Source organism: Manacus candei, unplaced genomic scaffold (genome assembly GCF_025592945.1).
Source record: "Manacus candei isolate 608988 ecotype Guabito, Panama unplaced genomic scaffold, ASM2559294v1 h1tg000017l, whole genome shotgun sequence".
In the NCBI taxonomy this organism is placed as follows: domain Eukaryota; kingdom Metazoa; phylum Chordata; class Aves; order Passeriformes; family Pipridae; genus Manacus; species Manacus candei.
This window is the reverse complement of record NW_026138065.1, coordinates 5003479-5225436: the sequence shown is the minus strand read 5'-3', so window position 1 is coordinate 5225436 and position 221958 is coordinate 5003479. Positions and strand designations below refer to the sequence as shown.

The 221958-nt window shown below is 36.4% G+C and overlaps 2 protein-coding genes across 6 annotated transcripts; one reads left to right on the top strand and one right to left on the bottom strand.

Moving 5' to 3' along the window:
* The first annotated feature begins 512 nt into the window (after positions 1–512).
* Positions 513–39202, top strand: GREM2 (gremlin 2, DAN family BMP antagonist). 2 transcript variants are annotated; one of them, XM_051783785.1, is made up of 2 exons: positions 513–809; positions 36342–39202. In XM_051783785.1, exon 2 carries the CDS (start codon positions 36343–36345, stop codon positions 36844–36846), a length of 504 nt encoding a protein of 167 aa, XP_051639745.1. In that variant the 5' UTR covers positions 513–809; position 36342; the 3' UTR covers positions 36847–39202. The 2 variants fall into 2 exon arrangements, with proteins under 2 accessions (XP_051639745.1, XP_051639746.1); XM_051783786.1 differs by lacking the exon at positions 513–809 and adding an exon at positions 32914–35748.
* Positions 39203–43633: 4431 nt separating this feature from the next.
* FMN2 (formin 2) lies at positions 43634–220642 on the bottom strand. Of its 4 annotated transcripts, XM_051783772.1 has the most exons (20): positions 220467–220642; positions 199570–201554; positions 182923–183089; positions 170063–170210; positions 165269–165330; positions 152686–152718; positions 147676–149462; positions 146452–146596; positions 133179–133266; positions 112347–112408; positions 105443–105534; positions 105166–105295; positions 104080–104226; positions 102251–102310; positions 101949–102069; positions 91748–91840; positions 76112–76163; positions 60739–60888; positions 45851–45932; positions 43634–44441 (listed from the first exon to the last, which is right to left on the bottom strand). In XM_051783772.1, exons 2-20 carry the CDS (start codon positions 201494–201496, stop codon positions 44415–44417), a joined length of 5373 nt encoding a protein of 1790 aa, XP_051639732.1. In that variant the 5' UTR covers positions 201497–201554; positions 220467–220642; the 3' UTR covers positions 43634–44414. The 4 variants fall into 4 exon arrangements, with proteins under 4 accessions (XP_051639732.1, XP_051639730.1, XP_051639733.1 ...); XM_051783770.1 differs by having other exon boundaries at positions 43634–45932; XM_051783773.1 differs by lacking the exon at positions 152686–152718.
* Between the last annotated feature and the right edge of the window lie 1316 nt (positions 220643–221958).

Here is a 221958-nt window from a genome sequence, read left to right as displayed (position 1 = left end):
TTGACGTGTAGTTAACCCAGCTGGGTCTAGGAACCCAAACAAGGTAAGAAAAGCAAACTCAACTCAGGCAAAGAATGCTTTGTCCTACCTCAGACTTAGCCCTCAGGTGATAAGGAGCTGCATGCTTTTAATTTTACCAGCTCGGGATATTTTTTAAATGGTCAGAGAACAAACGTGTCTGAATATTGAGCATGACACAAAATGTCACGAACGCTTAAAGTTGGAGGTCCTTCAGCCCAAGGAGGAAGATGCGAAGGGAAGGAGTGTGTTTTGCGAGATCCAGGGTGAGAATGCCCCTACATAAACAAAGGGCTCTGGATTGGACGTCGTCTTAGGGAAGCGGGGCGGGGGGGGGGGGGGGAGGAAAAGAACGCGTATGCTTCCCAGGTTGGGAAGCCGTCGGGCGGCAGGGAGGAGCGGGGCCGCCCGGAGCGGAGCGCGTGGGGCGACGGAGGGGAGGCGGTCGGGAGGCGGCGGGCGGGCAGGCCGGTGTGAGCTGTTTGGCCACCGGAGCCAATCGAAAGCGGGGCCTTGATCCTCTCCTCGGGCAGTGACTGCGCGGAGCCAGTGCCGCGTTCCCCGCAGCCGCCGGGACCGGCACAGCCGCCTCGCTCTCTCCGCGCACCGCTGGCCCCACCGAGCGCCTATGGGCGTCTGCAGCCGGCGAAGGCTTCGCACCACCGCCACCAGCAGCAGCGGCAGCGGCAGAGGGAGGCGACCGCCACCCAGCTTCATCGCCCCTTGGGATCTATAGCCGGCGGACGGACCGCTGCGGTCCGCGCTGCGGACCCTTCCCCGCCTCCGTGCAGGTATGGGGCAGCCGGGGGTCGCCCAGCGCCCTGGCCCAGCACCGCTCCTCTTGCGGCCGACTCGCTCCCTTCCTCTTCCTCCTCCTCCTCCTCCTCCTCCTCCTCTCTTGCCCTCTTACCGCCCCTCCGGGGACGGGCAGCGGGGCCGGCGGGCGCTGTGGTGCTGACAGCGCGGGGCCGCTCCGCCCGCCACAGCCCCGCCGCAGCCCCGCCGCGCCGTCCCGCACCGCACCCCTCGCGGCTCCCGCCGCGCCCGTGCCCGTCCCCGCGCGGGGATCCCCGGCCGCGGCAGCCGGACACCCCGGCGGGGAGCAGCGCGTCCCGCCACCCCGCCCGCGGGGCGTTTGCAGGGGCGCGGAACGAAACCAGCGAGAGCCGGCGGCGAAAGGGTCTGGGTGCCTTGCTCCGAGCGTCCTGGGAAGTTACCTGGATGGCTCTCTCTGGGTTTGGAGCATCGTGAGTCGCGTCCTCACGCTGCCTCCCAAAGGAGGGGAAAAAAAAAAAAAAAAAAAAAAACCAACGGGAAAAAAAAAAAACAAAACAAACAAAAAAAAAAAAAAACAAAACACAAACTCATACTTGAAACCTGTGCCCCTTTGTACCTTTCTGTCTTTGCTTTGGGTTAATGCTGGTTTGTGATTATGAAACCCGACGAGGGATCAACTCCAAGAGCGAATAGCATTACTTTAAGTCATGAGTTGGAAATATACGTGTGTGTATACATACACTGTTTTTTTTCGTCCCCTTGCACTTGAGGATTATAATAATACAAACCCGTGTCTGTCTCACAAGGAGCTCCTGCTTGACTTTCTGCTAAGGCTAAGGAAATATTTGCGCTTCTACAGGTCTTGCAGAATTGGAGTCACAGGTCTTATAAAAAATTGCAGTGGCATTTGGCTGAACAGCTCTTATTTTTAGCATGCTATTGTGAAAGTGGTTATATAACTTTGGTGGATTTTTGAGGACAAAATTAACAGCTCATAACAACTTAAACCTCTTTTTTCTCTGAAAGAGGAGAAATAAATAGAACAAAAGCCCAATACGTAGAGTCTGGTGAACTTCAGCCCAACAAATAGCTACGATAGAGATTCCCTGAGAAAAAGCGCCAGGTTATGAATCCCACAGTCCTTCCCAGAATTAAGAAGCAGCAGGTGCAAGACCAAGCAATGTCAACTCAGAGCCCCAGTTAGCAAACTGCATCAGTTATCAGGCTGCATCAAGGCTAATTCTTGCTACACAGGGTGAACATTCATATCAAACATTCATATCAAAGTCTTGTCTTCCCACCAGTGCCAATACAATACAGATACTATGTTCCCTCAGGGGATTAGTTTGTTGCTTGAACTTAAAGAAGTACGCACAACCTGAACCGCTTGCTTAAAATGCTTGTGTTTTAATGCAGATGGTTCACTTGCAAAACTTGGTTCTTGGTTCTCAGGCTGATCTTTCTTCATTTCTTTCAAAAACTGAAGAAGAATACTACTCTAAGATTTTAAAAACATGCTTTGAGAAAATAATTGAGCATAAGTAAGGAACAGCAGTCTGCTTGTTACTGAGAGCCAGGACATGAGGGTGCTGTCTCAGTGTTCAGGCTCTAAACAAGGTCTCTCTCTCTCACTTTTGTTGCATGGTCCTCATGAACTGCTGTCATCCAAGAGGTGCATCCTTGGCTGCATCCAAGAAGTCCTAAATTCTAAACATTTGTGCATGATTACTGTGCAGCTGGAGAGAGTGGACTAGTTTACTAAATCTCTTTTGTAGGATGAGCAAGAAACCTAGCAAGTAGAATTTTGCCTTCTCACCTCTGTTGCAGCCCCCCGTTCGTACAGAGCTATTGTGTGCAAGGAGGAGGTGTATCTGGTAGCAACAAGGTTTGCTCAGCCTTCCATTGCAGCATAAGTAAGTGAAAGATGTGTCAGTGAAAAGCATCAGTAAGACCTCTACAAAGGTGGCACAAAAATAAATGCCATTAACCCTAGATTTTGAGATGATTGGTTTAGGTGAACTAGTTTCTTTCTGTTTATCCTTTGAAGACTGTGCATGACTTTCAGTGTGGAATAGAACAAATGTGTGAGAACTTTAAGAATTAAACTGTGGAAATTTTTGTTTCTTTTCTTAGTATCAAATGAGGGTAAAAATTAATATCTGAAATACCCGCTCAACTCTGTTGATACATTGGAAATTGCTTCATTTCAGTCACCATTTGTCAATGCCCATGAAAGTGTAAATCTCATAGATCCAGATCATCATCTTTTGTAGTAAATAGTCCTGTTGTGGTCTTGTGTAATAAATTTGGTAACCGGTCCAATTCCAACTGCTCAGTTTCATAGTTCTTTACACTACTGCTGAATTTACATTAAATAATTCTAACCTAAGCATTAGAAAGTGGTAAATTCGAATTTGAAATTGGTAAATTGGTGTTTACCTGTTTCTGATCCTTGAGTTGGAATTATTTCAATGAGCAGTTCAAGTCAGCTTTACTGACATCTGAAGAGGTATCTTAAAGAGCAGCACAAAAAGGTCTTTCCCTTCACTCACAGATGCTCATGAGTGTGGTTGTGTATTTATATTAGCATTGTGGTTCATGTCAGGAGTGGACTTTTGATGCCCTTCCTCCGGTTGTTCCCACTTATTGTCCATCTCCATATACCTCATGGTGGGCCAGCTGAATTCCTTTAAGATGAATCTAAACTAGAAGATGTGCTTGAGTCACTGCTGGAAATACAGTCCGTGGAAGTAGATCAGAGCTAGCCTGAAGTAAAACCCTATAAAATACATACGGTATCTTCTGTGCTTAAATGTTTTGCTCTGCCTGTCTGTTCCTGTTAGACTACGCTAGCTGTTAAAATAGACATGGTCCATTTGCAGCATGCTAATTCTGATGCAGTGCACCGTCTAAAGCCAATACTAGCCATCTTTCCCAGGAGCGTGGGCTAGTTCCTGCTTCTTGCACCACTGCTCACATATGTGTTAACTATTGCTGTCCTGTTTGTATATACTCACTGTGAGATCTCTTCGGTTCAAAATGAGGATGGTTAATTTTATTTTTTTTTTGTAGTCTGGCATGTGAGAGTGAACTACTTTTTGAGTGGGAACTTTGGATAGTGCAGCTTTTTGCTTGTCTGCTAGATGTGCTTGTCAGCTGCTGCTTCATATTTGCCTGTAACTGGCCATAGCCCGTCTGTATACAAAGGTCCATAATGCTGTGTATATTCCTTGTTTTGTGTGGAAGTGGTGAGAAATGCTGGCTTGAAACTTTAAAACTGTCATTTAGAAGTGCTGCTCCATGTTCCCTGGGTACAGCATAGTGGCTGACTACATCTCCTGCAAAGCACCAGAAGAATCGCTTGGGATGAGGTTCCACCTGTGGGGATATTTCCTGGGTCCCAGCACATGATGGAAATCATGCTCTGACCCTGGAGTCCAGTCCACTTGCCCCAGGCAGGTGGAAATGTATGATGCCCAGGGAGATGTTTAGAAATATCCACTTAAAACTTGAAGTTTGATTAAAACATGGTAAACTTTTTTTTCTGCTGTTTTCACTGTAATGAGAAAAATTTTCCATTCTCTGTTCCTTGGTGATTTGTCTGGCTTCTTACAGTTTCATGTTTTTCTTTAGTTTGCTTCTTTGGGAAAAACTATTTTAAATAGAAAAATGATTCTGTTAAACAGGTATCTCTTTTATGAAAGCATTTCTTACTAGAAAATATAGGAGCAATCAGGGATCAGATCCTTGTCATCCTTAGTGAGGGATCAGGTCCTTCTCTCACTTGGTAATAGAAGACAGTTGTCCTTGCTGCAAAAATTGGACTTCTTACCAACTCTTCAGTTTTACATACATTTTCATAGGATCATGATGGAAGTGATAGGGTTGCATGTGTATAGCATGAATGATACAAAGATTCTTCTTGTTTTGAATCATTGTGACTGCTCCAAGACTACTTTTAAATCACAGAAAATGTTGTGCTATTTGGAAGAACAGGAAGTGAGAAACAAGAGAGCATTTCCTTCTCACATGACTGTATTCCTATAGCTAGAGGTTGTCTACTTCAAACCTTATTTCAAGGCATAGCTTCTCTGTGGGATGAAGTATAGATTTTAACATGAGTTGTGTAGATGATGATATGTCACTTGAAACCATGGTATTTCTTGTTCTCAGTGCATTAAGCCTTTTATTATCATTTTAAAGAAGATTTTTGATGCCTGTTTCAGAAAGGGAAGCAGACCATAAAAATCTGTCTCGCTCCAGGACATTGAAACAGAGGGCAATCTATCTTTCAATATCTGGTGTGATACAATCATGGCAACTTCAGTTGTAACCTGTCTTTCTCAAAAAGTCATCTTACAGCACCTACTTTTAATGTTATTTTTTTTCTTCTGGGCTTAACTGTGTACCTGTCTATGAGATTCTGAATATCTTTTCTTTGTTGATGTTTATGTAACATTTCTAAGAGTTATAATGATTTTATTTTAGATTAGTCACAAAAGTAAGGGGAATTTCCTAAGGTCAGTTTTTCATATAGACTGCTCTGCCATATAGAATTACTTATATTGTAAAGGTATGTTGTATATAGAAATATGCATGCTACTGTCTTTACTACAAGCTTTTTTTCAGAGGAAGGAAAATGGTAAATTTATGTCTTATTCCAGATAGTTTTAAAGTCATCATTGTTTAGGAAGAGAATATTTTAAGAAACCATACTTTGTAATGAAACTTAAGGAAACTAAAACTGTGATGCCTTCAAATAGAGAAAGACTCATAAAGATTTTGTTTCTGTCTATTTTGTGTTAAGGAATTGGGGGAAGTAAAGTACACTGGGAAAGGAAAATGTATTATTTACCCTCCAAATTTCATTTTGGAATCAGTTTTTATTGAGTGTGATGGGCAGTGCACAAATACAACATCAGACTGTGGATTTAACAGCAATAAATCTTAAAAATTTGCTGAATTTTTAACATCTCTTAAAACTTGGAAACAACATTTTTACAGCTCATGCAGAACGCTTTGTTGACCTTGTCCTGTACAAACACTTACTAGAGTTGGAAAACTGTGTTGAGCTGATCTAGATGAGAACTAGTTGCCCTTCTCCATTTATGTGCAGTTTTGTTGTGGATTCCAGCCATGTCTAGTCTATCATATTACCCTGCTTAAGTGCTATTATGATAATGCTAAATAGCCTGATATTTTGCAGTAGTGGTAACAAAAAAATAAACAGCATTGTAAAAATTCTGCATGACCGTTTCTGGCATGAAATGGCAGGGTTTTTTCCTGGTGCAAATCTCAGACCTAATCTCATTTTCAGTGAGGCCAAAACACTAGTTTGGCTTAGAGTTAAGCAGGATCCTGCCCATAAATCTGGCCAGTCTCCATACAGATAACATCTGGAAAGTTGTCATTTAAAAATATGTGGGAGAGCTTGGGATAGGGGTGTAAATAGTGGGTCAGAGCTTCTATCCAAAAAGGAAAACATCCCAGCTCTCAGATGTCAGACATCTTCGCTCTAGGCATGTTTTTTGTTATGATCCATCTATCGTTGTCAGTTCCTGTTCCGTCAACATAAGTTGGAGCTTAATGTCCTTTGAGAGGAATAAGAGGAGCTTGACAGGCAAAGAAGAGAGGGAATAATGTTGCACGACTTAATGGATGCATCCAATAAAGTCTCCTAATAAAGAGAGAGATGGCTATCGCTTGTATTTTGACTTAATTTGTTCTCTGGCTGACACCTTTTGGATTACTACACACAATGGCTTTGTACTAAGCATGTTTGTTGACTTTGGTCTATATTCTTCATTAATGAAGTCTATGGAAACTTTGTCTGATCTTTCAGTGAGAAGAGCTTTTGCCGAGATAGTCTTAAGAGTGCCTACTTGCAAACTGAAACAAATTGTAAGCAACTTGGATTCCTTGTAGCTAGGAAAGATTGTTGATCTGCCACTTTAATACTTCCATTCCTTACTGAAGCTGAGCCTTCAGGAAATTCATAGCTCAGAACTTGTGACTTCTTAAGAGTAGCTGAAGATTCAAATGTCACAGAAACTGATTATTAGGAAAATTAATTATTTTGTTCAAGAATCACAGAAGATATATGAAAATATCACCCTTGTGTGCTATTTTTGTTATATGCAATGATCCTTTTCTTTTTCTATAGAAACCCTAAAGCAAACAAGACAAATGAACATAATTGGAAATTGTGCTAGTTTATGCCACCTGTCTTGCTCTCAGGTTACTGAAGTCCCTTCAGTTACTTACACAAAGTTATTTTACAACTCAATCTAGATTTTTTTTGGTTTTTCTAACTGTAAAACAAATCCCACCTTTGTCTACCACAAATTCGTCTCAAATGAAGAGAAGCTTTAAATAAAAATCATACTATATAGGTACCATTTTGTTTTCTTTATCCACTTTTTAAAAAAAAGTTGTCTGCACTTGATGTTCTTTCTTCTCAAAGGAGCACTGAAAAAGCTCCTAGACAAACTACAGTCTACTATTTTTTGAATTCTACATCTAAAATTCCAGTTGCTTTATCCTTCAACTCAGGTAGACTACTTCCAACTACAAAAATATTTTTATGTTGGTATTTCAATAGCTGACTTTAAAAATGTGATACATGTGAACACTATTTTGAGTACCTATCAGAAATTGCCAGTCTTCTCTTTTTAAAAATAGCCTTGGGTTTTTTTCAGTATAAAAATATAATTTTGTATAAAAATTCTTTCTTTGGAAACAAGTTTATTGTGTTATTCCAAGTTGAGCCTAATTCTTTTCTGGACATCTCTAAGGTTTCTTTAAAAGAAGCATATGATATTACAGGAAGAATGTTCCTCTTGTTTGCCAGAGAGCTGTACTATGTTTACTATAATAAGATTAAAGGAAATTTGAAAGTCAATGCTTGCTCAGTGGGAAGCTGATAAACACACGTTGTACTTGCAGGAACGCTCTGCCCAGTAGTATTAGGAAATTTATCACTATTTATTTAGCAGTTCGGACTCTATCCGACAAACAGATTTGGTGTTCATTTAAAACTACACCAGACGCTGAAAGACTTGACAATGTGGATGTGATTTGTGGAATCTGAACTGTTATCCTGGCATAGCCATCTCAGGCGGCTTAGGATTGGGAATCTCGTAGCATGCTCTGTCAAAATAAGGAGTCCATAAGCTTATGGATCCTGTTGCTTTCCAAAGACTGTGGTTTGATTCCTGGCACTTCTAGTTAGGTCAAGTATTACAGCCACAGTCATAAACAGCGATTTTTAGAATTTGAACAAGCTAGACAAGGGTGTAACTCCTTGGAAAAGTTATTCTGGAAGAGGTAAAACCAGCAATGTGTCTGGATCCATATCTGGCATTGGCAGGCTTTACTCTTGAGAAGCAATGGCAGTCCAGTCTTGTATTTACTGTTTGTTTATTTGTGCCTTGGCCAATGTTTCAAGTAGAGAATGAATTCTGGAGAAAGAAAAGGCCACAGGGATGACTTTCCATTCCTAAGTACATGTTAAGAGGTCATTTTTACATGGTCACAAGTGCTGCTTACAAATCAGTAAAATAGAATTAAGTAATTTTGGTATGAAATGCGTGCAAGAATTTTTTTTTTTTTAAATATTAGGACTAGAGGGGAGTGCATAATTACAGTGCAATACACAAGCTATCTTGTAAATTTTTTCATCACCACCAAACTGGCAGATCTCTTGAAAAAGTGGGCAGCTACTCACTGTGTGCTTCTGAGCACCACAAAAATCCAGTGGATTATTCCCACCTTGTGTTGATAATTAGTAGTAACTGCAGGATGAAGTCACTGTTGGTTATGGAGGCTACTACTGTAAGCTGCTCACGCTGTGTAAGGTAATGAATTTATTTGATAAATAGATGATTAGGAAAATTAGTTAATTTCCATGCTCCTTTCAATTATGAAATTTCTTAAATTGCTAAAAAGCAAGGATCACTCTTTTTATGAATTTTTATGTATTTGTATGCTACCCATGAAGTCACCCCAAAATACTCATTTCTTCTCCTGTTTGTGTAAGATGTGAATGTGAACTCCTAACCTACATGAGATAAACTTGAGTCTGAAGTAATCTATCTCATCCTGTTCAACACACTTGTGCTGTACAGGAATAGTCTTACTTCTCCTGCATTCCTCTCTCCCACACAAAATGGGCTTTAAAGGTCTATGGAAGCACTGAAGATAACCTTTCCCAGCCAGCTGAGTTGTTACTGGGAATTTTTACTCTGGTTTTAGATGATCTGTCCAGGCAATAGAACTGCAAATCCATGGGTGATAAGTCTACACCAAGGGTTTCCTATCTTGAATGAGACTGCTGTGTATCTAACTCCAATGGCAGTGCAAGGCTTCTGGCTATAGCTGGGGCCGGTTCTTCTGCAGATCCGTCCTCAGCAACTTCACCTGTAGATTGAAGAAATCTCTATCTTCCTTTGTTATTGGGTAAAAGGGAGTATTTTGGCTCTTCTGCTTAGCTTCATGTAGATAGACTACAATCAGAGTGCTTGCAGTTTGTCCCGTTATATACAAATTGCCAGTTCATCTCCCCACTCAGACACCAGCTTCATTTACTCCTATAAATAACTGGTAGCAGTCAACATGATTGACTTAAGCTGTTACTTTATCTGAATGAGTAAAATCTAGGGAGTTTGAGATGCTAATGTCATGCTTGTTGTTTGATTTTTCCCCCCCACACTAAAATTTAGATGTATTTGTTAAGAATATTGAAACGTACTGGTCATTGTATTTATCATAGGTTTACATTTATTGTTACTGTTTGCAAAACAACCCAGAATTAGTTGCTTTTTATTGTCACATTAGAATACAAATGGTTAGAAATATTAATTAAAGAGAAGATTATTTTCTCAATAAAAATGAACTGTAATTGAAGATTCTTTGGTTATGAAGTGCTCCAAATTAGATTTCTTTCCCTAATATATTTATTTTTCCTTTAAAAACGTTTGAAAACTGACTTACTTTACCATGATTAAGACTGATGTCTTAATTTGGGCAACAGATACACTATTGACTTTGAACTTATGGATGCATGATAACGTATATGGCAGTTAGTCACACAGCAGTGCTGGTATATTATTTTGGGTGAGAATCATGCTTCAGTTTTGCTTTTAAATAAGTACTGTATTCATACTGATTGTAAAGCTTTCCTAAAGCTTCTGTGATGGCCTTTTGATTTCAATGCAAGATCAATTTCTTTGAGGTGGCAGAATCTAATAGTCTTTTAAATGTGTGTCATGGTTTAACCTTATCTGGAAGCTAACCTTCCCACAGCCTCTTGCTCATTCCTCTCCCTGGTGGGACTGGGGAGAAAATCAGAAGAATAAAAGTGAGAAAACTTGTGGGTTGAGATGAAGACAGTTTAACAGGGAAAGCAAAAGCTGCCTGTGCAATCAAAGCAAAACAAGGAATTCATTCACCATTTCCCATGGGCAGGCAGGTGTTCAGCCATGCCCAGGAAAGCTGGACTCTGTCCCAGGCAACGGTGACTTGGGGGGACAAATGCCATCACTCCAAATATTTCTCCTACGAGCTTTATATGCTAAGCATGATACCGTATGGTCTGGAATATCCCTTGTGTCAGTTGGGGTCAGCTGTCACGCCTGTGTCCCCTCCCAGCTTGTACACCCCCAGCTTTCTCTCTAGTGGGGTAGGACGAGAAGCTGGCAGAAAAGGCCTTGATGCTTTCCTGGTGCTGCTTGGCAATAACTAAAACATCTCTGTGTTTCTTCACAGCTACTGTGAAGAAAATTAACTCTATTCCTGCAAAAAGCGGCACAAAGTGTTAATGGTCCAGAAGGTATCCCTGCTTTGTTATGCTGCCTGTAGTTATGCCCGTGTGGTATCATTAGCTAGGCATAGGTCTAAACTTATGCTGAAAGGATCATCTTGCCCTTGGCTCTGCTTCTGGTCACTAGGCTGTGTCTTAATTCTGTTACAGCCTTTCTTTGTGCCCTCTGGCGTGTCTAAAATGGCATACACTCAACACATATGGGAAACTGGCTCAGAAATGGTGCTGTAAATGTTGACTAAGTGTTAAAAACACTTTATGTCCTCTAGCTGACAAGGCTCATGGGTGCAGACTCCTTGGTGTCTTGAAAATCCTGTTAGAACTGGGTGGCCTTAGTCATCTAGATACACATGCTTAGTTACTAAGTGTGGAAAATCTTTGGAAAATATTGCTATTTAAGAGACAGCCCAAAGACCAGCATTCCTGAATTTTCTGAACAATGACATGGGCTAAACGAGGGTGGTGAGACCCTGGAATAAGTTGCTCAGAGAAGCTGTGTATATCCCATCACTGCAAATGTTCAAGGTCGGGTTGGATGGTGTTTTGAGAAACCTGGTGTAATGTAATGTGTCCCTGCCCATGGCAAGGGGATTGGACTGGCATGTCCCTTCCAACCTTCCAACCTCAGCCATTCAGTGATTGTATAATGCTGTTATTGTTTGAACAGAACCTTACGGGTCACTTTATGAGTTGTAAAAACTGTTATTGTCATTGAACACTTTTTAAAAAACATTTAAAAAAGCTAAGGTGCTTCTCACGTAAGCAAGTATGAATAATATCTAAAAGAGGTAGCTATGGCCTTACAGGTAGATGCAAAAAAAAAAATTAGTTGTTTTGCTTTTCCATAAAGCCTATAAGGATGTGAATTCTAATGTGGATTTGCACACACTAGATTAAATTAACTCCTGCACAGAGAAGTAGAACAGTGTATTACTTGAAGACAATGCAAATCTACTGTTACACTTAAAACCCCCAGCAGTGTTAACCATGCCTTCTATATAGTGGGAGTTTCAGCCAAGTGTGCATTGCTATTCTATCTTCATTATTTAAGATTTCTAACCCGGAACATCCAAAGCTTTTCTTTATGGTTTACACAAGGCCATCCATACCTGTAAAATATGATTTTACTGTAGTAAAAGAATGAGACAAAAACTGCTAATTGCCCTTGCACTTTTCTCTTTTGAAGCACCATATCTAAACCTAAGTACTGTAAAGTAGGGAAGAGAGGATTTTCTTCTGATTGACTGAATTATTCCTTACATAGATTGTTCTGGAACATTTCAGTTATACCTTTTACTCTGTATGATTTTGAGGGTAGTTCTGAGTCAACACCATATTTAAATGGTAACTTTCAAATAGCTTTTTACCTACTTAGTTTTATGATAAAACATAGTTTAATTGTGAAATTATTCCATCAGCTTTTCTTGACTTGCACATATTATAAAGGTCAGAATTAATTTCAAATTTGAGTTAGACTAGCTTAGGTACTTTGAGATATGGAGTTACCCTATCAACGATACATCCACTAAAGAGTTGACATTAACACTTCTGAACTTCATTCTTTAAGAGTCACCTTATTTATAGCAAGATAAATGCACTTTCAGGTCCAGTTGCACGGAGCAGCAAAAGCATCCTTCGGATAGCCTGAGTAATCTAAAATTTATCTGGTAAATCTCAAAGGATCTATTTATTCAATGAGTTAGGAAAATTTAAGGCATGTGTACTTAGAGCCTGGATTTCAGAATATACAACTGCTACTTGCACATTTTAGCAGGATTCTTAATTTCTTTTCATTACATAGAATGTTTTAAACACCATAAGCTATGTATTCACCGAGTTTACAGGAAAGATACCATGCCATGCTAGAAATTTGTAAGAGAACTTGAAAAGTACATTCAAGAAAAAAATCCAAACAGATAATGTAACTGAAAAAAAGAAAAATGCAAATAGTGACAGAAATGAAAAGTGAGTTAAGCTTTTCAGTGGACTGAAGTTAAATTCCCGACTGTGGCTTCACGGTGTGTGTGGGTTCAACAGTGTTTGGGGTGTTTTTAACCAGCTTGAAGATTTTCTTTTATTCATTGCAAACTATTCTGCTCACTCATTCACTGTTTTTTAAAGTATTTTTTCATGGAAATTCAACACAATTCCTAAGAAATACTTACTAGATGCATCTTTACTGTAAAATATCTGGCTGTAAGCCAACAATCTCTTAAGATATAATCTTTTTCTTAACTTGCTGTTGCTAAGGCTTTTCATTAAGAAGTCAAGTGGGATTTATTCCTTCGTAGACTTCCTTGGTTAGCATATGTGAGTGAACTCATGTCTAACCACTAGTTGATTTTATGTTGTGTAACCTTTACAAGTATTCATTGCAAGTTAACTCTTGACAGATAAAATTACTTATTCACTTTTGACTTACCTTTGAAGGATGATTTACTTTGTCACTATTGAGTCATCTCCATGCTATGTTGAGGCAGCAGTCTCTCTTCAGATCATCTTGTGGCATAAAACTATTGCTCTGATGCAGAGTTGTAGTTAAGAGGCCTGCAGAAGGAATGTGCAGGAGAAAAGGGAGAAAGACAAATGTTGGCATGGTTTCGAATCTGTGCTGAAAACAGCAATCACCAGTGTCTGCAAAGAGAAGGGTTGTACATTCGTAGATTTTGCTTGCTTCTGTTCATTGGGCTGCTCTTCAGGACACGGTAGGGGTGTGGGGAGAGGAATGCAATATATTTAAACATTTTTTTCTTTCACTGTTTTTGCTCATAGGATTGCATTATTTTGCCACACACACACAAAAAAAAAGTCAGGATTCAAGAACCACAGCGACATTGCCCCTCTGTCTCGGTCACCTTCTCATATCAGATTAACCTTTACTTAAAATGTGCCTGTTAGCCCAACCTTGCATATATATATATATGACTTGCAATAAAACCTTGATTCATGCATAAATTAATGAAAGGAGCATTTTACCTTTATCCTGGAAATTTCAGCACAATCTCTGAGTACCTTAAGAAGAATCTAAATGTATCTGGCCCCTCTGGCACTGCTTAGATATGTGGAGGGTAAAAGTAGCCTTTGCCTTCTTTCCTTCCACCTATTTTCACTATGCAGAAGACTGGCCTGTTATGAAGGTCAAAGGAATTCTACAAATAACAATGCCTAGAGTGCTAGTTTGTGAACATGGAGCCCTAAACTTTTTGTTTCTTGTTGAGCAAGCAGCGTTAAACCTTTTTCTTACAATGGTTAGACTTTCCTCTGCTCAACATTACTAAGGCTAAAAATTTTGTGTGGTCCTTGCTCAGTATGTGAAACTGTGAAGATAAATTAGCCTGACAGTCTGGATTTAATAAGGCTTGCAGAGAAGCAGGTCACTAATAGCTAAGGTAAACTGCTTTGTGGTCACCTGCCTAGGTGGCTTCCAATCAAAATGACATGCTCTGTAGACTAAGCTGCAAAGTGTAATGGAAGTGCAAGTCCTGGTTTTCCAAAGCACCTGGTTTTGAATGTAAAACTGAGCAACCTAGATAATTCAGTAGGAGCAGCACTCTCAGGAGTCATAAGGGCTATTGAAGAACATAAAAATTAGATGTCTGGTATCAGGAATTCCATAGGTGAGGCAGACAGCTGCACTCTTTGTGCTGCCAATAGGAAGGGTTTTGGGGATTAGGCTTAAAGTGTACATAAGTCGGTGTGCCAGTGTGGGAAATTATTGAATTTCAGATAATTTTGAAGAAATGAGTGTTTCCAAACCCTGCATCTTATGAGTGGAGGCTTCTACAGAAGAGTTTGGAAAAAAAAGGGGGAAGACGAATTAAGAAATGCTGCAGGATGCTGCTTAATGCTCCCACTTTTGGATGTATCTACTGAGATTTTCACTCTTTAAGGAGAAAGGTCCAGCTGCAGGCTGGAGAGGATCACTATGAGGGTTGAATGCATAGGTTAAATTACACTCTGGAACTAAAGCTGATAAGGTCCTCGGAGCTATAAGAAGATGTAATTAGATCCAAAGTACAGCTAGACACATTTTACCCCCTTCCCTCTACTGTCAAGCCCTTATATAGGGAACAGCCCCTGGTGCCAGAATGCCACAGTTCAGAGCTGGTGAGCCTTTCAGGGGCTGTTGGGATTTCACAGATGCTTTTGAGGATCACTGAACATGATTTTACTTCAAGGTGAGGAAGTCCTTTATAACAACCAATTTTACAAGTCCAAAGTTCATTTGGTAGTTGTGTACACAAAGGAACACAGATACTGAATTCTTCACTGATACTGTATTAGCCTTGCATGAGGAGAGATTAGGATCAGCCCTTCTTTGCTGAAATGATTTGCCTGGTACTGCCAACTGGCAGTAACTAGGTCCTTCCAGCCAGGAAACTACCAAACAAGACATTTGTGTTAAGAAGCCAGCAAGTAATGCACACATTGTGGGAAAATTACCATTAGCTTCAGAAAAACAGTTATGTGTCACCATTACTCAAACTCATGACTTCAGATGATTTGGTATCTCTGGTATCTTCAGATGATTTGGTATCTCTGGTATCTTCAGATGGTCTGGTATCGCTGAAGTAAACCCTAATCAGATCTTAATTTGATTCAAGTCAGGAGTGTAAATCAATGGGGTATGGGGTGATTCCAATTACCTTTACGTATTTGTTGCTTTAGAATTGCATGGCAGTCATCTATAAAGAACTCCTCATTTCTTTACATTTTGTCCCCTCAAAAAGTTGTATTACAGCTCTTTCTCCTTTTTCACTTAACTTCAATATTTTACCCAAAAGGGTATTCCATTAAATTCCTACTGGATCCCAATATCTAAGGTCATGGAAAAGAGAACATTAAAAGATAATTACCTATGGTGTGTTGATACTAAATTACTGTAGGCTCAGACTTCTTAGAAAGGCATATAATGGGACACTGAACCATTTTCAGATGTCCCATGTGAGCTTGTGGGGCAGCTCTGCTAGAAAAGTTAGAAAGCAGAAAGGCTTGGGTTACCAAAGAATTTTGCTGGACTGGATATCTTTAAAAAGAGGGAACTTGTTCAGCCTTACAGACTTTTGGAGGATACCTTTTTAGCTATGTTTTATGGAACCTTTTCAGATACTGGTGCTCTTGTAAAGCCAGGGGCTACTGTAGACTAGATTAGAACTAACTAGGCTAGATTTATTTGGTGTGTCACATTAGGCAGAAAACATCCATTTGTGGAGTTTTCTCTTCCCTTTTTTTTTTTTTTGTGTCTTTTTTTTTCCTCTTTATAGCCAGATGAATTTAAATTAATTAAAAGTTTAATACAATTTCAGATATAAAAAATAAGTACAGAAGTAGCACAATACTAAGTACAAATGAAAAATAATTTGTATTGGAATTAAGAGATATTCCAAGTATATAAATGTTGTTAATTGATTATTTTAAATTACTTTCTGGTAAACATTTCTTTGGTGTGATTTGTTTCTTTTTTTTTTTCATCTGTCATCTGTCACAATAATTTATCTGTAAGCATTTGCTGTTTCCTTTGAATTTATCAAGTATTTTTAATAGCAGTACTTTTTTTGTCCACTTGAACTGTGTCAAATATCAGTGAGTCAACCTGAAGACAGATCCTTGCCTGATTTAAATGACTGTATATTTTAAACCTCAAGGATTTTTGTATTGATAGTCCCACAGAGCAAAATTATTATACCTACTGATTTAAAATATTATTTTTCTATTCACTTTAATGAAGTCAGTATTTGTCAGATTAAGCCTCTGAAATACTTTTAAGTACATATTTGCAGAGAATCTGCCCACCTGCCATTTTTTTCCTTACCTTAGAGAACACAGTAAACAGGTGTGTGGAACTTTTTTTAGCAGAAAGCATTGCAGTACTGACTAGTGCATAAAGCCTTGCAGGTTCTTTTCATCCTCTGCCGTACTGATCTGTTTAAGGATTCTGTCTTGTATTAAACTTCCCTTTTGGTTCAGTTCTATGATAATTCCTTGGCAATGAGCAGTGTACTTTTTCTTAGAATATGGACATGTGTATACCCACTTGGTCATTGGTTTACATTGGTTTACAAGAGGGCATAAATGCAACACTGGTTTAAAAAACATACTGCAGCAACTAGCTTCTCTCAGAAATATCAGTAAAATGGTTGCTAAATAACAGTAAATAAAAAAGAACGGTACATAGTATCAAATAAATAAATAATATCAGCATTGTAGGTTGCTCTTAGGTGAATGACTCTTTCCTGGCTTTTAGTAAGCCACACACTGCAATGTTACCCCACCTCTTTAAAGTAATCAGAAGTATTAGACTATGTCCAGGTAAGGGAGCAGTTCCTCATAGGGAAAATGTTGAGAAGATGCCTTTATTCTCTAGGATAATTTTAGAGTATTAACTACAATAAGTAAATCAAATTTCAAAACTGTTTTTTTCAATTTTGGTAGGATAAAGAAGGCAGATGGGAAGCTTGAATTCTATTCCAATGTGTGTTCAGTTTCTGTTGGAGGGTAATCTCATTAATTTATTTGTTGTGCTCTGTGGGAACTGGAGCGTTGGACAGTGGGTACAGCTTCACAGGGTATTGCTGTGCTTGTGGGACAAATACCATAGCTTTATGATAACAGCTGTTGACAAAGTATTCCACACCTGTTAATTACAGGTATTACAAATAGAGAGGAATTTGGGCGTTTGCTGTCATGAGGACATTACAGATGTTTTGTTCTGTGCAAATCTCTCCAGTTGGCCTCAGATCTTCAAGGATCTAGTTGTTTGTGGGTCTGTTCTGTCATTCTGGTACGTCTGGGTGAGAAGCCACTCACATGCCCCATTCAGTTTCAGAATGTGGAATTTGGCTGCTCCATCAGCTGGTGTCGCAGCAGCAGCGGTGCTGCTGCCAACCTTCTAGTTCAATACGTCTGTCAGTCTGTTTCTGAAGGACTGTGAGGAAGAAATGTGATATGGCACAATATTTCTATCTTATCATCTACCCATCTTGTCTAATTAAGCAGTTTTGACTCCTCTACCTTGAAGTCAGTCCTCAAAGATGGTTTAAAACCACCCCAAATTAGCCTTATGTGGAAAATGGCCTCTGTGTGTTTTATGGGTATTTCAATATATTTTAGGAAATCTAACATTTTCTAATGATTTATAAATTACATTCATCTTCTTCAAAAAATACGCAAGGGAATGTTTCCTCTAACTAACTGAAATTTTGTAAAAGCCAAGACATTCTGCAAAATCTTGACTTCTTTTGCCAACAATGGAATGTTACACAAAAGTTATGTATTCTGCCTACAGCAAAAGAGACTTCTGCAAACTGAGCAAACTCAGCAAACTGAGTCTTTAATTCTGAAACCATCTGATAGTATCTGTGTTGTAAACCTGGTAGGTTCGCATTTAACATACTGCAGTGTGTTAAACATAAGGTTGGCTTTGAGTAGTGGTTTGGTGACCCCATAGCAAAAAGAATGGTGATTTATTTCTGTGATAGTCAGAACAAAACCTAAAAGCCCAGGAAGCTGAAAGAGAGATGATAGAAAACTAGGCAAAAAAGAAATCCTATTAAAAAGGTGGTTCTTTGAAGGATAATAGTTGTGCTATATAATATATGTATGTCTGTTTACTTATAAGGGAATTAAAGGGACTTTGAGAAGGCATCTGGCTCTCCTCCGGTTTATTAGGATCATTTCATCTAACGTAATCCATGGTAGAAGTGATTTTTCTTTTCCTTTTCTGTCGCTTTCTCCTCAGTAATTCTGATGATGAGTTTACAAACTTAGGCAAATCAATACTACTGCCTTACTATCTGTATCATGGTGCTTGCTAATAGGAATATTGTCTGAAAACTTATTTACTAACATTGTTGCATTTGAATCCACAAAGAGTAAAAACATATTGTTTCACTCTTTGCTGTGGCCTGTTATGCATTTTACAGCTATTAATGTTACTCCTCTGGACTTTGCTTTATTGAAGATCCCTGATTGCTCCAATATTGCCACATTGAGTTATAGTTTCTGTGTATATAAATGTTCTTGTTTTTCTTCTTCGCCTCCCCTTGGGAGGGGTTTCATGGCTTTCCTGCAGTGTGGGTACCCAGAACTAATACATAAGCTACTCCTTTCCATTCTATATTTGTGCACCCATGTTTTCAGGGGCAAAAATAGACTCTTGATTTGTTCTTAATGTCCTCAGCATACCATCAGTGAAGTGTGGTGGCCGTAGAACTGATCGGGGGTTTTTTGAGATTTAACTATAAGTTGGATTAATTTCTGCTTTTGGATATGTGTTTTATTTTTAATTTTCAGGTGTAGAGGAGTCTCTTGTCCTACTGTGGGACATGTTGGGACGTGTTACTGTGATGACCATTGTGAGACATCAATGCACAAGAAACTATATAAAATTGAGGGAGGGGGACAGTGTATGGAAGCTGATTTAACAAAAAGCTGTCAGTGAAGTACAGAGCCTGCAGCTTCCTTTAGGAAGAATAAACATCAGTAGAGGAAACTGATTAAAAATAAGAGCTATACATTTAAGATGTCAGGTTCCTTTCCCGGTTTAAATGCCATCTGATCCAAACTACAAACTTATCTGACTGCCATCCAATTTCCATCTCTTAATTTTAATTACAGTTGGGTAATGTGTTTTCCTTAGTGCTTTTGACTTGCTGGTGTGCAGGGTACATTATCACACTTTTCTTCTAAGGTCTGGTAACTTCAGACTTTCAGACCTGAATACAGGAAGCCAATTAAGTGTTTGCTTAACTTCTACAGTGTTAGTTTAAAGATGCTCTCTTTCAATCAGAGTCCTAATTACTAAAATGATGTGAGCCCATACCTGTATGAGAGCTTAGTCCTGTCTGTTGACTATTAATTATATTACATTTATTCTTGCCTACGTGCAGCTGTAGTGAAGTGGAAGACCTTAGCCCACGTGGTTCTCAAAATCATCCAGACTTTGGGAGAATGAAGGTGCCTTTTTCCAGTAACAAGGGAGAAACTTAATGCACCGGTTCTGTGCATAAGGCCTGTTCCCTTTTCATGGCTAGTCACTGTGGTGTTTGTACTCTTTGACTCAGTGGCAGAGATACAGGCTCCTTGGCATTGAAGCCTTTATCTGAAAAACAGTATCTGACCAAGTGAACAGGTGCTGTTCACCTGGTCAGATGAGGTTTCAGCCTTCTGCTGAATGAATGCTCCTGAAAACTTATGTTCTTCTCGTTCATGTTTTAGTAGCATCACTCCATTTCTTACCACATCATGCGAATGTACAACTTATGCTTTTACCTAAGGAGGGCAAAAATCCATGTGAGTCCAATAGCCAGAACAGGTGACCAACTTTTGTTACGGTTCTGATGCTCTGTTTTGAAAGGGAGGTTAGACAAATATTTGCATTCAAAATGCATTATAACTTCTTAACTTCTGGCAGATCTTTTTTTTCAACTATGAATCAGCAGGTTGGTTCTGTCTCATGAGTGTTGTGGCATGTCTGTTACCTGGAAAGAGATTGGAAAAGTATTTCCTCTGACTTCTTTCTCCAAACAAGGTTCCTTGTTTATTTGTTTGTCCTGAAATTCAGTTTCGCTTAATTTTGAATTGCACTAAATGCAGGGGTACATAGCAACTTCACACAAAGAGTGAGCCACCTTGCCACAATCTTCAGGGCTAGATCCTGAATCAGTTGTGGAGAATCCAGCAAGGGTAGCTGTTAGGACAAGGAGGATGTGAGAGGTCATATGGCTAATGGAGAAAGAGTGAAGCAGAAAGCATCAGTGTTTCATGCATCATGTAGATAATTTCTATGCAGTGTACCCAGTAGTTGTGTTTAATCACTTAAAACCTTCTATGTGGAAGAAACCTTTACACTTAAAAGGCAGGATACTCAAAAGTCAGGCAGTAGTAGGATGGAGAAATTAAAGAACATTTTCATGCTCCTTTTTCCATTTTTAATATTTAGTTTTGCACCACAGTTGTAGAGCACATTTTCAAGATAAGATAAGAGATCCTCTTTTTAAGTACCCTATATTCATTGAGGACTTGAGACAAATAGTGCATACCTCTTTTGGAAATCTAGTCATAAGTAAGAACTGTAATGTTTCAGACACTTGCCAAAATCAAGTCCTTGAGTCTTTAGAGCAGAATCAGGTTCTGATGGAGAGCTGGTTGCCTCAGCACATGTACCGGTTGAAATACACCACATTTCTCATCTGGTTTCCAGCAGCCACTGTGGAGGAATATGCATCTATGATAGGGTTTGTCTCTGATGTGTCAGCCTAAACAAACATCTTTCAGATGCTCTCGGGCATCTGAAATGGTACTACTTATCACATTCTATATTATTATTATTGTTGTTGTTGTTGTTGTTATTCTTTCTTCTCACTGCTTTGGTACAGACTGTACTACTAACATCAAACCACTCAGATATAAGGACCATGCATTTCTTGTAGGAAGCCAAAGCATGCAGTTCTGTCTGTCAACGCCACCTTTATCAGCCACACCCTCTTAGTTGCATTAGCCTCCTCCACCCTGAAACAGTAAATTGGGTGACAGCGTTCCCAGGCCCCAGTCTGGAAGGAGTATCAGGGTGTGACATGGCCACTGTTTGGAGGCTGCCTGCCCATAGGTTGGCACTGGCAAGGCAGAGCAGCCCAGCACTGGCACGAGGGGGGCCAAGCAGCATCACTGATCCTGCAGGGAAAACAAAAAACCTCCTTTTTGACTGGATCTGCAAACATGTCTTGCTGACTATGTGGCTGCACATATACCCGTGCCCTTTCTGGGGAGAAGGTGATTCCAGGAGGAGAGGGACTGTGGCTCACAGTCTAAAGGACCCAAACTGTGCCCCGGACTGAGTGACAGCGTGAGATGATTTAAGCTTTATCTCAGAGGGGCATGGGTTGCAGCCAGAAATATATCCAGTTGACATTAATTGCTGTTTTGATTATTTCCCAAGGTCAGATTCAGGGTTTTCTTTGTGCCATTACTTTACCTGAAGTGGAATTGTACTATTCTATGAGGACTATATATAACAGGAATATAAATTTGAACTCACATCCTGAAGTATTCTAATCAGAACATAAAATTGATGGAAAGAGGAATAGGTTTTAATTCTTTTGGTCTGTGAGTATTTTCATTAGGACTCAAAAACCTATAAAACCTATAATGACCTTCTAAATGTGTCAGGGAGGATGATAAAATTGAGGGAGTTTAAATTAGGACCTCACCCTCTGTACCACAAAGCCTAATCACATCAAAATATGGTGGATATGGTATTGTAGTTCCCTTCAGACCCAGGATTTTTGTGTTTATTCCCTACCTAATAACCCAGCTTCAGCTGTAAAGTATGGATAGTGCCTCTCTGTGCTTTCTGCATTCCCACTAACTTTTTTAGAGGGTTGTGTTTTTTTGGTTGGGTTTGGTTTTTTGTGGTTTTTTGGTGGTGTTTTGGTTTTTTTTAATGTGAGTCTAATTATCTCCAGTTCCTGTGGGTACTGAAACCATGAGCTTCTTTTCATAAAGACGTTCGTGTTGCAAGGCTGCTTACAAGAAAGATAAGTAGCATACCTTGTTGGCTACATTTTTGAATGACTGGAAGGAGTTCATTCTGTTCATTTTCCAGTCAGTGATGTTGGTGGGTTGTATGTGAAACGCACATGATAAAGCAGGGGTGACAGGGAGCTGCTGAGAGGCTCTCAAGCTTTGTCTGTCTTCTGTGTGAGTGGCAGAAGACAGCATCACCACCCACCCTGTTGTACACCTCAGTACCTGCAGAAACACTGGTATATGGACACATAATCAATGTCACAGTCCAAAATAAAACTGGAGGCTTTGTGGGTGTGGGAACAGGTGTTTTATGGATTGCTCAGATTGATTCAAGTGATATGTATGTGCCCGTCAGCTATTTCTAGTGTCTCTAAAATCTCATTTCTGGTTTCTCTTAGATACTTTGCCATGGATTTGGAGAGCGGCTTTAAACAAATAATATTTTGATTTCGAGGGGATGGAGAACAGTCATAGAGAGGACCTCATTAAAACTATACTATCTTGATGAAGTCTTTATGTCTTTTTACAGTTATGCTGTAAATCCACTCAGTACCTTGCATTCTTAGGCCTGTTTCTATTAGTTTAAAAGTGCCTCTCTTGCTTCCTTTCCCATTCCAGTCTGCAGTGGCATTGCATATTCTGCTTAAACTATAAATATATACAGTTTAATAGTTTAACTAACACTCTTTTTTTTTTCTTTTTAGGTAAACTTGGGAGTCCTCCCCTTCAACATTATAACAAATACGTAGATGTGGAAGTGTGCACTTGCTTTGATGTAGCTTTTTGAGTCATTCATATTATAAAACAAATTGTTTGATTTTGAGGGTGGGAAAGAAAGAAAAAAGCTCCAAAAATGTCCCCCTGTTTTTAATGAGCACACTTTTGCCAAGTGTCAATTAATATTCTTCAGTCTTTGCCCTAATTAAGAGCTTTTTAGGATCCTCTGAGAAAAAGGGGTTTTGCCAAGTTAGCAGATTTTCAGACAGGTGAGCTGTTTTTAGCTTTGCCTTTGCTTGGTACATTTTTGATAGTGTTTTTCCTCATTGCTATTCCCTTTCCTTTTGTTGCTCTGACACCAACCATATTCTTATGCTGCCCAAATTATTGATCTGATACATATGAAGCTTCTCTATAATTTTATGCTGGAGAAGAATTACAGAAGCTGAAATAATCACTCAAAGCAAAAGCTGTTGTTCTGAAACTAAGTAAGGGAAGAGAGGAAGCACAGTCTTGTTTTCCTAAGCCAAATTCTTTACTGAGCCTCCTTTCAAAATACAAGCATAAAAAAATCCCGTGGGGATGTGGTTATCATTGACCCAATGAGGACCATCATGCTATTTGACTTGTGGCAACTGGGCCCCAAGGGTTCAGAGTTTAAACTTTTTGTTGTCTCTTCACACAATGGGAATTAAAGTTTTCAGAAGTGTTGACCAAAAATTTTTTTTCAAAATTACTTTTTCACAGAAAGAGATATGGACATTTTTAGACTGGAAATACCTGAAGGTCCTAGTTCGATTTATGCATTTTTAGAGCTTTCCCATTACCGAGACAAAAACATATTTCATATTAACTCTGTGAAATGGCTTCTTGGCTTTTTAGTGTTTAATACTTTTACATTCAAAGTATCTTAAAACCAATTTTTGCTCACTTCTTTAAAGGGAAAATAAGGAAAAATTCAGAGTCAACTACATGGCTATAATCAATTACAATGGGACTCAGCAAGCAGCAGAGATGGCATTTGGTTGCTGAGCCATTACAAGCACTTTGCCAAAACCTTCAGCTGATCAATCTCCCTTGCTGCTTCAGTATGATATATATAATTTCTTGAAACAGCACTAAGTGGTTAGGATTAGAAAAATGGTGTAAACTGTAATGTATATGTTCTCTGACTACTTTGTAATAAGACAAAAGAAACCAAACCAAACTCTGAATGAACAATCCTTTTGATCACTTGTTCCCCCTCTTCACAATCAGTCTTGCATTTAGTGGTCACATATGGAGATGTTAGCTAGTATCTCACGTTATAGTCATGTCAAAAGGGAAGCTCTGGGCCACTTCACTTGCAAAATTCATTACTCCAATCAAGCACTGACATGAAATGGAGTTTTGGTATATTCTTCTGTGTAGAAGCATGAGGTCACCCAAGATTACCAAAAGTGTCATCTCTCTCCTCTAGATTCGAGAAGGAGCTGCCTAAGTTAGAGCTGGGGAAGAGGCCTTGAACAGATGTGGAAGAGAAATGGAGCTTGTGATTTCACACTGAAACTTATAGCTAGTTGGCTAACTCTTTCCAAGATACTTCCCTGACCTTTTGAGATTAGCTTTCTGAAAGAGCCAAAGAGAAGAATCTTTGGATTTCCTTTTACTTATTGTCTACTTCTGCTGAGCTTGAAATCATCAGTAATGGAAAAATACTCAAACCTGAGCTGTGGTGACACAGTTTTAATGGCTTATGGCCAAACACTGTAAAAACCCAAGGTCAGAATAAGCTAATAAAGAGCCTCCAGGTGCAGTTTATCTTCTGCTTGTGTTTGAGTAAAGAGGGTACCCAGTTACTATGAGCCAAAAAAATAACCCCTAAGCCAGGAAGTAGAAAAATTGGAATCCTTCCCCTCTGATGCTGCAAAATTATAAATGCAACTGAGGTGACAAAGATAGAAGCGGCCCTGAACTATCTACAGAAAGGGAGTTTTGGCACTTTTCTGTGTATGTGTGAGTAGAAAGGGTTTGTGATTGCCCCTGTGGGCTTCCTTCCTTCTTCTTTTGTCATAGGGGAAGTTATTCCCTGATGTTGTTAAGAGATGTGTGAACTCATTCCACTCCACAGGGCGCCTATATGATGTCTGATTCCTTGTAAGTTTTCTTGTTGGGTATTAAAATTGGATCTTCCCACATGACTCAAAAGGCTGAACTTTCAAATCCAAGTCTGTTCATCTGTTCATCACGCATCACTCCATTTCCCAAGTTCTGTATTTGACTGGCAGCCCAGTTCTGAGACTTCATCCAGCTCCACAGTTTCAACCATTGTCAAAACTGCCAAATGAAGGTCTCACCTTCCAAATAGTGAGGGGTTACTTCTTTAACTCTGTTACTAGCTTTGCCTCTGGTTTACTAGTCCAGCGGCACACTCTTGAATCTCCTTTCATTCTATGAAGGGAGTCTGAAGAAAACAGCTTGTGTGTGTTTTTAATTACGTGTTTGTTCAGCCCTCTGAGGATGTCAGGAGCTGTGAACAGCAAATGCCAAGTGATTGCCAGGAAGAAAGCTGCTGACTGCAGTGCATCATAGACAGAACCCTTCAGTGTAACTGCCACTGCCTTGCCATGCACATACCAATGATATCTGATTTTGATTATAGTCTCTCCTCTGATGATAGTGCTGTCTCGGGTTCTCCTGGAGACAAAGTCTTGATCAAGTGAAAACATAAGCAATGGTGTAGTCAAGGACAAAGTCAGTCAGTCTCCCCCAGATTCCTGTCTATTGACTCTTCTTTCTTCCTCATTTTGAGAGAACTGAAAGGCTAACGATCTTCCTTTAAATGAGCATAACTTGCTGTGTTATGTTAGTCTAAACAAAGGAAATCAAATTAATTAGCCGAAAGACTGCAAATGTGCTGTGTAGGAGGACCTGTCATTAAAGTACCTCATTCAGACTCCTGTGGCTTGCTGTGTATTCAGAACGATAGCTCTGGTCTTCCTCTCAGCAGAAGAGAAATAGAATAATGGTAGGCTTCAATTAGAGGCAGAACTATAATTCAGTCAGGAGCAAGGAGAAAGGGGGGTGAGTAGGAAGATGGCTGCTCTGCAAAGCCTAAGTCATAAAATATAAAATCCCAATTTACACATGGCAGCAGATCTTTTATGATTGAATTACATCCTTTATATTCAATAATGGACCAAGTCTGTAAACCAGAATACAGACAGAGCAAATATTTACATTCTTTGGGTAATGATGGAGGGAGGATCACTGATCTGAACATGAATCAAAGCCACAAGAACATAGATATGGGACAGCCAGGTGTTACTATCAGTGTGAAGTGGTAGGTATAGAGTAAATTTCCAGTATTTTGATGTGAAATTTCCTGAAACATTTCACTGAAAATTCATCTTTTAGTTACTTTTAGTTAAGTGATACACACTGTCAATAACAATGCATAAATGGTTATTTGCCCATTCATTCTGTGTGCTATAAGTTTTCTAATATACCCAGAAAGTGATATTAAAATGTATAGGCATTTCATGTTCATAGTGTATATCTAATTAAAATTTTATTTGTATTCCTGACTTTATGACACTCATAAGTTCTGTACTTCTGTGGAGCTGCTATGATTTATTTTGGTTCATTTGATAGCTTTGACAGTCATAAACATTACTGTCAATTTGGAAATATCAATAGACATGTAGTGAAATAAATGAAAATTCCTTTTTTTAATCTTACAAAACAACTTGAAAACAAGGGTCAAAATAATTCCAAACTGAAGAACTTGCATCAAGACATCAACTGATGCATGTACAAGAGTATCCAGGAAGCCATGTAACTCTGAAGGTTTTGAACTCCAAATGTCATCTTTGTTTATAGGCTTGCAGAAACACAGAAAAAATCCATCAGAGCATGCATTTACTGCACTTTTCAGCCCTCACAGGTTTGAATTGCATTTCAGTTGCGTACATGAATTTTTTATAAAAGAGCTTGAGTGAACAGGCTTCCTTTCAGACCAAAGCCCACAGCTGAGTTGAACATTTGAAACAAAAGTAATTAAACAGGGATTCTGATGGGCCATTAGTTAATCCAGAAAAAGTAACTGCAAAAGTGAGCCAAGCAGAAACCTCATTCTTAGGGAAAGAATAAAACATCTTGTAATTCTCCAAGTAAGTTTATGAACAAAAACATTACAGGATCAACCCAGGGTTAACGCCGTGCATGGAGTGCAGCAGTGATTTGTTACTGCCTGGCTTCCATTGACACATGGTGCAGAGCAAATAAGTTTTTAGCTTTTGGGCCAACTTACACCCGGGGCAAGAGACTGTATTAAAAACTTTGTGTTGACCCACCATTGTTTCAAAGTGTCTTGTATTGCATGTGAACATAGGAGCTCATGAACTCTGATTTTCTATGGGTGTGCACAGTGTGCCAGTCCATCACAGTAACCCTAAGCATCCTCTTTACTATTCACACCTCCTGTGATTCTAAACTGTGATATAATTGACTTGTTTCCCCTTGCCCCCTTCCCTGAAATATTTTTCATGCCTCCCTGTGTACCCTAGGAGTTTCAAACCTGCCTTGCTGTCCAACCTGTTTGAAATTTGGCAGAGGAAAAAAAAATATTGTGAGGAAGTGTCATATGTGTTGCTTGTTAACCAAAGGAAAAAAGGATGAGAGAATTTCCTAGATTTATCGTCACTGAGGAGGAAAAAAGTGCTTTGCTGTTAATAATTCTGGTAAGGCACTTCGTTACATTTTTGCGTGGTGTAGACGTGGTTGCAGCTAACAGGCTGAATGGGGTCAATTCTTGTTATTTGCTCATTAGCATAGATCTTCTGCACTCTGTCCCCAGAACTGCTGTGAGTTTTAGTCAGGAGGACTGATGCTTTGGCAGGCAAATTTAAGCAGAGGTAAATCTAAATGAAAAATGTTCAAAGGAATAAATATATACAATTTTTAGGACAATTTTATGAAAATACAGCTGGAATGGCTCTTACAAGGGACATATTGGAAAATAGTGGGGATACATAGCTGAAATTTTGTGTGTATGGGAATTTTCCTACTGCCTAATAGAAAGACTAGCCTGCGGGATATTGTGATAAGAGCAATTCTTATTTGAACCATCTGTGTTTTTCAGCTCTATAAATAGGATATTGGCTTACAGAAGTTCATAATATGAACACTAGACCATCAATAACATTTTAGATTTTTCAAACAGGAACATAACCATTTCAGTCATAATGTGTTAACTGAGGACAGCATCTTGAATAGAGTCTGAAAGAATACAACCATCTGAATCTACCAGAAAATCTGGAAAATTTAAATGCAACTTCTCTGCTGATTAACCTAGTGTTTATTATATGCAAGATTACAGGTCACTTATTGATTTTTAGAAGTAATGGCATTTTTCTTACCATTACGAGAAGCAAGTGGAAATTCTTTTGAGCACTTTAGAAATCTCAGTTTTGTTCTAGAATAGAACTCATACAAATGCCCTCTTTTTGGAGAGGTGTAAGTACAGTAATGAATATATATTGAAGATTAATGGTCTTCTCTCTTATTGTGGGCCATATGAGCTGTGTGTTCTAGAAGCAGTGTGTTGTTTGAAGCTACAAGCCATAAAGCTCCTAACTCCATCTCTGTTCTATCAAAACTCAGGGAAACTATATTGGAAATTTTCATACAAACCAATTTTCATTTACAAAACTATAATTTTTTAAAGAAAAGCTTGCCTAAGGGTAAAAAATCCATATTGCTTAGCAAAAAGAAGAGCACTGGTGCCAAGCTGTGCAGTTGAAAGATATTGGAAATGGTTCGTTCTCAGTTAATTTCTGACCTCCAGTAATTCACTTCCCCTCTGAGCTCAGTTCTGGTCCTACCATATGTTGATCAGTCTACAAACATTTGAAGTTGTGTTGCTTAGTCAGGCACTGGTCTTGGATTGAGATTTCTATGTTCTGTTGTAATGCAAACAACAAAAATATAATGGAGACTACTCATTGCAAAATAGCCTTTTGTAGTATTGATTCTCCAGTGAGGAAGCAATGAAATGAGCTATTGTATTTAAATGTTGAACTTTCCCCATTCTTGTGTTGACTGTCCTCCTTTGCAACAGGCGGAGGGATGGTCACAAATGAAGACATTTGCTCAAGCGACCGCTTCCCTTCAGATTTAGTTTTTAGTTTCCCAAGGGCAGAATCTGCTGTTTTCTCCTAAATGAAATGCTGCCAAATGGGAGTGTACCAGCTGACTTCTGCACAGAGGAATAAAGTTAAATGTAGGTTGTTTTTGCTTGCTGGACAAAATGTTCATGTGCAAACTGAACTGACTTGCCTATTTGGGGCTCTCTGTCTTGTGCTTAAAAGCTGAACAACGCTAAGAAGAAGAACAAGTATCTTTTCAACTTAGTTCCCTCTTGCTGAGAGACATTTTTGAGATGCATAGCAGAGTTATAGGTCCTTTCCAAAAATGCTCTTCTCCTTGTATCCAAGGAGTTTTATTTATTCCTTCCACCCCCTGACTGTAGCATTCTTCAAAACCAGGTTGAGAGAAAGAAAATCAACCTCATGGACAGCTAACAGAAATCTGGTTTTATTTTGTGGGTTTTTCCCTCCTCCCACTCCTCCTTTTTTCCCCAGTGTTGCATATGCTGCCAGTACTGATGACTACCCAGACACTTCTGAGTAGGACATCTCACTCTGCTTGGGACAATTCACATTGCTCACCAGGCAGACATTTGTCTGTGGTTGGCTCTAAAACCACAAGTTCCTGAAGCTGAAATAGCAATGAAATTTAGGACTTTTAATCATAATGATGTTAAAAAAAAAAACCCCTTTGTCCATTTACCTGCTAGTATTCAGAGTTCTGTGTATTCCTGTTCCCCTAAAAATGGCATTGCTGCATTCTTGAGCTACTGTAGGATAACAGTGCTTTTACATTCCATGCAGCTTTTGTTCTTTCTCTTTATCTTATTTTTCCTGTGTTAAAACGCTGACAGAGTTGTGGAATCAAATCTTTGCTACTGGTAAATACAAGGTAATATGAAGTTGACAGTGTCTTGCTTCACTGTATTACCTGGCTAACATTTACACTTAAATTCCCTCAAATCCAAACCAACAAACCTTGTAGCAGTTTTTCCCCCTATTTTCTTCTAGCTGGGAGATTACCTTAGTAATTGCATCTATTATATGTGTGTGTGTGTCTGTTTTGGGAAGCACTGGTATTTATCATGGATTTAATCACAGAGTGTGGGTAAGGTTAGAAGGAACCACAGTGTGTCATCTAGTCCAACCTTCTTGCTCAAGCAGGGTCATTCCAGAGCACATTGCACAGCTCTTGGAACTAGAAAATCTATAGTCACAGCTAAATTAATATGATGCAACATCCTTTCAACTAGCTCTATCTTAGCATAGGTTGTTCCCACCAGTGTATTTTTCTACATACTTTGGTTTTGTTGATGATTTATATATTTTTCAATATTTTAAATTTAGTGTCTTCAGGAACTGTCCTGACAAGGAGAACTTCTAAATTCTGACATTAGGGGGGAAATGTTGTCCTCTCCTGAAGAACATAGGCTGGGATCATTGAAACGCAGCTCCATCTCCCCCTGTCAAAAACAAAGCAAGACCTTCACTGTAGAATGTGGTTTCTGAGATGTCTAGCCTGCAGGAAGACCTTTCCCAGTTCTTTCAAAGCTTTGCGGTGTTCCCTGTGGGTATTCTTGGCTCGCTGGTGTATAGGTGTTGGTGAAAGGGAGAGAGAAGAATGGATCTCCTTGGTGGGCAGGAGAGAGAAGGATGGAAAGGAGGAAGAATTTCCATCAGCCAAACTAGGAATTTATTACGTCTGAAAGAAATGTTTTCTCCCTCTACCACCTACCGCTAGTCTGTGATGCAAGAAAATAGCTTTCTTTCAAATCACTATAGAAGGTTCTCAGAGGGCAAGAATGGAAAAATTTCTGCCTGTAATGGCATTGATTTTTCTTTTTTAAATAATTATTGCTTTTGGTGTTGGCGTGCACTGGTTTTGGAGACTGATTCTTAGTACTCCTAGTACATGGTAACTCTACCGCCAGAATGCAGAGATTTTGTATCTGAATATCTGAATAACACATCCTAGCTTCAGTACCGTGTTTTCTGTGTTTTTTAAGTTTGGTCTCCCCTGCCTCCTTCATGCTTTGTTGTTGTGGCTGGCCTCAGTCTTGGCAATTTAGTAGTGAGAATCTATTAATGATGGAATGATTTAATAAGACGCCCATGTCTCTGCAAAAAGAGATGCAGTACAGTGTTCAGTTATTGCTGACACTGTTGAGACATGGAAGAAATAGTTTCCAAAGGATACTTGAAAGAGAAAAATTAGCACCAAATACCTCCCTTGCACAAAGATGGCTGATTAGTGTTTATTGTGGTCTTTCTGTGAACATTGTACCATTAGAATCATGCCTAACCATTAATAAATTAAATAAATAGCATTTTTGGCTTCCTGGTAGAGAATCTGATATTTCCTGGCTTCCCACATCTGTTGCTAAAGCCAAGTTTTAGTTCTTTGAAAAGCCATTGCCTGGCTTGTCTTCAAGGAACACTTCTTGTGTCTCATCTTAAATGTGAGAACTAACCATGTACAACATGTTCTTACATTTATATACATATGACTGATTTATACAGATTCTTTATCTGAGTAGGTCAAATATGAAAATAGGTTGGGACTAGAAAAATTTTTGGTAAGAGGGATTCCCACACTCAGCCACACTCAGCTGATCCCTAAGGAGATCTCTTGTGTCTCTGAAGTTTGCAAGATGAAACCTGGGAAAGAGTGATACAGGTGGTCAGATGTGGCCATCTGTGTATCATACTGTGGAAATGGACCTGATTTAATCTAGTCTGTAATGCTTGCCTTTTGCTGGTAGTTTAAGAGAATCACTTTTCCAAGGGAAACTCTTCAGCCATTAACTAAATTCAAAATTTTCAAAAAGTAAAGAATCTCTGAACTTGTTTATCATCTTCCCAGTCATGGGCTTTTATGATACTTTTGATACGTGTAGGATAGATTTGTAGTACTAAATTTTCTTCCTCATGAATCCATACTGTGACTAAGCTGTATAGGTAGACTCTCAAGTTCCATGACGAGACAGGTTTTGCAGGTTTTTGGGCTTTAAAAAAAAATAATTAAAAATTGGCTGTGAGTATTTTTCTGAATTCCCTCCAGAAGGGCCTGGTGAAGCAATGATTGTGTCATACCTGTATCACAGACTGGGATGTTTCCAGGAATACTGATAATGCTGAGTACTTCGTAGGTATGCATGCTAAAGCAAACAAATGGGTCTCACACCTACTGATTTCCTGAGCAGCTAACATAAAATATCACAGCGATCTTCCAGTTACATCCCTCTTTCTTTCTGCCTACCTGCAGCTCTGAAGTAGGCTGACCTACAGAACAAGAATTTCCAGTCAGAAACTGCATCTTGAGCTGAGAAACTGGTCATGACTTTGAAAACCAGAGGAAACATCAGAGCAGTCGCTCAGCACAGATGGGCACTGCTGTTAAGTTCTGCCCTGTCTTTCAGACCATAGCATCCACTTCTGCATTGGGGGACTTCTCCAAAAAAGATGCCCTTGAATTCTGAAATCAAATCTAATGCTCCAATTCAGAGAGAACTTCCCTAACCAAAAAACTATAGGCTATTTTTGGGGTTACGTTACTGTCTGTCCTGCTCTGGAGCTGGATTAATTTCAAGAATGCATGAGCTATTGGGCCAGAAGGTCATATGCAGGAGAGAGCCTGCCTTGGTAGATATTTTATGTTACATAGTAATTGCATACAAAGAAGAAATACAGCAAAGGGCAGATACAGTGATCCTGGGTCTTCCCCTCCTGCTACAGTACCCTGACCTCTGCAAATGACAGAGCTGGATCTTGGCATTCTTGCCTCCTTGGTCAAAAGAAGGATTTTTTATACTCCTGTGTACCTGATAGCTCAGCTCCATCATGCTGGGTTTGATGAATTTATGAACTCATACTTGATGCTGATTTCCTTATCTCAAGGAGAAGAAACCTTGCCATGTGAAATGTAAGTGCAGTCAGGCCTTGTTGAGTATGTCATGTAAGGTTAAGTTATTCTCAGTTCACGTGCTAGAAAAAAGGCATGTGGGGGAACTGGCAGGAGCTGGCAGCAATGCTTGTAGAAGTTGAAAACTGTCACACAGGAGCCTCCACTGGCTCTGCCATGGGAACCCCAGTGCAGCAGGAATGGGGGGCCCAGGCTGGCATTGGTGCAAGTTGTAGAGGCATTGGTCTCTTGAGGCAGTTCTTGCTTGCATCGTCTCAGCCACATGCTGTTCCATTTTGTTACATCTAAGTAGGGCAGAACTGCCCCGTTCTTGCCAAAAGCCAGATTCTTCTCCAGTACGTTTTGTGTTTCTTCTCATCCCATTCTGTCTGCAGACAGACAGCATTCACCATGTTGCTTTGCATTCAAATTGAGTTTGCCAAAATGTTCTGGTTCTCTGGGAGTACTGAGGTTTCTCTTCTTTTTGCATGTGAGCACCATAAATATATGGAGTCCTTGGCAAGTTGCTGGTACTAGGTGACCTTGTTTGCACCCTTACTTGCTTGAATAGAGGATTTGTGTGCCAGGGCTTAGAAAGGGGTGATTTGCAGGCTAGTAAAGGGCAACCCTGTGATTAGAAATTCCACGATCTGACAGAATGCACATTTGACCTGCTAGTGTAAGGTAGATTATTATTCTATTATGTAAATATTTTAAGGCTCAAGTTTGATAAGGATCAATGAGAGAAATGAGTGGTGCGTTCCTACCTGTCTGTAGAAGTACTTGCTGACATGTACTGCAGCATTTGGTTTATAACCTTACAATAGTGGCTTTGATTAATAATACTTTATTAGTTATAAACATAGACTTACTGAGCAAATCCTACTTACTCTGTTGCATGGCTCTCCATGTCTACATAAAACCATTTCAGTAATTAGAAAGTTACTATAATATTCCTCTGTATTGTAGATTTTAAGTTCTCTGCTTTCCTGAATTCCTACATAAGATTTCTACTTGACCCCCATCCTTGACACAAAAGGAAAATGTGTCCTTTCAACTTGCCTTTTATGATAAGAAAGGGTGGGTGTGGTAAGACAGGGCTTCACAGAACATAAAGGTTGGAAAAAACCTGTAAAATCATGCCAAGAAAAGAGAAAGGTATGGGGGAAAGGGTACATCTCTGCTTCTGATGTGCTTCTGGACCTGTGCTATGCCAGGATCCGACAAATGAGACTGGAGAGGCAATATCCCTTGTGTTTCAAGAGAAGAGTAGAAGAGTATGCCTGAGAAATGTGGCATAAGGCATCTTGTGAAAAGTTCGTCTCTGTTGTTTTCTAGAAGATGTAGGCTTGTAACTCTGTTTTTTTTTCCCTCTCTTTTCTATATAAAACACAAACTAGTGGGGATCAGTTGTTTTATCTACTACTGAAATGCAGCCATCAGTGCAGAATAACATGAGAACAGTTTGAAAGGAGGCATGGAACACTAAATTCAACTGAAACTAATTACCTGATTAGGTTTTGGCCTGCGTGTGTGGGTTGATATCCAATGGACTTGGCTACAATTCTTGCCAGCAAAGCCAAGTCTAGTCTTGCTTCATTTAAAGACTTTGGACAAAAGTTCTGGACTTGCATGCTGAATGCTAAGCAGTGTGAAAATAGGCCACTGATTTAAAGTACCCATGGCTACAGTGGGTGTCAGTGGGCAGATGGCATGGTTGCAGATGAATGAGCTTTTTTGGAATTTTAGAAATACTGGTTTCCATTTAAAGGTGGTTCTGTTTCAAGCACACAATCTGATGAAATTTAACTCTGCATTGGAACATCCTCTGTTCACAGCTATAGGATTAGCACTTTCCTTTCCTTCAGCACTTCAAAATTCTCCCCTTAGAAACAGTCAAGTCTGGCATTGGGATTTTATAGACTTAGAAAACAACCTAAGGGGATGTTATCTCACCTAGTCTGCTACAGTAGTTCCTCCTCTTTATCTCCACAGGAGTTAAATACATTAGGCCTGCTTTATTAGGTGAGAAGCATTTGTTAACGCTATTGTCTGCTTTTGCACCTTTACTACAAACACTTTTTTTATCTTTTGGTGTCATTGTTTGGAAAATGGCACGTTTTCCAGACGGGAGTACCTATGCAACATGTGAAGTGTCTATAGTGTTAGACATTATACTTACCAGTCTGATGGTAGTTTTTTGTCTTGGCACCTTTTTAAAGTTAAAAATACATAAAATGATTACTTGGTTTGAAACTTTACTGTGAAGAGAGGAATGAGTGTTTCATCTGTACGCTATTAAAAAATTATCCATTAAGAACAAAGGGGAGCAGAGCACTTTTAGAAAGAAAGTGTTCTTACCTCTAAATAGGAAGCTTCTGTGCTGCACCCAGTTCTGGCACTGTAGAGACCCTCTGTTCTTCTTTCCCAGGGAGAATGATATGAAATGAACTGTCAAATCAGTTGTAGCAGTTCACTGGTGAGCATTGACTTCATGAGGAGATTTAGTACATTACTGTGATATTCTGGAAGTGCTTTGAGACACATTACTAAAATGAATTGGACAAGAGCTGGTAAGAGATGCTCCACAGAACAAGAATACCTAATAGAAAACCACCGGAAAAAATATTTTTGCCAACTGGCTGACTATTTCAACTTAGAAACCAGATCATGCTCTACCCTATTCCTTAACATCTAAAATAAATATTGAATCCTCTCATGTTTACAGACCTTCTTAAACCATTTGCCCAAGAGGCGTTGCAGTTGTGAAGTCCTCGAAATTGTGTTTAAGCATTTCCTCTTACTGCAAAAATAAATCCATCAAGTTTTTGGCCTCCCACAAAGACAACAAATACAAGCCTGTAAGTGCCATAAAAGCCCCAAGAAACTTCAGAAGCAACTTAGAATAATAAAAATAGTCTTTTGGACACCCTGTGCTACTTCTGTGTGGAAGGAGGTTGGGCTGGGTCTCGGGGGCTGAAGAGGCAGATGATGGGAGTTCACTTTATGTAACCTGGTATTCCCTTCCCCTCTCCTCTGCCATCCCCAAACCAGCTATTACCATATTGTCAGGAGCCTCCTGAGCCTTTGCTAGCCAGGAGTTTGCCTAATTATTTGGGCCAGGATTTCACAGAGAAGGAGGAAACCTTTCTGGCTGAAGCTTCTGGAAAACCACCAGTTCAGCCATCAAAGCAGCAGTGTCCCTGTGGGGAAAAAGCGAGTAGCTGGAGAATTTGTGGGGGGTGAGAGGGAGCAATGTGACTTTCCAAAGGGCCTGGCCTCTTCATGGTAAGTAATCACCCTAGAATAGTGCTAATCTCCTAGGAAAAGTGATGAGATTACAAAGGCAATAAGATCTCCACTTCTTCTAAAGGCATAGGTAAAGTTAAACTACATTACAATTCTGTTGTTTGAAAATGTGTCTCTCTAACAGTGACTTCTGCTGCCATTGCAGGATGATTTGGAAATTTGCCTTGTCCGTTTTTCTGATGGCAACGCTGGTTCAAGTAACAGACACCAGGAAAAACCGTCCTGCAGGTGCCATTCCCTCTCCATACAAAGGCAGCAGCAGCAACCACTCAGAGCGTAGGCATCAGCTGAACAAGGAGGTGTTGGCCTCCAGCCAGGAGGCCTTGGTGGTCACCGAGAGGAAGTACCTCAAGAGTGACTGGTGCAAGACACAGCCCCTGCGGCAGACTGTCAGCGAGGAGGGCTGCATCAGCCGCACCATCATCAACCGCTTCTGCTATGGGCAGTGCAACTCCTTCTACATCCCACGACACGTGAAAAAGGAGGAGGAGTCCTTTCAGTCCTGTGCTTTCTGCAAGCCACACAAGGTCACCTCTTCGACTGTGCAGCTGGAGTGCCCCGAGCTGGACCCACCATTCCGACTCAAGAAAATTCAGAAGGTCAAGCAGTGCCGGTGCATGTCTGTGAATCTGAACTCAGGCAAACTGTGAGAGCAGGCATATAGCTGCTGCTTGTTGTTGCCTCTATCAGATTTACTGCTGTCTCTCCTCTCCCACTGAGCAGACTGTCCATTTTGTTGGTTTGTTTCTTCTTTTCCTTTTTTTTTTTTGTGTTCTGTTTTCTTTCAGGAGGCATCTCTCCAGCAAGGAAAGGCTCCTTGACACTTGCCTACTGGAATAATGCTTTTTAATGGGCTGTGTTAGGCACTTCACCATAAAGTTTCATTGTATTTTTAATATCGTCTGGCAGTTGAATCTTCTGGCATGGAGCAGGCTTCCAGAAGTTGGGATTGATGATCTAAGCGACCAGTTGGCTGAATCCAGCATTAAATGTTTCCACTGTGTGGAGTAAAGCCCTCTGCCCTACACTCCAGTTCCCTCCACATGTTGAGAACACCTTCTCTGTGCTTTGGTCTGGAGCTTGTTTCTCTCACCTGGAAGTGCTGGGGTTCTGCCCAGGACTGGGGGACACAGGTGAGGGAGAGTAACAAGGAGCAATTTGTGAAAAGCAAGTAAGACTCCAATGAAACTCAGCTTCTTAAGATGACTTCAATTGTGCAATGACAAATGGTTCTGGGCTTGTTGTCTGAACAGCAGATCAGAAGCAAGGAGAAGAGGGCGAGGCACTGGGTCAGCCACAGTGACCACAGAGCAGACTGAGGGTGGGTTCTGATGCTGTTGTGGTTAGAGTATATTGAACACATGGTCTCTGCAGCAGTGTTTATTTTGTAACCTAGCTATAGTAAACAGCTGTTTAAAGTATTATAGACCTAGCCATGTATATTTTCCTTGTGGCAGAATATGCCAGAGATTAAAATATGTTAAGAGACTCGGTTGCTAGGTCAGCTGCCTGGCTTAAAATGAACATGGTTTTACTAGGCTTTCTGTAGGGTTTTGTATGTTAGATATGTGTGTGAGTTTCTTACTCCAAAAAGGACAACATCCATCTATAACGTTATATTTATGCCTGCACAGACTGGGGAAGGTGGGAGGGTAGTGAGAAAGGAGCTGAGAACACTTAAGGGAGTGATGTTTCCCTTAAGGTATAAAAGCACTGTCACACAAAGAACAAAATTTGGTCATTGCTGAATTGAATACAAAAGCTATGTAAGTGTTACCGAGTTTGGGAGTGGCGTCTCTCTCATGATTGTAAACCATGATAATGTGTTAGCATTAAAGGACAAACCCATCCGTCAGTGCCACTGGAATGGGTCACAGCTGTGGGAGCAGGGATAGAGGAGGTTGTGATTGCTGCATTACTGGTGGTGCACTAAGTTTTTGAGACCTGCACAATCAGTGTTGGTGAATGCTTGCAGTTCATTTTAAATCATACTATGTTGTTATTTAGTTGATGGAGTTTATTATGTCCTGTATATCTCATTTGTTGCAGTTCTGATCTGTATTAGTCCCAGCTGCATTAAAATCCTGTCTCAAACCGGCCCCTTCCCCCAAACCAAAGCCCATGCGCTCTCAGTTGTCTGAAGCTTACAAATTAAAAAGGACACGCCGACTCCCTGATGCATGTCTCACAGTTCAGCATCTGCATCTAGTGAAACCAGCCTGCTGTGGGAGCCCCTCCCCGCCAGCTTCTTTGCATGCAGCCGCTTCAAGGGGTTAATACGTTCAGCACTGTCGCCAGCTAGAGCTTCAGAGCCACAGGTCTCCATTATGTGACAGGCCTCTCTAAGAGGCTTTCAGGGTTGATCTCCACAAGAGCTCACCAAGCGGTTTACAGGGACTGGCATGGGCAGGATGAGATTGGTCGGGTCTATTAGCCCTGTTACATGAACAGACGTTGCTTTTCTGCTGTGATCTCTCAAAGTGTCAGAAGTGCACAGGGAGACTCCTCACACAGGGAATGCTTTAGGGGTTGTAACTGCTGTGCTGTGGCATCCTGCCAGCCTCTGGATGGGCACCATTCAGTCTAGGCTTGAGAGAGCTGGTGTGGGTGAGGTGCGGAGGGGGAAGGTGGCAATATGGTCTACTAAGACTCCAGGGATCCCAGTCTCCACTTGAAAGGAACGAACTGAAAGTCAGACATTTTGGACTAGAGAGAGAAAAGCACCCTAGTACATTCGGTTAAGAAAAACATGCAAGAATCTTTACCTTTAAGCTATGCCCCGCCTGGGTTTTTCACCAGTTTGCAATATGAATATGCTGCAGCTTAAAGCTCCTTCTAGGAGCTGTGTTTATGTAAAAACTGAGTTGAGCTTGTAATGGTTAAAACTGTATTTAATTCTTGTTTTATAAATGAAAACAGAAAATGAAGAAATGCTTTAAGTATAATGTAATTATTTTATAGGTCAACTATTAAATTATAGATTAAATAATAAAGCTACTCTAGGGTTATATGGCATCCAGGTGTTTTGTTTCAACAGCTTGTGTCCAGCTGCTCTCTAATCAGTATATGCTCCATCTTCCTTTTCACCCTCCCAAATACAGGTGAATGATGGCTCACCCTGATAGCTTGGGAAAACCTAACTACTTCTCCTCTTGTCCCTAACAAAAGTACCTGCAAGATAGGTACCCCCCTCAAAAGTACCTGCAAGACAAGAAGGAAAAATGAAATGCACTAGTCTTAGATTCTGGAGTTGATTCTGCATGCACAAATTCTGGTTTTTTTGGTTAAATGACAAGACAAGCAAAGCTCCACCACTGGCTGAAACACCAGCATCATTTGTGGTAAGAGAAATAACTGTTACCCTGACCTAAGTGGTTTTGCTTAAAATATATATAGATCCTTACATAACAGGCACCAAACTACTCATAAGGAAAAAAAAAAGGGTATACCTTAAGATATAGGTGAGCTTTAATGGTTGCTGTCAGCTCTTGAATAGGTACACTGTATGTCACTCCAAAGACAGAGTAGTGTTTTGGGTTTTTTTCATTTCCAACCGAGAGAAAATGTAGTTTCTCAAAGGAAAATTTTTGTAATGAAAGGGAGTAGTCACATGGATGGATGAACCTCCACGTGACCAGAAGAGATGCCTGTCATGGGTCTTGAAAGAAGCAAGAGCACCTAGACCATAACTAGCAAGGGAGGGCTATGTCCTTTATGGCACTTCTGACACCTGCAGAAGCCCTTTGATCTTTTTCCTTGCCCATCTCTTGCCCAAATCCTCTCACAGTTAAGTGAATCAATGTGTTTGGAGTCTTTTTTTTTTTCGTAGCTGTTGCTTTTGAGAAATTAGTGGTTTGCTTTGTGTTAGCTACTAAAGTGTGGTCAGGGTGCCCTGCTCAGAACTTGAAAGTGCCTCTCTCAGTTGGCTTAAAGGGAGCTCAGTAGTAATCTCATCTAATGCCCCTTTCTCATTTCCAGCTGTCTCTTGGCCAGTCTCCTGCTTTGCAGGTCGCTTCACTGCCCAGCATCCACCTCAACCTCTACTGTCTGAGGCACAGCCTAGACTCCAGCTCCAGTTTTTTAAAATTCTTGCTGCCTGACTGTTGAACCATCATACCAGAGACATATGTTGTCATCCAAAAATCTCCCCCTTGTGGAAGCAATCTCAAGAGCAAGGCAAATCTCTCTGAGTAGATGAAAAAAGCCTTAGGTCAGTGGAGTTTTTTGAAGTGGAGTGCTGCTACAGGACAGGAGAAGGAGGAGGACAGTGAATGTTTAGCTCTACCACCATGGAACTGTCATGCTGGCAGGGCCCCAATTTAGGGCGAGTGGCAAACGACGTTTTTAAGAGCTTAAATTTGAGCTGTGGTTGGGAAGCAGAGAAAACAGTGTTGACTCAATAGGGACCCTTTATATTCAGAAATACATTAATTTTTTTAGGCAATGGACTTACCATTGGATGTTTTTACAAGTCAGTTGAATGAGTGTCAGGCACAGGTACAGCACAGATGGGTCTGTCATAAGCAAGAGAAAGACTTGGAAAACCTGTTCTGTAATGAGAATCATATTAGTAGGTGGCAGACCTGAATGGTGTGGGTCACAGTTTTCTCTCTCCTCCCTTTGCTGACCTCTTTGCACCATCTTCGGAAAAACTCAACTTCATCAGTTTTTGCTTACTCTTCCCATAGCAGTTTAAAATTGGTGTAACTCAAGTAACTAACAGATTTGTCACAAACTCAGCTTTCCTTTTAACCTAGAGTCTGCAAAAAAATGCAAAGACTTGCTATATCTTCTCTCAATGAAATTAATAATTGCTTCCACCTTTTTAAGCTGATCACTGAAAAATTGGGCGAGAAAAAAACGTCAGTCTGTGGAAGATGCCTCTAATTGTATTCCTGCTGCCACCGTTGGATAATACTTAACTAAGTTTTGGAAGTGTTTTGGGATGATGAAAGGTGTTACAAAAAAAGCTAACCACTACTGTGTCATGATGTGACAAAGTATCATGCTTCTGAAAGGCTTTAATTTGCAAGCAAAACAACATGAATCCTCTTAGCTCCTCATAAAAAATCAGATTGTTATTGTCAGCAAGTCACACCTGCTGCTCAGGTATGTAAGTCCCTCTTTTGCTGCTGCATTTGTTTAAGTAACAGTGAACAATATGTGGTGTTGGTGATCAACAAAAGCTCAGAATTTTGTCTGTGAGAACTCTTGCTGGATTACAGCCAACTCAAAGTGTAGTGTGGTTAATGCTGCAGTAAATGGTGGGATTGCAGTAAACATGGGGTATCCGACATCTTTAGAACACACTCAAACAGGCAAACTAAAGAATATTAGTCCAGAATTCTGTAAGAAGTTGAGTGTGCCACTAAAAAACAAAGAGTGGAAGTGAAACTTATGCTGGTGGTGTGCTTTGGATGTTCTGTGGGTCAATTGTGGTGCTGAACATAGTGGGCTATTTTGCATGGAAGTTTGAATAGGCTGGAGAGAAGCTATATAAAAGAGAAAGAAATTCAACCAAATAGATTGGGCCTGAGTAAAATGAAAGAGAAAAATCTGTGTAGCAGCACATGTTTTAGGATCATAACATGGTCCTGTGAGCTACAGTCAGCCTTTGACACTGTTCTTCAGAGATCGAGGTTTGCAAATATCTTCTAACATCTGTGCTGGAGATCCAGTGAAAAGTGAATGTATGTATGTATGTGACCATCCTACCAGGTCGCTGGATAACACACATATATAAAAAGGCATTATAATATGTGGGTATAACTTTTCAATGCACATTTTTGCCCTAATAAAAATTTCTTAAGACTTACTTCGGCAGTGTTACTAGGAGCAGGTTACAAACCTGAGCCAAATGCACTACTGGACGGCATGCATAAGCCAGAGAAGTGAGTGATGTATAGTCTGATTGAGTAAAGGACTGAAGCTCTCACTACCACCACCTGGGGAAAAGGTAATATATCCACATAACTGGGAATTACTGTCACTATCCTTCCAAAAGACAAGGAAAGAGAAGCCCCATTTCCTCTGATCCCTTCACAAAAGTGTTTCCTTGATCACAGGAGCCTGAATGGGATGTGGTACTTAGGGAGCAAATGGTTTGTAGCAAACTACAGCACAGCTGGGGAGTGAAGAGAGAAGGCACTTATTTCATTATTATTCCTTTTATTTTCATATAAATTAACATTCTAAAAAAATTGGAATAGAAACACTAAATACAGTATTGCACATAGTGATCTTTGTTAGACGATCTGTTATTTAATTTAGTATAGTAATATACATACTGTAGGTACTGAAGAGAACAGGAAGGCTACAAATGAAAACATGCTACTGTATCCTTGCACTTAGGAGCAAAGTTAGGAGGAAATAGACTATTGTTTACATAAATACAAACATGGATTTGAATCAGTGCCATTAAAATAGCTTTATTTTTTAAAGTTTCTTTTTCCATAAGTTAGTCATAACAGCAAATAATCTCTTATTTTCTCTTCCCCAAATAGTAATGTTACTCCCATCAAAACAAAATTTTAGAACTCCGTTCTTGGTAATTAATATCCCTGCCAGAAATTATCAGTAGTACAGAATTTCACATAGGTTTGTCAGCAACAGGAGACTTGCTTTTCACACAGTGAAAAAAACCATCTTTTCTAGTGCTTGGTATATGTGAAGAATAACAGATTCCTGAGGTCATATTTCGCACTTCCTTTTATGACACCCTGTAGGATATAGTAGCCTCTGAACAGCTAGGAATGTCTCTTGACATGCTAGATTAGACAGGGAATAACGCAACCCAGCAGGTTAGAGCTCATTTGCCTTACCCCAGTGTCTTTCAGGTTCCAAAGCTGTGAGCATGTGCATCCAATTGAGTTGCACACAGAGTCTACTTTTAGGAAAAATGCGCTTCGGAAGAAAAACTTTATCAATCAGACTGATCGGTTTGGGGCTCTTAAATTAGGACTGGAGGGAAGGGGTTGTTATCAGTTGAGCAGATCAAAATTGATACAGTGACCTCTGGATTGCAAATAGGAATTAAATGCTTGGTCTAAAATGGAAGCCCTAAGTCGTAGAGTTCAATCATTAACCTCCTAGTCAGGGACACAAAGCCTGGAGGAAATGTCTGCAATTCTGTTCAGTGTGAAATTGATGTCAATTAGTTGGTAGTTTGTGTTCAGTCACTAGAATTGGCTACTGTTTTCCATAAATGTTGTCCCCATGTGCATCTTTTAATGGCTCACTAAAGGAGTTTTAAATTAACTGTAAAGCTAATTCCAGAAGGGAAGTCATGTACATGTGGCCAAAAGCCTGTCTGACTTAAGTGATCAGCAGTTAAAACTATACTATACCTTCTAAAGCTCATGTAAAAGTATTAGCTGCTTTATATATTAACAAACTATAATAGTCAAATCTCTCATACTCTCTATCATACTTCTGTGCTTTTCTGTATTTTTCTGGTTTTCACCTCTTTTTTCCTTTTTCTTTTTTTTTTAATGCTGGATTTCTGACCCCCATACCACCTGGCATTCACTATCTGGCAAAAGATGAAGTAAAAGTATGCTGCCTTATCGATTTTAAAGATAGTTACAGTAAACATCTTGTTCCACAAATATTTAGTCATGGAGGGCAACCAAACAAGTTGGGAAAGCATTGATTATACTGTATAAACAGCACTTAACGATTCAAAATACGAACTACAAATGCCAACATGAAACAGATACAAACAGTTCACTAGGAGTAACATTTCTTTCCCTAATCTAAGTGCAGTGCCATGAAGTATTTGTGTTAGATGTTGCCAGTAGGAATGGAAATGTTTTACTGTACCAAGTAGCATCCTTATGAAGTTCAACTTAATGCAATTTTCAGCATGTTCAGAACTGATGCAGATGCTGCTTTTTATGCATGCTGACTTGGCCTATTTGTAATATACCATACACTTTACAAAATATCATTTTTGAGTGGCAAAGGAGATACAGAGTACAGGGGAAGGTGTTTCAAGTCCATACCTAGTCTATTGCTGGGCACTCCATTAAAGTGATTACATTCGTGAATGAATGTACAACACATCAATTGGTGGAAAACTCTAGAGAACAAAAAGCAAATTTAAAAAGGTCAAGAAAGCAAATGATCAGGATGATGTAGTTTCCTTCCCTCTCACTCCCCACCCACAAGCATGTTGAGTTTTGGTAACCAGGTAACCATGGCTTTTGCTTTTCTTCTCTCAGATTTTCATACTTATCTTTGCTTTCTGAAAAATAAAATAAATTAAAAAAAAAAGAGGAATTGAGTGTACATAAAACCACCTCACACATACTTATGCTATGTAAAGCATAGAAATATATATCCTAATGATCAATTATAGTTACTGTAGAACTGCTTCACAAATAAATTTCCTTTGAAGAAGGAACTGAAGTAGACTACAGCTATACACTTCTTGTGAAATATTTTTGTTTACTTTCCTTTTCACTCATCAAATTTTTCTAATACTGAAAGTCCTTGTTTCAGTGCAAATAATGATACAGGAATAATTAAGCAAATAGTTATTTCTTAAAAGAAAAAATATCAGTGTCTTTATATACTGCAAGATATAAGTTAGATGGAGAAATTCAAAATAATGTTAACTCTTGGTTTTGTTGTTTTTTTTTTAAAAACATCTTGATCTGTTTTATAATCCAATTGATTAAATGTAGTTTATCATTCCTTACCAAGCTAGTACTCCATTTACATTTCTTGCGGCACTAACCACAGCCAACTTTCACTAAACATTCAGAATAGGAAACAATAAATGCAATATTATTTATTCCTGTGTCAGATTATATTAGTTAGAATGCAGCATATTACCACATGCTTCATTTCCAAGATGTATCACAGTAATATAGCCATGACTACAAAGCACAAAAGAATTAAGTCATGTCTCATGGTGGGAAGGAAGGGTGTGGACAGGGACACAGACATATGAAAAAATCTTCTAATATTTTATAAATATAAATGATGGCCAATTGCTACAGGTATCATTTAAATGTGAGGTGCAAGATTAATTTTTCACTAGAGGAATATTACTTTTCGGTAAAATCAGCCATGATCCTAGCAACGCTTAGGCAATCACAGGGGAAAGGTTTCCTTGAATGACCAGAATTACTCCTCTCATATCACTGAAGTTATTTGTTTTCAGATGAATGGTGAAAGCACAGAGTTTCTATTCCAAACAAATCCCTATCAATGGAACAGAAGCCACTAGTATTTGATACAGTGATCCAGCTTGAAAAATGTGTACCTATCAAAATTCTTCCTTACATGTTGTAACTGTAGAAAAGAGAGAGAATACAGACTGAATGAGCTTGGCCTGGAATTGCCTTTCTGCCTTTTAGGTGCATCCCATCAAGACTGGGAAGAAGACAGATTGGCAGGGCGGGGCAACAATATGTTGATCTTGCTTGTGCTGCATCTATTTTGTGGAGTAATATTCACAAGCAGATGTCAAGTTTGTTAATCTAACTCCTTTAATCAAAATGTTAAAATTAAAACAACAACAAAACCCCAAACCAAAACCCAACCGAGAACAAAAACATACATCAAGAATAACATACTTATAAAATGCAAAGAGCAAACAGTAGAAAAAGTAATGGGAACAGAAGCATTGCTACAATTTTTACTTACAATTCCAGAATCATGTTTTGGTCTTATGTTGTATAGTGACTTCCCCTTTTTCTGCCTGCAGACTTCCTCTGCTTCTTTAACTCTGAAGAGAGACAAAATATATAAGTATTCCCATAGACCAACAACATTTCTGAAGACAATGCATTATAGAACTTACAAATTTAGGCCTGAGGACTTAAGTGGACAACTGTGTTCTCTGTATATTCATTAGCATGCTCCACAAAATAGTACTTGCACTCTAGAGCTGTTGTGGCCATACCTGGCATTTACAAGGACAGGCATAATCAAATGCCTAATCAATTCTAGTCACAAAAGCAATCAGTACTTACTGCAGTTGAAGATTCAAATGTATGAGGGTTTTAAACACACTGGGTCACATGAAGTTTACATTTCAGAGCATTCATGCAAACATTGCTAAGAAAACTTCTTTTTATCACTGTTTAAAATAATTCTTCATCCATTCCCAACCTCAGTACTTCAACTAAAGTTTAAACAAAGTTTCTCACCAAGCTATCTTTCCTTCCACTCATTTTTGTTTGGATTTAAAATGGTGAAATAGCTTAATCTAAATTTCCAGCTTCCATTGTAACTTAAAAAAAAAAAAAGGAAAATTGACATGGAACGTGATGTTTAAACATGATGTTTAAAGGTGGTGTGAGTCACTGCACATGTGTCTTTCATTCCAAAGCTGAGGAGCAGGTTCCTGAAGTAAGGGTCTACTTCTTAGTTCTTCCTGACTTGGCAAACACTACCAAATTAGGACCTTGTGAAATCCCACCACATTCTTGATAAGAGAAATGTCCTTTTTTGCCATGCAGATAGGAAATAAACTGTGAAAGGCAGAGGACTATACTCAGATTGGGAGCCTGCCAGAATAATTTGATGGGTTGAATGTCACACCGTAAAATATTTCTTTACCACTTTCACTGGTTTTGTAGATCAACCTTGTAAACACACATGGTTACTGAAACACTGATAATACAGATTTAACTTATAGACTCTGAGCTCCTAAGACTTACATAAACACTTTCCATAAGATGACATTAAATCATGTGAGATCTGTATTTATTTATTTATACATAAATCCTATATTGGCTTGCTCTTGCCAAAAATATAGACTTTAGATGGCATGTACTCTGCCTTTTCATCATTATCCAACAGTGAAAAAAAGAAACAACAGTTAAATGATATTGAAGAAATTATATATCCTTGGCTGGTTCCCTGTGGTTCATCTCGAGACCACTCATATGTCTGCTATTTCAGCAAGGCTACATAAGGGCAATGTGAGAATCAGATTTTGTGTTACTATTATTTTTAATATTTTTGTGTGTGTGGTAAGGGCCAGATTTTGAAAATAAAACTCCAGCTGGGTCCGCTAAGCACATTAAAAAAACCGCCTTCACATTCATCTCTCCTTTATTCAACTTCCCCAGACACACCTTGTTCTTTTCACAAGTTTCAATTTATATTTTAAAAAATTAATTTAAAGGTCAGTTCTTTTTCAGCACTTCCAACAAGCTGCCCTCTTCATTTGATGGCCTTATATGTTATCAGTGTAGGGAGACCTTCACGTGCACAGGTCGGGGGCAAAAAAAAAAGCTTTGAAAACTGTTGTTTTCAAGCTGTAATGATTTCTATCTGACTGCAAATCAGATAGACTGCTGGAGGATAAACTAGAACAAAAATGTCAAACAGTCAAGTAATTAACTTTTAAAATATATTTAAATAGATTTGGTAGAAGTGGCAGCCAAGATGTGGTGATAGCTTCAAATAGAAGCTTATGGGAATTATGCAGAATGAAGTAAAATTCAAAGACATTTTCCTTTTCCTAAAACACTTTTCTTCTTCTGCTTTGTGTCTACTTATATCCAAAGGAGGAAAAGTATCTGTGACACTGATCTTCCCATGACCTTTCAAATATTCAAACATATTCAGACATATTCCAACCTATATAAAGCCATTCTTACAAAGTCAGATATAAAATAGCATGTCTATCATATAATTTCCTTTTTTTCAAATACAAATAGAGCTGGCTCTCTTCACTGGTAGATATCATTTAAAGAACAAAATGAAATCTTACTTGGGAGTAAATTAGTATCAAATCCCAGGGACTGTATAAGTACTATTGAGCTTATCAAAATGACTGTTTTATAGAAGCAGTGTAACATATGCAAGTATTCAGACTACTCAACATGCAAATGAGAGCATATGTAACATACAAAAATATTTATCAAACCAGTTCACACAGATCCAGATGTTATTCTCAGGAAATGCCAAGGAATCTTCAATTCCAGTGTTTGTCCCACCTAAATATCCTCCTTCCAGGATAGATTACCCACTGCTTGCTAACATACCAGGTCATGAGACAACACAGCTCTCTGTGGGTCTCATATCAATTCAAAGCAAAAATCCTCACACAGAATGGAACCCTCGATAATGCAGTTCTTTTCTAAAGAGCAGTGTCACTGTCAGTGTAACATCTCTTCTGTTAGAGAAACAGCTATCTGGAGAAAGGCTGTCTCTGCTTGAAACATGCTAATAACACGCCACTCTGTGAGGGAGGAAGTCAGAACTTCTGTGTTCCTTAGACTGCACTTCAAGAAACGATCCACAATCTCCACACTGATAAATGGCAACCTTAAGCTTGTGCAACTCATTTTTCTAGGATTGTGTAAGAGGTGCTGGTCTCACTACTATGGTTGTGGCTCTCAAGATTTTGGGAGCTTTTATAAAATTTCTTGGAGTTTGAACCTATTTATTCATACCAAGGGGAATACAGAAGATGAGAAGCATTACTCCCTAATGCACTTAAAGCTGAGAGCTAGCAGGCACTCAATTCCAGTTCCCACCATATCACTGACTCTCTGTGTGTGTTTGGGACAGCTCACTGTCCCTTGGCTCCCATTCTGCTCTTTGTGCAGGAAGACTGAAGTGGTTGGATAGAACCTCAGTGAAGTCAATACCTATATATATGCATCTTCAGCAAGAAATGTCCTTTGAAATGGATAGGACACGAAAGGACACGAAAGGCTCATTGTGAGGAGGCTTAGTTTGTGACCATGTTAATTCCGGAAGCAAGGAGAGCTGTATAAATCTACAGTTGTATCTAAAAAAGAAAATCCAGAGACTGGTGAAATATAGAGGCAAAGACAACCATGAGCTTTCCACAGGGCTAAATCATAAACCAGTGAAAGTGGTTATCAATTTCTACAGTGTGTAAGTATATTTTCTGAAGACTGATCATTCAGCTAAATTAGAATTTTATTACACGTAAAATTAAAATAACCCAATTCTTCTAGAAGAACAAAAGGATGTGTTTTGGGTAGGAGCATCCACACCATTTAAACAGTATGATCAAGAAAAGCAGATAAAAGGTTACTTTTAAAATAAGAGCAATAGTCCTAGTTCAGCTGGAAAATAACTGCCACTGGCAATTTTTTGTCAGCTTCTAAAGTTTTCTCTATTGGTCATGAATGATTCTTCATCTTTCCATAACACTAATGAGATTTAGGTGATACCATGTTGCTTCTGTAAGCTCATGCCTGGTACAAGTCATACTTCTCACAGTGGCAAGCAAACTCGTGCGTACCTTCCTCATGCTCCGGCTTTTCCTGCACTACTTCTCACTGACTTCGATGACACCCTGCTCAGCATGGAGGTGCGAGATAATAATTTGAGGCAAAAATCTAAGTGCAAAAATTATATGAACACTAGTGACTACTTAACTCTGGTGAGTTGTTAGAGTTTTATGAAAAAATTAATGGATCTAATTCAATAATGGAAGGAGGGAAGAGGATATTTGGAGAAAACAACACAAGACTCCCAAAAGTCACAAAAGGAGGAGCAATTGCATACAATGACATACTTCCAGGCTCTAGGCCAAAATGACACTACTGTGCCAATGCAGAACTCAAAGAGCTCGTAGAGCACAAAAGAGTTTAAAAAAGTTAAATCCCCAGTCCTAGGAAAGGAGTGGGGTTCAATTGTCAGATCCTGCATGGAAAGATAGGCTGCCACCTGGGATCTGGAAAAAGAGTCTGAGAAAAGTGAGTGTTCCCCAGTTCCTGAGAATTATGACCCTTAGGCAAAGGTAGGCATGTATATAGATTGATTTATTGTTCTGAAGATCTGTTTCTACTTAAACTATTTAGTTCTACAATACTAATGCTTTCTGTTAGAGAGGCTGTTCAATCCCTTTATAGAACCATCACTCTCAATTGTATCCAAATACTCAGAAGCAGGACAGATCCTGCTTCTAGGCATGATGTGAGAGTGGGAGAGTAAGACGGAGGTGGCAAGGGACATGGTGTGCTCTTGAAGTAGCCAGGTACTACAGTTAACTTGGTAAGTGTGATGGGAATGATTTGCAAGCTTGCAGTATGCTAAGCTTCTTTGCTAAACCGATGCTCAAACTATCTCACTTCATACTTTTCAACTGCTTTGCAAGCTCACTTTCTTTCAGCAAATTGACTTCGGTTCATTTACTATCTATCAACCCTTGTCACATCTTATGCCAATTCTGTCTTAAAAGTGAACATATGAGTTTGATAGAAAAGATAATATCAGCTGCATTACCTTTAGCAATTTTTACCTCTTACTTATTTTCCCAAATAATTTCCTGATTTTGTCTTAACGAGAACATAATCCTAAAAAAACTAGTCTTCCCATCCTAGACAACCAGAGACTTGATTAACTCTCACTGTAGTAATCTGATGAGCAGAGTTATTACAGCAGTGGACCCAACTTCAGGCCCAGGGCAGATTCTATAAACACTTGTTAAGAATGTTCATCACTTGAATTTCTCTTAATATTAAATTTAGCTAAAGCATTGCTTGCATTATTTCAGAAAGAATATACTTCTAAACAGCTCAACAATAAGTAAGCACATAGGGAACATACAACAGTGATTCATGGATCAGTTAAAAAAAAAAATCTCCAAGTAAATGAACAGCCAGTCACTTACAGAAACTAAGAATTACAGTCCCAAAATCTGCTACTTAATAAGATTCAGAGAGTCTAACAATCGTTGCCCATAACAAAAGATTCTTATTTCTTATTTCCATCATAATAAAACCTCTTCTCCAGCACTTTCACCTCCTACTACCTCATATTTATTGTGAGGCAAACGTATAAAAACTACGATTAAGTTTAAAGACAATCTGTAAGATAAATAAGCAAGTTACATTTTGGCATGCACACAGGAAAAATAAACCAGACATCCTTACAAACCCAAAAGACAGAGTATTTTTATCTGGCCACAACATATCAAGGCTTAGAGACTTTCTGTCATCATTCAATCCATTGAAGGGGTAGCCACTTTCCTGCCACTAAATATTGATAATTTAGTCTGAAGTATCTGTGGCAGACAGGTTCATTTCCTCCTGGCTCCATCTAGGCTTGGTTGCCTTACACTTCACTAGTGAGCACTATGACATGACAAATGTAATCACAGTGAGAAGACTGGAAAGTTATGTACCTTAGGTAGCAGAGCTGCTCACAAAAACTTCCACGATAAACTCAGACAGATATTACTTTTTACAGTTGACAGTATAGTTCATGAAACCCAAAAGACATTTTTCTGTATTTTTTTAACATAAAACAAACCCAAGGTCAATACTCATTATACTACTAAGTGCTTATTATCAGATAAATAAAAATGGTGTTGCCAAAATATATTATGTAGCTTTGTCTGGGTTGGAGATTTGTTTGAACTTGTTTATAATAATAATAATACCTTTACATATAAAAACAAATGAAAAAAAATCTTCAACAAAATTATCAAGTGCCAGATGTCTTTCAGATTTCAGGAGCAGAAAATTTTAAAACTCTTTCCTTAAAAACTCTTCCAGGGCAATGTGCTCGTATTTTGTTTTTCTCTTTGACTGAAATATTGAAAATATTTTTTGCTAAGGAGTTTTTCTTCAGAAAAACAAACAAAACCCTCAAACCGAAAACAAACACAAACAAACAAGCAAACAAAAACAAACAAAAAAACCCCAAAACCCCAGAATGGAAAATTACAATTCCCAACATAAAAGTAGAGTAAAAAATGTGGAGCTTTTACTTTCACGCCAATAGGGTCGAAATGATGACGCAGATATGATTCAGTAACTGACTGCAAAGACTTTATACAGATAAGAAGCACACTGTAATGTACCTCGTCCCCTCAAACTGACTGATGAAAACTAACCTCTGCCTACCAACAAAGAGATAATGTTTTAGACTATCGTGACATCCTGCCAGCTCCTTGTATGATTACTTCAAGGACCACAAAGAAGATAGTGGCTGTCAGAAAGATGCAGTGATTAATCATAATTTTGCTAAGAGCACCATGGACAAATAGATTGGGCATCTGGGCACTTAACACAGCAAAAATCCTGCAGCAGGACTCTGATTAAGACCCCTCCTCTGTCAACAGTGTTGAATAGACTTTGGGGAATACATTTCATGTCAAATGGGTCTAAAATAAGGCTTTGGGGCCAGTCCAAATGAAAATTAGACTTTTCCTATTTGCAGAGTCTTACTGTAATCCACCACACCCTTCACAATATTCTGAAAGAGTTTAAATTCTGAAGTATTCAGTTTCACTTGGTTCTGTCTGGCAATCATAAATCATACTCTTGGTGATGTAGGGGTTCTACTCTTGTCTATGCAGAGATACATAGATGTACATAAATAAAAAAAAGAATACTGTTTGAAACATGATTTAAAAATTATCATTTTAACATTACAGAAAATTTCACCTTGAAAATGTAATGATGTAAAAAAATTGAGTTGTTAAGTATAGCTATGTTTGTAATAAAATGCAAACATGCATATATCCACTTAAATACACTAAATATATTTAATGACTTCTGTCATCAAATTGTCAAAGTGGCCAGTATTTCAGACTATACCTGGCTACCTTCACGCAAGATGGAAATCACTTTCCTACAGACCTTAAAGATGAAAACTGAAGTTAATCTAAGAAAAGACAGTCATTATCTTACATTGTTTTTCTTGGAACTGAAGCCAGGTTTCTCTCAGAGCTGGCTACATTTGGGCTATTTGGTTAGGAAATTCAACAAGAAATGATAAGGGAGGCGAACAAAACTGGAGGTAAGGTAAAACTGGTAAAATAATCAGCAAGCAAAAGAAAGGAAACTCATGAGTGAACAGAAATGTGAAACTCCCTGTTAGCTGTAAAACATTTTTAAGCAGCAGATGTGGTAAAAGAAGGAAAAAATTCCATATGTAAAAAAGAATGAGAAAAGTCTCAGTAAACAGACCTCCTGGAGAAGAAGACTGTCTTAAAGAGGTTATGGAGACATACCCTGGACAAATGAGTTGCTACACTGGGTATACTGGGGCTACTACATTGAATAAAAGATTGGAAGTACAAGCAAAGATGAGAATTGAGTGAATAGAAGAGATCAGTGAAAAGAAATTTAAAAAAGTAGAAGTCAGCTGGAGAGATACCACATTAAGAGGTCTTCTGTGCGGGAGATGGGAAAATAAGACGCTTTGAGCTTTGCTGCATGAGGTAAAAAGTGCCCATTCATCATTATGTAATGACTCAAAAATGACTGCAGGCACAGCCAGCTTTTCCCAAATATGGAAAATAACCCTGATGTTAAACTAGTCCCTATATTGACACCATAAAACACGCACACAGCCATGCACTTACAGTTAATGGATGTTGCCATGCACTGGTTTGGTAAACTACCAGTAACCAAGGAAGCTAACATCTTCAGTAGTTCAGGATCAGTCTGCGTTAGAGTAGATTTTAAGTATTTGAGAGAATCTCAAACCTTTGGGGACTAATAATTGAATGATAAATGCTGCTCATTTGTAAAACGTTACAATGCTTTATTGAACATGAAATGCCAAAGTAATAATTTTGCCTGGAAAAGTAGTAGTATACTATACTACTATTAGAAGTATAGAAAATCTAGTACGTGACAAAAATTCAGCTTAAAAATTTTAATTATTTTCACCAATATGCAAGTATTTGTTGAATATATTGGCCCGATTTTTATCATACGCAAATGTCATTTTTTTTCCAAGAACTGGTGAACTAGAAAAGGTTAAAAAAGATTGAAAAGATCACTACATTGTAGGAATAATGGTACCCCATATTACTATACTTATTACTATCACACCCAGTCTGACATTACAGCTGTGAAAACAGGCTGTAAACATCATTATGAGATGATGATTGGTATCTTCCTTCTGTTATGCACAACACACATACTAGGATGCAACATAATGTGCCAGTATGGCACACCACTGTCACCAGGCAAATAGAGACTGCTGAAAAGCCCTTCTGCTGTTTATGTGGGGGCATTCTAGAATCTAGCCTCACGCAAGTCACAAAAATTAGGAAGGATTGCAGATTTGGACTTAGTTTTTTACTAGAGCCTTTGCTTTGTTGAAGTTTACTATTTGTAAGCACCAGTCATCTCACAGTGGCAAATGGAAATATTTGTTCTTGCCTCAGAAAATGCGGAATTACTTGAAAACATTAGACTAAGGTATTCAAAAGGATTTTCGACCAAAGATCCAGATTGAGAAACTTATCTCCAAGTGATTTTAATTTTCACAGTGTTTTCCCTCAAAAGCAATGTTAAAAAATGAAAGTTCTGTTCACCTCCTCTAACCAAAATACAACAGTGTTTTCATTGAAAAAAAACAGAAAGAAAAAAAAAGACTAATTGCCAAAAACGCACAGGAAATACCCATACTGAAATGCTGAGCAACTTCTTTCAGCTAGACAGCAAACTGTCTCTTTGTGAGTCACTGCCTCTCAGGATTGTTCCTAGCTGCTAAATCTTTGGTGTGTTTGAGCATTTAAAAGTAGATTTTCCAAAGGCCACAACACTTTTCTCATCAGAAAGCTATTTTATTTCAAGGTAAAATATTGGATACTCCCAAAAACTGAAGATCCTTCTAATTATTCAATTTAATGTCATATAAACTGCCTTCAGTTTTAAAATCATTATGAGTTGTAAATCCAAGCCCACCAGCATTCAGCTGAGTTGATTAGAATGCAACAAAGACATTGAGATTAAAGTTCCCAAGTCAGAAAACGTATCTACCCATGACAATTTACTAACATAACGCTTGGAGTTTTTAGTTGGCATTACAAGAACATGCCAAGCAAAATGTGACCCCACTAAACATACCCCACATGTTCATCATTTCCCTCTCATGTTGCAACTCCATATACATTTTTCTTCTCTTTTCTTCCATTTCTGCATTTCTTTGCAAGTGCCTATTCCCATGTCCCTCGATTTCTCAGTCTCAAGTCTGACTCACTGGTTCATATTATGAGCGCTAACAAAATATCCCTTAAATTACTCTGAGGACATTGCTTGTGCTATGGGATTTAATGCCCTCCTCTGCAAGCAGAAGTGGCAACTTACCAATATGCTCCTCACTGTGCGATGTACAGATATCCAATGCCAGACTTTAAATTGCTCAACAGCAAGTTTTAAATCATCCTGCCGAGGAGTCTGTAGGGAGACATACCAGTCTTTCTGCAGAGGGAGATCAATGAGCTGTGGAGACACACTGGCCAGGAATCTCCCTTTCATCTAGATATACACAGTGTGACACACCAGGTGCCAGCTTAACTGCTATTCTTACGGGAATGGGCAACTTCTGCATTTGAGAGACGAGTGCATTTTTTTGAGTTTATAGATTACTTTTAATGTGTCAAAGATTTATCGTGGGAGTTAAAGAGCTGAATAAAGTCAGCCAGAAGAAATTCTCAAGATTAGTGTGATGCAAGATATCAGGGACTTACAGAATTTTACCATCACGTTGATCCTGCTTAAGAACTCTCCTCTGCTGGCATTCCTGACACAGTCAGTCTCTGTTCAGCTACATGCCTCCTCATAAAGGCAAGGACCCGACTGATCTTACAAGCAATATATACCTGACACACACATTTACAGGGCACCTATAGCTGTCCCTCTCTCTCTTCCCCCCTTCCGCTCTCCTGTGTAGAAATACAGGTAACATAAGGTAAATCTTTGCAAAGTTGCACAGGCCCTCTGGAACAGCAAACAATTTGACAAAATGGAAACATATCCAGAACTGGAGTGGACAAACAAGAGCAAGCACCTCCCTTGTACCCAAAGAAAGGGAAGGTGAAACTGCACCCTGCATATGAGTTTCTGCCATGTTACTGACCTGTTTCTAGTAAGATCTGAACTGGCATTTACTACCTAAAGATATTGATACTAGCCTTTGACAGCCAGGGTGTATTTCATGGCCATAAAGAAAAGACGAAGCTGTAGTCCTAAAGATGAATCATTGCTGTCCATACCAATATGAGATTTCTGACAAATAATTGTATTTTTATGAAGAATTCACATATCCCATATTTGATATGCTGCCATAACCAGCAGTAGCTTAACTTTTTTTATTTACCATAACATTTCAAGACTTCCTTCTTTGGTTATGTTAGGTGTTGCCTCATGAGCACTTTTTTCTTTTCATTCCCAGGACAGAGTACCTTTTCCTGGTTCCTAGGAAAATGGTAGAGTCTGAGCAACAGATTCTGCAGGCCTTTGCTGGATGTAAAGAAAAATAAAAATATTTCTTGCTCTCACAGAAGTGCTAGACTGGAATAGTGCAGTTAAGGTTGAATACATCTAACTCAGAAATATAAAGAAAACAAGGTGGGACTGAAAGAAAGATATTAATGAAAAACGGGTTAATATATTTATAAGTCATTCTGTACAAGACACTTGCTCTCACTACAGAAAGAAAAAAAAGAGGTATTTGTAGATTAGTGATGTGATCACCTAAGATTTTTCCCATGAAGGTGAGACTTTTGCACAGCTGTTACTGCAGCTGTGTATTATCTGGCTCTGTGTATTCAGAAAACAATGTGCATCAATGGGCACGCAGCATCTGAAAATCATGTATAGATAATGAAATGCTGAACAGGAAGACTACAAAGTTCAAAATCATACTCTGTCTTTTGAAACAACAATGAAAAAATACTAGGGAAAATACGTCAGCTCTTCTAGTCTTTCTTGCTGATCAAGCATAAAATGCAGGTTATACTGACAGTAAACCTTTCAAGAGTTTGCTAAGTATGAATGCAAACCATAGACTGCCAGAGACATTAAATAAATTATCAAAGGACAATGATAATGACAACTTTAAAAATTCAAAACACATCCCAGTAAGTTTGATTGTGGATTTCCTTTGGTTGTTTTTTTTTGTTTGTTTTCTTTTGTTTTGTTTTCTTGTTTTTGTTTGTTTTGGTTTGTTTTGGTTTGTTTGTTTTGTGGTTTTTTTTTCCTTAAACTTACTTAATCAGAAAGAATTAATACTACTTTGAAAATTTTCACTTAAAGGGATAAATATTTATGGTAGACATAGCATTACAAATTTCAACTTCCACAAAATATTTTCAAGAACTTTATAAATAACCCAGATATCAATTTCTATTGAAATGGTCTAGTTAACCGTAAGTATAGTGTGACCATGAGAAATAGTACTGTTCAGAAAATCTTTTGGTAGACCTATACTTCTATTGTAATTTTCAGGTGCATTTTTCTTTTTATTGCTACTGTATTTCACAGTTTATCATGCATAATTTTCTCTACAGCTAGTATTTTCCAGTTCTGCTTTGCTTCAAGTGAGGGAAGAGTGAAAGTCGTAGAAAACTTCATAAAAATTGTTTTTAACTTTGCACCATATTTCTTTTCTCATCCTCCAGTAAGAAAATAGAAAGTCTCACACTTCAATATTTATCTTTTGCATATAAATGCCTGGCAAACCAATATGCAAGTTGAAATACCAAGGGAAAAGTGATTAAAATAAGAATTGGCTGACTGCTTTCTTTAAAACATACACATTTAATCTATTTGTAACAAAAAATAGTACCACCTTAGGAAAATACGTTACGAAAATCTTTTTGGGTAAGTTATTGTAAAACAGTGTGATGCATATTTGCAGAGACTAAATAAGGAACAGCCTCTATTAACAGTCCATATGGAAACTGGGATGTAAAATATTCTAGAAACATTGCCCACAGCATTAAAGTTTGTTAAACTGAACACTGAAGTGAAGGGAGAAGAGGCAAAAGAAAACCCCAAACCAACCAGGGGTTGAGAAAGGGGATTGAAATAAAAAAAGTGAATAAAGTTATACATTTTATAAATAATTATTGCAAATAAAGTTGGTTTCATGAGGAAGAAACCTGGTTATTAGTTCACCAAAGATGTCATACCACAGTCCCTTAAAAAGTCTCACCATTTCTGTCACTTGATTTTGCCACTAATGAATAACTACAGGAAGTTTCTCTGACCATTTAAGTTCTACCCTGCTCTTCAACTTCTCCAGTAGAAAAACACCTAAGAACATCAGCAAAAGGGAAACATCTACTTTCTTGAAATAAATAATTGTATTTCAGTGGCAATAGACGGATTTCAGATTTTTGTCACCTACAGATCTGTTGATCTAGACCGAGATTTTGAAACCTATCATGTTGTACATTCTTACACCTTTGGGCAACATGTATTTTTCCATCGAGATTTTTCTCTTTTGACCTCTCAATATCAAGACACCTTCATATCACAGCATCTTGTTTTTTACTAAGAGAGGCAGAAATGTAAAACAAAAAAAAAAAAAGCCTGAAAGACAACTTCACATATCCTGTTGAACTATGATTGGAGGCAAAGAATTTTCTGTGCAAAGGCTTTGATAAGACAGTTGTTTAACCAAAAAAGATTCTTCATTTTTGGGAAAATGTCTTACTTGGAAAATTGTTACTCTTGCTGGCAATTTGACAAAAATATTTTAATTCCTAAAATGTAATGAAGAGAGCTTGTCTTGCCAGACCCGACAAAGCACAGTGCCAAACATTTTTGAGAGATGAGCACAACCAAGACATCAAAGGTTTCCTAAGCCTAAATCCTTCCTCACCTGACCAGATCAAATAGAGCAGAAGAGTTAAACTTGATAAGACATGTAAAAATTAAAATTCAAAACAAAAATCAACCTGTGATTTTCAAGAGGTATCATTTTCAGTCTTATTGACTTCCTGGACTGACGTTACACAGCCCTGTCTGAACTCCCGGGAGAGCCTCTTTCAACCCATCATTTCCAAGTCTGGGTTTGGATCTCCCTGCTGTTCTTGCTAGGGATCTCCCAGTTTCTTTTCCCACTGTAGGTCTTCCTCATTGCGCTTTCGCTTCCCTGTCACATCCTGCACCTGCAGCCATTTTATTTTGTAGGTTATACACGTTCAGTTCCTTTCAGGCTAAAAAACACCCTTGTCCTAGAAGGGACAAGCTGGCAGGCAACGTTTTTTCTGCTGCTTCAATACATCCTCTTAGTATACACATACATTGAACTGAGAGAGTGTTACATGATTGTATTACAGCCCATTCTCTTATAGAATCACATATCATTCTCTTAAGCTTTAGGTGTTTAAGAAAAATAGAAGGAAGAGGTTTTGTGCTTATTTAGTTAATGTCTTAAAAGAAAAATATTTTGTAGTGAGAATTCTCTGGGCAATTTTTTTGTTGGTGGGTTTTTTCCTTTTTTTTTTTAATCTTTTTAGAAAAATAGATTAGTATTTTGAAATAAAAGCACATTTTTCTTAAATCCTGTCCTATAAAATACACAAAATTAAATTAACCTGTATTAAGTAGGCAGCAAAATCCCTGCATAGGAAACTAAAAATAGTATTTAAGTGTCAACTCAGTTTCAAAAAGATATACTTAATTACATAAAATTAAGCCAGACAGTCAGTAAAATGAAACAGGTCCCTAGAGAGCTACTGTACTGAGTTAACGTTCTCACTATGTTCTTGCAATAGTACCAGTATCCAGTTTTCTTATCTGTGAGACTGCTTGTTCCAAAATGTATCCACTTACAGCAAATATATATAGTATACACATCGATTGTGTTGGTGCCTAAGGAAAGTTTTCAGTAACTTCCTAAACCAGTAATCTTATGTCTGTGACAATTACATAGGATGAGTATGCTTGAAAAAGAGGCCTGTACTTGTCAATTTATCTAATAATGGACTGATATCAATCATTTAATGAATGTAAAGCTTCAATTGTGTTAATATTTAGGCTCAGAAGTAACTTCACTATCTGTATACCAAGATCAGTCAAGTTGCTAACAGTTGTAGGTTTATACAACAGTGCTTAGAATTTTCATGTTTGTATTTGTTTAATTTGTCCTTATATGGCATTTATTACTTTTTAAACAACTGATTAATTCTTGGCATAATTTTTTAAACAAAGGGTGACCACTATAGACTGTCTGCACGCAGATGAAAGCAAACTTCGTAACTCCTCTTAAACATGGACCAGACAGCATGGTTGATTTTTCAAAACTGCTGTCTTATTTCTTTATGCCATATATACCACATGTCCATGGCCTGTGATTTGCTGTATGGTTTAGAGTCCTTTTTTTTAATGCAGGGTCAATTATTCCTTCTGCCTTCCTTTTCCCAACATCATTTGACAAATATTTACAATATGCCATGTCTTGATGCCTTGACTTTCTTTGACTAAATATGCTAATGGAAAATATTTAATCAACTTTCAGACCTGAAACAAGTTTCCCATTCTTTGGTCTCATAGTAGCATAGTAGTTGCATGCTCTGCCAAAAAACCTTGTTCAAGTAAGGGACTCAAAAACTCTAGCACAAACTGGTATTAAAATCCCATTCAAAAATTATGGTGTATGGAGGTTTGGGCGTGGTGGGGGTCGGTGTCATGAACTGTTAAAAAAACCCCAAAATCTGAGAAAACTCCAAAAGGCATTCAATAGGTTCTGTGCCAGTGAAGTGAAGCTGACTGGTTTCTGTGCAATTGCTCCTAATAGCATACTTTGAGAAAAGCCTTTGAACAAACAAATAAATGTACCTTTCTTGAAGAATAAGTTTGTTTTCTTTCTTCCAGAGGTCTTTGAAGTCAGAACTGAATTCATGCCAAATACTGAAGAAAGAGTGTGGGGACACCTCTTTCTCTCCCATTTTTGGTTTCATACAGAAATAGGCTGTAGTTTCCAAAAAGCTGTCAAAGAAAGCAAAACCAGCAAATGTTACAGTCCTCACTGATGCAATTTTTTTTTTCTTACTTAACATTGACATAGTATTTAATTATTCTTGGTAGTAGATCTAAAATGAAAGAATTCAAAATCATAACAGTTCTGAGCTCTTCATATACAGGCAGGTATACGAAGATGATTCTTCAGTGAAGTTGGGATCTGGCATTCATCATAAGTTCATGTTTTGATCAAAGTATTTTCCATTTCAAAAGCTGTAGTGAATTCACTGTCAACAGCCTTGCAAATCCAGATATCCACACCTGCCCATATGCTGCTTTTCTGTTGTGTTTAAAGCTGTTACCAAAATACAGAGTGAAAGCCTATAAAGGACTGTAAATAAGCTTCTTTGGTTTCTGCTAGATCTATACTACAACACAATAGCTTAGGTTGGAGCCTACACAGAAATATTAAAACTCAAACCTGCTGTGTACTAAACAAGAAATGACACAAGAGAAAACTGGGCCAGGAGCAGCTGTGCCAGAAAACAGGTGCCCATCGTGACTCTACCAGAACAATCTGACAATCTCTTCTCAGCACAGCAAATGTAAAACTAATATAGTAAACACAAAAACTACCCAAGTACGAACACTGCTGAAACGCAAAGGTCATATTTCCAACACAGAGTGAGGACTGTGACTGCAACTAAACTTAACATATTTCTGTGTTTGAAATGCTTCTATTTTATTTCAGGAATGTTACAGGAAGGTAAAGAATAATTATGTAAAAAATATTTGTTTGATTAAGTATTATTACATTTTATTTTTTCACTTAATCTTTTGCAAATACTGGACATTTTAAGAACGTTTTTCCCCATCTGAAGCTCAATGTAGCAGCCCCTGGAAAATTTTTAATTTTATGAAAAATTCAGTGGAAAACTGTATCTTGAAATATAATTGTAAGTGCTTTGTTCACTGATCTATTACTACCCATTGACTCCAGTAGTAATTTTCTATGAAACATACATCACAGTTTTAATCACTGTAATTGTGGGGAAAAAATGCAATTCCAGTTAAATAGATGGAAATGTCATTTTAGTCACAGAAGTTGTATCTTCACTCATGGACTATGATGGTGACAATAATATACAAAGATTCAGCCATTCAGAAGAATCAATCTCACAGTCTTCATGAAACTGTCCTGGTTCTCAAAACCCAATATTCCAGTTGTTTTCTCCAATGTGAAAAATAAATATCTACATACATTATCCTATTTCTCAATAAAAGAAGCCTAGAGCTTAAAAAATTAACATTAGTTTACCAATCAAATTCTATATGTTTTTCCTCTTTATTTCTATTTCGTGTTTTCATCTGCTGAAGCAAATTGAAGCTGTTGAGCAACAGAGTTGTAGCACAGAAAAATGCAGAAAACATTTTAATTTTTAAAACCATGGTATTTATACTCAAATGTCACCTTACCTGAGCATGCCATTTTTTCAGCTCTCTCAGTTAGCCTACCATGGCACTCTGTTCTGTAAGTCAGTGCTTGGTTAATACATAGAATACCTTTTTTGTGGTTGAATTTATTGTTTTTCAAAAATGATTTATAGATGAATAATACTACTGATTTAAATATTCCATTTTGCTTACCTATTTACATTTCCCCCCAGTTTTATACTGAGGAAAATATTTATCATCTATCCTGTGATCTCACATAATTCCTCAAAAAAGAATATCCCTGACATTCATCAGTCAGCTGCACTAGATTTTAAACTTTTTGCCTACTGTCACATATTTTCAACTTTTTGCAAGACTTCAAATATATCAGGGAGATCTTCTGGTTTTGCTCCCAGTCTCTTCCCCTGGATTTACAGTTCTGAAGCTGGTTAGTGGGGGAGTCATATCAAGGTCTCATTTGACTACTCAGAATGAACTGACAATATTTTTGAAGGAACATGAGGAATAAAGAACAAGAGACAAATCTGGAGGCATCAGCTCAGTCACTGGCTTATTATTTAAGTTCTATGAATAAAGGCCCCTAATGGCTTACAGAACAGAGAAAGACAAGACATTCAAATAAGAAGCCTTGTTTTGAGAAATGTGTCTTCAAAACATTTTGCAAATGAGAATAATGAGAAAGGAATTTGATGGTGAATGACCGTCAAGCCAGAATTCCATCACAGGAAAACATCCCAAGAAACAGGAAGCCAATCAAAATAAAATTCATACTGCATAGAAGAATGCTCAATTAAAAAAAAAAAAAAAAGATAAACAGCACTAACTCTTCAATTATTACAACTATCCTCTTTGAGGAGAAGGAGATAGCCAATGTTTTTTTCCTCTGGTGACTGAAAATCTCCCTGAAGAACACTTGTATAGCCGGTATAACCTTACACATGCATACAGCTGTGTCTAATAGCTGTAAGGTAATTACTAGGTTTATTGAAAGAAGAGAAATGCTCATACAGGTTGTTTGCCTCCCTGACAGTTACTCTGGGAGGTAAGGGAAATAAGCCATCTGTGAAATGTGAAGCAGCAGCAGCATAGCAGGTTGTCATTGTTAACACGTCACACCTTTCTAATGCCCAGTAACAATGCACAAGACATCAGCTGCAACACAGTAATACTTCAGGGCACAAATCTCCATGAATCAAATATTTTTTTTTTTGCTATACATAGAGATCAAACAGTCAAGACAGTTACTATATTTCTTCCAACCGGAGAGGTCTACCCTTATTCAGCAGGTTTTTTAGAGTGTGTTTAGATGACATACGGAAACCTGCTTGCTATACATTTGATGCTGTCAGTTTTGTACTACAAGACAAAGTGGCGAAATTCACACATGAAAGACAAAGCAAACAAAGTGAATCCAAATGCATCAAATAATAAAACATGGACAGCAGTAAATCCTCTCTGTTACCATGGTCTTTAAATATCTGAAATGGAAATGTTTGCATATGTCAAACTAGACATATCTCAAAGCTGATTTTGGGAGGGGACATACATTTTAAATACCAAGAGAAATTTGGATGACATTGCCATAGCCCCAAGACTAGACATCATCCTTTCAAACTTCAGCCAGGCAGTAAATATCTTTTCTCTGATGCTTTTCTCTCAGGCAGCCCAATCAAATGTTCCTATTGATTCTTCAGCACATTTTGAAACAAAACATCTGCAAATACCATTGTTGATAGTCCTGACTAGGAATAGCATTTTTTTATCAAATAAGGGACTAGAGTTCAAAAGTCTTTTGTTTCTATACCCAAATTAATTTCTGCATCATACAACCTTGAGAAACTCATCTGACCTCTCTAACTTTCATTTAATCTATCTGCAAAATGAATCATTTATTATGAAACAAGTATTGCAAAGCTTGTTTAGTGCCCATTTGTTAAGTGAAAATGTTCCTAGTTTTCCATATGATTCCTGAGTGTCTTAAAGGTAAAGAACGTGCATTAGAAAAGATCTTGCAGTCATGGAAGAGAGAAGGAAGGGCATGCAAGTTATTTTCCTGGATTAAAAGAGGTAAAGGAGGTCACTGCCTTTGCTTCAAACAGCCTGACTTTTCAAGTATGATTAAAAATAAGCCAGTGATGATCACACCACTGTCTTATCCTGACATGGCAAAAGCCAGAATTCTTTAAACAGCTTTCAGACTGGGTTTCATATCCCTCATATCGACCCTGAAGGAGAACTAAATAGCATCAGCTCTCTCAAAACAATGTAAGAGTTGCTCATCCCTGACAAGTAAGTAAGGAAATAAGATTAAGGTAGTTAGTTCCTTTTCTCCCTTTTTTGTCTTCTAATTTCCTTGGTTCAAGTGTTCGTGTAATTCAGAAAAATTATTGCAGACTGAGATGTCTGAACTCACTGCTTACTCTTACTCAAATGTGGAAATTTGATGAATGAATCACTGGACTTTTCCTTGTGCTCCCTTGTGTACAACTATGAGACTATGAAAGTGATTTTTCTGTTTGGAGGGAAGAAAGGAATGGATGTAATAACAGCCAAACCAAATTTAATCACATGAGAAAGAAAAGAATTATTCACATTGCAAATGGGTCATTGACAGCATTTCTAGCTAATAGATCTGATCCATTAGGAATATTTTAAGAGCAGCTATAGATTATTCAGCATTTTTTTCCATTCCATTCTGAAACCAGTTAGCAAAAAGTTGCAGACAGTGATTCAGATTCAAGTCTTCTGCCTGTGATGCATTGGCCAGTTTATAAATATGTATAACAGATGTTCGTACACATGCGTGTATGTATGCAAATGTACGCAGTAGATCACACAAAGTAGAGGGAGAGGATATAGAGCAGTTGGAAACAACAAAAATACTTCCTTTGCTGGAAAAAAAAAAAAAAGAAAAAGAAAGTAATAAGGAGACAAATCAACAATACTAAGCAACAGACAGAGTAGGCTTATCACAGCATTATTTGGTCAGGTTTCTGTGGCCAAAAAAATAGCAAAGTAACCATAGGTACAGACATGCCCTGGTTGACTTTTCTGAGAAATGGTGGACATACGCACCAACACGCATCCAGTTTCCCCATACAGCAAACTAAATCACATGCAAAGGTAAAGGGTTGTTTCAATGTGGACTTGAAAGCAGAAAAAAGTGTTTCTACAACTCTACACTGTTTAACAGACTACATATTTTGGTTGCAGTTCAAACCTGGATATTCTTGGCTATTTAGGTTTGCCTTTACAATTTGCTAAGCATTATTATTTATGTACGTTTGAGATTAAGAACAGGTACTGTTAGTGGTGGTACTGTGTTAGTTCTGTGAAGCAGTTGTGTTTCAGAAGCAGTTCTAAGTCAGGTTGGAGCTGCTAAGGTGCATTTTAGTTTGATTAAACCCACAAATAAAATTTGGAACTAAGCATAGTGTACCAAAAGAAAGAAGGTAAAAGGGAAAGAAAAGACTGTATGTGCCTCCTACTACTATAAATCTGACATGAGTTGTATTTAAAGCCAAAACGAGTTGGTGGGAATATAAGCCTGTTCAGTGTTGATTCTGAATTGTTGCCTGCATAGGGAAGATGAGTACAATATATAGGTAACAGTACTTGCTTCGTGGAAAAGCTAATCATTTGAATCATCATATTAATTCTTGTTTTCTTTTATAAAGTGGCCAAGACTTTGTATGTGTTCTCTTTGCGTCCTCAACATCTGAAAGCACTAATGAGAGTCAGTCTTAAAACAGAATATCAAGCAGTTTAACAAAGTAACACAAAGCTATGTAAAATGAAACAGAATCAGTATCCTGGTTATTGAGATAGCACAAGATTGCAAGAAACTTTATGGACATAGTATCCTGAGAAGACTGCATTTTGTTGAGGGTCCTTCTCTGCACTATAACCTCACATCACTTTCTTCACCTTCTTTTTTTTTTTTTTGTTTTTTAAAAATTATCATTGCTTCTCTCCTCAGTGCGGTCCCTTGTGCTGCATAATTACAAGTAAGAAAACATAAAAGTAAATATAGGTTCATTCAAGATGTCTAGTACTTAAATGCTGGTAAGAAATTTCTTGTTGTTCTTTAATTTTTGCCCCTTTTTATTAAGGAAGAAAAGAAACTTTCTTATATTAAAAAGAAAGTTGAGATAATATGCCAGCTTCAGTTAGCTGCCAGAACCATTAATCTCCTCTTTCATTTGCCAATTTATATTGTGTAACTACGTATTTTGTAATATTGTTCCTTAAAAAACAAAGGTCTCAAGAGATGTTTCCTTTCCTCTAAAAAAAACCTGCCAAACATTTGCAATGTTTTGAATCCTAAGTCATCTCCTTCATCTCTACTCCCTTGCCTCCTATAAATTCATATTTAACAGAAAAGTTTTTTATTGCTCCAACATATGAAAATTAACAGCTTCAATAACAACCAAAAAAATCCCTGTACCTTTGAAGTACCATTTTTTTTTTCTCCCAACAAAAGCCCAACAAAAAGCATCCAAGGGGAAGAACAGAAAAATTGTTTCAACAGGTCGGTCTGTCTTGTTCATGAGAATTTTGACACCCTCCCTCCCAGTACTAGGAATGTTTTACAGCTTTAATGTTCATCTACAATGATCAATATTATCAATTGTACATATCGATTAGTAACACAAATGAACCTTCCACATTTTATACGGGTGGCAGCAGACCCACTAACTGAAGCAGAGCACAGACTGTGATACAGACTTAAATTCAATAGGTACTAGGAGTATAACTTTGCACTCAAACATTTTGTGAAAACTAAAATTTTAGGTAGACTGATGATCCTATGGTGCTAACAATGAATAAACCCTTCACATATCAGATTACCACTTCAACCTCAGTTTAAACTGTTATTCCAGAGCCTTATATTTACTTGATTCAATAGGTGAGTATTTCTTTGGTACTGTGTTTCATGAACAAAGTGCTTCGTAAGAGAAGGTTACAAAGCAGTAACATAATACAGCCATAACTAAATTAAATGATACTTCTGATGAAAAGTGAATTTGAGCAATGAGATTTTCACAATCTTTTTAATTTAGAAAATAATTTTATCAGGTCCAGATTAAGGTATATTGGTTGGGTATGATGAAATTTGCCAAATAATAGGATTAGGTGCTAAATTTCCTCAGGAGGGATCTATCTTGGAAGACAGAACTTTTCTGATGACAAAAAAATACAGTGTTTAAAAAGTCATTCTGCATAGACTGAGTCAGCCTCTTTCCATTTGAAAATCAAAGGTCAGGAAATGTAGGTTAGAAGTATTTTTGCTACCTTCATTGTATCACATACAAAGCACTTGTTATCTACAGTTCACCCAGCATTTGGGGTTTATGTGAAGCTAAATTCTGTTGTGCATATTTAAAGGTTAAGTCTCTGTTCAAGGATATTATTCAGATTAAAATATGAATTGAGAGAATACATTAGAAACTAAACTAACTTTGTGTTCTTTTTTGTGTCTGACATTTGTATTTTAACAGGCCACTATGAGAAAAAAAACAAAACACATTTTTAACGTGACTCTTTAAATACATTTTTAATTTGCATGTGCTTTTTCAAGCCATTTTAAAATAACAATTTTAAACTGGTTCAAACGCTCTCTCAAAAACTTGGCTTGAGGTAGTTACAGTTCCCTAGATGCATTGGTGTTAGTTGTAATCCATGTAATCTGAACACTTTGCAGGAACGTATAGGCTCTCTTTCTTGGAGTTTAATGCTTTTAATTTTATGTGTAGACATCATAGCTAAGATGCTATGTAGGCACATGGATAGATCTGTGTTAAACTGGCCATAGAAAATATAAGCATGTGTAAAACAATGTTATGTAATTGTGTGCACTGAAAAATCAGGCCCAGCAACATATCCAAGAGAAAACTATTTTCCTCTCTTAAAAAGACTAACATATGAGTTTCAAACATATTAAATAACCCTTAGAAAATTGAGGAAATAAGACTTTGCCGGTAGACACAGAATAGAGCGGTAGAATGAATTTCAACAGCAGTGATCTGACACACAAGCTCTTAGCCTCAGTGCTGTAAGAAACAGCTAAATGCCTCATGTTAAAGCCCAACCTGAAGTCAAATATTTCTATTAACACAGCTCATCCTCATTGTCTAGCACAATGGAGGCTTTCTGAGCAATCATTATTTCTTAAAGAGGTTATAATTACATATGGAAGTAGTGCATAACTGTTGTACACTAAATACTGTTATGTTTTTTCAATTTAGTGACATCGACCTCAGCCTTGTAATCTGCCTGCTTTCTTGGTATGGCTCATTTTTATAACTGAAATTCATGCAAAGGAAAGGTCAGATTTATCTACAAAGATAATAATAACAATTATATAATGAAATAATAATTTGTCTTAAATCTACAACAGATTATTTAGATATCTAGACAGAAACCATACACATGGTTTACCAAATTTTAGGTACACATAATATTAATCCATGCTCTAAGAATATCATTCAGTATAGATTAAATTTTATATATATGAATTGACAAAAATACACTCTAAATATAGCAAGTGAAATTAATGTACAGAGGGTTTTGGGCATAATCATGTTCTCTTTTCCATTTTGGTGCTCAAGTCAAACTTAGAATTCAGTTTCTATTCTTTAAAAATTATAGAATAAAAATGCCCTGAAATACTTGGGTATTAGAGAATTTAAAATGTCTTGTGATACAATTTCATCTTAACCCTTTGAGGTTGCTCTGTAGAGTGTTCTTACTTAATTCAATGTTCAAGAGCTCTCTTCTTAACATGCATCTAATATCACCATAGGTCAGCACAACTATGAATTGAAGTAATCCAGCCTTTGCTGAAAACTCAACTGTTTTCATGGGGGCTTTTATATGCTCAGAGTCAATTACAAGAAAATACTATGAAAGAAAGTTGAAAGACTTCAATATCTGTCTTGATGAACTGTCAGGTCGAAAAGGTCTTTACATGCATTTTTCAAATGTTAAGCATTTAAGATTTAACTACCAAGTTATCCCAATATATTCCCTTCATAGTGGTGACAGTATCTTGGTATAGATGAGTAGAGAAAATGGGCAGCATTTTCTAAAGTATTAAATCTAAATGAGAAGGTGGCAGCCATTGGAATTATAAGAAATATTGTATTAAATAACCATATCACTCTGGATCTGTGAATACTCAGTATTCACACATACAGGCAAAGCTAAATAAACCATACTGCTTTGGCCTGGGAGCACTGCCTCATGTCTGGAGGAGTTGTTCCCACCCCTTCCAAGGATTACATGAAGGCTTCATGGTGTTTCTCGTCTGGGGTGACCATTTCCCTAGCTGTTTTCTTTAGGATGAAGAAGGAAGTTTCACCTCCTCAACAGACTGATTAAGGTAGAACCATCTTATAGGCAGCAGTTGAGAAAAGAGGGGTGTAAGGTTATCTCATGAGAAGCATTCATTTAAGGCAGTGCAGAAGGGATCCGGCCCACTAAAGCTGCTTCTGAACTAGCTCGTTAAGACAATCAAGAAACAAGGCAACAAGACTGAGAAATAAAACTGAGGAAGAGTAAAGAGATAGCATTTTTTTTCCTAGTCACTTCATCTCCATGTATGAGAAGAACAGTGGAGTTTCAGTATCAGGCTGAAGCAAGCCCTACACTGTGAAGGGCTTGTGGATGGTAGTCTTCCATCAGCTGGAAATTGTTATGGAAGGAATGATCTATCTGGTACAGATTATTACTGGTTAGTTTCTGGATGAGTTAATGCAGTTGTGACCTAATTAAATCCCCTCCCTGACGTTCTACTTTTCTATTTGCCTATACATTACAAAACCGTATAATATAATAATACTCAAAGTAAATCTTAACATACAACAAGAAAGCATCCACTGTAGTGGCAAATTGACATAAGAGTAAAAAAGTCATGTTATCCACATTTAAGTCACAGTCATTGCAAATGTGAACACTGTACCATGAAGGTCTTAGGAAACAATCTAACCAAACAGCTCAGGTGGAAAATATGATGAAAGAAAAATCCTACTGAACATAATCAGAAGCTGATGCACAATGGAGAGGCACTGGAGCTAATCACACACACACACACACAAGCATTTTATTTCAGCTGCAACAGCTCGAGAGGAGTATCTTGAATTTTTGAAGGCTACTCAGTGAAACCACCTGCTGGGCATAAACTGGAAGCCAAAAAATATGCAAGATTGAAATATTTTAATTTCTGTATTTTTTTCTACTCATTACATTAGCTACATGGTTTGTTGTCTTTTTTTTTTTTTTTTTAATCCTCAGTTTAATGCCATAGTATTAGTTTTGGGTTTATCAAATTATTTTAACTATATTGTTTTTAGGGTGTTACTTAGCTGTATTATGATCAATGTTACTTAGCTGTGTAACTGTAGTTGATCCTTAAACTATTATCCTTTATCTTTTACTATGGGATCTAAGAATAAATCTTCTACATTAACTTTGGAATAAGTTGCTTAAAGATCAGTTTACATTGCAGAACATTAGATCTCTGAATTGTATCCCAGTGTGTTAAAAGTTATATTATCATTTGTTCATACTACCACTGTCATTAAATGCAAACTAATTTAAAACTAATAAAATGAAATTATTTTTCTAAGCAAGCAGGCAGTCATCTTTAAAAGCAAAGATGATGCTCTTACAGGCAAAATCAATCCTACAAATAGTTAAGGACTTCTGTTGTTTGGCAAATATTTTCAGAAAAGGATGAGGACTTCATCTTTCAGGATAAGATTAATTACCCATTTTTCAGCAGAGACTTTCTGACATAACTAAACTGCTGGTTAAGTTTCCATTACTGCATATTTACAGGTCCTGATATTTTGTCAGAGACAGGATACTAAACTAGAATGATCCAAACTGTTTAACAGTCTGTAAGCTCCTTCTATACACATTTCCTTTGCTCACCAAGTATTTATTTTCTGCTGATCCAACTAATGTATACCTACAGTCTGAAATGTATTACTGTAAGCAATTCTAGTCTGCACGCTGAGAGCCACACAGCGAGAAGAGAGACATAACAGTAAAGGAACCAACAAAGGATGAATGGCCAAAGAGTAGTGAAAGACAGAGTCCAACAGCATATTCTTGCCTTTCAGTTAAAAGTTTTGTGCTGTTGTTTTGCATTTCTCTTTTTTTTTTTTTTAACTACATACCTCTCTCCATTCTAAGCTTTTCACCAGTTTATTTCAATCATTAACTCAATTTTCACTTTAACTTTACAGTTCACTTTTGGAAACAATCCAAAACACTGTGTGGAGGGTAGTGAGGTGGGAGGAACTTTTAATGTTTTAAAGGATTACCAGACTTAGGTGCTACATTTCGAGGTGTTGCTTTTCAGCAGTGCCATTGTACCATACTGTCTGCTATTTCTCTAAGTGTCATCAGCTTGTCAGTTCAGAAGCAGGTGTAAAGCTTTGTTCCTCCCCAAGTCTCATGTTCAGTGAAGCCAATGGAAGTCTGCAAAAACTGTTGTGTCAGGAGAATTTTTTTTTTTTTGCAGGGAATTTAAAAGTAAACATTTCTCTTCAAAATTAATGTCATTTTGTTGCTACAGCAAAAGAAAGCCACAACACATTTCTAACTGGATTATTAAAAGTCTTGAAAACAGAAGAGGTGCCTGGGAGGCTGCACTTAGGAAGCACTTAAAAGTCTAAAAATCACTGGAATGTGCAAGTAATGGGAGCAAATTATAAATAAACCAAATAAAAATATCCTGACATGGAAAGATGAGCATTCCATACCAAGCCACACACATCCTAAATTCCCCTGTTGATACTTACGTCAAAAGGCAGAAAGTCCTCTATTTGATCTTTTAGAAAAGAAATATATATTCTCATTATGCATTCTTAAACAATTTTCAGCATACGTTGTCTCTTACATGAGTGCAGTATGAGTAAATTATAATGAGTAAATTATAGGAAATATAAGTAACTGGGCAATTTTCAGTGCTACTGCACTGAATTTAGAATCTGATGCTTCATTTTTAGACTGAGAGATAGCAGGAAAAATTGGAGATTATCTGACTGTGTCTTGGATACAAAACCCAAACACCTCCAGTTCAATTTTTTAATAATTCCCTAAGTGTTATTCCAAGAAGACATGAATGGGAAAAAAAAGATCATCTTAACTATTTCAGTGGAAGAGAGATCAGTGTTACAAGTCTGGATTTATTTTCTTCTGAAAAAGACATGAATCTGGAAGCCCTACAAGAAGATCAGAACTCAGTAGTGGGTGAGGTATTATAAGTAAGTAATAAAGCTACATGCTATTCCTGTAGAGTTATTCAAGTAGCAAGGCAGAGGACCTTCAGCTTCACTGTTTCTAGTAATGCTGTTTCTAGTAATTCCAGTCAGGTTGTTTAGCTACTGATTCTTCAGAAATCAAGTGCAAGAAGAGTAACTAACTATTTTCTGATTATAAGTCTGCAAAATTGTATTGCTGCTGTTGTTATTACCTTTTATCCTAGCACGGTAAACAAGACACTAGTTGTCATATTTGGACACCAATTTTGTTGTAGTCTTGGTTCCTACTTGCTGTGGATACTGTGATCAAAGTCTATCTCATTCTAAGATTCTATTAAGCATACCTGGAAACAATAATGCTTTTAATTTTTTCTTACTGCTTAAATAAAATCACATCTTGAAAAATTAAAGATATTTAAAGCTAAGTAAATGAAAATACAGAAAACAGAGAACTCTTGTTCCTTTGTGGAAAGTGTACTGTATCTCCCAGTTTTTAAAGATGCTACATTTTATTTATAAAGTAATTTAAGTGTTATACACAGCTATGTGATTTGACCATATACTATGAGTCTTGGACAGATTTAAAGTTAAAAAAAAGGGCACCAAATTGAGGACTCCTAAAATATAAAAGCACCTCTTTCCCCCTCCTCCTCTTTCTTTTCTGTTTTACTTCGTTTGCCTCCCCCCAAAACTAGTGTTTTTAACTTGACAGTATTTCACAGTTTCTCAAGCATTTAGCAATGAGGATCTAATTGGAAAGTGCCAGGTTCTTTCTTATTACACTTTATCAATATTGTTAAAGGAATGATGTAATTGTTTGGGGTTTGGTGAAGACATTCCATGTCACTTCAGTGTTAATACCAGGCTGGAGCCTTCCTTGTCTGCCTGCGTAAGCTAGATAAACACAGACCTGTGTGCTTTCTTCTCATCTCAGGATACTTACTCAGAGAGATCTTGGAACATGTGCCTATTGCGAGCTAAACATTTCACTTTTCATTTTATCCATGTGCCAGAAATCCATTCCTTGGATAAACACTTTACATACTGACACTCTTAAAGTCACTAAACACGATAAATAAAGAGAGAATACATCATTTCAAAACTGATTAAACATTTTCTCACTTGTGACAAATGAACAGCTATACACTGTATGGAGTCCCTGGAGCAGACATTCCGTTTTCTTTGTCTTCATTTTGTATGTAAGATTAACTTTCCATTTCAGTTCATCTGTTGCACAATTGAGCTTTTTAAAAATACACATTGCTGCATTTTCTTCAAGTCATTATTCATTTCAGAAATATTTTTTCTTATTGATGCAAGAGTTTTTCTTCTAGACTTTCATATTTTAATGGAGACATCAGCTTTAATATTTTGCACCCAAACTAACAGAAAAAAAAAAAAGAAGAAAATTCATAGTTTTTAATGAAAGGTAAAGAAATGCTTTCATGCAGTAGACCTGAACTTATACATGGGCTGAAGTTATCCACTTCAACAAGAAAAATCCAAGCACATTAATCACATTAACTTTGCTCCATCTAATCCATCACTTTTCCTTGCACTACTTGCTTGCCTAGTCATCCTATGCACTGCTATTCTACCTATGATTAGTCAAATGTAACTAATCTTTTATTTAGCTTTTTAAGCTCTCATCTTCTTTTTCACCCACGCCTGCCAAAATGGATCCCAGGCATTTTATTTCTAAGCTAAATTAAAGATCTTAGTGAAATAATTACACATAATACTAAAACTATACATGGAGTTGTCTTCAGTATTTTAACAAATCCACTAATCTAATCAAGACTTTTAGTGGAAAGGTGGAAGGAAGAAAGAAAATGTAATGTAGATACTAGTACAAAATTACTTTGTTCCGATATGGTCCTAGCATAATTCCTCATATGTTCCACAAAAGATTGTGCCTGTGAATATCCTTGCCAGATATTCACAGTAAAGAGGAACAATGAAGCTGAATTTTCTTCTTTGACAAACTATATAAAAGGAGCTGCTACATTCAACATTGCAGGAGAAGAAAGAATTAGGACAAGTCAGAAGGAGCAGATCAAGCTACATAAGAATCTATGGAGTAGTTTTCTTTCTTGTCCCATGTTGTGGATGCTACACAAGCCCATAGAAAGTTTTTGATATTATGGTTCTGGCCTACTCAGGGAAAAAGACTAGAACAGAGAATGAATTAGACACCAAAAGATAGTGACAAGTCATAAGATTTCTGTACAGATTGCGGATTTCGTTGCCATTAGATTTCTGTCAGTTTTTGACTTGTGGTCTAATCCTTTTTTTATAGGAGAAACAGTTTCCTTAAAAGAGCAGTCAGCTACCACAGAAATCTCCTAATAGCAGTATCTTCTCTCAAAGCTTCATCGTGAAGGAAAATGTTAAGGATAAGAATTACGTAACAGAGCAGCTAAACAAACCTAGGAAATGTCAGGAATGCCTTTCATATACTTGAGCAAGAGGTATGATACTAAGTCAAAGCAATATTCCCTTTGTTGCATTTTTTCCATCATGATCCAGCACCACCAATGGTGGATTCGCCATCTCCTCACAAGTAAGAAGGAAGGTTCTTCTGGCAGAGGAACACTCTACTCTTGGTTTCCTTTTCAGTTATTATCTTCAGTACATGGCCCAAGGGAACAGAGAGAAAATGTGGTGCTGTGCCAGATGTCAGCAGCACTGTGACATTACTGCAGGCAGCAAATTTGGGTATCAAGGCCATAGAAAGGCTAACAAACCATAATAAAAGCTAGAAACTTTTATACTTATATCTTTTACAGGAATCCTATTGAGACACTTCACAATTCTGGGAATATTTAATGGATATATTCATTAGTATATATTCAGTAGCAGTGGCAGATAGTACAAAAAGATGATGCTATATTTAGTGAAAGAAAAACAAACACAGACTGCCAGTTTCACTAAATCTGGACTATAAATGGTGTGGGTCATATTTTGATCTCTTGCTGGGACAGATAAAAATCTGTCCCATTTAAACATTGCTTCTGCAGAACTCTTCCAAAACATCTGAAGAAACCACAAGTTATGCAATGCAGTGAGGTTCCCAATTTTGATAACTTTCTCAGCTGCACACATCTGTAATGAAATTTAATGAGGTATTTTGTTTTTTGCTACAAGAAGTATTGGAAGATCCATTAGTAATTCTACAAAGGAAGTCACATTTAATTATACATATCATTGGTATATTAAAAAACAGATTTTCATTCTTTGTTATAAAATTAACATTTTATAAGCACAAGAAATGTTACCTAATGAATAATGATTGTTTGGGGAATTTTCTGAATGACAGGAGTCACATACAATATCTCTCTAAAGAATTTCAAACTTTTTTCCTATTTGTCAAATTAAAATTGACAATAAATGAATATCACTTAGTTTTCTGAGTGTATTCCTATCACTGTTCAAAAATACAATACCACTGATTACCAATACAGCAAGCTCTACAAAAACATATTTTTCAAAGAAAGGTTTTATGCATTGTTCTTTCTTACCTTTTATGTGCTTCTGTTAGTGACTTCTCTTCATTTTCTTGGTCTATTTTAGCTGTAAAATTACAATCAAATAATTAGTAACAAGGTGAAAGATCAATATGTTTCAGGATATTTTTAATTGTAAATATGGCACGTGTAAAATGTGCAGAAACCACCTGAGGATATACTCATATAGATCAATTCTAAAAGAAAAGCAAACAAACAAACAAAAAAAAACCCCATCCAGCAAAAACCCACACAAACAAAACTACATGGACTTTGATAACCCAATTGAAAAGAAATCCAAAACCATAACCACAAACACCCCCACAAAACTCAAAGCAAGCTTTGAAAATTAAAAAAAATAATAATCTTGCAGTAATATAAACAACAACAAAGTAATGAAAGTGACTTAAAAACAGATCTTAAATAATGATTACAAAAACTTAAATAATATGGAAACTTGTCTACTGAGAAAAAGCTGAATGAAGAGCAGGAAGGATTCAGCCTTATAGCTTTTCTAAAAGTTGCTTGACAGTTACAAATAAAAATTCTTCCCTCTCCGTGTACACACATCAATTAGTGAAGTACTAGAGCTATAGCAGGCCCATATGGAACACGACTGTTTTTATATGAAGGAAATTATCATTTGGTGATCATGTGAAGGAAGTTACAAAAAAGAAATTGTCATTGTGACACATTGATGAAAAAATTATCTATTTGCATTGTGTTTTTCCATAATTATTTTGTACCCATTCCACTTAATTTAGATGGGTATTCTGATAAAAAAAATTCATGAGAATATGCACATTAACTTAGGCATCACCAAGGTGCAAAGCAATCGCCAGTCTGCTCTGTGCATGTGTGCTTAGGTGAGACTTATATTTATGCAGATATTCAGGTAACACAACTTAAATCTGATTTAAGATCTGAAGGCTTTAGCTGAAAGCTTTTTAGTTTGGTACTTGATTCTCCTTTTCAGTCTGCTGGACTTCTGGCCTGCTAATTTGCAAGGAGAATTTTAGGATTCCCAAGAGTCAGTAGGTTTTGGAACATGAAGAAGCTCTGAACTGTCCTGGTAACAAATGTCAATGGTATAAAATTCATATAGAAATCTAAAAAAGAAGAAACCTTTAAGCTATTTTTATTCCACTTTCCCCACATAGCTCTACAATAATAATTAAAAATATTTTTCTACATTGTAAATACACTACCTCTGAAAAGGTAAATCCTAATTTTAAATTTCGCAAAAAAGAGAAAAGCAATGGCATAATTAGGGTACAAAGATAATCACTGTTTTTTTGTTACAATGTTTCAATCAACAGCAATACGCAAAAACATACACTAAAACAGGCATGTGAAATCTGTAGCAAAGACACACAAATGGAATTTCCCTGTATTTTCTGCAGTCACAACAATGATTAGAGTTTTGTCCAATGCAGCAAATACTTTTTATTAGTAGCAATGTAGTCTGCTGTGTAGGGTGGGCAGTGCCAGGACGTTTGCAGCAGGAAACATTGTATTTAGTAATCATTACTTGGAGACTGGGGCTCTATCATTGTTATGCTGAAACTGAAAAAAATCCCAGCAAACCACAAAAACTTGAGGGAGAGATGGGTAAATGTTCTCAAGGAAATTGAAGAGCATGTGAATCTTGCCTGATTACAGGTCTCAATACTGACTTGAAACTCAGCCCAGATTCTTCAAAAGGTTTGTGGGGGCTTAAAACCCTTTTGAGTGAGCTTGAGCCCAGTGCTGAACAAATTTGGGCTGAGCTGGAGTTTTTCTTGAAAGCCTTGCAATGCTCTGGATAAAAAACCAGGTGACACGCTGCAGCTTTGACAGAATTACATTAATACTTTTTTTCTCTTCATACTTCAATCCTGAAGGTCAAGGTATGACTGGTAAAGACATAAAGTTCAAAAGCGAATAAAAACTGCACACAAACTGCACACAAACTCCCCTGATGAAGTGAAATCAAATATCTGATTCTGCATTAACACATTCACTAAGTATCTGTGGATACAACTTTTAAAACTAATCATTCTATTACTGAAAAATGTAATTTGAATTTTTTCGGTCAAACAATGCTTAGAAATGGAAGCTAGCATGTTCCAGCCTATGATAGTCTTATAGTACATATGTCATATTCATAGGACATAATTCTTTTTATCATTTCTAGGACTGATGAGGTGGAATATCATTTGAGCTGCCGATTTCAGGTCTTTTCTTCTTTATTTCAACTGTTCTACACATGCGTACATACAATTATTTACCCACCAACAATGGAACAAATATTCCACAATTTACTTTTTGAAAGAGCAAGCATAAGATACTATCCTAAGTTTATCACACCACGTCAAAATATCACCATTCTGGCACAAGTTTCCTTTCAATTAAAAAAGAAATTTTTTTAAAATTTCTTCCAGAGAAGAAGAAGAAAAAAAACCCTCAAAATCAATGTACTTCTGGTATCTGTATTTTTAATAAGTTCATAGACAATGAGTATTACACAGTGAAAAGAATCTTTAGAATCCCTGAATGATGCAGGTGCATGTAATAGTGCTTTCTTTTTTTTTTTTTTTTAAAGTAATAAGTAGATATGCATAAGGCAGCTACTATACCCAGAAAGAGAGATTTCATCCTGCATCAGATCACCTTTTGGCATTTAAAAGAGTCTTGCAAGGAAAGAATTTTCTCTGAAGCAGTTGTAGTTTGGTCCAAATGTAATGACACCTTTAACACATCTTGTATATTATCAAAAGGATATTATTCAAGTGTAAATTTAATTTACAACCCTCTTACTCTCATTTTTCTAGACAGAAAAAGTTAGAGATGGAAACAATTCTGCTTCCACAAGATGACAAGTGGCACCAGTGAAAGAGAAGAAAACATGGTATATACACTCAAAGATTTGTCCCTGTCAAAAAAAAATATTCAGGTGACTGCTTTTGCATTAGTATAGAGTAAACATCAAAAAGTTGTAAAAACTAAGGAGAGAAAATCTCCTGTTATCAAAACAACAAAGTCTTACAATCACCTGGATACAATGGAACAACTATTAGGTGTTGAAGCAGCTGGAGATTGCTATAACTTCTGGAACAGGCCACTAATATGATCACCTGATATAAGTGGTTATTGGTATTTTGCTCTGTACTAATCACTCCATTGGCAAACTGTTTTCAACCTATTTTCCTATTTGAGTAGGGAAGGAAAAAAATTCAGTTATGATGGATTCAGTTAAGTGTCCCAGAATGCACCAGATTATAACTGCATTCAATATAATGCAACTTTACTCTCACTTCTTCTTTCAAAGTAGTTCATCACAAGTGTAAAAATGGTGCATGAAAGGCACCAGTTTAGCTTCTTCCTTTTTGGTCGCCTCTATCCAATAAGTGCCAAATACCACCTAAAGGTGTGCACCTTGAGAGAACATTTGTGGGAGAAAAGTGTATTTCCTGCTACAAACAGGTTAAAAAAAAAAGAGAATATCCATACCCACTCTACAGGGATCATACCATGGCAATGGCTGATACAGGAAAATTGAATATTTCCAGAGATATCGTGGCAGCTGAGCATATCTGAGCACTCTGTTCTGCCACTAAAATTATGCTCTATCTTCAAGAAATAAGATTATTTCAAAAAGTCTTATTGCTTTTCTTTGAAAAACATTAAAAGAAGTCTTGTAATCATGCAGTAGCCATATCTGTTTTCATATATATTTGGAATTGGTCAGCTGACCACAGCAGTGACTGCTTGCAGTTTTTCTGATAGATGTAGGAGTTCCCACTCCTGGGTCAGTTTTACTTCCCAAGTATTCCACATTTTATTGGTCCATCATCTTTTCTAAAACCCCCAACTAAGAATTGTTTTCTTGATTCTTGATACCAATATGCTAAACCACCTAAAAAATACACTGTTCCAAATCTATTAAAGACTGCATCATACCAGCAGATACTACACACTCTATTTCGTGTAATGCATAAGTAAGAAAAGGTAACAGTTTTATATGTCTGCCTTCATACAGTCTATATTATATAGGGCTTTATATACAGCTTTCGTAATCCTGAAGACAAATATATTCTGTAAAATCTACTTCGAATAATAAAGCTGAAAAATAACCTTAGGTCATACTGAAAAATATGGCCAACTCAAAAAGTAGAACATTTTAGAGTGAAAGTGACCTCTCACAGAGCAAAGCTACCTTATCAAGAATTTACACCATATACTGATTTAGTTATCTTTTCACTTTTGAAAGCATCTTTAATGCCTTCTTGTTGGATGACATTCCACTGTTTCCCTGCTTTTTCCATTAAGTTACCTTCAGATTATTTAAAGTTGGTCTCCCTTTAGAGTAAGGTCTATACCTCCTAAACACTTTATATATTTGGTCAAAATTCAAGTACATTCCTTCCTCCCTACATCATCGTTTACCAAGCACGACAACTGTACTCTTATATCAATTCTTTTAACTACAGGACATACATTTTTTTAAAAAATTACTCACATCATGTGTTCTAACTTCTATCTTAACATTGTTTGTATTTGCTTAAATTTACTGTTTGATGTTTTATAATTGGGGCATAAAACTGTATTTCATGCAATTCAAAACGAGCTTTCAAACAAGATCTCACAAATGAAGTCTAATTAACCTCTTTTTCAATTGTTCTGTCGTTATCAGCATATATCCACATTCCAGAATGATACATGCCATTGTTCCGTGTGTGTGCTCTTCCAATTTTTTTTAATTAGAGTCCTGCAAAGGTTACATACAAACTTCTACAAAGGCACATATATGAATAGTCATACTAAAGTGACCTATGCATTTATGAAAATCTGAAGTATCTCACCAAATTGAATGTGAAAAACATAAACAGGTATTCTAGAAAATACTGGTCTTCAGCAGAATAGTATCGTTCACTTTTCTACAATTAGACATTTTTTTTTTTTTAAGAAGGCCTAGAAGGTGAAATTAAATGAAAAGAGATTCAAAGGTAAGGACATAAACCATGTATTGACTACAAAATGTCCCCTCTGACCTACGTGGGAAGTGACATTTTGAATCTGTTATGCTGAGTTCTCTGCAGAAATCAAGCCACTCTGTGAATGAAGACACCTGGCAAGTATCGCCTCATTTTCAGTCCAATAAACTTTCTCTACTTGTCTCCTCTAAATGTAACCGTTATACCTTGTGCATTAAATCTGATTTTTAAAAAAGTTATTAGCATGAATATATCTATTTTCTACATGTACAGATTATTGTCTCTGTGGATAGGTATTGTATATAACATCTGTTGTCTCTATTATCTCTGTTGTTGCAATTTCTTGTTTGAATGTATGATATTTGACTCTGTTTCAAACGGGGGTTATTATGCTCCCATATTATACACATATTGTTAAAAAGCAGCAGAATTTTTAGAACTCCTTGTTACTAAAAAGGAAACAATTACTAACATTTTTTAAAAATCCTTGTTGCAGATTTACCAGGATCTTCAAAGAAGACATCTTTTTTTCCCCACAGTGGTGTTGAGTGTCTAGTAGCTAGGGCTTTGAAAATATACCAAACGTCTCCTCTGGCAGAGCACCAAATTCCAAAAAAGTCCCAACAAAACTGAACTAAAAACAAACCTGAAGGATAGACTTTCTTAAAAAGTGTATGGAACATCAGGCAGTTCATCTGTCATTTCTGACTCAGCTCCACTAAGAACTGAGGACCTGAGGTACCTGACAGAGGCCATGAGGATACATGTGTACATAGTACATCAAACATGTGACTAGCACAGAAAGAAAATGGATATAGAGCAAATACTGGATGAACTGCCACCATGAGAAAGGGCATGCAGTTACTCTGCTACTATTAGGATCTAAGCTTTAAGTTTACAAGAGCTCTGTCAGTGCTTCTGAGAGAACTCCCCCATTCTCCTTGTAGTACATATACTTTTAAATGCCTTCAGAAAACGTCAAAATAATACTTACAGATTTTTGATTTTTTTTTGCAGTTAGCAAACTATTCAAGACTGTATTTTGAAAAACCTTGAAATACCAAAGCAGAATAGCAAAGGCACTAAAATCAGTAGAAAGCTCTTGAGAAAGTCTCTTTTTTCCTCCCCCTTTCCTCCCACTGCCCTTTAGACTTCTGAATTTGTTTTGCCTCAATTTTTGAATTTTGTTGTTGTTTGTTCTCTTTACATGTTTTTTTAAATAGGATTAATGTGCTTGGGGCATGAGTGGCACTGGGAAGAACTAAGCCTTTTTAGATGGAAACTATCAAAAAGGAAATAGGTTTGGGGGAAGACTGTAAAAAAAAGTTAGATGATCAATAATAGGGGCTTTGTAAAAAAAAAAAAGAAAACAACAAAAACAAAAAACCAAACAAACCATTAAATCTTAAGATTAAAGTTGAATATGCAAGGAATTTGATGAGAAAAATAGACTCAAACCTAACAATAAGAATTATCAATGTCTTTGGTGTACTAGATAAACATAGTCACAAAACAAGTTGACCCATTGCTTCTGATTTAGAAATTATTCCAAGTAGACCTTGTAAGTCTACTCAAACAGCATTCAAACGCCCTGTCAGAGCTTTTGTTTCACCAGAACTTTTTGTTGTCACTTTGTGGTATGATCTTGACCCAGTGATTACTGTCTGTAGTCACCGTCTGGCCCCAATCCCTGTTGCAATTTAAGCTATTTCTGCTGAACCAGTTTCAAAGGGCTATGAGTAAGGAGATGCGCGAAACTGCCATCCCTTCTGATCTCCTGATCTCTCTTAGGGGAATATCACATCTTCTCAGGTAATTGAATACAGGAATCCATCTGAGTAATCTCAGATGGAAGGCAACAAGAATCCTTTCATCTGCTTGTCTATGTCCTGAATCTTTTTGCTTTTTCCTCTCTTTTTATTTAAAGTGTTAACTAGTATTTGTTTATAATTAGCTATGAACGTGCTTTCCAGCAACTTTCAAGTGGAGCCAGTTTTTTGGGGGGGTTTGTTGGGGTTTTTTTGACAGATACAATACCTTTTCAATTACTCATTAGAGCTGCACTGTTATAGTTTTGAGAATTTCTATTTACACTGAATAAAGTACATTTGGATGGTTTATTATCAGGTATATTCATGTAAAGAAAGCTTTCCAAGAGAATAAAGCAGGATTTCTTCTGGGAATCCTAGGAAGAGTCTTACACCCTTCTGTACTTTCTATGACAAATTTATAGAACATTGTGAGCATGCAGAATATCTGTTTCATCTCCCCTATTATCTAAGGTTTTCATGCCTACATGAAAAAGAACATTTAAATTCTTCATTCAGACCCCAGTTTCTTGAAGATAACTTGGAATAGAGCATCCAATATGCTGAACAATTATGTTGTTCCATTTTTTTAAAAAACCTAAAAGCTAAACATGTAAACATTTATATTAATTCCAACCAATTGTACTTCACAATGACTTTATACTCTCACACCACAGGCACTCAAATTATATGCTAACTCCATAGATTATGAGTAAGATTTATGGAACCACAAATTAAAATCTCAGGGAATACATAAGGACAGAAACTTGAACTTTGCTGAAAGTTAAAAAAATTTAAATTTTAAAAACTATAAAAAGGAAACTTACTTTTCAGATTAATAACTATATTAATAATAAAACCAAAAAACTTCATCTCAAGTTCTATTGATACTGTGTTTTAGGATGCAAACTTTCTCCACATTTTGCTGTTTGTGTCCTCTTTTAATCCATCTCAAGCAACAATTTGGTAAGAATATGTTTATTTTTGCCTCAGTCTTCACCAGCAAGTGCTCCAGCCACACTGCCCAGGTTGCAGAAGGCAAAGGCAGGGACTGGGAGACTGAAGAACCACCCACTGTAGAAGACTGGGTTTGAGACCAACTAAGGAACCTGAAGGTACACAAGTCTATGGGACCTGATGAGATGCATCCACAGGCCCTGAGGGAACTGGTAGAGGAAGTAACTAAGCCACTATCCATCCTATTTGAGAAACTGTGTCAGTCCACTGAAGTTCCCAATGACTGGAAAAGTGGAAACAGACCCTGTTTTTAAAAAGGAAAGGAAGATCCGAAGAACCACAGCCTAGTCAGTCTCAACTCAGTGCCCAGCAAGATCATGAAGCAGATTCTTCTGGAATCTATGCTAAGGCACATGGAAAATACAGATCTTATTGGTGACAGCTAACATAGCTTCACTAAAGGGCAAATAGTGGCTGACAAATTTGGTGGCCTTCTACAATGGGGTTACAGTATTGGTGGATAAGGGAAGACTGATGTAACCTACCTGGACTTATACAAAGCATTTGGCACTGTCGCTCTCATGACATCCTTGTTTCTGAACTGGAGAGACATGGGGTTGATGGATGGAACACTGGGTGGATAAAAAACTGGCTGGATGGTTGCACTCAGAGAGTTGTGGTGAACAGCTCAATGTCCAAGTGGAAAGCAGTGATGAGTGGCATTCCTCAGAGGTCAGTATTGGGATCAGCACTTTTTAACATCTTTGTCAGCAACGCGGAGAGTGGGATTGAGAGCATGCTCATCAAGTTTGCACAACACCAAGTTGTGTGGTGCAGTTGACATGTTGGAAGGAAGGGATGCCATCCAGAGGGACTGTGACAGGCTTGAGAGGTGGGTCTGTGTTAACCTCATGAAGTTCAACAAGGCCAACTGCAATGTCCTGCACCCGAGTCAGGCCAGTCCTGAGCACAAACACAGGCTGGGCAGAGAGAATGGATTTAGAGCAGACCAGAGGAGTAGGACTCAGGGGTGCTGGTTGATGAGAAGCTCAACACGACTCAACAATGCGCACTTGCAGGCCAGAAAGCCAACCGTATCCTGGGCTGCACCAAAAGCAGTGTGGTCAGAAGGTCAAGGAAGGTGTTTCTTCCCTTCTAATCTACTCTAGAGAGACCCCTCTTGGGGTACTGCATCCAGCTCTGAGGCCCCCACCTAAGAAGGATATGAACCTGCTGGAGCAAGTACATAGATGGGTTGTGCAGATGATAAGAAGGTTCTGGGAAGACCTTACAGTAGCCTTCCAGTATGTAAAGGGGGCTTACAAGAAAGCTGGAGAGGACCATTTTACAGCAATATTTACAGGGACAAGGGGAAATTACTGAAAGACAGTAGGTTTACATTAGATGTAAGGAATAAATTCTTCACTGAGAGGGTCATGAGGCACTGCAACAGACTGCCCAGAGAGTTTGCAGATGTCCCATCCCTGGAAGTGTTTGTGGTCAGATTGCATGGGGCTTTAAACAACCTGGTATAGTGGAAGGTGTCCCTGTCCATGGTAGGGGGGTTGCAACTAGATGATTTTTCAGGTTCTTTTCAACCCAAACCATTCTTTGATTTGTCACTCTTTGAAAGACACCATCTCCTATCAGCTGAATTGAGGGAGAGAGAAGAGGGACTCAAATCCAACACTTAAAAAGCCCCCAAAACATAACAATAATCACCAAACCCCCCCGCCCCCGAAAATCACTCCATCATACTTAGTTGTGTGTATTCAGCAACTACTCATTATAATGTTGTCATGTCACATTCACAGAAGTCAAATACATTGGTTTTGGTGTGCAGCTTTGAGCTCTTCACTCAATGTTCCCGGCTACTGATCTTAAATCTTACACTGCTCAATGGTCTCAGTCAGGTCAGGACTAGGCAGTTAACAGATGTGCAGTTAGCTAGCCCACCTATGACTAAATCACTGTTATTAGTACTGTAAAGATATTGCAAGAGATTTAGGCCTGCTTTAAAAGGAAGGCTGTTCAGCTGTGAGTCTGGACTCCACAGTGCTAAAGAACATGTGTCCTTGTGATTAGGGCTCATGAAAGAGCTAGGTACTTTTAAGCTTTCATGTCCTCCTCTTCTTTTTCCTTCTCCATCTCAAGAGCTATGTGGTAAAAACAATGTTATTTGAATACATTTTTACTGGAAGAGAGACTTAAAATGTGAATTATTTCCCCCCCTCCCCAACTATCCACAAGGTTTTTGGTAATTTTTTCAGAATGCATTTTTTTCAGAGTATTTTGAGTTGGGTGACTTGTATCATGCTGTTGTGATACTCATGCATTGATCCGTTCTCATGTAATGCCAAAATACCTTTTTAACTCTACCACACCTGTGCTATCTGCAATGGCTGTATAGATGCCTACAAAAATGAGTAAATGAGACCCTGTGCCAAAGGCACAAAAAGCTGCCAGCCCCAGTCTGTGAGACTAATTCAGCGAAGCCTGTCTCGTGTTGCAAATGCAACACAATCTGAATCAGGATTATTATGTAAAAATGTACACCAATGGAGGTGCTGACATCTGAGGTAGGGACAAGTTTATATCATGCTGACGTTTAACTATTTATCAGCATTAAGATGTCAGCATGAGATTAAAAAAATACTTTCAGCACTCAAAGAACAAGTTTTAAAAGTTCCTTCAATAATTCAACAAGAAGAATACTAACAAAAATGTAAACACTCATAAAATTAAATTGCTTAAGTTGAATTCCTGCATCTTTTGTTTGAATGACTTTATGTTGCTTACTTTTCATATCCCTCTAACATTTTCCTCTCAAATGAAAGAAGTTGATTTTTAAAATTCTAGTAATCAGTATATTTCGATGATGATAATATTTAAAGTGAGTGCCTCTACATAAATCTACCAATAGCCAACTTCTTAATGTTCTGTGCATTTTTTTCAAAGAAAACCAAAAATATTTATTCATATATCTTCCTAATCATCTTTCAGTCACGTTTTCTTCAACTTACTTTTAGAAAAATTATGCAGTACCGCTACGTTCCCCCCTTAATTAATCAAATTGTAAAAGCAACATTAAAGAAAATGGAATCTGCAAAATCAATCATTCTGGGGTAGAAAATGCCAGAATTAAGATTACCCTAGCAGCACTCATTTCGCAATCATCTACAATACTTCTGGAGCCAGGAACTTAACCCAGCCATCCAAGATTCAGTCTGGTGCTTTAGTCTCATTCACAATCCATCATTTGATGATGCACAGCCTTTTGCTGCTTGACCTAAAAGAACAAGTCACGGTCAACTATCTGGTTACAGCTGCAGTGATAAATGCAACACACTGTGATTTATACATTCATTTACTAACAGTTTGGAAACTGGGTTCCTGAATGTTCTTCCAGGCAAAGGAGAGAGATGGTTACAGACAGTTCACCCAAAAGGTCAGTTTTAGCATCATTATTCTGCAAGATCATGAGGATGTGACTAGAAAACAGTTCTAGAGAAGAGTCTGTATTCTTGGGTCCAGCAGAACAAAGCCTGAGGTTAGTATTCACTCACAATAGCAGAACTCCAGAATTTTGCAAAATAAAGACTAGAAGGAACCAAAGGTTGAATGGTTACCTTGTGGTCCCAAACTTACAATCACACTGTAATTATTCCCAATGCTTTTAGGTGAACTAGCCCAAGATCAGAAAGTTTTGATTTTGCTTCTGTAAACAATGCTTGCATTTCCTATGGCATAATGTTTTTTCCAAAGTCTAAAGTCCACTTCCCAGACAAGACTTCCTATTCTGAGGAAGTGGCTGCCTCCTGTTATAAGTTTCCTGGCTTATCAAGATGACAAGAATGCACAGCCTAGACAGAGTCCCAACAACAAACACCCAAAGACTGCTTTTCACTGCAAAATTAACCACAGTTAAAACCTGGGGACTGCAAATCATTTGTGGTTGATGAACGCATGATTCTTTCAACATGAGCTGGCTATCCTATCACGTACGGACAAGGTTAAAGGATTACTAACTGCTAATGAAATTCCTCTACAAACTGCATGATGATTAGCGCCCTCAGCATTTCTTCACTGTCCTGTGTGCCAGACACATTTCCCCTAGGAAAACAAGTGATTTCTGAAGCTTTCCAAAGTGGTGGATGTGATCTCTCATGTATTTGCATCCCTATCTCTCCACAATGGAGACAAGGTTCCCAAATAGTGTTCTCCTTTCAACCTCTCCTATTCAAATTGTGATAACTTGTGGGGAGTAACTGAAAGATAGAAAATGTGAATATATACCCTATATTGGGGAGATGCAAATTTTAAATTCCTGCTGTTTGGTATGAATAATTTTTTATTAGAAAAGTACAGTTGTTTTACTAAATTTTGTGGTTATATGTTAGTCACATATTGGAAACCCTTACAGAAATGGTTATAACAAACTAAAAAATAACCAGTATACTTTTGAAAAGTCTTGTATTTTCTGACAAGTTTTCTCCAATCTGCTTTTTTGAAGTAGTTCTTTTTTTTTTTTTTTTCCCCTCCCTTTTTAAACCCTGTGGTTATGGAGAAGTTCAGAAAAAAAAATATTAACATTTGTAAGAACAGGAGAACCACATTATATGATTGATGGTTTGCAGTATGGAGACTCAAAAAGAGGAAAGAAAACGTGGAAGAACAGAGAGGATTGCCTTTGAGGCTTTGAGGCACAAGACCTTCAGAAATCCAACCCACAGGATAAGTCATGCTTGTAAATCACAAATACCCACTATGCCAATGTAGAGAGGACAGGACAAGTAGTTTAATTTTCTAAGTAGAATGATCATTTTAAGAATAACCCTGAAGTCCATCAGAAAAATGACTGGCATCCTGTTACTAATTTGCATACTTTGATGATACCCTAGTTATTTAGCCTACTGACTTGGTTGGTAAGGTAAATGCTGAACAGCCTTCATCATATATACTACTAGCATTTTCATCTTAAAAGTTATGATCCTGAACACAGTCTTGCCTCTTTCCCTTCTTTAGCTTTCAAGCGAAATCATCTTTACACGTAAGCTAGCGATATATAACCTTTTTTTGCCTCTGATGAATAATAATGTGTAAACATTAAAAAAGATTTTTGTAATTAATATGTCACTAGTAACAATTTGCTAGACTGCAGTAATGTAATTTAAAGTTATCTAACAGTGCATGACAATAACTATTCTTATAAAGCAGAGCCTTTCTAACCCCTTGTCGAGGATATTTCATTTGATGTCCAAATTTTCTTGCCTCTGGGAAAACCATTTTCCATTTTAGCTGCTAGCAACAAGTATAAGTGAATATGCTGTAAATAACTAGCTACTTTGAACTTTTGGGTCCCATTATACACACAAGTTATCTACTCTGTAAAGGCATCATATAAACATGCCAAATTATTCAACCTTATGAAAAATGCTTTTCATCTGAATTACAAGTTAAAACTTTCTGACTTTAGAGAAACTGGAACTTGAAAAGATAAAAACTTAAAGCTTGATTTTTCTTTGCCCAGAGCATATGTTATATAAACAAAAATCCCCAAAAGGTGCCAAGAATTGTCCCTCTGTTTTTCTAAATGATCATGTGTGCAGTCTAGCTGAAAAGACTCATCGATTATGTCTACATAAACAACAAAAGCCCTTAGAAAAAATATCTAGATCAAAAGCCTGTCAAACACTGAACAGGAAAGAGAAATCCTGCTTTAAACATGGCCTCTTTCAAGTCTGAATTCAATCCCATGAAGTAAAAACAAAGGATTTCATAATGAAAGGTATTTAAATTACTTTATTTTTGGAACTTAACCAGGGATTCTTTTTTCCTATATGTTAACCTTTGTCTTTCTTGCACTGGGACAGAATTCTGCACAATAGGTCTTGCCGTTTAAAAAAAAATCTAGAAATTGTTTTATCACAGTTCACTGTGTTCACAATACATATTTCCAATTATTTTCATTAAAATTAGACACTGATATTTTTACTGACATTATGCGTTTCTCCTTTTGTCAATACACTGTTAATATGGCAACACAGCAAGTTCTTAATGAATGAGATTAATATCTTTTTTTTTTGTCATTTTACTCACTCTCCGAAAGTACAGACACATAATCAAGAAAGGCAATTGCATATCCTTGCAGAAACAGAACAGATCACTATATTGATTATATAAAATTATCTTCTGGAAGGTGTAGCTAGAAATTGGAAAGTAAGCCAAAGTCTAAAGTCAGATATTTCTGTAAGTATAGTTTCTAAAAGAAGTAACAGAAATTTAACAGACAGATGTCTGTTGAAATATAATAATATAATCATAGAATGGTTTGGGTTGGAAAGGACCTTAAAGATCATCTAGTTCCAACATCTCTGTCATGGACAGGGACACCTCTCACTAGACTAGGTTGCTCAGAGCTCCATCCAACCTGGCCATAAACAGTTCCAGGGATAAGCCCCGTGTTTGATTTCCTACTCTGTTATTAAGGTTAATATGCAAACATATGGTATGATTTATGATAGGTCATTAGTGATCTCTTTCAGACAAACTTGTGATTTGAATTTTTCTTATGTATACATAGAAACAATAATATAAACTTAATACAAAACACTTGGTACATGTTTAATCATGTCACTACTGTAACATTAATATGTCATGTACATAATCAGAATACAGTTTTAAATCAGTTTGTACCTGTAATTGCTGGACAAAACAGGCTCTTTGCCAGATTTGGCTAGTATATGTTTGTCTTAGGAAACATCAATTCACAGTTGATGATTCAAAATGGTGAGTTTGCTCAATTTATTAACTGTAATTGAGAGTCCTGTAGCATGGATCAGTACATAGTAGAACACATGAGCAACATGGTCTAGTCGCCTCTAACCCAAACCACTCGATGATTCTGTATGTACTCCACTTCTTAAAATGTTTGGATAGATGGTCATTTTGGATAACTGACCCAGGAAGAAATAAGTGCATATCTGACTGGCCTCTCAAACCTAAAGCACACTCAGTTAGTAAAGAGTTCTATATATGGTAGCTCTTTAACACATCTCTAGGCTAATGAATTAGTGACAGGTCCATTGAATAAGTACAAAATCAAATAATTTGCCTGTTCAGAAGACAATAGTTCCATCTTTGATTATAAAATGCAGTATCAAAGCAGAAGCAGCAACAAAATTTTAAAATTATGTTGATGTACTCATCAGGGAATTTTAACCCTGGTGCATTGAATTCTAACTTGTATTAAAAAGCAAATTGGTCAATACAGAGTATACTCTTTCAGAGTAGTTTTTCAAGAGATGCTCTGATATATCCTATCTCCTATAGTCTTATCAAAGAAAGGTCTAGTAAAGCATAGTCCCTTTAATTTTAAAGTGTTTTCCTTCTAGTACTCAGGCTGCCAGTCAATCATGGATATTTCTAATATATTTTCTCTTGCAGTATTTTCCATTAATCACATCCAAGTATTTCATATGAATTTACCTTATCTCTGGAAAACTTTTAACTACTTTTGTTATGCTTATTCCATGTTTTTTGGAGCACACGAGAGAATTATCTCTTTGGAATGAAGTTAATGAAACAGATCCAGCTTCAACAATTTTTCAAGGAACAAAGGCTGTAAATTTGTTTTCTACTGGAATGTTGAACTAATCAGAAGATCACACACTCAAGCCAATAGCATTTGTCTTTGCTGTCTTTGCTGTCATGCAAAAAAGAGTGAGTCACCTACAGTACAAGAGAATCATTTTGCAAATCTTTTAGAACTGTGTGGCATCTGATTAAACTAATCCACATCTTTCTATGATGCCAAAATAAACAGTCCCTTTCCCACAATGTATAAACATTGTTCCCATAACTTTCCTTTGAAATGTCATGAAAAGGTTAAGTGACGTTTCATTATTTACCTTGACTAATGAATTGCTCCATGTTGTCTTTGAAAGGCTGGAGGTGCTCCTCTAGTGATAGCTGATAAACTTTTGCTGCTTCTGTCTCACATGCTGAAATTCAAGTAACAGATTAGTTCAGGATGACACATCATTGCATACTGTAATAAAAGACACTTTAATTCATACCCAGTGAAACTGCTGGAATATGTGCCTCAAACACACTACTTAAAGTACAAACACAATGATAATATGTTCAGGAACAGTTTTGTTCCTGGTCAAATAGTTTTGACCAAAATATACAAAAAATTTTTGGCCAGTCTGTGAGTTTAAATGAATGGTAGCAAAAATTTACAAGAGTTTTGAATTATTTTGAAGGAGAAAGACAAATTTAGGGGGAAGAATTGTATGGGAACAAAATTGCAAACTGAGATTCCATGCCGTGTTGATATACCTGGCCCCAGGTGGCAGTGCCTGAATCAAAGATCAGATGAGAAACCTGCACCAAATAGTAGGAATGACCTTAATTTAGTGAGTAAAGCCAGATGGGGGCTTGATACTTGATTAAACAACAGATGTAGTAGAAGTGCTTTGCATTGTTCAAAAGTAATAGTGCAAAAGGATTAAAGTGAAGGATTATAAGAGTACAGTTCTCATGGCTTGAACTCTATGAAAGACCTTGGAGCACATCTTGGTTCTTATTGCACTAGAGACCAGGACAGAGAAGCTGGAACCTAAAGCAGGTCTGACACAGATTATTCATTTGTAAGGGGGTACCATCATACTTCCACCAATTATCCAAGCTAATGTAACTTGGGACAACAGAAGATTTGAGACTATTACTTCAGGTGAATGTTAAGCTCTGATTTCCATTATAAGGGAAATCTCTTTAGGCTGCGATATGTTCCCATCATTCAATGGAAATGAATCCTGCTTGATTCTGCCTCAAAAATTCCAATAAAAGTGCACACATCTAAAATGCATATCTTCCTTGTTTACCCTCCAGGGTTTCTTCAAGCAAAAAGGAATTATTAGTATGTCTTTAAATACAGAAAACTGGTTAGACATTAAAAAAAATATTTTGAAGTAACAGAAAACACTATTATAATGTTTAAAATGTACATATATAGAAAAGCAGACTGGCTCAAATAAATGGTAACTCCACACAAGTGGAGTAAAACCACTTTAATAACAATTCAATTTTTTAACTGACAATAACAATTTAATTTTTAACTTTATTTTATTTAAGCTTAGAGCAAAATAGAAAGAAATACCAGCAGATTTTAGGGGAAAAATAAACATGAATATATCTAATTAGACAGGTAATCTGCTTATGAAGCAATATTAAAAATAAAAGAGTAAACCTAATCCCCCCACAAATACAGTCATATAATGTATAATTACATAATTATAAGACTATGATTTTTAAACAAATTTTAAACAAACTTTTTAGTCAACACATCCGAAACAGGGAAGGGGATCCAAATGACCATGAATTTTCTTACAGCATATGACAAGAAGTAGAGAAGTTATGTACTATTCTACAAATGAAGACATTCTGTAATGTAATATAGAATTTCTATCATGCCTTTCTCCTACTCAGAAATAAGTGACAAATCTGAAAAAGGCTATAGAACCTACCATAACATTTAATATAATCAAAATTTCATACTTTTTCCCAGAATGTGGATTAAATACTTTTCAGAGCAGTACAGTATTATGCTCTCTTTAACTAACATCTGCAGTTCACAATGAACTCCTGATCTCTCAGCCAATCTGAGAGAAGTGTATATCTAATGAAGACTCATACCCACCAAAAATCATAGTCTATACCCATGTCAACAACCTGAAGCAGTCCCATTTCAACATGTATATGGAAATATGGCATATTCTATGTTTTATATTCAACTTATTACAGGGGAAAAAAAAGTGTAATATTGTCAGAATGAAATGTCTCTTCTTTAACCATTCAGATACTAGAAGCTCTTCCACAGTTGCTTTGTTTGTGTATATATGTGTGGTGTGGGAAAGGGTGTGCAGTTAATGATAGCTTTGTTTCTCCAGTTTTTGGTGGAGTTATTTTTGTTTGTTTCTGCCCACCCCCCCTTCCACCCATGAAAAGACTAAAATTAGTGATGTTCAGAAGAACAATAGTGTCAGTCCATTTTTGATCCTATTCCTGAATTGCAAACACTAAATAATTACAATACAAAAGAAAACACAGGAAAACAAAAATCCTTTTGTCTTGTTATAGAGTAAAATGTCATATGTAGCATTCAGACTTTAAAAGTTGACAAATTCTGTCATTATTACCATACTAGTATCAGTATTATGATGCTTAAAATAAACTAGTTCATTGGATGCTTTCTTCATTAAAGAATTAACAGGTCTGTAAGCTCATCTTAAGTTTATCAGTTCTCCAGATCACTAAGACTGGAATTGTGGTCTCCCTGCACAACCTGTTGGATATAGCACTAATTTATCATGCATTATAATTTGTCACCAGGGTATAAACCCTCTCTACTTGTACGAACCATCACTATTTCTCACTGTAACTGAAGAAATTAAACTGCTGATCATATGAAAGTAATACAAAATACCAGATAGTTATCAGTATTTTTGTCCAAGTGAAGAAATAAGATACTGAATAAATGTTTGTGTCAGAAAAATATTTAATAACTTCTAAGCAACATGGAGGTAACTCATGGGAAAAAAAGTATGTGAGGATACTCATAGCCTTCTAAATTTGATTTTGTTTTTAACCTCAGCTTCATATTCAAACACATTTATCTCCATGAAACAGCTCACCTAAACATCCCATATATCAAAGGAATAGGTGGCAAAAGGAACCTGTTGTGACGACTTTGTAAAAGTTTTATCTAAAACAAAAGCTTGTCTGATTTTTCACAACAGGTTCAAAACTTGCTCTGATATCATTCCCATTCTCACAGGTTTAGTTTATTCTCTCATCTTGGTATGTGTATACAACTGAAAAACTTAAACAAAAGCTGGAATATTTCTAAATTTCATTTACTTTAAGCAAATTTTAAAGTTCCTCATAATGAAAGAATTGAAAGATATTTAAGGCACCACAAATGAGAGTCATGTAAGCAGTCACAAAAGCCAAGCACTAGGTAGAAGTTTATCTCACAAGATGGAATTGCACCAACATGAATAAAGAAAGATAAAAACTTCTCTGTGTTGCTTTGCAGTAAGATGGTTTCCTGTAGTCCCAAAAACCCAGTCCTCGTGCACTGATTTTATGCCTTCCAAGGCTCTCAAGTTCTAAGCAGAACTTGGCATGGGCAGACACATCTCTTCTCCAAACCTCTAAATCAATTTTAATATATAAGCAAACTATAAGCAATGGAAAAGATCAGTATGGGAGAACCTTCTAAATTTTGGGCAATTCAAACTGGTAGCTTTTTGCCCATATGTGCATAGATCTCTCAAATGCTCCTGGTCTGGAAATTGACAAGAAAATCTGTGTTCAAAACCAGTTTAGAGATTTAAACAAATTGCAATTCCAGTTCTATCAAGTATTTCAAGAATCTTATCTCATTCTCTATTTCTGTGTTAAAATACAATTAATTGCACTTTTTTTGAGCTACTGTGTTAGCTTGCTTATCCTATTTTTTTAATCTTATTTTAGGTCAATATACTAAAATACATAAAGTTTCAGAAGACCCAGTATCTGCTAAGAGACATCTATACAGAAAAGGAAAAGCCGCTAAACATTCCATGCTTTGTACTAACGTTTTCAATAAGTGAGTCTGATAAATGATCTAAAATGCAAGCAGTCGCATTACCAAAAATAGTCACTTCACTTTTTTAAAAAAAGAAAAAAAAAATGTTTTCAACATTCAGACTATCTTTTTAATGCATGTTTTCCAGCTAGTTCTGTTCAATGCTAAATTTTAATCCTTGGAAGCAAAAATCTCTTCTAATAATAAAATATGTCTTTTTGAACAAAATGTGTGACCAGATGATTAGCTGCTCCTCAGTCTTATTGCATTGTCTTTGGTCGGGATAATAATGAGTGGCAAGATTTTTTCGTTTCAACACACCCAAAACACAAAAACTAAATCAAAAATAAAACCAACCAAGCAAACTAAAACCTCAAACTCAACAACAAAACCAACAAGCAATCTAGCAAAAAAAGATCAAAAGGAAAGTGAGCAGAATTTTTAATTACCTTAGATAAGTATTTAAGAGGTTCACGAAGCTGTTTTTGTTAACTAGTTCTGAAACCACATACTTATCTATAGAAGTCTGATAGAATTCAGGTGGATTTTCAAGGTTGTTTAAGGTATTTGAGAGCATAAGTTTAATTAAAACTTGATAGACTATTTGCTTTTAAGCCTTTAAGGAAGTTTGGAAATTATGTCCTTAATTTTCCGAGGTTCTGAGCACTCAGACTTCCACAGGTGATGTGCCTGTGTCCTCCTTGTTTGAAAAGTTTATAACAGCATAACCGCTGTTTTCACAACTTCCTCAGTGCTTTCTGGATTCTTTACAACTGCAACCTGTGACTTTAAAAGAAGACACAGACTTTATCTAAAGAAAACCATACTGGTTTCATCAAAAGACAAACTCTGATGAACCCAACCACAAATACAGAAAGAGCCCCTAATTTCTTACACTAAGAACTGCTGGGTCTTAAAGGGCTTCCATAGACAGCTCCTTGTTTGGAGTTTTAAGGACAGTAAAATATAACTCAAAGATTGACTGAAAGCCTAGCTTTAGTTTACATCTGGTTTAGGTTTAGAAGTCTGCATGCTGCATAGCTGCAGCAATTAACCCTTTCAGTAATAACTGAACAAACAGCTACAATGTGTGGATGCACAGCTGTTAATGGATAGGCAAAAGTAAAGATTTAATTTGGTTAAAACTATAGCTGTTTCTGCAAAGGTAGATTTTACAGATAAGTGTAGGATTGACCAAACCCACTAATGTTGCTGTATTATCTTGCTATTAATTACCTTGAGAGGTTTGGTATTTTATTATAAAAGACTGAAGGCATGTTTTCCTCATAATACAGATCTATGGATCATTTAAGAAAAATCAAAGATTTACTTCTTAACTGTGAAAAATTTTAAATCATATTTATATCAAAACTATTGTCAGAGAATAACAAAATCACAGACATTGAAGAGTATCTTAGAACAGAACATATTTGATGATGCAATGAATTCAAACTCTCAAGAATGCAAGTTTTTATCCAGTTCTTCTTCAACTTCCTGTCTTCTTTTGAAACTTGAAATATCAGTGTACAAACATATTAAAAAGTCTGAAATTTTTGGGAAACCTCTTAGGATACACTTTATTTCATCAAACTTTAGCTATTTAAAAGACAGACCACCAGACTAGACTCAAGACCTTTCCTTAGAGGAAAATCAATCAATCCTAAGAATGTCCTTCTCCTTTAGGAGAGCAATCCCTTCCTTTTCTTCTGTCTGAATTGGGGCCTTAAATGGCTTAAGGCTGCTCAAGATTGTTAACTGAGGTTGAAATAAATACCACTCCTGCTCAAGAAGTGGCATTGAAATGTTGCCAAAGTCTTAGCCCCATAATCAGAACTGTGATGGAAACAGTCTTGGGAATATGAAAATACACAAGGATGCGTGTACGAGCATGTGTGTGTGTGTGTGTGAGAGAGATAGAGAGAGAGAGAGAGAGAGAGAGAGAGAGAGAGGATGGTGTGCAAATAGAACGGTGCATTTATTTTATGTTAGCCTGTAAACATTAATATTACTTATGAAAGAACTAACAGTGGATGCAATCTGATTTTGCAAAGTAACCCCAGACATAGATTTTCTTCTTCACGGACAACTTCCATCTCAAACTACTGCTTGACTGCACTTTCAGGTAGGGGTCTCTTTCTAGGTGTTAAGGGTAAGAGGCAAGAGGAATGATTAGCATGACTATTACTGTCCTCTCTCAGTCCCATATTGACACCACTCCAAATATAACTTTTAAAAATCTTTCTATTGCACAATGTGGTATTTCCAATACTCTGATTTATACAGTAGGTGTTAAACATGAGAGCACATAACAGCTCTACAACTAGAAGATCCAAGCTGAATAGGTAATTTTAGGTGACTAAGAAGCACTGAAAAAATAGGGAACGTGTATTTTTCTAAGTTATCGTGGGGCTTTCATTGGAACATACTTTTAAAATACAAAGTGTTCTGCAAATGCTTAACACTTTATAAACATTCTCTGTTACATTTATTCCAAACCAGAGAGATGTATTGGGCCACACAGCCTAGCTTCTTTTGGATGGAGACTTTTCAATGAGTTGTAAACACTTAGAATAGGAAAAGAAAGCATCACTACAAAAATAATGTTTAATTATCATAATTATTACTTGTAATCACTTTTCAATCAAATATATTAAATATGACTATGACATATAAACAAGTACAGATTTCAACTCAATTTTATAGCAATCCGCATTGTATTGCATTATTAATCTCTTCTACTAGTCAGATTTATTTTCTGCCTGACATTGTTTCTAATTCCCTTTTAGCTAAGCTTCAGTGAAAGTTTTGCAATAAGTGACAACTGATGAATTAGTTTTTGATTAGCAAGAATAAACTTACTATTGTAAGGCTAAAATGTTAATGTGTAGCCAAAGAACAGCTTCTGAAGATTTTAACTTGCCATAAGTACTGTAACTCTCAATGCCAATTTGTTGTTCTGGTTCTTTTCTAAACTAAATACATATCTTGAAGAATTTTGTGGGCCACAAATCCAACATTTTCCTAATCCACAATTTTACCTTAAGAGAGTTTCAGAGCAGAGAGGACTAGAACATTAATTGATGCAATACACATTTTTCCACATCTTTCTGTCCTACCTGGAGCATTCTGACATGTCTAGAAAAGCACACTGATAGTAATAGTTGTGTAACAGAGGTCCTAATCAGGAAGAGTCACAGTGCTCCTGTGACCCTAGATGCCCAATTTTCTTTACACGGTGAGTTGATTTAAGTCATGTGGCAAGTGCTAACGTTTCTTTTGTGGAATGACATAGGAACAGAAGTCATTGCTTGGCATGACTGCATCAAGGAACATTGCTGACAGCCAGGAGAGATCAAAAGCAGATCAAGTTGCTTAACAAACTATATGTCACTGAAGTCAAAAAGGCTAAAGTGAGAATCCTGGAGAGCTGTGAAATCCGGGAGCTACAGATGGAGCCAAACTCACTTGATTTGTTAGTAAAAGGATCTACCTGTTCTTGGTCTATCTTACAAAAAATCTAGTATATAAAATTTATCCTTGGGATCTCTATTTATAAACCCCTCAAATTTCTGTAATATTCATCTTGGAACAGTCACATAGCATGCTTCTGAGAGTCTTTTGGATTTGCACTTTTAATCTGAAATATTAGAGGAAACTTTTTTTCTAAAATTTTACAAACTGCAAGGCATGCGGTTCATAAAAACTTTAAAATGGACAATAGCCTCTAAGGTCAAAAGGGAAGAAAGCATAGAAGTTGGAACATCAAGAGTTCTTTTTTTCTTTTTAAGCAACCAGCATAACAACTCTAATATAAACATAAACCCAAACTCAGAACTGTAAAAGAGCAGAACCATGAAGATTATTTATATCTGCATGTCTCTGTGTATGCTACTGACTTCTTTAGACAGAAAAATACAGCAGTGCTAGAATGAACTGCTATTTTTACGGCTATAAAACTTTTTTTTTTTTAAATAATAACCTTCCTCTACTTTGTGGATTTTCTGGGTTTTTTTTAAATGGTCCCAAAATCTTCTGAAAGGATCTTTCCAGAATGAAGCCTACCTTTGCATAATGATCATGGGAAGTTTTTTAAGACAGAAATAAAATATCTTCAGTAGCTTTTTTTTCTGGGTGAACCAATGCCCTCTTTCCTCGTTGTAATAAGCATGATCTCACTGTATGGTTTGCAGGGTATTTGAAACTAATATCAACAGAATACCCTTGCAATGGTCATGCAGCCTGAATTAATGTTATGTGAAATTTTCAGTTTTTCAGTGACAGAGAACAAAGCAAACCGCCCACCCAACCAAATGGTGAAATCCTCTCATGAAATCTTCTATCTAATTACTGATGAATATAGGTCCAGGGTTACAATTCACATCTCAAAAGCTGGAATGTATTCATGGCCATTTATTTCTGTGGCTTTAAAGTCAGTGTTTCCCGGGAATAATCAGTATTCATTTACTCTCATTGACTTCAAAAGGATAGGATCATATTTAGTATTTTGTCAGAATTTTCTCAGCATCTTACAGTCCTCTTCCTGCTCTGTCATTTAATGAGGCACTTGCTAGCTCTAGTGACTCATAAGGTTCCAGATGTGCATTAGCAAATCCGGTTGTGTACTTACAGTAAATGCAGAGAAAAAAAACACTTTGAAGTAATTTTAACCATTCAGTTAAAATTTGTACTCTATTTAAAAATGATTGGCTTTTCGATCTCACTGAAAGTATTACAAAAATTAAGCTATTGGAATACCCAGAATTTCTAGTGTATGTTGTCACAGTCATAAAATCTTTTAACATAAACTATTTTTAATTTAGGGTTCCACTTTTCTTTGGAAAAGAGAGTCAATATAAAGCATTTTGAATCTCTCAAGACTGATATAAAATCATGATTGAGATTGCAGTGTGGTATTGAAATTGTCACTTCATATCCAGGAGAGGATGCAGATGGAGTCTGATGCTGTCCCCAAATAAGTTTGTACCAAAGGGAATAGGGAAAGAGCAATAGTGTCTGTATTTATTCTTCAGTTTCATTAGCTACAGAACAGACTGACAACAGAGACACCAGTCTTAGGGCAGATTGGAAACACAGAAAGAATTCAACTGCAGCCTGATGGCAGAGCGAAGCGTGAAATTTCCATTTTTACAGAACCCCTGCTTTGATCATTGCACAGTGTGGATTTATTCCACAAGAGATTTATGTCTGTATGGAAATTTCAATCTTGATCTAAAAGTATTTTTCATCTAAATAAAAACATTTTTGGTGAATTTGTGAGGAATAAAATCTGCCCCCATAGGCGTTCGTTAACATACGCTAGGATTCAAGTACCTTTTTTCAGAAAGACCTAAGTATCTTTCTTCTACATGGCAAGACTGGAGATCAGCTCTGAGACTATCTGGCAGTTGCAAGCATAGAAATAAGTTTTCACGGCTGAACTGTAGGATTTTTGCCCCCTTGATCATTCAAGGTAGCAAATGGATGGTGCTGCAGTTCACTGCTAATGATCACACTAAGTGACCTTGTTACAACTTTAAATCTTACCTCAAAATATTTAGGATAAATTTTAAAACATCCTAAAAAATGTTGATAGGAGCAAGAAGGGAAGATAAGATATAATTTGGTAATCATGTTATGTTTTTGTTTTAATAGAGAACCTTCCAATCTAGGTTGTTCAGGGATGGCTTACCAAACCATTCCTTGGTCTCTAAATGCATAACATTCAAAATTAGCAAGGCAACAGTAATATAAAAATCATTTTATACCTTGATCTGGATTTTTCTCTCCAAGATTTAGTATGGTGATACATAAATGGCCAGTCTAATGGGGACTTATAGCAAAAATAATGAAGATTGTGAATCATTCGTGCAAACTACTCTTGCTTAAACTTAGTGCTTAGATCCCCGTACTATTAAGAAATGGATGTGATATATGTTTTTTATTAAAGTCTAGCAAATATATCCTAAGCCTGTTGAATTCATTTCAAGAAAACATTTCACAAGAGGGAAAAAATACCACCTTTGCATATTGCATATCCAGTAAAGTCCAGTTATTTAATCTATCTTTAACAATATGTAATACATATTATTTTGTCTGCTAGATAGTATTTGCAGGCAATTATAAACCCTTTTTTTTCATGGACATGGTCCAACACTTTGCAATTCTTTTTACAGTGAAGGACTTGTCAAAATATGTTTGGAAAAATGAAAAACTAAACTAGCTTTTTGCTTTGGTTTTGAAAAAAAAGATTTGACCTAACTGGTTTGATGTTTTTAATTTAAAAACCTCAGGTTATCTACAGAAAATTATGAGTTATTGCTTAAATGGTCATGGAAAAGAAAATCAAAAAAACAAAACAGTAATTGAGGAGTCAAAAATACACAAATATTTTTACAGTGTCACCTAATGTCTAAAAATGATACAAACAATAACACAGCAGGGTAACGTACAGTTAGCACTTAATCTAGGTTCGGTACCTCGTAAATCTTTCTTCATTTTGCGGAGATCTTTTTGAAAATCATCAAACTTCAATTGCGAAGCCTGGAAGAGATCTTGTGGGTCCGGAAGAGGAAAGATGCATTGTTCTTTTCCAGCATCCTGACAAAACCACAAATGAGCAGTTACATAGTGCTCATTACTTTTTGCTATACTAAAATATATAACTGAAAGCACAGGGAATAATTGTGCATATTTCGTCATCTTGCCAGCAGAAGAACAAATTCGCTAATTTGTTTTTTTTTAACTTGAATTTAAAAGAGAAAAATTAATTCTCACTCACCTCATCAAAATTACGTAAATAATATGAGACAATGTAAGATAGAAGACTTCTGCTGTTGTCCTGTACAGAGGAGAATAAAGTTTGCTGTGTTACTGAAATTCACTGAAAATATTCAGAAAAGGTAATTCAAATAAATGAAATACTTACTGTCAAGAAAAATACTGTGCAGATTTGGTCCCTTCACTAAAAAACAAAACCAACCAACCAACCAAAAAAACCCCCCACACCCTGAAATATCATTTAATCACTAAAGAAAATGAAGAAAGATATGTTATAACAACCATGTAATGCACTCCTTATTTTCAAAATTTACCTGATTGTAAACCAAACCCTTATATTTTGAAATTTCCCAAGAAGGAAAAGAGAAATTGTGTCTGGGTTCATGTATGCAACTTCTTTTGCAACAGTATAATTATAACCAAAGCAAAGTTAAGTTAAACAAAGAAAGTTATTTTTCTAAATTAAACTTGGGGTGGGAGCGGGGGGTATTTGAGGGAACTTTGTCCTTGTTTCCCCTCTGCAATTTCCAATAAAACTTCACAGAAGATATTCCATTTGAAGAAGATGTCTGACAGAATTACATTTTCAGATATTTTCAGAAAACTATTATGTAAGAACTTTTCTGACTGATCGGTAGCAAATAAACTGAAAATGTATCTTGTAATTGCAACATCAGCAGTCATAATATTGCCAGCAAATTACATACCAAGGACTTGAGTCACCAAACTACATTTAACATGCCTAAATTTTCTACCAGAGTTCTAAAACTGGTGATACACTGTATCTAGTCAATTAGAAGGTTCAGCTAAAGTAAGCTGCCCCAAACGTGTCATACTAAGGTGTCATTCACATCATCACTCCCTTGGTTTACCAAAGAAACTGGTTTCCTCCTGCACTGGTTTCCTCCACTCCTTTAAAGGCAAATGGTTGACATGGTGTCTCAGCTCAGGGTTATCTACTCACAAGACCTAACCCAGAAGCTAAAGTATTTATATTTAGTAAGGGATCAATCAGGGAAAAAAACTATTCTTTTTCTGCCACTTGTGGAATTGAAGATCTTGACAGTGACTTCCTAGAAAGATATAGGAACCAATTTTAACTCTCATACTATAGTCCACATTCATATAAGTCTTTTCATTATAGCAATAGAAATTCTAAGATTATTGTTTCCTTGTAAACAAAAGCATATATTTGAATATAATCCAATCTGAATAACCAGAGCCAAAAAAAGTGCTGGTAACACAAAAATTCCAGTTTAGCACAGAGCAAGAAAAATCACTATTTATCATTCTCCTTATTTAGATGACTATACTAGACAAATCTTGACTCAACAAGTACTTTACTCAGGTAGGTCCATGATCCAGTGCCAAATGCACACTCTATAATTATGATGAATGCAAAGGATAAATTTCAGGTTACCTCAAATGCTCCGGATGCCTATTCTATCATTTTCAGGAGTTATATTTTTCCCTCACAAATATTTTGAATCAGTATCAAATCACAGTTAACTTTTCTTTGACAACTCCTTCCACTTCTGTAATAAACTTTTTATGAGTAAGATCATTGTATTGCTTCCAAATACAGGAAAATTTAGAACTATGCAGTGTACTGAAAGTCAAATACACATGAGATTAGGAACTAAGACATAACTTCAGGTATTTTTATTTGTACAGCAGTGAAAAGAAGTATTATCAAATAAGTATAGTAACAAAAGAGTTCCCTTCCACATGCCTTTGTAAGCTTCACACCATTTACTCAGAAATGGAGATAAATTAGTTTTCTGAGAATTTAAGATTCTCTGGCCTTCAGGAAGTCTAGAATCAACTTACACTGCTCTTGACATCTTTCAGTTTTGGCAGGATATCTAGTCCAAATCCATCAGCCTGTCCTCGTGTTCTGTTTCCACCATTCATGTAATTTCCAAAGGCAAGAACCAAACCCAGGACCCGCATAACTCCTGACTCGTTTTTCAATGTCTAAAAAAAAAAAAAGAGAGAGAAAAAAAAATTCTGTTTCAAGTCACAAAAATATTTACAGTTAACAAGCACATTTGTTGTTACCGTGTTTAGAAATAATACTTCTATCTATAAAGACTCAAATATAGGTAGTTAACAACCTTCTACTGCAACATGTAGAAGTAGATAATATTAATATGTAACTTTCTGTGAGTGGAGAATGTTATGTCCAAATTGGATACTTGGAAAAAAATAATAGGAAATCTATAAAGTATTATCAGAGATGACCTGTTGAGAAAAATGAAAATAGTAATCTTTAACTGATGCTGATGTTATGAATGGTCTATTTAATTTCAGGGAAAATTCATCAAGAAGTTCATAAAACACCCACATGGAACAACTAAAACACTTAATCAAATAAAAAATATTACATAATAAAACATGAAATATTTGAACTAATTTTCAGCTATTAAAATACTGTTTAACCTGCATTTTAAAGCCATGTATTTGTTTTGCATGGGGTCACAAAATTCCAGTAATCTCTTCTGACTAGATACAACATTGCTATCTCTAACTGATTTTAGATATCAGAGATATTATTGAGTGGCACACTTCTAAAATCCAAGCAAATACAAAGTGTGCTGAACTAGTATTCCTCTGGAAAGGAGTGATATGGTCACTGTGAAGAGTGAAGACTTTGCTTTAACAAAAGAAAGGAGACGGTACACTATTTTCCAGAGGCTGATATACATTGATGGCAAAACCATGATATAATTCAGTACCAAAACCTAATCTTAAAATTCACTTTGATGTTGAAGTACAATCATAAAATGTTCTATTCTACTATCCTTAAGATTTAATGAGTACTTAAATAGAGTAAAAACTTTTGAAATATGAGTACAACTTAACAAGATTAAATATCAGAAATTTAGAACTACCTTTTCTCAGAGCACAACCTACCTCACACAGTTTCTGTAACAATTCAAGTTTGCGACGGATTGAACAAATGCTTTCTGAAAATGTTGATTGGAACAGGATGCAAAATACACGTTCTGAAAAGTTGGGAATTAGTGAGAGCTCATAGAGGAACCTGTAGGAGTGATTAAAAAAATTATGTGAGTCACTCTTAGTAGGTACAGGCTTAAAGGTTTTTTTCATAACATCTCTACATAGTTTACAACAACAGAGAAAGTTTTCTAAAGAGAGCAAAACTGCTCTTGCATAAGTATATTCTTACTGTTCCGGCTTATCCAAAGACTTCGCGTTCTCTTTTTCCTTGGATGCCTTGCTATGCTTTTCTATTTTTTCTAATTCATCTGATTGTGCTCTCTAGAATGAAGGAAACAAAGTAATGAAAAATTGTTGTGATTAAAAACCTAGTCAGACAACACAAATAAAGATTCCCCTATAACAAATCAAATTCATAGGTTTTTCTTTTCTTTCTATCATCTGCTTGTGGTAAAACTACTTAGTCCATAGAGTGATTTTAATTATAAATAGATCTGATGGAGAACAGAACATCTTTCAAATAATATGGTTGACTACTAGTAATCTGCAAAACATTTACTCATTAAATGATGCACGGGGACAATAATCTTCATTCCCAATTCATTTTCTTTGCTCGTTTATAAAGTCTTTGAATCGAAGGACTGTCTTCAGGGGTTGTATTTTCTTTCCAAATCTGTTGGAATGCCTTTGAATGCGATCTGATCTTTAAATATGTATTTAAATAATACATTTTTTTAAATAAATGAAAATAGGTTTGAATTGTTTACTGCAATTTAAATTTTGTTTGGTATTTGAAAAACACTATGAAAAAAATTAGCTGATTTATAATTGAACTGTCATACATGAGAACTACTGCACATTTCTTTGAACTAAAATAATATCTTTTTTTCATCTTAATAAGTCAAAAAAATTACATATAAACTGCCTAGTTTCTTGAAGAACTCCGTGGCACACTGGGAAAACCTCTTCAAAATTCCAATCAATAGAAACAGAGCCTCATTTTTTCCTGTGCTCCATACTATGGTGAAATCATTTTTTTCCAACTGTAATACTGGAAAATGGAATGGCATGGAAAGGAATAAAAGTGGAATGGAAATCTCTCCATCTGACCCTTCGTTTGACAGCTGTGGTGGTTTTCAAAATAGATTCAAATTGTGAAACTTTACAGGAATCAAAAATTGTTCTCAACACTAAGAAATTATAATGGTAATACCTGTACCCCAAATTAATAGAATGGTTGAGGTTTGAAAGAAACCCTGGAGACTGTCTAGTTGAACACTGGTATAAAGCAGAGACAGCTAGAGCAGGTTGCTCAGTATAATGTCCAGTCAGGTTTTGAATACCCTCAAGGATGGAGACCTGTGTACTTCTCTACGCATCCTGTTCCAGTGCTTGGACACCCAGTAAAAAACCAACCAACCAACCAAATGCCCAAAAACTTCTACAAGTCTTTAACCATCATCATGGCTTTTCACCAGACTCACTCCAATATGTCAGTGCCTCTTGGACCAGGGAGGCCAGAACTAGACACAGCACCCTGGATGTGATCCCACTCCAGATATGGTCCCACCAGTGCTGAGCAGGTCACTTCCTTTGAAGAGTTTGGTCCTTCCTTGAACTATTGACGTATACTGCATCATGAAGTATAAGCTCTCTAAGACAAGAGGGCATGGTCTTAAGCTGTGCCAGGGGAGGTTTAGGTTAGATATTAGGAAGAAATTCTTTACAGAGAGGGTAATCAGGCATTGGAATGGGTTGCCCAGGGAAGCGGTGAATTCTCTGTCCCTGGAGGTTTTTAAGATGAGGCTTGATGTGGCACTTAGTGCCATGGTTTAGTAACCACGGCAGTGTTGGATCAAGGGTTGGACTTGATGATCTTGGAGGTCCCTTCCAACCTAGCTGATTCTATGATTCTATGCCTTTCTCAGTGAGCAAGCACAAGGGTGGGGCTAATTTACTAGTTTTTAATTTTAGAATACTGGCAGTGGCCCCCTCATAACACCTAGTTTCCTGAATTTCCTACCCCAGTATCAGTTTAGGGTGAGGAAACAAACTTGGGGATTCGTCCTCCAAAGGTACTTTTCAACAAAGTCTCTGTCAAAGCAGGCATAGGACATGTGAATATAACTGCAGTAGTACATGTTTCTTGAATAATGATATCCTCAGAAGAATTTTTTCAAGATACTAAGATCAGAAATTTTATCCAATTTTAATCTTAGATTACTCATCAAGAAACAGGGGGAGGACTAGAAAAGATACAACTATCTGCAGACGTATTGACTTAAATATTGCACGCGCTGTTGAGGAGAAAGTCGTGGTTTTGGTTTTGTGTTAGGGAGCAGGTGTAAATGGGATATTTTCTCACTTCATCTAGACCGTTCTTACCCAATGGAGAGTTAAAAGAGAGCTTCCATTACTTTACAGGTCACTAAGAATTCTCTTGGTAACAGGTGAAATCTATAGATTTTAGAAATTGGAAGAATACAAATAAGGGCAGCATTTTTCCAGTGGTTGTGTTATCAGAGCCACAGAAGTCTGGGCATGACTTTTTAGGAAGAGATATTTTCTTTATTCAAATTACACTTCAAAAAATTCTTATATTCAATTTACACTTGTAAATTTTTGTAAAGAAAAAAGATCAGTTTTTTGTAAAAGTAAACAAGTTCTCAAACTAACACTTTTTAAATTAAGTTCTGTTATTTCTGACCAGTCTGTAAAGTATATTCTCTTCTGTTAAAGTGAAAGGAAATCACTGGAAAATTTTTTTATAACAGTTAAAGAGAAATAAATATTTTAAAAACTAAATGATTATTTGTGAATTCTTTAGAATAAATACTAAGAGTACTCTTCCTTCTGGTCTTCTCAACAGAGATGCTCTACACTCTTTCACCAAAATCAATAGGTCCATGTATATGCTCCAAGTTCCAAATCCAACCAGAATTTCAGATCACTAATTTTGGCTCAGGTATCCAGACTTCTGATTTATGTGTATTTTAAATTATGATAGAAAAGTGATAAGACTTACATGTCTTCTGCACAGGTATTAGTGAAGATTATTTCTTAGAATTTTTACCAGTTTGCTTTATGGTTAATGCCTATTTGTTCTCTAATTTACAGATGGATAATTTTAAAAAATCTTTCATATTATGCTCCAGATTTGTGTCAAGAAAGAACACATTCCATAGATGCTTCTCATGAAAGTCATTAATTTGACAGAATTAGCACCTCTTTGAATGATACTGCTATTTATTTCTTTGATTTTAGCTATTACATAGCATCATAAATGGAAAAAATAGTATAATATACCAGAATTTGATAGTAACTATATCTAAAATCAGTCAGCATAAATCTGATCCAAATTAGAGCAAAAATATACTTCTTCAGTTTAATTATTTTCCGATTTTTGCCAGAGTATAAACCTACCCTGTATTTGGTCTTACCAAAGTTCATAAGGGCCCTTTTTCCATCTCACAATATAAATCTTATCATTTTCTGGTTAGTTTTTTTTTCCTTGCAACAGAACCTTAACTCTGAGTTTAAATCAGTTTAAATGTATGTAGGTTTTTTTAATTTTGGCGTGAATTTGTTTTTGCAAACTGGATTTTCAAAGTTTATGTTGCATATTTCAAAAACAATGAGTGATTTGTCTAAGGAATCTTGTCAAAAGTATCTGAAACAACAAGGATATACAGAGATACCCGGGTTAATAACAAATATGTTCCTTTGAAACTGTGTCATGTATCAGAGCTCAGACACAATTTATACTCTTTACTAATGTTAAGACATCACATTGTAATTGCTCGTTTAAAAAAAAAAAGGAAGTCAGAAGAATTGAGTCTTAGTGGCAGAGAGGAGTCAAGCACTTCAGACTTCTGGATACCTTTCATTCTTGCAAAGGCATTTTGATGTTTTTGAAAGCGTTGACCTAAGTCTTTTAAAGATAAAGGTAATGTGCACAATTTACCAGGAGCCAAATTAAGAAAGTATACATGTTTCATTTGTGATGTAAAGAGATTTGAAAAGGGCAAATCCAGAGATCATAGATCAAAGATAATTCTTTGATACAATTTGTAATCCACTTTTATACTATTATTTTCATGATCTAAGGAAGACGCAAGCAGGACCAGACGTACCTTGTTTCAGTGATACCTCACCTACAATTCCAGCTGCTAAGAGGCTATCCATTTTCAAAGTAAACATTCATTTATTTGCAAATCAGTACATTTCCTATCACAACCAACATGTCCTAACCACATACAGCAAACTGACAACTCCAGTGAATTTTATCTGCCTTCTCCCTCTGATTATAGTTGTCTCCTGAAAGCATTGTTATTAGTCCGTAAAAGCACATTGAAGTAACCGTTCCATATGTAGTTTTATCTATTAAGGCTCTCCCATTAAAACTGCCTAGATCTTAATACATAGCTAATTATCAACACATATTTAAACAACTCTTTATAAAATAATCTACACAAACAGACATAAGAGCTATTTGACTTTACCGTAGAGTGCTGCAGTGACAAAATCCTTCTCACTTAATGCAATACAACTTAATACTATTAAATAAATTATTGAGGGCTTGGATCTTTGGTGGGGTGTGGGCTTCTTCGTTTATAAAATGTCACTAAGATGTATACAGTAACTTTGTGGTTTAACAAGACTTTAATTCCTCAGTAAACAGGAATTGAGCCCTTGGGACTGTGGCTTTTGAAATTAGGGTGTGTTTAGGTTTGGAAACTGCCCAAATTTCATTCACATTTAAGAAAGGAAAGCACTATGCCAGACACATGCTATCAGAAAAAAACGATTACATTCTGAAGAAAGACTGTAAAACAAACGCTCCCATATGTTCCATAAAGATCAAATAGAAAGGCTGAGAATTAGGATGGTGATATTTAAATATCCCAGCAAAAAATCCCAATCCAAAAAATCCCAATCCAATAAATAGACCCTAAGAACTAAAATTTAAGTTAATGGTTACAAAGTACAAGAATGAGGCAAAGTTAACCCCACTTACAACACAGGATGAGGTTGAGAAATAAAGGAGGAGTCAAACATGCCAGGCTTTCTGGTATAACCATTGCTTACAACTGTTATTGAACAATATTTTTACAATTAGTGAAGCTAACAAGGAACAAAAATGATGTGATGTGTTTTGACAAAAGGCTGAAAGTAAAAACAGAAAATAAAAGTCAACTAAAAAATTACTTCTTTCAAGACACGCTTTTATCAAACAGAAGATTCAGGATTAAAAATCATGTTCCCGTACAAAACTCTCTCCAAGTAAAGTGAGGGGATTTTTAGTTCTTTGGTTGGTTTTTGGTTGGGTTTTTTGGTTGTGGGTTTTTTTTCTGTCTTGTACTCAAGCAAATATAATAAAATTGGACTGATCTGTTTTCTATTCAAAGCAAAGAAATATATTAGGCATTCTAACTTTTTGAGTCTTGCCTGAGGTTAACATATAACTTCCTCAATCAGAATAATATTTCCTAGACATTTTCTGTATTTAGTGAGGGTAACAAACAAAATGAATATAATGACATTTGGTTATTTCAATGAACTGCAAATTTGCAAATGCTCCATTATACTAGAATTATTAAGTATATTAGAGATTAAATTAAGGAAACATTTGAAAAGTACCCTATTAGTACATAAGCCACATAAGAGTTATATTTTTTTAAACCAAAATAAAAAAAAATCCTGTTCACTATAAAAGAGGAATGAATGCAAAACCAGATCATGACCGCAGTATCTATTCCATATTTCCCACAACACAGTCTATTGTAAGGATGCATGTGTAATATATAAAATTACTTCAATTTTTTGCATGCTAAAGAATGTATGCAATGGGATGTAGTCATGCTTTGTAGGAGAGCAGATTAAAAATAATGTCAAATAAAATAGCACAGGCCAAAACAGAAATGCTGCAGCACAAGGATAAGAAGTGTTTATAGAGATTTGGAGGTAGTTAGAATAGGTTTCCTATTTGAACATTATCTTTCTAAGTAGCGTTGAGTGAGTTGGTTCTTCAGGGATGAAATAAAAATCCTTCCTAGCTCTTGTCAGATTTTTGAGCTTCTTTTGTTTCGTTTAGTTTCTTGGTTTTTTATAAAGTGGACTAGAGCTTACTCTCTCTTTGGGCCTCAATGTGGATTATATATGAGACATTTCATAAATCAACAAATCATTCCAAAGGAGATCACTAAAAGCTAAATTCTAAAAACCAAACATCTGAAAGGTGTAAAATTAGTTAACATTATCAAAACTACAACATGAGGGAAATAAAGGATCCAATACAACAGCACACATTGGCCTTCAATGCCATTCTGTGTCTCACAGCCTTACTCTTCATATTTTCAGGTTCTTTGGAGGTTATATAGAAAGCCTCTTCACTCTTTCCATAGCAGTTTAGCCAGACCTCCACATCAGGGGTAATACACTCAAAGAATGGGAGAATGTTCAGCGGCCTCATCTGGAGGCAGAAACATGCTTCTGAGATCCACTTTTTTGAATTTGGTACGTGACTGGCTTTGTGAAGTTTTAGAACATGCCTGAGCATATTCTGAATCCCTGATATTACATACCTAGGGCTCAAATGGGGCCTTATTATTACTACCAGACATTTAGGAAGCCCCTGGAAGTTTATACTACTTTTTATTACATTGCCTTAGAGAAATTCTTTTCCTTTCAAAGACCTAAAATTATTTTGGAGGAATTCCTGAAGTAACAATAATTAAAAGCTATAGTTTCACAAATATATTGATTTCTGTCATCAAAACCTTTTTCTTTAATTGAACAGCATTGTCAATATTAGTGAAGTTACAAAGTGAAGTCAAAGACATGGACTGCAAGGTCTATTCATACTATTCTTCAAGGACTGCCCCACCCAAGAAGAAAAAAAAGGAACAAAACATTTAGATGTTGATTATGTTACTTACGTAAAAATGTATGCACTATATAAAACACACAATGGCAATTAATGAAATTTAAATGCTTAGTATTTTCATTGCTTTAGGGAAAATAAAGTCACTCCAAGATAGGACGTGTTCTGAATACTACTGATGCAAATTAAAAATACTTTCACATGGACGCACAGTATTCCTACATTATATGGACTTCCTCTGATTACTCACATTCTCATACAGGGCTTGAAGGGTCTCTAGGTCAACCACAGAGTTGTCCAAGTTCACAACGGCTATAAAAAGACAAAAGAAAAAAGAATTAGTTGTCAGGATGATAATCCAGTTGTGAAAGAAAGACTGATCACAATACCCAGGTCAGTTTTTATGAGCTACTGGTCATACAGCTTAAGGGTTTTAACTTTATTAATGCCTTGAATAGTGCTATTCCTAGGACTATGACTAGAAACCTGGTAGAGCCAGGTGTCAAGTGTTAAAGAATTCATCTCTCTCCCTCCAAACACACAAACACGATCCCACAAGTATGGCCATAGTCAGAGATCAGAGATAAGCTTTACATCAGACTTTCATGGTCCAACTGAAAGCATTATAAAAATTTGTAAATCTGCACCACAGCCACACACACACACTCACACAACAAAGCTCATTCCTGTCACTGGTTGACTTCAGTCTTAAACTCATTAATCCATAAGTCAGCCAGTTAACTTCAAAACACCTGACAAGGGTCAAGTCTTCTATGCACTAAGCTGACACGTTTAGTATGGATACAAAATGTGCCTTTCCTGTTCCCAACCAATTCTGGCGCCACACACACACTGTATTTTTTTCAGCATCGAAAACCCCAGCAGAAGAGCTCAGAGAGTGATTTCTATATACCTAACCTGGACAAAAAAACAAACCTAAAAATCTTTAAGAGGGACATACTTTTAGGAATAGAACCCTGATTCCCCATTTGTATTAGGAACATTTCACAAGGCATGGGAAATATTTGTGCAAATATTGAAGAACTGTTCTCAGCTAATAAAAAGAATTATTTTTCAAATAGTGCTTCTCTTACTCATTTTTTGCAAACACAGTGACCATTCATTTAAAAGCCAGATAAATCCAACTTTCCTCATCTAGATTTTAAATCAAGAAATTCAGAAGGTTGTATCAAAATATATGTGATGGCAGTGAATAATTTTTAGCATACTGTACCAGTCTTTTTCCTGTTTTGCACTTCATTAATTTGTGCCCTTTTTTGTAATGGGCTTTGCACGTGCGTGTGCACTTGTATGATAAACTGAATAATTCCCTAGGCAAGATAAATCTACAGATTGCAACAGATAGAAACCCAGAACTAGGTTACTTTTTGCCTGTAAATCTGTGTCCTAAACTGTCACAAAGAAATTCTGTATATACACCTAAAGACTACAGACAATATAATTCAAGCTCATGTGTTTCCGATTGCTCTAAAGCATTTAGAGATACCACTCTGAGTCTGGGACTCATCATGTTTCCCCTTTCCAGAGCTGAGACATAGTTTTAGTTGCAGTATAAGAAAATTATAAACAAAGAAGTGTTGCTCCTGATTAAACTAAGCAGGCCACACTGTATCTCTAAGCAGAGCATGAAGTTAACTTTCAGGACTAAACCACAAAATAACCAGGAAATTTTTAAATTTTTCAGAAAAAAATATTTAAATTGTTTTTTTTTCTATTTTTCCCTTACCAGAAAGCAATGTATCAGATAATGCCAATGTAACAGTTACCACTTTTTTCATTTTCTTTTGGGGGAGGGGGCACATGAAAAAGCTGCTATTAATTATTTAGGATATTTTTAAACTTCTCTCCCCCATCAGAGTGTAATAATTATTGCAAAAGAGACTTAAAGATGCTCTGTATACAAGGCACTGTATTATACACTGTATTTAACAAATCCTGTTGCTCAATAAGACTGTATGCTTAAAAAGATGCCAAATTTGCCTTGTAAAACTGGAGACTAAAATTAGCACTCAAACAGAAACTGAGTGTAGACTGGTTTGAGAGCTCTACTTTAAGAAAACACACATGTAAACCCAGCTTTATTAAACCCAGGGTATATTATGAAACTCAGTTTGTATTAGCCTAATATTTCAGCACTTTTATGCTTATGCAATGTTTTCATACACGGACACACTCACAACCCTTCAGTTATTTATTCTGAGTTGTGGCTGTCTTCTCCCTGCTCCACCCCCTCCCCTTTCTTCCAGAGACTGCCTACTACTGCTCTAAGAAATAAGACATAAGTTCCAGTCCTGACTTTTGCTCAATGTTAAGATCACCCACGGATTACTCAGGGAGCAATAGAACACTTTTGTTTGAATGCTTGCAGGAGATAAGAGAATGCCTGGCAAGCACAATGGTGCCAGGTCTGTGTACTTTCAACAAAACAGGTATGTAGAAGAGTGTACATACTTCAGGGAGCTGCTTAAAACAAATCAGTCTGGGACAAGGACATGGAGAAGTTAGCTTCTAGTACATATCTGTCAAGTCCTCTCCTCTCAGGACAAATACATTTCTATACGTTTAATCTAAACATTCATAGATAGCACTCCAATATCTCACCAGGATTTTTCAATGTTCACCATAGGTTTGCTCTTCCCACTTAGGGGAGAATCAGGAGAGGAGCTTCTGTTCCTCGGCAATACTGCAGCACTTTCCTTATGTAGCCAGGCTAAACATGCCCCCTCCTTACAATCAGTGCGACTATAAAAATATCTAACCAAAGGATTCCACATGCGGTGGTAAAATAATGGCAAAACATAGACAAATATTAATTTCCTCGTATGAAAATATTCTTAGCTATGCTACAATTCCAGTATACTTTAATGCAAACAGCTGGAGAAGGGGTTATATTAGTCTTGTAGTCGCTGGATATTTTCACCCAAGTCACTGTTTTAGAAAGTGATTTTTTAATTTTTTTTTCCAAAATTGACATTGACATTTCTTGGTCTTGACTGCTATGAAAGTGAAGAATATCTGTTGGTTTTTGCTCTAATAGAAACGACTTTCTTTTAATCACATAAGACACAGGCAGTAATAACTCATTTGTTCTTACTGTCATATTTCACAGTTCTGCTATTTTCTTGCATTCCTATTGCCACTGCTGCCAATAAAACCACCAAGCCAGCACCGGTTTCAGGCCTAAATAACTTTACGGTATTAGAAGTCCATATATATAATTTTCTCTATACATATAAATATATACATATGATTAAATCAGATTCTAACCAAGTATGTCCAGATACACACAGAAACATGCACGGAAAAAAATTAAAATAACTACAAACCAATTTTTTTTCTTTTTAAGCTAGTCATAGTCAATAGATGATTATAGAAAATCCACCCAGTAAAATGAGGGGTGGAGGATCAATCACAAATGATTGCTTGATACTATAAAGGACAGAGGAGAAGAAGAGGTTTCAGAGGATGTGTAGCCAAATTAAAGGATTTGGGAAACTCTTGCTGGTCTTAAACTTTCCTGACCCTGTCACTGTTTTGGGCACAATCTACATGGAAATCTAAATTGGTACTTTTGGGACAGAAATTATACCTTATTATCTGACTACAGAATATGGAAGGTTTAGCAGAATGGCAGTTTCCTTTTGATTCTGTATTTCCACAATATAAATGGAATTAAAAAATATATATGCAAACTCACAATAACAAAGTCAACTTAGATACTAGTTTGAAACTAGAAGGACAAAAAGCACATGCAGAGGATAAAGACTTACTATTTTTAATAATATCAACTAATTTAAAAGTATAGAAGATACATCCCCTGACAGGAGTATAATGTTGCTGCTAAAAAAGTGAGATTAGTGTAAAGCACACAATCATATTCAGAGGCATATCTGAACTACAAGAACAGATAGATCTTCTCCCATATACATAGAAGACATTTAGAATAGAGACAAATTAAAAAAAAAAAAACAACCAAAACCAATAAAAAACGCAACCCAAACCACAAAAAAATAAACCGAACAAAATGAATAATCACCGCCCACAAGTCTTCAGAGGAACACAGTAACCAAGCCATCAAAAAGATCAAAATTTTGCCAACAAATATAATCCTGAAGAGGAAATGTTTGAGAAAACACCAGCAGCAGGAAGGTAGAGGATCCACAGTGGATTTTCAGGAAGATTGTCAAAGGAAGTAGTTGTATTTTTTTCTTTGTAAGACAAATCATTGCTTTTGATTATTCCTGTATCTAGGGTCATATGAAACACCAGCTACCACTAAAGCAAAATTGATAGGCAATATAGACACAGCAAACCTACACTTGCCTGTGGCTATGAATCTCTATCTACCAATAGTACCACATACATAAACTGTAAAAAAAAAAGACAACTTCCTACAGTTAGCCAGTCCTTGGAAACTATTTCATTTCAAAGTCCAAAACTTTGGAATTTCTTTTTAAAATGAAAAGGCCAAAATTCAAAGTTTCCCACTGAGAAGAACTCCGGGAAGAAGAAAAAAGAATTATCAACCTTTTAGATCCAAATTTTATGCCATAGAACTCTCATCAGCGCAATCTTACATATGGATGATTTTCATGAAACTTATATTCAGTCAGATGCTTAGTCTTATGCCTTCCCTTTTCTCAGAGCAGTTTCAAATCACACTCCATATCTCTGGTCTTTCCAAGTATGCCTCCCAAGATTTTCTGTCTCTGGACTCTAAACTTAAGAGACTCCTTCTTGAAATCTCCTAGAAGCACTGCTGTCTCCCAAAAGACTGACTAAGCATTTTCCAAATCCTACTTGACTGATAAAAGATTACAGTTTAACTCCTCAGAAAGAAGCAGTAGCTGAAGTAAAACCTGTCCTGCTGTACTCAGATCCATCTTTCAGGGAGACAAACAAGCAAATCACCCACCCAAGTTCTTCATGCTTATTTCCACCTCAATGGACTTCTCCAAAAACCAAGCAGTGTCGCCCTAAGAGGCCATTCCTTTTTCCTCCTGCACATCTTTCCCTCTTCACTTTTACATGTGCCCTCTTTCTCCAGAAGTGCATAAAGAACTTCCGCAAGACTTCACATCTTCTCTATCAAATGGCAGCATACAGGTGGTCAGTACAGCAAAATACAAAGGCAGACTGATTCTTCTTCACTGAGTAAAAGACCTCCTACTTCTACAGCAACTAATCACAGTACTCTGGTCACACAGTTCTGTGTGTGGCACAGATTTGGGGATTTTCACAGCTGTTTTGCCCATCACATGACTCTAACAAGCAAGCTTAAAGGATATCGAGAGGTTACAACTTCCATGGTACTTTTTCCAGACTTTCATCCCCGAATAATTCTGTTCCATGTTAACACTTAGACCATCTATATCCCAGGAATATTACCCCAAGCTGAAGAGTGAAAGAAACAGAAAAGGCATCAACCAGTCTTGCAGCAAAAAAGGACTTTGTTGTTATTGAGAACCTATATCAATATATATAAACATAGTAAGCTGTACATAAACAGAGTCTTAAAATTACTACATAATTTTGGGCATACCTGTAGCATTAAAATTCATTCAACCAAATTTTATGATATATATTAATTTTCAATTATCTAAAAAGATATTTGGAAGGAAAAAGAGGAACGTAAATAGATGAGTATGTCCAATGTGTCACATTGTATGATCTTCCTTGAATTAGTATTTCTGAGGTAATTAAAAACAAGAGCTTCTCTAAGAATAATGTACAGGCAGTAAAGTGCAGGTGGTCAAAATCCAACAACATTCGAAAACTAACATACTGTCAAAACCTTAAACAATGGGAAATTCTGATACAAGAAAAATAAGTCAGTATATAGGCTGATCCACTCATGTTTCTGACAACAAATTACAGAAAATAATAGATAAATCTTTTTTTTTTTGTTCACTGACTACAAAATGGAAGTCTTCATTAGAGGAAAACCCAAGAACACCACACATTCAAACAGAAAAAAGGTCTCAATGTAGACAATTTCACTAGGTTCCTTGGAATGACTGAGAGACAAACCGCTCAATTCAGATGTAAAGAAAAAAACATCTGCCTCAATGTTCTCATCAACAAAAGAGCCCAGAGAGACTCAGAAGATGACTAAAATGCAATGGCTTCCTTTGCTGCTATAAAGATTATACTATGATGTAATGTCAAGGTTCTTGAGAAGTAAACCCAGATTTACATCCAACTTACTATTTATATTGAAAAATAAACTAAGCTGCAAAACTTGCAGTCTTTTATTGGTTACATAGTAAACCCACAACTTCAAAAATTCATATCCTTTGCTACTTTTGTTGTTAGGGGATTTTTTTCTTTTGTTTTTTCACCCCTCCTCCCCCACGTGAATTTATTGGCATCTTTCATCTAACATTCACAAGGTCATGTTTTTATTGGTGGTACTTCCAACAATTTGACAAGTACTGCTATCCGCTTGGGATTACTCTTTATCTTACATAACAGTAACGTGGATCTCCAATGCAGAAAGCTAAATCAAATGGACCTCTTCGAAATAAATGTTGTTCTTACCTAACAATGCTAAAACCAAATGTCCCTGTGTTAATGGAAGCTGCAGCAAACACACAAGGGTCACGACTGTGTAATTTTTCTCAGAAAATAAGTGAAATAAAAGAATTTTTAAACAGGAGTATCTGGACTTGCACAACTTGCAGGGAAAAAAAACAAACAAGCAAACAAAAAACCCCACTGATAATGGGTAGGTAGGGTATGACTACACTGGGTAGAGTTAGCATAAATGAAAAATTTCACATTATTATCTACCTTCTTGCCCTCAGTACTTTTGTGATATGTTTATCTATTAGCAAATACTCTAACATTCTCAGGATGAAAGCTCTGAGTGCACAAAGCACAATGGAGATTGGATCTTCAACACAAGTACATACAGCATGGATCAGAGGCAAGAAACAGCACTTAGAATGCTTGCACACAGTTTTACTGTGGCAGTAATTCACCTTGATCTAAAGCTTGTGTAAGAAACCAGAACAGTAAACAAAATTTCCAAGCAGAAGCCATAGATTAAGATGACCTGTTGCTTTCAATTGTGCCTTTTTTAAAGGACCTAAAAATTTTAAATACCTTCAAGAATATGCACTCATATTTCCAGGAAGCAATAAAATAAGAATCAATTAAGCAAGAATATGTGTTTCCAAAATGTGAAGTAACAGAAGTTGGAAACTTCCTTGAAAGGAGTGAATCTTAAGTATGATTATTTTCTTATAAACACAATTCAATTTTTAGACACTTGTCCTTAGCATTCCTGTTCTCTAATTTGTATACCTGATAAACAAATTGTATCAAGTGCTTTTTTACATAACTGTAAATATATATTCATATATACAATAAAATAAATCACTAGATTTTATATATAGCTGAACATAGTTGATATAAACAATTACATTACAAACATTTCAAACAATTGCCTACTATGTTAAGGACAGCAGTTACTGATTAAGTGAAGTCTAACTTCATACACCTATACAGTTTGTTTATAAAGAGTGTGCAAGTTCAGTTCATAGAGAACACATATATATTGTTTGACTCAGTATGTCGCCTTCTTGTCTAGGCAGGAAAAAAAACGTGGAGAGCAATGCTGTAATCCTTTCAGAATAAAATGTTTAAATACAAACATGATTGCCATTGTAGACTGTTTAATTTAGAGAGATTGTATTTCAGTTCTGGTTTTGAGAGGTTTGCTGATTTGACTATAGAGAGTACTTCAATGCTTATCTTAATTGTTTAGATAAGATTTGTTTGAATTTGGCAGGTGAAAAAAACATGGGTGTGGGATATAGGGAGATTGAGAAAAGATTGGCATTTTACCAGATTATGCTTATTTTAAACTATAGTGCATAGAGGAGCAAACAGTCTCAATGAACCTGCCAAGGGCTGGTCATTGGGAAGTGAATTTGAAGTGCAAGACTGACTGGCAGGATTCAAGACCTTCAACAAACTGAAAAGGATTACTATGAGAATGCCCAAAACACTAATTAAGGCTTAGCATAGTACAAAAATGCAAATCATATAGGGCACATTTAAATAAGTTAGAAAATATAATTGTGCTTTATGCCTATACTAGGGGGTTGTTGTTCACTAGGCAAACTTCCTGACCCTCACATGTATTTTTAAATTGTTTCAAGAACAAGATTTTAATATAAAATTAGTATTAACATATGGATATATTTTACATGTAAGAAATTCTGTTGCAGAAAACTAAATTACTGCTATAAAAACCCCAATGCTGTTCACTTTTATTTCAACAGCAGCTCCTACTAAGTTTTTTCACTTTCTGGTTGAGATAGTCCAGCATGGCATAGGCATTTCATTTAGAGGTTCTCAAATGGAAACTTCTTATACCTGTCAAGTATGTAACTTTTTTGTGAGAAGACTACTAGAACATAAAATCGGAGGAATATATTTTGGGGATGTTTATGTAACAGTATATATTTACAGTGCACATTATAAAAACAAACTGTACAAACATTAGCTGCACAGGCACATATGCAGTAGATCTGACATTGTGTATCAATCTGCCCGCAGAGAGATATGATTTATAGCTTTAAAATCATGATTCAAGTGACATAAAATTTGGGTTTCCTGCATGTTAGTGTTTGACTTTTCTTTTAGATTCACAAAGGCTCAAACATTTTTCAATCTCTGTTTCAATTATACTAAGACCAGGAATTCCACAGGCTAATTATTGTACCAGTGATAGTGTAACTGCAAGGTGTTAGCAAGGCTTGTTTGGAACACAAAAAAGCCTTCAGGGTTTGAATGAATTGAGACTTTAAATTATGCATGGATTTTTTCAGAATTCAAATTTGCTGACTTATCTATTTTTATTAGAGTAGCTCACAGTAAACAAAACCATGGTTAACTCTGAGTAGTCCAGTCCATAAGCAAAGAGAAGATTTTTCTTTCATGCTTTATGAATCACATTCTAAATCATAAGTATAAACAAAGAGCAGGAGGGGGAGGAGGAAGAGATTTATTTGGAATCATCTGGTAGTGAATTTGATAAAGTTATCAGGGCAGATAGCTAACACACATTTTTTTTTCCAAAACATAGATTCCCTACATTAAACAGATAACTTGCGATCATAGTCTTTTTTTTGCTCTCAATTTACCCACAGTTAGTACGTAGTAATGGAGCTCCAGGTGTGCCCAGTTGGCAATTTAGAACCCTTACATTAAAGTACTTGTCAGAACTAAATAAGATGATAAATGCCTAGCTCATAGATCTGAAAATTTAATTGCTCTTGAAACAATACCAGAAAGCAGAACATCTTAGACTTTCATAGCAATCTGCTGTTAGCTTACTACAAAATAACTGTATTTTTATCAACACTGAAAAGAAAGATACTAAAAATAGTGATTAATCCTCAGGGAAACCCATGTGGCAATGCAAATGGGAGAGCTGCCCTTTCCTGAGCAGATTCAAGCTTGTACTAAGACCTGTTTTGATTGTACTTGTTGCAATTTTGATCAACGGTTAATGTAACACTCCTTGTCTCTCAAGGAGTGACTAGAAGTTAAAACAATCTTTGGACTAGAGCTACAATTGGTGTAATATCAAAAAGACCAACAAAGGAGGCAGCAGAATAACCTCAAGAACTTGTTTTTCTGTTGAATTGCTTAATCCATTTAACTTTTACAGAAGAAAGTTAAGAAGCAACCTGATTACATACCTGCATGAGAAGGTATCTGAAAGTAGATGGTTCTGTAATTTCACAGACAAAAAGCAGGGAAGAATGAAGGGTACTTGTAAATTAATCTGACAAATTCATTATGGAAACAGCATTTTAAGTGCTGAAAGTGAGGGAAATTTACCTTTTGAACAATGTTTCATGGGATACATTGGCTTCTCCATCATTTAAAGTATTTCTATGAAATCCTAGACTCACCAAAGTCAGTGGCAAAACTATCAGCAACTTCAAATAAAGCAAGAGGTTGAAGGGTCAGAATTTAAGCTGGAATTCAAGATCATTTATACTGCTAAAATGTTCATATTTATACAGACTAATAGCTTGCGGCAGAAACTAGCAGGCAGTATTACATGACTTGCCTTATTTAGCAGCCAGACTAAATGCTTAGAATGTTGTTTCTAAAAATCTGGAGTTGAGCGGCTTGTTTGCCCTTCACTAGGTCTCTCTGAAGAACTCTACTAGTCTTCTGTAACATCACCAAACCTAAATCATTCTACATGGAATGTTGCTACCCTTTGATGATTTACAACAGAAAGTACTGCAAGTTCTTTTAGCCATGAAGACACATATAATTATTCAGAAACAAGCTTTCCCTGCTTATGGTTCAAGCTAGCCAATTGTGAGTGATATTGGTATCCGTAGTAGTAGAAATAGTTAGGAAATACTACATGGAAACTCCCTGTAAGTTTCAGGCAGAGCAGGTCCCATTTCCCTGTAATTGCTGTAAAAGACACTGTTGCAGTCACAACTCAAAATACAAATTTTCTTGGTCAAGAATTACAAACACAAAACATTTGAGAGGTTTCCTTTCAAAAGCAAATTTCTCTTTCTTTCTGTCACATGGTAGTATCTCACTGAAATAAAATTACATACTCTCAATTTTTTCTCCAAATCAAATTAAAATTTTATTTTTGGCACAGCAGAGAACAGTTTAGATGTAGCCTGGTATTCTACGTGTCTGCCCTGTCAGATGTCTGGATAGACACCAGGGATTTCATCGTACTAAGGCACATTAAGCCTTTCACCAAATATTCTGAAGTTACAGTACTAAGGAGCTACAGATGCTAAGAAAGTGATGTAATGATCTTGTGATATTTAGTCCATGTTTTAAGTGTGGTGGTATTATGAAAATAATGCAAAAAGATTTTTGGCTAGGTAGATGACAAATTACACAGCTTTACTCATTCAAATCACAATACTGTGATAGCGGATTGCAGAAGGATGCATGTTTATGGTTTACGTTCCATCTTTTTTTTACACTCCAAAGTGTTTCTCAAAAGCTGGTATTAATTCCAGGAACAAAGGCTGGGATAGCAACAAAACCAAATGCCCACGTATGCAGAAAACCAAAATAGATACAAGTCTAAGAAAAAAAAAAAATCAAATGTTATTTGGAACCACATATGTGTATTTATTTCAGTATCCTGACTAGATTTGGCCTACTGAGTACTTTGAGATTACCAGAGGCACTTTGTATTACTTCAGTTCAATGACATCAGGCTATATTTTGTCTCTAGGTGGCTAAAGCAATCACAACTTCACTAAAATCAGAAAACGCATTACAATGAAACAGAACCTAACACCCATTGCTTGTGGAGGTTTCTTGTGAAACAGCAGAACAACAGAAATAACCCTGATCTTTCATTGCCTACGGATAACAGAAGAAAAAGAAGAGCAATAAGTAGGAGAAATCCAGGTACGTCTTAAAGTGACAGGTACAGAAACACCAGTACACTGGCTCCAGCATGGGAAACAGTGGTCTCTCAGACTAAAGGTTGCGCCATTTTCGCAGTAGAAAACCGTAATTTCCCCGGCACTCTTTCTTACCCTCCCCTATCATGGATGATGAAGGGATACAGCAAGCAAGTCACTGTACCTAATCTTCTCATCATGCTTTCTCTTCCTTACACGCGGAGCTATTCTGTAAAGGAGGCTATTCACCGGGTGAGGAGCACACCGGGAGGCACAGCGGGACACCGGGGCGAAGGCGCAGCGCGGGCGGCGGGGCAGCGGCTCCGCTGTGCCGAGAGCCGGGACGGCGTGACCCGGGAAGGGCGCGCGGAGCTCCCGGCAGCGCGGGCCGCTGTTGCCACCTGCTGCCGGGAGCGGGGACCCGGAGCCGGCCGTGGCCGCGGCGGCTCGGCCGGGGAAGCGGCGGTGGCCGCGGGGTGGAGGGGGAGCCGTGCGGGAATGGACCGCTGGGGGAGAGCCCGCACGGCGGCCCAGGTAAGCAGAGCTCGGCGGATAAAAGTCAGCCTGTGCGTACGGTGTGTTTCCGTGTAGTTTCCAAGCATCTAACATCCTCAAAGGGCAGATTTTTATTTCCTGGTGGATTCCAAGTGGAACAGAAGGGCGATAGTCGGTGTGACAACTAATAATGCAAGGTTGTATATGGTGCCTTAATGGGTTACAGCAGAAGAATACTGAAGGTAGCATTAGCCGGTCAAGATAAAGCAATCGGTTGTAAAAGATCTACAGTATTCCCTACGGAGGGAGTTCATGTCTAAATAGAAAAAACACTGTTAGTGCCCTATTACAGATCACTCAAGAAGCATCTTTATAATGACTTCTAAATAGTAAAGGCTGTAAGGCAATATACAATGTAGAAAACGTAATAGCAGAAGGTTTAATATATTAAGTGTATTTTTTTGAGCCATCATGCAGTCTAAATTTTAGGGTACTACAGTCAAAAAGCAACTCAAAGTAACTAGGCAGATTCACCAAAAGAGGCAAAGTTACACTTGATCTGCTTCTGAATTATGTACAAAAGAGTTGGTGACACCAAACCAGACTTTAACGAAATTTCTTTATAGGACTGGGGAAAAAATTTTTAGAAGTAATACTGTAAAATTAGATTTTATAAGCAGGAATTACCTTAAAATGAGAAGATTGTTTCAAGGCTAAAAAAAATATTGTAGGTCAGAAGGAAGCTCACAGACTCTTCTTTAGAGGCACAGAGAAAAAAAAAAGTCAACTGATAAAATTCAAAAGCATCACTTTTTCCCCCTTGTCTTCTCACATCCCCAGTATTCCTACTCCTCAAAACCACATATATGGTTAGGCATAAGAGCATAGAGGACACCTGTAAATAAAAGATATTATTTAAAATTGGAAATCAGCCAAAGAAAATAAAAAAGCAAAGTCTTGTAAGTTCAATGTAAATTGGGCAAGAACAAAAAGGTCTAAACCCTACTTGCCAAATGCATAAAGCTAGTAATGAAACTGCTTTGAAAGACATCAGATGTACGAAGCCTGACAGGAAACAGCTGAACATGCAGATAATCTGCCTGTAAAGAGAGCACAAAAGAAAGGGAATCAGAAAAGGTTAAACAAAGTATTTGTGTTGGGATTCACAACCACAAGAAAGGTCAAAGAGGTTCTCAGACAAGTTCTGTACTTCTCAACTCATATGTTTTGGACACTGTCTCAAATTGAAGAAGTTTCAGAACACACAAACCAAAACTTCAGGAGGATGCTGGAAACTACAAGCCAGAACAGCTTTTCTTAAACAATGTACAGATAAACCAATGTAATGGAAAAGCAAGGTAGCACATAATTTTGTAGCACTCACAAGCAACAAATAAATAGTGCTGCTTTAATGGAGTACCCGCAAAGGCCCAGGTAAGAATGATCAGGTTGATACTGGTTTGTAAAAAACACACCTAAGGCTTCAGAAAAATTTATGCTGTGATGGTATAAGAGGAAAGGTCTGCTTTGGCTAAAAAACAACAACAACAACAACAGCAAAACCAAACAACCAAAAAAGAAACAAACCAAACTTGCTTGAAAAAATAGTAAATCAATACAGAAATGAATTATTAGTTCTCAAAGTACAAATCTGTAGCAAAGAAGTCTTACTACGAACTCTGCAGGTTACTGTGCTGTTTAATGAATGTGAGGTGTTAATGTCTGCAGATAGTAACACCACTTTAAAGCTGACTACAAACACATACGTGATGATGTGATACCTTGGCATAGACCTATGGTGCACACAGATCGTGAAAGCAGTGTGCAGAGCCAGTCATCTCATTGGTAAAGAGAAGAAAGTACCTGGATTGTAGACTAGTGACAAGGAAAAATCAAAAGAAAATACAATGTGTATGAAAGTTGTTCCAAATAAACTTTTCAACTTGGAGAAAGAGCTGCTTTCAAAAACATTAAATAGAGACCTAGAAAAATTACATCATGAGTGGGCATTGCCCCTCATCCTAGCATTTTTATTTTTATTTCCAGATTACCTCCAGAGGACGTCAGGTACAAAGCTAGACAGATCTCCATTTGATCAAAGATAACATATAGCTTTAATTGCTGTTTTAAAAAAAGGAATGGTAAGAAAAATACAGATATAGGTACAGTGAATATAAAAAAAAAAAAAGAAAAAGAAAAAAGGAATTCATCTTGCAATTTTTTTTAAATCCTCATTTCAAATACCTTGTGTTTAAATTAGATTAACAGCTATATACATGTAAGTGGCATTAATTTTCAAATACAAATTTTTTGTGTCTACAAACATATTCAAACCTAACACACACATGAACAAATCACAAGTGGATTGTTGTGGCAAGCAAAGTTTTCTTCTAAACCTTTCGGTTTAAAAAAAAAAAGGTGTTACTGCATTATGGGAAGGTCTTAGTCCATTAATAAGTGTTTCTTAATTTTAATAATGCTAAAACCTCTGTGTAGTTCAGCATATAAGAGTATGACCAGTGGAAAATATTTCTGCTATGGAAGAGAGACAAGGTGGTCTTTTTCTCCTCCTCCACACCAGATTTTTACATGGTACTAATACTAATAGCACACATTTTGTTGCTTTTATGCTTAGAATTCTGTAATCATCCCTCTTCTGAGTGAGTACACAGTACATAAATGAAAAATAACAGTACTGCTTTTTTTTTTTCTTTTGGGAGAACAGAACTTTCCTGAAACTTTCCTCTCAAATTTTCAAAGTTAGATCTGACTTCCAAGAAAAAAATTAAACTGTTTCAATTGAAACAACAGACAAACAATGCAGTTACATTTTCTTACAAAACTTCTCTATTAAATTACATTCATATGTTCCTAACAACAACAAAATTTTTAATTATCCAAACTATCCAATGTGGCAGTAATTAGTTTCTGCTGATTCAAATACTGTGAAAAAACTCAATATAATTTTCTTCATTTAAAACCCAAAACTTAACTTCTTTAAAAAACATTTTACATTACAGAAAAGTGGTTTAATTTTATAAATTTGTTTTTAAGTGTAAATTCCAAAGAGATATATTACATAAAGCATTCAATTTCTTTCTTGACAATAAGATTATTCCTGTCCTTCATTATCTTGATGTATTGCACATATATTAAAAGAAAATTATAACCAAGATTGTATTTTCCCCTTAACAACTGCTGCTATTGCTTTATTGGCCTCTGGTCACTGTGAACTAAACTTCAGAAAATCTCAGAATATAGAAAGAAGACTTTAAATACTAAGGGCAAGCTTTCAGGGCCTTTACCCACAGCTCAGCGGTTTATGCCACATCCATTGGAAATCACACCTCACTCCAAGAACCTTTGTTGTCCTTCCCCCCTAACTGCATCTGGCAGGAGTGGCCAGACTAGGGTCTCAAACTCACTGCTCAATACAGAACATAGTGGGCATACTGACAGCATCAGAGCAACAAAAACATCTGCAGCAATACATATGTGTGGCACTCTAATTTAACTCTGGTCTGTCTTTTATAGAAGTAATTTTCTGTATTCCATTGTTTTCCTTACCAATAATTTCCCAATAGTAGCTTGTAAAGTAATTATAAGCAAATAAAACTCATAAGCATACAATCTAACAGCAGGCATAATGTAATGAATATGGGAGCATAAAGCCAAGAAGAAATAGAGGAATAAGACTGAGAATTATGGTGTGAAGTTTTGAGGAAGTGGTAGTTCACAAGACTGAAAAATGCAGAACCAAACCAATCTTAACTTGGAGATGTCTCAGAAGAATCTAAATAGATGTTGGAAAGGCTACTGGGGGGAAGTTTAAACCATATTCTTTTAAATTTTTGGTTGTCTGCATGCACAATATTTGATTAAGAAAAAAAAAGAAACATTTAGAGAATTTAAATTCTCTACTAATAAACCAGAAGTAACAGGTAAAGTTTCATACTTTATAATGAACCTGCACTGACTGCAATCACTCTATGGATTATTCATTTAATAAATAATGACAGACTTGCCATGTGACGGAAAAAATCTTCTGTGTATCTTCCTACAGCCAACATTTTTTTCCATAACTTAAATGCACAGAAATAATGATTTTGGGAAATTCTAAAGCAATCTTAAAACTAGGATTCCTTTCTAGTATAACAGTGGCCTAAAAACTTGATCTAATCTTCTATTGTTTTGTTCCTATAACTTGTTTAAACCGTAAAATGTCATTTGGGAAGATACTGAAATATTTGTCAAGAATGGGTATAATGAGATTCAAATGGTTGTGCTTACACACATATATTGTTGTTAGGATAAATAATGCTCAGATCACCCCTGGACTTTCCATAAAATAAACTAATCTTGAGTCTTATTTTCCAGATACTGAGTCATTCTTTCTGGATTGCTTTCCATGTAGAGCATCTCATGAACCTAGACTACATGACAGTTCAATGCGTGAATAATTCCTGCACAGAACACTGAAATAATGCACCGTAAGAGACATTTTATCATCTTTCTCAAGTGAAATCGTTTAGTTAAACCTTTGACAAAGTCTATTCTTGCTCATCATTTCTGTGTGTCAGTGTGAGCTGTCAAGTAAGAAAACAAAACCAAGACTTTCTCATGTTCTTTTGTCACTAATAGCTAAATACTAAAGAATAAACATTTATTTTTCTTACTAACATTTAAAGTATGTTCACTTCCTGCACATCTGTCTTGAATTCAGGGCAGAAGATATCTTTACTGTTCAAAGTTGTACTGCTGTATGCAGAACAAACTTTGCCACAGATACAACTTCCAGTAAAATAATCTCTAATCCCAATTACAGTGTTAGTCTTTACCAGCTGTTAGGTCAATATGCCTACATTTTGTTCCCTACTACTACGTTCCCTATTACATTCTTATATATAATCTGCTTTTCTAGTACCACTGACCAACGAGTTGAGGGTTGTAATAAAAAGCCTTCCTTTCCTCCGTCCCCCCACCAAAGTTATTAGAGTGGGACAGGTAGCTCCATCAAATTCTGCAGATTACCAGTATCTCAGAGAGGGGGGAAAAATTACTTATTAAATGAGGGTATGAGAAAGTGGTCCAAAATTCAGAGGCAGAAATCTTCAAACTATTTCCAACAGAGCCAGGGCAATCACAATGTGGTATGCAAAACCCTACAGAAATATAGTTAGAGTATTGCAGCAATACAATGCCTGAAATGACAAACCCTGTTAAAAGAAACTTTCTGAATTGGAAACGTTTACAGACAACTTCAAAAGACAGAGAACTGCATATGTCATTTTTGACAGACTTTTACTTTCAACAATTGCAAGGCATGCTCAGAATTAAGAAGATGATTTTGGTGAAGCAGAGCTTAATTTCCATATTGGAAATAACTCCTAGATACAAATCTCAATGTGTAATAAATGTAATATCTAGCTGCCTGAAATGCAAAATTTGTTTTTTTTCTTGGCTGACATCTTCGGTTTCATTTTTTCCTTCTATTTTTACACACACAGAGAAGAAGTTTTTGCTATTCTTACAGCACTTAATGAGAGCTGTAAACACAGAGGAGAATAAACTGTATAAGCAAGGGGACTGGAAAAGTTCCTGACAGTCCTATTTTCTGCAAAATAGTTACAATTTCAAACAGTTGTTCCATTTCAAGTGCTGACAGACGACTTGAACAAAAAGAGATATCTTATTTACAAGACATGGTCCCTAAACACAGACACAGGCTTAACATGTATTTATATTTTACTATATAGGGTGTTCATCATAGATTGCTCTAAGAAATTAACTGGAATCTTTTTGGATCTCTAATTTATGCATAATTGCATCTCTGAAATATTATGAAAAAACCCCAAAGATTAATGTTAAAACTCAAGTCTTTTCTCTAAGAAGAAAATCTGAACTATAAAGGAAAAATATGAAAGAAGCGCTTGTTTGGCATTTCTCAAACTTTGGCCATATCATGCAGCCAAATACAGCAATATCTCCAGTGGGAATATAATACTGGATAAAGGATATTTGCGGTATAGTGAAAATACAAAAGCAAGCAAAACGCCTGGATAAAGTGTTTTGCACAGTTGATAGATGACTGCAAAAAAACATGCATCAGTAAAACCTTGTGTGAAATCAGAGAAACCACGAAGACTCATTTTTGTACTAATAACATAGAAAGGGCACAGAAAATAAAGAGACCAACATTTCTTACAGTTCTAGCCTTTACTGGATAAAATAACTGGGAGTTCTGTTAGCAATTAGAATCTACTAAAAAAAAAAACCAAAAACCATAACAACAAAAATTAATCTACCTTACCTTAAAGCATTACTAGAAGAGATACTAGAGTTCAGAAAAAATGTGCTCTGATTATTACTTCTTTCACACTTTAAAAATATTTTAAGAGCAGACAGGGTCTGGGAGTTTGTCTTACTAAACCTATTTTCAAAGCAGGAAGCAGACAAATGAAATTCTACAAGCAGACACTTAAAAAGGATATCATTGAAGAAATCTATTTAGGATGTATTTCAATATTATGAGATATTTCATGAAATGCCATCTGATCACACATGCATGAAAAAGTAGCTAAGTGTTCAAGATTAGTTAAGAAAATATCTTAAATGATTCACATGTTCAAGATTTCAAAACAGTCTTTCATCAAGGATTATTTCTTACAGACAATAGTTCATCATTGTTTTGTATCTTAAAAAGCAAATAAAAATAACCAAAACCACCAACCAAACAACAGAAAATTTACAGGACATTAAATCAACATTTGACCAGGTCTCAACTTAAAATTTTAAGATCTTCATCTAAACACAATATGATTTAAAACTTGGAATCCTAAATTTATTAGGTGAATTAGTACCCAGCAAAATTTGTTTCCCTTCTGTTCATGTACCATTTTAAAATATTTCTAACGAACTAGAAAAAAACCCTCACAATAACATACAAACCAAGAAATGGAATATCACACTGCATTGTAGGTTTCTCTCTCTTCTGGATGCTTTTCTATGGCCAGTAAAAAAAAAAAAAAACAAAAAAACAAAACAACAAAAAAAACCCCAGAAAAACAACAAAACCCAAACCCAGTTCTTCTGCAACTTGCATGAACAGTGCAGACCAGAGATATGCTTTGTGTTTAATATAGAGAATATTTATAAGACAGCCCATAAAGAAAGTTGCTTAGTGCCACAAATTGGGGGTGTCTGGAGGGGGGCAGGGAGAAGTTTCATTTGACTGCATTTCAAATTTATGAAAAACCATTGCTTGTATTGTACTGAGTGAGATGTGTGTAAATGTACATGTCCATATACATTAAGGATGGCAAAAACTCAAGACCACTACTAAAACCCTGGGTCATGGGACAAACAACATTTATTCCTTTATTTTTCTGTAGTCATTGTCATACAACTTAAATATTAATGTATAAACACGCAAGCATATCAACTGATTTTTTTTGCTAGCAGAGGCACTCTTTATCATTATCTGAATTTTTGATAGCACCTTCTTGTTAGTAGATTTGAACTACAGCAGACAAACCACTCAAAAACATGTAAAACCTCTTTAACAAGGAAGTAAAAATAGCGCCCACATAAAGGTATAGGCTCAATCCCTTGGGATTGTGATACTATAATTTCTGCATGGGCTCTATAGTTAGATCACTCAGAGGGCTCTGCATGGAGTGACTGATGCCATAAATACTTCTTGGTGAGATCTCTATTTTCCTTGCCCCCACCACGCAAATTTCTTTCCTGCTCCTCATCACTTTTCCTCCATGCCTTATTTTATGTTCTTTGAAAAAAAAATTTAGCACCAGGATCTTCCAATCATTTCCCCAAATTCTGCCACCAGACAAAAGTTTTCTCATGTTTATTCAATCACTTCTGCACAGCAAGGGAATAAGAGAACTATTAAATTCCCCTTTGCAAAGACTTTTGGTTTTAGAAAACAGCTATTGAAAGAGGAACATACAAAATCTGCACACAGCTCTTAGATGATCATGTGTGCTTAATACTGTAATAGGATAAAGGTTAAGCATAATATTGTTTGACCCCTTCAACTACTGACATTCATGCCATGTTATTGTTAGTGTTGCATGTTAAGCAAGCAAATTTTCAATGAACTTGTGTTGGCTTTACCACAGACACAGATGTTAGGCGGACTCCTTTTTTTCATAAGGTTTTCATTATTAACTGAAACCGAGCTGAATATTTGACTGAAGGAAAGGACCATATCATTGTTTTCAGATTTTGCTCTATGACTTAACTGAACTACATCTGCCAGCTTTGGAAATACCAAGTACTTCTTGGCGCCAGTACTGGCGCCTTGCTCTATGACTACCATCTTAAGTGCTTCAGCTTGAGGAAGTCTAGTAACCATCAAAACAGTTTAATAAAAATTTAAAACTGTGATTAAGAGTTACTCACTAGCTGACAGAGTGCTCTCAAATTTACTCTATTTATGAATAATTTCACAAAATAAGCAAATCACAGTAAACTGAACGCATGGCTGTAAATATGTTGCCTAGAAAGTTCACAAGATGTTTTTGTGATTTATGAAGTCTGTGTTATACTTGAAACCACATTTATTTAATAGATAGGCTGGCACTTCACAGGATAATTCAATCTGCTTCAAATCTATCCAAAGCCTATGGGAAACATAAGGGATGCTCTGAATATAAATGCAATTCCACTTTTCACCTTTTTGCACTACTGTCTCTTAGCATAAATGTGAAAACTATTACACTCCCCCAAAAGATCTTGCTTAATAAAAAATGCTGTTGAAGATGAAAGAACTCCACAGTTTGTGCTAGACTAAATATAGAAACTATTTTATAAAGCAAATAAATTAAACATTATAATTCAGTTTTCTGGATATGTCCCAAGGCTATCTGAATTAAAATAAGCAACATATCACTCTTTCTTCCTCAGAAAGACCAAAATTCAAAGTGTCTCTGTTATATACCACTTATATAACTGATGCTGAAAGGAGAAAATAAATGTCAGAGAAAACTGTTTTCAGAAAAAAAATGAGTGTATAAAAGGCCTCATAATAATTTATTTTACATATCAAAAGATATAAATAATTACCATTTCCGGATTATCAATTATGTGATCTGAGAATTAGCAATAGTTATTTCACTTACCATGCTGAATGTCCCTCATGTCTAAATGAAGGCTAGACATTAATATTCCAACAGCTTGAGATCTTTTGTTACTTAACAACTTGACAACCTGCCAAAAGAAACCCAACTATTATCACCGATCTGCAGAAAAAAGTACAAGATATTTTGCATTACTAACAACAAATTCAAGAAACAGTACTTTGTAATATACAAATCTAAAAATGAGGAATTTTATTGTTTTTTAAGTTTTCTTCTGCTGTATAATAACTCATTAAAGGTGTAAGTAACTGTATCACTTAGCTGAATTTAATCCTAAAGTGTCACTATAAAGGTTCCCTTAGTCTTCCTCCTTCATTAGAACACACACTTTCAACTTCACACTGATGTTACTAAGTGTATGAAACACACTGTCAAATAAAAAAAATTCCAACTGTGTCTATCTTAGAATTGCTTTGGTTTCCAAAACCACACAATGATTTCCGTCTTTGATGTAAGTTAAAACTGTGAGAATTTGTATTTTATTTGAATGTTTGACGTAGTAGGCGCCAATATGAATTTTATTTAAAAATCAAAATAACCACGTACACATTGGGGTTTTCTTTGATCACTTAAAGTAATATAAAAGGTCATAAAGCTTATTTGTTTCCAAATTAAAAAAATACAAAAAAAATCAAGCCATCAAAAGGTCTTGCTCTAGGGAGTTAAAATCAACAATCAAAATAGACTTTTGTACATGTTGGTTTTGCAAGCGTAAAAGCAACAATTAATTCACAGACTGTCTTCCATACAGCTCTAAGCTGTTTGAATTAAACTTGATGTAAATTTTATATCATTGTTAGGATAAGCAAGTAATGCCAGAAAAGGGCTCTTATCTGTAAAATGACGTGATTCAAGATGAAGTACTTTTCAATGTATGGATACAACCATTACGTAGAAGGAAGAGCTTAATATTTAATCTACTTGGGTGCTGAGTTTAACACCATACTAAATACACTGAAGAAAACCTTTGTGAGTAACTTGGAGGAAAAAAGAAAAGCCAGACAATTAGAACTGTAAGTTCAAGTTCTTTTTTTATTGCAGTCAGGAAGCATACACATACTTTTTCAAGTTACACAGTTCCTATCTTAGCATCAACAGGCTGCATTATCTACAGTCCCACTGACAGAATTATTTAGAAATAATTAGTAGAAAGAGATTAAGAAAAGTAGAATTAATTTATCCAGAGTAAAGAATTGTCATGATCCAATTCACGTCTTAAAAAACCAGAAGACTGCCTAGAAGATATTTGCCCTGTGATTCACTGATTCATTGCCAGCTTTGATTCACTTAAATTTTTAGACACAGGTTTGTACACTGATGTTTGAGCAATAGAAGAGAAGAAAAAGCCTGACCTAGAACTATGCCCCTGGAGTTGCTTAGGAAAGGAAACTTGAGAAACTCACAGTACTTACAGTATAGGTTTTCTGAGGATGTGGTTAGCTGGTCAATTGTTTTATTTTAGTTTTTCCTCTCTTAAACCTTCATAACCATTGATTATGAAGATATTTCATCTCTTTTCCTCATACATGCCAAACTAGCTACAGTGAAGTGAAAATACAGCTGTAGAAGCCCAGGAGATAAGCGGTATATGTTTCAAACACCAATAGCTGGATAGCTGTGTGTGGTAATAACACCCTGTGAGAAGTAACAGGATGTGGCTGGAGAAGGGAACCATATGGAGGTAGGGCATCAGTTTTCTGGAACAAACGTCCTTGTTCTGGCTTCTGGAGATAAGCACAACATAGTACAGCGAAAACACAAGAACGAGGTCAAGAAAAGGGCATGGACCAAAAAGCCGAACCAGTACTGGGAGATCAAAATGACCAAAGACCCTCGAAGCCCTCTGACCCATTTCCAGAAAGGTCTAGAAGAATGCACTGTGTATGATAACTAATTTGCATAGAAAGCAAGAAACTTATCTTTAGAGCAGGGAAAACTTATCTATAAATAGGTACACCCACAAAGCTTAGACGCACGTGCCTCAGGAGCCTGGATACCCCATTATCTGGGTGGACACTGGAGCAAGGACTGGTGATCTTTCTTTCTTCCTCTTCCTCTCTCTTTAATCTCTCTCAGTCTCTTCTCTTTCACCCTATCCCTTTATTCAAAACCCACCACTGTGATTATACTAAAAATAAGGGACTAACATACCAATTTCAATAAGTGTGTAATTTACTAATAAAACTTAATAAACTTTTGCAGACCTACTGACTTTTGTAATTCCTTTTTGACCACCAGCATCTCTGCACCTGCATGTTCCCTTCCCTTTTGGGGTGGAATGGCACAACAGTAAAACTACTGCTCATTAACTGAAAATTATAACATTAGAAAAAAAGTGTGTCATAACTGATGTTAACAAGATTAAAGACCTAAATTCAAGTCATAGTTATTGACACCATCTGTCAGAAATTAACAAGAAATTCCTACGCAATTGTCTAATCCATGTAATATGCTATTTGGAATTAAAAATTGAAGTTGAATGGACTGATATAGGATAGGATAGTCATATTTTTCTGAATTCAAAGAGGAAACTAATGTAATTCAAAAAATATAATCAGGATATCCTGCACTAGCCTTCTAATAGGTTATCATCCCTCTAAATGTTTTTTAAATGGAACATAAATTTCATTTAAGCCTGGAACTCAGATAAAGCTGGGTCAAAGATTATGAGATTTTCTTGTAAAAAGAAGGTGCTATCGGTTTACTTTTTGCAGTTATAAAAGTTTACAAAATAAAGTAGATCTTGGGTAGCAAGGTAGGGATCAAATCTTCCTAACCACTACATTACAAAGTATGTCTTTATTAACAATGGAACAAGTATCTTGTATTCTAGCAGGAAAAAAAAAGTGCATACAAAATTTACAAAAACCAGAATCTCTTTAACTGGTGCTGCTACCAAACCATACCTGCAGAAAAGGCAGAGCAACACAAAGAAACAATGAGGTATTTTACATAACAAAAGTTCAAAAAATTCTCATTAAAGCTGTGTACTCAAACAACACCGAAAAAAATGAAGTCACTATGGAAGGTGTTGGGGAAACTGTTGATACTACCTCTCATCCTTATTGCTCGTCTGAAACATCTCATATTAATAGCATAACTTAAGCTTGATGGTGTCAACACAAAGTGAGAGTCCTTTGTTGCCTTTATTTTGAACAAGAAAACTATCCCAAAGCTGACAAACAAAGTGAATTAAAAATCAAACGCAAATCCAGTGCAAAAGTCCCACAAACTAGCAAGAGCTCATCCGGAGTGTGTACATTTCTTGTCACTCATATTCTGCAAAAACAAAGTAGAAATGGAACTGATGTTGTCCAGGAGTAAAACAAATCAAAAGAAGAAAACTGAGAATAGAATAGCTTTATAAAGTGGTCTTTCCCAAAACAATGTTGCAACTGCATTCAGGTGTGAGCCTACCTAGGACCAAACTTCCTTTCCAAAGGAAGTAGAACTACACTGTTCTCTCTTAGAAACCCAAAGAGCAAGAATGAGCTAGAGCCTGTTCTTGGGAATCTCCCACTTCTCATGGTGTCAGCACCCACATACTATTATGTTCACTTCAAATTGTGAAATTACAATTTCTATCCCCCATCAGCAAACTAAAGCTCAGACAGTAAACAAGATCAGGTCTACAAATGCAACAAGGAGACCACAACTAGAGAAAAAAGAATCAAATACATTGACTATGCTGTTATAATGCAGGTTAGAACATGATTCCTGTTCATGCTCTTGGACCAGATTTTGTGATCTAGTAAATCCCTTCAAGTCCTCTGCTCTAAAAGGAATCTGGCTTAAAAGTTAGCAGGAAAAATAAGCTGCTTTTTCTGAAAGTGAGCTGATGGACAGGAGAAATTATTTTCTGAGTGTCACATTTTGCCAGTGATCAAAAGGAAAACAAAACAAAAACAAACAAACAAACCCACAAAAAACCCAACAATCAACCAACCAAAAAAAAAGAAGTGTCCCCCTGAAGAACAGGTTACTTTGCTACAAAAATTCTGAACCACAACAATATCTAAAGAGCTCCAAAGAGCATGACTGTCAGGTGAATGGGAGAAGAACAGCAACAGATAGAGTTTTTACATAGCAGCTACTAGTTTTGTCTGTTTGTTTTTTTTAAATCTAGATTTAAAAACTATCGCAACTTTTATACTAATCTCTAATATGCAGTTCATTCCCATTTCAGTCAATTGCATGAATACTGTAGTTTGCACCAATAAAATGGCTGTAACAATACAACACTAATTCAGAAAATATGAATATTAGCATAAATGCCTAAAGCAATTCCCACATTTAAAAATAAAACAAAATAAATCAGTTGCATAGTCTGGGCCTGCAGGCTGCAGACGAGTGACGCCATTTAAAGGCAGAACAACAAAAGTTTGATAAATCCAATCTCTACAAGATCTAAAGCCTCAGACACAATACATAGCTCCCTTTTAGACTGGATTCTGGAATTCTGCTTTAAACAAATAAAAAAAATAAATTAAAAGGAAGCTAGAGATATTATCTGCAGCTTGAAGTCTAGGACAAACTTTCTAATTGTTTAGTAGTCCTCATTGTTGAGCAGTAAACAAACTACATGCCAAATTTGTTCCCAATTGTTTAACACAAGCAAATACAGTGAAAGAGATATTTAGTAAAAGGTAATGCAAGACACGTTTGATGAGAACCCTGAAGCAAAAATATGAAGACTCGCTTTCCCTGTAATAATATTTAGCTAATGCATGGAATTTTGCAATGATTTTTGCTTTCTATTTCTGGCTTTGACTGCCAGCATCAAGCAAAATTATCCCAAAGCTCTCACTGGTTAAGAAAAACTACTGCATATTACGAGAAGGTACATGCAGGAAACCCCACTTTACAAAGGCCTATTGGTTGTAACTGTTGCAGAGAGGACAAAGAAACCCCAAAGTTCCAAATAATGTTAAGAGACAGGATCAGGGCAGTAATGAAGTCTCCTTCTCCATACATATTGTGACAACAAGTCTTTTCTGCAGACTCAAGTGTATTTCAGGTTTAAAATGGGCAATCACAGAACTAGACCCATCACATCTTTCAAATGTATATCCTTGACTTCTTACAGGAAAAACAGAATATTATACTCTTACAGATGGGGGGGGGTGAGTTTTTGTTAACATTTGTTTAACTTTTTTTTAAAGATAAAGTTGGAAATAACTTCTGGCTAGTCATGGCAATTCTGAGAGGGACTATTTCAAGTAGCGGAGTCACTTTTGTACAATGGAAGATGAAAAACTTTTCCTTAATACCTACAAAAAACCCAAAGCCCCAAAACCAACACCCAGTCCTGGCTGTCAGACAATATATTCACGCTGATGGCAAATAATGATTCAACTGAACTAAAAATATCAAAAATAAAACATAATTTTCATCACCTTTCTGTTTGCTACCCTAAACAAAACTCTGCAAGTCCCCCCTGCAAACTAGCTCGTTTCTTTCCCCACTAAAGATTCTCATAATCTATAAGGCAATACCTAAAGTTTCAAAATTCTCTTTGTCATATAATTCTAGATGCAAGTTGTTGACATGTTATGCAAATTATTGCAGTCAAGCAGCCCTGTCTGCAACTTTATGCTTGAGGGTAAAGATTAAACATAATATTTACTTTTCATTCATTTTCTCAATTACCCTACTGTGCTATTTCATAAATAGAGCTTTTACCAATGTGGATGAGAAACAGTTCATGCCCTTTGGTTCTGTTTTATCACTAAAATAGCATTGCTTGAAATAATTATCATAAAACTATTATTGTAGAAGTAATCTTTTACTAAGAGATATCTGCCCCAGCTAATATTTGTTATTTATGAAGTTAGGTGAAAAAAATGCTTAGATTGCTTAGATTCAGATATACACTATTAAGTTAGATAAGTATTGTGTTCCTCAATAGGAGGCTGAGCAGTGGTAAAATCTCCCTTAATAAAAAATAAGAACACAAACTTTAAGAGCTGGAATAGGTGATAAAGCTAAAAAAAACAAGGTTTAAATCCTTTGTTTTAAAAATAGCTCACAAGTATTTTATTTTTCCATAACTAAAGTTCCTTTTTGAGCGTTTAGTTCATTGTTATGTATCTCAGTTATAGCTGTTTCTTCTTGCATCAGCTAAGGGACCAGAATATGAAAATTTGCATATTTTTAGATTTTATGCTTGTAACTGTCAAAATGTCTCTGTGGGTTAGCAATGCAAATGCATGTTCAAATGCTGTAATAGAAATGCTATAAAAAACCAAAACAACCCCCCCAAAAAAGCTAAATTTTCTTAGAAACTGTATAAACCCCAGAATTTTTATGCATAGTCTGAAATGCACTCAGTAGGCAATTTTTGCAGCCTTACTGCTTTGAATAATTTTGTCACTGTGTACTCAAATTAGGCATGCAATTGCACACATTTTTTGAAAATTCTTGCAAAACCTATTGCATACACAAACACATCTGAAATCAATAGTCTTAATTAATATACAAAAAGTTACCTTGTCAATTCAGGGAGACAGACATGGGGGGAGTGTGTTTAAGAACAGGTAAAGAATGCAAAAAAAAAAGTTCCTAAACCAAAAAAATTCCCAAAGAAAGGTGAGAATTACTATGTCTAGTAGGAGAGATCAATAATAAACAAACAAAAAAACCAATGCTGTAAAAGTTCTAGTGTTCCCAGTCTTAAAGGTGGACATATGGTTACAGTCAAAAGTATGGTAATATTCAGTGGACCAACTCTGAATAATCTAACAACATTTTGTGCTTGCCGTTTCACAGAATACAGAGTTGGAAGGGACCCATCAGGATGATCAAGTCGAACTTCTTCAGTTTGTACTGAAAACAGTACTCAGTAACAAAATATATTCATAAGGAAAAATCTGAAAAATTAATACTTCTCTACAAATTAAAAAATACTAAAAAAATAATCTCAAAACCTTGACTTTCATGCTGACAGTAAAAACTGTTTAACTTGTGAGTTGGGATCTGACAGAATACAGACAACTACTTTCACACTTAAGTTGACAGTTATTTTTTTTAAATCATCATGACCACTGTACTAATTGCTAGGTGAAACACATTCAATCTTTATGCACTAATTCTGAAACAATCTGAGATTGCTTGATCAGAGTTTAAAAACTCCTGTAATAAAAATGTTGCTTCTTGCCTCTTTAGCACAATCAGTTGTGGACAGAGAGATAGAAAAGGTGTACTGCTATCTCCATATCTTCTTTCTTTCTTTTTCTCTTGATGTCATCCAATACTATGATATCCACTGCATTGAACCCTTGCACTGAGAAAGATAGAAGTACCATGGAGAGACAGAAAATATTTGAAACATGTAGGACTGCCGGTTATGGCAATGCACGATCTCCAACCTCCCTGGAAAGATGGCTGTAACTAAGATGCCTCTATTTGACAGTGTCAGGTAGAGCAAGAATAGTAAAACAGACCAGGGTAGCAGTTATCTTTCTGCTGGTATTCAAGATCTGGCTTATGCTTTTTAGACATGCAGCTTTCTGTCTCACAGAACAGCTGCATCTCAGTCATTCCAACCCAAAGTTTATTTTTCTCTTTATTTTAACAAACTTTCAAAAAGACCTTCCCCTACAGTGGTCTTCCAAAGCACTGAGAAACATGAGGCCTTTTTCAGACACTGTACATGGCTCCTCCCAACCACTGTACATGGTTAAGAAATGAATATAACCTTTCTTGTCCATATAGAATCCATAAGCAGCAGCAATATCTAAAATAGGTTGATGCATCGTCTGAACCTTTCAGTGTTAGTGAGGACACACAGACAAAATAGAGAAACCCACAGAACTCTAAGGTCACAAGATGAGTTTGCAAGATTGTCAGAGGCCAAGCTCATGTGCTTGGTTTTAAATTCGCAAACATATGGTCCAAAAAAAAAAACCAGGATGGAAACAAGAATGAGAAATACAAGTGGCTAATGGGGGGGACATCAACCTAGAAAGTTTGAATGGATACAGAGATTTTAAGCAAATATATATATTTTTTTATATATGTATATATATGCACACACACATATATATGCATGTAGTCAGGTAAAACTATGTTTACAACAAGGAGAACTTTGTTGATACAGTTAGAAAACAAAAATATAATAACAAAATATGCAGTAAGCCATACAAAGAAGAGAATGAGAGGTAGAACCAGACCACATTATATAGCACCTCACAAAATAAAGTGAGATATTATTTAATTTCATAAATAACTTAATGATATTTTTAATTATTTGCTTGTATATATAAAATACAAGTCCTCTAAAATTTCCACCTGTGGGGGCAGGAGAACCCCGACTGTGTCTCTGGAAAGTGCAAAAAATTGTAGCAAATTTTTGTGCCATTGACACACATGAAAGGTCAATAATTGTGGATATAAAAAGCTCCTTAAGACAGTGTCTCCACTGCTCGCAGAGGGAATAAACCATTCTTTTAAAAAAAAATGTATGTTTCCCTTTATGTCATTCCTTGTAAATGAATAAAAATGAATAAACTTTTATCTGTTAACTCAATAAGGTATTTACCTAATTTACCAATTCATACTTATGTGGCATTTTGTTTCTAGATGTATTCTATTACCACAGCTTAATGTTCAACTGAAAAATTCAAAAATCCTGAAATCATTAACTAAACTGTTTTATTGATACACCTTATTTGCATCTAAGGCTTTTGAAAGTGAATGAAATTTTAGTAACCTATTATTTATTTGTTGGGGTGGAAGGGGGAGTTTAAAATCTTAATAGATTAATAGTGGACTATCCATATGAGAATATCTTTAACATTTTTTTTTTTCATTTACATGATAGATTATAAACACATGGTCTGTGATTGAAAAATTCATTGCAGTTACATGTATAATATTTTCCAAAAGTGTAGTTAGAAGATTATCAGTAAAGCTTCTAAAACGACTGTTCAAAGATTAGGAAAGTAATCTATGCAAGTCAGCTCAGCCCATTCTGTATCCTTATTAAGCTGACAGTGATATCAAGATTTTCAGAGTATGTACTATTTTTCCACTGAACCCACTCAATGTACACTAGTCAATGTTCACCATGCAAAGAGATTTTTAATACTGCATTTGGCATCATTCTTGAGTATGTGTCCTTTATCTCAAGACTACCCTTTTTCTTCCTGCTTCATTAATTACATGTCTTTTTAAGTGCTGTAACAACTGCTAAAAAGCATTTTTTTACATAGGTAACAGCTTAATTTAAAAAGTAATCATTATGAACTGTGCTTATTCCACACAATCCATTCTAGCTATGGAAAAGGTTCCTATGAAAAAGACTATCCAGCCAGGTGACCATAACTAGTATTGTAACTACAGGGCATAGCTGAACAAGACACTCCCAGAGCGAGTTTTACCTGCTGCTTGGGTCAAACGCTACACGTTTGATGAGATCCACTATTTGCCGGAAGGACAACCAGGTCAAGGACACCCCAGTCTCACAACAAGTTTCTGAGAGAAATTATCATGGACAGAATAAGAGGTGACATAGAATCACACCTATTATGCTCTGTATTTTCAGCTGTCGGATCTCTGTTCTTCGCTCCTTTGCCAGTTACTTATCTTGATCTTCCTTTGCCTCCCTCCTCTTGGCCCCTGTTCTCCAGCCCACCAGTACAAAGTTGGAGAAAAATCTTCAGGATTATACCTGAAGTCTCTCCTAAGCAAGAGGAGCAGAGCCTATCACCTGTAGACATGCAAAATTCAAGAAACCCTTTATACAACTAACAATATATACACCTGGTAAATTTTTTCCATATTTCAAGTCTGTGAAACTGTGAGAACATGATCCAAACCAGACTTTGTTTTCTTTCTTAATATTGGCAAAATGAAGGACACACAAACAGTGGGGGGAAATACAAACTCCAACTCAACAAAATTTGCAGCCTAAAGACCTGAATTTTGGCAAAGTTATAACAGGGGCTTATAATGAAAGCCAGACCTCTTTAATAGGTAGCAATGGCAGCCCCACCTACAATATAGCCTATAAAGGACTTTCTTTGAAGATTTAGCAGGCATTATCATTGAACAAGCCTGCACACATTTACAGCAGCTGAGAATTTGATATATATGCATTAACAGAGTGAAATAAATCACAGTTTTTGCCATAGCACCAAATGAAAGACAGTGAGAATAAAATCAGCTGCATTCACAAATAAATATTAACACTTCCTTATTTCTTTCTTTAAAGTTCTGGAATGGATTTTAATGTGGCCTTCATTCAGTGCTAAATGTAATATTGATTTTCTTTTAAAGCATTATTGATTTATATTGTATTAAGTTATTTGCAGATGATCATGCCAAGAAGAAAACAACTAGAACCAATACATGTGTAGGGTGAAATTAACTTATTCATTTACATGAAAAACCCAAACCAACCCACAATAATATAGATAAGTTTACTACTTAGAAAGGGCTCTCTATTTAGAAATAATTATATCATGCTTCTCTATATACATACACAAGGAAACATATGCATATACTCTATGACATTTAGAATAAAAAGCTCTGTGTGCAGAACAGCAATGTATTCCAAAATAATTAATCTTTCACCCACTAAAACATCCCAAAACTATCAAATCTTTCTTCAGATTAGTTAGAATTCCCCCTCCTGCCATGTGGCCTCCTCTGTAAATATATTTTTATTTCAGCTTACAATAAAAACAGTTTTATTAAAATCATATATTTGCATAGAATACCAAATATTTTATACATTTGAAAGTTATCTGGTCATTTATTTCCACTGTAGCAAGTATTTTACATCCAATCCATCTAAACAATACATTCACTTAGCAGACCCTGCAACATCAGCACAGGGAGCAAAACCAGTTGCCAGAAAAGAGCGCTTCTGGAAAGAAGCAGAGTGAGCTTTGAGGGTCCTGGTTCTGTTCTTTACAATGCTCCTTCATAGCTCAACAGGTGACAGAACACATCTGCTTTGCATAACACATCCCTGTAAAAATCACTGCAGAAACACCATTTGTAAGATCTTTACAATGCCCTTAACTATCATAGAAGCCATGTAAGTCAGTAACCACTTAAACAGCACTTGGTACTCCATATAAAAACATACTTGTGGAATTACAGCCACGCTTTCCCCAATATAACTGTTTCTCCCGATAAACATGGATGGACTTCATTATCCACGTGTTTACTGCAGGATAAATGAAGAGAATTTAAAAAATGAAGTCCTGCATTCCAAACTGGTGAGAGGGTGTACATGGAATATATTTGTGAAGCTGTTCTATTTCAATCATCTCATGTCAATACTATGAAAAGCCCAAACTAGATTCTCACACATGAATATTTAACTTTGACATCTGCGATAAATGATAGCTCTAATTGTAGTTCTAATGAAAGCCTGTGATTGTCTGCTTGGTCGAACTTTTCTCCCCAGATACTACAGCTCAATAAGTTAGAATTCTCCATTAGGCAATTTCTCTCTATTTTGGAGAGCAGCACATTTGTTTGATCACCAGCAGAAAAGAAACACACTGAGGATTCTCTTCTGTCAATCTGAAATATTTGTCCTAGATGACAACAACTACTTTGATTGCTTTAAACTTTTGTGTGCAAATTTCTGTCAGAAGAAACAACTTGTTCCTTTCAAACAAGTTAAGAACAACCAGTCATTTTAATTTAATTTTAGCTTCTTTTTTCTATTATTTATTGACAATATATCTAAATTTTTGGTATTGCAAGAAAAATAAGTACTTAGTATTAAAATCTACATCTAATGTTTATTCATAATCACTGACTGTCTTTAAGGACTGTTTATGCTACAGAACTAAACAGTCATCATTTCTACTCTGTTGAGAGGTTTTCATCACCAAACCTTATCAAATGTGAAGGGACCAATTGTTCATACCCAAGGCATCAGTAACACCGTTGCACTCTTTTTTTTTTTTACTTAAAGATAGTAACTTAGCTAAGAATAACTGTTAAAAACGGCTTTTTCTAGAAGGAGAAAAGAGGAGCAGAGGTCCTGGACTTCAGAGATGTACTGAGGACAGCAAGGCAGTAGCACCCGTTACCTTTCCTCCCATCCCAGTTAGTACAGCCTAGTGCAGCATAGAGGTATGTTGGCTACGTTATCCTTTGCACCCATCCAGAGAAAGGTTTTATCCAATGCCTTGGTATAATCATCCTAACTTCACTACCAGTTCTGTTGCCTGCAGCAGGTTATCAGTAGAGTAAAGCACCTACATGTTTATATTACTGACCAAAATGTTTCTGTGGGGGCAAGATTTCCAGAACTATTATGTGGAGAGGTCATACCCAGATATAAGATCTAGTGAATGGAGGTTATAAAGAGTCTCACTGTATACTGAATGTGGAAAAAAGTCTTGTATAGCATTAACCTGTATGTCAAAAGATGATAGAAAGAACAGCCTAGTTTCGAATTTAGTACAGGAATATAAAACTGAGATAAAACAAGAATTTTAACTGCTATTTAGGATTCTGCATAAAACACATTCTCCTCTGTAGTCTGAAAGTTTAATTGCAAATTACTTAACATACCACCACAATTTGATTTTTACAAAGATACCAAGAAGATTACAGCTCACTAGTCATGTAAACATTCAGATTCAAGTCTCTTACTCCGGGGTTTAAACTTCTACCTTTAAAATATGCTTCCCATTTTTATTGTATTGTACAGCATTCTGTCTCAAGAAACCAGTTTGATTAATGTTGGATTTCTCCCAGCTGTGGCTTGTCATTTACTGTATGTATAAACTTCATATTCTTTATATACATAAACACAGCACAAACTTAGAACTGTTCTGATTGATATAACATTAGGATGTATATTCTGAAACATAATTTTTCTCTGAAGTCATGGTAATTCATATGCAAATCATTATTTAATGTATAAAATTAATCAGAATAATTTATATACTACTCCTTGCACATCTGCAGTCAATTTCAAAGCATCAAATACCTATTATTTTAGTTTTAATTTTGTTAAAATGGATAAAGATATTTTTAAGAAAATACATATTTGGAAAGTAATTTATATAAAAAAGAAATCTTCAGTCTTTACCATGTATAACTTTGAACTCCATCCTACGTTCTCTCCTTTTCTTGTTTTTTCTACAGTGTGTATATAGATATATATATATATATATGGTAACAATTCCACACCAGGCACAATTCATTTCAGCTTCATGCAAAAATATACCTATATGTAAAAACCAGCCTAGAAAAGATCTGAAATTAAATGAGTACTCACTTGTTTAGTCTTTGTTTTTGTTATCGTGTCCGAAATGGGTTTCTTCCTCTCTTTAACAGCTGTTTTAGAAAACAGTTCTTCAAATTCATGATAATCTATGGAAGGCTCTTCAATTTTTTCCCACACAAGTGAAGCACTAGAATCTCTAAAGTTAAGCAAAAGACCTATGTAGGGCAATGTCAAACTCAATAAGGTCATAAATGGAGGAATTAAGAAAATAAAATAGCAGTAATTCAAAAGTTGTTGCCTAATTTCTACCAGCAGCATTTTGATAAGAATTATTGTTGATTCTGCCTCATACTTCTGGGTTTGCTTCTTTGTTCATACATGATATGGTCATTATATGGTCAGGCTTATTTATATTCACCCACTCTACACACATAAAAATAAAAATAGGCTGTATATAGGCTATAAAGCATACAGACATGGAGAGAAAGAGAAGTAGAAATACACAGCTATTTGCAGACCACCTTTGTGACAGTGGCAAGAACTTGAAAAGAAAGAAGAAATTCATCATTAAATAACAGCAGAAGGGTTTTACAATCACTACTCAGAGACATAAAATATTTATAAGGAAACTTCTTTTCATGACCAGTAATTATATTTTACATGGACAAAAAAGGCATCAAAACTCAAAAACGAGTATATCAAAATCATATCCAAGTAAGTGCTACCAAAATAGCTTTATGTCACCATGCATATAAATTGCAGCTTGAATCTGCCTTCTGAGTGTACGAGGTGAAAAAAAAAAGAAAAGAATTCAGGTCATTGAAGAAAGGAAAGAGGAGCATAGAATGCAATCAGCACGTATTCATCTAGAGGGAAGACATTACCAAAACTTGCAGCTGCTCCAGAGAGAGACTAATGCTACCTTGAAAGTTGAGAGGGACCACAAATATGACATTTAAAAAAACATTTTACAGAACACTTAATGGCACACAGTCACCCTTGTATCTCTGATCAACACGTTGTATGTAACCCCACAGGACAGCTGAAAACACTACCCTCGAAGAGCTTCCATTTGCAAATAATGATATTAAGAGTTAGCACACTTTAAAGAAAATGAGTACCCCATCTACATATCCAACTACATATAAAATCCTGTTTGCACCGTGGTTCTCTCAAAGACCTGCCTAGCAATGAAGACTTTTGCTAATGACAAATGACAATATCAGGAAAGCCACAAAGTGAAAACACCACTCTCTACACAACTCTATGACTTACCTTTTACTGTGGAGCTGAATTCTTGTCCAGTAAAGAGGCTTCATTGGTCGAGAAGGCTCTATCACATGTTTCCTGCTCCCTTTCTCCTGATTCATCCCCATTGCAAATAAACCAGATGGTAATGGAGGAGGAAGAAACCCACAGCTCTGTGGGACTGCTGGGTAGGTGCTGCTCTGGACTGGTGCTGGAAGGGGTGATGCAACTCCAGGCAACGCTGGTGGGGGTGGAGGTGGCACCCCTAATCCAGGCAACGGAGGGGGTGGTGGAGGGACACCAGCACCAGGCAGAGGTGGTGGAGGGGGTACACCAGCACCAGGCAGAGGTGGTGGAGGGGGTACACCTACACCAGGCAGAGGTGGTGGAGGGGGTATACCTACACCAGGCAGAGGTGGTGGAGGGGGTACACCTACACCAGGCAGAGGTGGTGGAGGGGGTACACCTACACCAGGCAGAGGTGGTGGAGGGGGTACACCTACACCAGGCAGAGGTGGTGGAGGGGGTACACCTGCACCAGGCAGAGGTGGTGGAGGGGGTACACCTGCACCAGGCAGAGGTGGTGGAGGGGGTACAGCTGCACCAGGCAGAGGTGGTGGAGGGGGTGGAGGGGGCACAGCTGCACCAGGCAGAGGTGGTGGAGGGGGTGGAGTGGGGAAGCCTGCACCAGGCAGAAGAGGTGGAGGAGGTGGAGCGATGCCTGCTCCGGACAGAAGTGGGGGAGGTGGTGGTAGTCCTCCTCCAGGTGGAGGTGGTGCTGGGGGTGGCATTCCCAGGCCAGGCAGAGGAGGAGGTGGAGGAGGGACACCAGCCCCAGGTAAAGGTGGTGGTGGTGGAGGGGGAGGCGGGATACCCCAACCAGGCAGAGAAGATGGGACTCCTGCTCCAGGCAAAGGTGGTGGTAGAGGTGGTGATGGGAATCCAGCATATGGGAGAGGAGAAGCTGGAGGCATTGATATCTCCTCACTTGGTAAATGTGGAGGAGGAGGGGGATGTGCCATCATGACACCTGGAAAAGAGTGGTCCACATGTGGCACTGCTGAGTCAGCAGAAGGAGGGAGTCCTGAGCCGGGCAGAGGTGGTGGGGGTGGTACTCCTGCCATGGACATGGGAGTGACAAAGGAAGCGCCATGTGCTCTAGTCAGGGAGGCAGCCTGTTCTGTTGCTGGCAGTGGTGGGGGAATGCTACATGTGGGCTCTCGGGACAAAGAGGGATGTTCACTCTTTGTATCCACAGTACTCAGAGGCTGGTGGGAAACTGGCGTTTCAATCTCTCCTTCAAATGCAAGGGACAAATCAACTTTGGGTCCTGGAAGAGGTGACTGCAATGTACTCTGTACTGATTGGCTTGCATCCAGTGGCACTGAGATTAGCTTCGGTGACAGAATTAAGGAGACTTCAGAACAAAATGTGGGCTGTAGTTCAAGAGCTGGCAATTTCTGAGTTGACCCTTCGCTTTTGCCCCCTTCTAAGTGAGGGGGAGGTGGTTGCTGTGGCAGTGCACTGATGGAAGGCATTGTATGTGCTAAATATTCCTCTGTTGGCGACGTCTGTACAGATCTCGCCTGTGACACAGTCCTGGGTGTGGTCTCCTCTTCATTCCTTTGAAGAGTCACACTGCTGAGTTCTCCTGCGTGTATGTGCTCATTTTCCTGCTCCCTCCCAGCAGTCTGTACCTCTGCGGCAGGGAACTGTTTCTCTAGTTCTGCAATTTTTGTCCTCAGATCCTCAATAGTTTGCTCAAGTTGTTGGATGACACTGGCGCGCTCCTCAGATTTCACCTCAAAATCAGCCTTTCAAAGAAAACAAATAATAAGCACAAAAAAAAGGATAGAATTCATCACTATATAAAAAATTAAATATAGATGGAGAATACTGGTATTCCAGAGGTTCAAAAATAACCTAGTTATGACAAGCCTTTAAAAACTGATATATCATTTTGGCTGGCTACATTTTAACTGGAAGAAGACAGTTCAGGAAAATTACTTGCTTCAGTATGACACCACCTTCATTAGTACAAGCATATTTTAGACCATGATTATATTTGCAAAACCAAAAAGCAGTTGTAACCCCTCCCTCCCTGCACATACCCTGACCAAGAAAACAACCAACTGCTGATCACAAGTACTGCGAGCATTTGCATACACATAGCTATGCAGACATGGTGGTGGGAAGACTCTGCGTTACTTTAAATCTGTTAACTGTAAATATGTTGTGTTTCTTCAGAGTGATGCACCATGCATAACAGACTCCACATAGCATTGAGCGCTGGGTTTCAATACAACATGATGATACAACGCAGATCAGGAATGCAGAACACAACAAATGTTGCCTTTTGGAAAAGAGGTAATCTCAGAACAGAATAATTATGCTTTTCTCCAACCAGCGTGAGTGGGGAGGAAAAGAAGTAAGACAAAACTAAGGCAGAACTTTCTTCCCACCTCGAATTTATAACTCCTCTGCCAAGTGACAGACCGGGAATAACGTCAGAAAAGCTTCCTGTCTGAAACCGTTATTCTGGATTTGACAGTTTTCAGATTTTTTTATCTCTTTCTCTGAAACATCTGATCCTGCTTGCTGCAGGCCGAGTAAAGGAAACATTAACCTTAAAAGGCACAGTAATTCCTAAATTTTAAAATAAGTACCAGTAACAAACTGTACTAAATTTAATGGTTATGTGCTTTTATCAAATGGTACCAATAGAAGCAACCTAGTCCAAAACCAGCCATTTGTGCTTATTCAGGAAAATAGAACAAGAGACAGAACAGACATGAATTTACAACAAAAAATCTTCTAATAAAGAAATCTTTTCTAGTTGTACACATTTACTTTTCAGTACTTTTTTTTGTCTTTATATTTGTTATATTGGTCAGCACTTCAAGCATTTAGTTGAATTAAGTTGGTCATGCAACCGCTTTCCCAAGCGGTTACAGCAAAACTGTTGTTTAGTGCCTTTTATTTCCTTTTATAAAATCATATGCATCCTGGATGAGACTGTAGGCTTACTTCATAGGAAATATTTGAAATATTCAGATTATAGGTCTTGTAAAGAAGCCTGCAAATACACATACAATACCTGACACAACTAATTGCCTTGATCTATTTCAGAAAGGTGTTTTTCTCATCCTTTGACACATGAAACATTTAAAAGTAATTTTTCTTTTGGGAAAATGAAGCTATAACTTCCACATGGGGACTATTATTAAAATGTATATTCATTAATACTTAAAAAAAGGTTTCTGTATAGAATTCATTTTCAGACAAGCTTTCAATTTTTTATTTATGTTTGAGTTTCTTAGCTGTCTTAAAGCAATCTCAGAAATAAAACAGTAACTACTACATTTAAAGCAAATATTGTTTGATTTTGAAGCACCTTTATCAAAACTTACAATCTCCTACATTGTTTGAACTTTCTGGAACAGGAGTTTGAACCAAAAGTTATGAATAACAACTAGGTCTCCCCACTAAAGGTTAAATTAAAATGTGAAACAGAGAAAAGAACATAAAAAAATGAGTAGTGAAGGAATTAACACAGCAGACATATTTAGAACCACTAAGATTAGAAGGCAAAAAAGCTGAAAAAGACATTTCCACTACAAATTACTGACGGTGCTTCAGTCCATTCAGTTTCCTTTAGTAACTCAGTATATTGTAGCAGGAACAGTTCTGTTAAAGAACTTCTTAATAAAGGAGAAACACAATATTCTATTATCCCTTTGTTTCATCTACACTTATCCCCCTACCAGTCACCTGCAAATGCAATAAGGCCTATCAGTTCTTCAAAAAGCAACATTATCAAAGGGACTGTGTTGCTCGGATCATTAAGGCCACACACCGATTTTCAGCTGAGATCAAATCCAGTTTCCCTAGACTGTAATTCTCCTAAGCTCCCATTTTACACTGTAAGAACACTCCAGTAAGGGTTTTATGAGAGATACAGCAAATTCGTTTCTGCCATAAACAAACTGAAGCCAACAGGATTAAGCACAATATTCAATGGCTCTGAAGAGATTTGCCTTAATGATGGCTGATCTCAGAACAGTTCACTGCTATAAAAACTCATTTACTCAGGAGATTGGATTCAACTTTTAACAAGAAAAAGTAGTAATTCTTGAATACTGAAAATCTACCTAACTACAGGAAAAACCTAGAATTCTCTGTTCTACAAGACAATTTACCCTGCAAATAATTATATTTCTCTCAAGAAAAGAAGTAATTTTTAAAGTTTAAAAAAATGGACAATCAAGTGAGATGAATTAGCAATTCAGACAAGAAATGAAAATGTACTGATTAATTAAAGGGACTGTTTATCCCATGCCCTAAGAAACAGTTTTTCTGTTGTCCTCAAGACATAGCGTTTCAAACAACCTGGTGTTTTTCTGCTGTGTTGTACCTAAAGATAACCAACATATCCAGGTTTTCACAGAAACAGCATATTATGAACAAACAAGACTTAGATGTGAATGAAGATATATTTATCCAGAGGAAATTATGTACTTTAATTTATTTGGTTTAAAAATCAAAGAAACTAAAAGCAAAAAACCCCACAACAAACAAACAAACAAGGTAACACTATCTATGTGTTTCAGTAATTATTTTAGACAGAGATACTTTTCATTTTGACTATTAAGATGCCCTCAGAGCAGTTTAATTAGATTTCTGCCTTTCCCCTAGTTTAAAGTCTACCTCTAGATCAGAAAGGACTGTATCAAACAAATGAAAGTCACAGAATGCTTCCACTATCCTCAACAAGAAAGGAAATTTAAACTATATATAAATCCAATTGGAAAAGAAAATCATACCATTTTCTTAGAAGAATAAGCAAGGGAATACTTAATTTTTCAAACATGTGAAAGATGGTCAAAAAGCTCTTGACAAGGACCGGAAGACTGAGATTAATAAAATCACACATAATGAAAAGAAGTTTCATTTTCAATCCAGAGGACACTTCCACAGCAGAAACCTACAGGGTTTAAAAGAGTTATGAGGAAATTTTTTCTTGCCTAGAGTTCTTACCCAGGACCCAGGTACTGTGGGACAGTCTTCTTTCTGTAAAGAAAGAAAGAAAGGTGGATGCTTAACCCTTGCTTTATCTGTGTGACTTGAGTATGAAAGAGTGAGCAGGAAAAAAAAAATCAGAGGTGTATGGCTATAGAACAGCGCCCAGCATTTTTTAATCAGGTTGTACATGTTCCATGTGCAATGAGTTGGATGCTGAATCTGGGACTGATGTCCTCTTTGTGTTGCACTGATAGGTTTGTGTGTACACTGATCTGGGAATATTGGCTTTACTGGCTAAAGGCTGCACACTTCGATCTTCACGTGTACCAAAAGCTATTACATCCAATTCATTCCAATCTTGTCATGTTTTCCACATATGCATATCAGATGGCCAGCATAGAGCTGATCTGTATAGATAGAACATAACCAGGATCTTCAAACATGTGAAAGATCAGATTACAGCTGCCTCCTCTCTGGAGTCTGACAAGCTAGTCTATCAAATGAGCGACTGAAACCTACAGACCATTCTACAACTAAATTTCCAATCAGAAAAACCCCATATCTCTGAAAGTTAGACCTAGTCTATACATATAGACACACATATATGTGCATCTGTATTATATATTTATCTATGTCTTTCTCAGCTTTCATTCACTTATATACTTTACGAATAGCCATAATGTATCTTTTTCTTTGAAAATAAATGTAATGGCAGTTCTCAGCAGTAATTTTGGAATATTTGAAAAATAAAGGCATATTAGAGTTCAATTTTAGAAATTAATACCTTACACTATTACAAGCCCAAAAGCTGCATCAGCAGTTTGTTAATTTTCAGCAATTTGTCACTTACTGTCATGAAATTACCTCTTTGGGTGGAATTCATATTTAGATGATAGGATTATATTTGGATTGATTATTTTTTAAAACCTTAACTTTTTAATTTCTCTACATCAGAACTCATGAATTAGAGTCTATGCTGCTACCTAGTTGCAAGAACACTCAGGAAATGAAGCATACAGTTAAACAAGATAAAGATGTACAAAATAAGACCCCTCAGGTCTTCCAGGAAGTGAGCACCTGGGAATACCTGGTGGTACAAGCAGTGTACAGTTACTTGGAAGGATGCTCTTTCCAACAGCTTTGTTAATAAATGCCCTTTTTCTACGCGAAGTGAAACATTTTTGAACGCGCACGCTCACCGAATGGCACAAAGTAGAGCCACAGAAAGAATTTAATTCAGTCAGAGAAATGTGATCTCTATTCAGGTTTCTCTCTTTAAAGCTGTCTCATTTTCAAAGCTACTTCTTGCAACTGCAGATCAACCTTAAGAAAAGGAGACACAACATTTAACAGGCATTTTTTTAGTGCTACAGTGATTGTCAAATGAGAAGTACTGGTGGAGACTTGATTTGCGTTCAAGCAAAATAGCATCCATCTAATTAATTCTCATGTATCACTTAGCTCATTGCAGCATTTTAGTTTTACAGCAGTTGAAGCTGAGTCAAAAGTTGGCAAACTTGCCAATAGCATTAGGGAGAACTGCTGAAGATTAGAATGAGTATTGGATACTGGTTTCTTCCTCAGACTACCTTTTTGTGAGAAGTTTCTACTTTATTGAAGTTGTACATATGGGGACAAAGGATACACATTTTCACAATAGTCCATGTTTCTTCCTCCAAGCATAAAGAAACGTGATGCACAGCTCCCCAGTATAGCTCTGAGCAAGTAAGACCTGAAACAAAAACACTGTAGTGCATTGCCCTGCCTGAACTCATAAACTTTATTTGGTGGATGCCAGAGAATCTCCCACTCAGTGACACACTGCAAGAGATGGATTATACCAGCCTGCAATGTGCTGGCGTCAGGACTGTGTAACTCTTCCTAAACTAAAGAGCTGAGACATGTCTAATGAACCAAGTGGTTTTGTCATAACCTATCATGGGTGACAAAAAAAACTACCAAACCATTACATGCAGAAATCAATAATTATTGAAATTCAAATAGTTCAAATAAACAAACACAGGCTTAGCAGGGAACATACACCCTTGAAGAAGCACTGCAAATGCCAACTTTTAAAGCTGGAGGTCAAAGGAAAAAGTACTTTGTACAGATTAGATTATTGAAGTTTTTGTTCCTGAACAGTTTGAGTTCCTTATCCCTGGGCTAAGTGCATTTAGGAGGATAAGATATCAGTTCTTTACAGTACCCATTTTAATAAATAATAAAAACCCCAAATCAACTTGAGGTACATCAAAGATTGAAAGAGTTTTCTCTCTATAAAGTGTAACTCTTAACTTAACTGAAATAAAACCTTAGATTATCCCCACATTTTGCTACAATAGGAATCTAACAAGAATTTTTGTAGACTACAGAGAAGACAAGACAAAATAAAATCTCACAGAACCACTGACCACCCTAGGAGATACACAGAAGTCAAGTATAATGACTGCAGTCTTACATAATGCTACTTTTAGTCTGGACAAATAATTTTTTTCAGCCTGATTGTCCGGAAAATTTTAGACCTGTTTTATTTTAAAAAACACAACCAACCAAGAAAAAAAAAAGAACCACTCCCCTGCAAAAAAAACCCCAAACCAAAACAAAAACAAGTCAAAAGGCCTCTCTCAAATCTTGAAGGTTTCTGTCCTAGCATAGATTAAATTTCACTGTTAGAGAGACATGAAACAATACAGCAGTAAACAAGACTTGTAAAAAGGCTTATCCCTCCACATTGCCTCATTTAGCCCAGAAACTGCTTCAACTGTTCTATCACTCGTCCAGTGTAAAACAAGTATGCAAAAGACAATGGGTACTGAAAGAAAAAAAAAAAGTTGAACTTTATTAATTTTAATATAACCTTATTTTATCTGTTTATGGTGGTTTTTACATGTTGTGCTGTGGACTGCAAAGAGACTGCTAGAGTATGATTAGCTATGCAGATGAAGAGCTAACTAAAACCAAGCCACCTATGTCAGCAATCCAATAAGCAACAGGTACCCTGAGAGTCACAGATTTCCTTAAAAATTTGTATAAAAACTGTCTGAATTTATTTTCTCCTCCATATTTAGGCAGTTTATTGAAATACCTATCACATGATGTATCACTTACTGTGTTTGTTCTAAAGTATTTAAACTATGAATCTAAAATATTTGGTTAGTTTTCCTGTGTTTTCGGGCCAAGGCAACCATCTATTCTGTAAAAACACAAAATAAAATCTAGCATAGCTCAAACATTACTACATTGACATACTAGAAAAAGGCATTGAACTTTTTCACACCAGGTCTTTTCCTGATTTTCAATTCAGCTTGGAACTGAGCAGCAACGTGGAAAGTAGTCACTGTGTAAATTAACTCATTCTATTCTTATTTCTCTGTTTTTCACATACAAAAACCATACTAGTTTTTATACAAGAAATAACAGTAAGGATTCTATGACCTAAAATGTGAACATTAATAAACTAAACTTGAAGGACTTGGAACGCCTTTAATCTCCAGTAGTGGAGATCAAAAAAGCTAATGATTTTCTAGGTGAACTTTGCCACACCCTGATAAGCAACTGTCCAGAGCATGATACTTCTACGCACTGCTTGCCCTTTTTATCCAAGAGTTCAGCCAGACCACAAAATGGGAGGTTTACATGTTGCTTTTGTTTCAGGCTTCCAGCAGGGAATAAGCAGCAAAAAATATCCACAGTAAGAATAAATCTTTGTAGAAAGGGATAGTTAGTCTTCTCTACCCTGAAACATGAGCCTACTTCTCACAACAGAAAAACCTTGTGGAAATGGAATCAGAGCCTTCACAAATGCATCCATGAATATGCTGAAGGCAGGGGCCTGGAAGTCAGTCACCTTCTCTAACTCTTTGAAAGTGTGAAGGCTATATTAAAACTAAGGCTGTATCATTTTGGGTGAAAGAACCTTAAATAAAGTCAATCACAACCAAGCAACCAAAAACAAGATTTAGGTTTCGAGGGGTTATTCAAAACCTTTTTGGTATCATGGACATTAGAAAAAAGTAATGTCTCTTTTTAGGAAAAGTTTGAATATTGACAGCAAAAGTCAAACATTCAGCAATATGTAACAATTTTTATCAATAGTTTTGGGCTTCTTCTCTAAAGAATAAATACAAAGAAAAACTTGTATTCAAAAACAGAAAATGGAAAACAGAAAAAGAAAACAAGTGATTTTACTATTTTTATTTATTTATATCAATTTAAAATAGAAAACCTAGAGATAGCTATCTTTTGATCTAAATATAAGTAGAAGACAAAATGGTTAGTCTGTTTTATATCCAAGGATTTTAAATTATCCTCAGCTTTTCTTTTAAGTTCTCATTCAGGTATGGCAGTATATCATGGTTGTTTGTTTTGTTTTTAAATTATTTAGGATATTTCTAAGTAAAAGAAGTATTTATTCTTACTGAGAAAACCATTTCTTATCTTTCTTCTACCTAAAGGGTCCTGTGGAAATTCTCAGGATCAACACCAACAAAAGGTAGCACCTGATCTTTAATGCCAAGAGAATAGCATAAGGTCTCTCAAATAGCTTAAGTCCACTCGACAAATTAGATGTCCTGCTAGGAATGTCACAAGAAGAAATTTTCTTTTCATATACACATATGCACACAAACTTACATACATACACTTTTCATACTGCTCTCCTGTGTCTAATGTAATTTCTTCATCTGTTCTCTTCAATCTCTGTAGAATTCTTTTAAAAAATTTGAAAGGTAAATACTATAGTAGCAAAAATATTCTACATAATCCAAGTATAGTATGGTACCACGGAACATAAAAAAATCTCTTTGGTTTCACCTTGCTCCAAAATATGAGAGAAATTTCATATATAAATAATGAAACTTCCATTATAAATCATATTTTGGGAGAAGGGGAGTTTACAGGTTTTATCTGAAGTAGGATTTCTGTTTTAGAGAATTTAAGAAAAAACAAATTGCATTTTGACAATTGATGAATACAGCTCATATATATTTTGCTCTAACCAGGAATGCATAGTATGAGTATGCATAGTATGAATGGCATGAGTACTATCTCAATTTCTCAATTTTCATGAGTAAAACAAGTGAGGAGTCAGAGGAGAAGAGAGAAAACAATTTAAACAGAATTTTCAATAAGTATATGAATATCATGCTTTTCTATTCACTGCTCCCTCAGAGAAGCTACTGTACTCTGGTAGTATTTTACAAGAAGTTCACTGTAAAAGGCAAGAGAAGAAACATATTAGGGGTAAGAATCACACACAAGCACAGACAGAAAAGAGGTAATTCTTTCTATACAAGCCCTATCCCATAATTCTTTTTCAAGAGATGAAACTTTCTCATATTAGAGCCAAGGATTTTAAGTATCACCAAGTAATTCTAGTTAAAATAAATAAGTTTCTCAGTTTTACTCCCATTCTCCTTTTTTCCCCATCAGTGACAGAAGAAAAGGAAGTATGTAAATACTAAATTAACTTCCACTCAATAGAATTTGCAAGCACACTGTTCATGCACTATTATTGCCCAAATCTTCAAGCTGGTGCTACTTTTCCAAGAAGTTGTACCTAAAATGACAAAAAAAAAGCTTGTCTGGTTTTGTGTAAGTATAAAGCATACTTAAAATGGAAAAAGAAGAATGTCAATTATGATTACAGGGTGCAAAATTTATATTATATTCTGCCATATTCTCACAAAAGTCTTTGATGAAGAAGTTGTGACACTAGATGAATCACGAAAACTTGACCAGCAGTTTCCTGAGAATTTTAATCAATGCCGGAACATATGTCGTATTTGAATGAGGAGTAACTCACAGGAAATACATGTGCTTTTTGAGCACACATTTTCATCTCCTTTAGCTGTTATTGAAACAACACATCAGAAACATAGCAAGACTTACTGTTTTACCACTGACTAGACAAAACAGGAAGTATATATTAGCATTACCACGTACCCATACTCAGAGATGAGCTAAGTCCTGAGAAAAGAACCACCACACATCTAAGCTAACCTGGCTTGGATGAGGGTGTTGGTGGGAAAGGGTCTGTACATGACCCTAACGTCTACTTATGATCTCCTTATGTCTACTTAAACCTGAACTGTGCTATGATTTTTTGTGTATTTTGGCTCTATGATATATGGCATGCTACCTCAATTAAAGTGGAAAAACAAAATAAAGAGCCTTTAAAAGTGAAATGAGCACAGAAGTAAAACTTCATCTTGAAATTAATATGAAGACTACAGATTAGAAGAAAACAAATTTTAGTCTTACCACGATAAGGAGGAAGAGTGCAAAAATGTGCTATTGTCACTTCACTGAAAATAATACCAGTATGTCATTTCTTTTAAAGAGGCAAACATTTCAAGCAACACAATAGAAGTCAATCCAACTATTGTGAAGTTTGGATATAATACAAAATACTAACATTTGTTCTGAGAATTAAATGCTTTTATTTTTCTACTACACAGGCTTGACATACTATATTCCTTTATTTTTATTTAAATATGGAGTCTGTGATTTATATTTTATATTATGTCAATTAATTATGTCCAATGTACTTTTATCTCCCTCTTCTTTTTAACATCTCCCTAATAAAAACTAAATAGAAAATGGATTCAATATTGTTGTTGAAGAAATAAATTTCATATCCAAAAGAAAACTGACCTCTTTATTTAAATGATGGTAATTCAGCAGTAAAACTTTTCAATTATCACTACAAAGACAGTCATCCAGAAGGCTTGTAGACCAAACCAAATGTTTTCCCTTCACTGGTTTAAAAAACAAACAAACAAACAAAACAACTTAACTGTGACAGAATAGGGCTTTCTAAACTTTTAATGTTTCGGGCCTTTGTTATTATTTCTTACTTTTGGGACAGAGTCCCAAAAATTAGCTTTGAGAAATGTTCCAATTACTAAATTTTGCTTAGGTTAAACAGAGCAACTGTATGTACTTTTTATAGGCTAACTTATTGACTACCAGAAAACCACCACTTTGTACTAAAAAAAAAAAAATTAAAAAAATTGAATTCTTGCTCTAGGGTGTCTGCTGGACTGCCCTGCATTGATTTACAAGGGCCTTGCAGTCCATTCAAAAATCCTTAACTGCCATCTAGTGGTTGAGTAGGCCGACTTCCTTATGATGTCCTTCCGACTCTCTAGTTAAATACCTCTTCCCTTATTTTTATTATTTCTATTTGCTTTCTCATTCTTCCTTTCTGGCCTAAGAAACCTCGACATTATCAGATGACAGTATTTTAATTACAAGTTCAACTGCTAGTCATGTAGGAAGCAGAACTGACTGGAACAGACAATCTCTGCTTAAATTCTATTGAGGGTTCAATTAAGAGAATCTCACTTCTTGTTTTAAGAAGTTTAGTTAATTAACCTGCTACAGTTTTAGAAAATGAAAAATCTATTCATGTTTGTTAGATTTTCTGAAAACAAACCATAAAAGAAACCTGAAAATGGCAGAATGTTTCAACTGAAAAGTAACGTCTAATATTAAGAATCAAAGATTCCCATCAATAAAACTGGAAGCTTCTGCATAAAAACTATATTTCATGAACATAAAATACTTGATATGCACTTAAATTGTCCTGGAGTGAGTGAAGTTCCACAAAGGTTAGATTCCCCTTTACTACTTGAGCAAAATGCTCTGCATTTTAGCAGTTCCTGTGACCCTGGCAGTAAAGTTGTCTGTCAGGGTTCTATCACCTCTTGTTTCACACAAAGTTTGTTTCCTTTTTGTACATTTCTGGTAAAATATCATTTACTCTTAAGGCTAACAAGAAAACACTAGATATGCTTCCCGATATTCATCAGCTTAAAGCTAAGATACCCCAATTCTAATGTTACACATTGAACCTGCAATTAGAACGTGAGTTCCTCCACACCACATATTGCAAGTCTGGGTTTATTTTTTGCAAGATGAAAAGATAGATTTGTACATCTGAATTTTTTTTAGTTTTTTGTTTTCTGAAATTTGGGGATGCTGGCAAGGTGTTGCAGAAAGTTTACGTTGATACAGTTCTCCTTAAAAGAAGATATCCAAGTCTAGTCACTATTGTGGTTTATGTGGAAACTTCCAAGAACATTTACTTCTTTCATAATCCTTTCTTTCCTCAGTGACACAACCGTATATAGTAGATCCTTGTTAATATGTCATACATTTTTGTTGATTGCCTTTTTTTTTTTTTAACCTACATATGTAACTGTTTTGGCTGCTGAAATCTAAGACTTTGGAGGTCATATTTTTGTAGGAAAATAATTGTTTTAGGGTAGCAGTTCATTGCTTCTACAAGCCTTCTCTTCCCCCTTACAAAAAGTAACCTTTCAAATAGCAAAGGCATGGAAGAGGAGTCACACTTGTTCCCAGGTACTTTCTGAATAAATATCTCAAGAAAGAACATGTAAAATCAAGCAGTGTAAGAAGAGCAATAGCCATAGAACAGTTTGGTAGTTCATAAAGGAAGAATTCCCAATTTTCCTCAAACTCCTGTCGAACAGGTGTTCACTAGTCTTACCTACGGTTGGCCTCTACCCTGATGAAAACCATGTAATATCTAAATAAAACAGGTTTCACATCAGACTCCAAATCTGATAGTCTAAAAACAGGTTTATAAAATCTCCCTTTTTTATTTTATTCTTTTTTGTGTTTCACCATTTCAGCCAAATCTTTTATCTACCTTTCTTATCCTACTTTCACCTGTGAAGAATAATTTCTGAAATTTCATTTAAGAGAGAGTTTTGAGCAGCATGCGTGTTTCTGAGACAAATTCTAGTGGTGACATTTTATAATGAAAAGTTAATCCCAGTCCCACCAACGTTTTATACTTTCTAAATAGACCGATTATATTATATTTATCGTAAAGGATTTCAAAACCTTTTTTCTTGCATTACTAAGTGTCAAAGTTGGAACATTTCAAATGTCACTAAGCTATTACCCTAAGGAGTTACAATAATTCATAGTTAATGACTAGAGTAAGTAAAAAGGTCCCTGCTGAACGATTGAGAGAGGAATTACCAGTAAAGTGTGGTAGTTAGGAATACTCTAAAGAGACACTCCAAGAGTCAAACTTATGTTTTTATAAAGCAGGAAGTATCCTCACCATGGCAAAACCTGGCCTGTAATTTAATAAGACTAGCATTGTTTCCCTATGATATTGTTGGAAAGCACACCAATAAATCACGCAGTAGAAATCTGTCTTCAGCACCTGAGAACTGCCAAAATTTTGTCTGGCTGTTAGAGCCAGTGGAAGTACATGTTGTTCCAAAAATACATATAATTTTGGTTGAGATTTATTTGTTGGCTTAAATGTGGTGAACCAAACCAAAGTGAAAAACTGAGATGGAAACATGAGCATAAGATTTTTTTTGATAGCAAGCTTTTCTGATGTAAATATAGTTTAAATACTCAATGTAAAATATCTTATAAGCAAACTACTGGCAACTGGAACAATCTGGCAAAACCCCATCTCCTGAGACCAGGGACCACGCATCATCAATGGTATAAAGAAGGATTCATTACATCTGGATGCTAACTTTTAAATAAATGTAATGAGGGCTCTCTTCTTAAATTAATAGACAACCATTACAAATTATCAAAATTAGAAATTTCAAATAATTTTATAATAAGATGTATAACACAATAAGGAATTTAGGTGCCTTTCAAACAACTTTAGGTTTCTAGTCCTGTAATGTCCTACTACTAATTGAAGCTTAGTTTTCATGTACTTATTTTGCAATTAAAGGATATTTTTCCCCCCTTCTTCTTTTTACTATTTTTGCCTACCATATAAAGAAAATCAAGCTAATCTGAAAAGTGAGTTACAATGTAAGGAAAATTGATAAAGTAGCATAAAAGATCAGGGGTACAAAGCAAAGTGGAAATTTGCTCCTGTACAAAGTACATCTGTCAGGTCTAAAGATCAGGTTTGAAGCTGGAATTTCTAAATTAGGACATTCAGTTGTTCTCTTCTTCCTTCACTAAAAGAGCTGAGCCTAAAAAATTTTTCTCTGTTTGCACTGGGAAGACTAAGCAGACATTGTTGCTCTTTGGCATTTCAAAAACAGGACTTGAAATGGCTGCCAAGTTTTCTTATTTTGGCTCTGCTTAACAATTCCTGTACTAAAAGAAAGCTCAACCCCTCAAGCACAACAGATCCTCATTTCTTTCAGTTGTAATTTTTTTAAATTAGGTCTTTTTGACTCAAAAAAGCAGTCTTAAACTTTAGGATACTATGCTGCAAAACATGAAGATTATATCTAAAATTGTAAAGATAAGGAAATTGAGAGGATATATTTATAAATGTCCCTTCCATTGGCAAGAAAGTCTAGAATACGGGCTCTCTATGTTACTTGTGCTTTTAATGTAGAATTATTCTGAACTCTTTAGTTAACTACTTATCATAAATGAGACAATTTTTCTACATCACGTTACAGTTGTATTCATTTCTATGTCAACCATCTTCAATTATTTTAATAACATGTGGAAAATGTCTTTTCCCAGGAGAGAAAAGAGGGAGAGGAAAGAAGACTTGGCTGATCAATTTCTAATATTACAATAGAGCTTTCTTCCTTTTTATGTATCAAAAGAAAAAGAGAAAAATCACTACTGGGGTAACTTCATCCACTGCTTGCTTTTTTTCAGAAAGGAAAACTAGCTAGACAAATAAAAGAGGATATATCTCTAATAGAAATATGTCATAACATTTTATAACTTTAAAAATGTAAACATAACACCAAGAATTATCTGATTGCAGTAAAGGATTTACCTAAAAACATGATGGCCATCCTACTTTCTAGATATTTTTATAGATTGATACAGTTGGACATTGACGGATACATAGAATACTCTCAACTGCTTGAGACTGTACAGAAATAATTTGAACATATGACAACATGTTATACACACATATGATTCCTCAAATTATAAACTTCCACTCAGATTTTCAAAATGAAACAAAGATGACAACATAATATAGCAAAAACTTGAGATGACTTTCTGCAAGCAGGGTGATCCTGTTAGTTCTGCACTTTATTGATGAATAATAGTATAGAATGGAAGAAGTTCACATTACTGTCATAAGAGATCAACACTGAGCAAGAGAAATGGAAATCTCTAATAACACAAGCAAACACAATTCATAATTGTAATAGGCTAGTTTTAAAAATAACAAAAAACTCCCAACCTGAAGCAAATGTTATTTGTTCAAGAAATCACACAGTGCTCTAGTGCTGCTGATTTAACTTCATTCTCATATTAAATCTCATAATAATTATTTTTTTTTTTAGGTAAAATACCTAAGCATTCATAAACATATTTCAGTTATTATATTTCCAAAAAGAAAACCTTTCATATACATTGTGTCTTGCAATTAATTAAAATCTTAGAGACAGATTAAATATGCTCCTTACGTACAATAATTTTCTGGAAGTATAGGAAAAAGTACTTTTTCAAAGTAAATAGTAGAAACCATTGCTAGTGAGTAACAAATATAAAAATAGCATGGGACAGATATATTTTAGGTTGAACTTAAAAGACTGCAATATAGGATAACTTCATAATATTATTTTAATTAATGGGCTCTAGTTTTAAAATGTTCCTTACTATGGAGGTAGAAGAATTTAGGTAACCACCTAGAAGACCTACTTTAATGTTGTTTGGCAGTATAGAAGCCATAACGTTAATACACCTACTCTTCCCACACATGGCTCATAAAAGATGTGGGCAAGTCCAAATTAAATTTGCAAGTCTAATGATCAATAGTATACATTTACCTAGGCATTTTCACAAGTGCTGCTCAATGCAGTGATGCTTGAACCATCTTGTCACTAACAAAAAAAAAAACAAAAACCAAAAAAACCAACCACACCACACAGAAAAACAAACCCAGGAGAGGAAACAAGGAAGGGAGGAAACAAGAAAAGGCAAACGAGATTTCAAGAGCTTTTGGTCACTCCTTGTTTCAAACAAGTATTTCAGAAAAACATAACTTTGCCTCCTTTTAATGACTTGCAAAACAACTGAATGGTCTTATTACCTAGTAAGATAAGTCTAGCAGTTAGTTTTTTGAGGAAACAAATTTTGAAGTTCCTCAACCCCATCAAATTGCATCACCTTTAATGAAGTGACATATAGTGACATGCTAAAAAGATAAAACAGACTGTGCTTATCTTGCACAAGTTTAACCCAGACTGTCCCAGTATTATATCATCACTTATTTAAGTCCAGTGTGGCACCCTTACTACCACCTTTATAAGATGCAGCGGAGAGTCATAAAAAAAAAAATCTCTGACATTTATACTTACATGAACTTTTGTAGATTAGCTAATATAACCAGATCTTCTACTACTATTGCTTAGTAATGCATCAGACATAGTGTTAATTTACCTCTGTGTGAACAATAAAATTGTGTAAGAATCACCTTAGGCAGGCAGAAACCTTCAATCTCTGTACCAAAATACACCAAGGAGCATATAAAAAACTCCATGTTTTCATTCAGAACATTCAGTGCACAAAACTATTTCAAAAATGTCTGAAAGAAATACTGCTTTTGCACTCATTTTAAAAAATGATAGGTATAATATCTCTGTTAGAATCTTACCTGTACTCGCTGAACATCATCTATGCATTGCTTCTCTGTTTCTAGGACTGTAGATTTCAACTCTGAATTTGAAAAGAAGATACAGATTTTAAACTTCTATATTTAAAAAATTCATTTATCTTTAGAAAGACATATTAAAAAATTAATGAAAGGAGAGTAGAGTTAGAAAGAAAACAGTGCAAACTGTCCCAATTTCCAAATTATGTCTACAATCAATGGAACAGGTTATATGTATAAATAAAGTCAGGCTAAATTCAATTTGCAACGTATGTATTATGACACAATGTTAAATGTTACCATCTTAAACTTGAAAGAAGTCCATTTTGATTGATCGAAATTTCTGATTCAAAGAAAAAGATTTACTTATGGTTCTATTATACATATTCCACAGAAGGTCATGGGAAGGTTCTTATGATGTCCTTAAAACTGATGACTGTTGCCAGCTATGTTGCCTTTTTCATATCCTTCACTGGCCCTCTTCTGCCCTACCACAAATTTGAAATTTCCACAATGACACTGATAGTGATACAGATCTCAAAAGGGGCAGCAAAACAGGAGACACTCCACAATTAGATTCAGTTTCTTATTTTAAAACCAGAGTATTTTCTGACCTTAAAGAACCTTACTGTGCCTCAGTTTCCTTGCCTGATAGGAAATAATGAGAAAAAAACCAAATAAACAAACGACTCCACAGCAGCTACACAATGTAAAGATCTCTACCAAGTTTAGTAGCTACTGCTCGTGATGCCTCTTTACTGATCATAACCTAATTTTGTACTCATGACAAGAATAGAAATATTTTTGTTACATCTGCCCAGAGAATACATTGTGTTGTATCCTTCTCATATCTTTTAAAGGTACCACTATTCAACAGGGAAATATCTTGTCCATTTTCAGAAAGAGTGAAGCAGCTGTGATCCAGAACTTCTAGTTAGAAAAGGACACAGGGGAGGCCTCATTGCAGTCTACAACTTCCTCGTGAGGGGAAGAGAAGGGGCAGGCTCTGATCTCTTCTCTGTGGCGACCAGTGACGAGTCAAGGGAATGGCCTGAAGTTGTGTCAGGGGAGGTTTAGGTTGGACATTAGAAAAAGGTTCCTCACCCAGAGGGTGGTTGGGCACTAGAACAGGCTCCCCAGGAAAGTGGTCACAGCACCAAGCCTGACAGTTCAAGAAGAGTTTGGACAATACTCTCAGGCACATGGTGTGACTCTTGGGGATGGTCCTGTGCCAGGCCAGGAATTGGACTCAGTGATCCTGATGGGTTCCTTCCAACTCAGCATATTCTGTGATTCTGTTATTCATAATTCCTAGACATTTGACCTTCTCACAGCTGTCTGACAATCCCATCTGTTGGGAGGTGAGACATACAAGGGAGAAGTTTCATTGCCAATGTATATTATACTGCAATGCTACTCCTTGAAAATTAACAATCAATTTTTTTTTACCTGGATTTGGATAGGTTGCCATTTACAGGAAATAACTCATCATTTAGATTTTAAATTTCTCTGTGGTTGAGAGAAATTTTCATATTCATTTTATCTTTCCTCACAATAAGTTTATTGTTTGCTGATTTTCTACTACTAGACATTTACACACATGACAATATTTTCTATCATGCAAATTAGCGCAACTACCTCCCTTACTCAAAAGTACTTAAAAAAATACTAACAGACTGTTCCTATCTATTAGACTGTATTTAACAATTTGACAGATTTGTCTAGCTTATTTTTACCCCACATTTTTAGTTTTGTTCTAAAAAGGGTTTAATATAAGGTGAAGTCAGGGTGATATGAACAGTTAACTTCAAGGTTAGCTTGACAAAATTTAGCAAATACAATATATTCCCAGCAAACTAACAGCATTTCAGTTTTGTTAAGCAAAATGAAAAAAAAAAACTCAAACACTACCACCACAGTTGAAAAAAAAAAAAAAGAAAAAAAGACTAAGGAAAGGAAAAGAGTGCTATATGACAAACTTTTCCTTTAAACCAAACCAAACATTATTTTTTTGGTAACCTTTTTGGTTTTAGATTTTTTCTTTTAAAAAGACTAACTTCGATTTCAGGTTGTAAACCCACAGATATGTTTATTGTCCTGGGACTGTTTCATTTTGCAGAAGTTGCATAGTCTTTGAGTCTTTTCACAAGTAGTTAAAACAGTCACATGGGAGACAGGATGATTGGACTCTAGTTCCTGTTTATTTGCCTTTTCCTATATGTTAAGTAGAATAATGTCCACAGCAAAACATTAAACTAATTGGATTTCAAATACCCTGTTGAGTTTAGATTCAGGCAATGTGCTGAGATGTGAGAATGGTATACTGAAATGCCATAAGCAGTGTTGGGAAAGGATTTTGAATATTCAGATAGAAAATTAGTGGCATACACATTGATCTTCTTGGTGATGTTGACTCATTTTGTGCAAAACCTTCTCCGAATCCAGAAATGAAAAATGTTTTTGGCATAAGTATCTGCTGACTTGAACCCAAATTCACATTAGGTATTTCCAAACTTCACTTTTTAAATAAAGAGCCAACCTAAAAAAACCTCCCAAAATAAAAAACTAAAACAAATTTTAAAAAAACCAACCAAACAACAATCAACCTGACAAAAAAACCCTCAAAACAAAGAACTAAAACAAATTAAAAAAACCCCAAACAAACAACAATCAACCTGACAAAAAAACCCTCAAAACCTCCTGACCACTCTAATAGCCCTTTCCTCATGCCCAACAATACTCCACATGATACAGAGCATACAGCAAAAGCATTTAATACATACTATACTAAACAGATGATTAACCACTTTGCTAATTTAGGAAAGACTACCTAAGACCTTGCAGAATTTCATCTTGCCTTACTTAAAACTTGAAGGCCTACTATTGCCTTCATATTAATGTGCATAATAAAAACAAAGATTCTCTATATAAAAATATTCTGTTGCATTCCTTTCTCTATCAATATTTTCGTCTAAAACACATGTTTTTGTTTATGAACCATTGTTTCTAATGTTAATATTTTATCTGTTTAATCCAGACAGCAATAATTATATATAATACAAAATATAGCTACCCTACACACAATAATTTAAACCTTTTAAAAAAATGTTCATCCCCTACACCATTCAATGGTTCATATACATAAAATGGGAAAGATGTTTATCCTCAGGTTTCACATCACTCACTTCCAGGTTCTTCCAAATGGCAAGCATATGAACAATCAAAGAAAAGTTAAATTATCTATCTGAGTTTTATTCAGAATTACAATTTTTCCTTTTCCCTCCATGCCCTACACTGAAAAATCACACCTAAAATGTCAATAAATAAATATTAAGAACTATTTATGCTACATTTTGAAATAGTCAGAACATAGTTTGCCACTTTGTTTTTAACTCTATGTTCCTAATGGTTTTGCAATTTTTCAGGGGAGGGGTTGAGATAAGGAACAGACAAGTTCTGTACACAATACATCCAGGTAGTAGGTATAGTATTAAATAGAACAATATAGGAGAGAAATAAACCATGTATAATACGAATATATTTAAAAATCTTTAGTATTATCATTTTGGTAGAAATGCACTTTCAAGTGTATCTTTACATTTCAAAATGCTTCATGTAATCAATTTTTTTCTAGATTTTAGAGCATAAAAGTGTTTTTTATTTGCACCAGCCTATGCTGGGCTAAAACCTGAAAATAAAATGAAAATAAATTCACCCTTTTGCTTTTCGAGTACAGGGTATGTTCATGAATACTCTGATCACACATCCACTGGCTAAGTCTCCAAGTTGAGAAACACAGCTTTTAGAGTAGTAGCAATGAATTTTACTACCACATATGGCAGCACCTTCATTGAGTACAGCATCATTACTTAAAAGTTGAACTAGCTCAACAATCCAGTTGATTAGTACTGCAGCATTCCATACTCTGAATTGAATGAGATTAATGCAGAGATGTTTCCTTGATGTCCAACAGGTAAAAGTCACAGCATAAATAGAGAAGCATATCTGAAATTAACTCCACCGAAAGGCTACAAGCAATACAAAGAGATCTGTTGAAATAATGACTTAATTCTTCAAATCTGAGCAATGAAAAATAGGAGTGGTAAAAAAATGGAAAATTTGAGAATATCCAGTGGCTCTCCATGGAGGGCATAGGGATGAATGCAGTCCAGAAGTGTCGAGCTGCTGAACACTAACTAATGGAAAGCAAAGCCTCCAAGAAACTGTGGTATTTGTGCATCAACACTACTAACAGAAAACAGGTTTGAAATTCTCTTCTAAATTTCTTTGAGAGAGGGTTGGGGTTTTTTTGTTGATTTTGTTTGAATTCCCATCTTAAACAAAGCTCTTAATAAGCATGAAGAAGATTGCAGAAATTTGGCTGGTAGCATAACCTCACAAATTTTAAGATAAACTGACTTTGTAAACAAGATCTTGATTTATTTTTTCCAGATACACTTTTCTTACCCCTCTGTCAGCACAGGACTGCTGAATCTACAAAGGAATACCTTACACCACTCTAATAACTTGCAGTACACCACTAGTGGGCTTCTGAAGTTTTCCATATTTTTAGAAAAGTCAGCAGTTGCCAGATACACATCTTCGTTGTTAACAAAAAGAATGCATTTTTGCTGAATATTTTTTATTAGATTCATACTAGTTAACATTATTTCTGATGCTAATCCAAGATCTTCAAAGCCAGGTGTTTGTTAGTGGTTAAGATACTAAGCTTATATCTTGGATTCTAAAAGATAGCATCTTCCCCTATGCTACACATTTATCTTGTCTGAACTATACCTTCTTCCGAAACTTTGAGTCTTTGTTCTTCATCTGGAGGTTTGGGTGGGGGCCACGCAGATGGAATTCTCCTTGGAAAGCTTCCTTCAATGTAATCTGTTGAATGTGTGGGTTGGCTGACTGCAGCCCAAGTATAAAGCTGGTCTTGCTGTGATTATTAAAAAAAAAAAAAAAAAAGGTTGAGAAGTTCATATAGAAATACAAGCTTAAAATACCTAAGCTTTTTTTTCCAGTACAAATAAATCAATATCCATCCCTATATCAAGGCAGACTTGGTTTTATGCTCTTCATCTCCTGAAAGAGACTTAAAATAAATCTATATTAAAAGAACTATTTTATTAACAACAGGTAATTAAGTTTTTAGTTATCTACAGCACAATGACATGCTAGGATACAGTTCAGCATCCTTTTGAGCATAAGGAACTCTTTTCCACTTCCTTTCTTAGAGAGATAACACATTCTGTGTATCATGACTGGTTCCATACAGCTGGTTTTATTGGTTAGATTAAAATATTTCAGTCCGCACCCTTTTCACTAAATGCACAAGCAAGGAAAATGAGCAGGATTATTTCAGCATAAATTAAACTGATATACTTACTTTTTGCAGCCCTATTTTTATAATTTCCATTTTCATATTCTTAGAAAAACAGGTAAAAAGGTGAGGTTTCTTTTGGAGTAAAATTAAAAAAAAACAAAACAAAACTAACAAATGAACAGCTAAAAGTATTTTTAGTCCTCTGGGCTCAAATCAGTTTATATCCTTATTACTCAATAGCTTTGAGTTTGATTCTGTGATTAAAAGTAGGACACATAAAGACTGTCTAATGAAAACCAGGGCAAACTTATGCTTTAAACCAACAGAAAGATTTCACACAATTCGAGTAGCTATTCTTGTGATTCCTAGTATGCATCAACATGCACACCTTGTGATTAAACTTTTAGAATTCTGTAAATTCTATAAAGACCATTCACAGCAACCACATGAGTATCCTAGTAAGTGACCTGGAAAGATGCAAATACTGCAGTACAAAACTTGAAAAAAAACAAGTCACAGGATGAAAATACAGTCATATCACAGTAAGACCTTCATACAAAGATGATGTTCATTAGATTTCATTCATGTTGTTGCCTGAGTAAAACATTGGTGATATATATTTTCATGCTACATATTTCATTTTTAGATTAAAACTTTCTTTTTCTTTTTTTTTTAAAACTTTGAGAGATACTAGAATTTGAAGAGATTTTCAGTGCGAAGAAGAAAATAACACTTTTTCTTGGGATAATCATTATTCTATGTGACTAAGTTTTTACTTGCCTAAAAATAAGTTGTGATAAGGATGATAATGTTCTATTGAGAGCAAGTTACATGGAACAGACAAATGCTGGTTTTAAAGTTAAAAGTTTTGGTTTCCAGAGAGTGTCCCAGTCAGGCTCAAAGGAAGCTCATTAGACCTTCCCATCACGAAAAACATGGTAAAAATCCAGACATATATATAGACCTTAGAAAAAGGTAAAAATAAATGGATAAAAAGCTTAATAAAAAATAAGATCAGGTTCTTTACCTAGCCCTAAACATTATGTTCCTTGAAAAGCCTGTCCTTTCCATTAGAATGCTACTGCATCTGAATATGCAAAAAGGCTTGATTAATGCAGTCCTTTGAGTAACTTAGTTCCTTCCCTTTGTGTAATTCCAGCTTTTTAGAGGATATGTACTTCTGAGTTTCTGCTCAATTTCCAGTACTGTTTGAGTAAAAAGCTGAGGAAGGGTCATACCTGTACATACTGTGTAAAGATAAAGAAAAGGTGATGGATTTTGCTATTTGTCATGTTTCTGCACCATTTAAATCTCAAAAACACATAGGAAAATAAGATCCAAAAAGGCCATTGAGGTAAACCAGGACAAATTTTTTCTTGCCCACTCTACTACCTTGCACAGTCGAGGGAACACAGGGAAGAACATACTCTGCAGAGCATTAACTGGTTAAGCACAGTTGACTTTCAATAGGATTACAGGGCAATAAAACAAAAGACAACAGACTGTAGATAATACTGACATAGCATGAATGATGAAGACAAACAGTTAAACTGTTCTTGGACATGACATTTCAACATGCCAGTTCTTCAAAGATATAATACAATCATTTAATAACAGAATTTTGAAGTATGATTAGTCTACAGGAATTGAGATGTATTAAAAAAATAGCTCAGAATTATTGTACAGATGGGATACATTATGATGGTAATAAAATATGAAGTACCTATGTTCTTGCTGATATAATTTACAGCACATAACATATGAGCAGTTATAAATTAAGACATCACACAACTCCATAACTGACTCTTAACTCAGTGTGGGAGCTTTGTTTGTGAATATAAAAAACAGTATTTGTGTGTATTGCATTTAGGGGGGGTCTTTTTTCATTCACTATTCAGCACAGAGAAAGACAATGGAATGAACTCATTATGTAATAGAAATTTAGACTTCCAAAAATGCCTTGGAGGGACTTGCAATACAATGAAAATGTATCAACTTTCAACATTTAAACAAGGCATTTACCAGCAACTACTTTCAGATTACTTTCAAGGTTATAAACATAATTTAAAATATGAAAAACGGCATGACAGAAAGGCATTCTGAAGCTCTGGACTTGAAGCTGATAGTCCATAATTTACACTTTAAAATGGAGAAGATTAACCCTGTCTCTGCTTTCATACCCTTCAAAAGAGATGAATCATCTCGATGTACTTAATTTCTATCTAGTGAAGCTACAGTCCAAAATCTAATGCTTTGTTTGTCTTTGGTTCCTTGTCTGTTAATATACTAACCCATCCCATTTTCCTTTTCCAAATCTGATAATGCCATAAATGCCATTATCATATTATTAGAACAGTTAGAAGAAAGGTATATACAGCCAATTCTATGATGTTAAAGTACTACTCAAGCAAAAGAAACAAAATAATCCAAATTAAAAGTCTAGATTTGCTTTTAACTTTAATAATCGTAGCACAATTATCCATGATCCTAGATTTCCACATTCAACTTTTTCTCCTTTAATCGTATAATTTCAGAGGGAATTTTTGGTAATTATCATTGTACATACAGTCAGTGAATATACTTACCGTGATCAAATTTTGAATACCTCTGTGATTTCCACTTCATCTTGCTCAGACTCCACTATTTAGTTTTTAAAGCATCTCTTTTTAGGGAAAAATTACATCTGTATCCTTGTAATGAATGATCCCAATCTTACTTATTCAGACTCATTTCTGGGCAGACATTGAAAGCTTAAAGCTATCTGAGTCTGGTGCACTAAACACGATGTCAAGACGAGTTTTTATTTCCACACATCCTTACACAGCACTTTCCAATGGTTCTTAAAAGTGTAGAGCATCTGCACAGGGGCAAGGCAAACTGCCTGCAGGATCTGACGGTACCTAATCAATATCCATTTTACCACTTATAGATCTAGCATTTAGAATCACAGAGAGTCAGGTCTGTAGTTTAACTCACTCTCTTCCCAGACAGCTTTAAGTATGCACAAAGAATGGCTTTTCGTAACAACTTTTTGTTCTCTGGTACCACAGTGTTGCACTTCAAGTACCTAACAGATTAAATATTAAATATGTTCCTTCACTGCTTGAGCTGAGCATATGTTTTCCAGCTAGTCTCTAAAAATGGAAACTAGTGCTGTAAGCTACTCAAAGAAAAGGCCTCTAGCAAAGGACACACAGAAAGATGCTGGTGAACCCAGAACTAACGCCATGATCTAGACCTACAGTAAACATCAAAAGTCACTCTGGTGGGCCCGGAGATTTCAGAAAAGGGGTCACACATTTTTCACACAGAGACGAGATTTGCCCCCTGGGCCACAGACTGAATTACAGACTACTATATCTCTCACTGTTGGAAAATAATATGCAACCTTGAATGTATGATTCATTGTTCCTGGAGATATATAGGTAATACAACCTTCTGCTCAATGTCGCTTCAGTTTTTAATCAGCTGTTTATATGCTTCCAGTTCAAAAAACAAAGCCATTGTGAGAAATGCTTAAAAAAAAGTACAAGAGATGGAGTTGCAATAGCAATAATTGTACACACATTTGTCCAAAATGGCTGTAAAAATGTTAATTAGCAATGTGAGAATCAAGGGGGAGAAAAATCTGACCAGAAGTATTTTGACAAGACTTGTCAACAAGGAAAAAACAAAAACAAAAATGCAGGCAGAGAAGGTAAGGCAGTATAGAAGCACTCTGCTATCAGGAGTAACCACTGCTCTTCAGGTCAGCACAGCAGTAGACAGGGAAAACACATTAGCAGTACCTCTAAACTTTTTTAAATGAAAGTGCATTGGTACTAACTTGCCTGATGGCTCCTGTATCAAGCATTGATGTAATTGGGTTCTATCTTGTAAGAAATTTATTTTCAAATAGTAAACTTGAAAAACTTTTCACTAGAACCCCAAACAATCAAAATTATCCTGAAAAGGGGAGGACAGAAGTGTCAGCATGTTTGCAGACAGATATAAATGGGCCAGGATTAAACACAGAGTGGGAGTTACAAGAAGATTTCTACTCATCAAATCAGTCTGGATTACATTCTTTCAATAGGAGGAAGTGGAGGAGTGGGTAGAGGAATTACCCTGCATTTAAAATAGAACTCCATAAACTCATAGCAGAATTACATTTTATTGTCCTTGGGATAAGAAGAGATCAGACTCCCTGTCTCAGAGGTGTTTTCCAGGCTAAGAGTTCCAGAAAGCTTGTACTGCATTTGTACATAATTTCTTGTCATTTAGTCTGCTTCAAGTGCATGGAAAGAATTTATTTTTTTTCCATTTGGGAAGTTTAATCATTCTAGTATACTAAGTATACAGTCTCTAAAATGAAAGAAAGCCAATTGCATGTTCTGTACTGCATACAAATAGTTAATTGAAGAAGCAAGGTTTTAGTTTGAGAAACTACAGCCAGACTACCTCAAAATGCTCTGCTCAGCAGGAGACTGCTTTATTTTAAGCAGCTTTTAAAATAAAGAAATCAATACTATCAAGAATGGGGAAAGTGGCTCACTTATTGAGGAAAGGTTCAGTAACAAAGCTCTGTCTTGCCACTGACAGAACCAGAGCAGTGATTAAACATGGTTCTCAACCTGTACTACCTTTGGCTGTATTAGTGAGCACAGATGTCTTTCAAGGTTGAAAAACAGCAAGTCCTTCATAATACTTTAATGTATAGCTGAAGTAGCACTTTATCCTCATGAACTAAATTTGATGCATAAGCATTTTATGTAAGTAGGTTTTCTTCTTGTCAGAGAACCAATTTGCCCCAACAATTAATTTAAAAACACTGTCTCAAAAATCCTGAAACATTTATTTCCCGTGAAATGACTTTAACTTCCTCAACAAAAAAGAAAAAAACTTGTTTGATCCCATTAGACTTAGGATTCAACACCATATCCCAGTAATATGAGAGGCAAAAAGAGCCAATAGCCCTTCAGTTAGGGCTCTCATGGGGAAAGAAATCTGGAAACTAAATTTCAGATTCCCACATCTATACTCACTCTGTTCCAGAGTTATTGTTTAGGTCTTTCTATTCACCAATAACTTCTGCATTAAATATAGCTGAATAGATTGAACTGCATAAAACAAACTTTTCTTGGATGGGGGAACAGTAGCTAGCTTTTTGCAAAATAGAAGAATATCAAGATCTAGCCACATCCAGCTTGAACTCCCACTTGGAAGGCCACATCCCAAGACCACTACATTATTAGCTGTTACTTGGATGACCTGACAGTTCATCCTTTCTCATTAACCCTCCAAAAAATGTAAGCCAAGACAAGAAGTTTCTCCATCAGGAGTTGTTTTCACTCCTATTGACACAGTTCCACAATAAGCTTGGATTCTGACAAATTTGAATCGCCCAAATAGAACTTAGAAAATTCCTTTCACTTCTATTCAATTTGACAATGTGATTATTACTACTATAAAAACTTTCTCTTGGAAAGAGACATGCAATATGCACAAACTCAATTCCCTCTGTATTCTCAATTCCAAGCTAGAAAATAGACATTGTTTTATGACTGAAATTCTTAAGAAAGTGAATTAATGCACAGACAGTCATAAAATATAAAGATCTCTAGAGGTAACAGGCTGACCACCTTCACCTTATACACAATGATTCTCAAAATTTCAAACAGATCGTGTAAACTTAACATACAGTATATGCCTCTTGCGGCAGCTCTTCAGAATAACAAGCAGGTAATCAATATTCTCTGCAAAAGACCTAGCAATATCCTACATATAAACTGTCTCAGTTGAAAGTGTATCCAGCAGCATCACTACAAGTAAGCAGATAGAAGAAAGAAAAAGAAAAAAAGAGAAGGAGTAGAAGTCTGCAGGGTCTGAGCTAACAGCTATAAAATAAATAGGCAATTAAAATAAAAAAAAAAAAAAGAAAAAAAGAAAAGAAAGGCGGGAAACAGCATAAAATCAATATTTCAGCAAGTGATCAACCAATTGTTTCCATTTTACTAAATTCAGAAATATTCAGAATTGCTCACCACAAAAGAAAAGGTGTCACAATGTGTGATTGGGCAATGGAAGAGGAGACATGGGGGTTTTGATTTAGCCAAAATGAACTGCCATGGTATGCTACATTACAAACAAAGATTAAAACAGCAGATTAACAATCAGTTTTCTCTGCTCTAGTCCACAATTTTAAATTGTTAACTTTTAAAATCTTATTCGCTATTGACCTCCAATATACTGCTTTGACAAATTTCATAAAATGGGACTACGTCCAGTCTTACACATTTTATGCCCAAGCAATGAAAGTATGCTTGAAGAAATGCAGCATTGGAGAAATGCTGCACTGTTGCAAGTTCTGTGTTACAGTTTGGAATTGAAGTTCTCATACTTGATATCAGTTCTTGAGAAAGTTCTTTTGACACTGATCATTGTTATTTTGGCTCTCTGACTTCCGAGAAAGGAGTCTATTTGCAATCTGTTTATCTACTAATTTTCAGACTGGCATAAACAGTGCAAATAAGTTAAAATTAAGTACTGTCTTGGTGCCACTAATTTCTCTTCCTTCTGACCTGTGAAGTCCCACCATCTGCTACTACTCAGCAGAAAGAAAGCAACGTCTTTGTTTCCTTAAAAAGCATTTGCATCACCACAGGTGGCCAGGAGGTAATAGGAAAACAGTCATTTTTATAGCATTTCCCATTCATGCTGTCTGTCTCCCTGCTTCCTTGGGGAAGCATTATTTCAGAAACAGAGGACAGCCTAGTCAGGCATCTCAACTACAAATCTCAGAAGGGGAAGTACCTATCCCAAACTGCCAAGCATGACTATGTATAAAATCACATCATAACACAGTAAAGAAAGATGCCATCCAGAAGATGTCCATTTAGGTCTTTCATCATAGAATATGCTGAAATAATTGATAAATTGAGAAGAAATTAACAGCTGTACTCAACAGAGTAACAGCATTAAATAAAAGCACTGTAAAAAAGATGTAGAGGGCTAGCCCAGCTAAAATGAAACCTGAGACAAAGAAAGATGAATATTTAGTGTGCATTTCAAATACATATGGAAGAAGATATTGCTGGATAATATCACTTAAAAAAAAGGTAGTTATTGGATCCTTCCGAGTGCAATAGAGATGAAATTCCTCAAACAAGGAGTACAGTATGAATACAAAAGTGTGATCAGTTTTCCTCTCAAAAGCATTTATAAAATGATATCAGAAAGTCCCTATCACAAAATAATTTAAGTTTTCACTGAGAATTTAAGTGTTTTAAACCTAATGTTCAGAAACAACACACAAAGTTACTGGGAAGGCTTGTCAGAAAAAGAGTAGAAATTTGCTATGAAAGAAAAAAAAAAACCTGCCCATAACTTAAGACTGTACAGCATGAACTGGAAAATCTGAAATGAGAAGTCATACTTGGGGGCTACACAACCACAATGTATAGTAATTGCAGCTACTGGATAAAATGCAAACACCGAGTACTGTCAATATTTCTTAATAATGCAGAGATTCTAAATAAAGTTGCCTTGCATTGATAGGAAAATTCCAGTTTCTTTCATTGCTGTGTGAACAATTTAAATTCTAATGCAAATGCTTGTCTCTGAAGATAGCTATCTTACATCTTCTGTGGTACATTATTACCAGAGGAGCTAAGCAGGAGATGAGATTTTACTTGTGAAAAACTGTTATCCTTCAACAGGTGTCTGCAAAAACTTGCCTGTGGTTACATTCTTGCCAAAGATGCCCCATTTAACAATCTCATGTTTATTTTACCCTAATAGGATAGTATAATGTGGTAAAATGCTAAAAAGCTCAAGATTGCAGCTGCACTATATATAGCAAGGAAAGTAGTTCTCTTCTCACAGCTAAAAAGTAACAGGACAAGAGTAAATGGCCTCAAGTTGAGCCAGGGGAGGTACAGGTTGGATTTTAGGGAAAATTTCTTCACTGAAAGGATGGTCGAACATTGGAACAGGCTGCCCAGGGAAGTGGTGGAATCACCATCTCTGGAAGCATTTAAAAGGATTGTGACCGTGGCACGTAGGGATATGATTTAGTGGCTAACACAGTGGTGCTGGGTTAATGGTTGGACTTGATGATCTTAGAGGTCTTCACCAACCTTAACAATTCCATGATTCTATTATTTGGGACTGAAAGAGTTTTTCACAAAGCATTAATTTCTTACATATCATTCAGTCAAAGGATTTTTTTTTTAATTTGAATCTTAAAAACCCTGTTGAACAACTCCCAACTGCTAAAAGGGGAAAAAGATAAAAGGCAAGTAGGCAACAGCTATTTAAAAGGCAAGAAATTTTTTCACAGAACGTGCTCTAATCTATCTTTCTATAAGTTGTCCATTTAATTGCTTGACCTTTTTTTTTTAATTTAAAACCTCTGTTTTTCTTTTATAAAATACTAGCAGAAGAACGAAAGACTAAAGATAGCCTTATGAGTAAGAATTCATGACACACATGAGGCAATAATTAGCAACCTCTCCATGAAAGAGGAAACTAGCAATCAGAGAAATGTATTTCTAGACAGGGAACCTGCCGCTGAGCACTTACTTACTGTTTAAGATACTCTTTACATTTTAGAAGTAGGTAGGAAAGGCTATAGCAAAAGCTTTCACTGCTTCTCAACAGTAAACATCTTAAAAACCCCAATCCTGTCTTATTTCTGTTACTTTTAAAGCTTTGTTCAACTTTTATTTTTCAGACTAATCTTTTACTTTGAGCATCTGCCACCATCTCTTCAAAAGAAATAATTGATAAAATGGGCCAAGGTTGAACATGCAAGTTTTCTCATAAGTTCTTAAAACAGTTCTAAAGTTTCTGTCCTTTGGACTATAACCTGAAATTTGACAAAAAGGCCAGAGATACTTCATGAACATATGATCTCCAATCATCATTAAAATCTATATAAAAAACCTGAATAATTTATAAGCCTGTGGAATCTGGTCACTATCCTTGGCATAAATTTGATGACAGCTGCTAGTTCTCTGAAGATTTGTGCTTTCGTTTGGCATTTGTTGATCATTCATGTTTGCCATATACTAAAAAAGTAGTAAGCATCATATCCACAAAGCACAGATACACCAGAAACACAAGTGCTAAGATTTTAATTTAAACTGGTTTCCAGGAGCCATTGTGATATTATCCTGAGAAACTAAGAGCTGTAAAAGTTGTCTTTACTTTTAATACACTGCTTCATTTGAGTCAGACAGTGGGAATCCTAAAAGAAATTTAAAAGAGGGCATGTACCATTATTTAATGCTCTACACTGAAGCCTAGAATATCTTAGGAGAAATAAAAAAAATCAAACAGATCTCTTGTACATTGCTGAGAAAAGAGACACAAGATTTGGGTACACATTTCTAAGACATGGAGAAGCAGAGGTGACCACCAGACATGAGTAATAAAGAAGATGAGAATATAATCAGAATGTGAAATTACAAACATTTCAAGACAGCAGAGAGTTCAGCATTAGCCATGTTAAATTAAATTCACTGGAGGACATCCAGAAAAGAAGATCAAAGTGAGAGAAGAGGTCTTCTAAATAATGTTTATATTCATCTCAAGCCTTGAGCAATAGATTGTAGAATGAACAAAACTTACTGAATTGTTTTCATAAACTGTAACCTAACCTCTTCAAAAAACAAAGTCTGTGGGACTACACTTATGCAAGAGGGGAATCATGGACTTTATTCAACATAAAGTGATAAGCTAAAGCTCAGAAATGCAGGGGATCAGTCACAAAAGGAGAAAAGAAAGGATTAAAGGAAGGACTTCAGTGGAAAAAGGGTTGGCAATTCTGAAAAAAAGAAAAATAAAGGAATGACCTAAAAGACTTTACAAGCACCAGATTAAGATGCAAATCAAAACAGTCAAATAAGTAACATTAAGGCACAGGCAAGCACCATACCTGGAAGGAGAAGGGAGGAGGGACAACAAGGTGGCAGACAAACCTGTCTGCGACCAGGACAGGGTTACAGGAGCTTTGTTGATGGTAGTTTTAGCTGAGTGAAATATCAGCCAAACTGGAGGCAATCCAAGGTTGAACTAGGGGCATATCTGAAGAATTCAGAGATGAAGGAAGAATATAGGACTGGCTGTGCTCCCAATTTAGGAGGAATGTCAAAAAAGATGTATTTCTTAATTGTAGATGTGTGAAATGTAGGTGTTAATTAAGGCTAGTCTGATTCCTCTGTCTTTGAAATAAATGGTTAGATCAACACTAAAATCTTGCTCTAATGAGTTAAACAAAAAAAGAAACAAAACTCAAAAACCTAAAAAAGAAAAGAATCCCAACGTACAGACATGGAAAGAGATGCAGAAGGGGACAAAACTTACAGATATTACATGTCCTTTTTTAAAGTAATATAAAGCATCACCTTTTTTTTTCCACACTAATTATTAATTATTTCATTTCCTTACATAAAAATTAGCACTTATTTCCTGTAAAATATTTTATTTGCTCTAAGAAGCAAAATCAACTATACTGCCAGTTCTAGCCATTTTCATTTACTAGAACCTGTAATGAATAAACAGATAGGTGCACTGTGGTCACCAAGGCTGAAGCAGAAACATATTCCAAAACTCAATAGCAGCAGGTCTCACCTTCCCACCATGTGGAATTCAGTTACTGAGGTAGTAGTATTCAAGACAGATGTATGCTCCTTTGAAAGCGGATGCATTACTTAGTTACATACACAGGGCTTTACACCCCTTCTGACATTGTGTTACAGGAGTGTGATCTATTTAGGGGATTTATGCCAAAAAGCAGTCGTAGAGGCTGTGACATTTGTGGCTTAATGATAGACCAAGTCAAATTAAGATCACTGCTAGGCCAGCAACATCTTAAATTGCTGATTTTGATACACGGTTCACATGGCACTAGGCTACTACAATGTCCATCCTGCTGGATATATTAAATGAAAGACAACTAAAATATTTGTTACTCAGACAAAGCATGGCATACCAGTTAACAAAAGAGCCTTTTCTGCTCCTTCACAAACTTTGAATTTGATAAAAAATCTGTTTATTAGTGAGGAGAAATTTTTTTACTGTATTCAATACTCTAAAGTTGATTAGCTGAATATATGTAAAAGTGGAAGAACTGAAAACATTACCAAACTCTTTTAAACAACCTGAAAAATAAGAAAATTGCCTTTTTCAGTAACTTTCTTGAGTATATTTAACCACGAGCATTTTCAAATGCTCTGTGATTTTAAGTTGCCTGAGTAACCTCAGTTTTAAAGTTACACTGCATTTTTCAATTAGTTTCAAAACACAGTTAAAAATGCTTTAAATGTTGCTTCCTAAGAAAACACCAAAAAACAAACATATAACAATATTTTTAGACGGACCATGACATGACTTTGTAGATAGGCTAGGTTGTCTAGGAAAGTTTGTATAAGAATTCATTAGAAAAAAAAATATTCTACCTCTTTTCCCTTCACCAGTTGTGTTAAACTATTCTTCAGGAAAGATCAGAAAGATTTAAAGATTTAAGGAGACTCGTGTTCTCTCATGTCTATGCCAATCATTTTTTGAGTATTCCTAACCAACCTTCAGCTTAATGTGTAGAATAGGGATGATCTTAACTATACCAGTAGCTTATTAAGTTATAAGTTAATATTTGTACTCTATTTTGAAGCTAATTACTGAAGAGAATATCCCTGATTATCTTCAGTCACATAAACCAGTACAAAATGTCATGTCCTTATGTTGAATTAATTATCCAAGAGGAAGGGAAAGTATGTTAGGTTATGTCTACACCACAAGTTTGTAATAGTATGCAAACACCACCAGTAACAGCCCAAAGGCACAGATAAAACTGTAGCTGGAATTCCAGCAAATTTCCACCGATCTCTGCACTATTTTGTATCAAAAGTATTTCTGGGGGGAGAGGGGGGAAGTATCTCGCATAGACATCCTCTTTGGGTTCTGTAAAATTTTGTGAAATGCTGTGTTCTGTTCTTCCTTTAATTTAGATTTTTGGTGAAGTAGCTATTGGATTGAAATCTAGGTAGTCCTATAGAGTGCTTTGATTCAAAGAAGGCAACTTAATGAAAAAAAAGCAGATGAAGAACATTATGGCAGAATAAGATTTGGGTTAAAAAGTTAAGAAATCAAGTTATGGGAGAACCTTCTTATGCTTACTTGTATACAAAAGGGCACATACTTGAGCTCAGAAAAATAGCTGGCCACTCTCCTAAGGGCAATTTTCATTAAAAGGACTTACAGAATTCTCTCAAGAGGGATAAACCATTAGTAAATTATGTCTTGCTTGGCAAAACAGACAAAAGATAACTTTTTCAGTACTTACATCAAATGTGGGCGTGCTTTGCTGGGCGCTCTGATTACATGGCTCCCTGAAGCAGTCAGTGAATGGCAGCAAAAGACCCAGTGCAATAATGCGAGAGCATAGTTTTTCTGCTTCTTCTTGTGGTGCATTTTCTTGCTGGCTGAAGAGCTTTTCCAGCAGAGTTCGTCCTGTCAAGGTGATGACACAGATCAGTAAGAATTTGCAGCTATCTACAGGACACAAATATTTAGGCATTACAACGCATACTGAAAAATCTCAACTATTATAAGTAAAAATATTAAATAAAAAAAAAGAATTCTTGAGAAAAGTCTCTGATAGTAAATATTTAATATAAAAAATTTCTACATAGTAACTGTAGTTGATTTGGAACCTGATTAATGAGGATATTCAAGAAAATATATATTGTGTTGGTTGCACTGTGGAGTAGGAAAAAAAACCCACGAGATGTTATTGTAGCATCAATTTCCTATTTACTTATATTATACAATTGTCCTGAAGGGAAAACTGAGATATTACCAAGAAATGAAGCAATTCTTCTGAGGACATCAACAAAGTTATTATAGAATTAAGTCTCCCAATTCCTGGAACGAGTCTTTTCTTTCTTGAATCATAAAATTATCAGTCTTTGAGAAATTGTCCTCTGTTTCTTTGGAGAAACTCTCAATAAAAGAATAATAACAAAAAAACCCTGATAACTATTCTGCACAAAACTGTATTTAATACAGTTCTAGAGGAGCAGAGTGCTCCAAAATAAAATGCAGTGTCACAAGCAGCAATTCAGAGAAGTAAAACTTTTAAAGAGCAAAATACTTATTCCTCTTATAGGGCCATATTTCATGATCAAATTGTTTTTTTTGTCATCTAACCAGAACATGAAAGGAGAACATATGTTATAAAGAATATTACTGGAGAAAATGTTAGTGGTTTGAAAGATCATTATGCTTCATGCACTTAGCCAGAAACAGACTACAAAAATTAGTTACGTACACAGGTTTCAGTAAAATCGACATTTTAAGAATATTAAATTCCTTGATTAAGGTCTAAAATATCAAAAGATAGCAAAGTAGATTCACAGGATATTGATAGATTACATAGATCTACTAGAAGAGAAAAAAGAGATGCAGTAATAAAGTTAATTTTATGTTTGAGTATGAACTAGATGCGAATACAATTTGTACCTCAATAAATTTCTATGATCTGTTTTTTCCACCCATCCACTCAAAGCCAAAGGTATTTTCCAGAAAAAATATACTAAAACACTTTCTTAATGCAATATACTAATGATAATTCTACTGGTTTTTACATAGAAATGCAAGATTTCTGATTGAATATTGATTTTATTCAAAATGTAAAATTTCCCAGGCTTTCTGAACATACTAAAAGATTTTTTCTTTTAAACATCTGGATGCAATTTTAAAAGGATATTTTAAGTGACATTTAGCCCAAAGTTTCTGTATTATTTTAACTTCATGTGGCAATACAGCCTAAAATAAACAATACATTGAAATGTTGGAAGTTATTTCTAAGGTTTTCCTCTCCACATCTAAAGATCTGATAATTATCTGATTATTAATCCAAGTTTCCTGGCCCTTTATTAGACATAATACAGTAGATTCAAGGGAGATAATAAATTTTGTTACATTTGTCAATTAGTTTGCCCCTGTTCCATGTTTACATCACCTAAAAGGTGATGCTAACAAATCTGCTTATTCAACATAGTCCTCTATTAGAGTTCAGTTATTAAATCTTCCAAGTCATTTATTAATTGAAGATGGTCTTTCTTACTGAGTGATATGCACTGTAATTTTTAACAATTTACCCACAGTTGTAACGTACAGAAAGGCAACGGTATGAAACTATGGAAGCAAAGAACAAATAGGGAGTTATCTGCCAACAGATGTTTTAGTGATTTTAGTCGTTTTTTGTTTGGGGTTGCAGTTGCCAAAGCTTAGTAGTGCTGTAAAAGATGAATAAAAAACCCTAGTTACTGCCTCTCTTACTGCAATAAATGGATTCTCCTAGCTGTAACTGCTGAGGTTAGGCTATATAAGTAATTTTAGAAAAAAATAAGAGTATAAGACTGGCATCACACTAGCACTAGGGGACCAATAGTAGCACTTCTGCTAGTATTTCTGGAGAAAGGGATATCATATTACCATAGTATCACCTTCTATCTCTGAATAAAGTTCAATGACATGGAAAATGGTCTAGATAAAAGAGAGACCACTGGTAAAGGTGAATGGGGAAGTCAATGCTTTACACTTATCTAAAATGCACAGAAGAAAAAAAAATAATAAAAGTACACCAAATGAAGATCACTTAGCACACACACAAAATAGGATTATGCAAGAAAACTACACATTTCTTCATACTATATTAAATATTCAAATGTTATCCATGACTTCTGAATGTCAGACTTGCTAGATTTCTTTTTTTAAAGGTTTTTTTTTTTGGTCTGGATATTTCAACATTTAAATAATCTTGCCATGTTTCGAGAGTCTTCTGCACATTCAGAACCAGAATAGCCTTTCCCTTTTGCTTTAACCTAATTAGCACAAACAATATCCGTAAATTACAAAACAGGAAATGATGCTCTTTTTTTCCTTAATCCTCCCATTCATTCATTATTTTTTATAGCACTTAACAGTCTTGCTCAAGTTCAAATACCTTGTTCAGAATCCTAGTTGCTACTCGGTTTAATTTGTATAGCAGTTATTAACTATTGTCTAAAAATACTTTAGCATTCAGGCAATATAAAATAAGTATATATGTAAAAAAAGTCATCAGTGTACTTAAGTAATGCAGAGTAAGATAAATTATGTCATTTTGTCCATCTGAACCTGAAGTAGTCTTGGAATAAATAGGATAGTAAAAATTATTTAATTATGTTAGCTGGTACTTTTTAACCTAAAAGAATTGATCATTTGATTGAAACTGACTTTAGTACTATTAAGCTGTTCTTTGCATCAACTATTTGTTGAGTCAAAAAAATAAAGGTTCTCAACACAAAGGTAGTAATGTTCATATAAAGCTGTGCTCTAATGCAGCTTGTGTGTTCCTTGTAATTGCTATGGAGATCTGAGGACAGACATAGAAATTTAAATTACGGAAATACATTTTGTCCGTTCGGTTAAGACCTTTTACCAAATGCAAGGTGAAAAAAGTTCAGTTTTAGAAGCATAGAGAAATAGTTTCGCTGTGAGAAGCTGTGAAAAAAAATAAATCTCTGTATCAACAATAAATAGATTATATGTTCAAAGCATTTAGTGGGCAATATATACAGAACATACTGTTAAGCTGCTGAAGTTTTGTACATAACTAGCTAGGGCTTATAATCAAATTGAATGGTCAATTCAAGTGTAAGAACCACCCATCCTCCATCAAAGATAAAGAACAGCCAAAGTTATAAAAAGGACATGTTTTTCTTAAACAGGAATGAGGAGGTAAATCCTATCAAAAGAAAATGTGTTGATATGTGAGAACGTCGCTCATTTCCTCAAGCAAACACCATGCTGTGCTGCAGTGCCCGGTGAGGGAGTTGCTGTGCCACTGTAGTTCCAGTGAACAACATTTGAAAGCCCCCATTTACCAAGAATTAGTTCCTCCCTTGTTAAGGGTATCTGATATTTCTCTTTCACCTAATTTCAGGTAAAAAGAGAGCTATCATTAAAACAGAAGTATTTCAGTTCCAAAGTCCTCTGTGGTCCAGGAAAGTGGGCACTGAATCTGCCCCAGCCTCACTGCCCTCTGACCCCACCTATGCCTGCATTGACATCAAAGTAAGACACACTTGAGAAGCAGCAGGAATCACATTTATGATTTGATTCAGGGCATGATGAAGGTTATATTTTTTGTTTAGGTTTAGCAAAATATCTCTTTACCACCTCCACAAGCTTTTAATGCCTTCTGTTTTGAACCAGAAATGGTTTGCCAGTACCCTATGTATTTGCACTACAAGCAGTTGAAATTAATTCAAACTAAAATTACTTGGTGTCTATATGCGTGAAATTGACTGTAAAATGTTAATCTCTGCATCTATATGCTAAACAGCAAAACCAAAATCATAGCCATATTTAATGGATTGGCTAGATTCCAGTCAACTAGAAGATTATAAGTAAATAAATTATAAGAAGATTATAAATAAATAAATGCAGCAGCAACAGCATTTGGCCTCAGAAACCACTAACCACCACATATTCATAACTTACAGGAGGTAATTCCTTCAATAGGTGAAGATGTTTGCAAATAACCTGGAATAATTAAATGATTAATAATTTCATAATTATTAAACGATCACTGATTTCTGCTATAGGGTTAAATGGAGTGGTTAGGAGTTTCTCTTGGTGCCTTACTTGCCATGAAAACAGTAAAGACTAAAATCATATATCTCTCAATCTCTGTTTTCCCTAGAAAGTTAAATTCCTATTTTTTATGTTTTAAACAACCTTTCTTCCCAGAATTCCCAGATCATGAAGTTCCTGAACCCTATTCTTACCTTTCCCCTACTTAGTTTGGTAAGGGAAGGGAGGCATATTAAGTTTTGAATTAGACAAGAACTGCAGCTAGGTTTTTCTCATAGAATTATGGAATGTTGAAAGCATGTCCAGTACTGTCTACAGAGAAATGCAAGTAAATCCTAAATCAATGAATTCACCTTATAGCTCTTTTCCTCTATGATTTGCATAAAAGACAAACCTTTCAAAGAGCTACAAGGTGAGCAAGAAAATCCTTAAGAAGTAGCAATATCATGAAAATGTTGTTAGCTTTGAATTTGCTTAATTATTGAGGGGAGGGAGAGGCATGAATCAGAAGTGAGAATCAGAAGAAAACTACAGTAGTCACAGTCATACAAAAACCACACACACATGCACTGAGGCACTGCACTACAGCAGAGCTTGCAATAATGTTTCTTTGAGGATCTTGCTGTTATAACCTCACATTTATCTTTAAAGATGTGCCTTCTATTCTCCTTATGCTGGATTCATAAAAGCTTGGGAGCACAGCTGTCAGTGAGCACCAGCTGAGACTAATGATCAAAATGAGCTATACTCCAAAAGCTCCCCCTTCTGCCGGTCTTGGTGATTCTCTCTCCTATCAACTAGAACACTACACCAGACTTTCACCATTAGCACAGCAGCTGCATCAGCACATCTTAACACTGGAGACAGACCTTTCCATTTTAATTCTTCCTAATGCAGAGTGTACAGCTTCACTGGACACCCTATTTATTCACCTCAAGGGTTAATTTGACTTGTGAATGTACTGCTTACATCTTCAAAAGCTTAAATCCGCTTGCTTCTCTTCCTTTTCCCCAGTTCACCCTTTTTTTTTGGTCTGTTTTAGTGAGATCAGAAATGCTCACACAGCAAAGGGATTTCATAAGCTTTGAAGTCAAAGGTACCTTAGGCCTTGCTCTATTTCTGGGAGACAGTATAGAAAAAAAAGGAAAAGGAAGAAGAGATGGAAAAAACAGTGAATTTCCATTTATAATGTTTTCTATTAGTATTACGAAATGCAAAAGGACAATTGCAGTCTTCTTACAGTTTTTCATTTAGAAAGGATTCTAATTATGAACATACATTCATAAACAAACAAAAAAGAGAAAATAGGGGGGTAAAAAAAGCTGCATTCAAAAGTTTGGAAAAGCTGTACTTCAAACATCTGCTGCCCCATACTAGTCTAAATTATTCCTTCCTTCCAGTTTTTGTATGTCTCTTTTTCTACATAAACTGCCAGCAAGGTGACAGTAAGTCAGGCCTCAATCATCTGGCAAAGCACCTGAACATAGCAGCACCAAACATCCCCCAGAATGCCAGAAGAGGACGAACATGTCCAGGAGACAGAAATACTGCAAAGATTTCCATATTTTTATCTGAGATAGTAATTGCAATTAAATGTAATTTCTTAAATACTTTTCAGCACAAATTTTACTCATTCATCACATTCGCTCAAACTACACAGGAAAAGCAGCTTAGTGAATAATTTCCTAGGGGCAAATCAGTCATATTGTATTGTCACCTTTTTACTGTCCAGTGTACTTAACCAGGCCTCAAATATGTCAAGCACACTAATATTTCACATATAAAATTAATACCTCAATGATCAAAACTATTAAATTCTTCAACGTTTTCCTTTCATTTCACAATCCTTTCAAATTTCCAGTTTTTTATCTGACTTGTACCACTCAGCCAGATATAATGTGCAACACTTGACTGCTGAGAAAGAAGAGGTTTTCAAAGACGCACAGAGAACCAGGGAAATGAAACAGAACTGGAAATTGGTATTCTAGCCATCTCTTCTTCACTTCAAATAACAAGCCCAAGTCCTGCACAAATGCATATAAAATATACATTCACAGTAAACAAGTAGCAATTTCATTTAGTTTCTTTTTTGCCTGAAGACTGACCTGGGAGATTATGCCCAATACACCAGGATTAGAAACTTCATTTATTGTTCTTTTTCATTGCAGAGTTTCTAATCCTCTTCTGATTTAGAACAGGAAACTGCTCTAGATCTCTCATCCTCTGAAGTTGTTTTAGCCTGCTTTGTTTTGTTGGTTTTTTGGGGGGGGCTTGTTTGGTTTTTAAAGGGAATGAATTTTTATTGACAGATACTTTCCTATAATCATGTGACAGTTTTCTCACAGCCTGGTTACATAAAACATGGAAAACCCACTAAGCAGCAGGCCTACACACACAACATGGTTTCATAATAAAAAGAAAAAAAAATCCCTCCACTTTAAATAAACACATATCTGAAGTCTAATTTCCAGGTAACATAAACCTTAAAAATAAAACTTATCAAGGTCTAGGGTTATGGTACAAATTGCTATAGTAATGTCTAACATATTTCCTATTGTTGCTATTATCAGTGTAATAGCAGATCTCTGCCTTCACCAGTTGTATGGAAACATATGTTTCTAAAGGAAAAAAAACCCAGAGGTTATATATCGATTTATTTATATATTTATATTGCATATTATCATATTATACATAATATAATATACTCATTTATTCTTTTTTTCATATTTGTATCTTATATTTTAGTTACTTATGAGGACATTAGTAAAGTTAGGGACGTGGGGAAATGCCCAAGAACATTGTCCTTTCTTCTTTAATTTCCTGGCTCTATTCACATAGATGGTATGAACCAAACCCACACATCATCTTAAATTCAGAAGTAAAAGCAGAAAGACTGTGTAAATAAGAGAATTAAGAAAAAGACATATATCAACACTATTGCCTGCTACAGTTTTCTGTGCTTGCCTACAAGCAGTTCCATTAATTTCAAAGTCAGAAACATCTATTTACTAAATATGAGTGAATAATGTATTGACTGAATACATTCATAGACTCTTCAAACAACTAGAATAAAATACCAATTATTAATTTCACATCTGTCAGTCCTGTACTTGATTATCACAGTAATCACTATGCTTTAGTTTTGCCAAGCTATCTTGATTTCTTGGCATCTCAATCTCCCTCCTTTCACACTGTCCCATCTCTTGTAGCACCCTTGCTTGGTGTTAAAAATTTTCCATTAAACCCTTCACTAGCTATAAGTTAGAACCACAACATATAACCATATAACCAGAACCATAACCCCTGTGCAACTCAAGAGAGTAATTTTCCCCCTTATTTTAGCCCCACGATTATGACTAACAATTTAAAAAGGTCCTGGATTATGCATGAGAGCTTTAATAAACATATCAGTGAGATTTCAAATCACTCAGCTAAACAAGCAACCCATTATGCAGCTAAAGAAAGAGTATCACATAATACTAACAGCTTCAAGTGTTTGAGACATCCCAAAAAGATCCAGGGAACACATGTGCCTGCTCCCTTTCGGAAGCAAGGGCATAAGATGCCACTGGAAGAGAATTTTGCCATTGCCCCCAGGGCCACCACAGTGCCTGCAGGGCAAAAGTAGCACCTCATACAAATAGCTCTGAAATTCTTCCAGAAATGTCCTGATGGAAAAAGTGGCAGTCTGGCAAAATTTGAAAATCAGATTCTCCAAAAATAAAGATGACAAAGACAGATCATAAATTTCATGAAGTAAAAAGCTACCTCAGAAAGAATGTTACAAACAATTTTCAAAAAAAATCCATCTCATTCTTTATCCATAGTGTTCCTTGATTGAACCAAGCAGCTGTATTTTAAAACAGCTTGTTTCACTTGTGCTGGCTGTGAGACGTGACACCACCACCAATTTCAGCATATACCCCCATGGTCTGTTATAAGATTACTGAAATATACACTGTATCTGTACAAATCATGCTGGAAAGAGTGGAAGCAGTCAAGTCAAAATCTACTTCATGCAGACATTCACCCTCAAGAATGAAATTCTGATGTCAGCTCAGTCTCTAATTTTGAAATTTTTGTCAGAATACAGAAAGACAAAAGTTTAAAAAAATTTTACTTGGTAATGAAAATGTTGAGTCCTGCAAGTGCTATGGTTGGGACAAAGGTCAGGACCCAGGACTCCTCTTGTCTTAATTATGTAACAAACTTCAACAGCCTGACCAAGCCCATCTATCACAACACTAGGTAGAAGCAGGCCAAAATGAAGCTATTCCTCTGGTGGCAGTGAAGTAACATGACAGAGTCCCTTATCAAAACCTCCAGGAATTTTCTTCTTTGAGTAAGTGATTTGCAGTGCTACCATTTTGTAAGGAAGTGCAGATGAATGCCTTTATACTACTTTTATGTTGTCTAGAAAGCAGCTGTACATAGAAAGTTAACAATGTAGTCTTATTGATCTTCTCTAAAGCCATGCTGCATTTTGTTCTATTTTTCTTTACACTTTTGTTATATACCCAATAGTTAATTTTCTCTTATAATTTTCTCCTTCAAAATTTGTTACAAAGCCTTGCTTGCTGCTGCAGTCAAAAGTGTGATGAAAATTGGCTTCATCATTTGTGACAACATTTTACTTTTTCTAAAAAGCAGTTATTATAGCTTTGCCATAATCAGAGCTTCAAAATATATTAAAATATATTTGATGGCCTGTGACAGTGCTTTCAGAATTCTTGCAGATTAGCAAGTCTGTGAAGCAGTCTGTCTCCCTAACTTGAACATAAGCTCCTTGAAATTTTGCTTTCATAGTGACTAAGATTTTACACCTTTCCCCCACACTGAATTTTCTGATATATGGCATATGTATAACAGGATAAGATGAGACAGAATATTAAACTATTCCTTTATACCTACCTAATTTAGTGGCATATACATATATTTGACATATATACTGAAAGGTAAGAATATGTCTTTCAGAAGTTTTCATATATTAGCTTTCAGAAGATGAAGGTTTTAAAATAGATTCTTAAATACCAAACAATTACTCAACTATGATATAGCAATACAAAATATATTTCTAAAAATATAAACAAGATGTACCCTCCCCCAACAATATGACACATCTCCTTTCACCTTGATTACTCTTCAGGTTCTTATGCAGTGTCATTGTAGATTAGAGAGGTACATTTCTAAAGCTTCCTTTATTATAGCAGTTCATGATGAAAGAAGATCTATATGTGTCTGTCTACTAAATTTTTTAGCATCTTTGGCAAATTTCATATTGTGTTTTCCAGGTACTTAGGTTCCTCTCAGCAAGTATTTAATTCTGCCCATCTTTGCCCTTTTAGTTTCTGTGGTGATTTGTGATGTGAATGCAGCATTCTGTGCCAGGTTCTCACAGACTGCTGGAAAGCCACAATTCTTTCTGTCTAGCTTTTTAAAGTAAAAAGTCCCTCTGATGTCTTTTTGGGCATGTATTACCAACAGCATCTTTTGTCAGTCCAAACTGGTACACACTGTTTTTTACAACCCAATTTTGTAAAACTTCAACATTTCATTCCACATTTAATGCAGTCTGACCTATCTGTACCTTAGAAGTAAATCCAAGTATGTGCTCAAGCAGCCACAAGTCACAAGACGCAACTGAACCAGGAAGTCTCTAAAGTGGGGCACAAATAACACATTTCTTTCAACTTACTCATTAGCTCCCAGGCATGCCTTAGCTTTCTTTCTCATCCAGGACCTATGGACCCAAGGCCCGGTAATCTCCTCTAACTTTAATAACTACTGACTTTTTAATATTTTTCGTGATGTTCAAAAGCTTTTTTTTGTATCCATAAGCAAAACCCAGTACAATGAAGGAAGGGGGAAAGCATAAAATTAGAACTACATTCCATTAAAAAGAAGAACAGAGACACACACCTACATAGTTCAGATATGTTCTTCTAGGCTTCATTCTGAATAAAACCTTGCTGTAACTAGACCTTCATTCTTTCACTGAGGTACTCGAATATTTCCCTCAACAATTTCTCAGCATTCTTTTTTGTCTTGACTCTTTGCAGGACAAAACAGTGCTTGGATACAAACTCTCTTTTATGAAGACAGTGTTTTGGTTTGGGGTTTTTAAATTTATTTTTTTTAAATGAAAACCAACTTTTCTTCCATAATTTTTAAGAGATGTTAATGTAGTAAACTATAGCGCTTCTGCAGTACAGGATTCTTTTGTACAGTGATTTTTTTCCTTATCAGAGCAAGGAAGCGGAAAATCTTTGGTAAGTACTATCTATTATGCATCAAGGGACATCTGAAACAGATCTTGGCATCAAATAAACTCTAGAATGAAAGGTGCCTCCTGTAATTAGTTTCACAGTAAAGTTATCTGTGGTTTCTCCTGATTCAAATTCACACCAGCTTCAGAGCTCTGGCATTCCTGATAAATTTCATATAGATCTGGAGACCAGAAAATTCATACCTATACTGACAAATAAGAATCTCTCAATAAAACTAATTTGTGACTAGGTTTTCCTAGCACTGTTTAGCTGTACATCAACAGCTGTAAACAACCGTTTAGCTGTCAAGACATCAAAAAGATTAAATTCAAGATTTGTGCATTTGTTCTGTATTTATATATTTCCATTTAATTTTATGTTGATTAGGATTTATTTTTACAACTCTGATGTTTACACACACAATCTCATTATCACTGCTTCTTACTGCTGCAAAACTGTTAATTGACTTACTGGTTCTATAGTCTGTGCATCTACAGGTGAAAGAAGTCATATTCTGTATTTATCTGAGAATAAAGCAAGGGTTTGCATGAGAAAATGTTGCTCACTTCCTGATCAGAAAGCCTCACTATTTCCATCAATGTGAATTCTGGACAGCAGCAATATGGAAATAAAAAGAGGAACAGTCTTTTTGTACTCAAGTTAACACAGACCATTTCACTGTCTCTTTCTTTACACGAATTGCAACGAAGGAACACAGGAAGCTGCTGTTACTTAGAGGAAATAATAGTTACACAGCTCCTGAACCCACTTTGCTGCCTTCTCTAAAGCATTTAATGAAATGGAACTGGACTTCTATTATCATATGAAGAGGTAGGAATGAGGTGACACAATGTCCTTACATCCTTCCAGCACCTTCTTTTCACTGCTTCTTACTGCTTCTGCCCTGTTCTCCTAGTATCAACTCACCTCATCCCTCAAAAAAATCAACCGCATGCATAAAAGTAAGCTTCTGGAAACTTGCAATCCACCTAGCTGCTACAGAATGATGTTTTTAAATGTGCCTAAAAATAACCAAAGCTGCAGTCACAGAAACACCTACACATACATGGTTCATCACCACTATTCCTTATGTAAGCTCAAATTTTGGCAGGAGTAGTTCAGAAAGAATCCCCTTGACTATATCCTGAACTTGATTAAAATATAGAATGAACAAAATATCTTGGGTAATTAGTATTTTTGCATTTTCTATCACCATGATTCACATTAGAACTTGATCGCTCATATACAGTCAGTCTAAAATATCCTAGAGATGCTTTTAAATTCCAAGTTTGTTTTTCTTTAGACACCACAGCATGGAGGACAAACAGGCCTGGAAAGGAAAAAAACATCCAAGAAATAGATGGGGTTTTTTCTGCAAATAAGAATCCTAAACACAGGGTTTTTTTAAAAACATGGACCAACCACATCCCAAGCTATTAGAAAATTTATGCATATTTAAAATAATTATAGAGTACAATTAGATCCAAGAAATATAATCAAACTTAAATTCCACAGAACTATTCCCACTGGAATAATCCACTTCTCATTTCACAGAAATGAAGTCACTGAAACACACAATATGCTTTAATGACCAGTTCTAGCCAGATCCCTTGTGTGATGAATATTATACTGATACTGTGTCTCAGATCCAAGCAGAACTGCAGAGACCTCCAGTTATAAATTTTCCCTTTTCCTTTCCCCCTTTGCACCCCAAAAGAGACCAGAAGGCAACCAAGATGACACATTTCTACTCCAGAAACAAGTCACACTGCCAGTCAGACCTCAGAATGAGGTTGCTGCTCAGAGACTGGTTGCCCAAGAGATAGAGACACCCAAACCCATGACCAAAAACTGCTAATCCCAATAAAGTTCTAGATAAAGATCAAAGCATTAATCATGCGACCCATCAAAACAAGCCTGTGGCAGCACTGAATTCCAGTGAAATTACTCATGTTGCTCCAAATCCCATGTTGTGGTGTTATGGCAACATTAAAGCAATTTATCAGCACTCAGCAGTCTTTCAATAGCACATTGGAGCCCATTTTCAAACACATTTTACTATAGTTGAAGTGCAGTATTGCAGTCCTTCCCCCAACTCCCAGTTTTGTGTCTACTAGGCAAAAAGAGGAGGATCTTTCCCTTCAGATGCTTACTAGCAACACTAGTGTTTTTGCATACCACATTTATATTCGGAAGAAATTCTATATTAGGAAGAAATTCTTTACAGAGAGGGTAAATTCTTTACAGAGAGGGTAATCAGGCATTGGAATGGGCTGCCCAGGGGAGTGGTGGATTCTCCATCCCTGGAGGTTTTCAAGATGAAATTGAATGTGGCACTTAGTGCCATGGTCTAGTAACCATGGTGGTAGTGGATCAAGGGTTGGACTTGATCTCGGAGGTGCTTTCCAACCCGGTTGATTCTATGATTCTATGTAGGATTGCTGTTGGGCAGCTCCCTTAGTTAGGAGGCTGCACTGCCCCATCTGATAAAAGAATCATTTGCATTACTGTTGACAAACACCATCAGTGAAACAGCAAACCATAAGTAATCTTTAATAACAGTTGCATGATAAAGAGTCTACTCAGGATGCCAACTGACACAAATCCATATTGTGTGCAATATCACATGAATTAGAAAGAAAAAAATCTTTGAAAAAGTATCTAAAAAGATCTACTTTATGCCTAAGAAGCAAACTTTCATCTGACTTTTTCAAGTTTTCACATACTAATCTGTACTAAGACCTTTGTATACGCCTGCAGACATGGCACTGGAACTGCAAGTGGGTGCAGATGACATTAGCACAGTACAGAAGTGAGACGAAGTGGCCTTTGTGAGAAGTAGGCTGACCCTCTGTGGAAATCAGAAAGCAGTCTTGAGTATACAAGCACAGAACCAACTTAAAGTTTTGTTTAATGATAACCAGGACTTTTTGTTTGTCTCCTGTTTACAGCTAGAGAAGAACAAATACAGATCTCTGAAGAGAAATTTAAAGATAAATGATCTGTTTGGAAGAGCTTCATGTGGCAAGTCCGTTATAGCCAGCCAACAGAGACTAGAATGGGTATATGGGATTGTCTGGGTCAAGTTTAATTACCGTTCTGGGGCAACTGATGGGACTCTTTCATTCAATTTGAGTAACAGACTCCCACTAGCTCCTCTGCAGTCACTGCACCTCAAATTAATGCTAGAATAAACTCCTCTTTAATAAATCAATCTATTAGCTTTTCCATGTTAATGTTTGGAAACATCAATTTCATTTTCCCAGCATTACTTTCTTAATGTTAGTGCAAATCATTCATTGCTACACAGCAAAGTGACAGAATCAATCCTACTCACTCATGTTGAGCACTTGTCCTCCTGGGACTACAATATAAAAGTCATGGCTTCACTGTGCATCGGGTAATCTAGAACTTGTAATTACTGTCACTGCAAATTCAAATAGAGCTGTCCTCATCAAAAAAGAAACAGATCCAATGCCTGAATTACAAAATGCACATGAATTTGCCTACAACACATACCTAAGCAATGCATCAAATTTGAAGTAGTTACTTGTCTTCATACATAAAGAAGAATTAAAATATAAAAAGTCTCTACTATTCCAGTCCTTGGCTTCCATCTACATTTTATATTAAAGCAGTCTGAAAGAGTTCATATGGATCGCTATGAAAACCAAATGGCACTCAGCCAAACCACAACATAGTGCAAAAGTAGGCCAGTCATCTGCATAGAACCTGCTGTCATTGAAATCGATGACTAAAGTGTTATGGAATATTTTACTTGATTCTATAGAAATGCAGAACAACACTGCAGTCACTGCACAGCAAAATGGGATTTAATGCTGTAGGCAAGAAGCTGCTTGCGTTTGGTTTTTTTCTTTTTTTTTTTAAAGCTAGAAATATCCTACTATAAAGAATGGTATTTCTAAAACCCTGATGTTAATCTCCAAATCAATGCATCTCATGCATGCAATTAAAATACAACATTTTTTACAAGTAGTATCAAACTACAAGGAAATTATTTCTGCAATTGCTGCTGTGCAGAATGGTTTATTTAAGAGTTTTTTCTCTCTTACAGCAATGATAGACAGTTTATGGGGATACTAATGTCAAGATTAATTTCCCTTTTGTTGTTATTTTATATCCTTGATAACTTTCAGCTTATAAATACGTTTTTTAAAAGTAAGAGTGGTCAAAAAGAGATAAAGTTGTATCATATAATTTTCAGTTCCCTCATTATAAGTTTTCTGCATGAACTGAAAGTTATAATTGCCCTTTGCTTGTAAAGGCAGCTGGTACGTACATGCAAATGAGGGTCACTGTAATTTCCATAAGAGATAGAACTACTGTTGCATTAGACATTGGTCTCTTCACAATAACAGTCTAAAGTTTTGGTGGGAAAAAACAAAACAAAAAACAACACCAAACCAAAAATTATTTTTAAGTAAACCAAAACCTTATGAGGAAATGTGAAAAAGTCTGCTTCCCAGAAAACAAGTATTTTAAAGGAAATATCATGTTCTTGAAGTTTGCCACATAAAACTTATTTCCATTATAACTCCACCATAAAGAAGTCTAATTACTGATAATGCAGTTAAAGTTTTGCTCTCTGAGTTGTTTATAAGCTGTCAAATGTCAATAGCTATAAATTTGAAAGTAGTGAACACCTTAACTGAGAAAATTTAAGTAGGATGCCTGAAATTAAATCTAAGAAAACAGGTAAAAGGGATTTAAAACATATAGAAAAAAAAAATTCAGCTCACTTCACTGGGGCCTGGTCTCTTTCAGAGGGGACTGGCTCTTTCTGTGTTAAAAAAATTGAATTCAAATTTTCTAGACTGAAATTGAGGATTTCTGTTCAAGACTACTGAAGAATGAAAGATGTGATTTGATTTCCTGTGATTCGACTCTGGAAAATAATGTTAATGCTTTACTTAATAAATTGTACTTTTTTGTTTAGTTTTCATAAAAAATATTTTCATTAAAAAAATCCTCACTCCATTTTTTGCAAATTGCTTGGGTTCAAGTGTAGTTACTGTGCTCATGTATCTAAAACTGACTTGAAACAAACCTGATTTAATCTTCTAACAGGTGGTCTTAGAGCATGTTCTCTGGATTCTCTTAGTTCTGTAGTTTTCTTAAGTGAAAAATAAATGGAATATGCGGCTGAGTTTCCTCTGTATACATAACTCCTATGTGGCAGAGACCTTCCTATTTATGAAGACATTACCTTTATAAAGAAACTTCAGATGGGGTGAAGAGAGAGGGGAAAAAAAACCTCAGAGTGCAGGAAAATATAAGCATCTACTTACACTATTTCATTTGTAAACTCTCTAGTCCCATTACTTTGTGACAGGATGCAAGCTGCCTAACAGGCAAGGTAAAGAATACTGAATAAGTCACCTTATGTAGCCTAAGCAGCAGCCTGTCACAGCTACCAAATTATACTACCCCCAGTTTCCCCTCTCTTCCCCTTTTATTCTGCCTTTCAATACATGAACATTTTTTTCTTCTCTTCCTTCCCCTTTCTGAAGGGGAAATTCATTCCTTTCTGGAGTGCTGTCCATCTGTGCTTGCATGGCTTTTTCCATTTTGCACTAAACAAATCCTCATCACTGCCTCAGTCTAACACCAGGTGCAGCTCTCAAATATTTACAGTACATCAGAACAGTGCCTAGCACAAGAAAAGCCCAAAAAGGATCCTGGTTACAGAAAGCTTCACATTTGAAAGATGTATTTATGCAGATAGATGGTCTGCAGTGCAAGTCTTAGAATTTTTCAACAAGAATAATTTAAGGCATCTAGCCTTTTCCTGTAGGATGTAGACAAAGGAGAAAAGCAGAAAGAAAAACTTCAAAGAGTTATACACTTCCTTTACTGGCAGTACTGCCAGACTGATGAAATGTGACTGTGTTTGTAAGATCAGGTCTTGGATTTTAAAGCTGTCAGCACAAGTAAAGGTACATGCAAAGTACCTTTGCATTAAGTAAAGTATTGCATACCTTTGCATAAATTAAAGTATTTTAAAAATATTTTCAGAGGGTCTCTGGAAAAAAAAAAGGCCGTTAATACACATTACTCACCTGAAAAGACATTGGGGAATGTCTCTGTAGAAGCTTGCACCCCTGAGGACTTCCTTGAATGAGTCAAAGGCACTCTTTCTGTTTGAAATTTCTCTCTAAACCCCTTGTGCTCCAAGTAGTCTGCAGAGCCCACCTTCTCTGTTATCTTGTATTTGTGATTGGACACCTCTTCTGTCCAGTCTGCGGAACGACTGAAAAAACCTGCCAAACTAGCAGACCTCTGCTTCTTGATTGAGACTCTTTCTTTTTTGTGGAAAGACTCCTGCCTCCTTGTAGAAAGTGGGCTCTGGGACGGGGAGGGAGAAGGTGAATGATTGGGAGAACTCAGTTGCCTAGTTGTGGTTTTGATGTAACAGGGATTAATTAGATAGGGCTTAAAACATCGGGAACCAAGCATCGAACTGTCTGCTGTTTCTTCAGAGGACAAAATGCCATTTTTCATTTCCGTGGATAAACCATTACGCACCTCCTCCTGACTGGCTGAGAGAGTGTGTTTCTCTTCCTGAGTCTCAGCAGCATGATCGTGGCCTGCATCTGAAATACCATCCTCTGTTACTGAGCCCTGAAAATCAACAGCCTGAACTTCAGCAATTTTAGCCTCAGTGTCTGCTACTGAGGTTGGAAAAGGTTGTGTAAAGCTTTGTGTCTGAGACCTGTTTTCCACCGCAGTTCTATTCAAACCATCTTCTAGTTCACTAGCGACAGCATCCACTCCAGCAACGAGCTGTTCCTCAATCAATAGCTTACGTTCCTGTGTTTCAATTAAGCCGTTACCAGGAGAGCCTGTGCCATTTACTGCTTCTTTTGGTTCACGTTCAGTTGCACAGGAGACAGGAATTTCAGATACCGCTGGAAAAGCTCCCTCAGCGTCTGGGCTCCTCTCTTTGTCAGGGGTAGTTACTGAAAAAAACCGTTCAAAATCTAAGGGGGCTGCTTGCGAATTAGCCATGTGTTGGCCCATTGTTTTTGTGACAAGGTCCTCGGTTCCAATGTTAATTGCCCCCTGCTGCTGCTGCTGCAGTCTAATAGCTTGCTGGATATCAGAAAGCAAATCCTCTTGTTCTGCAGCTGAATGGAAACTGTATATATCCGTATCAGAGCCAGAGCTGGTCCTTTGTCCGTCCTGTGTCTCTGCAGCAGCTGGAACAGTTTCATTTCTGATTTCAAAATGTTCAACATCTGTGTCTGAGAGACCCCCTTCATCTGCAGAGATGCTTATATCTGGAGTTTTGGTTATAATTGAATGAGTACTGTCCAGCTCTCCTGGCTGCAAGGCCTGGCTTTCCAAAACATCCTCCCGTGAACTGCTATTTCCATCTTTAGCCTTAGACAGATTTTTTCTGATCCTCAGATTTGAAAACACAGAGGGCCTGGATTCTGACTTACCCTTCTTCTTACCGGATTCACTTCCTTTCGAATGCTTCCCCAGTCCCCTTCTGCCTCCCAATGCCTTCTTTGTGCCATCCGTATCCTTGGGCCCAGAGGCATCTTCTCCTCCTTCCTGCACATCACCTGTATTTTTCTTTAGCTTCCCATCTTGATTCCCCATGATTTTTCGCAGTGCAACACCTTCGGCTATCAAGCCATCCTCCCGGATTTCATTCCTTCGGCCTGCTGGCGAGATCCCCTCTAGCGATCCAGGTTTGTTTTCAAGCGGTGGTGATGCAAGTGAAGCAAATGCTTGCTGTGCCTCTCTCCCATCTGCTAGAGCTGCCTTTTTGCATAATGTGCTGCTTGCACTGGGCTCCGCTGGGACATGCTCAGTACAGCACTGAGAGCTGCAGACAGCTCCTTCCAATGGCTGCTGCTCTCGGAGCCGCCTGCTCTCCGGGTTTCTGCTGCAATCTTGTTTCGTTAGGAAGGATTCTGTGAAAAGTATTTCCTTTACAAAAGTTACTTCTTTTTCCACGGTTCTTATTGCCTGCATTGCAAGCTCAACTCGTCACCAAATCATTTATAATTTCAGGACTTCAGTGTTCAAGTTCCTGAAGGGAAGAAGAAAAAAAAAAAAGATACTTTAATTACTCTGCAACTGCTCTGCAATTGCTTAAGTGAATAAACTAACAAACTTGGAAAGAGAAATATTATTATTATTAAGATGATAGTAGTTTAGAAGGTGCTTAAGCATATGCTACTTTGACAGAACACACAGTACCCCCTGATGTACCCCAAGCATTTGTATGCTTGCTTTTTAAAGGCCACCAAAACACGATACATAATTTTATAAGAAGAGTCATTCCCCTTTTAAAGTATATAAAAGAGAGATAATAAACAGAAAGTTCTTTCCACAGTTTTAAAGAGTTGCATTATGGTAATCACACTATAAAAAGCCTCCCACAATTTGTATTCTGAGAAGGTAGATATACTATTATTCCCAGGAGAATCAACTCATCAATATTAAAACACATCACCATTGTTTTCCCTCATAAGAACATCTGGCATGAAATAAGATAAAACAAACAAGAAAAGTAGTAGTATCGAATACTCCTAAGGAAAAAGATACAATAAAGTATTCCTCTATTTCACCCTATACATTTAATAATTGATTTAGATATGGACACTTGCTAACTTCTTTGGAAGTTTGTGCAACAGTTTTAATCAATTGTTGCTTCACCTTCATTTTTGGTTTAGATGTATAAGCACCAGTATTTATACATATATTTCCTGAACTTTCAGACAGGTATTCTCTTCCACTTTTAAAATTCAGATTTAAAATAACTGGAATAGAAAGAAAAGGGCATAAGAATGCCAAATTGTCAAGTTGGATCAGTTAAGCATTTCAATACCTTGGTTCAATACCAACCAAGAAGAAGTTAGATAGATTTTCTATTTATGATTTACCATCTCTATACTGCCCAGCCTATTAGCTTCACTTTCTGTATAAAATTTTACATATTGCTCACATCTTCAAAATTCCTTACTTGCAATTTCCCTTTCATCAGGGATTGCTTAAAACCATATCTTTCCAGGGAAATACATTCTATTGTTTTATCTAATTCTTACTTTTGGTTTCATTCGTTCCAGAGATTTCACTGTTCTCATCTGCCTTTATACATATTAAAGAAGAAGAAGAGAAATATAATTCACATTTTAAAAACTATGTAGGCACATCCCCTCCCCCCTCCCAGACACATACTATTTTTTTTCAAAGGTTTCTAAATACCTTTACAAATCTGGGCTGTAGTCATTGTTAAATAATGCTCTTTTTTCTGTTTAGAAAGAATAGCACTGTTACTAAGACATGAAAATAAATTAGTTTGAACTATCATAATTTTTTCCTTGTGCCTCTTGGTCACTCTGATTCAAGTCCTGTCCTGAGGGGACTGTGGCTAAGGCACCAAAAACATTTTTTCTGCAAGAACTTGAGTGTTTTATGTGAATCAGATGACTTTGTATACTTGGTGGGATGGTTTGGTCTTTTTTTTTTTTAGTTTTCCCTTATCTAATGAAGTCAAACATCTACTTTTTTTTTCCACTTTAAACACTCAACATTTATAAATATCCTATCAAGACCTAGTATTTTCCCTTCTGCAGCATTATTACCTATTTGCAAAAGGCTTTTGGAAGTTCATGTAATTTCAGTCCAACTGAAGATACACTGTAAGAATTACTTAAGGAACAGTTTGAGAGAATTATAGTAGTAGAATAATACCTTGATGGGTATTTTCACTGACTAGAACTGACAAGGATCTAACCCTTGATTACAACTGGAGTACTTGCAGCTTCCAACCCCATCTTAAAGCTCACTTCCCACTTACATCTGCCAGAAATTAACATAGTGCAAGAGTATTATAAAGATACTGTGGGCCGCATGGGTAAGGGAAATGTAGAACTAGGGCGATACTCTGAAACACTCCCTTTCCTTCCTTCTCTGTAAACTTGCCTTGCAGTCTTTACACACTTACACTACAACTAATGATAATTCACCAGCAGTAATTACACTCCAAATTATGTTGTAAAATAAAGCCATTGACAAAGCCAGGGTTATAGTCTAGTAAAGACCTATCTTCATTTTTTAATTAGAAACTGGAAATTTATGATGGTTTTAATCATGGAGCTGCACTATTTCCATCAAGTTTTCATACAGCACATCCTGATGAGCAAGTTCTTCAAAAAACCCCCACATAATGTATAGCTGGAGATATTATCCAGGCTTATATATATTACACCATACCCAATTTCATTTTTGTTTAAATCTGCAGCTGTAATCCTAATAGCAAAAGAACTATAAGAAAAAAAGCCAAACTGTTTCCTAAATAGTGTCCCTGAATGTGGTATCCTAACCCTCATGATCTATATGGGGAAGGAGCATCATCAAAACGAGCATACTTATGTGAACAGAGATATGCATGTAAATATTAAAGATTTTGCTTTGTTCATTCCACATAAGGCACAGAAAATAAGTTTAAATAAAAGGAGTGTGGAGTCAGAACAAAAATTACCCCCCAATGGTAGTGATAGGTACGACTCAATAAGCATTTGTGGGAAACTACAAAAGGGTAACATTATCCAAATATAAAAACAAATGTTAATACTTTAAGGTTGTTTATTCTCAGGCAGTCATTTAGCTTCTGAAGAAAAACATTATTTAAAGTCAGCAAGACACCAGAACATTTTGGCATCAGTGTTAGCTACATCTTAAAATATAGCTAACAATGACTAACAATGTATTCAATATTCTACACTAGAAAAGGAGACTTTCAACAGACAGTAAGTGGAGAAAAGAGAGGAGTTTAAGTGTTTAAGAAGAATAATTCATTTTTAAGAGTGACTATAACTCAGCTTGCTAGAAGTTGCCAGCAAACCTCTGAGGCTAGTTGGTGAGCCTGCCTGCCTACCTCATTCAATATTTGCTAATGGTCAGACAAAATTAGTGAGGGGTAAGATTGCAGGTCTGAGATCCCGCTCACCTCTCTTTCTCCTACAAAGCTCAGGAGATGCAAATGGCAACACAAAGCAAGAGTCAAAACTTACAGCTCAAGATACATTGTCCTTGTGCTCCCAGAGACTTCCACACTAAACCTGTTAGAAACACAAGACCCTGTTATGGGATGGTGATTATTTTCAAGACAGTTACCATTTCCTGCAGCCTTTCTGGAAAGGTAGCCAGATCCCTCAGCACTACCTGCCCACCTGACTTGCTCTAAGAGGAAGGGCTGCCAGCAGCACTAATTGCCCACACCTGGTAAAGGACTCAGCCTCCTGGAGCACAGCCAAGGCAGAGTACTGCCCCCCCTGTCGGGTCTGGAACCACGGTGGGAGTGTTTCCCCCCAGATTCCTTACAAAAATACTGGGTGACTAGTTGACTTTCTGGTAGTTCAGACCTATGGCAAACACAGACTGCCTGAGTGAAAAAAGGGGTGCCTAGGATATCCTGCCCTGTGGAGACACAGCTTTCGTGGGATGGATGAGTTTTCACTATGATTTACTTAATGTGATATTTCACACTGCTCTCAATAGTAGTTGTTCAATGGGATATGGTAATGCAGATGGTCTGGCTCTTGTTTGAGCTGACCAAGACATCCCCAGCCATCTATGTTACTAAAGCTCATATTTTCATACTCATTCTCATTCAGTCCAGTGCTGGAACCAGGTCCCTGTTCCTGCTGTCCTGTGGCAGCAGGAACCCTCCCCCCACTGCCACTCTGAGCATGATGGAAAATGTATCTCCCCAAGAGGCATCACCTACCATTATATATTCCCTTACATTGCCAAAATCATGCTCCAAGCAGTTGAAAATTGTTTCCTGCTCCCACACTCCCATCCCCATCTCTTTCAGCTGTAGGGACAATTGCCTTTCATGACTTGATAAGCTCTAGGCATGACTGGCAAGGGTCAAGTCAGAAGATCAGAAAATATAAAGTGGCCAGGGTTAAAGCAGGTCCTGTCCTTGCTTCATTTAGTTTCTACTGGATATGAGATTCTGCTTTTTCTTTTATTATTTGTTTAAGCAGTATTAAATCCTGCCTCATGCACTGTATTTATATTAAGTGGAGGTGATCCAGCTACTGAGAAACCTAGTTTGCCTATTGAAAGATTTCTTTTATAAGGAGCTTGAACCTAGCAAGCAATGATCCTAGGTTAGATTTGACTTGCTTAGGAACTTTTATTAGGTGTATGAGAAAATAATGACTAGGATTTTCAAATGCCTGTTAAATAATGCTGAACTTTCTTACTCATATTTTCTAGCTAGTGAGAACTAACTTTTAAAATAAATGTATCTTAAGAAGCAGGGTCTCCAGCAATGCAACATTTGGCAACTACGTGCTGCAGAATGTCCACTGATTAGGAGCCAAAACCTCTGTGAAGTATTTAACCTCCTGAATTTTTCACCCAAAGGTAATAATACATTTATGCATTGTGAAACAGAGTAGCTCGACATAACAAAAACCATAGATGTTCCAATAAGCCCTTTTATTGTTTTCCCCTGGCATTTCCAAATTCTTACTGATTCTTTATTATAAGACATACTTTTCATCATAAAAGCTATACAGAACCTTTCACAGTTACTTATATGGGAGGAGTTGGCTGAACAGCTGCACTCAAAACCCTGCCAGCATTCTGGAGATGTATGCATTGCAGATCAGGGTTAGATCACAGAAATAGACTCTGAAAATCTGGGCCTTTGTAAATACTACAGCCAGAGACTCTTGTATTTGGAGCACGAGGTGGTACACTAGTACTGCATCCAAACCCAAGCAATAAGGAAGTGTGAAAGTCTGGTTTATTTCCCACCACAGACTGAAAAGTGAGGTATCTTGTGGCATAGCTCCCACTTTTCCTTACAAAAAGTTCATTTCAGAAAACTCATATATTGAATGAAGGTCACCAGCCGTTGTTTGTTAATATATGCTAAGCAAATTTGATGCAAAACAGTGTAGGCTACAGCATGAAAAAAATAACTAGTAAAATATCTGCTGACCAGACTATCAAAGCACAGATAAAGCAGTTTCTACAACTTAAACCACTGTAAAGTCAAAAAATTTGAGTTAGAGTCTAAATTATAATTTATATTTAGTTAGAGTCTAGATTATAAATTTTATTTTCTAAGAAAATTAAATTTAAGGAATAAGGTTATTTCTTCAGACCTCAAAATAGCTTTTGAACACAGTAGGAGACAAAGTTGTAAGATGGAAATCATTAAGCCTCTGCAAAATTCACTGTTTGGGTAGAGGGGTGAAAGATAAGCAGACCTGACTGTGTCAGTCAATCAAACAGAATTAACATAGTTTAGGACTACCCACCACAAGCAAGCATTTCACAGAAAAAAATGAGAGTGGACAAGATTTATTGTACTAGAGGATAGAGAAAGGAACAAAGAATACAAAACTGTAGGAAACTGGGCCTCCTCATTTTCATTCCTTAGAAAAGAACATATTCTGTTAAATCAAGTGGAAAATTATATATTGTCTTGTTGGTTTTCTTGGACAACTCCCAGAGTACTTAATGATAGGTTTGAAAAATATAGACTTTGATCATATCAGTGAACCTTTTTGCCTGCAGAGAGCCCAAAATGTCACAAAACAATGGCAGATTTTTGAGCCTAGTCCTTTTCTGTAGGAGAAAAGGGATTAACTTAAGTACTTAGAGCTCTAATTTTATCCTTTCTACTGCAAAAAGTATGTACTAGTCTGAAGGAAAAGTTGACAAAGATAAAATTTTTCCTGATATTCTTTTTAAAGTTTTTAAAAATCTCAAACAATGATTGCTTTTAAAAATTTCTGAAGAGAAAAGAAATTACATTAATTTTTTACCCTCTTATTCCAGTCATCAATTTCTGTTCTGTTGCATATACGTACATGAATGTGTAAAAATTTGGGTCAAATAAAAAAAAGCGCAGTTGATCAGCTTTCAGTTCTTTTTAAAATACCAACCATCCTCCTATCAAGTGCCATAAGCATGTTCCCCACAGAGTGAACAACTCTGGGGCAAGCTCCCTCTGTAAAACAACCAGGAAAATTAATAAAATGTGATAATCTTGATTTTGTACAAATTTGTTACATTGTTTCAAATACTTTTAGCAATTAGAAAACATTTTTTATAATATTTCCATAATCAGATTTAGAATTAAATGAATCCAACCCAGCAAGAGAGGGAAGAACATCTCTTGCCTAGCCTTTGGTTTACTTCAGTACAGAAAATTAACAAAGTGAACACTGCTTGTACTAACAAACAAAAGTGCATACCTCTGTCTGTTTAAGAGTTCATAGCATGAAGGTCTGTGTAACTAGAGTGAATAATTTTAACTAAAGTTAACTAAAATTATAAACCAGCATCCCATGCAGAGAAAGATGAGAAGCCAGGAAAGGAAAGGAAGTCTGAGGAAACCAAAGAAAACTGTTGTATCTATCACATATAATACTAGTGTCTCAGGTTTTTACTTCCTCTTACTGTGATCCTTTGCTGTTGTCACATGATGATCAGCAAAGGCCATCTATACAGGGGTTTATAAGTGCTGTCTTCACATTTCTGCCTTTATTTATCTCCACAGTACAGCTCAAACCGAAGTCACTATAGCAATTATAACAATTCAAGTTCATGCCTTAAGTAGAGATTAGGGGAAGTTACTGCAGGAAATATTATGGATAGATGCAGTTTCTAGTATATATGCTGCTGCTAAGAGCTGCTGATGCACAATGAATAGTATTCTCCAGTTTAAGAGGTTGTTGGTTGAGTTGTGAGCCCTCTCCACTAAAACCATTGCCTTGTCTATCCCTGTACAGCCTTAGCTGGCCCAACACTTTCAGTTTAAGGTTTTATATATTTTCAAATATATTAATGGCAATAGGCAGTACAGAAATACCAACAGTCTGTTACAGGATGAGGATGGTCACCTCACAAAACAGAGACAGAGAAAAGGCAGAGGTGTTTAACCCATTCTTTGCCTCTGTTTTCAACATGGATCATAGACCAAGGGTGTCTCAGTGCCCTGAGCTGGAGGACCATGACTGCCAGAATAATCAACTCCTAGTCGACCCTGAAATTGTGCGGGATCTGCTGTTCCAGCTGGATCCCTACAAATCTATGGGGCCTTAGAGGATTCATACAAGAATCCTCAAAGAGCTGGCTGATGTCATTGCAAAACTTCTCTTGATTTTTGAGCAGTCTTGGTAATGGGGTAAGATCCCAGCTGACTGAAGACTGGTGAATGTTGTCCAGGTTTTCAAGAAGGGCAAGAAGAAGGATCCTGGAAACTACAGGCCTCTTAGTCTTCCTTTAGTGTCTGGTAAAGTTATGAAGAAGATTATTCTGGGAAGTATTGAAAAACTAAGTTCCCATATAAAGGACATGAGCAGAACAGCATAAAGAATACCTCTCAAAGTACGGCAGAATTGGATGTTGTTATTGGTGCAATTAACTTGATCTCTATTCAAGTATTTTGTGATTTGCCTGTTCTGTAAAATCTGCAGTCCATTAAAGCTGCTAGCCTGCAGGTCAGCAGTAATTTTCAACTCCTCTGCCACAGTACGCCAGCTGGGCTAAAAATTCAGTTATATACAGTACTTGCTAATGTCCAATCTGTCCTGGCTGATTAACTAGGCTGAACTAGCTGTGGTAGTACTTACCTGCACAAAGAGAGGTACAACTATGTAAAGTGGGCTCAATCCATAACTTATGTTTTATGAGGGACCCAAAGTCTTCTCCTGTACTTGTTTATCTTAATTAATTTCTTTTTCTGACCTTGATAATCCTGATGGCTCCCTTCCAACTCAGCATATTCTATGATTCTATATGATTCTATGAAAATTTCACAGCCTAGAGTGCTTTAGAAAATTAGTTATAGAATCTCAAGTAATACCTAAGCATTGATTTATGCAACAACGAGCAAGAAAAATTTCAAACAAATTATGATTTTTCCCCTACTTTGCCAATATCCTCATATTAAGATCTTACATAAAACTATTTAGAAAGTACAGTCCTTCCCAACATCCAAGCTGGTCAGTCTAACACATTAAATTATATGAGATACAATATTTCCATTTCATTTATGTTCAGGAAAGATCTTCAAGTAAACAAAATTGAAATACTCAGCAGCAGTCCCAAATTTAGCTTGAAGAAACTTTGTGTGAACTGTCCATATAGCAGCTCATCTTTTTGTATGTGTTTACAATAAGAAGGATGAATTATGCCCTAAGAGGGCTTATGTTTCAATTTTTTTTTACATAATGTACTCAGCACTGAGGAAAAAAACACTCCCTGGGGAAAAAGAGATTAAATGTTCAATTAACAAAATTCTGAAAGTCTTTTCTAAGCCAGTTTAGTCTTAACCTGGGGTGTTATTATAGGAAGAGTTTGTGTTACTAAGTGTTAGTGTTAGGCTGCCTTAGCACAGCCTAAAGAAAGAGGGAAAAAAAGATAATGAGAAGACTCATGACTTTTAAATAGGGTATTTGTGTTATCATCTGGTTCTTTATTTGCTTCTGCGACAGAAATCTTCCAAATATCTGAAAGATTTCAGGATATATTACCTTAAAAATTATTTAAAAAAAGGGATTTGGATTGGTGGTAAATATGGTTTAATATTAGGCTTCTAGCAGTGGTCTGTACAGACAATGTTGCAGGAAGCACTCCAAGCCTAAGCAATGGGAAATTTCGTTCCCCAAGTGTGTCATCCAGATTTATATACATCCTCAGATAAGGGGGTTCATTTTAATTGTCTCAAAACTGCAAACAGCATTGTGCTGTTCTTGCTATCATGTTATCTCTGTCTTACACTCAAAGATGCGTCAGCCAAAGTAGGGACCTGTTGTACCAAGCACTAAGCAAAATGCTGCAAGTGCACCGTTCCTGCTCCAGAGAGCTGACAGTCTAAGTTGACTCACATGGATAACCTCATTAACTCAATTACATTTATTCTCTTCCCACTGCCTTTCACTGCTTTTGCACCACAGGGCAGCGAAGAGGTATTTTATATCAGTAGCCTTCCTGAAATTATGGACTAGAGATAGATTCTTGATGTGGAAAGGACAGACATCCTGGCTTAGCAAAATTAAGTGGTCATTTCACATGTAGAGCACCATGCAAGTACGAGTGAAGTGGGAAAAGAAATAAGTCTGTCAACACTTTCAAATCAAAGGACAATAAGGTACAGAAAGGCTCAGGACAGTACAGAGCACGTGTGTCACTGACATGGGATGCATATGACATGAAATGGTCAATCACAATGTAGCATTATAAGGAAGTAAAGGAAAGGAAAGGAAGAACTGGAAAAGCAAAACTGAAGACAGACGGAAGATCCATCTTTTCTGTAATACATCATAAGGAAGCACTGCTTTGAACTCTGTGGTTTCTGGGCGGCTCAGCTGTGGGTGTAGACATTAGCCTCATGCTTCCATTTCATCCAAATACAAGAAGTCTCAAGCACTGAAAAAGCAAAGACCTTTTCTGCCTCACAGATACCAAAGCGCTGGACTTTTCCTGCCCAGTTGCAGGAACATATCAACTCATGTTGATTTACTAAGCTTAATTTTCAACCCTTACTCTTACCATTGCTGCTTTTGTGGCAAGACAGAGTAGCCCAATGTGAGTCTTCAAAAGAGAAGAAAACTCTTATGATAGGATCAATATAGACATGAGGCACTAATCTAGATTAAGGCCTTACTGTGCACCAAGCACCCTGTAAGCATAACAGAAGACAAGCTTTGGGATTTTGGGGTGTTTGCTTGGTGATTTTTTTGGTGATGGTTCTGGTTTATTTTTATTTTGCCTGAGGCATATAAAGCAAAAATGTGCAATATTAGAAAATACACCTTATTTTAGTCTTGTCAGATAAGTATCTTACATCAGTCTGAGAAACAATGAGAAAAGAAATTGACAAAATAGTTTCAGATCCTACTTTTTTTCTGTTGCACTCCACTGAACTTACTGTTATTCACTCCCATTATGGACTATTCATGACATGATTGGTTTTTTTCCATCATCTTGATTAGACACAAGCTTCTTCTGTTCCCTCTAATTCAACACTAATAAAAAAATATCTCAAGTGCCATAACAGGGTTGTAAGCAGTCCAAGGTTTCTGTGTAAAATTTTACATTATTGCCAGCCTGACATTACTCCCTCTAACATGGAAATCAAGCTGTGTCCTACAGAGGAAATCAGATGGCTTCACAGTAAACCACAGTACTCCAAGTTGTCTGTACAGGCAGGAATAAGTCAATTAAAAATAGCTGTGAATAAACATCTGTTTAGCAGTATGCAAGTTCTAAGATTTTTCTGATAATAGAACTCAAGAAATTTCCATATTTATATATGGAAACTGTTTTTAAAGATATATTTTTAATTTAACTCCTATGGTCCTCAGCACAGTTAAAGCCCCTTAAACTGGCATTAGCCCAAATCATGTATTAATAAGGCTGCTTTTGTTGCCAATTAAAGCCCTAACTGCATGGAAGATTTCAGGGAGACCTTAAGGCAAAATCGATAGCAAAGGCACCTTTATTTACAAATACACATATATCTTGACACAGCTGCCTTATTCCTCAATCAGAGTCTTCTGCAGTTGTGTCCTAGAACCCTTGATACTCTAGTTGGTGTAGCTTGAAACAAATAGATCCTGCCCACTGTTTTCTGAGAAAGGCATACAGAGAAAAGACAGAAATATCTTGTTCATGACCTAGAAAACTATTTCTTACACAAATATTAGCATGTAGCTTAGCTTGTATTTCAAAGAGTTAGAATGTCAAGTTACTTAAAAATTCCTTTAATTATAATGTCTGCTGTGAGCTATTCATATGCTTTGTTGATTATTTATCATTCCACATCCCAGTTCGATCATGAAAATAAGTGCAGAGAAGAGAGCCTTGAAATATTTATAATGAGTATATTTAAGGGCAACTTTAGAGAAGGTAAATTTAAACTCTCCATTGAAATATAGCCTGTATGTAAACTGCTGTGCTAGAGTAGAACATTACAGAAAGTCATAGAGTTCTGATGCTAAAAAAAATGCTAAAGGCCCAGGGTGTTGCATGAAGTAGAGAAACCTCCAGATCAGAATTTAATGATTAAAACTATTTCAGAGCTATGTAAAATAAGTTCTCACTACTTAAATGTCCTTTTACCTGGCACATCTTGATTTTTGCTTTATAGAACGATTTGTCTAAAGACTACATGAAAAGACATTCAACCTCACTCTTTCCTGTTAAAATAATTTCTTAATAAAACCTCAAATACAAGACGCTTCTGAATTCTTTTGCATTTTTGAGTGCAGCTGGTTTCTACAGGCACCCTGACATAACTTGGACTATGTTATTTATTTATTTCAACAGCTTGTGGCTTTTGCACACATTTCAGACTGTTTCTTCTGCTAGAAGAAATATCCACAGAAACTGTGTTTGTATTGTTACCTCATTTATCATCTCAAACGAGAGAAAACAGGTCTGATGTACGTGAGTAAGCCACGTACTTGGTTGGTTATTTTTAAACTTTGGGGGTATAACTTTTTGTCTTTGGTAAGATTATTCCTCCTCTCCACCCCCCTTCCTCCCCCAAACATCTCTAGACAACTCAACTTTATATCAGTTAAAAATTATAAGAAAATTATAATAATCCACCTTAGGGAAGAACAGTTGTAGATCTTAGAAGATTGAATATGAGCTGCTGTAACACATCCTTATCTGCTACTTATTTATTTATTTAACACACTCATCGTGTTTTTCTTTGAGTATTTATCTTTAAATCAAAATCCACATCCAGCATAGATAGGATGAGCACAAATGGTTTGACACCACACCAAGGCTATTTTGGAAACATGATGGAAATCTCTTTGGTCAAATTAATTGATACCTACTTTTCTTAGTTTATCCCTACCATATCCCCTCTTGAAGGTATGCAGGAAAGAACTTTTGTGATGAAAGAATAGGAAAAAAAAACATCCATGCAGTTATGTAGCCTGGGTCACATGAATATAAGTTAGTCAAATATTATGCGGGTATCCTGAAGACCCTTCCCTGTAGTTAAACAGGAACACAAGTGGTGTGCTGTTGAAGCAGCAAACCTACTGTGACTGTGGTGGAAGTATGGCCTCTATCCTGTTCATGTCCTACTTGTAGACACACTGTAAACAGGCTGCAGAGGAAAGAGAAGAGAAGCAAAGCGCAAAGGACTGCAAGTTGTCATGTTCTGAAGCCACTGTTTGCTTTGAGAGATTCTCCCATATCATTAGGACTTGGAGCCACCACAGATGAGAAGGAAGAGTCTATGCAGGCACAGACATTTCTTCCATGCAGTCAGGAGCATGCAAACAGTATTGGGTTGTAATAAGAGAAGGTAGCTGGAGATCGGGAAGAAGGAGCTAATTATTGTTCCCTTTTTTTCTTTCAGTAAAGTAGTATCTTATAGTGCACATCCTAAACTATCTGCCATAGGCTATCCAGTGCTTAGTCTTAAAAAAGATTTCGTCCTAAATGACAGACAAAGTTTAGAGAATTCAGCTGAGCATATAATGATGATCAACTTTTTAACAAAAACAAAAAACTTTTTCTCTTTTGGATTGGGAGCTTCATAGGGAGTTAGGAATTCAGTTACAGATTTTCTGCTATGCTTTTAGACCTTCCAATTTCTCTGGAAGTATGTGCATATGTTAAGTGCTATGTCTTAAATATATTTAGCTACATTAACACCTTTAGAGGCAAATGCAAGCGTATGTCTGCAGCTGCTGCTAGTCCAGCCATCTCTGACTGGTACACTTTTCTGTCTTTGATACCACCCATGCAACGCTCCAAATAAGTCTCATTCAGATGTGCACAGAGTTCAATTCACTCTTTGCGTCTTCTTTGCTAAAAATACCCTTTACCCTTATGCACAGCTGGTTACATCATGACATTCCTTCTATTTAGAAGGTGGAAAACCTCTTAAGAGCCTAAGGCTGTTCAGAACTGCTCCCTGGGGTGGCTATAAGATAAAACCCCAAATTCAGCCTTCTATCCTGTGAGATAATTCCAATATAATCCTAGAAGAGTTTCAGATACTGCCAGCAACATGTGAGCCACTTAGCCTTGTGTGCAGCCAGAGTCCTTATTTATTAGATCACCAATTTTTTTCTTCAACTCTTAGACCATTAATTTCCCAAATATACCTTTAATAAAGGTAATAATAATAATAATAAAATGGTCATAATGCAGCCTTACCTTGTTTCCTGCCAAAACATATTCTGATGCGGACTCAGCAACTTCTGTTCCGTAGAAACACTTTCACACAGACTATACTTTTATGAGAGTCAGAATGTCTGGCTTTTTTGCTCTGGGCACCATTTCCAGTCACATGAACTGGGAACAGTTTGATTCAGATGTTAACAGCCACTGACATTTGCAGGAATGTTGCTTGGAAAAAAAAAAATCATAAATGCTTAAGAAATTTCACTGCTTAAAAGATTTAGCACAAAAGTTATTGAAAATAGAGTATGTGTTTTATTTGGAAGAACATAGGTGTTCACAGTTTGGAGCAAACCATACAGAATAAAGCTTTGTCTCAAATTTCATGTCTTTATAAGATCACTAAAGTAGGACTGTGCAAATCAGGGAAGAATACGACATTTTAATTTTAAATGGATGCTGGAGTCTGAGAAATTAAATGGGATGAATTCCACAACCTGACAAAAGTAGTGGATAAGACTAAATCTGTGACTGGCACCTCAGCTTCCAGCAAACTCTCTTCCCTCTCTTCATTTATTTTAAGTATCTTTTTCAAGTCTGTAAAGTGATATTTTTTTTTGTCTTAGATTTGAAGGAGCTCTCCATCTGGGGGAGGGGAAAAGACAACAGATTTGTGGTTTACATTTCATAGGACTACAGTAATGGAGACACTCAGAGTACAGCTCTCTTTTGTTCCAATTTCAGGCTCACAGAAAGTCTCATGTTCAGAAGGTGACCTTCAAGAGGCATTGCTATGTCCCTCAATCATTGTATTACAGGATAAGATGTAGCTGGGTCCAAGCATCTGACAGACTCTTACTGCTCTCTGTGTAAATGGAAGTTACATGGATTATTTTAAGCCTTCCTCCCACCTGAGATACTTCCTTTCTACGCTCATTGGTCTTTTAAAGGGACCACAAAAATCGAAAATCTCGTGAAGCCTACAAAGAGCATTCAGAAGTGTTAAAATCTTTTACCTTTCAAGATCAGTGAGAGAGGAATAACTTAAAGCCAGCTAAATGTAGACAGATTAAAGCAATACACAAGGAACATATTGTTCCTTTATAATCTTTGCTTGGTTATGGGAGCAGAATATTGGGATTTTTCTAAGGAGAAACAGAGGGAGGGGGAAAAGGAAGTTATGTTTCCTCTTTTCCCATTAGTATGGTTTCCACAACTCTTGCCCCTTTGCCAAAGAGGTAACCAAATGACTGGCAAACCAAGTTTCCATGCCATGTACAGGACAGAAAATAAGTGTGCAGTGGTGTAGAGCAGCAGTTCTAACACAACTAGTAAATTCCTGCTGCCTAGTGCAAGTTTTGCAGGAAATACCTATACATATTTGTGGCTGTCAGATTTCCTAACTATGTGCATATCAACTGTATCATACTACTGTACTAAGTCCATCCAACATTTGTCAGAAATGAGCTGATTTTGTATGTTTGTATGAGCAATCAAGGACAGAAGCAAAGAGCATCCCTTCATAAATTACTTAATTGAGGTTTTTTTGTTCAGAACCTAATGGTAATCTAAATCAGTGATCATGTCCCTCCAAGATTAATTAATGCCAGGAAACTGTCCCTTCCATAAGTATGTTAGACTGAATGAGACTGAGCTACACAGTCAGTGCTTATGTTCCAAAGAAATGGCTAGGATATGCAGAAGGCACTCTTTCAGTTAAAAGCTAATATCCATTTGGTGTAGCATCCATAGGCAAACGAGTTTGATGCCTGCAAGTAAGTGAGAGTAGATATAATCTTTTAATTTGTTTTGAAAATTCTCTTGAAAGATTCCCAATTCTTGGGAATGACCCTGTATACACATCCTGAAAGTTAAACATAATGAGGCAGTGAGTAGAACAGTTTTTTCATTTAGTTTGAAAGCATGAGATATTACTATTTCTCATATTTTCAGCCTAGAGTACAGCTAAAGTGTTTCTCTAAAATAATACATAGTTTTATCCAAAGGGTGTGAAATTTCCATACTCCAGGAGGAAGAATTTCAGCGACCTTCAAACACAGCCATGTGAACTTTATAGTATTCCTCCTTCATGACATTTCTTCCCCAGTCTAAGATTTAAAGGACTAGACCTATAGGATATTAGGTAGGTCACTATTTTCTCCTCCCGCATATTGACAGCATTATCATTATTAAGGCACTGAATTAGACGGATCAAAAAAATCATGGCCATCTGAAAAATCCACAGTCCAAAAGAGGGGGATTTATTCTGCCGGAGTGGGTTTTGCCAGAGTGGGTTAGCAAGGTTATTATGAAGACATCATATGAGACTATTTCACGGAGACAGCTCATGAAGTAGTGAACGATGTAAAGATGTTCAGAAGAAGGAAGATAGAGCAAGCAATAGAAGAAGCTACAGGACAGTCAGAGAACAAGAAAATACATTTTGTTTAAAAAAACCATCTGCCCTGCAAAAAAACCCAAGCCAAACCAAAGAAACCCCTCCACGATTCATGGCAAGATTGCTGTAGAAATCAAATGGGAAAACTTCCTTTTGATTTCATTTTGTCTGTAGAGCTGTCATCCCAGCAACTTAAACAGATACTGAATATGCTACAACTCAGCAGCCTACAGAGCTCCCTCCCCTTCAGTTATCAGACTGTGTGTGGGATCCCCTGAACCTGTGATCCTGGTTTCAATCTTCCACAGAGGGATGTGCACTGATCATTTAGTGAGTCACACACGTGGGTGGATTTTGTGTCTTTACCACTACATGAGCTAATTTAACCACTGGCGCAAGTCAGAGAAATTGCTCCTGGACCCGTTTTCCTCCAATTGTCAAATCATTCTATCTTAATGTTAAGACAAGGTTGATAAAAACTAATGACCTAAAAGGAAAGCATGTGTAAGGAGGTGTTTTACTACAATGTCTTCCAATGTTCCAGACAGTCAAGATGGAAAAATGGATTTTGTTTTTTCCTACCTGTCTGGAAAAAAAAACAAACAAAAAACCAACAAAACAGTGAAGTTGCCATATTTAGTAGCACAGTCTAGAAAATCACAGTGATGGAAAAGCCAGAGAACATGGGATTTTTTTTTGTGTGGTTTTTCTGTTTGTTTGTTTACTTTTGTGCAGGACACAAATAGAAATCTTATTTTAGTGAAGTATCAGTAAAAGGTAGTATGCATTAAAATCATTGCCCTGCCAAAAACCATACCTAGGGCAGCAATACAAGGATTTTTTTTTCCCTGTCCAAAGCAGCATTTAGAGTGATATAAAATGACACTAGCTGCCTTTTTCCCCCACAGGCTGTTGAAGATAAGCTACAAATGTTATTTGTTGGAAGCTGAGTCACCAGGTACAGCAGCTTTTGTGAAGAATCTTGCAGAAGTTCTCCATATTAAGAAGTCAAAACTCTTCTTTCTTTATGTAACACAGTCTTCTCAGAGGAGAGAGGGCCAATGGCCCTCCATACTCTGGAAATGAAAAGTTACATTAGATTTTGAAGGATCACAAGGTATTTAGCTGTAACAAGTGCCCACCAAGTTTTAATCATAGTCCCATTACTAAAACAGGGCTTTAAGACTGAAAGCCACATGTGAAACTTAAGAATTGTAACTCAGAGCACATCACTCTGATGTTTTAGAAATTCAAAGTAACTAACAGCATAGTTTTAATGTCATGAAATGTGTTCAGTAGGTACACTTCCCTTTGTTTGAAAGTTCAGCACAGCATCACACCTCAGTGGAGGCACTCAAAGGACACAGGAAAAAGACAAATTATGGAGCAAGATGAAGGTCTGAACTTCCATTATTACTACTTGGAAGTATCTTACTTTACGCATACAGGGAAAGAAAGAGAAAAATCTCCTAATATCTTTTTTTTTGGTGGATATTTGGTCAGATGAATAATTAAGTTGTAACTCTATAAATTTGTCTTTAGTTTTTAGGCTTTATTTTACTTTCTGGTCATTATTTCAAACCTGTTTACTGAACTACTGCTGAACATACTGCTTCGTCAGAGTTCCTGCAGAGTAAATTAAGGCAGTTATTTTGTATAAGCAGTTTTTTTGTGTGATACAAAGCATCCTCAGAACACTGGATGGATATTATTAAATTTTATGGTAGCCTATACAGAGACAGCACACATTTTATGGGGACAGGGAGTCATAAAGAAATTAGAGTATCAGCTTGGTCTTCACATCATATTCTGTGTTTCAAAGGCAGAGACAGAATTCCCAGAAGAGTCCCATCAGACAGCATAAATGGACAGAAATAGTATAGAATGTGTCTACAATAACTATACTACTGGAAAATGTGCAATTCTTGCTCTCAGCCTGAAACAGCAATTCATTGCTCTACTAGCTGATGTCAGCTGCAGGAAGAAACATCAGGCAGGGGATTCTGAGGAATATCATAATCTCAGTATATGGGCTGTACTTTATTACTTCAGAAATTAGGTGCAGACAGTGAATAAAGTCAGTGAATAAATACTCTCAGTTCTAACACTGCATCTACTGGGTCTATCATGCAGCTTCTAAAGGAGAAGAATCTCTGTGACGAGAGAGAAAGAAGATAAAAGCTAGATTGATAATTAAGAAAATAAAGCTGTTACTCTTTATAGCAAACCACAGAGTTGCTTTCCAACAATTTCAAGGATCGAGAAAGTGTTACACAGTTCAAATTGAAACTTAATTCTAGCATCTGTCATCATTTCAAAACAGATTCTGGGAAATTCACACAGCTGAACTTGTCACCTGGTATTGTTTTGTCCCTTTTACAAGCATGAAAGCATGGACAGACACTGTACTTTTTCAAAAACTGTCCAACAATTAAGGAACAGAACTGCCTTGAGCCCAAGGCTTGTGTTCAAGTCACTGAAGACCACGATCCTTACCAAAAAGCCCACTGCCCTAACTAAAGCTGTATCCCTGTTTTGAGCCCCCAGCTGGTCCTCAAACTCCACTTCTCAGAAAGGTCTTGAGCTGTAGCTGCTTAGTAGTGCCAGTTGCACCAAATAAGACAGACGCTGCTTAAGAACAAAGAGAAGAAGATTTGGCTGTAGATGCAACCATGTCCTTTTAAGTGTTCCTCAAGTAAGAGATGGAGACCCTATGTGCCAGTGGTCACATTGAGTTATGTTCTCTAACATTTGTTACAAATACATATCCTGCCTAAAGCTGAGGCTACAAGTGCTGTGACGGATTTTCTCACACTACTTTTCAAACCAACCCACCAGTCTGAAGTTTGCTACTGACAAAAGCACGTTGTTTTGGTGTACAGTTTGCATACTTTATATGATACCTCCTCCCTATTCAGTTATTTTTCCTCATTCAGTGCTAAGTTCCTTGTTTAAAAAACAAACAAACAAAAAAACCCCAAATTTTCTCTTGAAAATTTTCCTCCCTCCACAGCAAACTCTGAATATTTTAAAATATATGCATGATTGAAGTTTTTCCATAATATTCTTGTTCCTGAACTTGGCAACCTTCCTGTGTTTTAGTTTGAAATAAAGCAAGTTACATTTTGTTGAATGGTTCCTACTCTTAAGATGCAAAACATTAGCTGTATAATCAATATTTTTAAAAAATCCTAAACATAATTACTTCTGTTTTCAGAAGGCTTCTTGCAAGACATCTTTATGGTGTACAGGATAATGCTGTCTAAAAAGTATAAAAATATAAAAATAACCCCCCAAACATTTAAACAATTCTGAATTTAATGAATATATAAGGATACATTTCTTGAGACAGTATCTTAAGACCGAGTAGAAGCCTGAGGAATTCACTAAAATGACAGCAAAACTTACCTTAAGAAGAATCAGAATGGAGGCTCTAGTTTCTCTTATACCTTGTATTCAATCAAGTGCTTATGGCAAGACTTAATGCTGACTCCTTCCGCCTCTGTAGTGGGTCAGAAAAAAAAGAGATAGTCAGAATCTAAGCACTCCGATAGGTTTGGCAAACTGAATAGAAGTAACATCTGGCTCCCTGCCTGAAATTAATTGGAGAAATATATTACAGGCTCTGCTCTTATCATCAACTGCCAAGAAGCATTTAGATAATGCTTCTTTACAAGAGGAGAAAGAAAGATTTTTTTTTTCCAGAATGATGCATGTACACTGTCAGGCAGATAACAATTAAGAACTTACTGGTGAATACAAGAGGAAAAAAAAGTTACGTCGTTTAGTTTTTCCTTTAAAAAACCCCCACAATTCCAAACATAGAGAGAGATATTTTTTCCTATGAATTTCAGGATGAAGAATCCAGTTAATAAACTTTAAGTTTTAAGATGCTTTGCCTACGTATTTTGTTTAAGCACTGAAAGTCAGACCTCCTTCTTCCTCTTTTGTTAGATCATCAGTAGAAATTACCATGTCTGCAGGGGTGTGAAACTGCACCTGTGACTCCTTACCAGCCCTCCTGGCTCTGCCACAGGTGTCCCAGTGCCTGCATCAGAATTACTACTGTCAGCAAGGGATTTTCATCTAGCTTTCTCTGTTGGCTGTAGTAGGATTCTACAGGGAGGAACCAGAAAACAAGAGACTGAAAAATATGGGAAAACAGAAAAAGAAAAGCTCCCTGGAGAGCAGAATTTGAAAGACTCTTTTCTGCTAAATGGCTATTAGCATAACAAATTACATGGTACACAGACATCAGGGTAATCTCTGTTTATTATTATTACTGTTTATTATTATTATCTGTTTATTATTGTTATTAACCTTAAGTGAGCAGGTAAAACTGAGCATACCAATATCTTACATTTGGACAAAGATGGATGAATATTGTGGCAGAGAACAGAACAGGAAAAAGGAAAAAATAGTAGAAATCAAATAAGGTGAAAATTAAGATAAGCAGGCAAGAAAGAAACTAGAATAGGAGACAAAAAGAGATTAGGTAGAAAGAATATGGCAAAGCTTTTTTTGTTCTCCTTACTTCTTGCATCACATGGTAGGAAAGGCCTGGAGTGGCAGGCATTCATTAAGAGCATGGCCATCAGCCTGGCTCCCCTGAGACAAGTGTCCCAGCAGGCTGCTTTTGGCAGTGGCAGAAGGAGTTTCACCCCAGCCCAGGATCAGCCCTGTGCTCACTGTGACTGATGGGGTATCAGGACTTAGCCTGGCTAACAAGACTCAGCACATTGCTAAAAGAAGTGCTGTGGGGAACAACCACATGCTTTGAAGCAGGAGGGAGCTGTTGAGCACCTTCCAAAAAGATTGGCAGTCTTGCTGGCATAGCTGAAGGATTTTTCTCCTCCTCACTGGTAGCAGATCCTCTCTGTTCTTTCTGTATAGTGAAATG

Bases quoted from the DNA above. Each gene is read 5' to 3' on its own strand.
- GREM2 (XM_051783785.1), top strand. From the start codon at position 36,343: ATGATTTGGAAATTTGCCTTGTCCGTTTTTCTGATGGCAACGCTGGTT.
- FMN2 (XM_051783770.1), bottom strand. From the start codon at position 201,496: ATGCAGGCAATAAGAACCGTGGAAAAAGAAGTAACTTTTGTAAAGGAA. The intron at 149,463-152,685 runs GTAAGAACTCTA...TTTCTTTGAAAG, and splicing joins CCACAGTACCTGGGTCCTGG to GCTGATTTTGAGGTGAAATC. The intron at 91,841-101,948 runs GTACCGAACCTA...CTTGAATTTCAG, and splicing joins AATGAAGAAAGATTTACGAG to CATGTGAGACAGAAGCAGCA.